This window comes from Hyperoodon ampullatus, assembly GCF_949752795.1.
Source record: "Hyperoodon ampullatus genome assembly, chromosome: 7".
NCBI lineage: Eukaryota > Metazoa > Chordata > Mammalia > Artiodactyla > Ziphiidae > Hyperoodon > Hyperoodon ampullatus.
This window is the reverse complement of record NC_136920.1, coordinates 92860994-93149351: the sequence shown is the minus strand read 5'-3', so window position 1 is coordinate 93149351 and position 288358 is coordinate 92860994. Positions and strand designations below refer to the sequence as shown.

General features: G+C 44.9%; 1 protein-coding gene across 1 annotated transcript; it reads left to right on the top strand.

The window, feature by feature from the left end:
* Nucleotides 1-69598: 69598 nt before the first annotated feature.
* SORL1 (sortilin related receptor 1) lies at nucleotides 69599-227340 on the top strand. Its single transcript, XM_079708073.1, has 48 exons — nucleotides 69599-69889; nucleotides 86638-86754; nucleotides 93097-93222; nucleotides 99825-99986; nucleotides 101373-101440; nucleotides 105670-105850; nucleotides 115125-115226; nucleotides 116253-116422; nucleotides 122063-122255; nucleotides 124783-124900; nucleotides 125111-125184; nucleotides 138750-138838; nucleotides 147991-148169; nucleotides 149660-149846; nucleotides 153487-153615; nucleotides 154466-154551; nucleotides 157836-158008; nucleotides 159095-159226; nucleotides 161062-161153; nucleotides 162599-162845; nucleotides 163845-163983; nucleotides 168985-169158; nucleotides 170774-170887; nucleotides 175021-175143; nucleotides 177440-177559; nucleotides 183199-183324; nucleotides 186856-186963; nucleotides 188286-188417; nucleotides 189425-189556; nucleotides 190201-190335; nucleotides 191171-191326; nucleotides 194706-194855; nucleotides 200030-200161; nucleotides 201544-201670; nucleotides 201830-201999; nucleotides 205395-205507; nucleotides 205748-205852; nucleotides 206536-206608; nucleotides 209354-209436; nucleotides 210805-210901; nucleotides 212960-213144; nucleotides 216163-216282; nucleotides 217223-217387; nucleotides 218483-218657; nucleotides 219688-219794; nucleotides 222622-222814; nucleotides 225258-225470; nucleotides 226883-227340. Exons 1-48 carry the CDS (start codon nucleotides 69614-69616, stop codon nucleotides 226948-226950), a joined length of 6636 nt encoding a protein of 2211 aa, XP_079564199.1. The 5' UTR covers nucleotides 69599-69613; the 3' UTR covers nucleotides 226951-227340.
* Nucleotides 227341-288358: the final 61018 nt, after the last annotated feature.

Here is a 288358-nt window from a genome sequence, read left to right as displayed (position 1 = left end):
CTTGGCACTGAAGAGTTATTTATTGTGTAATTACTGAAAGGTAATGGCCCTTGCAGGTACTTTACCAGGGAGCCCCAAATTCAAACTCATGCTACTGATTAAGATGGACTCTCCTCCACTCCTCTTAATCACCCAGCTCTGTAAAATGTTTGTAAAGCTCACAGGGCCTCCAAGAGTACCCTGGGTTGTTAATCTCAGCATTAGCACCCTCCTCTCTCAACTGAGATCCCTACAAAAAAAAATCACAAAAGGGCCTATAAAGCAGAAGGGGAGCCATTACTTTTTCCCTTTAGGCCTGTTACCTGCTTTATCCTAGCGGAAAATTTGCCCAGTCAAGAGTTCTTGGTTGGCCGACCGGAGCCCCAAGTTGTGCTTCTGCTCAGAACTTCCAATACATGGTTAAAAATCATAGCTAATGCTTCATGGAAATAAATATTTCAAACCACTCACTTTCTGGCCTGCCAGATGGCTGCATTTCACACTTCCAACTGTGTCAGACTCCAAAAAACTCAGCGACCCCAATTTTGCCATGGGGTTGATTATCCTGGAATAGGCATTGGGGTAGTGGATGGGTAATATAGGAAGGGCTTTTTTTTTTAATTAAAAAAATTTTTTAATGAAATGAGTTCCACTTGCTTCACTCAGGTATCATAGAAACATCGTTCATGGGTAATTCCACAGCAGAAATTCCAGCTAGCCAACACAGTCAGTGGAATTCCATCTCATATTTATATTTATCTGCCCACAGTGACTCCCTCCTCACCTCAAATCCTGCATCAGTTTAATCACCTGTGTCTCTCTTGCTCCCAGCAGCAAAGACTCAGGGAACACCAGTCTTCAAGGTGGGTCGACACACTTGGAATTCTTTGCATATTGGATACAGATGTACATACACAGGAGCCCAAGTAGGGCTGTGGGGCAGAGTCCTCTGAATCCTTTTAGATCCAAGGTTTTCTCAGTCCATTCGGGATGCTATAATAGAATATCGTGGATGGGGTGGTTCATAAACAACAGAAATTTATTTCTCGCATGTCTGGAGGCTGGCAAGTCCAAGATTCAGTGTCTCTGGTGAGTGCCCACTTCCTGGCCCATAGCCATCTTCTTGCTGTGTCCTCATGTGGCAGAAGGGAAAGGGAACTCTCTGGGGTCTCTTTTATAAGGGCACTAATCCTCTTCAGGACCCACCCTCATGTCCTAATTACCTACCAATGGCCACACCTTCTAATACCATCACATTGGGGATTAGGATTTCAACATATGGATTTGGGGGAACATAATGATTCACTCCATTGCAAGGGTCTTGTTTTCTCTTAGGTACTTCCTGACTGTCTTTCAGGACTTGTGCTGAAAAAGGTATCAAGATAGTAGATCATTGAAGTCTCTTGTTGTCTTATGTTTGGTAGTAGTACTAGTATTTTTATTATTATATAAGTAATATATATATTCATTAAAGAAAAATTAGAAAAGAAGAATAAATCAGCATTTTGCATTCTTATAAATCAAAGAATGCAAAATTCAAAACATACATACAGGGCTTCCCTGGTGGCACAGTGGTTGAGAGTCCCCCTGCTGATGCAGGGGACATGGGTTTGTGCCCCAGTCCGGGAAGATCCCACATGCCACAGAGTGGCTAGGCCCGTGAGCCATGGCCGCTGAGCCCGCGCGTCTGGAGCCTGTGCTCCTCAACGGGAGAGGCCATAACAGTGAGAGGCCCACGTACTGCAAAAAAAAACAAAACAAAAAACCATACATATACACAAACCACCCTGGATCTTATAATACAAAGAAAACTAGTATTTTTATTATTATATAAATAATATGTATATTCGTTAAAGAAAAATTAAAAAAGAATAAATCAGCATTTTGCATTCTTATAAATCAAAGAATGCAAAATTCAAAACATACATACACACAAACCACCCTGGATCTTATAATACAAAGAAAACCAGTACTAACATTTTATTATATATTTTTCCAGAATTTATCTGTATGTAATTATATACACACATATGTATTCATAATAGATTTTGTGACACCAGTTTCATACTCTATCTACGGTTTTGATTTTTTTTTTTCATTTAACAACGTATGGTGGACATCTTTCCAAGGCCATACAAACCCTTCTCTACTCATGTGCACACACACACACACACACACACACACACACAGAGTATCAGGATCCCTTGCAAATAGGAGCTTCTTCCCCAAAAGATGCCCACAGATTTCAAGAAGTTCAGCAGAAGTTCAGCATCAGTGATGAGTTTAACTAAGAAGAGCAGGAGGATAATTTTTCTCCCTGACTCCCATGGATGCTCCCAGTCTCAACTCTGCTCCAATCTAGGTATCAGAACGGGCTTGGAAGGGGAGGATGGTGACCCCACTGGAGGCAGCATGAGAAGAGGCTGAGGTCAGGCAGTGTATACCTGCAGGAATACAGGACCCTCAACACTAAAGCTCTGGGAGAGTAAACTATGGGAGCGGTTCCAAAGCAGAGGCCCTTGCTCTCACCTATCCTTAGATAAGGCCTGACATGCAGCATAAAAACATAAATCAGTGAGCTGTGGATGCTGCCTCCCTAACTAATTAGCATGAGAAATGTCATGTCCTTGGCAGCCCCTACTGCCTCTCTCTCAGCCTGAGAAGCCAGCTGAGAGTTTTAGCAGCTGGGAGCCTCCTATAGCCCTGCCAACCAGCCTTTTCCCAAACCCGAGGGGATTGACACCATTTTCGTGTGCTCTGCCAACAAGCCTGGCAAGAAAGCTGCTCTCCAGAAATCAGCACCTCTAAACAAGCTGCCCCAGGACAACTCTTCACCTGACCGGCAACCTGAACTACAAGGGGCCTTCATAGTCCTCAGGGCACCAAGTCCCCTGAGCTCTAGTGACCAGCAGTAGTAGCCTTTGCATAGAAACTGTAATGTGCGTGAGATACACAAGCACCCTGTGCCCAGCACACTAACTGCTCCATGCAGAGTGCATGGTCCCAACATGAGGAAGCTGAGCGTCCTTCAGCCATGCCTTAGGTCAGTCATCCAGTATTTATCAAAGGCTTCCTCTCTTTTCCCTCCTATCTTTCCCACTTCTTACCTGTCACAATGCCTGGTTCATTCTAACTCTTCAACAGTTGCTTTTTAAAAAGTTATTGTGTCTACCCCTTCCTCCCCTTCATCAGTTTTGACCTCAATGAAGTTGATTGTGGCAGATGTAGTTGTATCTGTCCTATACATCCTCAGTTCCTTCTTTTTTTGGTAACTACACCAGCTTGTCTTCTCGGGAAGTGTCCTTAACCCAATCCACAGGGGTGGGCATGTCACTATGGCCTGGACAGTCGTAGTGCCCAACACACCTGTCCACAGGGAGGATGTGTTCCATGCAGAGTCAATCAGAGTGCTTCTGTGAACCTTGATATAAAGGTTCTGGGAGAAGGAAGGTCTCTTTCACTTCTGAATCAAGAGCTATGAGGAGATAGTCTTGACATTTCCAGCAACCATTGTTCCTGCGTGTGGACATAATCTGTCTGTAGGATGAGAGAATATAACACATAAAAAAAGAGAATACTGGCAGAGTCAAGAGATGGAGAGAGATCTGATGACCTCGTTTGCATTCCTGGATCCTGCTGTGCATTTACACCCTGCTCTATGACTCTCTCTCTCTCTCTCTCTCTCTCTCTCTCTCTCTCTCTCTCTCTCTCTCTCTCTCTAGCTTAAGCTAGTTTGAATCGGGTTTAGTGAATTTTAACTGGAGAGCTGACAAATACACCTCTAGACAGTGTCGCTGCTTCTCATCTCACCCCCACATCCTTCAGTCTGTTCTCCTTGATTCTACCAGAGTGAACTTTATAAAATATATTATGACATAAAAATTTATAACATACAAATATGATTGTGTTATTTCCTTATCTCAGAAATATCAGTGACTCAACATGATGTACAGGATTAATTCCACACTCCTTATCGTGACATATTAGTCTCCTATGGTCTGATGGCTGACTATTTTTCCATTCTCACTTCTAATCATTACCTCCCTTCCCCTCCTAACGACCCTAAGTACAACGGGTTTGAGCCCTGGCCTGGGAAGATCCCACATGCCGCGGAGCAACCAAGCGGGCTCTAGAGCCCGCAAACCACAACTACTGAGCCCACGTGCCACAACTACTGAAGCCTGTGCGCCTAGAGCCCGTGCTCGGCAACAAGAGAAGCCATGACAATGAGAAGCCCGCACACCGCAACAAAGAGTAGCCCCCACTCGCCACAAGTAGAGAAAGCCCGTGCACAGCAAGGAAGACCCAATGCAGCAAAAAAAAAAAAAAAAAAAAAAATGCTATGCAGTGAACCCATGAATGATAAGAAAGCAAAACAGCCTTATTGTTTGCTAATGGTGCCAAGGAAGGGTCCAGAAGAAAGAAGCAGAGACTAGATATTTAGGAATAAATCTCCGTAGCTGACTCAAGAGATAGAGATATGAGATCCTTTGATTTTCTTTTTATTTATCCATTACTATGTGGTAGGGATTATACTTCTTTTTTTTTAACATCTTTATTGTAGTATAATTGCTTTACAATGGTGTGTCAGTTTCTGCTTTATAACAAAGTGAATCAGCTATACATATACATATATCCCCGTATCTCCTCCCTCTTGCGTCTCCCTCCCACCTTCCCTATCCCTCTATGTGGTCACAAAGCACCCAGCTGATCTCCCTGTGCTATGCGGCTGCTTCCCACTAGCTATCTATTTTACATTGGGTAGTATTTATAAATCCATGCCACTCTCTCACTTTGTCCCAGCTTACTCTTCCCACTTCCCGTGTCCTCAAGTTCATTCCCTATGTCTGCGGCTTTATTCCTGTCCTGCCCCTATGTTCTTCAGGACCATTTTTTTTTCTTTTCAGATTCCATATATATGTGTTAGCATACCGTATTTGTTTTTCTCTTTCTGACTTACTTCACTCTGTATGACAGACTCTAGGTCCACCCACCTCACTACAAATAGCTCAATTTCGTTTCTTTTTATGGCTGAGTAATATTCCATTGTATATATGTACCACATCTTCTTTATCCATTCATCTGTCGATGGACACTTAGGTTGCTTCCATCTCCTGGCTATTGTGAATAGAGCTGCAATGAACATTGTGGTACATGACTCTTTGAATTATGGTTTCTACAGATAATAAAAAGGAGGCTCAGAAAAGTTAAATAATCTGCTCAAGATCCTTCAACTAATAAGTGTCAAAGCCAAGGATATTTCCAACCTCAAAGTCTACTTCCTTTCCACTCAGTGATTGTTCACTAGAGAAGCAGCATAACATGATGGTTAGGAGGACCAAGTGTGGAACCGGAGGGCCTCAGCTTTAAAGTAAGGATAACTTGCCTGCCTCAGAACATTGTTATGAAGATGGAATGAGTTAATATTGCTAAGCACTAAACACATGTCAGCTGACAGCAGATAGTAGTAGCAGCAGCAGGCTGGGTTTCCCTTTGTGTAACCATTAGGAAGAGAAGGGTGAATGGGGTTTAGCAGGGTTGTGGATTCCACTGCAAGTGAGTGAAATAAGAAGTCATTTATGTCACTGAAGTATAGGGCACCTGGTGAGAAAATTAATGAGAGGAAAGACTGTATGTTGGGTGTTAGGTGCTATGCCTGAGCGGCTTTGACCAGGACTGTATCTCCAGAAGGGAGATGGGAGATGAGGGCGAATGACATGTTGAGTGTGTCCATTGACTACTGAAGCCAGGGGCTGAGACCTCCCCAACATGGGGAGTCCAGGAAAGCTGAAAGGAGCTACACTTGACCTGGATCTTCTCGTTCCCACACCACCCCTGTCCCCAGATCACCTCTTGCCTCTCTCCCTCTTCAGAATTCCATACACTTGCTCCAATGGTCTTGAGTGCTAGGACTCTATGATTCTACATCAAGGCCCAAGTGCATTTTAAAAGAAGCGGCTTGGTAATATACCTGTCCCTCTGTGGGATTCCAGGACTGCTGTTCTCTGGCAGCGAGACAGAGTGAGCCCACGAGCTCAGGCAGAGGTGCCTTTGTGACCCCTTTTCATTGGGCTGAGCTGGCTGTATCATGGTTCTCAAACCTGTCTGTGCAGAGAAATCATGCAGAGAACTCTTAAAAAAAAAAGGTTCTTCAGCTCCACCACAAACTTTCTGACTCAGAATCTCCAGGGATGATGAAGAGGACAAAGACCCAGGGGACAATGTCACTTGCTCTTAAGGTTTAGCAGAGCCAGGGCTGTGTGCAGCCCCACACGGAGGGGTGTATTCCTCGCCTATCAAGTGGGGAGCCTGCAAAGGCCCAGTGAGCAAGCACCTTGACTTGGGCAGAGCCTGTCAGCGCCAGCCTGGTGTCCTGGCCAATGCCTTTCCTTCCCACCTTCTCCTGGGTGTCCTATGCCACTGCCCTGTTGTGGAAGAAACCTCCCCCGGTCCCACCATCATCACCACCTCCACTGCAACGCCCACCCCAACAAGAGAAATGTAGGTGCTTTTTATTGAATGCATTATACTAAGTATTACATTCATTATTCCGCTGAATCATCACAACCATATGAGGTAGTCACTATTATTATCCTCCTTTTATAGATAAGGAAACCAAAACCGAAAGAAGTTAAGTAATATGCCTACAGGCACAAAGCTGGTATATGGTCAGACTTGACCTTAGGTTGGTCCAGATCCAGAATTGTAATTCCTAACTCCTGCACTTTGCTGCCTTTACTAGTTCTCAGCCACTAAGTCTCACAGATACGGTGTCTCCTTCGTATGGAAGAGAACTGTTGTGTTGTGTTTTGGAAGTTGTGCACATTCTGCCCTGTGAGGGCTGGAGACAGAGCAGCAGCCTGTAACCAGCGGCTTGGAGCCGCTTCCCCTAGCAATAGGCTCCTGTAGGGAGCCTTCGAGACATTGTTCTGAGACTCACAGGTACTGCCTTCCTGGGCTTCTGAAACAGGGCTATGGAAGGGGCTCCCTGCCAGCCAGAGGCCACCTGCCTCCACAGTATCATGCCTGGGGCTCTAACCCTCCAGCACAGCCACCGAATGGCCGTAACCTGCAGTGAGGCACGGAGGTGGGCATTTTGTACTCCCCTCTCTTGGTCTGGCGTCATATGCTTGAACTACTAGATCTCAGCGAGGGCCCTGAATATCACCTGTACTCCCCGCATGGCGCTTCTCAACCCTCGATGCTCTTTCCAATCACCTAGGAAACTTTAAAAAAAATACCACTGCCTGTGCCCTACCAACCAGACTTTCTGATTTAATTGGACTTGGATGGTGCCCAAAGTCCCCTGGGATTCTAATGGGTGACCAGGTTTGAGAAGCCCAACTCTAGGATATTGCTGCTGGTCTGGTGCTAAGAATGTCTTTTAAATTTTGGGAAGTGGTTTTTCTGTCCCCCTGGAGAAACTCAAGTAGCTTTTCTACAATGAGAGGGAAGCAGCTGGCTCATTTTGAAAAAAGGTTGTTTCTCTTTCCTTTCTCCATGTAAACCAGAGAATCCCTATGTACCGGGGTCTCGTGAGAGCAGAAACACTCCAGAAAAAAGCTGTCTGCCTCAGCAGTCCTGGTGCAGAGACCGCATTGAGGGCCAGAATCAGAACCCCCCGTATAGCCAAGAGAAAGAGGATACAAATGATAGACTCGGAGGGCTGGATTCTGGTAGTTCTCCTGGAAGGACTGTCTTCAGCCACCCCATAAGGAGAGCTGTCTCTAAAATCTGTAGAAAGAAGTCTGCCACTCTCCCCTCACCTCATTCCTCCATCTCACAATACTTGTCTAACAACTCTTTCTCACATCTAACCGAAATCCCTCCTGCTGCAATGAAACTACAGTTTTCTTGTTTGTCCTTGTCTGAAACAAAGGACAGCTGTTCTCACTTGTGCAGATCTCTTGAGGACTAGTTGGTGGAGAGGCTGGTGGCAGAGGGTAAAGACAGAATTGTCTGACCTTGGTTTTGTGTAAACCCTCAGGTAAAATTCTTCTCTTCCTCTGGGACCTTAATGAGCTAAACAGAAGGGCATTCAAGTGGAGGCTCCTCGATTTCACCCCTGGAATGAATAACAGTGACTTGGGGTTGTTATTGTTCATTCTGTTTCTTATAAAGTGGATGAAATTGTTTTGAGGAAAGGCCCCATCTAAGGAACAAACTGTCCTTATTTGGATTCATTTCACTGTTTCCCCCCCACCGCCACCACCACCACCAATAGCTTCACCGGAATCTTGTGAAGCAAAAGGAAGGACAGATAAAGCCAGCATATGAACTGCCTGTTTTCTGTGACCTACAGAAACTAGGAGGACAAGAACGGCATGAGGCTGTTGCATTTAATATGTGTGGATTTGTTCCCAGGGAAAAGTCTATGCATTGATAAACTGAGCAGAGGTGGTCATCTGAGCATCTTAAGGGACTTACCTCAAGTGTCATGTTCCTGTTTGTTTGTGGCTGTGTGGTCTGTGTTCCTGGCTTCATAGTTACTCCCAGCACTTGGAGGAAAAAAAAAATAACCCTACCTGCTCGGTGACTAATTGGTTGAAAACAAGTCTGCAATCTGTTGGGCTGAATGTCTCATTTCTCTTCCCCTCCTGCCCCGATGCCATGCTGTTTAGTTCTAAGTGTCTCTTGCCAGTTTTCCCCATTGGGATAGCTACGTTCTTAGTGTTGTCCTCGGCAGATTACCAAAATAGAATTTATGATTCATTGACCCAAATTATGTTCCCACTGACAATATCTGAAGAAATTCTGTTCCACAATGGCTTGCTGAGTTTACAGAAAACCTACATCACTCCCTGGAATTCACCTGCCCCAACAAGGCCAACAGAAGAGCAAATTAACTCTTATCTCCTCAGAAGTCCTTGATGAAGAACATCCTGGTCTTGGCAATTCACTACGTATTTTCAACAAGTTATGAGAAAGCAAGATTGTTATAGTGTTTTTTTTTTTTTCTTGGCTGCACCGCGTGGCATGTGGGATCTTGGTTCCCCCGACCAGGGATCGAACCCGTGCCCCCTGCAGTGGAAGTGTGGAGTTTTAACCCCTGGACAGCCAGGGAAGTCCCTGTTATGGTTTTTATGTGAATTGCAGTTAAATCCCGAGGCATATATGAAAGCCTTCTCTGTGTGGACAACAATCTATTTTCCTAAACCACAACTCTGATATCAGGTCCCAGGCTTACTTTGTGCTATAAGCACCTTAAGGCATCACAGACATTCTTCTCAGCAGGTATGTAAAGCGCGTAGGAACCAGGCTCTGTCTTTCATTTCTCTTGCCCATGATCTCAAGGAGGAAGTAAAGTAATCTAAAAAGTTAAGAAACCAAACATATGTTGTTTTCCTTAATAAATAAACTTCTCCGGTAGTGATTTTTGCTTTTGTACACTTGTCTCAGAATGAAACAAAGTAAAAGTTAAAAACGTAGTTCATTAGTTTACAAGCTGTTGAGCAGAGCGGAATCCTTGCAAAGCAAAGTGAAAGCATGATGATGAAGTGAAGTTACTCTGCCCCGTCTCTCCCACTGAATGCCGCTATAAAAACTGGAAAGAATGCATAGAGCAGCTATTTGAGGACTCTGAGAAATAAATGATAACAGGGGGATTGGGAAGCAAGACCAGAATTTGAAGAACCACAGAACCAGCAGTGAGTCAGCTCCTCTCACTTTTTCCCCTTGATGTCCCCTGGCTGGACTCAAGGCAGCTTGAAAACTGAAAGTGAGAACCAGACATGGATACTGAGTTCCAGGAGAAGCCACCACTTCTGACTCAACAAGCAGAAAGGGGACTCCTTAATGCTTAGGGGGAGTGGAGAAAATGGCCCACTTTTCCTTTTCTCTGTTCTGTTGTGCCCCAGTCCCCAGACAATCCCGAGGTGGTGGTGGCGTGGCCTCAGTGGGACCTGTGGGCACCTAGAATCATGAGAAAGGGGAACCTCCCACTCTAATTTGAGGAGCTGTGGTCTCCAGGGTGTGGGTGCTCCCCTGTGGCTATTACTGTCTCTCTGTTCTGCTGCCACTTGGCCCCAGATTTAGTTGCACTCGTGGAAGTACACAGCAGAGCAAGGGAGCCCCAGGGAGCCAGAAAGTGCTGGGGAAATTATGGAGAAGGAGGACCTTGGGACATTGCTGATGAATTTCTGAGCTCACCCACAAGTTTCACATGCATGAATCTGACCCTAAACAACATATTGAAGACTTTGAAAACTGAACTATGGGAGAGACCGCTGCCGCCATCCCAGACTGGCCACAGGGTCATTACATGTGGGGGCAGATCTGAGTAGCACTGCAAAGGCTTTAAAAACGGAGCTGACCTTGGAACTGACATCACACACACAGAAGTATATAGTTGTAACATATGCCCTGAAGCCAGCCAGGTTAGTTGCCTACTAAAAGAAATGTATCAATACACTTTATAGGATTTAAATAAGACCCAGTGTCTCATAGCAGAATATTGAAAATGTCCAGAATATAATCTAAAATTACTTGGTATCCAATGAACCAAAAAAATCTCAACTTGCACAGGAAACGGTAATCCACAGATGCCAACAGTAAGATGGTACAGATGTTGGAATAATCAGACTTTAAAGCAACTATTATAAAAATCCTCCAAGAAGTAAGGTTGAGCATTCTTGAACCAAATAGAAAAATAGAAAATCTCAGTAAAGAAATAGAAGATATTAAAAAAAGAACCAAATGGTAATTTTAGAATTCGATAATACAATAAATTTTTAAAAATGCATGGATGAGGTGCATTTTATTTATTATATTTTAAAATAGAAGAATGGAGATGTTAGAGGAAATAATCAATGAACTTTAAAACAGATCAATAGAAATCATCCAATTTCAACAGTAAAGAAAAAAATTGAAAAATAAAAAAGAGAGAGCAGTGCCTCAGGGACTTGTGCGACATTGCCAAATATCATTGGACATTTTTAGGTCTAATATTGATGTCATTGAGTCTTAGAAAGAGAAAGGAAAGAATGCAGTGCAGAAAAAATATTTGAGGAAATAATGGCCCAAACTTTCTAAATTTGGTGAAAGGTATTAATGTATAGATTCAGGTAGTTCAGCAAATTCACAAAAGTAGAAATCCAAAGACATCCTTACCAAGATCCATCATAATAAATTGTTGAAAATGAAAGAAAAAGTCCTAGGAGCAGCTAAAGAGAAAGGACACAAATAGGAAATAATAAAGATAAGAGCAGAAATCAATTACATCGAAAAAAAATAGAGAAAAATCAAAAGTTCATCTTTAAAAAGATCTATTACATTGAAATCTACCTCTGTCTTTATCTCCCCTTCCCCACAACTTCAGCCCCTGGAAGCTCCATTTCCTACATCAGTTACTACACTCTTCTCTCCCTCGCTTTCCCCACGTATAGGGTCTCTTCTCTTTGGGTTGCCTTTGTCTTTTTTCTCCTTTCCCCCTTTTCCACATCTCCCCAAATCCCTTTCATATCCAAGTCAGTAAGACAAAAACTTGTCATTAGTCAAAATCTTTACTGCCAGTTGCAGCTCAGGCCTCTGCTTGGGCTTCTCAGCTCATCTAAGCCCTAAGTATGGACTATAGATGCTGCAGAGTCAAGGCACTGTCGGTTGGGTTTAACCAGGGACTGATGCTCAGAGAAAGAGGGTTTAGAGTATGTTCTCTTGTTCTCTCTGAAGTACTTACCTAAAATTCCTTAATCCAAGAAGCATTTTCATGCAAATTCTTTATCCATTTATTCCTTCACAGAGGTGGAATACTTTCAAAGCACGGAGGATTACTGCAAATCATTGTGGGCAAAGATTTCAGTGTGGATTCAGGATATTGAAAAACATAAGAACATTGCCATGTCTTCACATCATAAGAGAGCGTATCTTTTTATATCTACATATCACTTACTTGGAGGGTGATGAGCAATGTATTGTCATTAATTTACCCCACAGACTTATTGAGAAGCAACTATGTGCAGAGCACAATTAAAACTTTGAGAAACTGCTTTTGACTGTTAAAAGATTTGTTTGGACAGCTACATCCTGAAATAGCAAAGTGTTATTGCCTGCTTCTCCAAAATCCTGGTTGGAGCTTGGAAATTAAACCCTTAGTGCGTTCAAGCAGAAGTGGGACAATTTGTCTCCCCTACGCAAAGGGGCAAGTAAGGGAGAGTGGCCACGCCTGACAGTTCACCCCAGAGAGAGCAGCTCCCTTTCCAGTCTGGATACAGGCTCCACCTGAGCCCCTAGCAGGGCCACATATATGGGTGAGGAGGCTCGTTCCCCCTAGAAAAGCAGAGCCTGTTAAATAGACCCTGGACTTTAAGACCAGACAGTCCTCCCTGGAGTGGGGAGGGGGGATGGGGGCGCATCTGAGTCTCCTCCCTCCCCTCCCCACCCCCACTTACCAATGGCCTAAGTCTCTTCCTTGAGAAGGCAGCTGCTCTTCCTTAGCAATCTCTGTCTGCACACCGTGCCCAGCCTTATCTAGCCATCTTCAGACTAGCTTCCTTGCCAGCCTCACCGACCTCAGCACCTGATCTAACCTCCCACCTCCCACTAAGGGGGCCACTGCTCACCCTGAAGGGTTCATGTCTATTAATACAAGGCAGAGGGGGAGAATTGGGCTGGTCCTCGGGTCAGCACTGTCTTACCACATGTTTCTCTGTAAATCACCATTTCAGAGTCCCATTCAGGGTCCCTGCCAGAAACCTGGCTGACGAGGAGCCAGGAGGGGCCAGAGCTTCACGTTTGATCCCTTTGAAGCCAGAGAGAACATTAAGCATTTTCCATGCCTGAGCATGAGGCTGATGGGAGTGCAGAACATTTGGTGTGTCCCACATATAGAGTCTGTAAGGCCTGAGATTCCTCGTTTCTAAATGCAGTAATGTTTATCTGCACTGTTGCCTTGGTAGAGTTCCCAGTCCTGACGCTGCTTCTGAGTTACCTAGGGAGTTTGTTAGAGATCCAGAGTGGCTGGTTCCATGGTCTGATGAGCTGGAGCCTAGGAATCTGTTTTTCGCGATGCAATTGGGATGAATCTGAGGCAGCAGGTGCACTAAGCTGGCATTTGGAAACCATTGGTGTATGTCACAGTTTTGAATAATTTAAAGAGATGAGCTGATTTGACCTCCCTGAATCTTAGATGGTAATTGTGGCATTTAGACTACTCTCAGTTGTTCTGGGACCCCTAAGATTCTAGCTATCAAGGCCATATCATAGTTTTTTCAGGACACCAGTTCTGCACACCTCCAATTCACCCTCCGGAACAGAAAGTGTTGACAGGAACAAAGCAGGGCTGGCTAATGTGGAAAGGCTCTTAAGCACAAAGAAACACTTGAACAAACCGGCATGTCCCCTAAACAGTTCTCAACAGCCTTTTAAGAATGCAACATAGCCGACTGTACTTTTAATCATATCGTTCAGCTCACTCACCGTCTCCCCACGATCCCCTATGGCTTCCCCTAGCGGTCACTTAGAACATCAAGTTCCAAAAATGCTGGGTACAGGCCCAAAGTAGCATCTTCATGGAATTTTCTGTTTGTTCTTAAATATTGCAAGGTTACCAACCAAGACAAAGCCTCGAATCAGAGCATAAGAGAGCAGTCCTTGTCGTCTATCCACTCATAAGGGCAAACTTTGGAATTCACCACTGTGCTAACACTAGTCCTCTCAGTATCTAATTCTATAAGAGCAAAAGAATGGCAACAACTTAAATGCCCTTCAGTGAGGAGCTGATTACCTGAGAAAGGATACATCCACACAATGGAAAATGACACAGCCCTAAAAAAGAATGAAAAAGTTTGTATGCGCTGATTTGGCAAAATTTTATAGATGTGATGTTAGTTGAAACATGAAAGCAAAATGCAGAATCAAGGGAATGACATATGTCTGTATTTGTTTATATCTGATTATATGTGCATTCCTGGAAGGATATATTTAAAAAATAACATTGCTTGCCTCTGAGAAGAACTAATTGACAATGTGCGTGTGTGTGTATGGTATGAGGGAGGATTCACATATAGTATTTTATACTTTAGTTAATGGGTTACCTATTCAAAACATTAAATTAAACAATATATATGTACACTCACAACTCTCTACATTGAGAAAACACAGGTAATCCAAATGAAGCCAAACATTAAAGCATTTATATTTAGTTTTAGTTTGGTTTTACTTTTTTTTTTTTTTGCAACAGATTTGCCTCTCTAATCATGTTTTGCTCACCCTAATTAATTTTAGGCCAAATCTGAATTATATGAACACATACACCAGCTGGACAGTAGGAGGAAGCAGCTAAGAATCCAGTCTGGGAAAGAACATTTGCCTTGAGTAACTGATGTGCAAATAATGAAGAGTGGCTATGTTTGCAGCCCTGCTGTCTCCTGAAGGTGAAAGTCAAGACCCACTGCTAGTGTGCCCTAGAATTTGCAAACTCTTACTAACGGTCAAAGAGTCTGAGTCAATCTAAAATTAAGGCAGCTGATCCCCAAAATGGCCCCAATTATACCTCTCCTTGCAGTCATTCCCTTACTCTTTAACTTGTAGCTCTTCTTATCAAGAGGTAGAGTCTAATCCCCAACTTCTTAACTCTGGACTGGCCTTTTGAGTTGCTTTGGCTAAAAAAAGTTAAGCAAAAGTAGTGGTGCCCCATATCCAGGCCTAGACATCAAGAGGCCTTGCATACTTCACTCCCTCTCTTGGAACCCTGCCTTGGACGAGCCCAAACATGGGCTAGCTGCTAGGATGAGAGACCACATAGACTCGAGCTGAGGTCCCAGCTATGGGAGAGAGCCCAGCAAGATCAGCAGAGCCAGCCTGCTGACTAAATGCAGACACCTGAGCATCTCCCTGGGATCAGAATTGTCCAGCTGACCTGTACACTCATGACTTAAATAAAGGTTTACTGTTTTAACCCACTGGGTTTTTTTTGAAGTATAGGTAATTTACAATGTTGTGTTAGTTTCAGGTTTACAGCAAAGTGATTCAGTTATAGATATAGATAGATATAGATAGATATATATGTATGTATTCTTTTTCGGATTCTTTTCCATTATACATTATTACAAGATATTGAATATAGCTCCCTGTGCTATACAGTAAATCCTTGATGTATATCTATTTTATATATAGTAGTTTGTATCTGCTAATCCCAAACTCCTAATTTATCCCTCCCCACTTTCCCTTTTGTTAACCATAAGTTTGTTTTCTATGTCTGTGAGTGTATTTCTGTTTTGTAAATAAGTTCATTTATATTATTTTTTAGGTTCCATATATAAGTGATACCATATGATATTTGCCTTTCTCTGTCTGACTTACTTCACTTAGTATGATAATCTCTAGGTCCAGCCATGTTGCTGCAAATGACATTTTTTCATCTTTTTTTATGGTTGAGTAATAGTCCATTGTGTATATATACCACATCTTCTTTATCCATTCATCTGTCGATGGACACTTAGGTTGTTTCCATGTCTTGGCCATTATAAGTAGTGCTGCTTTGAACATTGGGGTGCATGTATCTTTTCAAATTAGAGTTTTTGTCTTTTCCAAATATATGCCCAGGAGTGGGATTGCTGGATTATATGGTAACTCTAATTTTAGTTTTTTAAGGAATCTCTGTACTGTTTTCCATAGTGTAAACCACTGGGTTTTGTGGTCATTTCTTACATCATAGCCTTATTGTGGCAACAGATGACAGGAACAGAACTCCTTTGCTGCCCTAGTTTTGTTTCTTTTCCCTCTCTAGTGCTATACTGTTGCCTTCTCAATACCCACCCCTAGGTCTCCATTATAAACTCCCTTATTAAAGAACATCCATCATGTGTCAGATCTTTAATGCACAGTCCCTGACCTCAAGGGATGGACAGCAGGTGGGGAAGCAGATAGACGGGACTGAGTGTGCACTGACTGAGTGTGCATGAAGTTATAGAAAAGGAGCACTAGCTCAGCGTGGAGGTTCAGCAGAGATTTCTGGAAGTGACCTCTGAGCTGTTTTAAAGGATAAATAAATGTTTATCAGCGAAAGTTGGCAAGGGATTTGCAGGCAAATGGTATGACACAGGGAAAAGCATGGGGGCCTGTGTGTGAGACATCTGCCAGCAGTGAAATGTTCCCTGCACTTTTCTCTCCCATTTCATTTTGGTTTTAATATTTATTTACCTATTTATTTGGCTGCACACTCAGGATCTTTGTGGCGGGATGCGGGATCTTTAGTTGCGGCATGTGGGAGCTAGTTCCCTGACCAGTGATCGAACCCGGGCCCCCTGCATTGGGAGTTTAGAGTCTTAGCCACTGGACCACCGGGGAAGTCCCTTCTTTCCCATTTCTAATCTCTTCTGGCTTAATCTCCACACCCACCCCGTCCACCCCCCCCCGCCCCCGCTTCTTTTTTTGCCAGATTCCCCCGATTATAGTTTCTTAGTAGTCTCTTAGAGCCTTGCTATTCAAAGTGTGACCAGCAGACTGGCAGCTGTAGCATCACCTGGGAGCTTGTTAGAAATACAGATTCTTGGGTCCCATCCCAGACATGCATCAGAATCTTCATTCTAACAAGATGCTGAGGTGGTTCATTTGCACAGGGAATTATACCCGTTATCTTGTAATAACCTATAATGGAATATAATCTGTAAAAATATTGAATCACTATGCTGTCCACCTGAAACTAACACAATACTGTAAATCAACTATACTTCAATTTAAAAAAGTTTGAGGCATGCTTCATTATAACACTAGTATTAGGGGGATGGCTAACAACTTGCCCAATAACTGAATCAGCCACACAGACTGTTTAATAGTAAGCTTTTCAGAATGTAAGTTCACCTGCAGAACATGTACTGCTGTACCAACTATATTTTTAGACTATCTTCTATTAATATAGCTATTTTTCTTGAAGACAAGTTTTTATCTCCCTAATTAGATTGTAATCAAGCACTATGTTTCCTTGATTCATTACTCTTGAGCGCCTCAGGCAGAAAGAAAATGCTGAGATGACAGAGACAGAATCTCCTCTTTCAGAGTCTGCAATCTAGTTTACTATGAACTGCAACTCAGCCTCAGGCCTTGCTCTGCTTCTTGCTAAGGGATATCCCTGGACAAGTTTCTTGGTGTCACTGAGCCTCAGTTTTCTCATCTACAAAATGGGTGCAACACATAATGTGTTGCAAGTTCATTGTAAGGATTAGAGGTGATGGATATAAAGTGCTCAGGAGGAGACCTGGCACAGAGTTGGCATTTCAGAAATAGGTGACATAAAAGAGAGATAAACAAATATGCTAACACTGAAGAAAAAGAAATTACATTTAATTGAGGGAGTCAGAGCAGGCCTTGCAAAAGAATTAGTACTAGGGAATTCCCTGGTGGTCCCATGGTTAGGACTCTGCATTTCCACTGCAGAGGGCAAGGGTTCAATCCTTGGTCGGGAAACTAAGATCCCGCAGTATGGCTGGAAAAAAAAAAAGAACTAGTACTAGAAATGGCAGCGAGTCCTCAGACAGGCAACAAAACAGAGATTTTATAAGTGAAAGAAAATAAATAAGTAAACACATTCTCAGAGAGGAGATTGCATAAGGCAGGGGTCCGCAACCCCCACCCCCCACCCGGCGCCTGTTAGGAGCTGGGCTGCACAGCAGGAGGTGAGTGGCTGGCAAGCAGAGTGAAGCTTCATCTGCCGCTCTCCATCGCTCCCCATTGCTCATGTTACCGCCTGAACCATCCCCCACCCCCCCACCCCCTTCAGTGGAAAAATTCTCTTCCACGAAACCAGTCCCTGGTGCCAAAAAGGTTGGGGACTGCTGGCATAAGGCACTTTTGGGTGACCAGGAAGTCATCTGATTTTTCCCCCTGATTTGTGAATGTATCGGTAGAAATGGTCTTTTTTTTTTTTTTTTTGGTGAAGTAGAAAGGAATAGCTTTATTGCTTTGCCAGGCAAAGGGGGCCACAGCAGGCTAATGCCCTCAAAACTGTGTGTCCTTAGAAATGGTCTTTTAAAAGGTAAAGCAATTCAATAACTTTAAAAAAAATATATTGATGCATTTAAACAGTTGCCTTTACTGCAAAGATTAAAATGAGAAATAAGATCTCCCTGAAAATCTGGGCCATATGGTTCCTGCACATCGTGGCTGTCCACGCAGATTCAGCCGTTGTGTTGGCTGCCTGCTGCCCAGACAGTGGGGTGAAGTCAGGACAGAGCCCCTGCTTCAAGCATGAATGCCTCTGTCTTCTCTTGCTAACACATTCCCTCTGCCACTTAAGAATGCACAGAGCATTTACCAGGTCGGGAATGCCTGGCTATGACAGCACCATTTGCGAAGTAAAGAGTCTATTTATGAAGATAATGGCAAGACCCAGGCCAAGCCCACCGTGGGAGAACCTTGGCTCCTAATTAGCCAGAGCGGTGCATTTTAATGAGGACACTTGGTAGGCAGTTGGCTCCTGACTTGACTGCCAATGAATCTGGGGCAGAGGGAGGTTGGCAGAGAGAACATGGAGCAGGTGAGGAGAAAAAACAGAAATGTGCACATCTCTTGGAAACCTTAAGCCTTAGAATGATTTGATTCCCCCATTATCCTGGCTGTCATCCCATAGGTTGCTTGTCTGAGAGCAAATTGCTCTTAGAAGAAGCGGCCGATCCTGGGTGAGCCAAGGTAAGCAGATGCATCAGTTTTAGCGACCCTGGAATTATTGCTGGAATAGGGAGCAGAGGCCTAAGGGGATGGAGGCCCGGAAACGTGGGCATTTGATCTCTCTTGGAAAGCCATCAAGCAATGGCTAAGAGACCTATGGAGAAACCTGAATCCTTTGCATTTTTCTGATTAGCCAACAGACAGCAGCAATGGCTCAGGCCTCCATAAACCCCATGGAGGAGAACTAATATCATCGAAGGTAATTTAAGCCAGAATTTCAAAGTTTGTTACTGAATGCTGAAGGTATACTGCAGATAGATGACATAAACAAAACAGAACTTCTCAGCACCTATGTTGCTTCTGAATTCTGTCTCAAGGAGATGAGCTCCCCACTGAAAGGCTGAATGACCATTCCTAAGTGGGGATAGGTCCTCCAAAGTGCATGAACACCCTAATGCTTTAATTGACTTCAGATCTTGAGCTCCTGAAACTTACACCAAAAGAACAAATAACTTAAACTCTAGTTCCTTATTTCTGATGCATCCGGGGCAATGAGAGAAGGACTGAAAGATGGAATTATTTTCAGAAATAGCAAAGATTCCTAGAACTACAGGCCTGTGAGTTTGACAATGAGCCCAAGCAAGATAAACAATGGGATTTTCAAAAGAATGTTTGGGGCTACTGGAAGAGAAAGAGGTGAACTTTAGGAATAGGCCTAAGAGGACAACAAAAAAAGTCATGGTAGACACTTCCAGTTATCCCCCAATATCTAGTCTTTGCTTTTTCCATAGTAACAGAAATTTTAGCAGAGCAAATGGATACTATATTAGTTTCCTGTTGCCACTGTAACAAATTGCCACAATTTAGTGGCCTAAATCAACACAAATTTATTATTTTATAGTTCTGGAGGCCAGAAGCTTAAATGCGTCAGCGGGGCTGCATTTCTTCCAGAGGCTCTAGGAGATAATCTCTTTCTATGCCTTTTCCAGCTTCTAGAGGCTGACTGCATTCCTTGGCTTGTGGCCCCTTCCTTCATCTTCAAAGCCACCAGCATAGTATCTTTAAATCTTTCTCTGTCTCTCTCTCTCAGTGACCTCTGCTTCCATCCTCTGCCTTCTAACTCTCCTGCCTCACTTTTTTTTTTTTTAATATTTATCTATTTAGGCTGCACAGGGTCTTAGTTGTAGCATGCGGACTTCTTAGTTGAGGCATGCGGACTCTTAGTTGTGGCATGCGGACTCTTAGTTGTGGCATGCATGTGGGATCTAGTTCCCCGATCAGGGGTCCAACCCCGGGCCCTCTATGTCGGGAGCTTGGAGTCTTACCCACTGGACCACCACAGAAGTCCCTCCTGCCTAACTCTTAAAAGGACCCCTTTACTACATTGGACTCACCTGGAAAATCAACAATAATCTCCCCATCTCAAGATTCTTAACTTAATCACATCTGCAGAGTCCTTTTGCTATATAAGGTAACATATTCACAGGTTCCATGGATGAGGACATGGGTATCTTGTGGGGAGGGGACATTATTCAGCCTACCTGAGCTACCCCAAATAAAAAATAAATTTCCCGGCCTCACTTGCAGCTAGATTTAGAACATTTGACCAAGTTCTGGCAATGGCTATGGGCAAAAGTGTAGTATGCCTTTTCTGAGTCATGTCCCAAAACAAAGATGCATGTTATTTGCTAAAATGTGGATGAGTGAGTCCTTTTGAACCATGCAGATGAGGGCTGTATGTAAGTGTGGGTCAGCAACAAGAGCCTGTGTCCCTGCTAATTCCTTGGAGCAAAGCCAGCATACCAGTTTGGACTTTTACATGAGAGCAAAATAAATTTCTGTCTTAAGTCCTGCAGAAAGAATTATATCCAACTTAATACATGATTCTAGAAGACCAGGGAACTATAACTGACAGGGTTTTGTTACTTAGCAACATTCCTCAAAGTCTTCTATGATTTCAGTATACTCAAGTTGGAGAAATATGGATTAAAGCCATAATTAGGTGGGTTTATAACTGCTTGAGTGACTATAAGGGTAGAGATTAGTAGGTTGGTATTAATCTCTACAGAGAAGTCTTAAAGTTATGGCCTTGTCCATGCTCTGGACAGGACAGACCGCAGCTGAAATGCTTCATTTCCTTCCAAGGGTCTCACTTGTAGAGGACTGCGGATATAGGAGAGTACATCAGGAATGGTAATGAAATGGTGGAGGCCCTTGAGTACACATCATAGAAGAAAGAGTTGAAGAAGCAGCAAAAAAGATACAAGAGGGGCCTTTATTTGCTCTAAGGCACAATGCCAAGTGAGATCGGGTAGAAAAAATGAAAAAGATAGATTCCTTATCTTCTCACAGGGGCCAGGGGGCATTTATATAAATGTATACAAAGTAACCCACCACTTAGCTTGCAGGATGGACCATTAAGAACCTATTTTATGGGGGTTCTTTGGTTTGTTTCTATTTTGTTTATGTTTTGTTACTCTATCAGAAAGTCCTTTTGTCCATCCCTGGTAGATGATGATTCATCAGAAAGGATGGGAAACATTGTTTTACTCCGGGAAGAAATCAACTCTGTTTCTAGGAGTTGGGTTCTCTCTACCCCCATGTGAGGGCAAACAAGGTTTAGGGTATTGCAAAGGGTGGACAACCTTGCCAGTCCACCATCAACCATCAAGCTCTTCAGGAGGACCACTAAGCCCTTTTATGGTTAAAAAAAAAAAAAAGTGAATTAGAAGAATAGGGGCTTTTGAGAGTGAGGCCAAAAAAGAAAATGGGTGGAAAATTGAAGAGGAAATAAGGAGAGGGGCCCTGAGTATGGGGGCATCTACTCCTGAGGGTTGGATCAGGTTGGACCATGGCCCAGAAAGTTGCCAGGGTCAGTGGACCCCAAGGAGAAGCATAGTGAGCGGTAATGCGTGAGAGGCCTGTGCCTGTCTGGGAGCTGTGACCTCCAGGGCCTCAGCCTAGAAGCCCTTCATCGGGGCATGAGTGAGATCCTGGCCCTGTCTGTGCTTCAAGTGCTCGCCTGCCAACCCTCCACCCACAATCCCCCAGGACCCTCATGAACCCTAGGGGGTCACCATAGTTGGCGGTGGTGCTGGCCTAGGGCGTGTTAGCACGCTCTGAGCTGGGGCTGCAGGAGTGAGTATCCCTGTTGCACAAGTGTTTATAACATTGGGATATCATGGGTTCTCAGAAGCAGGGGCATTTGGCCCAGCCTTGACCTAGCCTCAACCTAGATAAGCTGAAATGTTGTTCAGGTTTCCCTTTATGGATAGGTTCTGGGGAAATGTCTGGTTTCTTTCTCTCTCCATGTCCACTTCTTAGGAAAGTTCGGAACCGTTTCCATTCTATAAACCAGCTGAACAGCAACTTCCTTTGTCCTCTAACCCTTCCTGTGCCCTCTCCACCCTCTAGAAGCAGTTTGCATCCCTCTTCCTGCCTGGGGAGTCCTCAGCCTTCTTCCTGCCTCCTGGGTATGGTTTCACCCACCCATGGTAAGGGTGGGTTGCAGCCTGTGTGAAAGATGGGGACTGAAAGATGCTGTACGCCAATCTGGCTTAGGATAAATACCAATTAGTGACAATCAAAAAGTACTTCACAGGCAGAAAGAGGATTGACCCCCTTTTGGTTCCCAGCTCATGGAGGTGTCCATTTGTTTAGTTGATAGAACTCTGGGGATGGGTGATAAAATGAGGCATGAGCTCTTATTGGCAATGACTACTCAGAGGCCCCTGCCAGAAATCTGTGCTGCATCTGCAAGGGCTCAGGAGCAAAGAGCTCACAAGAGTTAAGAAAATGATCATTTCTTTGGAAAAAAAATGTCAAGTGATCTTGATGACATTTTTTCAGGCTTCAAGTTTTATATTGAATCCTGCTGGTGTTCCACAAACAGAACTTTAATAGCTCCCGTTAATTGGATGCCTGCTGCGTTTCAGGAGCTTTCTACACAACACGTTAGTTGGGTAGTTATCTGTCTCAAAGTAAGAGAAACTGAAGCTCATAGTCAGTCCGTGATCTGTGCAGTGTCATCTGGGGTAAGGCGTGAAGCTGGGGTCTGAACCCAGGTGTGTCTGGTTCTAAAGTACGTGTTCTTTCCATGATGCTTCCCCAGTAACATGGTCAAACTGCAGAGAGACAGAGATCTGAACAGGAGTTCTTTAAATTCTCCACAGTATGTAATGCATTACTCTCTGTGTAATCATTTTACCACCTTCTGCCTCTCTGTACCAAAATGCCTGGGAGAGGGTTTGCATCAGGCAGTTTGCCCTGCCCCGATGGCAGGCGCATATACAGAGCTACAGAGACCCCAAGGCACCTGCTTACCTTCACATGTCTGGTGCTTTGGGCAAAACCCCATGCCTCCCACACACTGAAGCAACCCAGTTTTGAATAAATGGAGTTCATCTGGGGGATAATTGTCCATTGTTCTTCCGCGGAATTGCTGTCCTCCTCCCCAGGGGCTGATGGGCAGGTATAGATTGCTGTGAACACTCAGTCTTTGCCTGGGCACGTGGAGTATTTGTCCACCCTGCAAAGGGCAGCAAAAGAGTAAAGAGTCCCAGGTCTTACTAAACCGCTGTGTTCTCTTCCTCATCCACTGTCTTGCATACACTAGAGACGCCAAATAAATATTTGCTAAAAATGAAAACTGACTGCGCACCCATGGCATGTGGAGCAAACCAAAGGACAGGACCCAGGCTCTTACCACCTGATCCAAAGTCCAAACCACAGTAATAAGAGAGGTAGTTAGAAAATTGTGTCATTGAAAGAACCGGTTACTTTAGCATCATCATGATACTCATATAATTCTGACCATTCTCGCTGCCTCTGTTTACATGGCTGAAGAGTCTAGATCAGGTAACCACTAAGGTTTCTATCACTTGGGTTTTATAATGTAATATGTAATTTTTAGGGGGAAAATAACAAATTTTCTCACCAAGAAAAATGTTCCCCCTGAGTTACAACAATTCAGGGAATTGGATCTGAACTACTTCTCATTCAAATGTCTGATTTTTTTTTTTTTTGGAAGCAAACTAGCAGAAATGATTTTTAAAACCTAGAACAAAAATTATTTCACAAAATTAGAGCCTTACTCTGAGTGACACATTAATAATGGAACAAGAGTACTGAATAAATTGCATTAACTTTGTCACTTCATAACAATAGGACACCAAAGGGGTGATTAAATTTATCTCCCTGACACAAGTGATAACTGCATACCAAATGCAGTGTTATGTAGTGTAGAAGATTTCCCCTTCCTGTTCTAAAATGTTAGGTAATGACACATAAAAAGTAAGTAGTAGATTCCTAAACTCGGACTTATTGAACTGAGCTCAAATTAAACTGAGTTTTTTTTTTAATTAATGTTTATTTTTTACACAGTAATAAATGTACGGAGTAAAATGAAAAAAAAAAAGTCAAATGGTACTGAACGGACAGAAGAAAAATTTGTTGTTCCTGCCTGCATACTTCCTGTCCCTAGCTCCACTCCTCAGATGCATTGACTTTCAATTTTTAAGCTATTTATTCTGGTATTTATTTCTGTACTTGTAAATAATTTGCTTATATTATTATATCTTGGTTTGACAATTTTAGGTAATATCTATTCATCTTTGTATTTCAGGAGATAAGTATTTCATGCTCTTATTCCATATTCAATACTTACATTATTATAGCATTTATTACTATTCATTAGAGTAGTAAACTACTAAAAATTAAAGAGTAGTATGGTATAATTGTTTCCTTGTGTATAATTTTTTTTTCTACAGTTAATAATTATTTTGGTTCTTTCATTGCTTAAATTTAAAAAATCTAGCCTGAAAGTTATAGGTAATAATAAATTAGGTGATGAAATCCTATTGGCATTCTAGAACCTTAGGCTAAAAGTAATAAGAAGAAAAGTAGTAGGGATAAATGCACATGTAGTGCATTTTAGTTCATCAAATCATTTGCATAACTATAAGATGGAGACTCAGGGTCTGAGAGAAAGAGAGTTGTATTCTTTCACTGATCTCAAACTCCACAGGAGTCAATAGTATAATTCGGTTGTTAAAATACAATCTTAGGCTATATTAATTGAAATATACTCTCGAGAACAAGAAAGATGATAATCCTAGTCTATTCATGTTACATAAGCAACCTATTCTGGTTCCATTTTTTAAGAAAAGCAAAACTCACAAGAGAGTATACAGAATACATTGACCAAGGTCATGAGAATCTGAAAAACACGTCCTATGAGAAATAGTTGAAGGAAGTTGAGATGTTTAGCCTGGGAACGTCTTAGGAGGAAGTTACAATTGTCTTCAAATATTTGAAGGGCTATTGTTTAGAAAATGAGATAGATTTATGCTCCTTGAGTCCAGGGGCAGATGTAAAACCAACAGGCAACTGTCAGAGAGGCAGACTCAGTTCATGTGAGCACAGAACTTTCTAACAACTGGATCTACTAACAGTTGTGGGGGACCTTGCCTTTTTCCCTCCAGCATCCACTCTCTCTCTCTCTCTTTTTTTTTTTTCCTTTGGTAATAGCACTTTATGCTGGGCCCTTGGCTGATCAACTGAAGATTACATATTTTACTCTTCCTTGCTATGGCTGTGAAATTAGGTTCAGGCCAGTGGGATGTGAACAGAAATGATGCATACCACCACTTGCTAGTGCCCTTAATAGGAAAGGAGCATTCCCTCTTCCCCTCTCTCTCTCTCTCTCTCCACAGTCTGGAATGTGGTCATGACAAATCTTTCATCCTGTGGACAAACCGAGAAATTGCAAAGCAACAAGATGGAAGGAGCTTGAGTTCCCAGTACCAATATCCAACACCCCTCTCTCAGCCTTGAACTATGTGAACTGTTAACTGGATAGAAAGCTTCTCACTTTGCTTTACAGCAGAAACTAAAACAACATTGTAAAGCAACTATACTCCAATAAAAATTAATTAATTTAAAAAAAACATAGTAAGGGAATTCCCTGGTGGTCCAGTGGTTAGGACTCCACTATTCCATTGCTGGGGCTCCAGGTTTGATCCCTGGTTGAGGAACTGGGATCCTGCAGGCTGTGCAGAACAGCCAAAAAAAAAAAAAAAGTAATATTGGACTTAGGGTTTTTAAAAAAGTTTTATTGGAGTATAATTGATTTACAATGTTCTGTTAGTTTCATGTATACATTAAAGTAAATCAGTTATACATATATCCATTCTTTTTTAGATTCTTTTCCCGTAGAAGTTATTACAGAATACTGAGTAGAGTTCCCTGTGCTATACAGTAGGTCCTTATTAGTTAACTGTTTTATATATAGTACTGTGTATATGTTAGTCCCAACCTCCTAATTAATCCCTCCCCCCACTCTTTTGCCTTTGGTAACCATAAGTTTGCTTTCTACATCTGTGACTCTATTTCTGTTTTGTAAATAAGTTCATTTGTACTGTTTTTTTAAGATTCCACATAAAAGTGATATCATAAGATATTTGTCTTTCTCTGTCTGGCTTACTTCACTTAGTATGATAATCTCTATCCATGTTGCTACAAATGACATTATTTTGTTCCTTTTTATGGCTAATATTCCATTGTATATATGTATCACATCTTCCTTATTCATTCCTCTGTCGATGGACATTTAGGTTGCTTCATGTCTTGGCTATTTTCAATAGTGCTGCAATGAACATTGGGGTGCATGGATCTTTTTGAATTATGGTTTTCTCTGGATGGACTTAGGGTTTTTACCAACAGATATCAAATTTATCTTTATATTGTAAACAATTATAAAACTGTTATGTTACCTTCAAGCTTTAAAAGTTGTGTTCCAACTTTTTGAACTTGAAAAGTTACGTTCAAGCTTTAAACAACAGATACAGGAGGAATTTGATCCTTTAAAAAATAAAAACTTTAGATGGGCTCCACATTCATCACATCTTTCTGCATGAGAGTTATTTCCAAACTGTATGAGAGAGAAAAGAAAGATGGAAGAAACAGAGATTGAAGGTGGGGGCCATGAAGGTGGCTGGATTTTACAGAGCAGAGCATTAGAGGGTAGCAAGCCATGCAGAGAAAGAGCTCCAGAAATTAGCCTAGGGTAACCTTGAGTCTTTGGCCAAATACAAAGTTAAATATGTACATTGCAAGACTATGTAGGCCTGGCAGAGAATAGTTACTAGGGGATCAGTAAGATCATCAGAGATTCTGGAGGTCACACAGTACTGGGGGGAGATATTGGAATTCCAACCAGCCAGAAATCTTGCTGAACAACCCTTGCTCAACAACACTTGAGACCATGCCTTAAGAGTAAGACTACTCTTGCCCAAAGTTAGGATTATTCTAGATCCATTTTAATAAAACTTGAAAACAAGTCTGAACAAGATAAAGTGACCCCCTCAACAGATGAACTACCTTTCAGAACAGAATTCGAGACTTTTTGTAAAAAGAGAGCAAAATCTACCTTCTAAAAAAATGTAGCATTTACAGTGTCCAGCAGACAATCAGAAATAACTAGACATATGAAAAATATGAAAAATATAGCTCATAGCTGGAAGAAAAAAGTCAATAGAAAAGACTGAGATGATGGAATTAGCAGACAAAAACTTTAATAAGTTATTATAAATGTGTTAGAAAACTTAAATGAAAAAATGGATATAATGAGTATGGTAGAATGAAAAATAGCTCCCTTAAATATTTATGCATCCTAATCCTGAAACCTGTGAATGTTACCTTCTATGGCAAAGTTTTTGTGGATGTGATAAAGAATCTTGAGATGGGAGATTATCCTAGGTTATCTGGGTGGGCCTTAAATGCAATCACGTGTATCCTTATAAGACGGAGGCAGAGGGAGGTTCTCACACACACACACATAGAAAGACGAGAGAGAGAGATAAGGGAAGACAGAGTAGAGAAAGATCTGAAGATATGGGCCCTAAAGATTGGAGTGATATGGCCACAAGCCAAGAAATTCACCAGAAGATGGAAGAGCGTGAAACGGATTCTCCCTTAGAGTCTTGGAGAGGGTGTGACCCTGTCAACACCTTGATTTCAGCTCAGTAATACTGATTTCAGACTTCTGGCCTCCTGAACAGTGAAAGAATACTTTTCTGCTACTTTTAGCCACCCAGTGTGTGGTAATTTATTACAGCAGCTGCAGGAAACTAATACAATAATGGAATACAGAGGGAGCTCAACAGAGAAATGAGAACTATTTTTGAAAAGCAAATGAAAATAATAGTGAAACAATAATGAAAAATAAAATATTTGAAATGAAAATAATCACTGGATTTTTATTTATTTACAGGATGTTGGACACTTTAGGAAAAAATCAGTGGTCTGGAAGATGGGGCAATAAAAATTAAACAAATTGGATCACAGAGAGAAAAAAAGAGTGAAAATAAAACGAACAGAGCCTTGGTGCATTCGTTATGAGACAACATTGAGTGGTCTAAATATTTAAGCAAGAAACAATACCCATTTTTCACATATACTTTTAGAAAAAAAAAAAGGAGAAGCCCATTGCGGTGTGTGGGCTTCTCATTGCAGTAGCTTCTCTTGTTGTGGAGCACGGGCTCTAGGCACGCAGGCTTCAGTAGTTATGGCACATGGGCTCAGTAGTTGTGGCTTGCAGGCTCTAGAGCACAGGCTCAGTAGTTGTGGCACACAGGCTTAGTTGCTCCACGGAGTGTGGGATCTTCCCGGGCCAGGGCTCGAACCTGTGTCCCCTGCATTGACAGGTGGATTCTTAACCGCTGCACCACCAGGGAAGCCCCTGCTTATTTGTTTTTGAAGTGCAACTGTTTACAACACTATGTTAGTTCCATAGTGATTCAATATTTCTCTATGTTTCAACATGATCACCACAATAAGTCTAATCACATTCTGATCATTTTGAAACATACAGAAATATTGAATGGCTATGGAACTAACATAGTCTTGTAAATCAACTACATACAAAGATATTACATAGGTTATTGACTACATTCCCCACACTGTAAATTTTTTTTTTTTTTTTTTTTTTTTTTGTGGTACGCGGACCTCTCACTGTTGTGGCCTCTCCCGTTGTGGAGCACAGGCTCCAGACACGCCGGCTCAGCGGCCATGGCTCACGGGCCCAGCCGCTCCGCGGCATGTGGGATCTTTCCGGACCGGGGCATGTACCCCTGTCCCCTGCATCGGCAGGCGGACTCTCAACCACTGCGCCACCAGGGAAGCCCTCCACATTGTAAATTTTATACCTGTGATTCATTTATTTTGCAACTGGAAGTTTGTACCTCTTAATCTCCCTTACATATATAGCTGTTTCTTTTTTGAAGGGAGATAAATGGGTAATGAGCAAACAATAAAACGCTGAGTATATTAAATTTTAATTGTGTCTACTGAAATGAAATTTGGTGGAAAAGAATTATACTTATTTAAATACATTTTCTGTTAAGTTCTAAAACCTGTGCTTATGACATGAGTTAATACATGTATGAGGGTGCTTTGAAAAATAAACCAGAAACAATTTATGACCACACGAAAGTGGGAAAGAGCAGACCGTTGAGGTGGCAGAAGCTGGCAGAAAGCCTGTCATTCTCTGCCCTTGGCAGTTCTCCTAGGGAAGATGCGCACAGAGCATGGACTGTGGGCGGACGCTCAGACTGCATTTCTAATATGCTCTTTTCTTGAGCACCGGGAAAACCCAAAGAAGAACACTTCATTTGTCCAATTAATGATGGGTTTTCATTGAGTGCCACCCCAGAGCCCACAGACCTCAGGCATATGTGTATTAGTGGCTCCCCAGAGCCAATAAGGCATCTAAAATGTCAGCAAGCAAGGCCACAGAGTGCTTCTAGTTTCCACAGACTGGTCGGAGTCTGCTGAGTTAACAGCCCAAATCTGACCACACAGGCCTGGAACAGTGTACAGGGAGCAAGTGAGGGGAAGTTAGCCAATACTGGATCTAGGCCAGTCAGCCTTCTGAAAACATGTGCCACAAAGGGGCAGGGGAGACACTTGCCAAGAGAAAGCTTGCCTCCTGGGACTGTTTCTCATGGAGATATAATGCACTGGCAGACCAAATGCTCCCACTGGTCCAGCACAAATGCTTCCTGCCTCTCCAAGCCTGCAGAGCAATTGCTCTGACGGGGGTCTCTTGAGATGAAGGAAGATCAATTTAGCTGCCTGGTAGATAAATGTAACTGACTTGTGGGTCTTTGGATAGATAGCTTGTCATGTTCTCATGGGGCTTTGGTTGTTTACACAAAATGAGAAAAAAGAAAAAAAAAACTGTTGAGCATTGAACCTTTTGAGATTTTACTTCCCAAGGAGAACTCTGTGGGCATTTTAAAATCAATCAGCAAATATTTATCAAGAAGCTACTATCCGCAAGGTATTGAGCTAAACTGTTGTAGACTCACAGGAGTGGTGTAATTAAGCTGTACATATGAGATTATTTTATAACCAATACCCCTATGTTTATATATCAAATAAATATTGCCTTCTTCAGTACAATCACATCTTGGTCCAATGGTGTTGTCTGTGTAGAAAGTATTTTCAGAAAAGCTTTTCTTCGTGCATCACCTTCAGAGTCTGTGATACATTCTTTTGAATAGTCTCATGTTGTAAAGCTACTGAGAATAAATGCAAGATAAAATTGAGAAATACATTTTCTGATAAAAAAGGAATCAAGTCCACACAAAGACTGTGAACATTCAGAGCAGCTCTATTCATAACAGCCAGAAACTGGAAACAACCCAAATATCCATCAACTGATGAGTGGATAAACAAGTATGGTATACACATACAACAGAATATTATTCAGCCATAAAAAGGAACGAAGGAAGTATCAATACATGCTGCAACATAGATGAACCTTAAAAACAAAAACACTGTGCTAAATGAAACAATCCAATTGCAAAAGCCCATATATTATATGATTCTTTTTATATGAAATATCTAGAAAAAGCAAATCTATACAGTCAGAAAGTAGATTAGTGGTTGCTAGGACTATGGATGGGAACAGGTGGTGAAGATATTCTAAAATTAGATTGTGGTGATTGTTGTACAACTCTGTAACTTTGCTGAAAATCATTGAAATGTACACTTAAAATGGGTGAGTTTTATGTAAATTACACCTCAATAATTCTTTAAAAAAATAAATGAAGTGCAATGATTAAAAGTATCCAAACTGGTTTTAGGGGTGACTTGTGAACCAGTTCTAAAGTAAATGTGGGAAATGGAGAGAGCTAGAAAATTCCCCCCCAAAGTTCCAAAATCAGTTAGTTGAGCAATAGTAGCACTTTGAAAATGAGGGTAATAAACAAGGTGAGGTATATGTCAGAAGAGAGGTTCAGGTATACATTTTAAAAGAAAGGGAGTCGTGGTATTTATTGAAGAACAAAAGGGCTGTGATCTTGAAGGAGTGAAATATCGGAATATTTTTGTTAGCTGTGTTTTGAACATTTAGAATATATGGTATGTGTTATCAAATTATTTTGATGATGGAGGGGCTGGTTTCCCTCATCATCCTGCCCCTGGGTGTACAAATCCACACACTGACATGTGTATAGTCATGAAGCTATGATCATACCTTTCCAAGGAATGTGATTATTATTCACCATCAGTGAAAGAGACACTTGAAGGAAGTGGTCAAGATGACTGCTTCCAGGGGTGACTGACAGCCAACTCTTGCTTATATACAGTCTGATAGGCACGACTCCTGCAGTGCTAATAACTATTACTGAGCTACTGCCTTCCCCTAAGCCTACAATCCACTGGAGAGAGGATATATATATATATATTCATCTAACAATAAATGAAGTAAAATAAATTAATGTCAAACCACTAAAGGCAATTTTTCTCTTTTCAAAGTGTGAGTTGATGGCAGAATAAGAAATAGTGAGGCTTTCTTTTTTATGGGCCGTTTGCAAAACCCCTACATAAGGAATAAGAAAGAGCAGTCATGAGGAGGAGAGATCTCCAAATGAGAGATGAGAGACATACTGTTCTTCCTCCCTCCCTCCCTCAAATGTCTCTGTAGTGATGGGAACCTTCCGCTCAAGTCCTTTTGCCCCAAGTCCAAGGGAAATAGCACCATGATGGATATTGCCTTTTCAAGTCACAGATACATAGAACTAACTCCTAGCTGCAGTTCAAATGAATGACTGCGTTTTAGATTTCAGCCGACACAGGGTTGAAATCCGTCTCTCTTTGGCATAGTCCCCGTTTCCCTGTAGAGTTGAAGTGCGCCGCCTGAGGTTTTTCTTTAGTGGATGCACAAAGGGCATCTCTCTCCCCCTATCTCAGTTTCTTGTCTTGAGAGTTCTTGCCCGAAGTCCAGAATGATTTTCCTATTGCACTCAAAAAAAAAAGAATAAACCCACACAAAGTGACTGCCGTCAAGCTCTGTGCCAGGGTGTGGTCATGGGATTAGGAATTTACAGGTCCAGTTCTGTAGGATTTTGAAAGCTTTCACACAGCAGGGAACTAGGCTTGTTAATTACTTAGATAAGTGCTAGTTGACCTGTAAAATGCAGGATTAAGTTGTTGTTAAGATTTGCTCTAACTGGCATTAGGGAAAGTTGGAGGGGTTCAGTTCTCCTGAGGGTTGGAAAAATGCATGCAGATTTGTGCTGCAAAACCAGATGGACTTTCCCTGTCACGGCAGGGCCTCTTAAGGGATGCCTGAAGAATAAGAAGAAGATACTCAATAAATGTACACTGTGAGAATGGAGTTACTTGACACATTATAGCCAGCTGAAACGTAATATTGAATTAAAACACCAAGCTACCAGTCACTAAGGAGGGAAATCCAGAATGAAAGCAGTTGGAGGAGCAAGCCTAAGACGTTTTTGTGGGGATGGGGAATATAATAGATTTTAAGCTTTTTTTGTTGAAAGCTTAAAATCTTTCACTGAATGTTCTCACTGTTATTGGGATCAGTGTCTGAGCACAAGGGATTTCTAGTGTATTTCAGTAGGCCTAGTAGAAGGGGAGGCATAACACTTAGTTGTTAAAACTTTACCTAGGAAGCAATAGTGAATTAATCATCATAACACATGAGCATATTTCACAGTACTGTGTTAAACTGTTTTGCGTTTGTGTCAGCTTTGGAATATAAATATCAGAGGACACTGTATTCACTTGAACTTAATTGCTAGTGTTTAGCATAGATTCTACAAGGATGCTTAAACAGTATTATTGGATTTTGATGACTTTAAAAAGGTCAGCAAGCTCAACTAAAGAGTTAGAAAAACACAACCTCTCACCCCCTTAAAATAAATGAATGCTAGCCAAGAGTGCCTCCCAGATCTGTCATATAAGTTAACAATAAAAAAAAATTTATCTCCCAAACTAAGCCATAGAATTAAATCCCCATGTCGGTCACCTCTTTTCTAATTATCACAAATGTGTGACTTAGCTGGATGAACCATTGCTCAAGAGGGAGCATTAAAGTACAAACATTAACCATGATAACTACTCAAAGGCACTAAGTAGAGTGGAGATGTATTTCTAAGAATGAGCAGTGGCCGGAAGACATTCTAGATTCTCGTTGAGGTCTCTCAGGAGCAAGGGGAATTGAAGCAGTGCTCAAAGGCAAATAAGAGGGAGCCTACTGTCCACAAGCGATGGGGCCAAAGTACAGTGCACCTAAGAAAAGCAAGAACCAACCAACGCCCACGTTCCAGGTCTCAGAGGGCAGGAGGAACACAGATCAGGCTGCCTGAGCAAAGAAACCATGTCTTAGGCACAGCAAAGAGGAAATTAGGTAAGAGACAAAGGGAAGGAAGAGATTTTTGACTCAAAGAAAGAAGAAGGAGAGGGAGAAGAGGGAAGGAAATTTGGGGTTTTTTTAAAAACATCTTTATTGGAGTATAATTGCTTTACAATGGTGTGTTAGTTTCTGCTTTATAACAAAGTGATCAGCTATACATATACATATATCCCCATATCTCCTCCCTCTTGCGTCTCCCTCCCACCCTCCCTATCCCACCCCTCTAGGTGGTCACAAAGCACCGAGCTGATCTCCCTGTGCTATGCGGCTGCTTCCCACTACCTAGCTATTTTACATTTGGTAGTGTATATATGTCCATGCCACTCTCTTACTTCATGCCAGCTTAACCTTCCCACTCCCTGTGTCCTCAAATCCATTCTCTATGTCTGCATCTTTATTCCTGTTCTGCCCCTAGGTTCTTCAGAAGCATTTTTTTTTTTAGATTCCATATATATGTGTTAGCATACGGTATTTGTTTTTCTCTTTCTGACTTACTTCACTCTGTATGACAGACTCTAGCTCCATCCACTCACTACAAATAACTCAATTTCATTTCTTTTTATGGCTGAATAATATTCCATTGTATATATGTGCCACAACTTCTTTATCCATTCATCCATTGACTTCTTTATCCAGTCAATGGACACTTAGGTTGCTTCCATGTCCTGGCTATTGTAAATAGAGCTACAGTGAACATTGTGGTACATGACTCTTTTTGAATCATGGTTTTCTCAGAGTATATGCCCAGTAGTGGGATTCCTGGGTCGTATGGTAGTTCTATTTTTAGTTTTTTAAGGAAACTCCATACTGTTCTCCATAGTGGCTGTATCAATTTACATTCCCACAAACACTGCAAGAGGGTTCCCTTTTCTCCACACCCTCTCCAGCATTTATTTTTTGTAGGTTTTTTGATGATGGCCATTCTGACTGGTATGAGGTGATACCTCATTATACTTTTGATTTGCATTTCTCTAATGATTAGTGATGTGGAGCATCCTTTCATGTGTTTGTTGGCAAATTGTATATCTTCTTTGGAGAAATGTCTGTTTTGGTCTTCTGCCCATTTTTGGACTGGGTTGTTTGTTTTTTTGATATTGAGCTGCATTAGCTGCTTATAAATTTTGGAGATTAATCCTTTGTCAGTTGCTTCATTTGCAAGTATTTTATCCTATTCTGAGGGTTGTCTTTTCATCTTGTTTATGGTTTCCTTTGCTATGCAAAAGCTTTTAAGTTTCATTATGTCCCATTTGTTTATTTTTGTTTTTATTTCCATTTCTCTAGGAGGTGGGTCAAAAAGGATCTTGCTGTGATTTATGTCATAAAGTGTTCTGCCTATGTTTTCCTCTAGGAGTTTTATAGTGCCTGGCCTTACATTTAGGTCTTTAATCCATTTTGAGTTTATTTTTGTATATGGTGATAGGAAGTGTTCTGATTTCATTCTTTTACATGTAGCTGTCCAGTTTTCCTAGCACCACTTACTGAAGAAGCTGTCTTTTCTCCATTGTATATTCTTACCTCCTTTATCAAAAGTAAGGTGACCATATGTGCGTGGGTTTATCTCTGGGCTTTCTATCCTGTTCCGTTGATCTATATTTCTGTTTTTGTGCCAGTACCATACTGTCTTGATTACTGTAGCTTTGTAGTATAGTCTGAAGCCTGGGAGCCTGATTCCTCCAGCTCCGTTTTTCTTTCTCAAGATTGCTTTGGTTATTCAGGGTCTTTTGTGTTTCCATACAAGTTGTGAAATTTTTTGTTCTAGTTCTGTGAAAAATGGCATTGGTAGTTTGATAGGGATTGCATTGAATCTGTAGATTGCTTTGAGTACTATAGTCATTTTCACAATGTTGATTCTTCCAATCCAAGAACATGGTATATCTCTCTATCTGTTTGTATCAGCTTTAATTTCTTTCATCAGTGTCTTATAGTTTTCTGCATACAGGTCTTTTGTCTCATTAGGTAGGTTTATTCCTAGGTATTTTATTCTTTTTGTTGCAATGGTAAATGGGAGTGTTTCCTTAATTTCTCTTTCAGATTTTTCTTCATTAGTATATAGGAAAGCAAGAGATTTCTGTTCATTAATTTTGTATCCTGCAACTTTACCAAATTCACTGATTAGCTCTAGTAGTTTTCTGGTAGCATTTTTAGGATTCTCTATGTATAGTATCATGTCATCTGCAAACAGTGACAGCTTAACTTCTTCTTTTCTGATTTGGATTCCTTTTATTTCTTTTTCTTCTCTGATGGCTGTGGCTAAAACTTCCAAAACTATGTTGAATAGTAGTGGTGAGAGTGGGCAACCTTGTCTTGTTCCTGATCTTAGAGGAAATGCTTTCAGCTTTTCATCATTGAGAATGATATTTGCTGTGGGTTTGTCGTATATGGCCTTTATTATGTTGAAGTAGGTTCCCTCTATGCCCACTTTTTGGAGAGTTTTTATCATAAATGGGTGTTGAATTTTGTCGAAAGCTTTTTCTGCATCTATTGAGATGATCATATGGTTTTTCTCCTTCAATGTGTTAATATGGTTTATCATGTTGATTGGTTTGCATATACTGAAGAATCCTTGCATTCCTGGCATAAACCCCACTTGATCATGGTGTATGATCCTTTTAATGTGATGTTGGATTCTGTTTGCTAGTATTTTGTTGAGGATTTTTGCATCTATGTTCATCAGTGATATTGGCCTGTAGTTTTCTTTCTTTGTGGCATCTTTCTCTGCTTTTGGTATCAGGGTGATGGTGGTCTCATAGAGTGAGTTTGGGAGTGTTCCTCCCTCTGCTTTATTTTGGAAGAGTTTAAGAAGGATAGGTGTTATCTCTTCTCTAAATGTTTGATAGAATTTGCCTGTGAAGCCATCTGGTCCTGAGCTTTTGTTTGTTGGAAGATTTTTATTCACAGCCTCAATTTCAGTGCTTATGATTGGTCTGTTTATATTTTCTATTTCTTCCTAGTTCAGTCTCAGGAGGTTGTGCTTTTCTAAGAATCTGTCCATTTCTTCCAGGTTGTCCATTTTATTGGCATATAGTTGCTTGTAGTAATCTCTCATGATCCTTTGTATTTCTGCCATGTCAGTTGTTACTTCTCCTTTTTCATTTCTAATTCTATTTTTTTTTTTTGGCACATTGGGTCTTCGTTGCTACACGCGGGCTTTCTCTAGTTGCGGTGAGTGGGGGCTACTCTTTGTTGCAGTGCACGGGCTTCTCATTGCAGTGGCTTCTCTTGTTGTGGAGCATGGGATCTAGGCACGCGGGCTTCAGTAGTTGCAGCACGTGGGCTCAGTAGTTGTGGTTCACAGGCTCTAGAGCGCAGGCTCAGTAGTTGTGGCACACGGGCTTAGTTGCTCCATGGCATGTGGGATCTTCCCGGACCAGGGCTTAAACCCGTGTCCCCTGCATTGGCAGGCGGATTCTTAACAACTGTGCCACCAGGGAAGCCCCCTATTTCTAATTCTATTGATTTGAGTCTTCTCCCTTTTTTTCTTGATGAGTCTGGCTAATGGTTTATCAATTTTGTTTATCTTCTCAGAGAACCAGCTTTTAGCTTTATTGATCTTTGCTATTGTTTCCTTCATTTCTTTTTCTTTTATTTCTGATCTGATCTTTATGATTTCTTTCCTTCTGCTAACTTTGGGGTTTTCTTTGTTCTTCTTTCTCTAATTGCTTTAGGTGTAAGGTTAGGTTGTTTGAGATTTTTTTTTTTTTTTTTTTTTTTTTTTTGCGATACGCGGACCTCTCACTGTCGTGGCCTCTCCCATTGCGGAGCACAGGCTCCGGACGTGCAGGCTCAGCGGCCATGGCTCACGGGACCAGCTGCTCCGTGGCATGTGGGATCTTCCCAGACCGGGGCACGAACCCATGTCCCCTGCATTAGCAGGCAGACTCTCAACCACTGCGCCACCAGGGAAGCCCGAGATTTTTCTTGTTTCTTGGGGTAGGATTATATTGCTATAAACTTCCCTCTTAGAACTGCTTTTGCTGCATTCCATAGGTTTTGGGTTGTTGTGTTTTCGTTGTCATTTGTTTCTAGATTTTTTTTATTTCCTCTTTGATTTCTTCAGTGAATCTCTTGGTTATTAAGTAGTGTATTGTTTAGCCTCCATGTGTTGGTATTTTTTACAGTTTTTTTCCTGTAATTGATATCTAGTCTCATAGCGTTGTGGTCGGAAAAGATACTTGATATGAACTAAATCTTCTTAAATTTACCGAGACTTGATTTGTGACCCAAGATATGATCTATCCTGGAGAATGTTCCATGAGCGCTTGAGAAGAAAGTGTATTCTGTTGTTTTTGGATGTAATGTCCTATAAATATCAATTAGGTCCATCTTGTTTAACGTATCATTTAAAGCCTGTGTTTCCTTATTTATTTTCATTTTGGATGATCTGTCCATTGTTGAAAGTGGGGTGTTGAAGTCCCCTACTATGATTGTGTTACTGTCAATTTCCCCTTTTATGGCTGTTAGCATTTGTCTTACATGTATTGAGGTGTTCCTATGTTGGATGCATAAATACTTATAATTGTTATATCTTCTTCTTGCATTGATCCCTTGATCATTATGTAGTGTCCTTCTTTATCTCTTGTAATAGTGTTTATTTTAAAGTCTATTTTGTCTGATATGAAAATTGCTACTCCAGCTTACTTTTGATTTCCATTTGCATGGAAAATCTTTTTCCATCCCCTCACTTTCAGTCTGTATGTGTCCGTAGGTCTGAAGTGGGTCTCTTGTAGACAGCATATATATGAGTCTTATTTTTGTATCCATTCACAGTCTGTGTCTTTCAGTTGGAGCATTTAATCCATTTACATTTAAGGTAGTTATTGATACGTATGTTCCTATTACCATTTTCTTAATTGTTTTGGGTTTGTTTTTGTAGGGCTTTTCCTTCTCTTGTGTTTCCTGCCTGGAGAAGTTCCTTTAGCATTTGTTGTAAACCTGGTTTAGTGGTGCTGAATTCTCTTAGCTTTTGCTTGTCTTTAAAGGTTTTGATTTCTCTGTTGAATCTGAATGAGATTCTTTCTGGGTAGAGTAATTTTGGTTGTAGGTTTTTGCCTCTCATCACTTTAGATATGTCCTGCCACTCCCTTCTGGCTTGCAGAGTTTCTGCTGAAAGATCAGCTGTTAACCTTATGGGGATTCCCTTGTAAGTTATTTGTTGTTTTTCCCTTGCTGCTTTTAATATTTTTTCTTTGTATTTAATTTTTGACAGTTTTATTAATATGTGTCTTGGCATGTTTCTCCTTGGTTTTATCCTGTAGGAGACTCTCTGTGCTTCCTGGAATTGATTGACTGTTTCCTTTCCCATATTAGGGAAGTTTTCAACTATAATCTCTTCAAATATTTTCTCAATCCCTTTCTTCTTCTCTTCTTCTTCTGGGACCCCTGTATGTGAATGTTGGTGCATTTAATGTTGTCTCAGAAGCCTCTAAGACTGTCCTCAATTCTTTTCATTCCTTTTTCTTTATTCTGCTCTGCCGTAGTTGTTTCCACTATTTTATCTTCCAGGTCACATATCTGTTCTTCTGCCTCAGTTATTCTGCTATTGATTCTTTCTAGAGAATTTTTAATTTCATTTATTGTGTTGTTCATCATTGTTTGTTTGCTCTTTAGTTCTTCTAGGTCCTTGTTAAACTTTTCGTGTATTTTCTGCATTCTATTTCCAAGATTTTGGATCATCTTTACTATCATTACTCTGAATTCTTTTTCAGATAAGCTGCCTATTTCCTCTTCATTTGTTTCATCTGGTGGATTTTTACCTTGCTCCTTTATCTGCTGTGTGTTTCTCTGCCTTCTCATTTTGCTTATCTTACTGTGTTTGGGGTCTCTTTTTTGCAGGCTGCAGGTTCATAGTTCCCGTTGTTTTTGGTGTCTGCCCCTGTGGCTAAGGTTGGTCTCTGGGTTCTGTAGGCTTCCTGGTGGAGGGGACTGGTGCTTGGGTTCTGGTGGATGAGGCTGGATCTTGTCTTTCTGGTGGGCAGGACCGTGTCCAGTAGTGTGTTTTGGGGTGTCTGTGACCTTATTATGATTTTAGGCAGCCTCTCTGCTAATGGGTGTGGTTGTGTTCCTGTCTTGCTATTTGTTTGGCATAGGGTGTCCAGTACCATAGCTTGCTGGTCATTGAGTGGAGCTGGGTCTTAGCGTTGAGATGGAGATCTCTGGGAGAGCTTTCACTTTCACTGTTTGATATTATGTGGAGCCAGGAGGTCTCTGGTGGACCAAAGTCCTGAACTCGGCTCTCCCACCTTAGAGGCACAGGTCTGACACCCGGCCAGAGCACCAAGACCCTGTCAGCCTCAGAAGAAAAGGGAGAAAAAAAAGGAAAGAAAAAAATAAATAAAATAAAGTTATTAAAATAAAAAAATATATTATTAAAAATAAAAATATTATAAAATCATAAAAGAAAGAAGAGAGCAACCAAACCAATAAACAAATCCACCAATGATAACGACAGCTGACAAGTATACTAAAAAAAAAAAAAAAGAACAAAAAAAAAACGGAGAGACAGAACCTAGGACAAATGGTAAAAGGAAAGCTATACAGACAAAATCACACAAAGAAGCATATACATACACACTCACAAAAAGAGAAGAAGGAAAAAAAAATCTATACATAAAAAAAAGGAAGAGAGCAACTAAATCAATAAACAAATGTACCAATGATAATAAACTCTAAATACTAAACTAAGATAAACATAAAACCAGAAACAGATTAGATGCAGAAGGCAAACCCCAAGTCTACAGTTGCTCCCAAAGTCCACCGCCTCAATTTTGGGATGATTCGTTGTCTATTCAGGTATTCCAGAGATGCTGGGTACATCAAGTTGACTGTGGAGATTTAATCCGCTGCTCCTCAGGTTTCAGGGAGAAATTTCCCTTTCTCTTCTTTGTTCGCACAGCTCCCGGGGTTCAGCTTTGGATTTGGACCCGCCTCTGCGTCTAGGTCACTGGAGGGTGTCTGTTCTTGGCTCAGACAGGACGGGGTTAAAGGAGCGGCTGATTCGGGGGCTCTGGCTCGCTCAGGCCGCGGAGGAGGGAGGGGTGCGGAGGAGAGGCGAGCCTGCAGCGGCAGAGGCCAGCGTGACGTTGCACCAGCCTGAGGCGCACCGTGCGCTCTCCCGGGGAAGTTGTCCCTGGATCCCGGGACCCTGGCAGTGGCGGGCTGCACAGGCTCCCTGGAAGGGGGGTGTGGACAGTGACCTGTGCTCGCACATAGGCCTCTTGGCGGCGGCAGCAGCAGCCCCAGCGTCCCACACCCGTCTCTGGGGTCCGCGCTGATAGCCGCGGCTCGGGCCCGTCTCTGGAGCTCCTTTAAGCAGCGCTCTTAATCCCCTCTCCTCTCGCACCAGGAAACAAAGAGGGAAGAAGAAGTCTCTTGTCTCTTCGGCAGGTCCAGACTTTTTCCCGGACTCCCTCCCGGCTAGCCGTGGCGCACTAGTCCCTTCAGGCTGTGTTCACGCCGCCAACCCCAGTCCTCTCCCTGCGCTCCGACCGAAGCCCGAGCCTCAGCTCCCAGCCCTGCCCGCCCCGGCGGGTGAGCAGACAAGCCTCTCGGGCTGGTGAGTGCTGGTCGGCACCGATCCTCTGTGCGGGTATCTCTCTGCTTTGCCCTCCGCACCCCTGTTGCTGCGCTCTCCTCCGCGGCTCCGAAGTGCCCCCCCCGCCATCTCTCCCTCCCCCCATCTCCGCCTGCGAAGGGGCTTCCTAATGTGTGGCAACCTTTCCTCCTTCACAGCTCCCTCCCCGAGGTGCAGGTCCTGTCCCTATTCTTTCGTCTCTGCTTTTTCTTTTTTCTTTTGCCCTACCCAGGTACATTTCTTGCCTTTTGGGAGGTCTGAGGTCTTCTGCCAGCGTTCAGTAGGTGTTGTGTAGGAGTTGTTCCACGTGTAGATGTATTTCTGGGGAGGAAGATGATCTCCACGTCTCACTCCTCCGCCACCTTGAAGGTCTCTCAGGGAAGGAAGTTTTAAGGTGACTGAGTGACGACATGAAGAGGTTAATGCCATTGAAAGACGTGTAATTACTTACAATTCCTGAGAGCAGGGGGCACCCATGCCACACAGGGCCACATGGAGAAGTACCAGGTTTGGTTAGAAGGCAGAAGCAGGACGTAGGGGAGAGCACAGGCCACAGTCTTTTTTGGGGTTTCTGTGGGAAACATGAAGTTGGACAAGGTAAACAGCTTGAGGATTGGCTACTTTGAATAATTCCTGTAAGTTCTGGAACAGAGGGACTGTGCCTAGTTTCCTGGTACCTGGCCCTGGGTTGATTTAAGGCAGGGGAAATACTGGTTTGCTGTGTGAGAGTTAGAGAAAGGAGCTGGTTGGTAGTATGGCCTCAGGATTGGTTGCTTAGTTCATAATATGATTTTTGTGCACCCACTTAAGCTGGATCACAGGGGAGACATAAACTACTTTGGTTATTAGTTTGACCCTGTGATTAATGGATGCAAAAGGACAAACAGAGTCTAAGAAAACACAGAAAATGGGAGTCTTTTCCATCCGTATATATTCATGGTGCCTAGTTCACCGCTGTACATGTAGTAGAAGATGGATAAATATTGATTGGTTGGTTGATTGGTTGGATGGATGGAATAGGTTTTTGGTAGTTGAGAAACTTCCCTATTTTCCCTAAATCATGCCCCTCCTATAGCAGAATTTGCCAGCTGCAGAGATTTTATCCCAAGCTGCTCAGTGATGAAATGGCCTGGGTCAGATAAATGTTGATATCTTTGTGGTTTAGGCAATTTTTGCTAGAAAGTACCTCCGTACTCATTTTATTCTTGATCTGTTTTTTATGCTTCACCACAAAGTGGCCAGATATAAAAAATGTTTCCTCATCTAATAAGAATAGGGGCTGCAAATGGGAATATTTGGTGTGTCCTCAGTAAAGGTAGAAATGCTGCGGTGGCTCCTCCTGTCACTCACAGTCAAGTCCAGATTTCTTAAAGTGGCCATGACAGGACATATGAGGCCTGGCCCCACTACCTCTCTGGCCTCCTCTCTCAGTGCACTCTCCCTCCATCACTCTGCTTAGTCACTCAGGCCTCCTTGCAGCTCCTGGGCCACAGCAAGCTGGGCCTTTGCATTTCCTCTGCCTTTGCCTGAAATGCCCCCAGATAGCCACATAGCTCTCTTTGTCAGCTCCTTCATCTTTCTAATCAAACGTCACCTTATCATAGAGGGTTTCCCAGCCACCATATATAAAAGAGCAAATCACCCCCCTTACACACACATACACTTAATTTTTTTATCCTTTATATTGTTTCACTTTATTCATAGCACTCATCACCATTTGGTATATTATGTACTCTTTTGTGTGCACATACCACACACACACACACACACACACACACACACACACACACACCCCACGCCTAGTAGAATAGAAATTCCATGAGACCAAGGACTTTGGCAATCCCCAAACCTAGAAGAGGGTCTGGCATATGATACATATCTGTTGAATCAATGAATGACCCTAATAAGAGCACACATTCCCTCTTGTTCTCTTTTTTCCCTCAATTTCATGCCCAGAATTCCCAATGGATAAGAGTAAGTGGCTACTGAATAACACACAGCTTGTTCTGCAAGAAAATCACTGCCTCCTCCGCCCCACAAGTTACTCCTCCTATTAGCCTTCATCTGGGTAAAGGGCACCATCCCCAAGAATGCAGAGTCACCTATGACTCCTCTTTTCTCCTCATCCCCCTTCTCAGTATATCAGCAAGTCCTAGAGTAGCAACCTCTTGGACACATATTACTACCCCCTTCTCCAGACTAAACCATGATTCTCTTTCACCTAGTCTCCTAACCTATCTCTTCTCTTCATCTCTTGACCCATCCCCACTTCCCATCCAGTTCGTACACAGTAACCAGAGAGGGCTTTTAAAATCTGCCTAAGATCATATAACTACCCCAAAAGCCCTTCAATGTCTCTCTAAGCTTCCGATTATGGGCCCCAGAATTCTGCATGATCCAGCCCTGCTCACTTTTTTTTTTTTTACATCTTTATTGGAGTATAATTGCTTTACAATGGTGTGTTCGTTTCTGCTTTATAACAAAGTGAATCAGTTATACATATACATATGTTCCCATATCTCTTCCCTCTTGCATCTCCCTCCCTCCCACCCTCCCTATCCCACCCCTCTAGGTGGTCACAAAGCACCGAGCTGATCTCCCTGTGCTATGCGGCTGCTTCCCACTAGCTATCTATTTTACTTTTGGTAGTGTATATATGTCCATGCCACTCAGTCACTTTGTCAGAGCTTACCCTTCCCCCTCCCCATGTCCTCAAGTCCATTCTCTAGTAGGTCTGTGTCTTTATTCCTGTCTTACCCCTAGGTTCTTCATGACCTTTTTTTTTCTTCTTAGATTCCATATATACGTGTTAGCATACAGTATTTGTCTTTCTCTTTCTGACTTACTTCACTCTGTATGACAGACTCTAGGTCCATCCACCTCATTACAAATAGCTCAATTTCGTTTCTTTTTATGGCTGAGTAATATTCCATTGTATATATGTGCCACATCTTCTTCTTTTTTTTTTTTTTACTGTTGAACCTCAATCAAATTTAATGATTAGGATGTCATTTTCCTTGGGCAACTTTAGTTTTTTTTATTTTTTATTTTATTTTTTTATTAGTTTCTGCTTTATAACAAAGTGAATCAGTCATACATATACATCTGTTCCCATATCCCTTCCCTCATGCATCTCCCTCCCTCCCACCCTCCCCATCCCACCCCTCCAGGCGGTCACAAAGCACCGAGCTGATCTCCCTGTGCTCTGCGGCTGCTTCCCACTATCTACCTTACGTTTGGTAGTGTATATATGTCCATGCCTCTCTTTCGCTTTGTCACAGCTTACCCTTCCCCCTCCCCATATCCTCAAGTCCATTCTCAAGTAGGTCTGTGTCTTTATTCCCGTTTTACCCCTAGGTTCTTCATGACATTTTTTAAAAATTCCATATATATGTGTTAGCATACGGTATTTGTCTTTCTCTTTCTGACTTACTTCACTCTGTATGACAGACTCTAGGTCCATCCACCTCATTACAAATAGCTCAATTTCATTTCTTTTTATGGCTGAGTAATATTCCATTGTATATATGTGCCACATCTTATTTATCCATTCATCTGATGATGGACACTTAGGTTGTTTCCATCTCCGGGCTATTGTAAATAGAGCTGCAATGAACATTTTGGTACATGACTTTTTTTGAATTATGGTTTTCTCAGGGTATATGCCCAGTAGTGGGATTGCTGGGTCATATGGTAGTTCTATTTGCTCACTTTGCTCCAGACCTCCTGGTTTTCAGACTTTTTGAGGAGTCCAAGTTGATTCTGGGCAGAAACTTTCTTACTTGCTTCTTCCTGCTCCTTTGTTTATGGCTGGTTCCTGAAGATCATTGTTTACATCTCAGCCCAAATGTCACCTTCTTAGAGGGGCCTCCACAGACCAGTCTGTCTGCAGCAGGACTCCTCAAGCTATTTTCTACCACACCACCCTGCTGAGCACCTCATAATTAGCAATAATTTTATTTAGTTGTCCGTGGGACAATTCTTTTGATTGGACCCTGAGAAATAACTCTGTTGGTAATGGTAACATCTTAGAAAATATATCAGGCCAGAGAACTTGCACCTTTTTTCCTCTCCTGGAGCCCATTCTCACCTCTACATCCAGCAATGAATTCTCCCTTACTCTCTTCCTCCAATTGTTCCCTAATCCTTTAATCAAATCCCGCCCTTCTGAAAGTAGCCAGGTGTCAAGGGTGTATGTTAGCATGAGTGGACAAACAACAGTTGATTGCCAGTGCCTGTCTTGAGTCCTGTGTTGAGAGTTCTCAGATGTATCACAAGCTGAATGGGATACTCTGCTTTGACAAATGAACAGAGTCCATCACTGGTTAGGGAAGGAGAGGTGTTGGGGTATGTGGCCATGTATTTATCAGACCTGGCAGAGTGAAGATATTTGACTTGATTGTTCCTTGCCCCCAAGATTATTTACAATTTCAATCTTCTTTCTTTCTTTTTTTTTTTGGGGGGGGGGCGCTGTGTCTCAAAGCTTGAGGGATCTTAGTTCCCAGACCGGGGATTGAACCCTTACCCTCGTCAGTGAAAGCACAGAGTCCTGACCACTGCACTGCCAGGGAATTCCCTCAGTCTTATTTCTAATTTGGCATAAAAGGTTTTGCTTCTGGAAATAAATTTCAAATGTCACCAACAAAAGAAAAATACATCTCATAGATTCAGTAGCTTCTACAATCATATCGCTAAGGAAACAAACACTTTTTGAAGGTTCTACAAGCATCCTTAAGTGCTTTTGAACACATATGTGACTTAATCATCACACAAACTCTCAATAATTTATTATCATGTTTTCATGTAAGAAAATTAGGCTTTTAAATGTAGATTCTTTCCTTCCAAGCAGCTGTAAATAGTAGAGCTGGAATTTCACTTCTGTGATTTGCAGAGCCCAAGATCTTTCACTACACCAGTAAGTAAGTTCCTCCTTTGTCTTTGCTTAAAGCAGTCCTGGGCATGAGGGGAGAGTAGAGGGATAGTTATACAGACACAAAAGAGAAGATGCCCTGCGCATGAGTCGTCACTTGGGAAAGCAGGAGGTACACTCATATCCTAAGACTCATGAAGTTTTAAATCCATATACAAACCAGAGAAGGTGAACCTAATTGAAACTGTACCCACAATTATTGTGTATGTGATGAACAACATGTAATTAGATCTGTAAGTGATTAATCAGGAAGACTTCCTAGAAGGAATAATTTCGTATTAGGGTTTTGAAAGAGTAATGATACAATGGGGGGAGGGATTCTGAGAACAGGAAAATGAGAATCTCATTCATAAGTTTATTAGTTCTAGTTTTCCAGATGGACTGTTTGGAAGCTGTATAAAGGCATCACCTTTTATGTTTTTGGAAAATTCTATTATGTTTTGTTTAAATGGCTGAAACTCCAGGGGGCCTGCCAAAGTTATTTTTAAAAATTGGTCATTGAATTGAAACTATCTAATAGATGAATTATAAAGGTCAACTGTCAGAAAACACCCTCACTGAAAAATAAGGGATAATCACGAATTTATCACAGAAGAATGATGAATAATATGGTCGTGTTCTCTTTTCATTGTCTTTTTGGCTTTACCCCAATGGAAAGAAAATTCAGATTAAGGAACTGAGAGTAGGAAAGAATAAATACGGCTGTTGTTCATGACCAGTCTGTGCCAAGACACTTTCTTTTTCTGTCTCACAGGTGTGTCTCTAGTTACTATCTGAGGAGGTGGGTGGGTTAGTTGGGGAGGTGGTGCAGCAGAGTGACCCTTGCAGTTTTGGTTGTTTTTTTTAATAATAGGTTTTATTTTTAAAATAAATTTATTTATTGTATCTATTTATGGCTGCATTGGGTCTTCGTTGCTGCGCATGTGCTTTCTCTAATTGCAGCGAGCGGGGCTACTCTTCGTTGCGGTGTGCGGGCTTCTCATTGCAGTGGCTTCTCTTGTTGCAGAGCACGGGCTCTAGGTGCGCAGGCTTCAGTAGCTGTGGCATGCGGGCTCAGTAGTTGTGGCTCACGGGCTCTAGAGCACAGGCTCAGTAGTTGTGCATGGGCTTAGTTGCTCCGCGGCATGTGGGATCTTCCTGGACCAGGGATCGAACCTGTGTTCCCTGCATTGGCAGGCGGATTCTTAACCACTGAGCCACCAGGGAAGTCCAGACCCTTCCAGTTTTTAAACTCTAGATTGTAATTGCTAGATGATCATCATCAACCAGTGGTCCACCAGGATGTACAAAGAGTTCTGATGGTGACTGGGCAGAGAAGATGACCTCTGACCTGTCCTTGATGCCATCAAACCTGCAGTGCTCCTTTTTTTCCAAACTGAATGCACACCAAACTCCATGGGTGTGAAAACAGCTTTACATTGGAGAGTTTAGAAAAATGTTCAAGCCAAATGGACTTAGGGCCTGTAGTGGATAGCTGTCTTCCAAGCCTTCCTTCTGAGAAATGCGCATAGAAATCACACTGTGTGATTATTGTGGGTACATGTCTCCAGCTAAACAATCGGAATACCCCATCCTCCTGGATAGAGAAAAATGAGCATGTGACCTCATCAGGGTCCTGTTCAGGAACTGATACAGACTGAATGTTACGCGAGGGAGAGAAGGTACTCTCTTTTCTCTTTATGCATATGGGTGATACAAGCCAGGGAAAACTCGCAATCATCTTCGCTGTCACCTGGAGAAAATTTGCCTGGACCCAACAGAAGTAGCTGCCTGTGGAACTAAGGGGTGGTGAAAACCATAGTCCATAAGTTGTAATTTGAGCCCCTGCATTCAGCTGGACCTGAACTTAGATCACCTCTTGGACTTCTTGTTTATAGAAGTGTAGTATCGCGATTTATAATAAGATATAATTGGTCTTCATTTCCTTTTCTGGCACAGAACTCCTAAAATCCTTGGAATTTCTTAAGTGATAGGAGAGGTAAAGGTGTATTTTGCCATTTATAACAGGCTCCTTTCAACCATGCCTAAGTGTATCTTAATGAGGTGATTTTGGAAAGCCCCTAAGGATGGGAGTTTGTTGCCAGGGGAACAAACCATGTCTTTAGGTGGTTGGAACTTTTATCTCCAACCCCCTGATCTCTGGGGAGGGGAGAGGGGCTGGAGAGTGAATTAATCACCAACAATTAATGATTTAATCAATCAAGCCTATGTAATGAAGCCTCCATAAAAACTCAAAAGGATGGAGTTTGGAGAGCTTCCGGGTTGGAGAAGAACTCAGCAATGTACCTGGAGGGTGGTGTACCCCAAACTCCATGGGGACAGAAGCTCCTGTGCTCAGTACCCTTCCAGACGTTGCCCTATATATCTCTTCTTCTGGCTGTTTATTTGTATCCTTTAACATCCTTTTTAATCAACCGGTAATCTAGCAAGTAAACTGTTTTTCTGAGTTTCGTGAGCTGCTCTGGCAAATTAAACAAACCAGAGGAGGTGGTCATGGGAACCTCCGACTTATAGCCAGTCGGTCAGAAACACAGATATTAACCTGGATTTTCAAGGGCATCTGAAGGGATGGGGGTGCAGTCTTGTGAGATGAGCCCTCAACCTGTGGGATCTAACGCTATCTCCAGGTAGATAGTTCAGAGCTAAATTGAATTGTAGGACACCCAGCTGGGCTCACAGAATTGCTTGGTGTGGGAAAACCACCTCCCACTGTCAGTGAATGGAAATGTGGTAGCAGGGGTGAGTAGAGGAGGAAAACACAGAGCTTTTCCTTTGCCAGAAGCCATTAAGGGGACTTCCCTGGCGGTCCAGTGGTTAGGACTCCGTGCTTCCACTGCAGGAGGCACAGGTTCCACCCCTGGTTGGGGAACTAGGATCCCACAAGCTGAGTGGCATGGCCAAAAAAAAAGAAGCCAATAAGTGCCCTTTAACACTGAAGGTAGTTTCAGTTTCTGCGGCTCTATGGCTTACATCCAGGGGCAAGGGACAGCATGAGATCAAGTATTGGGCTTATTCTAATTTGCTCCTGTGTGCTATTGTCTTAGTCTGATCAGGCAACTAGAACAGAATCCCATTGACTGGGTGGCTTATAAACAACACACATTATTTCTCACAGTTCTGGAGGCTGGGAAGTCCAAGGTCAAGGCCCCAACAGATTCAGTGTCTGGTGAGAGCTCCCTGGTTCCCAGACGCTGCCTTCTGGCTGTGCCCTCATGTGGTGAAAGGGGCAAGAGAGCTCTCTGAGGCCTCTCATAAAGGTACTAATCTCTCACAAGGGTTCTACCCTTGACCTAATCACCTTCATGACATGATCACCTCCTAAAGGCCTCATCTCCTAATATCGTCACACTGGGGATTAGGGTGCAATATATGAATTGCAACACACGTTCAGTCTGTAGCAACTATCTACAAGAAGTAGGACCTTAGTGCTTAAGCTTTCAGAGGGTGTCCCTGGTGGATATTCCCTTGAACCTCATTTTCTCTCTCTTTCTCTCTCATTTTTATTAGTCTTGACCCTTTGACGCTTTTCTCCTCTTCCTTCCACATCCAATCCCCTTTTCTCCTGGATTCCACTACCTTCCCAGGAGCAGTAGTTAAATTTCAAGGCTTTTTTTGTATATAGAAAATTTCACATTGTCAGCCTTTACGGCTATGGGTGGTTTTACTTGTACACTCAGTAGCACTGCTCTGAAGCAAGGAGGGAAGGTTCCAGACTTAGGGTTCCCCGGCTTCCCCAGGAAAGGAAGCAGCTTAGCATCAGTTCTGAGGATGAGGGGTGAGAGCAGGAGGGCACCATTCCACACTGGGCTGTGGGTACCTTCCTCCTGGAGCACCTGTAACCAAACACAGCTCATGGATTCAAGAACTAATTCAAGATAAAAATCTTCATCTGGTCTCACAAAGAAATGCATATTCACCTATTATCATAAATTTGACACTGGGAGAGCGATAATCCTGGCCTCATTTTATGAAGAAAGCATTTACCCCTTTATTACCCTGAGTTATATCTTACTTTAATGGACCCAAATCCCAGAATAAGCAGACATTAAACAGCTCTGGGCCCAGACCACTCCTTCCAGACCACGTGTTCTGTTTCTGGGGCAGGTAAAGCTGAGAGGCTGGACTGGGAAGAAAAATGTCAGTTTCTCTACCATTGTGGCAAAAGATTATCTAAGATCTCCTTCAGGATTGTGAGGAATAAAATATTCAAGAAAACTGACTTAAAATCGCTTTTGACCCTAAGCTGACTTGATGCTTAAAATCAGAACTTGGGGAGTTCCCTGGTGGCCTAGTGGTTAGGATTCTGGGCTTTTACTGATGTGGCCCGGGTTCAATCCCTGGTTGGGGAACTGAGATACCACAAGCCACATGGCATGGCCAAAAAAAAAAAAAAAAAAAAAATCAGAACTTGAAACAACCATGCATGTGCTTAAGAAGGTTTTTGACTCCAAGAAAAATTTCAGGATGAAGTTAAACAGTTCTTATCTATTTAAGCCTGGAGGAAAATCCAAAAGTAATTTGAGAAGAGACTGAGAATAATTAAAAGGCAGAGAGAAAGAAATCAGATTATACCTAGGTATTTGTATTTAAATGGTATTTATGTATTAACACCATATAGCTCTGAGCTATGTGCCAGGTACTGTTCTAAGCACTTTAAAAATATTCACTATTTAACCTTCAGAACAACCTGATGATGTCATTTACCTTAAGGTTAGCATGTCATTATTTTAACAACATTTTACTAATGGTAATAATTATAATCACTAGCATTTTTATTTTTATTTATTTATTTTTTTGCAGTACGCGGGCCTCTCACCGTTGTGGCCTCTCCTGTTGCGGAGCACAGGCTCCGGACGCGCAGGCTCAGCGGCCATGGCTCACGGGCCCAGCCGCTCCGCGGCATGTGGGATCTTCCCGGACCGGGGCACGAACCTGTGTCCACTGCATCGCCAGGTGGACTCTCAACCACTGCGCCACCGGGGAAGCCCAATCACTAGCATTTTTGAGTGCTCACTGTACTCATACCTTATATACATTATTTCATTTAACTTTACAACAATAATAAGAAATAGGTACAATTTTTATGACTATTTTATGGGTTAAAAAACAAAACAGAGATGTTAAGTAACTTTCCAAAAGCCACACAGCTAATAGGTGGTAGATTTGAATATCTAACTTTAAAGGCTGTGTTCTAAATTACTGTACTATACCTATTAATACTCAGTTACTCTAACATTTTACTGTTTTCATACGGTCTTAGTTTCATATTCTCACATAATTGAGTTTAAAAAGCAAGCATATCTAACACTAATACATATTTAACAAGATTATTACCAAGTACTATCATCCATCTGAAGGCAGCTTATTCAAATTGGAGGCATAGTACGCCGGATAAAATGAAGAGCTTCTGAAAGTTCTCTTTGCAACAAGCCAAACTCATAAGGTTAGAGGTTAAAATCATAGTCGGTATATAAACTTGCCTTGGGGACAGTTATTCTGATCTTCATTTCTATGCTGTCAGTTTGACAGACGTTGATTAAATATCAGGTTGATTGAACATCAGAAGTGTTCTGAGATGACACATGCAATTCGATATTTTAAGGAGAGTTTAATAAAGCTATGATTTACAAAGTGTGGAAAATTTGCAAGGAATAGTGTAGTATTCTGGGCTAATAACCATGGGGAAACTCTTATGTTCCCTAGGCTTGTATGGAAGAGAGCTGCCTGACAGGAGCTGGGACGAGGCTAATCCACAGCTACCTGGAGGGTAGGAAATTGGGGGAATAACTATGCTGACTGCCTTTCTTTACCACACTATGATCTGCTGCCAGCGCTTCCGATTGGCCAAATAAAACTGAGAGCCAGAGGGTCAGGGGTTCTGTTGACGTGGTCCATACTGCCAGGCTCTGGGAGCACAGAGCAGGGTGAGTATCAAGTGTGGATCCCTGTACAAGGCTAAGTCATTGGTCACTCTGACTATTGTAATCCTCTCTCAATCCCCCTCTGTATCATTTAAATTCAAAAAGGCCTCTGAAGTTGGCTCTCCCATCTCAGAGGCACAGCACTGACTCCTGGCTGGAGCACCAAGAGCCTTTCATCCACACGGCTCAGAATAAAAGGGAGAAAAAATAGAAAGAAAGAAGGAAAGAGGATAAAATAAAATAAAATAAAGTTATTAAAATAAAAAATAAAAAATAATTATTAAGAAAAAAAATTTTTTAAGTAAAAAACAAAACAAAACAAACTAGAGAATGGACTTGAGGACATGGGGAGGCGGAAGGGTAAGCTGGGACGAAGAGAGAGAGTGGCATGAACCTATATACACTACCAAATGTAAAATAGATAGCTAGTGGGAAGCAGCCGCATAGCACAGGGAGATCAGCTCGGTGCTTTGTGACCACCTAGAGGGGTGGGATAGGGAGGGTGGGAGGCAGGGAGATGCAAGAGGGAAGAGATATGGGAACATATGTATATGTATAGCTGATTCACTTTGTTATAAAGCAGAAACTAACACACCATTGTAAAGCAATTATACTCCAATAAAGATGTAAAAAAAAAAAAAAAAAAGGCCTCTGATGCAAGTTGGATCAGCCCCCACCTTGGTCCGCTTCATGTCCTCCCCAGTCCACTGGCACAATGAGGTGTAGAGCTCTGAAGTTCCCTCCAGTGAGCTCAAATGCTAGCTCGGTGTTCACACTTTGATCTGACCTCTGGGGTGGCCCCGTTTGTAGTTCTTGCCAAAGGCTTCCTAGGGAAATTTCACAATTGTGTCTGCTCAGCAGATATCTGCCCTGAGGTAAGCTTGGAAAGGTTACAAACTTAAGCAACAACTAGAAAACCTGGCTCCTGTTCCCAGACTTGTGCAAAGCACATGTAGTTGCTGCACAGGCAACCAGAAGAGATGCTGGAAGTGGTGTATTTTTTCAAGCTGTCGGGTGAGGGAAAGTGTCAACATGTTAGCCCAGCTCAGCTTCCTTTCTTGATCCTTACTTAGAAACCACCTGAGGCAAGTATTACACATGAATAGCTCATCCTTTTTTGCTTTAATGGTACCTGATCTCACATGGCTCACCCCCACCAGGATGCCCCACTCTAATGCTTGGCTCAGCTTTGCTTTCCTGGATGATACTCGATGCACTGGTTCTTCCTCTCTGCTCTGGTCTCTATAAAAAGGTATAGTGGACCCTGGAACAATATGGGTTTGAATGGCACAGGTCCACTTAAAGGCAGATGTTTTTCAATAGCAAATAGTATTGCCGCTGGTTGAATCAGCAGGTGCAAAACGTGGACTACGGGGGACCCGTGGGGATGGAGAGCTGACTCTAAGTTATAGGAGGATTTTCGCTTGCTCAGAGGGTGGGCCTCCCAAACCTCGGTGTTGTTCAAGGGTCAACTGTACTTGTCCCGAGTCTCATTTCTCACATTGGGTTGAAGAAAATGGGAAGAGATTAAAAGAGAAAATTAACCAACTATCTGTTGCTAAGTTAGCCATGTTGTTCTCAGTGTGGGCTCTGCCCCATACTAGCTTTTTGATCATAACTTTAAAACCTCCCACTCCCCAGCTCAGTGGCTGAGACATCTTAGGTTTCAGTTCTGAGGACTGAGGTTAGGCTCTTGAGCAAGGAAGAGCCAAATTCTGGGTACACACAGCGCTCTTTTGAAAGCAAAGATTTCCCCCTACTACGGTCACATGCACTCAAGAGAAGGAAGAGGTGAGGATGGAGAAATGAGTTCCTAGTAAGCGCTGAATACATTTGACATGGTTTCTGTTTATTTAGACCAAGTGACCAAGGTGGAAAGACTATTGCAAAATGTCAACATAACATTGCTACGGTTTCCTGCTCCTGGTTCCCATGCCTACCAGAGTATTCCTGCATTTCCCTTGGCTAGACTATAGCTTCACGTTATGAGATCTACTCTATGGGCTACAGGGCTTCCACCTTGATGAGAATAAATCCATTTCTCCATCTCTTTAATGAACATTTGCTTCTGGTCTTATCACGTCCCCTCATCAGTCTCCTTTCACATGGCTCTAGACTACCCCGCTATAGAAACCTGACAAAACTCAGACAGATAGAATAGATAAAGAATAAAGTTCTTATTGCAGCAGTTTCTGCCTGCTTCTGCTTCCATTGAAATTATAAGTATAATGGAGCCTTCAGCTCATCTACTAATGATGCAACAAAAGTAGGGGGGACTCAGATTACATAAAAGAAGGGCTCCCTGGCTGGAGACGTGAGAACAACTGGAACAAGAATGCTGTTGACTCCTCTTCCCAGATAACCTAAAAATAATGGGAAAGAAGATTGTCATTTGGGCTGGTTGAGGTACCTAGAGCCAGGAGACAGGGCAAAATGATCTTGGCACTTCTTTTCCCGGGACCCAGGAGAGCCTGATGATTAAGAGCATGGACTCTGGAGTCAAACATACCTGGAAATGAGACCCAGTTCTATCATTTACTAGCTGTGAAATCTTGGGCACATTACTTAACCTCTCTGCAGAGAGTTATAATGAGGATTAAATAAGATTAATGGATACAAAGTATGTAGTATAGAATCTGGCACCAGAGAAGGTACTTCATATACATTAGCTTCTGCATTTAGCCTTGAGTTGTATTCATCCTTTTCTTTCAAACCCCCATGCCCATGACACCCATGCGGGCCCATTGCTGTGCAAGCACAGAGCTTATTTCCTTCATATCCAGCCCCAAAGCTACAAGTCTCTTATCAGTCAGCAGAGATTGTCGTTTCTGATCTAACGTTGTCATGTAGTTCCCATAGAAAAGTGTCCCCAGGTCCTATTTTTTCATTCGTCTACCTCATGTAGAACCTCATGAAGATGCTACTGCTGGTGGCTTGACTATTTCTCTTCATTCAGGTCTTGAATTGCTTGTTCAAAGAGCTAGAATTGGAACCTCCCTGATGGCTCAGTGGTTAAGCATCCGCCTGCCAATGCTGGGGACACGGGTTCAAGCCCTGGTCTGGGAAGATCCCACATGCTGTGGAGCAGCTAAGCCCGTGCACCACAACTACTGAGCCTGCACTCTAGAGCCCATGAGCCACAACTCCTGAGCCCACGCACCACAACTCCTGAAGCCCACAGGCCTAGAGCCCGTGCTCTGCAACAAGAGAAGCCACAACAATGAGAAGCCCGCACACCACATCGAAGAGTAGCCCCTGCTCACCGCAACTAGAGAGAGCCCACACGCAGCAACGAAGACCCAACACAGCCAAAAATAAATTAAAAATAAATAAATAAATAAATAAATGTATTAAAAAAAAAAAAGCTAGAATCTTTGAGCTGGGAGGAACCTTGGCATCGTTTAACCTGGGGTAAACTCTACGTTACAGGTAAACCTAGCATGGGCACAGAACTCAAACTGTGGGGAGTGGTCTTTACAGGGAAGTCTTAACAGATGCAGTGACTTCTGCATAAAATCTTCAAGGAGAGGCAGAAGTTGATGAGAAATGGGGGTGGGGAGCATGTTTAACAAAGGAAGTGTGCAAACACCACAGGTTGTAAGATATAGGAACATAGTATGGCTAAGGGCTTGGGTGTCAGGAGGGAAGAAAAGATAAGGCCAGATAGGGGAAGAGTTTCAGAAAAGAAAAAGGAACAAAAACATTTTAAAGTGCTTTAAAGTTTTTAGCAACATAAATTTCCTTATCTATGTTGACTGCTGGAAAACAGAAGACGAACGTAGGTACTGCCTTTTCCAAAATACATGATTAGTACGGTATCATGTATACCAAGGTCTTAAAAATCTGTGTTTATTTTTTCTTAAATGACTTAATCTGAACCCTCCACAATATCTCTGACAAGCATTTACTCTAGCTTGAATACTTCCAATACCGAGGAGCATGATACTGGGAGAGGCAACTAATTTCATCCTTTCATTTATTTAAATTCATTTTAAATTGAAGTATAATTACATACAGTAAAATGCACAGACCTTAAGTGTACAATTTGATGAGTCTGGACAAATGTACCTGTGTTTCCAATAGCTAAATCAAAATGTAGAAAATTGCCATCACACAGAAAATTTCCCCATGATCCAACCACCCTCCCTCCCCCCTCCCTCTCCACACCCTCCCACAGGTAACCTCAATTCTTTTTTTAAATTTATTTATTTATTTATTTATGGCTGCGTTGGGTCTTCATTGCTGCACATGGGCTTTCTCTAGTTGCGGTGAGCAGAGGCTACTCTTCGTTGAGGTGCACTGGCTTCTCACTGTGGTGGCTTCTTTTATTGTGGAGCATGGGCTCTAGGCACACGGGCTTCAGTAGTTGTGGCGCACGGGCTTAGCTGCTCTGTGGTGTGTGGGATCTTCCCAGACCAGGGCTGGAACTCGTGTCCCCTGCATTGGCAGGCAGATTCTTAACCACTGTGCCACCAGGGAAGTCCTTTTTTTTTTTCTCTTTGAAAACCTTTTATTTATTTATTTTTAGCCTGTGTGGCATGCAGTTTCTTAGTTCCCTGACCAGGGATTGAACCCACGCACCCCCCCCCCCCCCCGCTGTGGGAGCGTGGAGCCTTAACCATTGGACCACCAGCGAAGTCTGGTAACTACAGTTCTGATTTCCATTCCCATAGATGAGTTTTGCCTGTTCCTGGACTTCACATAAATGGAGTCATTCAGTGTATGTACTCTTTTTGTGTCTGGCTTTTTTCCTATAACATAATATTTTTGAGACTCATCTATGTTGCTGTATGTATTAATAATTTATTCCTTTTTATTGCTGGACAATATCCCAGTGTACAAATATACATCAATTTGCTTATCTGCTCTCCTACTGATGAACACTTGCATTGTTTCCAAGGTCTGGCTATTAGAAATAAAGCCACAATTAACATTCTTACACAATTTTTTAGTAGGCATATGATTTCATTTCTTTTGGAATTCTTGGATCACGAGAGGTGAATATTTATAAGAAAATGCCAGTTTTCCAAAGTGGCTGTACCATTTTATCCTTTCACCATCAATGTACAAGAGATCCAGTTGCTCCACAGCCTCTCTAGCATTTGGTATTGTTAGAATTTAAAAATTTTACCCCTTCCAGTGGGTATGTAGTGATATCCCATTGTGGTTTTAATTTGCATTTCCATGTTGAACAGTGATGCTCAGAAACTTTTTTATGTGCTTATTGGCCACACATTCTTTTTTGTGAAGCGTTAGTCCAAGTTTTTGCCCATTTAAAAATATTGTTTGTCTTCTTATTGTTGATTTATAGGAGTTCTTTGTATATTCTGTTTATGAGTCCTTTTTCAGAGACATCTCTCTGTCTGTAGCTTGCCTATTCACTTTATTAACAATGCTTTTTGATGATTAGAATTTTAATTTTAATAAACTACATGGAATCAATTTTTTCTTTTATTGTTATGTTTTTACATGGCCTAAGAAATCTTTGCCCACCCCAGTCTTTGCATATATATTCTCCCATATTTTCTTCTAGAAGGTTTATAGTTTAATTTTTACATTTAGGTTTGTGATCCATCTCAAATGAATTTTTGTATATGATGTGAAGTAGGGGTTGAGGTTCATTGATTTCATATAAATATTGAATTAATCAAGTACCACTTAAAAATGATTTTTCCCCCACTGAATTGTCTTTGTCAGCAATCATTTGACTCTATGTGTATGATTCTGTTTCTAGACGCTCTATTTTTTCCCATCTATCTGTTTATCTATTTATGCCAGTACCACACTTTCTTAATTCCTATAGCTTTACAGTAAGTGTTGAAATCATGTAGTATAAGTCCTTCAAATTTGTTCTTTTTCAAGATTGCTTTGACTGTTCTAGGTCCTTAATATTTCTATATAAAATTTACTATCCGCCCACCAGTACATTTCATTTTTTAATAACTCGATTGTTAGAAGTTCTATTTTTATTTGAACTTATCTTTCCTGGCTCTCCTGTAATGTCTTAGTTCTGCTCTATAAAGAAATGTGAATATGGCTACTTCCTCTTTCACAGAGAAAGCAACATGGTGCTGGGGAGAAAGCTTCCCCTTTGGAGCCAGACATCCAGGGGTTTGAATCTTGACTCTGGTTGTATGTCTTCTGCAAGTAACTCAATGTCTCTGATCTTCATGCCTTTGTCAATGAAATGAAAATAATTCCCACTATCCAGGATTGCTTTGAGAATTTGAAAGAGTACATATAAAGCACTGAGCCCAGTTCAGGTCTTGGCACATAACAGACACTTAAAGGAAAATTTAAAGGTAGTGACTATTATTATAAATGCTTAAAGATGATGACTGAGCTGTTCCCCCTGCCAAATCTATCTTAGGTTAAATATCCCTAGTTCTTTAACTTTTTCATAAAATCTGGTTTCCAGACATTGCTCCCACAAGTTTTATTTGAAATATTAAAAAATCAGTAAGACAAGGGCATGAGCCAATCAGACTGGGCACAAGCCATTGGGCAGGATCAGGGTCAGGGAGGCCCCTGTGGACCATGTATTAACCTTTTAGTTAGTGGGTCCTAGGGGAAGTCCATGGTGTCCTGGGGGAGGGGGAGGGAGACTGGGATGGGAAGGGGCAGTGGAGGGGGGTGCTCAGGGGCTAGAGCAGTGACTATTTGCCAATAAATACGCAAACATTTTGATGTTTTTTAGAAGCAGGGTACCAGTACTGGAGCTTGCCTGCTGATTCTCAGCTGTGTTGTCTCCATTACTACTCTCTAATTTTGGAAGTGACTGTTGGTTGTTCCCCAGTATTGTTTTCCCCTTGGGAGCAGAACCCCTGATTTGTAAGTGGACACAGGGATGCTCAAAATAGTGCCTCTACCTCTCAACATCCCTTGTGGGTGGGTGTGGCCATATAACTAAGTTCTGGCCAAGAGGACGTGAGCAGGAGCGATGTGTGCACTTTGGGTTTGAGCCCCTTCTCCTCCCCACTGTCTGGAAGGAGGATGTGCCTGGGAGCCATCGTGGACCATGCAGTTGAAGGAGGTACCCAGGGACGGCAGAGCAATGAGACGGAAGCAGCCTGAACACCTGGCAGTTTTGCCAAGCGAGGCTGAGATACCAGTTTAAGAGAGAGGAATACACTTTAGTCTTGTGTGAGCCACCATCAGTTGTGGGTCTGTGTGACAGGCAACTGAAATTTTGTCCCAGCTCATGCTCTGATCCTGAGAACCTTGGACCTGCTACTTCCAACCTTAGCTTAGTTTCCCAACAGGGCCACTCTAGAGCCACATGTGAAAACTGGTCTCAATCTGTTTAGCTATGCCTAGTCATTAGCTTGTTTGATCCATAAGGGTAGCCACCAAGTTAGAGCAGGTACAGATTATTTACTCCCTGTTAGAGGCGGAATTGTGTCCACCCACCAATTTATATGTTGAAATCCTAACCCTCAACACCTTGGAAGGTAACTGTGTTTGGAGATAGGGTTTTTGAAGAGGTGATTATGTTACATGAGGCCTTTAGAGTGAGCCCTAATCCAATCTGACTGGTGTCCTTGTAAGAAGAGACAGAGACCCCAGGGGTGGCCATGCACAGAGGGATGACCATAAGAGGACCCAGCGAGAGGATAGTCATCTGCAAGCCAGCGAGAGAGACCTCGGAAGAAACCCACCCTGCTGACACCTTGATTTGGCACTTCCAGTCTCCAGAACTGTGAGAGAGTACATTCCTGTTGTTTCCGCCACCCTGTCTGTGGTATTTTGTTATGGCAGCCTTAGCAAACAAATACACTCCCCGTAACCTCACTGCCAGATTTTAACGACAGGAAATCTCACAGCTGGTTCTGCCACGCACGCAGGCATTTATTACTCATCTGTGAGTAACAGGGCACATTAAGAGACATCTCTTTTTAGGTACTCTCATCCCACTTTACTTGAATGTGCTTTACTAGACGTTGGTAACAGGCAACCAGAATCCTCAGACCAAGCACACAGGATGAGTCAGAGAACAAGAATCTGCCAGCTCTGAGGCTGGAGGACTTGTGATATTCTTACACCTGTTCACGCAGTGAATGGGTGTGTCTATAAAATCTTTTGGAGGAGCCATATGTCTTAAATACTTCTGAATTCACTACCAGGAACCCATTTCGAATACTCATGAAGCTCATCAACAAGCCACTAATGAAAAAATATTTTTAACATTTGTTATGCTAATTAGTAAAAAAGAAAATCACGTGTATTGATTGAGAGTAGAATAACCAGAACACTTGTAATAGCCGCCTCTGGAGTGTGGGCTTTCTGATGAGTGCCTAGCCAGCCACCCCAGAGGCATGCATTCCTGATGATGGCAAATGAGTAACCTAGGGCGCTGCCCAAATGACCCTGAATATCTTACTGTTCAGGCTGGAGACTCTTAAATAAACGACAGGCATGAGCATTCCCACAGAAGGAGAATCCGTGGTTCTAAAGGAAAAACATTCTCCTCGTGTGTATACTCCACACGAGGCTACAATACTCCTTCACTTCTGATACCAGATACATGGGTTTTCCACACACAGAGCAATTCTGTGACACCAGCTGGGTGTCCTACAATTTAACTCAATTTTGACACTACCTACCTGGAGATCCCATCAGATCCCCAGGTTCAGGGTTCGGACTGTCCTCCTCCACTTCAGATGCCAGTCCCACATCCAGGTGGTCACCCGTGCTTCTGACCAACTGGCTGTAGATTGGAGGTTCCCACAACCCCCTCCTCAAGTCTGGTTAATTTTGCTACACAAATGAAACAAATTGATTAATTGGCTCAGAGAACTCAGGAAAAATGTTTTACTTACTAGATTACCAGTTTATTACAAAAGGATATAACTCAGGAACAGGCCATGGAAGAGATGGTTAGGGCAATGCATGGGGAAAGGGCACGGAGATTTCATGTCCTCTTTAGGTACACCCACATCTCTACGTGTGCCCCAACTTAGAAGCTGCCTGAACCCCATCCTTCTGGGGTTTTCTGGAGGCTTCATTACACAGGCATGTTTGATTAAATCATTGGCCATCCACAGCTGATTTAACCTCCAGCACCTCTCCCCTCCCCAGAGATTGGGGCGGGGAGGTGGGATTGATAGTTCCAACCCTCTAATCTAGGTTGGTTCCCCTGGAAAGCAGCCCCCAACCTTAGGGGTTTTCCAAAAGTCACCTCATAAACTCTGGTGCAGTTGAAGAGGGCTTGTTATGAATAACAAAAGACAACTTTATTGAGCCTATCACTTAGGAACAAGGGTTTTAGGAGCTCTGTGTTGGAAAGGGGATGAAGACCACATATATCCTTCTTATTATCAATCACAATAGTTTACATCTGTCTCCTATTCTGTTGCTGATGGAAGCTTTTGCTTATTCATAGTTGCTCTATTGTCTGTAGTGACTTTTAACTACTTTAATATAAACAGTGTCATGTATGAGTGTATAAATTAACTTTAATCCCTGCCGGGGGGCATACAGTTAACATTTAAAGGGTCCTAGTCAGGAATCTACACCCTAAGTGAGGTCTGCATTTGAACCACCCTGGTCAGGAATCCACGCTGCAGAGGTGGCTTCCTCCACCCAGAACTTTCAACACAATGATCTCAATCTGAATCCGACGATGCAGGAATTAGCATAAGGGATACTAGGAATAATTTTTCATTGGTGAAATTGATGCTGCTTAAGAAACGTGGTTGTCTGGAATGGGCTTGAGTGGACAAGCTGTAAGAATCCAGCAAATGGCAGGCCAACTCCTTCTCCAGAGCTGTGCTTACCAGGTGGCATTCATCTGGTCTCTTGTGCCTCTGCTTAATGGGAAACTCTGTTGACTGATTTGACCAGGAATTTGGTGGATCCCTGGCCTCAGAACACTGCGACATCTTCCTAGGGTCCCTGTTTGCCTGCAAGGGGCATAGGGGGTGAGAGCAGGGCTCGTCCTGAGCCTCCAGAAACAGGCTGCAGTAAGGCCTCCGTGCCTGTTTGCTAAGAAATGCTTGTGTGTATGGCTGAACTGGATGTGGGCCTTGCTTATATTGCCACATGTCCCTGGGTGGATGGGACACAGACAAACCTGAATAAAACCCTGACAATTGCTGAATGGCCAAACTGATTTAGCAGCAATCTCTCATCTGAATTTTCCATAATAACCATAGGTATCATTTAGTGAACAAGTTTTATGTACCATGAAACCTTGACACATACAATCTCACTTAATCCTTTAAACCTGCAGAGGTAGTCAACTCATTTACAGATGAAGAAAGGTAGGTTCTGAGAAGGTACCTGAGAAGATCCAGCAGGTGCACAGCAGAGCTGGGGTATAAACCCAGGTGAGCTGCCTCCCTACTGTCTAAACTTAGGCCTCTAGTCTCTCCACACTGCTCCCACATCAACCTCTTGTTCCGTTTATATGATTAAATGATCTTGGCAAGATAAGACCATGAGGAGGATGAGGGACAGGGGGCCAGATCTGACTTTATTTTTTATTTTATTTTATTTTACTTTATTTTATTTATTTATTTTGGCTGTGCTGAGTCTTCGCTGTGGCGCGCAGTCTTCTCTAGTTGTGGCACTTGGGCTCGGTAGTTGTGGTATGTGGGATCTTAGTTCCCTGACCAGGGATTGAACCTGGGCCCCTGCACTGGGAGTGCGGAGTCTTAACCATTGGACCACCAGGGAAGTCCCCCAGCTCTGACTTTATTGGGCAGAAAAAACTGAGGACACAGTGGGTGCCCCCCTGCTGGGAGGTTAATAAGGCAGATGGGGGAGCAGGAACCACACACCGTGCTTGGCAGACGGTGAAATATTCCATGGCGTCATTATCACAGAATAGCAGCCTTTTAGAATTAAGAATAGTCTTAATTTGCACTTCGTTGAGTTTTTCATTTACATAATGTTAGAATGCAAAGAAAATTCATACACAAAATCCACTGCTAATTTGGCATTGAAGTTCTTGTTGAAATAACCACTGAAAGGGAAAGGATTTTTCACTTAGCGCTCAGCTTAGGTGGCTGGACTAACTCTGGCATTGGGTCAAACCTCAGATGAGAACGTATTTGCCTCTATGAGTGGATGCATGGTATGATGCATATGGTATGCCTCCAAACCCTAATCACCATTTCAGTCATTTGGTGCAGAGGATTTAATAGAATTTGTTTAAGGGCTCTGAGAAAATGTATTCCTTTATCCAGGGCCTCATTAAAAGCGCTTGCAGTTTTAAGTCCAATGGGAGTGATCATTTTTACAGGTGCTAACTCAGCTGATGACACCATGTAAAGTCTCCAGTGTGATGGATTTCAAGATGGCAGACAGTGAGAGGTATGGTCCGCGGTGCCCCACAAAGGATCCCACGTGTGATAAACAGGTGCCTCCCGGTAGCAGGAAGTATACAAAGCGGTGATTGTGGAGCATAGGTTATGGTCCTGGTGAAACAGCCGCCCTTGCTGCACCGCATCCGTAAATCCCCTGGACCACAGTCCTGACACAATTAGATGAGGCTTTCCTTGGTTTCTCTGACCTTTGCCTTCACGACCTCTGGCAGCGGGCACCACCCTACCTGTTTGCTCCCATGCCCTCCCTTGTCATCATCCGCTTATTTTGAAGCTCTTCCTCATTCCCCTCAGGCACATAAAATAACCTCCTGTTTCCCCTGGACACAGCAATTTCAGCCTTCTCCTTCTCCACTCCCCACCCTCAGACACACACTAGAGACCATGGCTCCAAAGGTCTAGTTCTCTAGAAAGTTCTCCCCAGTTCACTCTCCCCAATCCATCGATTGTCTTTGTTTTCAAAACCGAGCTCTTTCTCTTATTAAATGATAAACTGGGGCATGTGACACATTTTAAGAGTTTATTTGAGCAAAATTTGATTCAAATCAGGCAGCGCCCAACTGGAAACCGTTAGGAGAGCTCCGTCCCAGGAGCCTGGAAAGACATATAGAGAAGGTGAGGAAGCAAAGAAAGGAAATTATTGATTGGTTATAGCCTAAAGCTTAGTCGGCTGTTTGTGATTGGTTGTCCTTAGGTTTCCATTTTTTAACCTCAAGGCATGTGCAGGCTTAGGCTTTTGTCTAAGGTCACCAAAGCATTAGAGCCACTTCAGCCTAATGGCCTCCTTGTTTAATTAATTTTATGCTGTTTTCACACATTTCTGTTATTTGTGTCTTTGCTTTCTGCAAGCTCCGTGGGAGTGGTGGCTGGATTTTTACAGACACTTATACCCTATTATCCCCATCCTTGGGCAGTAGGTAATGACAAGGTCGTATGTATAACTGTGTCAAGGGAAGGACTGACTTCTCAGCTATGCTGACTCACCTGGTGCTGAGAGAACCACTTTCCAGTATCCTCAGCCATCTTCCCAGTATCCTTTGATGTGGACACTAGGATGGGAAATTGATCTCCCAAGAGACTTAATTCAAAATTGTTCTTCCTAAATAAATAAATAAAATCGAATAAAAAGCACACAGAATTGTTCTTCCGTACAGAGCCAACTGTCAGTGGGTGTGTGTAGCAGGGGTGAGGGCAGTGCCACCTCTTCCCCACCCAGCTGTTCATTTCAACTCAGCAGGATATAATCTATTAAATGCAAGACTGGAGAATAGGTCAAAAGACATGACTATAACGTAGAAAAGGAAGGTTAAGTACCAAGATAACTGCTGCAATGAAAGGTAGAACATTAACATCTCAAGAGAGGCGTGAATCAAGGTAGCAGGGCTTTGGAGTGATTGAGGAGAATCTGGGCAGGATCAAGAAGTGACTCTAGTTGAAGAGTGAGCAGTGACTGGGGTGGGGGGCATTTTTGTCTCATTTCGACTGGTGCAGGAAAATGGAAGGAGGGTTTCTGGGGATCCTATGTCCCTGTTAGAATGAGAGGTGGGCCAAAAGGCCAGACAGTCTGCCTTTTTCCCTTGTCAGGATGGCCCCGGGACCGCTTCAGGGCATCTGTTGAGCTAAAGCGTCACACAATTAAACCGAGTCCTTTCCTATTGGCTCGGTGGTACCTCGGCTCTCCAGCACCTAAAGCTGTGCTTGCCCTGTTATTGTATTGCAGAGGCTCCAAGGGAAGGATACTTGAGCCTTAGATATGTAATTATTCAGGGGTTTTCAAAGAATTTCCGGCTTTAGTTCCTCCCGTTCACTCCAAACCCAGGAGGGTGAGTCCTATTCAGTATTCCTGGGGAAGAGGATAATTTCCCATTGTCTTCCGACTGGAGGGTTTGTCCTGGAGTCTACATAACAATCAGGAAATTTCCAGGTTTTCGTTTCACACGCTTTGTGAGAAGGTTCTAAATGCTTTCTTCTTACAGAAGCTCAAGAAGGTGAGTTTCTGAGAGCTAGAGGCCAGAACTCGAGGGAAGCCTCTAAAACCTGCCCTCCTTCACAGGTCTTGAACCCAAAGCCTTCTTTTGAAAATTTGAAACCAAGTCCCTCATTCCATTTATCTTCCAGAAGAGCAGGGAGAACAGGATTTAACTCGTGAGCTCTGGAACATTATTCTCTACTTGAGCATCATGCCTCAGCTAGGCGCAGGTGGACAGTGTTAGTTTACGGAGGGTTAAGGCAGGGCTGAGCTGTGCAGGAGGTGAGGACTTGGGCAGCTGTCTTCTCCTTTCGGTTCTGGTTCTCACTGCACCACCCCACCCAGGACTTGAAACACCAGCCCTTCTCTCTTTCTAATGGAGATATCAGATGTGGTAGAAAAAGTCAGAGAACCTCGGTTTGAATGTAAACCTTACAAACTACGTGATTCTGGGCAAGTCCTTCCTTCTGAGCCTTAATTGTCAAAATCTGTAAAACGGGCTGTTGATAATGCCCGCTTTGGTCCACTCTAAAGGGTTGCTGTGAGAGGAAATCCGTTAGACAATGCTGTTATAATGCAAATAGAAGTCACTGCTGTGTGAAAGTAAGTCACTACTATTTTCAGAACCTCCTCTTTGGATTTAATTTATTCAAGAGTGAGACTCTAAGCTACTTGTTCTATGTTCTGGGTGCATCTGTATTTTAAACCTCATCAGTTATCCTGGACTTTGCCTTAATTAGAGGCATTTTTAGCAAGAGCAGGAGAAAGTTATTTCTTTGGGGCTGCAGGGTATTTCTAGCTCACACCCTGGCTGGTGAGGTAAATGGTAGTTACTTGCCTAAAATGGTGTGGAAGAGGGAATAAATTTACCACTCTAAGCGTTGGCAGGGCCGTCCCTTTTCTGCTTTAGCGACTCAGAGGTCTGGTTGTGACTCAGGTTGGGCAGCTTTGGGAGAAAGAAGTGGTGGAGGGCAGATGGTGGTCAAGCTCTGAGATTCAAGCACATCTGCCCCTTGACCACTCCCCAACCCTCGAGGGTATAGGGTGTCTTGCCCTCCCTTCATTCATACACAGACGTTCCATAAATGTCACTGGGTACCCACTGTGTGCCAGGATCATGCTGAGGACTGGGAGCACAGACTTTGAGCCAGTTGAACCTGGTTTTGCCCTCTTGCTGCTTGTATTTTAAGAGGAAAATGAGGTTGAATAAGTAATGTGACCAGAGAGAAAGTATCAAAGACTGCAGGGGACCTAGGGCGTTAGAGGAAGGTGGTGTAACCTAGGCTAGGTGCAGAGGGAGGTCTCTTGGAACCTGAAGGATGCATAGAATTTGGCCAGGCCAGGGGCTGCGCAGGGAGGGAGGGTGAGCAGACAGATGCCAGCATTAGGGAAGGCCAGGAGGGGAGAGAGAGAGAACAGAAGGAAGTCCAATTAGGCTTTTGGGATTTTTTTTCTGCCTTCTTCTTTGTGACTGTCCTTGTTGCTATTTTAATTGTGACTCCATCTGGATAAAAATGTGGGACACTGGTAACCTCTGGGTGGTTTTTCCTTAGCTCCATCTCTAGTTTTAGCTCAGGATGTCTTTGATGGGGCAAGAAGGACAGAGGAGGGCAGTTTAAAGTCTGACCCTAGGCTCAAGGCACTTTTTTTTTAATTTAATTTTTATTTTTGGCTGCATTGGGTCTTCATTGCAGTGCACGGGCTTCTCATTGCAGTGGCTTCTCTTATTGCGGAGCACGGCGCACAGGCTTCAGTAGTTGTGGCGAACGGGCTTAGTTGCTCCGCGGCATGTGGGATCTGCTCGGGCCACGGCTCAAACCCACGTCCCCTGCATTGGCAGGCGGATTCTTAACCACTGCGCCACCAGGGAAGCCCTCAAGACACTTTTTTACACAGTTATAAGTCTAGTGTAAAATTCCCATGCATCTTGATTTTCCTCCTGGTATTTGGGCAGCATGAAGAACAAGGCCATGCAAGTTGGGGTGGAGGGGGAGGGGGATCCTGCCTTCTCTCCATCTACCTTCCCACCCCGATGTCGATGTTTTGGAGGCATGGAGGAAGTGGCGGCTTGTTTACAACCCAGATCTGGTTTTGAGGGTAGGAGGAACATCCTGCTCAATTGCACAATTCAGCCGTGGCCTGTGACTGCTCCCATCTCATGCCCAGGTCGGGGTCCTGAAGGGCGGGGGGAATGGTCAGGGCTGCAAAGTCTCTTTTTATTTCACATAGGAAGAAACCAATGCCCAGAGAGACCAGACGATCAAGGGCAAAAATCACACAGGAACTTAGTTACAGAGCAGGACTAGAATCCATGTCTCTAATGCCACCTGTGTACAATACTTCTGTCTGGGGCCCTCACAATTTGCATTTGTAATTTTATTTTACATACATTATCTCCTCTGATTCTCTCAGCAGTTCCGTGCGATAGGCAGGAATTGAGATCCGTATTTTGTAGATGAGAAAACTGAAGCTTGGAGAGATTGTTTGGTTATGAGGCTCACACAGTCTCAGGGTTTGCTGATTATCCACCTTAGAACAGCTTGGAAGGTAGATAATGATTACAGAGGAGGGCTTTCAAGGAGTAAATTAACCATGTTTAAGCATTCTTGCCCGTTCTCCAGTAACCACGGTGCAAATCAAAATCAAAATCAGCAAGTAGCTGGTCCTGCCCTACTAATCCTTCCCCGCAAATGGCTGTCTGAACCTCAAGCCAGCAGTTTGTGTGGGAAAAGCAGCTCCCTATCTTCAAATCCACACTTAGGGGACACGTGTTTTCTGCTGGGACTCTGACCAGTCGCTCTTGTAGAAAAGGTTCTCATTAAATATGTGTTGAAATAAACAATAATTGAACCATCTGCAGGGTGTTCTGACTCTAGCCATGTTCCCCTCATTTTCCCTTGGGGGTTAAATAGGGGTCCATGTGTCTTTGCTGCTGGTCTGGGGAGGCCACAGGGTGGTCCACACCTGGTAAGGTGATACTGACAAGGCAGTGCTGGTCCAGATGGGGAGTGGGAGCTGGCAGTGGCTCAGTGGCTTTCCCAGAGGATAAGTGATTTGCTTAGTGGGGAGAACTGGGTGGTTCTATGATTTTGGTGAGATGGACAGAAAAGCTGGGGGAGAAAAGCAGGGGTGCGAGGAGGTAGGGGACTGCAGAACGCGACGCCATGTACCCAGCAAGTCTGGCATGGGGTACGGGAGGGTGGTAGAAGGCTGGATTTAGGGAGGCAAGGAAAGGCTGTCTTTCCTTTGTCAGGTTGTCACCAGGGGTGGTGCTAGGTAGGGGAAGGGGGTCTGCTGAGCTAACTGGAGAGTCTTAGAGGGCAGGGGTAGGACGAGGAGCATTTTGGGGGCACTGAAATGACCATCCCCTCCTCCCTGTAAACCAAGGGCTTGCATGCAACTCTAGAAGTAGTCTCTCCTTCAGCCCTGCTTCCTCTGTCTTATCAAAAACCAGGGTTTGAGTCCAGAGCACAGTGAAACATAAAATGAAACAGAGGACAGGCCTTGGCTGCTCCCACAAACCTGCAGAAAAATATTGACCTTAGGTTTGCCTCTGCAGTTCCAACAGCAGTTTTATCTCCTTGTGTTTCAAAGAAGGTCTGGATCTTCCAGCTGCATGGAGGGTTGATTTAAAGTGCGTCCTCCCCACTCTTGGGGTGTCTGCCCCCACTGCCCCCAGTGGCAAGCTTTACCCCCTTGGGACTTGCAGCAAGCAGGGTTGGCTGTGGGCTGAAGGGATTGGCGTGTGTGCCCGTTTTGAGGGTGAGGTAGGGTGGCTCAGTGCTCGTTTACCCAGGAGGGGGTCACAAGTAAGCCACTGTGCTGGGGCCATGCGTCCCGTGCCGGTATTCTGTGTGCAAGGAACCATTGTATAACTGTGTGATTGTTGAGGTGTGGCGAGTCCCTTGTGGGACGTGCCCTTGCTTTTACTGCCTCTGTGCCGGATGTGTATTTACTGTGCTCCGGGCAGGGGCAGTTCAGCTCGACCAAGGGTAGTTTGGGTGCCCAGAGTTAGTTATTGAAACTGTGTGAGTTGCACCATGGGGGCGGGTTCATCTGGACTCTAACTTGCCCGCCGCGTTCTCGGAGCTAATTTTCTCTGGCTGTCCGCGCTCCCCCGGAGGTGGGGATGCGACAGGGGGCGGGCGAGGTGGTCGTGTGGCGGGACAGGGGGCTGTGCAGTCGGGAGAGGAGACCGGCCGCGGTTGAGGACGACCTCGACGCGACCCGGCAGAGGAGGCGAGAACTCCAGGGAGAACGGGCGAGCCCCACGCGACTCCCGGTTGCCGCAGGGCGCACGGGCGACGAGTAGCGCCTGCCAGGGGACCGGGCCGCGCGCCCGCTGCCTTGACTTCCCCATCCCCTCGCGGGGGAGGGGCCGCAGCGCAGAAAGTGCGCGAAGGGGCCGCGGCGGCGAGCCTCCCACGTGACGGGGCCGCGCCGAGCAGAGCGGGACCCGGCGGCGGCGGGCGCAGCAGGGCGGCCTGGAGCCCCGGGAGCGGCGCGCGCGGCCCCGGCCGGCCGGCGTCCCGGCCTCGCGCTGCACATTCTCTCCTGGCGGCGGCGCCACCTGCGGTCGCGTTCGCCCGAACATGGCGACACGGAGCAGCAGGAGGGAGTCGCGACTCCCCTTCCTCTTCACCCTGATAGCGCTGCTGCCGCCCGGGGCTCTCGGCGAGGTCTGGCCGCAGACGCTGCCCGGCGGCCGCGCGCCCGGGCCCCAGGATCGGGGCTTCCTCGTGGTGCGGGGCGACCCGCTCGAGCTGCGGCGTGGGGCGCGCGGGGCGCCCCGGGGGGCGGACGAGAAGCCGCTCCGGAGGAGACGGAGCGCTGCCCTGCAGCCCGAGCCTATCCAGGTGTACGGACAGGTGAGCGGTCGGCCCCCGCCTTCCCCCGGCTCTCTCCTCTCCCTGCGCCGCCTCACCCCCGCATCCATCCTTGGCTGTCGCCTCCCAGGTGCAGGCACCGCTGGGGACTTCCCGGCTGGCGTTTGTTTTTTCCCCCTCCTCACATAGGAGTACAACCGTCAGCACTTGAATCGCCTTGATCCTTCCTTCTTCTTGTCGATTTTAGCAAACGGATTCCAGGGCACTCGCGGGGTGCATTGCCTGTTTCCCCAGGGTGTGTGCCCACCGGTGGAGTTTCCGGCAGGTATCAGAGGGGTGCAGCTTCATTTTACGTGTGGATAAAAAACGGGCTTTCTTTCGTGTATCATCAGTTAGCAGCCGAGGCGAGCACCCTGCAGATGCAGTACATTTACCCAGAACAGTCAGAGGAGGGGCTTTCCACACTTACCGTTTTTTAACCACAATTAAGGTGGGCAAACCTGAAAGCTTACTCTCTGGGTATAGTCCAAGCAAGAGGGGTGTGTGTGTGTGTGTGTTGTGTGTGTGTGTGAGAGAGAGAGAGAGAGAGAGTGAGTGTGTGTGTGTGTGTGTGTGTGTGTGTGTGAGGGCTGAATTTTTTTTTTTTTTTTGGACAGGAATATCCCTCATGACACTTGGGAATTTGAAAGACTGCAATAATTTGGTGGGCATTATTATTCAGTAAGTGATTTATTTCTATCTAGGCAATGGGTTTAATTAGATCATAAGGAACATGAATTTCACTTTTATGGCAGGACTTACTTCTGGCAATTACAAACCGAGTTTGTGGGTTAGTATCAACGTTGGCAAAATTAATTTGTCCGTGTTATTGCCTCATGAGACTCGCAGTCCTATGGTTGAGACTGACATCAGCAAAACTGGAAGGTCGGTGGGGGAGAAAAAGTGGGAACAGTGGAGGTGGTCAATTACATGATTTCTAGAGTCAAAATATTCCCTTCAAAGTAGAAATTAAAGGATTAGTCTGAATTCTGCATCTCTTCACTGATTTTCCTTTAGCCATTTCTTCAAGAAATACACAGAGTTAAATGTTCAACCCGTGGAGCCAGGAAGAACGTTATAAACCATCTCCCCTATTGTGCCATTTTGTTGATGAAGCCACCAGAGCCGGGAAAGGTGAAGTGACTAGCCCAAGGTCACCTGGGGCAGGGTTGCCTGCCCTTTAGTTTTTGTCTGCATTGTCTCAGTGACCTTCGAGTGATCAAATAGTCGCCCTCTCTTTATACAGTGCTTCTTAAATAACTTTTTTCTAAAGTAAAATGTGCTGGTAAGAGAGGGGATAGGGATGGAGGTGAGAGGATGGGAGCATTTGCCTTCCATCCACCATCAGCTCCGGGGCAAGAGCGTGTGCCAATGGGCATATAACTGCTGGTGGGCATGGGCTGCCGGAGCCTGCCTGTTTGGCTCCCTCGTGGGTCCAGATCCTTTTTCCCTTCCCCACCCCCATCTGAAACTTCTTTTTTGTATTGTTGAAAGAAGTCAGCAAGGTCCTTGCTCCCCACAGGGATGCCAGCATCCTGATGGAGGGTGGGGGAGGGAGAAAGAGAGGCTCCCTTGTTCCTCGAGTCTTCCCCATCAGCCCAGCTCTGCTGTGGGCTTGAGTCAGCTTTCTGGGGGCTGGGAGTGGAGAGCCGCGGGAGATGATCCCTTCCGGAGCTCAGGTCCCTAACATCTATAGTTTGGGCTGCGGGAAGAGCTTCCTGGTCGCAAAAATATGCACACAGGTGCCATTTCTTCCTTGGGTTTGGTTTGTGAAAGCTCCTGGGGGTTTGGGGCCAGTTAAAGATGAACTGTGTTCTTCTTGGGAGTGACTAAGAAACGCTCGGCTTTTATATTTCTGAGCCAGATTGAGTTTGGTTCAGTGGAAGGTTGGAGAACTAGCCCTCGGACTCATACTGAGGAATTCCTACCAAGGGTGAGGACCCGGAGCCGTGGTTTTCCTTCTCCGAGGCCTCCCCCCTGTGCCATTGTTCTTGGTTGCCTTGAAGTTAATAAAACTGGGATTAACTTGAATCTGTAAGGATTTGAGTTAGATAGAAGGAAGGACTTCCCGGTCCTGGGCTTTCTGCTACAAACACTGTCTGGTGCAGACCCTTTAGACTGCAAGCAGAGGAATCAGTAACTGAAGGGGTTTGGTCTGTCCCTCTTGGAGCTCTGGAGGGCCGCCCAGCTATTTGGAACAATCTTTCTAGCAAAGATGCCCATTTGCCTCTGTTTTCCCTGGGACAGACCTGGTTTATACGTTATCCCTGATGGTTATGAAAAGTGCTGTGTTCACTCAAAAAAGTATCAGGATGCAGACTATAAATTAGATGGCCATTCTGCTTCTAACCCTAAGCCAATTCCCACGTTATACTCCCCCCAGTCTCTGCCCTTTAACTTTGAAATGTAAGGAATTGCCATGTTTTTCCATAGTGTCACTTGAATTCTGTGTGATTCTATATAGGGATGGGGGTGCAGATAAGGGGGTGGGGAGAGCTTTCATCCCTGCTTTCAGAAAACTTAGAATTTAAGGAGGAGATAAAGCAGATGCAAATATACAGGCATGGAAATGTACCAGACAGGGACAAGGAAACATGGACGTGATACACCAGCCACAACTCTCCAGTGGGGTGTGAGGGGGTTGTTTGATATGGGAGGGCATGGGAGATGGAGTGATAAAGGGTCAGTGGGCTCAGACAGTCTGCAGCTTCTCGCTCTCTGACCTTTGAGTGAGGCTAAGAGGATGCCTGGCAGCACAGATTAGGGCTGGAAGCAGAAGCTGCCTGACGGAAGAAGCCCCAGGGGTGATGTTCAGGCCACCAGCTCCAGGGAGGGGAGCGGGAGGGCTTTTGCATCTGAGAAAGAGCCCTGTGTTGCAGTCAGTGTCAGTTCTTTTTCTCTGGCTCTGCTAACCTATGGAGTAAACTAGGCTTAGTTGTGTCCCTTCTAAAACAGGCCCGATCCAGGAAGGGGGATTCCAGAATTCTTGTCACACTGGATTTCCTCCTGATTTTATGTCAGCTCCATGCCTCTGTGCCACCTGCTTTTCCCTCTGCCTCAGATGGTCTTTCCCTGTTTCTTTCTTTGCTTGCAAAACCCCTATTCCGTTTTTCAGCATCCAAGGAGCACCTCTTAGTATTCCCAGGCTCTGGTGGGAAGAGTTCTTTTGAGCTTGGTAACAGCACTGACTGCCTGGTGTTCTAATTGCTTGTTTAACTGTTTCATCTCCCTATTTGCTCCTTGAGGGCATGGATCAAATCTCTTCTCTGTGTCCCTGGCACTTGGGAGGCCCTTAATGAATATTTGTGGACCAGCTGCCCACTTGGAAAGAGAAAGGCCTAGAGGGTTGGAAGCACATCCAAGTTATAGAAAAGGTATTTATAAGGAGGACTGTCATGAGCCCACAATGGAGAGTGGAAGTGAGTTGGCTCAGGATGTGGGTCGGGGAGCCCTAATTTTCCTGTGCTATTTTGGGGTTTATTTTGAATGAAGAGCTGGGATTCTATCGGACAGAATGCTCCCTTTTAGGGCTCTCATGGTATTGCTAATGGTATTGTTTTGGGGAAAAATCCTTTGGAATGAAGCGCAAAGCCTAACAGGATTTACAGGTTTATTTTCCTTCCAATGGGCTCTCTCTTCATAATTCCTGCTTTTTAGAGTCCAGGGAGTATTCAGTGTCCTGATTTGAGACTGAAAATAAAGTGTCTGTTACAGCACAAGGCCCTGAGACAAAGAGCCTCCTTTGGGGGTGGAAGACTGTGTAGCTTTAGATCTCTTTGGGGTAGATTCTTGTATGATACACTTGCTTGGGAAAGAATTGGCTGGTTGATTCTGAAGTTAGGATGTTTGACCTGTATGCTTCCAAAAGATGAGAAGGCAAAAGCATTTGCGGTTTCAGGTTGACTTCTTCTGCATAGGTGAAGGGTTCCTTGGCGTTTTGGGTTGACTTGATCAGGGGTGTGACCTTGAAAAACTTCCTGGTCTCACTTGGCATCTCTTCTTGGGCACAGTTCTTGGCTCGGTCTCTGGCCACTGTTTAATAGCTTGCCTGTCTTGGGGCGTAGCAGGCGGAGGCGTTGAGAGGTGGAAGGGATGGGAGGAAAAGGGACAGGGAACAGGAGTGAGGAGATGGAGAATGAAAGGGATGAAATGGAAAGCCATCCAGTCCCTTTATTTAGCCTTCAGTAGGTAATGCATGTTTGCAAAACAATATTTGAACAGAAGAGTATGTAGTGAGAAGTAAATTTCTCTCCCTTACATGACCCCATTCACCCAGTGTCCACGGTCATCAGTTTTTTGTATGTCCTTCCAAAAACATTCTACACATACGTAACATATATGGACATAAAATTTGAAACTTGAAATATCAGCGGCTTTCTATTATCCCCAGCCCCTGATATCATGAATAATGACATCAGCTCCAAAATATATTTATGGCATAATTACTGTCAGTAGGAAGGGAGCTACCTGAAGTGTCATAGTATAAAATAGATTGTTACTTTTCCTCCAGGCCAGGGTGGAAAATACCGGTCCACTTCAAGGATTCCGGCCAGCCAGGGCCAGGAGAACAGCATTATGTAGCCCTCTTGTCACTTGGAAAGGTGCTGGAGGGCAGTTCCCTAGAGGTGTAGAGCCCAGGTTTGTGAGAACCTCAGAATACTGAGATCACGGATCTTGGCTTTAACTCACGTTCTTTTCGAAAATGTTTTGTTTAGATTCTGTAAAGTGGAGTCAATAGTATGCTTAATAAACTGCTTTGAGACCTGGGATCCAGGAGGCAGATTCTTAACAGCAATGAACATCCCAAAGCAAACAATGGATGCTGTAGGAACATTTCATTGTCGTATTTTGGGCTGTTCCTCCTTAGAGATGACAGCCATCTTGGTAGTGTCATTGTTTAATCCGAGGGCCAAGGATGGATGGAGCCAAGCCTTGTACTGACCCCTGTAATGGACAGACACGGGAGCATGCAAATAATCTGGAGAGCAGGTAACCCCAAGAATAACCTATTTGCCTTTGCTGTGTATTTATTTAGTGTTGTTGTTGTTGTTGTTGTTTTTAAGGATCAGTTTACCTTCCTAATTAAATTTTGCTTAGGTTAATATTAAAATGAGTTTGCATTCTTTGAGCAGCTGATATGCAAAATGACCGGCATACATGTGTTAGGGAAAGCCAGTTTGGAGTTTAGCATTTTTGATAATAATTCAGATGTAGATAATTTGAGAGTTGACCACGTAGAAATATATTAAAACGAGGTATTATCGTAACCTTTCCTCCATTTTTTTTAGGTTCAGGTGTGATGGAACGTAAAGGAGAGCTCACTGCATTTTGGTTTGAATATTCATTAGTATTTCAGCAGACGTGGTCTGGGCTGCAGGGCTGAGGCATCTTTGTCGAGCACAGAACCTTCCTGTGCATTTCCTAGGTATGCCAGAATCTGTTGGCACATGGCATATTCAGTCCAGCCATGTAAATGCAAAAATCAATTTCCCTCAGGTTAAAATGAGCTGCAGTTAATTTCGACCTAATTTACTGGTTTATCGACCTGTGAACCTTGGGTCTTCGAAGAAGTGGCACGGGCAGCCTTCTAGCATCCAAGTGGCTGATGATGCTGTAAATCAGAGAAGGTGGGTGGACTGCTGATTAAGATCAAGATTTGGGTTTCCTCCCGTGTTATTGTGAGACCCTCAGCTTTTTATTGTAACATGAGGAATGCTTTGAGCGTTTTGGGCTGGGTTCCATAAATATAAGACTTCATGAGTTACATGACTTTTGTAGTCATGACCACAACAGGGAGTTAAAAATAATTACAAAATTCTGTGATCCACTGCGTAATTGCTAATAATCATGGTAACATCCATGGTCATGTCACTGCTTCTGGCCAGGAGCTGGAAGGGTTTATCTTCCTGACCTCGTGTCAGGGCTTCTCTTCAACGGATCTTTCCGCCATGATGGAAATATTCTGGATCTGTGCAGGCCAGGGTGTCCGCTAGCCATCTGTGGCAGTTGAGGCTTGAAATGTGGCTGGTATGACCAAAGAATTGAATTTATTTTCCTTTCATTGAGTTAAATTTAAGTTTAAATAGCCCCACGTGGCCCTTGGACAGCATAGCTTTAACCGGTTGTGTGAAGTTCCCTTTCCCAGTGGTGGCAACTGGTGCTTCACCCAGGGGAGAAGCTTGTAGCCACAGCAAGGCCTGTCTTTGTTTCCACCACAAACAGGGGAGGGAAAGCGAGAGTTGAGGGCTGCTGTCTGAACCTGAGGTTTTGGTGGCTGCTGGCTGCCAGGTTGAGTGTGGGGAGACCCTGGCCTTTCTTTCCCGGGTAGGGCTGCATCAGGGGGTGTGGTGGAGGCTGCCGTGGGTGCCCTGTTCATCTGAGCAGCTGCCTCTGCACAGCTGTCTCCTCCCATCAGGGACCTGGGCACTGAAAGTTGACCTGTGTGCCTTCACTTTTGATGTGGCTTTGCCCAGACAGCCCACGTGGCCTGGGTGGTGTGCAGACCCTGCGCATCTGTTTAGTCAAGAAAGCTGTACCTGGTGCCTTAACGTGGGGGCCACCTCCCCCCTCCCGCCCTCCACTTCCTGAGCTCACCTTGTCTCCCCTCAATGCAGCCAGGTCTGTCTTCCGTCCCTGCAGTCCTGCAGGCTGGCATGAAGACAAACAGTGTGGACGTGGGCGTGGGCGTGTGGTCTTCATCACCGCCTGGGACCCCCGCCTCCCGCCGGCCCTCTAACCCCGCCCGCCGCTGCAGCTGCAGGCGCTCAGCTCGGCAAATTGGGACCCTTCACCATGATTTATCTCCAGTCCCCTGAATTAGATTAAAAACACCACTACAAATTCTCAGAAAGGCAGGCTGATGTGATTACGTCCCAAATTGGAGTGGCAGACAAGGGCAATAAAAAGATGTACTTGTTATCTTATATTCGAGTTTTGTGCCGTGTAGGGACCAACGTGTGGTTTATTATCTCCCTCCCTCTCCCTTTGTTTTTGTTTTTTAAATGAGGAAAGTAACCAATATTGCATCTTTTATTTAGAAAAGAGACTAGCCTGTTGAATAGAAACCCTCTGCCCCCAAATAACTGGATTGAAGGGGGGAAGATGGCTGGGTTGATTCTTACATAAATAAATGAGGGTTTGAGCCAATGGGTGGGACCTGAATGGAGATTTTAATGTGTTAGTTGGGACTGAGGTGAGATCCAGTCTACTTTGATGGTCTGGGGAGCTGAATAGTGTCAGGGTGAAATTCTTCACTCTTAGGAAACCTCTGCGTCCAGAAGAAATTGGGAGAAGCTGGGATAATCTGATGGAGCTTGGAGGGCCGGGCTTAAAAATAACCCTGGGAGTAAAAGCCAGTTTAGGGACTGTCTCTGGGGAGCCTGGCGCGGGTGCATCTGAGAAGAGCCATGTATGGGGGAGGGGCCCAGATAGTAAAGGACTCTATTTCTCTGTTAGTCCAGAGGGTACAGGCAAGACGTTTCCATGTGAGTCTATGCCAGGGGCCTGGGGAGAAGGCCTGCCCCAGGGTCCCAGCAGAGGAAGCTGCCCATGGCAGGGAGTGGGGACAGCGGACAGAGGTGGGTGGGTGGGGCCTGTGAGGCTGGGGGAGGGTTTGGAAGAGACTTGAAATGTTTTAAAGCTGTGCTCCGTTAATTGGGTAACATGAGACTGTGTACCTATAACTTACCTCATCTGTATATATTTAGTTCCCTGAAGTTCTCTGACTAGTTCTTTAAAAAAAATCCTGCAGTTAACTGTGCACATGGTTTGCTGGATTGGGCAAGGTGTGCTGCTGTGGAGGTGATGCAGGGGTTCCTGCAGAAACAAGCCTCGGACCTGGAGAGGGGAAGAATTCAGGAGTGGATGTGGAGAGCTGCATGGAGGAGAAAGGCTGTCATCACAGGGTTGGGGAGTTAAGCTGTGGGGGGGCGGGCCCGAGGGGCTTCTCCTGCCCTCCTGGTAGCAGAGGCATCTCACAGGACTGAAAGGTTGACCTTGCTGTTGGCTTTAAACCACTGGTAAGGTGAGGTCTTGAGGCGTTTGGTTCTGGGATGTCATGTAAATATTTTCCCCTTGGGGCAAGGGAAATGCTAGAAATCAGTGCCACCTCTGCGTTGGTTGGTTCGTTGGAGCCTTGGGAACCAGAGCTTGGGTTTCCCCAGGTTTCGAATCTTGGTTGTGGAGTGAGGGGAAGGCTGCCTGAGCTCAGGGCTTGGCCACAACTGGCTTCTTTTTTTTTTAATACATTAATTAATTAATTAATTAATTTATTTTTGGCTGCCTTGGGTCTTCGTTGCTGCGCGCGGACTTTCTCTAGTTGCGGCGAGCGGGGACCACTCTTCGTTGCAGTGTGTGGGCTTCTCATCGCGGTGGCTTCTCTTGTTACGGAGCATGGGCTCTAAAGTGCAGGCTTAGTAGTTGTGGCACACGGCCTCAGTAGTTGTGGCTCGCGGGCTCTAGAGCGCAGGCTCAGTAGTTGTGGCACACGGGCTCCATAGTTGTGGCACACAGCCTCAGTAGTTGTGCCTCATGGGCTCTAGAGCACAGGCTCAGTAGTTGTGGCGCACAGGCTTACTTGCTCCACGGCATGTGGGATCTTCCTGGACCAGGGCTTGGACCCGTGTCCCCTGCATTGGCAGGCAGATTCTTTTTTTTTTTTTTTTTTTTTTGCGGTACGCGGGCCTCTCACCGCCGCGGTCTCTCCCGTTGCGGAGCACAGGCTCCGGACGCGCAGGCCCAGCGGCCATGGCTCACGGGCCCAGCCGCTCCGCGGCACATGGGATCCCCCCAGACCGGGGCACGAACTCGTATCCCCTGCATCGGCAGGCGGACTCTCAACCACTGCGCCACCAGGGAGGCCCGGCAGGCAGATTCTTAACCACTGCGCCACTAGGGAAGTCTCCATGACTGGCTTCTGAGCTTGACCCGGACGTGCAATGTTTCACCAGTTTATGTATGTTGTTACTTCCTGCTCTTAGGCCTCAGTGTTCCAATCCTGATGATGCTCACGGTAGTTTTTTATGTGCTGCCATTGTGTGAAGAATGGTTTATTTTGGTATAAAGACCATACCAGTAACAAGAGGAAATAACATTTTAGCATTTTGAAGTTTATTAATATATTCATGGATAAGATCTCATTTGATTTGAAGGTAAGTCTTATTTATTTATTTTTAAATTTTTTTTAGCAATATGAAAGGAAGTCTTTATTTTCTAGGGAGGACTAGTAGCCAGGATCACTATTAAAGACTAAATCTTAATAAGAGGCATCCATACATTAAAAAAATCCCGGCACATATTTTTATTCTGTAATAATTTTGTCTCTTTCCCCTTTTGACATCCCTAAGAAATCCACTTTGCCAAAGAATAACTTTCCCCCTGCAGAGCTTTTCCAGTACATGTCAACACAGTGAATTTTCCCTCCTTTGTTAATAAAGCAGAAGTATCCAGGGCACCTTCTGTGGCCAGGCTGGTGGGCAGCTGGGATGTTGCTGCCATTCTGGTTGGCAAGACCCTGAATTGTGTGGATGTTGCTCATAGGGTGGTGATGGTTCGAGCAGAACTTTCCACCGGCTCTGTGGTGTCACACATCTTCAGATAAGCCTTATTATTATTCTCTGTTCACAGATGAGTATCTTGAGGCTCCAAAAGGCAAAGGGACATCCCCCAAGTTGTGCAGCCTATCAATCGTTGAGACCAGGACTCAAACCCAAGCCTCTGACTTGTCTCAGATTTACGGTGGCACCTTTCCCTCTTGTAAATTTTCCAGTAAAAGCCTTGCTTTCAGCCAGGGGTCCGGTGGCTGTGATCTCTTTTGTTCCCCCTTCAAAACCTAGAGATCTCATACAATGCCACCCTTTCCTTGCCTCTCCTGGCTACACCAGTTTACTTTTAACTTTTCAAATTTGTCAAGTTCCAGGTCCCTCCCCGTTCCTGGATTTCTCTCTGTTCTTCCTCTGGATCTGTCTTTTCTGTTCTCCATCCCTTTTGCCCTGGGCTCCTCCCTCTTCATCCTTGTGGTACCCACTGGGGGTCTTGTCTTCAGTGCAGCCCTGCACTTGGTTATGCCCCCCCCTCGGCTCCCACATTTAACATCTATAAGTATTATTCATGAAATTAATTGTTTAACGTTTGTTTCCCCTACTGATCTAAGAGTCATGAGGCAGGACCTAGAAGTCGGCTGTTTTTTTAACACCTAGTAGAGCATCTGGTATGTAGTAAGTGCTCAGTAAATCTCTACTGAATGAATGAGGTGGGGGGCTATTTATGGTGGAGCTGCAGAGCCAAAGTGGAGGGTCAGGGAAAGTGGATGTTCTGGAACCATCCTACACAGGTGAATCCTGATTTAAGGCTAGTCCTGGTTCAGTTTGTCCAGCAGCCAGTAAACACTGGTGAGGGGCTTGCTGTGCACTCAGCGCTGTGTCCCCCACTCTGCGGTCCTGGGTTTTAAGGCAGATGGAAACCCCACCTCTAGATCTTTCTTTGGGTTTAACCCCATCTGCAAGGTGTGGAAGGTGGTTTAGATGTTCCCTGAGGTTCCTTCTGGCCCGGATAGTTTCTTCTTTGTCTTACTTGCCAACTGGTGAATTAAGGGGTGATTATTTTCATGACAAAGAGATTTTTCACAGTTGTTTTTTTTTATAGGGAGCCCTCCCAGAACAGCAGAGCAGGCTATTTGCTAAATGACAGAGTGGGCTTCACCAGGAGGGAGTGGCAGATAGAGGTCAACGGTGGGTGGATTCTACTTGCCGAAGATTAATCAGAACTAAAGTCTCTCTGAGCTGATATTGTAAGTCAGGAAGAGGCATATAAATAAATCTAAAGAGAGCTCATTACTCTAGTTAAGGAGATTCTAGTGAAATGCTAAGTTTTTTAGTCCGGGGTCTTTCTCCCTTTGTTTCCTTGTCTGTGAAATGGGCAGCCTGCATTGATCAGAGAAGTAGTTAACGAGTTCTCTGGGTGAAGCATCAGTGAGAAAAGTCAAAGGAGTGAGTGGAGAGGCCAGGACAGGGCCTCTCTGCAGGGAGCTCTTAAACTAGATTTCAGCTCTCCTTAGGAGGGGGAGAGTCCAGGGAGGGAAATGAGCTTACTAAATATAGTGGGAACACAGTCTCAAAAGGGGACATGAGGGGCGATTTGCATAACCAGCATTTAGGTCGTGCAAACAGATGGTCTGAGAAACCTTGTTATGCTTGGACCTTGGGTATCTGTCTTTGGTTTCCTCAGGTCCGTCCTGCAGTTCCGAGGATTTAGCAGCTACCTCTGTCCTCGCAGCTGAAGGACAGGATATTTGCTTTATACTTCACTGTAGAATTTTAAAAATGCTTCTTTGTATTTCACTGCTAGTGAGGCAGAGGAATGAACCAGGCTGCCTTATTTGTCCTTCTCATCCTGTGTTCTGGAAAGAAGGAGTGGTGAGGACTACAGGCTGTCTAGGACATCCTGATCTTCGGGTTTGACCAATTTGAGAGACGTAATGGCAGAAGAAATGAATGGAGATGGCATGAGACCCGTTCCATTAAGGGCCCCCATCCTTCTGAATAAGACTCAATGACTATACAGATTTTGGTGGGTTTTATTGTAAATTTCTTATTACTTGTCAGACTTGCGCGCTGATTTCCCCCAGAAGTGCTCAGTGTACTCTTCTTTTTTTTTTTTTTTTTTTTTGCGGTATGCGGGCCTCTCACCTCTGGGGCCTCTCCCGTTGCGGAGCACAGGCTCCGGACGCGCAGGCTCAGCGGCCATGGCTCACGGGCCCAGCCGCTCCGCAGCACGGGGGACCCTCCTGGACTGGGGCACGAACCCGTGCCCCCTGCATCGGCAGGCAGACTCTCAAGCTCCTGCTCTGTGTACTCTTGACAGGTGAGAAGTGAGTAAAGAGCCCCAAAGGGTACCTAGCCCTTAGTGGGCCTCAGTGTATAAGCAGTCACCACCTTCCCACAGCAAGCAATTTCTTTGTCGTCCTATTTCTAACAACCCAGAGCTTGGAGCTTGGGTGGCAGCAGCTTCTTGCCCCTCTCTGAAGAGTGAAGCAAAACACTTAACCTCTTTGGAACGCCGGGGCCTGCCAGGAGACTGAGACAATGTGTGGGTTGATGGGGACCCAGGTGATGACTGTTGTGAACTGTGAAGTGGATGCTAGCCCTGAGCCTATGGCCATTGCTCTAGCCAGGGACCAGGGACCAGGGACCAGGCCCGCAGGGATGCTGTGGCTTTGCAGGTACCGCTGACAGCATTTTGAAGGATTGCTTTGAGTAGAGACCCACTCCTCAGCCTGCCTTCTCCATGACTCACCCGAGCTGCATATTTTGCTAGCATGAAGGACCGAGGTGGGGGAAAGAAGCATTTCTTAGGAGTGGGAGCTCCTAGGTATTGCATCAGCAATTGAGAAGTGTAATGTTCTTTGCAGGTCATAGACAGAGGCTTTTAAAAAAATTGAGATGAAATTCACAAAACATGAAGGTAACCATCTTAAAGGGAACAATTCAATCCGGTGGCGTTTAGGACATTCACCACCTCTCTCCCGTTCCAAACCATTTTCATCACTCCAGAATAACACCTCTTACCCTTTAAACAGTTACTCCCTATTCCCCCCTCCCCCCAGCCCCTGGCAACCAGCAGTCTGCTTTCTGTCTCTATGGATTTACCTGTTCTGGATATTTCATACAAGTGGGATCATGTAACATGTGACTTTTGTGTCTGGCTTCCTTCCCTTAACGTAGTGTTTTTGAGGCTTATCCGTGTTGTGGCATACATCAGTAGATCATAGGGTTTTAACAACTACCCAGGACACCCAAAGACAAACCCTCACAGAAAGAGTGAGTCTTCCAGCCACGGTCATTCAAGCCCCAGGTTCTGCCAGGAGGAAGGGAGTGAACTAGATTCATCGTTTCCTAAATAAGCTACATTAGAGACACCAGCGTCATGTCCTTTAAAAATACCGATTCCTGGGCTCCAGTCAGAGGGTTCTGAATCAGTAGGACTGGGGTGGGGCCTCTCTGGGGACTGGTTGTTAGCTGGGTTTGTGACCCCTGAACCGGGTGACTTCTGGGGGGCTGCCTTGACTCTTAACGATCTGCCTGTGATCTTAGCAGAGGCCTGAACCGCCGACCCCGATGCTGTTTGTTGTTTATGAGGCAGTTTCTCTGTGCAGAGACTTCTGTGGCCTGTGATTTTCCCGTTTGCCTTCTGAGGGGGAGGCATTGGGACCCCTCTCTGCTGCTTTTTTACAGCTCCAATTAATTGTGGCTCATTTATCAAGCTCCAGCTACGCCCTGTGAGCTGGAGATCGGAGAGGGAAGGTTGTTCACACCCCCGGGGTTGTAGTTACAACTGACTGCACATCAAGGTTAGTTCTGGAAAACCCACCCTCCCATCGGCTCTCTCACTCCCTCCCAGACTGGTGTCTTCTGGGTCCATATGTGCCCACTCCTCTCTATGCGGTCTTTGGGACCCGAGTGAGCAAGGCTGATAGGAGTGATCTGGAAATCGGGAAGCCTGCAGCTGCACCAAGAGGGCTGGTGATGGGGGAGGCTAGGGGCTGAAGCCAGGAGGAAATCCCTGGGGATGGAAGAGGACCCAAATGAACCGGAAACCACCCACAAAGTGCAGGGACCCAGCACTGGCACCTGCAGGTGTTGTGATCGCTCGGGGCTACTCTTGCACCTCTGGTTTCCTGGTCCCTGTCCATGGAGGGCCTGCTTTGACTTCTTCCCTTTCGCCTGGGGTGGGGACGAGGGGATGGAGACCAAGGGGAGATGGAGAGGCGGAAAGTGAGGCCAGAGAGCACGATGATGTCTTTGCCTTAGTAAACCGGACAGCTTGCCAGCCTGCCCGATGCGTGGTGGATTCCCACAGCGGACTCTGCACTGTGCTGTGGGGGGATGGGCACCTGGGCTTTAGTGGAGATCAGCCTCAGCCAGGCAGGCAGCTCCCCAGGGAGCTACTCCCTGACCAGGAGGTGCGAGCGCTGACATCCCGCCAAGGGAAGGAGCTGAGCTGTTGTGTGAGTTGCCTGGTGGCCCTTGGACAAGCCGTTCCTTGCCTGAGATTTTTTTTTTCTGGGCTACCCTTTTAGGAGTGAAAGGGACATCTAATAAAATCTTTTTTTTTTTTTTTTAAAGGTGTTTCACCAAGCTCGCCTTCTGGGCTTCCTTTGTAAAAAAAAGCCCTTGGATGTTCAGATGCCTCCTTTGTGCTGCTCTCACCCCTTAACCTCTCCTAGGATTGGTTGAGGGGGCCCCATAAATCTCATGTCCTCTGAATAGAAAGACTTTAGCAAGTTGTGTTCAGTCCTTGTTCCCGCTCTGATCACTGTAGGCTTTGTAACCTGCTCCGAGCGTTACTTGATTGTGAACCTGCCCGTGGGGCTGTTTTGAGGTCGCCTGAGTGCAACATTGCTGGGCTTTAAATCTCAGACCCTGGATGAACTTAGTGATTCTTCCAGGTTCCAAATCCTTTATCGATTGACATTTGCATAAATCCTCAATTTGTTACCCTCTGGTTCTAAGGGTGAGGATGTTTTGGAGGGAGAAGGCTGTTAGCCTGAATTCCCAGGGTACCTTTGCCTGGTGGGCTTCTGATCCATAGATGCTTCCAGATTCTTCCCAGAGGCGAGGGCTGGCAGGAGAGGGGGAGAGGGAGGGCTGGAGGAAGGCTCCGCAGCTGGTGGCGATTCCCTTAGCTGCTTTCCCCCTGAGCATCTGGGCTTAATAATTTACTTATTTCTATCTTTTATTTGCACGTCTCTGTCGATGCTTGCCTGGACTTACCTCTCTGGGAGTGAGAAGGAATGTTTTGGAATGACATATTTCCTAAAAAAAAAAAAAAAAAATCCAGGGGCTTTTTATTTAAAGAGGCCTCATTTCACCTGTTTCCCCAAAGAGCTTGGGTCCTGGATCAAATTAGGTGCAGGTGCTAAGACCCAAAGCAATGTAGTTAAGGATTAGCTCTTTTGTTATTCTGTGAGCCAAGTTGGTGGCACAGGTGTTTCCCTTCTCCCTTCAAAAGTCTGAGAGCACTATAAGGAGTGGGCGGGATGAGGAGGGGAAAGGAGAAAGCAGATGTGGGGGGGAGGGGGAGGGGGAGGGGAGGGGAGGGGAGGGGGAGGGGAGGGGGAGGGGAGGGGGAGGGGAGGGGGAGGGGAGGGGGGAGGGGAGGGGAGGGGGGGAGGGGAGGGGAGGGGGGGGAGGGGAGGGGAGGGGAGGGGGAGGGTTTTCTGCTCTGAGGGCCCATCAGCTCAGGTGTGTACTTTGCATCAGTCCAGGAGGTGGGGTGGGTGGGGTAGGGTGAGGGTGGGGAAGCATGCAGGTGGACTGTGCAGAGGCTCCTCGGGGTCCAGAAGCTCGATTTCCTTCTCCTGTGCCCGAGACAAGCCGAGGTTGAAGGGGCCGGTGGAATAGGCTTCTCCCAGGCATTGCTTGTGCTCCGGATTTTGGGGGGGTTTTGTCCTGAACGTTCACACCAGCTCTCAGAATTTTTGTGTGTGGTCATCAGTTGGCTCTTCCCACACGGAGGGGGTGAAACGGTTGCCTCAGGTGTGCCAAGATGCCAGCCCTTGAACTGTCCGTCAGTGACGGGTGAAAGGAAAACTAAGAGGAATGGAGTTAGCTTTTCATAAAGCAGAACCTATCAGAAAGAACTGTTCTTGATTCTGAGAGTCTATCTTTCCTTTTCCTCAGTTTTCTGTGTTAAAATGTCCTTTCTTAGAAACATGACCGTGATTCTAGATGGTGGTTGTATTGCTTTGGAGGGGGGCGGCTACGTAACACGTGAATCCCAGGAGCCCAGTGGTGTGAGTGCATCTCCCAATTATGAGAAGTCCAAAACAAGTGGAGGGCCTTCTCCTCGGGGACTCGGGCTCCTTCTGTCCTGTGGCCCCATTCTCCTCTGGGACTCTGGGGTACTGAATGCAGCCTGCGGGTAGGGAGAGAAAACAGGGCCATGTAGGGCCACACCCCATCGTAAGGCCTGGGCCAACAGTCTGCTGTGTCCTCAGGAGGCCGGGGACAGAGATGCAGAGAACAGCCAGCCACGCTCTGACACGGTGGCTGTTTTCATTAATGTTCTTACCTGGCAAAATAGAGGGGGCCGACCAATCTTCTGTTGGCCTGCCTAATTCATCTCCATTTTACTGGTTTACCAAACCCAGAAGCCTGGGAACTACTGTTCGCAATAAACCAAAGGTCATTTCTGTGGAGTCCTGGAAAATATTTCCTTACTTGGAATACTTCAAAACGAACTAAATAAAGCTGATGTTTTCCTTTTGTTCCTCCTTGTTATGAGCTAAGGATAAGCAACGTCACCTGGAGGCCAGAGAGAACCAGTCTGAACAGAAGTTTGAAAGCAATGTGGTCTTTCTGGCTTGTGTCCCTTTTTTAAATGAGGAAGATGCTTCAGTGTTTTGGTTTCATATCTGAAGAGTGCATGTCCCACGTATGGAGGAAGGATGAGAATAACCAGAGGTTGATTTCACAAAGGACAAAAATAAGCCACGTTATTGGTTAAGCCAACGAGAGCCTGAGAAGAAAATTTTTTGCAATCCGGTTAATGCCAAACAGCAGAGGGCTAGTGTTTCTTCTTGGGGAAGTTGAGTCTGGTGGAATCTGCAGAGAGGGAAAAACAGGCCACGCTGGCCCGGTGCTCCAAGTGTAAGCACTTACTCATGACAGAGGGGGAGAGAGTCTTGCTTTAGAAAGTTGGTGGCTGTCACTCATCACGGGTCGTAATTTCTGTGTTGGTTTGATCTCTTTCAGGTTAGTCTGAATGATTCCCACAATCAGATGGTGGTGCACTGGGCCGGAGAGAAAAGCAACGTCATCGTGGCCTTGGCCCGGGACAGCCTGGCGTTGGCGAGGCCCAAGAGCAGCGATGTAAGTATTAGTGTCACTCTGGGCGTTTCTCTGTGCAGCCAGGACGCCCTTTTCTCCTCCATCGGGGTTATCATGCCCGACAAAATATTGGGTAATTGGGAGAATCTGGAAAATAACATATATCCCTTATTTGCTGAACGCAGGGTGGTGCAGTCAGTGTTGCAAAGAGACCCATGTGATGTGTGGTGACTTGTGCAGTGGTAGGGTGTGATCTAGATTGTTGCATCTGCTCAGCAGAATGCCGGAAGTGCGTTCCTGGGCAGAGCTGTCCGTTGGCAGTGGAGTCCGATGGAACCGAACGGGTCTTTCCCGTGTGCTGATTTCTCCTAACCCGTTACAGTTGGGTGAGTCCTTGAATCTGAATCGCTCAGACTCTTTAATTTCCACAGTTGGCACCTTACAATGTTTAATAGCCTAGGTGCTTTGAAGACATTAGACCAAGGGTCACACACTCAAAGACCCGTGATAGAGGCCAGGTGGGTAACGGGCAGGGGCGAAGCTGCCTCCATGTTTATAACACTCTTCACCTCCACAAGGAGGAAGGGTCTCTCCCATTTTTCTTGAAGTATGTGGCCCTCTGGGACTTTTTCCCACCTTTGATAGAGATGCAGGTTCAAGAAACATTCACCAGTATCTTTTTTTTTTTTTTTTTTTTTTTGTGGTACGCGGGCCTCTCACTGTTGTGGCCTCTCCCGTTGCGGAGCACAGGCTCTGGATGCACAGGCTCAGCGGCCATGGCTCACGGGCCCAGCCGCTGCACGGCATGTGGGATCTTCCCGGACTGGGGCACGAACCCGTGTCCCCTGCATCGGCATGCGGACTCTCAACCACTGCGCCACCAGGGAAGCCCCCACCAGTATCTTGATTTGAACATGGTGGTGGATGTTACTTGGTCTCAGGGTATAAGACACTGGGAAGTGGAGGGAATTTGAGCTTCTGGGCCGTTACTGGCTCTCAGCTGTGGTTGCCATGCAGGGCCCAGTGCTGCTGGATCTGATTTTTTGAGAGAAGCTCAGAGGTGGGGATTTTTACATGAAAACTGCTGAGTCTTACAAGTTGGCAGCTGACGTATAGCTTTTACAAACCCTGTGTGGGCCAAGTAAAACATATATGAGGGCCAGAGTGAGCCCTTGGGTCTAAAGTCTGTGGCCCCTTCTCCAGACCTCCCCTTGTGGGGAAGAGGAACAGCCCCTGCCTCGGGTCAGGGTGAGGCTGTGGACAGAAAACCACGTTGTGAGCTTCGGTCACTCTGCACTCTGGCCAGAGGAAAGCCCCTGATGACTTTGCTAGCACTGTCCCATCGGCCTAGAGGACACACTTGGAATTCTGGAGCCTAGATTTGGTCTCCATGAGGCCCCTCACTCTGTATCCACCATCTGGTTTGCATGTGCTCCAAGGTAGGGGACCAGAGGGCACCCCAGGGGCTGTTTTCTAGTGGGCTGAATGGCGGCAGTTGGGGAGGGTAGACGAAGGGCTGGCCATCATGATGTGTAACTTGGCCCAGGGTGGGTGCTGAGCAGTGGTGGTGGGAAACAACTGCAGCTGACAGCCAGTCTGGGTGCAGTGACCTGGTGCAGGGCTAGGCTTGTTTGGTGCCATGACTTTGGCCCAGTTATAAATGCGATCAGGGTTGGCAAGCACAGGTGGCAGAGTATCGATGACTGTTGGCCTGTGAGAGTCTGTAGGCCCCTGTATTCAGAGGCATCTCTTTTGAGCGCAGGAGACAGCTCTCTGCCCTACTGTATTAAGAAATCCTCCTTAGGGTTTTTATGTATTTTAAAAATTCTTTGTGCAGATAGTATTTTTGGCGAAGACCTATCTCTTTACTGTTTTGTGGTACAAACAGGAGCCCAGAGGCATTCAGTGATTTGCGTGGGGTCACTCAGCATGTCTGGGGCAGTGTTGGGGCTAAGACCCCATCATGTACTCAGTGCGTGAGGGTATAGTGTTGCCACGGTGACCAACATTAGTTTTAGCACTGACAGTCCTATATGCTGGGACCCTCCTCAGTCTTGGATGAACCAGGAAGGTTGGTCACCTTACAGATACTGCCAGTCTATCCAAACCCAATTCTCACTCTGCCTAAATATTTGGGTGATTCTTACTAAGGACCCATTGAACATATGAAATGATAAACTATTCTGGAATGAAGTATATGCTAAGATTAAGTGGAAAGGAAACTTCGTGCTTGGAGATAATAAATTGGGACGGCAGAGATTTCCCTCATCAATGCAGAAGCTACATTAAAGAACTGGCAGATGAAACTGAGATGCTCTCATGTGGAAAGTTAATGCAAAAATAAATTCTGACTCAGAGGCAGGAGTAGCTGGTGCTGGAGTAGCAACCATCTAAATTTTCTTTAAAGACTGGAAGCACGGTTCACAGGGCCCTGTCAGCAATCCAAAAGGAACAGAACCTATACAAATTAGGAACTGTGTGAGTTGGAGAACGGCCAACTCATACATATTCAGTATATAAAAAAGGGATGGATCTGGAAGCTGGAATCCCGGAAGATTTGCTCTTAAACAGAAAAAAAAAAAAAAAAGAATATCCTCATGAACTTGTAGCCAGTGTGAGTCCATGAAGCATGGCTCCTGCAGGACCTGTCTTTTTCTGTGATAAGTCCGTAGATGAAAGGAAACCGAAGGTGGTGTTTATCGTGACTGTCCCCGCCTCTTCCTTTCTGCATCCTCCTGACTATTTTACCAAGTACTCAGTTGCCACATAATTGACCAAAGAGCTTTCCAGAGATAGTGTCTACCAGAAGATCAGAATCAACCAGGGGAGGCCTCAAGAACGGTAGGACTCACTGCCCTCGTACCCAGCGTGGTGTGACAGTGTGATTGGTGCCCCTGGGGATTGGCAGGGGAGCTGGGCCCGCGCCTGTAGCCTGTGGGAGCCGGAGTCTAGCTGAGCCCCAGGTCTGAGAGCAGGATGCGTGGGTTTGAATCCTGGCTCCACCATCCGTCAGCAGTCTGACCTTGAGCCAATTCCTTCATTTCCCCTTGGTTTTCTCATCCATCAGTGAGATAGGCCTTGTAAAATCTTGCTCCCCAAAGGGTGGTCTGCAGACCGGCAGTGTGCGGGTTTCGTGGGAGGTGGTTAGAAATGCAGAATCTCTAATCTCACCCCAGACTTCCTGAATCTGAGTCTACATTTTGACCTGTGTCCTGCTGGGTGATTTGTAGGCGTGTTACAGTTTGAGAAGTACGGGTGTAAAGTACTTAGAACAGCACCAGACACGGAGCTGTTTTCTGGACATTTTAACCCTTTTCTCCTTCCCCTCTTCCTCCTCGTTATTATTTGTGGTTTTGAAGTACAGGGGAAATAATTTAAGACCGTTCACTTTGAAGGACCCTCTTTAGAGGAAAGACTGATCTAACTAGCAACTTTTGGCAGTTTAGAAACTGGGTATGGAATTAAGAGATACAGACTACTGTATATAAAGTAAATAAGCTACAAGGATACATTGTACAGCACAGGGAAGTATAGCCCTTGTTTTGTAATAACTTTACATGGAGTATCATCTATAAAAATATTGAATCACTATGTTGTCTACCTGAAACTCATATAATACTGTAGATCAACGATACTTTAATTAAAAAAAAAAAGAGAAACTCCTTCCTTCTTTATTTAGTTGAGGGAGTAGTGTCCTGTGGAGGCCAGAGAAGACTAATTAGTGCAGAAACCTGTGTCTGGATGCGAAGCAAATGGTAGAAGCCCAGGGTGAGTGAGCCTGGGGGCATTTGCCTCAATTCACCTGGAGCTCACTGGGCAGTGAGTGAGGCAGCATGCTAGAGAAAGAAACCCTGACCCAGAATGTACCAGTGGGGGTGCCGTGTGGAGGCCATGAGGTCATCAGCCCACTTGGCCTTGTCTGAACACTGGAAGAGGCCCTTGCAGGGCTCCTCACCATGGAGGAAGGTGGATAGCTGTGCACAGCCCCAGCCTTGCCTTTGCCCTATTGATTTGTTGATCAAATAGGGATAAGAATTGTGAGGATAGGATCAAAATACGTGTGGAGTTGTCCAGCCTGGAGACAGGAAGCTAGGCTGATGAGCAGTTTGAGAGCCTCAGGCGTAGCATGGACCCTCACATACCTTCCTCACTTCTGTTTAGTATAAGCCCCAAAGGGATGGAGTTTGCTTACAGACGAGAAGGGCGGGGTTTTTGGTTTTGAGGGTGGCCGCACCTCCAGCACCAGTGGGTGATGCAGAGGTGTGGCGAGGTGTCTGCGGAAGGCCCCGCGCTTCGTTCAAGGTGGTGTTTTCTCTCTCCATCCAGTGTTCCTTCCAGTGCCTGGGCTGTAGCTTTGGTGCGTGATCTTCCTCTTTAGCAGAGAAATGTAAGCGTGCAGAGGAGAACATTCACCCAGAACTTTGACTTGAGAGAGTGGAAAGTCAGCTGAACTTGGGCTTGGAGGAGCCTGGCCTAGTTTTGTCAGTTTCTAGCAGCATGACCTTGGGCTAGTCGTTCATTTCTCTGAGTTTTGTTATCTCTTAAATGTAAACAGTTGTTCACTGAGTCAGGGATCCATTCATTTCACTCTCTTTTGTTCACTTACAGAACTCATGCTGTGGTTTATAATGAAATTTATTCATTTCAGAATTCTTTTCTGAGCACCTGCTATGTTCCAGGTCCACAGAAAGTGGCCAAGGAGAGACCCACTCACGGGGTTTTTAAAGATGAAGAGAGTTGATGTATACAAAAGAGTATCGTTACTGAAAAATGCTGCCGCAATGTGAGCTTCTTATCACACTTGTGCCTCTGAGGAGGTAACTCGGAGTGGATTATCCATGTAGGGGATGATGCTAGGGTTGGAAGGGGCCTGAGCTCCCTTCTGGAGAAGCCGTCAGTTTGCTGTGTGTGACTTTGAATGTCACAAGGAACACTTCATGTCTGTTCTTGGCCTGGAGGATGGAAGTGAGAAAGTACCGCTTGGTCTTCCTACCACTCAAATGATCTGTGAACTCTCAACCTGCTGAATTTAGGAAGCTGTTTCTGTGGCAGCCCCTTACCGTGTGTTTGGTAGTCGGGGAACACGTGCTGTGCTTAAGTGTGTGTGTTTGTAACAGGAATTCTTCCAGATACTGGCAGAGGTTCTATCTGTGCTCTTCCAACCTCGGCATCTAATAAATATTAATAACCCGCATGTGTGCTCAGTTTTCTTTGCACAAACATCGTGTAGTTCCTTGTTCACGTGGGGGCATCGTTTACCAGCAGTGACATGTTTACATGCCCATTGTGTGAAGGGCCGTGTCTTTGTGTGCCTGGTGTCTAGCGCAGTATCTGGCTCACATGAACCCCTCAGAACGTGTTTGCTGCTGAGTGGATGGGATTCGTCCCGAGTTCCCATTCTTCTTGGGATTCACCTGTCCTTTTACTTTAACGCTTTCCCCAATTCTGACTCAGTATTTTATTCATAGTATTGACATTACAGTGTTATATTCATCTGTCAGGCTCATTTTTAACCCACTGACTATTAATTTCACAGTGCCTAGGTATTAAAGTCTACGGACAAATTATCTGACAGCTTCCATTTCTTCCATCCCTTTCTTGAGGTGTGATGGCTTTCAGGTAGCCTCCGGGCACCTGGTAGACACTCAGTGCACAAGTTATTCTTCTGTTTCATACCTGTGGTTATCGGGGAGCCAGAGACCCGGAAGCAGGAGAGAAGTAAATACCGTTGGCAACTGCATGGCCCCCCCACCTGCTGTTCCTCTAAACTCAGAATCTCCCATGTTACAGGGTCAGGGTGCTGGAGGAGGGGGGTTCTTGGACCCCTCTGTGCAGCCTCTGCGCATATTTAATCACTTAGCACTGCTCTCTTTTTCATCTCTGGGGCTACTGTGTGAAAACCCATGAGGGTTTTTTTTGTTTTTGTTTTTGTTTTTTTTTAATCATCTGGAATGCTGTAAGGAGAGAACTCCCCAGCAGAGGGATGAGAATTAGATTACTTTTTGGGGACATTTCAACAGATGGCAAAACAAATTCTCAATCCCTTCCCCTCAGACAATCACATTTTCTCAGCCTCTGGATGTAATTTGTTAAACACTCAACCCGGCCGTGGTGAGGCGCTTATCATGGTTTCTGTCTGCGTGTCTCCCCCTCCAGGGAATTGTTGTGGCCTCAGAAAAGAGGCCACCGGCTTGGGGACAGACACAGAGGTGGCCTGCTTCTCCTTTGTGGGTTGTCTTCACACCTGTAATTTCATGGTATCAGGGACCCTTGGGAACCACATTCAGGATGCAGGGGACACGTTTGCAAGTGGAGGCGGAGGCAGCCGCCTTTCTGCCACTTTGCTCACCGATCCTTTCCTTCTTTCCCGCCTCCATCTTCCAGGTGTACGTGTCTTACGACTACGGAAGATCATTCAGGAGAATCTCAGAGAAGCTGAACTTTGGCGAAGGGAACAGCAGCGAAGCTGTGATCGCCCAGTTCTACCACAGTCCTGCGGACAACAAGCGTGTAAGGACGTCACCTGTCGTGACTGCGTGGGGCTGTCTTTTGGGACCATGGCTGCGCTACAGGAGGGCTGGGAGATGCAGCGCTTGGGCGTCTTTGCAGCGTGACAGGCAGCCGGGGACTGTTTTTCTGCTTAGCTGGGAGTCGGTGACAGAATGTCATTCTCAGGGCAGAACTGCATAATCAAGCAGGCCAGGTCCTGGCCAGGCAGGATTTCTAGACAAACAAGGGCAGGTTAAAGCCCAAAGAATCTGCCAACTGCCAAATAAGTTGCCTGATTCATAGGTGGCAAAAATGTTACCCAGGGCCACTGGGGCTTGCACTGGGGTCTAATCTAGGTCTTCCAGGGTAGCTGCTGATGTCTTGGTTTCATGGGTATCACCAGTGTGTGCGCACACGTGTGTACCTGCGTGTGCATGTGTACCCCCCCTTCCCTCCAGTCTGTACTGGTCTAGAAGGGAAAACCAGGGCAGCTGATACTGCTGTGGCTCCTGATTTGTTTTCCCAGCTGTCTGCCCTGGGGCTTTGTTTCTGCAGTAGAACCCGGACAGTTTGATTTGGAGGAAGCCTAGACCTGAGATGGCCCTGGGCCCCAGGGAGGAAGAGGCGGGTGCAGAAATCAGGCAGCCTGCAAGCCTTTCCTGTTGGTTAGGTACCTTTAGCTTGGAGAGTTGTGTTTGGTTGCCTTCTTCCCCACTCTAGTGATCCCTAGCTCATTTCCGGGACAGGATGGCTGCTTCTAAGGATGCTCGAAAACTAGCTCCTTAGAAGCAAAAGCGAAGGTATGGGGTAGCTGCTGCTTTTTGCTCATCCAGAAAGGAAGGAGAGAGTGAAATCCACAGGGTCCTCTGACCAGGCCCCCACCCGCAGTGCTGGCTTCTCAGGTTGCCTGTGGTCTGTTAGCAGGGGCTGTATTCAAAATATTTAGCCACTGGAATGGCCCTGACCAATCAGAACAGACCCAATCTGGAGGGAGCTGGGTTTTGAAGGCCACCCTGCTGAGGCAGGCATTAACCTTTCAGTTGCTGGATTGTGGGCTGGGCCTGGGGAGGGGACCAGGCCAGTGGAGCTTTAGGAGGGGCCGCTCATGGGTTTAAACTGGCTACTTACTAACAGAAGCAATTGTTTTTTTAACAACTAGAATAGGTGCTACTGGTACTTACTAGTTAATATCAGCCCTGTCCGGTGGTCTCAAAGTAGAGGGGCGGTTAGGACAAACTCCCCTCTAACCTAACTCCAAGGTGACCGAGCAGTTCTTCCCTCTGTGAAGAAAAGCACAGAAAGGGGTTGGAATCGGTTCTGTAGTCTGGACAGCAGGCCCGCCACGCCCTCTCCACCACTGCACTGGCAGGCCTGGTACTGGGGACTCCCAGTCCCTCGAGTGACTGGGGAGCCCTGCCCCAGGGTGCAGCTTGCTGGCTGTGTTGCACCTCCTGTGGATCCATCTGCCTCTCCAGAATCAAACCCTTGGATTAGTCTCTACGTCAGGTGGTACCTATCCATTATTATTATTAGTAGTAGTAGTGGTACTATTACACATTGTCCCGAAGTTTACTCCTGCTGAAGTTGTGGTCTTGAAACTGCTCTGTTGTCCCTTTCAGCCCCATCTTGTCCCCTCCTCACCTCCGACCGCAGGGCACAGATGTCTGTACGCAGGCTCCGTCTCCCTTCCTGCTTGTTGGCGGGTTGCGGTGAGCAGCTGCTAAACCCGCCCGTTGGAAGAGTCAGAAGACAGGAAGGATGAAGTTAGGGGCTCGTGGCGGGGGGTGGTTTAGTGCGGGGAGAGGATCTGGGGCTTTTGGAGCAGGTGAGGGAGCGGGCCACGGGCTAAGGCAAGCAGGAAGGAGAACCAGGAATGGGTGCAGTAAAGGAGCTCCAGGTGCTGCAGGCGAGGTGGGAGCCCCGGGCCCGCGGCCTCAGTGCTGTCACCCGGAAGAGGAGGGCTGCTTCGATTTCTCAGGGCTGAGTTGGGGATGATTTGGAGTCGGTGGGAGGATGCATAGGGCTGCCTTCTTGGAGAACTTGGTGGCTGTTGGACCTGGGGCTGGAGCAGGCTGAGTGAGGTTAGGGATGCTGCCTTCCCTGTTGGGTTTGTAACTCCCCAGAGGAGGCTGTTACCCCTCCTCAGACTTCTCAGGAAGGAAGTGACTCTTACTGTGCTGATGACTTTGGTTACCTTTGCCTTTGTCCCTTGGAAGGCAGATCGCCCCACTCGACCTACCACTTCCTGATAAACATCCCCCATGGCTGAGTGCTTTGCCCTCTACACCAAGGTGCGGGGCCCAGGCAAATCACCTGTGCGCAGATGTTAGCGTGGCTGCCACGGAGGGCGATTGGAAATGGTGGAAATGACTGTTCGCAGCTGCTCGGAAGGGCTAAGATGTCGTGAAAGGGCCACGTGGAAGTCTGGGGGGCGGGCACGGCCTGCAGGAGGGGAAAGAAGGCGCTGCTTAGGTAAATGGAGCGGCTGTGGGGTCATGTGAGAGTTTGGGTCTATTTTCGAATCAGCCCGCCATCCCACTTCCTTCTTTGCGGTCCCCTGTGTGCCACCGCCTGGAGCAGCGTGCGGCTCTAGCCACCTGACAGTTCCACCAGCCTCGCAGTGCATCCGAGATCAGTCAGCAGTGTCCAGACATGTCTGAGCTCTTTGAAGGTCACTGGATGTGTGGTCAGGTTTCCCAGCCTCCACAGATGCGAGAGCTGGTCCTGCCTTTTTCCAGGCAGAGGTTGGTCCCAGGTGACATGGTGAAACGCTCTCTCTTTCTTCCCTTGGTTCCCACCTCCTGGAGGTGAGTCCGTTCCCTGCTTCGTCTGCCCACCCTCCTCTCACGGTACTCTTGGCTTCTTCACTCGAAACTGGAGAGAGTCACTTAGGCTGACATGGGGATGAATTCTGTAGCGACTTTTGTTATCTCTCCGGAGGTCTTTGTGTTTTACGAGGGAACGTAGCGTTAAGCTAAAGGAAAAGGTGAAGCACGTCTGGAATATTAAGTGACTGCAGACATGAGAGGTGGGGGGTGGTGGTGAGGATGCTCCTGAAATTGCCCAGGTTAGGAAGCATCTAGTAGGTCAGCTCTGCTGGCCAGTCTGCAGGGTCGCCTCGAGCAGACTTGACAGCCAGGCATCCCGGGACTCAAAGCAGAGTCTGCACATTGGAGGAGGTTACTTAGCGGCAGGAAGCACGTGCCTAAGCGTGGGATGGAAGCTGCAGGTCATTAGAGTAACGTTGGATCAGAGAGGTGAAGGCTTCGCGGGTGCTCGGGACCAGGGCTGGAGCTTCACAGATGGGGAGGTTTCTGTAGCTGGAGCAGAGCTGGTGGGAACCCTAGGGGATCAGGGAGGAGAAGGGCGTGGGCAGAGGCTTCAGGGTGCCCAATGTGTTTTCTCTGCGGGCAGGGAGGGGAGTGTTTGCACTGAATGGCTTAATGATGTCATTGGGGCCCCGCCTGAAGAGGGAAGAGTTTTCCCTCTGCCTTGAGGACTGGAGGGAGCCATGGAAGAACCTTGGAGTTGGCGGGTTACTGTGAATACTGTCCCTTAGGGACCTGTGTCTGGTCTGCCGGCAGCATGCAGGATGGGCTGGAAGGGCAAGGCTGGAGAACGGTAAGAAAGGGAGCCCGTGGGTTACTATAGGCATGAAGTTGCCCAGTCACTTTACCAAACCTAATACCCACCCTCTAAGGGTCTCACTCCCTGCTGGCCCTAGAAGTCAGGAGGATGAGTAAAACCCAGTGCTGACCCCAATTTCCTCACAGTCTCTAGTAGGACCACGGGCCACGCTAGTAGCACTGGGAAGAAAAAGGAAGGCACTGATTGTGAAAGACCTTTTAGAGGAAAACCTAACCGGGTAGGTGGCCGAACGAAAGTAAGGGAAGGCAGTGGAGTAGAAACCAGACCCTAATGGTGAGTAATGGGGCCGGGGAAGGTGTCACGTGGATAGGGCTTGGGACATGGGGAGGGAGAAGTGGGTTTTGGGGGGCAGGTGGCGAAGAATTCAGTTTTGGACAGAGAGCGATATCTGGGCACATCCGGGTGGAGGTGCTGACTGAGAAGGTAAAGAAGGTCAGGAAAACTAGACTCCTGGGAAGACATCAGGGTGGGCGTGGAGATTTGAGAGTCTTGGAATGTGTGCTCCTGGAGGGGCGGTGGTGGAAGCTTTTGGAAGGATGAGCCATAAACCACAGTAGCAGCCGAGCATGGAGGAGTCAAGGTCACCTGAGGGCAAGGAGCTGAAGAAGACAGAGGGGCTGGCAAGAGAGAGTCAAAGACAGATGGTCAGGGGTGGGGCGTGGAGCGTTGATGCAACAGTGTCGCAGAAGGCAAGAGCATTGCCAGGGAAGCTTGGGGACTGGATCAAGAGAGGAGGCACTTCACTGAGCCCAGCAGTCCAGGCTAAGACCTATGGATTCAATTCGGGAAAGACTGCCTTTTTGTTGGAAGGAGAGAGGTAAGGTTGAACCAGCCAGACGCTGATACGAATGCTGCCTCTTCCTGGTCACCTTGGGCAGCCGACCTCTCTAAGCATCAGTATCCTCATTAGTAAGAGAGGAGATGACAGTGTCATAGCCTGGAGTTGCTGCGGGGACGCTGTGAGTGAAAAGAGGCAAGGTGTGCAAAAAACATTCAGCCCAGTGCCTGGTGCATACTAAGTGCCTCTTGAAAAACTGTAGCTATTGGACTTCCCTGGTGGTCCAATAGTTAAGACTCCGCGCTTCCACTGCAGGGGGCACGGGTTCAATCCCTGGTCGGGGAACTAAGACACACATGCTGCACGGTGCAGCCAAAAGAAAAAAAAAAAGAAAAATCATAGCTACTGTCATGAACATCATACGTTCTGTGGCCAGACGTGTGATTTCTAGGTCCTCAAATGTGAAACTGCAGGCAGCCATGGGATAGGTGTTTCTGGAGAAAACTTTTCAAACTGAGAGAACACTCCCTCCCCCAATAACCAAGACGGTTTCAGAGCAGGAAGATGGGCTGTGTTATTTCTAGGGGACACTTTTATGCCCCAAATGATGATGGTCCTCTTTGGGTCATAATTGTTTTTATCACTTTGCCTTTGGTTCTGCTAGTTTTTGCTTGCATACCATTTACTACCCTTTAGAGTTAGATTTAATTAGGCTTCTCCAGAGTTTGGAGTTTTACATTAGATGCTGTGGAGGAAACAGAGGAGAGAGAACACATAAAACACATGCCTGGGAAGTTTACAGACTGGATGTGGAGAGAGAGCAGGAATGTAAGAAAGCAATGTGTAGACAAGTGCAGATTGTTTCTGCAGGCTCAGGCTGTTAGTGCTGAAAGGGCTCCGAGCTGAAGCTGGGTCTGGAGCAGGTGGAATCAATTAGGGAAAGCGTCCTTGGACTGATTCCTTTCCATCAGTGATTTCTAGGATGTCAGTGGCTGAGTTTTGGTGGCACTGGGTCCCCCCCAGCTCTGGTTCTGGGTCACAGTCGTCCTCTGAGCCACCCTGTGCTCCTGGGAGCAGGGGACGTCCTCCAGCTCTCTGTGTGCACGCAAGACCTGCCACCTTCCGGGCTTTCCAGCCTTATTTCCTGATATTTCCCTCAAGCCCCAAGACTGTCATCAAACCCATACTGTATTTTTTTTTTTCCTTCCTCTTTTGTTCCCAAGCTCAAACTGCCCTCGACTTGGCGTGTTCCTTCCCTGTGGAAGTCTTATCTGCCTTTCAAGGCCCAAATCTTCCATGGAGTAATATCCCATCTCCCAAACCGGAACTGATCTGTAGTCTGTGCTCTCATAGGACTCTGTCCATGGTTTCTCAGTTGGTCTCATTTCCCCTTGCATTGTAGTTGGCTGTAGACACGTCTTTCTCCCACATTAGACTGGAAGGTGCTCAAGAGGAAGGGTCCTCTGCTTTCTCCGGGACACCCTCGGCATCTGGTCCAGGTTGAATATTCGGGGCACATTTGTTCAGTTGAATTGCTTTGATCCTTTCCCCTTGAGAACTCTTCAGGCCGGCAGTCACTCTCTAGCCTGACTTGTTCAGAGTCACTCACCCGTGGGGAAGCAAAATAAGGTGAGGCCCCTGCTTGCCTGCTGTGCCTGAGAGTGAGTCTGCCTGCCCCAGTGGCAACTGGGTCCTCAGAGCTGCCCTGTCACCTGGCACAGGGGTGAGAAGGGGAAGCTAAGCTTCCTGGGTGGGTGTGATGTCAGGGGTCTTCCTGGAAAGGTGTGTCAGAGGATGCACGGATAGTGAGCAGGCCCCTCCATGTGCAGCCAGCCTGGAGAGCAGGCCTCCTCTGCCCGGCTTCCTAGAGCCGCCCTCTGATTGTGACCGGGTGACCCCCCCAGGGAGTGAGAAAGGCCAAGTCAGTTGAAAGAAAAAATAGAAAGGCTTGACTCGCTTCATTACCTGGGTCAACAAGAGCACCATCTGGCTTCAGCGCAGCCCGTCTGCACCCTTCCTTCGCCGAGCCTCGTGTGGTGTGCCCCGGAGTCTCTTCATTGCCAGGAGATGGCAGGAAAACCATGTGAGAGGGTGCCGGCCCCTGGCCTCTGCATGCGTGGGCACTCAAACTCTGTTGGGGAAGGGGTGTTCGGGGTGCGGCCAGGCTCTGCTCTGAGCTTTCCTCCTCGCCCTGCAGTACATCTTTGCAGATGCTTATGCCCAGTACCTCTGGACCACGTTTGACTTCTGCAACACCATCCAAGGCTTCTCCATCCCATTCCGGGCAGCTGACCTCCTTCTGCACAGCAAGGCCTCTAACCTTCTCCTGGGCTTTGACAGGTCTCACCCCAACAAGCAGGTAAGAGAGCTTCCGGAACGCGGTCAGCTGGGGCTCCTTGAGGTTTCTTTTCGGCCCCAGTGGATCGCCTGTCCTTCGAGTGACCTCCCCCGGCCCCTCCCTCCTCCTCTCTCAGGCTGAGCCTTTGTAGCTACTATTTCACTTCCCACGGCTGCGGAAAACTATATCCCCCTGGCACCCTGGGTCTGCATCCTAGCCAGGGAGCAACACCCAGCCCCGGCAGGCCCTGTTAGTTACACATCAGGCCCTTCTTGCTGCAGGGAAACCTCTGTTAGTCCTGGGGGTAAATCAGGTCTCTGGAATTAAATCAAAGAGAGCCAGGTAGGGAAGCCTGGCATCAGAGCTGTGCTGGGACCTCTTGTCGAATTTCTGTTCTACCTTTCCCATCCTCCACCTTAAACATACTGCCCTTGCCTACCATTTATTTGAAGTTACCATTCACTTAAATATTTTTGCTCTGTGTGTGTGTGCGCGCGTGTGCGTGCACATGAGCGCACGTGTGTGCGTGAATATAATATAAATGTGTGCATTTTCTTCCTTTAACCTGGATTTGAAGGAAAGGTGAGAGACAGGGACAGAGCCCGGGTAAGTTTCTATCTCAAGGTTAAAACTTGCCAACTCAAGAGTATTGAGCTGGCATAATCCTGTGAACCCTGTTGGCCCTGTAGGATTGGATTCATGATGAGTTTCAAATGGCTTTGCTCAGAGGAACCTTGGAACGATTCTTTTTCTTTGTAGGTTGTTTAACCAAAACATGACCTGTTTATCTTCACTCGCCTTAGGGAGTAACCCAAGTATGGGCTGTTTACCCGTGTAGGTGGATTATTGTTGTTTTTAGTCTCCTGCTTCTTACTCCCTGGTCCCTAGGGCCACAGGAACCCTCAGGTTTTGTCTTTGGAAGTTGAGGGGCAAAGATCAGCAAGTCAATGACTCATGGCCACACCTTGTGTATTCAGGGGATTCCCTAAGTCCTCTCCGTTCAGCTTTCATCACTGTGTCCCATTATGGGTTTTCAAGGACACTGTTTCCCAGGCGAGAAGTACTGAGTATAATCCTTTTGTTTTCACCACCACTTGAGGGTCAGTCTTGAGTAAAATATAATTTCTGATAATCCATAAAAGGAAGACAAGTCGCAATCGTTTTTCCTTCCTTCCAATACGAAGGTACTGAGACCTTAGTAACTGAATGGAGAAGAATGCAAAGGTGAACTTCCTGCCCTTGCTGGCACATGGGGTAACCGGGGTGGGTAATGTGATCTCCCACCTGTCTTCACAGGGGACGTATTGTTGAGGAGGGGGTTTCCACGGGTGTGTGCTGGTGATGCCATTCAGGGATCTTACATGATGCCTCTTGCATCGTGACCCCTTGTCGCTTTGGTCTTTGCAGCTATGGAAATCAGATGATTTTGGCCAGACCTGGATCATGATTCAGGAACATGTGAAGTCCGTTTCTTGGTAAGTCGTGCCATCTGAGAACTTTGAGTTACATAATCCGCTTGCTTCAGTTCTAGCTCCTTCATGCAGGGCCAATCTGCCCGCCCCTGAAATGTGAAGCATCTGGTTCAGGAAAGACACATTCCAGACCCAGGAATGAGAGCTGCAGGTATAACAGACTCCCCAGGGGTTTGGGGCGGGGGTGAGGAAGGAAGGTAACTTGTGACGGGAGTGACGGAGCTTTTGCATTTTTCAATCCGTCAGGGAATCCAGGGGAATCTTGAAGCTCTTGGATGTATTAGAATTTCTAAAAGAGCTTCATTTTTAGAGCATCACATCAGAAGTGGGGATTCTTCTCTAAAATTCGTTCATTTGTTCATTCATAACATATTTTTCTTGAATGTCTGCTGAATATAAATGTCTGCTGAATATAAAACAGATGCTTTAGGGTGTAAGAAGTTGAATAACTGATGGATATAGTTATTAAGGAGATTGCAGTTTAGGAGAGAAGAAGAGACATTTTGTGCATGTAACATACATCATGAAAGAAGCATGAAGTCCCACGGCCGTAGCATAAGAAGCCAGAGGAGGGCCATGCTCCTTCCAGATGGGTCATAGGCAGCTCCACGGAGGAGGTTACTGTTGATCCAGGATGTGCACACCAGGTAGGGTGTGACTGTTCGGAGGTGTGCAGGATGGGAATTCCAGATGGGAACAGAATGGCCCAAGGCAGAGACGAGGTATTGTGGTGCTTGGGTGGAGAACCCTGAGTCTTATCCTTGGACAGTGTATTGGGTGAAATTTGGAAAGGAGTGTTGGTATCAGAATCTGCAGTGCTTGATAAAGGAATTTGGACTGAATTCTGAAAGCAGTGGGGAGCCATTGTAGGTTTTTGAGAAGGAAAGTGAAATCAACAGGGCTAACGTTTAAGAGGTTGTTTCTGGTCTTAGTCACTTCTGGTCTTTTACTGTTACGGGGATGATGTATATAATCTTGAGTTTGTACATATGCAGACAAATGTGTAGAGCAGACTCCCAGGAGTGGACTTGGTGGGTCAGTGGGAAAAAGTCAAACCATTCACACCTACCAAACTTGAGACCTCTTGATCGTCACCACCCTGGATCAGCTCTACCCATACGTCGTCTTCCCCATTTCAGTTTCTAGTTGCTCAGGTGAAAAACTCTGAGTCATGACTGATTCCGTGTTTGTTTCATGCTTCACGTTCAGTCCATCAGGAAATCCCTTTGGCTCTACCTTCAGTATATACCCAGGATCCACTACTCAGCTACTGCTTTACTCCAAGTCATTGCTGTCACTCATTAATCATCCAACTGGTCTTTCTACTTCTACTCTTGTCCTTCTACAACTGATTCTCAGCATGGCCGTATTGATCCTGTTAAAAACAGGTCAGATCACGTTGTTCTTCTGCTTTGAACCCTTTCATGTGCATCATTACTTTTCTCAGATTAAATGCCAGCTAACCACAGGGCCTTTGCACTTGCTATTTTCCCTGTCTAGAATGCTTTTACTAAAGATATATTTGTGGCTTGCTCCTTTACCTCATTCAAGTCTGCTCAAATAACATCTTCCAGATGGGGCCTCTCCTAAGGATCCCATTAAAATTTCAATTACTCCTGTCATTCCCAGTCTGCTGTAGCCTGATCTGTTCTTTTTTTGCACATCACTCATCACATCCTAATATACTCTTATTATGCTTATTATTTGTCTTTCTTCAATAGAGTAAAACTACACGAGGGCATGGACTTTTTTTCAGTTTTGCACTGATATATTCCCAGTGACTAAAGCATTGAAATTGTAACTTTGCCAGATTTTCTATAGAAAGTGTCAAATTTTGCACTCATTCTCAACAACATAGAATTATGCCTTTTTCCACAGCCAATGTGTTAGTATCTCAGTATATTTGTATTTATAAATTTTGTTTTATTTATTTATTTACTTACATGGTTGCGCCGGGTCTTTGTTGAGGCTCACAGGCTCCTTAGTTGTGGCACGTGGGCTCCTTAGTTGTGGCATGTATGTGGGCTCTAGTTCCCTGACCAGGGGTCGAACCTGGGCCCCCTGCATTGGGAGCAACCACTGTGCCACCAGGTAAGTCCCTTGGTATAGTTTTGATTTGCATTTTTCTTATTATGAATGCGTTTGAACATCCTTTAACCTAAGGGTCATTTTTACTTCTTTTTTGGGGACATGTCTCTTCATGCCCTTTTCCCTTTTTCCATTAGATTGTTCATCTCTTTATTACTGATTTTCAGGAGCTCTTTATATATTTGAGATTGGTCCTTTGTGATATGAAAGAGCTTGTATGTGTATGTTCATTTATATTTATATTTTCCAGTTTGTCATTGGTTTTTTGACTTTTACATGTAGTTTTCGTCCTCATTAAATGTAGTGGCTCCACAAGATGTAGATCCTGTCTGTATGTCTTTTAGCCATCTGTTTGAAGAGGAATGTCTTTGAATTCGTATTGCTTCCTTAGTAATTAAGGACAGTAAAGGATGGAGCAGAGAGGGGCCTTACAGCTGAGTATCTTCAGGCTCCAGTGGACTTCCCTTTTTTTTTTTTTTTTTTTTTTTGCAGTACGCAGGCCTCTCACTGTTGTGGCCCCTCCCGTTGCGGAGCACAGGCTCTGGACGCTCAGGCCCAGCGGCCATGGCTCACGGGCCCAGCCACTCTACGGCATGTGGAACCTTCCCGAACCGGGGCACGAACCCGTGTCCCCTGCATCGGCAGGCGGACTCTCAACCACTGCGCCACCAGGGAAGCCCTCCAGCGTGTTTTAATTTGCATATCCTCTAGGGTAGAGGAAGTACTTTAATCAGTACTTCTAATTGTGGAAAAGAAGAGAGCACGTCCTCCCCACCCCTCCCCTGCTCTGCACACAGAGCATCTCACGGTGAACATTAGTTTCTCTCATTGGGACAGGCTGGTTTCTCCAGTGTCTGACCAAGACTCCAGATTGTAGGGCCAAAGTCAAGTCTTCCCCCTTTGCAAAAAGAGGCTCTTTTGTTTTTCTCTCTTATCTCCTTTCTTTTCTTCTTCCTCCCTTCCTCCCTCCTTTCTTTTCTTTTCCTTCCCATCCCTTCTGTCTTGGAACTTGCTCTTGACAATACATCTTGGAAGGAATTTCCTATCATTGCCTTCATTATCCCGAGAGCCATTGTGTCTATAGAACCGTACAAAGGTGGTTTGTGTGAATTAATCATTAATGAGTCCTGCTTCTCCTTGGGTCATCACTTCATCCTCACTGTGAAGCTCTCCTCCAGATTTTTCCCACTGTTTTTCCCTCTTGCTAAATGGTCCGCCTGGCCTTGGTGTTCTTGTGCATGTTAGGAAACCTCGGGCAGGTCAGTTGTCCTCCCAGGCTGCTCTTAGGGCCCTTCTTTGGGGACACACCAGTGCAGAGATTCTTCTCTGAGGTAGTTTGATCTAATCACTCTGCAGTTTTCAGTTTGGAAGAGCTTCTGTAATATGTCCATGGATCCATGCAGCAAAGGTCAATGCAGCAAGGAACTCTATAGGATAAAAAGAAATGTAAAACATGGCCTTTGATGGAATCTGTACTCTGTCTAGGAAGCTCAGACAGACACATTATGGTGAACGGTATAATATAGTGGGTAAGAAGCTCCATTGAGTAAAGTGAGAAGACTGATTCCAAAATCCACTTAAGGCAGTTCTCTCCCTTTTCTTGAACTCATAAAAAAGGCTTGGAATTGAGACGCATTGCTAGTGATGGGAGAAGGGCATGGGGGAAGGCTTCCTGGAAGAGGGGGACTTGCACTTGATCTCAGAAGACAAGTAGGATTTAGATGTGCAGATGAGAGTCTATGCAGAGGGCATCCAGGCAGAGGGGGATAGTGTGGACAGAAGCACAGAGGGAGAGTTGAGCCCTGCGTTTCTGAAGGACATCAAGGGGATCAGTACACTTGCCTTTCACTTTTCCTTCTTTTCCCTCTCCTCTAGCCCCGCCGGAGCTTGCCTGGAGCAAAACCCAGGCTGCATTGTAAATAACAGTACCAGCAGAAAATACTTGACAAGTGGCAATTCCTTTCCCTCTCTACTGAGCCAAGGAGCCACCAAAGGGATGTGTTTGCGGCACAGAGAGAGAGCATCACTTGTAGCTGCTGCCGTGGTGACCCTGAGTTCTCATTGATGGTCTGCATGGCAGGACCTCCACGCCTCCAATGGCTCAATGTGGAGATGATGACAACTGCTTTTTTTTTTTCTTCCAGGGGAATCGATCCCTATGACAAGCCAAACACCATCTACGTTGAACGGCACGAACCCTCTGGCTACTCCACAGTTTTCCGAAGTACAGACTTCTTCCAGTCCCGGGAGAACCTGGAGGTGATCCTGGAGGAAGTGAGGGACTTCCAGCTGCGGGACAAGTACATGTTTGCCACAAAGGTGGTGGTAAGTTCGAGGAGTCAACTGCTTTTGCATGTCCTTTCTGAGGGTGGCCGTTCTGTGATCAGGCACGGAGGGTCCACGCAAGCAGGGACGGGATGCACGTGCCTGGGGGAGCTTGACTGCAGGTGCTGAATGTAGCTGGACACTCCCAAGGGGCCTGGAAGGTTCTGGGAGGTCAAGGAGCAGAAAAGCTTAGACAACCACTCAGAGTGTCTCTGGGTGCTAGGAATTTGGTCCTTTCCTGGTCCAAGCATCCTTGACCAACACACATTTCTTTGAAATCCCAGTGAAAAGAACACAGAAAGGAGGGGTGGGGCTAAGTGGCTTTTTTCTTTAATCCCACTACCTGATTTCCCTGCAGCTCAGGCTGATTTCTGTGGGAGGTTTGGACACATGTTCATTTACATGGCTAATAAGAGTGTGTAGTCATTGGCTAGTGGGAGTTAATGCTCTAAGAAAAGCAGTACTTAAGCTTCCAGCTGTCAGTAAGTAGCTTACGTCTCAGGCTTTGGGAAAATCTCCTTGATTTTATGTGTTGGAGCCACATGCTGAAATGGAGGGCTTGCTCATTTAAAACCACAGTTGATTATTTAACAGGACTTGCCTTGCAGCTGTATCAAGTTGCAACCATACTGCCCTTGGGTAAAGGAAAAAACGAGGCCTGGCCAAAAGTAGGTTGGGCTGCTCTTGCTGGCGGGTGTAAGCTTGCTTTCATAACGCAACCATTGCCTCCTTGACCTCAGGTCTGACGGAGGTCTCTGGTGCCTGGGCGGTTGCTCTGTTAACCTTAGGGGCTAAAACCAGATGTCGTGTTTTCCTCCAGGTTCACACTTATTTATATGTTGGTAGCTGGCCAGGCAGAAGCAGGTCAACCCCCTTGGTAGGATTCTAGGGTGGAGAGAGGACTTCCCCAAAAGGGAAAGCAGGGAGCGAGGTTGGAATCAGAAGAGAAGATGCGAGAGGCTAAAGGCCAGAGGGGTTCCCCATTACACACCTCGAAAAATGTGTTTTAAGACCACTAAACTATGACAAGTTTTCTTCTGTCAGGCTGTTTGTCTTGAGTCACTCCCTGGATCATTTGCTTCCTGCCTTGCCTGTCTGTCTCTTTCTCTTACACACGCATGTGCACACAGAACAGCCCAAGGACACAAGCATCCTTGAGTTGCTTCAGGCAGGGATGTGCTGGGAGTGCAGAGGTGAGAGGTCAGGCCTGAGGACTGGTACCTTGTGACATCCAGTTGGGTGACCCCAAGTACCAGTTTTGTGTTTAAAACCTTGTCTCCAGTCCTCTGGTGCTCATAAGTCTTTTTTGTTTTAGTCTCTTGGGCCTGTGCTTTTTGTGATTTTAATTTCTCAATTTTAAGGCCCAGTGACTGATTCCCAGGCTTCTTTTACTGACTGAGCTGGGAGGGTCTGAGGCGGAGAGCACTTGTGCATTCCCTTATCCTATTATTTCTAGGTCTCACACCTGAGAATAAGTTATATCCCATTTGGAGCTTTCTGTGCCTCTGTTCTGCCATCACAGCTACGTCTGTTCTGTAGACATAGCTGATTTGCAGAGTGCCGGTGGTAATTTCTTTACTGTTCCTGGCCAGTGGTAGGATCAGGGGCTGTGTCTGTTTGATCATCACTGATGCAGCGCCCAGTATCTTGCACAATGCTTGATACATAGCAGATGTACAGTAGAGTCTAATGAACCTTTGCCTGCCTAATTTAGAAAGATTAGGCTACTGGGGTTTTCTTTGGGTGGGGGGGGGATGGGATTGGGGGATATTAAATTATTAGTTCTTTTATCGTCAACTCTCAACTCAGTGTGTGGCTTATTGATTTATATGGTATTGGTGGCAAAATTGTAGTTGTGTTGGTTTCTTCCTTCAGCACACGGATGGACCACCAGATTCCAAGGTCAGTGGTGTTAGCTAAACGCTCCAGGTGAGATGCGCTAGGCCACCTCCTGGGAGTGTTGTCTTAGGGTCACCTGCAGCAGCAGCAGCAAGGGCCCTTGTTACAAATGCAGACGGCAGGGCCCAAATGCATTTTTTTCCCCTGAGCATCCCTAGGTTGCCTAAGTCTCCAAAATTTGAGACATTCTTCGCTAAAGCCTTCTACATGCAGAAGCTTCCAATGATAGTTATATTATCAAAGGAACGTTTCTCAATGGATAGGTTGATGAGAGAAGAAGCACAACTGGCAGTGGATAATAAAATGGGTATTTTTCTCCTTAATACACTAGAGTCCTAAGCCATAAGGATAAACAACATTGGCCTTGGTTGAATAACCCTGTCAGTAGGAGTATTGAGGCCTGCAAGTGTCACTTCTTATCCGGGGTGTGCCTAGCACTCTGGTTGCTGGTTTTGGGGAATTATGAGTGACTTTAATGTTAAATGGATTCAAATCCAATTAGGAAAGTCAAGAAACTAATTGTAAAACGACAGAAAATTGGTTTTGGGAGATTAACTCTTTTGCTTTTTTCCGGTGCCGTGAATGATTCCAATTCTTTGCAAGTTCGTACTTTAGAACGTGTCTGGGCAGCCCTCTGGGTTCTGGACTGGAGCTGGATTTCAAGTCTTCCTAACTCTCTGGGGCCCTCCTGGCCTGGCTCTAACTTCACGTGTGCTTTGTATCGGATGCCCTTCCATTTTTTTTAACCCAAGTTTAATTTGTATTCCTTGGTTTTTGACATGAAATTCACTTACATAGTCCACATCATAGGGCCATTAATGCAACAGGGAGGCACTTCTGCAAAGGGACCGACATCAGTTTGTGAACTTGGTGAGACACAGCTGTGAGGTACTTCCTGGTGGGTAACAGTAGTTGCTGAACAGTGGGAGGGAGGTGAGGGCTGGCTGCTGCTCGCTGGCTGCACTCCCAGCCTCTCCTGAAAGCCACGCTCAGACATCTCTTGCACAAACGTGCAGCAGTGAGCCAGCACCTGATGCATGAGCTTGATGGAGTCTCCTCTCTGTTCTTACAGATGATGCAGACACAGCGTTCTAGAGCAGGCTTGGCAAACCGTGGTCCTTCACTTGTCTTTGTCAGTAAAGTTTTATTGAAACACAGCCATGCTCATTTGCTATGTGTCACCTGTTGCTGCTTTCATGTTACAGTGGCAGAAATGAATCATTTCATAGAGGCAGGATGGCCCACAAAGTCTAAAGTATTTCTATACAGACCTTCACAAAAAAACTTTGCCAACCGTTGTTTTAGAGGCAGGATTCTGTTCGCCTTTCAGTTGGCATCAGGCAGCTAGAATCCTCCAACGCAAGACCTTGATAAATCTGAGGCGTAACCCCCAAGAGTTCAGGTGACAGGCCTTCCTAAATTGCTGTGCCCTTTTCATTCCAGGGTGTTATCTTTAGGATATTATGGCTAATTCAGACACCTTGCATTCTGCAGATTTCCCGAGAGAACTCATTTGGACTTTCGCTATTCTGACCAACCAACCACTAATTTCACTATTGGAAACCAATTTCTAACCATCATTATGCTAATTTAAAGTCGCTAAGGCTGATAGAGATAATGGAAAAACTTAGTTATTGCCTCAGAACTATAGGCTTCTACACGGGAGGTTAGCTGGCCACGGTTGGGATGTGACTTTTAGGAAAACTGACCAAAATCTGACTATTGACCAATTATTTTAATTATGACATCACTTAAATGTCTCCAAACATAGACCTAGGTATACGCACTCACTGCTTATAACTCATACAACAATAAAGCTCGAACGTTTTTACGGATTAAAGATAAAACTATAATACCAATATGTTTAAAATTAATTTTTTATAACACCAGTATTGAGATATAATTTGTACAGCATAAAATTCACCCTTGTGAAGTACATAATTCAGTGGTTTATTTCACGAGGTCACGTAACGCTCACCACGACCTAAATCGTGGTCACGCCCAAAGGAAACTTCATACACATTAGCAATATTTTCCAGCCCCTTGCAACCAGGAATCTACTTTCTGCCTTATGGATTTGCCTATTCTGGACATTTTATGTAAAGGGAATCATATGATTTGTGACCTTTCGTCACTGTTGTCTTTCGTAGTATCGTGTTTTCGAGCTCCATGCATGTTGAAGCAGGGATCATGGGGATCACCGTAGCTTTACGTTCGCTGCTTCTTTCTCCTGCCAGATCCAATCTCTGGTTGAACCCCTCTGGCGAATTTTTGTTTTGAGTTATTGTACTTTTCAACTCAAGAATTTCTATTTGTTTCTTTTTTTTAAAAAATAATTTCTGTTTCTTTATAGATATCCTCTATTTGGTGAGACAGTGTTCTCATACTTTCTTTTTAATTCTTGACACATGATTTCCTTTAGTTCTTTGAATGTGTTTAGGATAGGGGATTTCAATTTCTTGGCCGATAAATCTGATATCTGGCCTTCCTCAGGAACAGTTTCTGTTGACTGTTGTGTGTGTGTGTGTCGTGCATATGGGTGATACGTTGCTGTTTGCTTGCCCTTGTTTTGGTGGAAAACCAGACATTTTAAGTGATATAATGTGACAGCTCCTCATATCAGAGTAACTCATTCCCAGGGGGAGCTTTTTGTTGCCTTTTGTTGGTATTATTGTTGCCTTTGTTTGTGAGTTTCCTGCATTCATTTTGTAAAGTCTGCATCCCTTGGTGGGTATGGCTAGTAAAGTACTGACCATTAGTGGTCAGCTAATGACTGAAGAGAGATTTCCTTAAGTACTTTGAGCCATTCATCTGGCAGCCTTTGCTGATGGCCTCTGAGTATGTGTTGGTGGCATGCCTTCTACAACTCTGCCTTAGCCTCTGCTTCTTGTTTGTGTAGAGACTCAAGGTTGTTAGCTGGATGTGAGAGATTAGGCCCTTTCAGTTCTTTCCTGAGCATAGCACAGCCCTTTTGTGTGTGACCTTGTAAATGTCTTGGAATATTTCAGAGCTTATCAAAGCCTCTTAGGGACATCTTCTTCCCCAGTTTTTCCTTTTATGCTTTTTAGTTCACCTTTTGCAGTTCCAAGCGCTAATGTTTCTCCAGCAGCTGTGGTGTTAAAACATTTGTCACTTGTCACTGTTCCCCGTAAATGCCCTGGCTACAGGTCTGTGTGTACAGCGAACTGAGTCATGTTATATAAAGAGAAGACCTGAGAATGCAGCTTTCAAGCGAGTCACCAGGCAGATCAGATCTGACAGTCTTCTGGCTGTGGGGCATTTGGGAGGCTCCAAACCTGTTCTGCCCTCTCCACGGGCTGCTGGGCTGGTGGTTTTCACAGCTGTTGTAGCTGTGAAGCTGTGGGTTTCCCAGGCTACCACAGAGCTAGAGAGAAAAGGGATGGGATTAGAAAAAGTTAAAACATCACCAAGTTAGCTCTTCTTGCCGGGCTTCAGTTGTTGTCTTGAATAAATGCTCCTTGAGTTTTTGCAAGCTTTTATTTCATTTTCAGGATTCTGAAAAAGTTGATTTTGAGAATTTTTGTCAGTGTTCTTGTTGTTTTCACAGATGAGTGGGTTTTTAGAGTTCCTTACTTTGCCGTTCCAGAAGTGCTTTCAATTAATATTAACTTTGCAAACTTTTTTTTATGGACATTTTCACATCTACATAAAAGAATAGTTTGTACTGATAGGACCTCCCCTTGTGCCTTCATTCAGTCTCAATAGGATCTACGTTTGCTAATCTCTTTTCAGCTGTCTACGCACTACTTATTTTTTTCCTGGACTGTTTTAACGCAAATCCAGATATATCATTTTATCCATAAATTGGGTATAAACAACATGAATGTGAATGATATTTAGCCGAAACTTTGTTACTGCTTTGAAGGAGAAGGTGGCAGGGAGTCTTACAGCCCAGGTGCTTCTAAACCAATGTCTTTGTCCACCACGTGCCTTGGGTCCCTCATTTCTCCCACCAGTTTTCTCTGTGAAACTTCCAGTTGAATGTTCATTGTGACATGCTTTGACCTTCACTTGGCAAGAATATGTCATTTAGTTAGTTCCTTTCTGCTCTTTTCTCCTGACCTCCCATTTCTTTTTGCTATTGACAGAATCTCAAGCATAAATGTACACTCACTCTCTGAAATTCAGATTATTCAGAATCTTATATTTATTTTTTACTTATCAGAAATGAAAATACCAAATGAAAAAAAAATCTTATAAATTCTCAGACCCTATAATATTGGTGTAAATTAAAACATTTAAATAATTCCAAGTCTTTGGTGAAGGTATGTGTGCTGGTAGATGTATTAATGGAATAGCCTTTCAGGAAGGCCATTTATACTATAGATCAAAAATGGAAAATTTGACCTAGGAGTTGTAAGGATGCATCCTACAAATATTCTTGTGTAGCTGTGAAAAAGGTAATACATACAAGTACGTTCATTGAAGAGTGCTTCTGGAAATAACCTAAATGGCCATTAATAGCTGTTAAATCAAAGATGTCTAAGATACACTGTTGATGGAAAAAGTTTAACTGTAGAACAGTACTCTGCTCATGAAAAAAGTCGAGTTGCACAACAGTATTTCTATCATGATCTAATTTGTATGTGAAAAAGAAATTTGGATGTATCAATTTGGCACTGTGTTTGGCTAGCAGACTAGAAATAAAAGCAGCTTATCCAAGACGGAGGTTTATTTTTCCCTCATCAGTGCTGCCGGAGGTAGGCAGTCTAGGGCTGGCATGTTGATGCCCTGGTGTTATTGGGGTCGCAGGCCTCTATCTTGCTGTTCTACCATCCAAACAAATGATTTCCATTCTCAAAGTTCCCTCATGGTCCACGACACTTGTACTAGCCTTGGAGTCTATTGGAGTTAAGAAGAATTAAGGACAGACAGAAAGGTCAAAATAGGACCCCTCCTACCTGGTTCAGTCTCTTTAAGCAACTTTCCTTGAAACCCAACACAATAGTCTGTTTACGTCTCATTGACTGGTACTCAGTTGCATGACCACACAGAGTTGTACAAAAGGAAGAGAGCCTTAGTCTTTTACTCAGGTGGCCGTCAGGGTCCTTTTGCCAAGGATGAAAGGAATTAATGGATGCTGGGGTAAGTGTAGCAGTGTCTGTCACTCTCTGAATATGCTCATAGGTGACTGCACAGAACATTTCTGAAGGAATGGCCCAGAGCCTGTTACCAGTGAGCACTCGGAAGCAGAGCGGAAACAGATCTTCTGCATTTTACCTTATACCTGTCTGTATTGTGAGATGTTTTTCATGAGTATGTTTTACTTTTATAATAATGGTAAAGGAAAACCCAACATCAACAAAAACCCATCGTTTATTAAGAAATACATCTTACAATCAATAGTGTGCCATAGTTTCATTGTTAATACTTTCCTTGGTGGTAGTAAAATATCACAATAACTCGTCTACAAATGCTTTCAGAATGAACCTGATTATCCAGATTTAGGAATAATTCTCTTGGAAGGAAGTGGGATGGATGTGTTTAGAGGTTTTTCATGACCTTAGTATTCTGTGATTTTTGCATTTATGCCTTGCTATCCATTCTCAATTCTCAAGCCTCCCAGCCGCCGTCATTAAGAGCATTTAACTGATGATGGGCCTGAATGTCACTGAGAAAAGTGGCTCCTTTCTCAGGGATAACTGCAGTAGGAAGTAGTGACAAAACATAAAGCATAAAAAATAGGTGTTTCACTGATATCTGTGTATTTATATATATATTCATAAGGATTTATATAGGGTGACTTTAATCATCTGACCTTTATACATAGTTATAAAACTTTATTGACTTAAGGAGGGCTTTTGGAATTTATACATAGCAGTTTTACTGGGAACTCTTCTCTCATTCAGGTGATACATTTTGTGTTTTTAATCAATCTATCATATCTATAGCCCCATACTGAGGACAAGCTATTATGTGGTTTTCAGGGTGCCATTTTGAAAAGGCAGTCTTCTATACTTCTCTACCTGGCTTCTTTAAAACAGACTGCTTTTAACCAGTGCTCAGTGGTGGCTTGAAAAAAAAATGTGTGTGTGTGTGTGTGTTTGTGTGTATACACACATTCTGCTGCTCAAATGAATGGAAAATAACTTCATGTTCATCAGCTTGCTCTTCACAGTATTTATTGGACATGTATGAGCATATGTATTAGTAGTTGTTATATTACAGTTAAGAGAAATTGGCATCTTCCATACTCTATAGGAATATAAAATCTATAATAAACAGTATCAACATAGCCAAGGATAAGTGAAGCCTTCTGGCTGGGGATCCCGACATTCTAATCAGTTGGGTGATAGTCATGCTTGCGAGGATGTCCACATGAGGATAGGCCTCCCTGTCTGTTTTCGTAGATGTGCAACATTTGCCTTCAGTTCCCGGTCACAGACTTGTAGAGCTGGAAAAAGCCACATAGATCCTTTACAGTGTTTCTTATCCTTTTTTGACTCATTGACCCTTTTGAGAACCTGGTGAGACGTTCTCCCTAGCAAAACGAGTGAGTACATGGACGCAGAAAATTTGCATATATACTTCTGGGGTTCCTGGACCACTTAAACCCATACCCAAAGTCCTGATTCAAATCACCTTCTCGTTTTATAGATGAATAAACTAGGACCTAGAGGAATTTAGAGCTAGCTCCAAACCTAGTGCTTTTATATACATTTTCAAGCTTCCAGCTGTGGTTTAATATCTCTAAAATGCAACGTGATGCGGTCAGCGTCGTGTGGAGTGAGTGCATCACGTGTGTGGTCACATCACGTGCTCTGTATGCTACCAAAGGAAGCGTATTCTAGCAAAAGACCTTAATCATTGAGGAGTCTTAACAGATTAAAAATAGAATCAATGAAAATCCCTGCAACTCTTGGTACAGATGAAAGCCCTGTGACTTGGGGATCCTAGCCATCTGCAAATAAGAGTAGAAGGAGGAAGAGGGTATGTTTTTATGTGTATCAGGTGTGTGGCTGACCTCACCCTGTGGTGGTTTGCGGGCTGTAGACTCCTCCGCCCCGCCTGTCTCTCCATCACACAATGCTCTCCCCTTTCGCTGTCTGCTTAAGCTTTGGCAGCCACCGCCCCCTCCCCAAGCTCAAGTTCTCCCATCATACCATTGTCCTTCTTCTTCATGTGGTATCTGGAGTATCTAACATTTATCGCAGGCCAGGTATCTAGGATAAAGTGGTACAGCCCAAGCTGCCCAGTGACAGCAAGTGTTGCAAAAATGTGCATTTGCGGTCACACTCTCTATTTTGTGTTTTTAGTTGAATCAGAGGGGTCTGACTTTTCTGTTTCCTTTTTCGCTCATTTTGAGTGGCGATAATATAGTACAGTTGATTCTTTTTTTCCTCTTCCTTGGCAGCATCTCTTCGGCAGTCTGCAGCCATCCTCTGTCCAGCTCTGGGTCTCCTTTGGCCGCAAGCCCATGCGAGCAGCCCAGTTTGTCACAAGATATCCTATTAATGTGAGTGGGGTCCACGCCGGGGTGGGAAGGAGTGCCGTTGTCCTCATGCAGAGGTTAGAGGGAGGATGATGGGGGGTGGATACCTGATGGAGGCTCCCTGAAGTCACTTTCTAGATTGGTCTCGAGAGAGAGAACCATTATGCTTTGGGCATCTTGGTCTGTTTTCTCCCTCTTCACTTTTTGAAGTGGAGCTGAATGGGAGCCTTAATTTGCTTTAAGTGGAGAAGGATTGGCAGAGAGGTTTGGGACCGGAGTCAATGGTCTCAGTGTGCTAGTGCTGAAGGAATGGGAGGTTAGTGACAGCAGTAGTTATTTATTAAGTACCTGCTGTGTTGCTCACAGATGGTGAGGTTCCAAAAGGGGATAGGATTTGAGTCTCACCCTTTTAGAAACAGATGGGTTGGAGAGCCTGAGAGCAGAGCAGAGGAAGAAACCATGTACAGTCAAAGGCTTGACTGTGCAGTACGTGTTAGAACATAGAGAGCGATAGGGAAGGTCAGTGTGGGCTGGGTCATCAGAGAAGTGACCACGGGGAGGAGGTGGCATTTGGAGGCCTTGATGCCAGCAGTTGGTGTGATGGAAGGTTAGTAGCTAAGGGGAGGATGTGATGGAGAACACGCTTGTCGGTTCTTTGCTTTCTCTGGGCTCTGCCTTCCTGTGGTCACCTTAGAGAAAATGAGAGGGAAGGAAATGCACATTAATCCATATTGTATTTTGTACCAATGATAGGGAGACATTATTAACTAAAAGTGATTTCTGGGTCATTTTTGGAGTTCAGGGCGCATTCTTATTTTGTGTCCCACCTGCCAAGAAGGGGTTTGCTCCGGCCGTAAGGCAGCCTCAGGGTCTCCAGAGAGAGAGAGTCGGCCAAGCTTCTTTCCTGACATGGGGAGGCTTTCCGTGGACTCCGAGCCCACACTCCTCACCGGGACATCTGGAAGTCGTTGCTTTAGTGTGCACTGGGAGAGTCCACAGGGCCTGCGTGGTTTTTTTGACTTGTGTCTTTTTTGACTTCTGACGCCAAAGGAATATTACATTGCGGACGCCTCCGAGGACCAGGTGTTTGTGTGTGTCAGTCACAGTAACAACCGCACCAACCTGTACATCTCGGAGGCAGAGGGGCTGAAGTTCTCGCTGTCCTTGGAGAATGTGCTCTATTACAGCCCAGCAGGGGCAGGCAGTGACACCTTGGTGAGGTAAGGAGACCAGGAGGCCCTCCCTGCTTTCTTAGCCCCGCACGACCTCTGGTTGGGTGGTTTTCAACATTAGCTGCACGTTTGGACTCACCTCGGCAGGGAGGTTTCAGAAACCCCAATTCTGCCTGGCTCACCTTCCTAGAAATTATATTTTATCTGGTTTGGGGTGTGATGGGTGTGTGAGGATTTTAAAAAGCTCCCCAGGTGACATTTATGTGATGCACAGGCTGAGCACCACTGCCTGGGTGACACTTAGGGTCACCGCCACAGTGTCAACCCCTCCTTTGGGTTCCCTTCATTCAGTTACCTGGTTTTGTGGTCTCAGAGCCAGTGGGAAAGAGCACTTGCAAAATACCATCAACTCCAGACCAGCTGGTATATGTGGCCACAAGGCCCTGCTTCTGTGTGACTCTGGTTAATTGACATCATTACTCTTTTTTTCAGTCATTGCAAGGTATTGTTCTGTGGTGTCTGTGGAAAGACACCAACATCACTGATCCTTTGTCAGTAAATCACATGCCTGGGGTGGTCCTGCGGTAATGGGTGTTCTCTGGGTCGTGGAGGAGTCCGGGGTTTGGGAGGGGTGGATGCCACGAATCCGTGGGGGCACTGGTGCCACAAGCCCATTTATTCTCATTTATCATGTGACAAACCAGACTTGTGTGTGTCTGACTGAGATTACGTTTACTCTCTGCTCTTGGGAAGAGCCAAGCAGTGGAGCTGACTGACTGGTCTGCGGTGAGGTCTGGCCCAAAGGCCGTGAGCACCAGGTCAGAGGGCATGTCCTTGCTGCCCAGTGTCCCTCTTCATGTTGCCAGTTCATTCAGTCATCAGTTCATTCAGCAAGTATGCTGCTGCTTGGTGCCTGGTGATGTTGCATGTACAGCCATGAGATATTGTATCCAGCAAGGAAAACTCAGGACGAGGCCCCCATTCTATGGAGCTTTTGTTCTAACTGGGGGAAGACAGAATATAAACAAACATGTGATCTGCTGGTAATGGTGAGTGCCAAGAAAAAAAATAAAGCGAGATAAGAGGACAGAGGGTTACGAGGTTATTACTTTATATTGGCTGGTCGTGGAAGGCTGTTTCAGGAGGGTGACATTCCAGCAGGTGCCTGAATTACACAAGGGAGGGAGCCGGGCACATACCCTGGGGAAGAGCATTGCAGGAGGAGGGAACAGCAGGCACAGGGGTTCTGAGGTGGGACTTTGTTGGTTTATTTTAGGAGCAGTGAGGAGGCCAGGGTGGATCAAACAGCTGATGGAGGGGAGAGAGCATCCCCAAGACGCAGGAACCAAGAGAGCAGGGTTCAGGTTGTGTAGAGCCCTCAAGGGCATAGAAAGAACTTTACCTTTTTCTTCTTTTCTTCTTTTTTTTCTTTTTTGTGCGGTGTCCTAACCATTGGACCGCCAGAGAATTCCCTATTTTTTCTTCTAAGCACGATGGAGGGTTTTGACCAGAAGCTGGACATTATTTGATTAACCTGTTACGTGTTTTGGACACCATTTTAAAAACTGTGAATTGCATTATGTAAAGAAAAGTGCATAAAACATAAATGGGTAGTGTTAATAAATAATTTTCAGTGAATGCTCACGTGACTTATCTTTTAAAGAAGCCATCCTGGATGCTGTGTGGAAATTAGACAGTGGACTTTCATGTGTCTGGTGGGGACACGAGTGGAAGTGGACTTTCATGTGTCTGGGGGATACGCCCAGCTGTGAGAGCACTGCTGGAATCCAGGCCAGTGGAGATGGAGGTTGGCTGGACCCCGGGGCGGTAGCAGTGGAGGTGCTGGAAATGGTCAAATTCTGACCATTTGCTGATGGATTGGACATGGAGTATGAGAGAAGGAGGAGTCAGGGACCCACCACTGCTTGGCCGGGGTACCTGCTACAGTGATGGTTTCAGACTGATGGAGAGGGCTGGGCGAGGTGCAGGTGAGGGGAAAAGATCCAGAGTTCTGGTTTGGAGATGCCTGTTAGGTATCCAAGCAGAGAACTTTCTGTGTGGTCTCTGATATGCTTTTCTACGCCCTGTTTCTTCTCCTTTGGAGGTGCTGTCATCTTTTACTCCTTACTTTTTTTTTCCCCGGTGTAGACTCACAGGTTATTTATTTATTTATTTATTCTGTTTCCCCCTCCGCCCACAGGTTATTTATTATTCAGTGTCTTATAATGTGTTATAAACCATTCCTGCCGTGATTCATCCTCAGGTTGTTCTGGTTTGGTCAGTCACGGCCCCTTCCGGCTGGCTCCTGTGGCTTTTTTTTTTTTTTTTGATTTATTGAAGTGAAATTCTCATGATGTTATCTTAACCATTTTATTAAAGTAGACAATTCAGTGGCATATAGCACATTCACAGTGTTGTGCAACCACCCGCTTTGTCTAATTCCCAAACAGTTACATTTGCATTTCCCCCAAAGAAAACCCCTTACCCGCTCAGCAGTTTCTCTCCACTCTCCCCTCCTCCAGCCCCTGGCATCCACCAGGCTACTTTCTGTCTCTACGGAGTTGCCTGTCCTGGCTATTTCATATGAATGGAATCATGCCATAACACCTGACCTTTGTGTCTGCCTTTGTGTCTGCTTCACTTTGTAATGTAATGTTTTCAGGGTTTATCCACATGTAACACGTATCAATCAATACTTCATTTCTCTGTATGGGTGAGTAATAGTGTCCTTACTTTTTTATAACTAAAATCATGAACCACTCTCTCTCTGGCCTTTTGCCGACTCTTTGTTTGTCACCTTTGAGAGCCTCCAGCTATGGGGCTGATAAGTCATGGCTTGGCCAAGGTTTCCTTGACTTCTGCATTTGTCAGCTCTTCAGGATGGAGATGTCAGGGCAGAGCAGGAGCCCGAAGCTGCAGCGAGCGGCTCCCCAGGAAGCGGGAACCTCAGTGACGTGGCCATACGGCCACTGCGCACAGACAGATGGCCCTTTATGCAGTTACAAACATTCCCCCCCGACTCCCTGCCCTGCCTGACCACTCGGTCCAGTTAGGAAAATGAAAATAGATTGACGTCAAGATTCATAGACTGACATCCTCCTCGGCCTTATTTTTTTCTTCAGATTTTATCTCGGGACTGGAGATGTTCAGATGTACTCAATTGAATGACCTTTGTCAGCTGCATCTCCATCTCAGCACGATGACATGGGACAAGGGTGAAGGAGCAGATTATGTGGGCAGGCTGGCTTAACTTAAAAAAAAGAAAACCACACCAAACCAAACGAGCTATGCTTTGAGCTCAGTGGGAAAGTGTGGTGCCGAGGACCTGGATCTCTTTACTTAGAGCCCGGGAGAAGGAATTCTCACCAGGGGTGACCCTGACCTTGTGAGAGGTGCCAAGTGGAGTCAGCGTCTAGATGGAGGGACAGACGTGGAGGGCCCACAGGGCATCTTGAGGAGGGTGTGCTGGGTTTGGGCTGAGGGTGGTCGAGGGGGACCTGGTGAGCTGCCTGGCGAGCGGAAGAGCAAGTGGTGAGAGCCAGAGAGAGAAAACGGAAGAAAACGGACTCTCCGGGGGAGATGCTTGGGTGAGTCAGGTAGTTGTAGGGTGCAAGGCGTCAGAGCGGGAGATGACAGGGTGGACTGTGGCCTGGAGGAGTGTGGGACATACAGAGGACAGGCTTCTGCTTGGATTGAAAAAATAAAACACCAGGAGAGAGACCAGGGGGAGAAACAGGGCTCCTGAAAACGAGAGAAACTCAGACCTCCCAGATAAATTGAAAGAAGCCAATATGGTGACCTCATGATGCTAGGATCACAGGCAGGAGAGCCGGGGTGAATGGAAGGCAGTGGGGAGCAGACTTGGGGCCCATTCCTAAGGAAGCAACTGAAAAACAACTAAAACAGACCTAAGGAAACCACGCGTCAGAGCATTTGGTCTCAGTGCTGGTGTTTTCTGGAGGACCTTGCTGCGTCTCTCAGCTGGGGTGGCCCTGCCACTTCTGTGTGCGTCTTCCTGTCTCAGGTGGCCAACAGTCATCCAGCTCGAGATTTGTATGACAGATAAAGGGAAAGCACAGTTCTGTGTTTCTTTACAAAGCCCAGTGGCTCAGAACCCTCCAAATAAAGGACCCGCTTCCAGTTTTACAAGCCACGTGTGAACTGTGACTACCCTTTCTGAGAGATCTGTTGTAACGTGTGTACCACGTTAGAACAAAACTTCTTCCCAGGGAAATTACAGTATCTGGGCTAGCAGTTAAGGCCGGGGAGGGTCTTCTTCTCTGCTTCACTGCTAATAAGCATAACCTCAAGGTTTCCAGAGCCATCCTTGTTAGATATACCATGCCTTTGGGGAAGGGGTTCTGCTTTGCTCCCTGACAAATCCTGTCGGCTTCTGTCTGATCAGGGTTTTGGCTAATTAGTTGTAAGTATCTGGACAGTGGCTGTGTAACCCCTTAGCTGTATTCCTATAGATTGGGTTAGATTGTAAGCCTCAACACTATAATTTTTTAAATTGAAGAATAGTTGATTTACAACGTATTAATTTCTGCTGTACAGCAAAGTGATTCAGTTATACATATATATACATTCTTTTTTATATTCAGTTCCATTATGGTTTATCATAGTATGTTAAATATAGTTCCCTGTGCTATACAGTAGGACCTTGTGGTTTACCCATTCTATATATAATAGTTTGCATCTGCTAACCCTAAACTCTCAATCCTTTCCTCTCCCACCACCCCCTCCCCCTTGGCAACCACAAGTCTGTTCTCTATGTCTGTGAGTCTGTTTCTGTTTCATAGATAGGTTCATTTGTGTCATATATTAGATTCCACATGTAAGTAATATCATATGGTATTTGTCATTCTCTCTAAGACTTATTTCACTTAGTATGATAATCTCTAGGTCCAACCATGTTGCATCAAATGGCATTATTTCATTCTTTTTTATGGCTGAGTAGTATTCCATTGTATATACGTACCATGTCTTCTTTATCCATTCCTCTGTTGATGGACATTTAGGTTGTTTCCATGTCTTGGCTATTGTGAATAGGCCAGCACTATAATTAGTATCTGGTGAGTTTGGTTTAAGGTTTCCTGTTTGTCAGAGCTCACTAGAGGATTTGGGGTCAATTTCATTAGTGGAGAAATAAATGTGACTCTGACATCAACTTTTCCGTGTTGTATTCATCATTCTGAACCCCACGTGAGGAGTGATAGGTCAGATGAGCATCTTGGCCTTCAAAATTACATAACATCACTTTTTAAAAAGGACAGATTATTCAGCCATAAGAAGGAATGAAGTACTGATACAACATGGGTGGACCTTGAAAACATTATGCTAAGAGAAAGTAACCAGATACAAAAGGCCACAAATTGTGTAATTCCATTTATATGAAATATCCAGAAGAGGCAAATCCATAGAGACAGAAAACTGATCAGTGGTTGCCAGCATCTGGGATGGAAAGGGAAAGTGGGACATGACTGCCAGTGGGTACAGGGTTTCCCTTTGGGAAGATGAAAATATTCTGGGACTACATAGTGATGATGGTTGCATAACATTGGGAAGGTACTTAATGCCACTGAATTGTGTACTTTAAAATGGTTAAATTTTATGTTATTTAAAATAAGAACATGCCAAGCAAATGATGAATTCATGCTCACAGCTGTTTATTTTCTCTTAATGTAGGTATTTTGCAAATGAACCATTTGCTGACTTCCACCGCGTGGAGGGGTTACAGGGAGTCTACATTGCTACTCTGATTAACGGTTCCATGAATGAAGAGAACATGAGATCAGTCATCACCTTTGACAAAGGGGGGACCTGGGAATTCCTTCAGGCCCCAGCCTTCACGGGATATGGAGAGAAAATCAATTGTGAGGTATAGATGCTTTGCTCTTGTTTGGATTGTTAATACACACTTTTAACTCTAGTTCTACCCTTACAGTTCCCAAACTCTGCATCAAGATGCCTGGGGGTGCCATAGTGAACTCACAGGGGCACCATGGGATATTTTAAGTTTTTGAGGGAAAAACTGTGATACTTGATGTCTGTTGGTCACCATGTGAATTACTATCTTGAGTTAGTTCACAATTTCAACATTAGCTCATGCTATATGTCTTTTGATGACATATCTTTGTGAAGCTGGATTTTTGGCATTTGATGTGATAAAAAGCACAGGAAATGATGGTAGTGATATCTGATTAGATTCCAAAGTTTGAGAAGATGTGCAGTGCCCAAAAGGTGTCTATATACTATTATTAAGTAATTTTGGTTATTTAAGAATGAAATAAAATTTTATGTTTTCTTTCAATTTATACACACACACAATATTATTTCAGACTGCTGCTAAGTTATTAGGACATATACTTATTAAGTTGTTTGGACTTAACTATGTAAAAAGACAAACATCGGTATTTCTTCTGACCTGAGGCTGTTATAAAAAAAGTTACTGAGATACCAGTTGTGCTGGGAACCAAGAAAGTCTGGGGACCTGTGCTGTACAGCAAGGTGATTTGCTGGGGAACATCTTTTAAAATTCCTCCCTGAATATAATTTAGGATTCTACAGTTTTCCCTACCTGTGGCTTCATCTGAAAAGCTCATGATACTAAAATGTGTTATTTGGTCCCATTCAGTGTTACCATTCGCTTAAGTGGCTCCTTCCTTTTCCCTGGGGAGAAGTCTGTGATCATGGTCCTCGGCTTCATGTGACACCCCACACCTCCATTTTCATTTCTCTAGGGGATCTAGGGTGTGTAAAGTAGGCAGGCGGAAGGAACTCAGAAAAAAACAGTAGTACTCATTTTTGGAGAAACCAAAACATTTTAGTTAGAAAATTACCTGGTCTTTTGGATTTTTGAATTTCATTTGTCCATGGTTAAATACATTGACTCTCTTGTATGCTGTATCCATGGTCCTTGGGAAAATTATTTTGGAGACTCTTGTTCTAGAATGTACTTGATTTTTTTTTCTTCTCCTTTTTTTTTTTTTGTACTTCTTGATTTTTCTTCCCTATTTGGCAACAGGTCTGGACTCACCACATCGAGTCTAGCTTTGGAGAGAGGCAGGTTATAAGTAGGTGCAGATAAACACCTAGGTGTTGTTTCACTGCACGATATAGGTTTTGGAGCATGTGGTAGGGGTCCAAACCTTGGTTAAATAAAATGAATAGTATTGTTAAAATCCAGCTGCTTATTTCCCTGACTGATCAGCTTATTTATGAACTGTACAACAATTAGTAATCAGCTTTTAGTTTCTGCTCTGATTTTAGGTGGTGACAGCAAAGGTGAGTTGGCAGATATTTCTTTGAGACTCAACCTAATTTGCTCCAGTTTTCATTTGCTGAACTTTGATGCTAGCAAGACAGATATTTGTTAGAGAGATCCTTTTGTTATAAGAATAAGTATATCTAGCAAATCATGTCAGTTTTTACCTGTAACATAAGCACACATAGAGATGCCCTATCTAGAACACCAGACAAGGCTAAGTAACATTTGACAGTCACTTTCTGGCCAGGAGAATCAGGTATGAGCCTATAGCAAAAGGCCTTGTTTGCAGAATTATTAAAATCTGAACATAAGTGATGGAGGCCAGTTTGAATAACCTGAAGTCTTGCAGAGGACACCTGAAGACTTGTACAAATACAGACTGCTTAAAAAAGTTTAATGTGACTCTTTTGGTGTTTATATCTCATATGTGTTGTACATCTGGGAGGTTATCAGTGAGACTTTCTGACTTCTGATTCTTAGTTTTTTTTCTGACAGAGTTGCTTAAATCACATTTGAAATATATCTTCACTGACTTAGAAAATAAGTACCATGAAATCATTTCATTCTCTTTCATTCATTCGAATGACATGAGAAAGATTCTAGGTAACATGAGAGAGTGAAAGCTTTCCTATCTACTTGAGTTGGCACTGATTTCTTTTTTAATTTTTATTGAAATATAGTTGATTCACAATGTTGTGTTAGTTTCTGCTGTATAGCAAAGTGATTCAGTTTTTTATATATATATATGTATATACACACACACACACACACACTTTTTTAGATTCTTTTCCATTATAGGTTATTACAAGATAGTTCCCTGTGCTATACAGAAGGTCCTTGTAGGTTATCTATTTTATATATGGCACTGATTTCTAATTACTGTTCTCTGAGAGTCTCAGAAGGAATTTTTTCTTAGGATTTTTCTCTTTTCTCCCATGAGAGGCATTTATGCGGTTCAGATGATCACGCCCACCTGGGGGAGTATGGGGACAGCCAGGCTGTGGCTCTGGTCTCCTTTGGGCCAGATCTGAGACTTCCTCTGTGCCCACTGCAGCATGGGCCCAGGAGGCCTCAGCGTTTCAAGGGAGACCTCCGTGTCGTGTCGCGTGCTGACGGCTCCTCAACTTGTGTTCTGTAGCTCTCCCAGGGCTGCTCCCTCCACCTGGCCCAGCGGCTCAGCCAGTTGCTCAGCCTCCAGCTCCGAAGGATGCCCATCCTGTCCAAGGAGTCGGCGCCCGGTCTTGTCATCGCCACGGGTAAGTTGGCTTTGCCTTTTCTTACTGATGGGTTAAGCTAGTGGCTTACGTGCAGCCAAATACACAGTGACCGCTGCCACCTAGGGCAATACTGGCTGTTCGTGCTTCTGAGACATCTTAGTTGCTAGATGACTCAGAATTTCTGGTTGAGCAAGGTGATTATCTGACGTATTCTTGACATTAAAAATAATTACTCTTCTTGCATTTTAGGTTCAGTGGGAAAGAACTTGGCAAGCAAGACAAACGTGTACATCTCCAGCAGTGCTGGAGCCCGGTGGCGAGAGGTCAGCCCCCTCCCTCCACAACCCCTGCCCTTGTTTGTGGGAGAACGTGACTGTGCCTTGACATTTCAAGGACACACATGGCTGTGGTGGAGGCCAACGACGCCAAGTATGATTATAAAATAAAGAGAGGTACCCGGAGCCACACTGACAGGGTCAGCTGCACTGATTTGTATTCACACCCCATGATGTGGGCTTGTGATTTTGCCAAAAATGTTACTTTGAATCCAAAACAGACTTTTTAAAAAACAGCTGTGAATTTGTGTAAATATCCCAAGATTGTAAGTTCCGTAAGGATAAGGCAGTGTCTGTTTTGTCACTTCTTTACTCCTGGGACCTAGCAGCGTCTGGTACGGACACATGGTGCTCAGTAAGTGTTTGCTGAATCCATCAGCAGATTGTAATGTATTTGTAGTGGTATCAGGTCTGACCCTGGTTACTTACTTATTTTTGCATATTAGCGAAGTTAAAGCCAAGCCCCCGCCCCGCCCCCTTCCCTGACTGGCTGTACTGCGCAGGCCCTCCATCTCACTCCGTGCTATGGCAGACTCTGTGCTGTGGAAGGAAGCTGTTTTTGCCTGAAGGTTGTGTGACTAATTTGGATCCTTAGGAACTGATTGTACCAATTCTGAAGGTGGGGCTAGTTCTCTAGTCCCCAAATGCTAACTCAGCCTTGGACATTAGAGAATTCCCAAACTTGTTAAAAAAAAAAAGTGTTTTTCACCAGTCTTCCATCAGGGAGACAGGCATCTGGTCTCATTCTGTAGGGGCCGCTTTCAGTGATGCTCTGCTGTGTGTGCAGGGAACTGCTGGGGTAGAACTCACCAGATCTCTCGCAGGCCGGACGTGATGTCAGGAGGGCTGTGGGATTCTCAGGAGAACCAGCAGACAGCTCCCATCCTCATGGTGCCCTTCCTGGGAATGCAATACATACACTTTCAGAGTGAAATACATAGTATGTGAAGCAGTAGTGATACCCAACATTTGTTTGGGTCTTGGCCTGTCACATACGTTATCTCGTTCGAGGTAGGGCTCACTGTCCCTTCATACATTGTGTGTACGTGTATGTGCATGCATGTGTTTGTGTGTGTGTGTGTGTGTGTGTGTGTAAGGACTATACAGCTGTACAGTATGGTAGGGAACATAATTACGTATTCTGATGAGGGAGATTGTTAAGGCCAGAGTAGCCAAAAAGTGTGAACACTTCGGAATTTTTGGGGCATCCTTGTCCAGCTTCCATGGGGAAGATTAAGCAGCGGCTTTCCTCTTCCCTGGAGCTGGACATTCCTTTGGAAATTGGGTGTTCTCTCCTCTGCGGATAGCCTGGTGGTTTGTTTGTACTTTCTGATGTTGGTGTAACCTGGGATTTGAACATCTGCAAGTGATTTCCTTCTGGGGAGAAAGCAGTGTCTTGCTCCTCCTCCAGTGAAGTGGTGTCGTCTGGCTGATGCTGGGGCAGCTGTCAGCGCCTCCCGCCAGGCATGCTCCACGCCTGCCGAGGCAGCCATCGCACAAGGGACCTAGTTTTGGAGCTAGCAGGGACTAACTAGGGGATGAAAAGGTTGAGACTGTCTGTGTGAGCGGGCATCTCAGTCCCCATGGGCAGCCTTCTCTTTAGAGGGACAGTCTCAGGTGTGTGTGGGGGATAGATGGTGGCCAGGGAAGAGGAAATGGGATGCAGTTGACAGATGCTGTCTAGAAAACTGATGACTAGAATTCTTGTTCGCCTTCTCCTACTGAAAAGTTGTGCAAATTCTCAGATCCACAGAGTTCCTTTTTTGCACTTAAAAAAAAACAAAAAAACTTTGTTGAGGTACAGTAAACTGCACATAGTTAAAGTATATAATTTGATCAGGATTGATCACCATCATTACACCTTCATCCACACCACAATTAAGACAGTTGCATCACCCACCAAAGTTTCTTTGTGTCCCTTTGTAATTCATTCTGGTCTCTACCCTCATCCCTCCAGATTATTAGCATTTTCTAGAATTCTGTGTAAATGGACTCACACAGATGCAGTCTTTTGGCTTTGAGGTTCATTCATGTTGTTTCATTTATCAGTGATTCTCTCCTTTTTCATTGTTGATCAGTATCCCATTGTGGGGATATTCCACAGTTTCTTTATCCATTCATTGATTGATGGACGTTCTGGTTTTTGCTGATTACAAATATAGTTGTTATAAACATTTAATTGCATGGTTTTTAGGTGGACATATATTTTTATTTCTCTTGGGTAGATACTGTAGGAAGGAATGAGTGGGCAACCCGGTAGATATGTCTAGCTTTTAAAGGAATTACCAGATTATTTTAAAGTATCAAATTGTTTTCCAAAGTGGATGTACTGTTTCATGTTTCCACCAGCAGTGTGTGAGTTCTGATTGCTTCAGGTGCATGCCAACACTTGATATGGTCAGTCTTTTAAATTTTAGACATTTTAATAACTGCATATGATATTTCATTGTGGTTTTAATTGGCATTTCTTTGATGACTAATGATGTTGAGCTTCTGGGATTTTTTTTCTTTTTCTTTTTGATGTTGAGCTTCTTTTCATGTGTTCATTGGTCATTTAAAACTCTTTTGTGAAGTGTCCATTCAGATCTTTTATATATTTTAAAGAGTTGTGTTTGTCTTCTTATTGAGCTGTAAGAGGTTTTTTTTTTTTATTCTGAATTTAAGTCTTTTATATGTGTTATAAGTTTTTTCTCCTAGTCTGTGGATTGCTTTTTTGTTTTCTTAAAGGTGTCTTTTGAAGAGCAAATGTTTTTAATTTTGGTAAAGTCTAATTTATCAGTTCTTTTCTTCTATGTTTTATGTGCTTTGTTGTTCTGAGAAATGTTTGTCCTTCCCAAGTTAGCAGAGATTGTCTCCTATGTATTCTTTTACAGGTTTTATAGTTTTAGGCTTTAGGTTTAGGTTTATGATCTATTTTGAGTTAATTTGTATATCTGGTGTGATGGAAGGGTTGATACTCATTTTTTCCTTATAAACATGCTATTGGTCAAGCACCACTTGTTGAAAAGACTTCTCTTTTCCGCATCAAATTGCCTTGGTACCTGTTTGAAAATCAATTGGCCGTATGTGTGGGTCTCTTTCAAGACTTTCTGTTCTGCTCCATTGATCTATATGCCTGTCTCTTTACCAAAACCAGATTGTCTTGATTACTGAAGACTTAGAGTAAAGGTTGAGATCAAGTACGGTAAGTCTTCCAGTTTTGTTCTTTTTAAAAATTACATTGACTTATTCTAGTTCCTTTGTCTAACCACATAACATTTTATTTTTTAAATTTTTTTAAAATTAATTTTTATTGGAATATAGTTGCTTTACAATGTTGTGTTAGTTTCTACTGTATAGCAAAGTGAATCAGCTATATGTATACATATATCCCCTCTGTTTTGGATTTCCGTCCCATTTAGGTCACCACAGAGCATTGAGTACAGTTCCCTGAGCTATACAGTAGGTTCTCATTAGTTATCTATTTTATATATAGTATCAACAGTGTATATATGTCAATCCCAATCCCCCAGTTCATCCCACCCTCCTTCCCCCTTGGCATCCATACGTTTGTTCTCTATGTCTATGTCTCTATTTCTGCTTTGCAAGTAAGATAATTTATACCATTTTTCTAGATTCCACATATATGCGTTAATACATGATATTTGTTTTTCTCTTTCTGACCTACTTCAGTCTATGACAATCTCTACATCCATCCACGTCTCTACAGGTGACCCAATTTCATTCCTTATTATGGCTGAGTAATAATTCCATTGTATATATGTACCACATCTTCTTTATCCATTCCTCTGTCGATGGACATTTAGGTTGCTTCCATGTCCTGGCTGTTGTAAATAGTGCTACAGTGAACATTGGGGTGCATGTGTCTTTTAAAAAAAATTTTTATTGGAGTATAGTTGCTTTGCAATATTGTGTTAGTTTCCACTGTACAGCAAACTGAATCAGCTACATATCCCCTCTTTTCTGGATTTCCTTCCCATTTTGGTCACCACAGAGCATTGAGTAGAGTTCCCTGTGCTATACAGTAGGTTCTTATTAGTTGTCTGTTTTATACATAGTATCAATAGTGTATATATGTCAATCCCAATCTCCTAATTCACCCACCCCCCCTTCCCCCTTGGTATTCATATGTTTGTTCTCTATGTCTGTGTCTTTATTTCTGCTTTGTAAGTAAGATCATGTGTACTGAGTTTTTCACATTCCACATATATGCGTTAATATATGATATTTGTTTTTCTTTTTCTGACTTAACTTCACTCTGTATGACAGTCTCTGGGTCCATCCACATCTGTACAAATGATCCAGTTTCGTTCCTTTTTATGTCTGAGTAATATTCTATCATATATGTGTACCACATCCTCTTTATCCATTCCTCTGTTGATGGATATTTAGGTTGCTTCCATGTCCCAGCTATTGTAAATAGTGCTGCAATGAACATTGGGGTGCATGTGTCTTTTTGAATTATGGTTTTCTCTGGGTATATGTCCAGTAGTGGGATTGCTGTGTCATATGGTAGTTCTATTTTTAGTTTTTTAAGGAACCTCCCTACTGTTCTCCATAGTGGCTGTACCAATTTCTTTTTAATTAATTTATTTATTTTTGACTGTGTTGGGTCTTCGTTTCTGTGCGAGGGCTTTCTCTAGTTGTGGCAAGTGGGGGCCACTCTTCGTCGTGGTGCGCGGACCTCTCACTGTCGCGGCCTCTCTTGTTGTGGAGCACAGGCTCCAGACGTGCGGGCTCAGTAGTTGTGGCTCACGGGCCCAGTTGCCCTTCAGCACGTGGGATCCTCCCAGACCAGGGTTGAACCTGTGTCCCCTGCATTGGCAGGCAGATTCTCAACCACCACGCCACCAGGGAAGCCCCTTGTGGCTGTACCAATTTACATTCCCACCAACAATGCATGAGGGTTCCCTTTTCTCCACACCCTCTCCAGCATTTATGGTCTGTAGATTTTTTTTTATAATGGCCATTCTGACCACTGTGAGGTGATACCTCACTGTAGTTTTGATTTGCATTTCTCTAATAATTAGTGATGTTGAGCATCTTTTCAAGTGCCTCTTGGCCATCTGTATTTCTTCTTTGGAGAAATGTCTGTTTAGGTCTTCCACCCATTTTTTTGATTCGGTTTTTTTGTTTTTTTTTTGATATTGAGCTGCATGAGCTGTTTGTATATTTTGGAGATTAATCCTTTGTCAGTTACTTCGTTTGCAAATATTTCCTCCCATTCTGAGGGTTGTCTTTTCATCTTGTCTATGGTTTCCTTTGCTGTGCAAAAGCTTTTAAGTTTAATTAGGTCCCATTTGTTTATTTTTGTTTTTATTCTCATTACTCTAGGAGGTGGGTCAAAAAAGATCTTGCTGCGATTTATGTCAAAGAGTGTTCTGCCTGTGTTTTCCTCTAAGAGTTTTATAGTGTCTGGCCTTACATTCAGGTCTTTAATCCATTTTGAGTTTATTTTTGTGTATGTTGTTAGGGAGTGTTCTAATTTCATTCTTTCACATGTAGCTGTCCAGTTTTGCCAGCACCACTTATTGACGAGACTGTCTTTTCTCCATTGTATATTCTTGCCTCCTTTGTCATAGATTAGGTGACCATAGGTGCTGCGTGGGTTTATTTCTGAGCTTTCTATCCTGTTCCATTGGTCTAAATGTTTGTTTTTGTGTCAGTACCATATTGTCTTGATTACTGTAGCTTTGTAGTATAGTCTGAAGTCAGGGAGCCTGATTCCTCCAGCTCCATTTTTCTTTCTCAAGATTGCTTTGGCTATTTGAGGTCTTTTGTGTTTCCATACAAATTGTGAAATTTTCTGTTCTAGTTCTGTGAAGAAAGCCATTGGTAATTTGATAGGTATTGCATTGAATCTGTAGATTACTTTGGGTAGTATAGTCATTTTCACAGTATTGATTCTTCCAATCCAAGAACATGGTATATCTCTCCATCTTTTTGTGTCGTCTTTGATTTCTTTCATCAATATCTTATAGTTTTCTTCGTACAGGTCTTTTACCTCCTTAGGTAGGTTAATTCCTAGGTATTTTTTTCTTTTTGTTGCCACATAACACTTTAGAATCAGATTGTCAGTTTGTATAAATCCTGTTGGGATTTTTTCTGGGATCACATTGAATTTATAGATCAATTTGGGGAAAATTGACATCATAACACTACTGGGTCTTCTGATCCATGAATGTGGTGTGTTACGCCATTTAAAAAAATTATTTTAGCAATATTTTATAGTTTTCAATGTGGAGGTCTTGTATACCTTCTTTTTGTTAGCTTTATTCCTAGATATTTTTTATTTTTTGGTATTACTGTAAATGGGACTTTCTTTAAAGTTCATTTTTCAGTTTTTGCTATAGTATATAAGAAGACAGTTGATTTTTATATATTAACCTTATATTCTGCAACCTTGCTAAAATAATTCATTAGTGTTAGTAGTTGTTTTGTAGATTCAGTAAGCAGTCGTATCATCTGCAAATAGGGACAGTTTTATTTCTTCCTTTCTGATCTTTACTTGTTTTATTTCTCCTTTTCTCTCTTCCTTCTCTTCTCTTCCCTAATATGTAATAATATGGTAATATGTAACATGGTGTATTATGTTAAAGGAAAAACTCTTTTCCCTTACTCTCAGAATACTTCTGATACCAAATGTATGGGAGTTTTCCCATCACAGCAAGCAGTACTCCAACTCTCCAGACACCCACTGGATGTCCTACAATTCAGTCAGGACACATGCTAGCTGGAGTTGGCACAGACCCAGAGTCTAAGGGCTCAGTCTCACAAGACTGCCCCACCTGACCCCACTTCAGACGCCAGTTGCAAGTCTCAGGTTGTCACCTGTACTTCTGACTGACCAGCTATAAACTGGGGGTTCCCACAACTCACTCTTCGGGTTCAGTAATTTGCTAGAATGGCTGACAGAACTCAGGGAAATATTTATTTACATTTACCCGTTTATTGTAAAGGATATTTCAAAGGATACAAATGAACAGCCAGATGAAGAGGTACATAGGACAGGGTCCAGAAGGGTCCCAACCATGGAGCTTCTGTCCCCACAGAGTTGGGGTGTGCTCTTCTTCCAGCATGTGGATGTGTTCACCAACTTGGAAGCTCTCTGAATCCTGCAGTTTAGGGATTTTTTTTTTTTTAACTAATCATTTGACTTTATGTATTTATTTTTTAAATTGAAGTATAGTTGATTTACAATGTGTTAGTTTCTGGTGTACAGCAAAGTGATTCAGTTTTTTATATATATGTATTCTTTTTCATATTCTTTTCCATTGTGATTTATTGCAGGATATTGAATATAGTTCCCTGTGCTATGCAGTAGGTCCTTGTTATTGATCTGTTTTAATGGAGGCTTCATCACATAGGCGTGATTAATTATTAACTCACTCTCCAGCCCCTCTGTCCTCCTGGGAGGATGGAGGTGGGGCTGAAAATGTCAAGCTTCTAATCCTGCTTAGTCTTTCTGTTGACCAGCCCCCGTACTGTCCAGGAGCCCACCATGAGTCTCCTCATTAGGACAAGAGACTCTCCTATCACCCAGGAAATTACACGGGCTGTAGGAGCTCTGTGTAAGACACACTCCTGTCACCCCCATCAGTCAGAAAATTACAAGGGTTTTAGGAGCTCTGTGTCAGGAACTGGGATCCAAGACCAACTATTAAAACAAAAGGTGCTCCTATTGCTCTTCATCACTTAGGAAATTACAAAGATTTTAGGACCTCTCACCAGGAGCCCAGAACAAAGACCAAAGTTTATATTTCTTCTTATATCACAGTATCACAAATGTAATATGTAATATGGTGTAGTACATTAATTGGTTCTTGAATATTAAACTATCCTGGAATTACTGGAATAATTCTTGAACCCTACTTAGTTACAATATATTATCCTTTTAATGTAAGGTTAGTATTTTTAAAAATTAATTAATTAATTTATTTTTGACTGTGTCGGGTCTTTGTTGCCGCACGCAGGTTTTCTCTAGTTGCAGCGAGCGGGGGCTACTCTTCGTTGTGGTGCGCGGGCTTCTCATTGCGGTGGCTTTTCTTGTTGCGGAACATGGGCTCTAGGTGCGCGAGCTTCAGTAGTTGTGGCTCACAAGCTCAGTAGTTGTGGCTCGCGGGCTCTAGAGTGCAGGCTCAGTAGTTGTGGTGCACGGGCTCAGTTGCTCTGTGGCATGTGGGATCTTCCCAGATCAGGGCTCGAATCCGTGTCCCCTGCATTGGCAGGCGGATTCTTAACCACTGTGCCACCAGGGAAGCCCCTGTAAGGTTAGTTTTAATTTGCTAGTAGTTTTTTAAAGGTTTTTGTGTTACTTATGAGAGATATTGCTCGGTAATTTTTTTTTGGTAATGTCTTTGTCAGGTTTTGGTGTTAGGATAAAACAAACTGAGCAGCAATTCTTCCTCTTTTATGTTCTGATAAAGTTTGTGTAAGAGTGATGTTTTTTTTTTCTTCAATCATCTACCAGTGAAGCTATCTGGACCTGGAGTTTTCTTCTTGGGAATGTTTTTGTTTAGAAATTGTTTCTCAGGCAGATAGAGAACTATTCAGATTTTCTGCTACTTATGTCCATTTTGGTGAGTTGTATATTTTTAGACATTTGTCCTTTCATCTAAAGTTATTAAATTTGTTGGCTTAAAGTTACTCAAGGTATTTTCTAATGTTTTAAAATGTCTGTAAGATTTGTGGTAATAACCTGTTTTCATTCCTGTTATTGGTGATTTGTATTTTTTTCCTCTATTTTTCTTGATTAGTTTAGTTAGTGGTTTGTCAATATTATTGATCTTTTCAAAGAACCTGCTTTTGGCTTTAATTTTCTCTGTTGTCTGTTTTCTATTTTGTTGATTTCTCCTCTGTAGTATTACCTTTCCCTTATCCTTGTATACTTTGGATTTACTTTGCTTTTCTATTTGTAGCTTGTTAACGTATAACTTTAGGTTATTGATTTTTAGATCTTTTCTTATGTAGGCATTTGCAGCTCTAATTTTCCCTGTAAATACTACTTTAGCTGTATGCCACAAATTTAGATGTGTTGTATTTTTGTTGTCATTCAGTTCAGAATATTTTTTAATGTCTCCCTTTAAGATTGAGATGTAATTCACATGCAGTAAAATGTACCACTTTAAATTGTATGGTTCAGTAGTTTTAGGTATATTCACAAGTGATGTGATGTGCAGCCATCACCACTATCTAATTCGAGAACATTTTTATCACTTCATAATGTCCCTTTTGCTTTTTGTCTTTGTCTGATAAGTTATTTAGAAAAGGGTTGTTTAGTTTTCAGATATTTGACGTTTTCATAGATATCTTAATTTCCTTGTAGTCAGATAATACACTTTATATGATTTCAAGTCCTTTAAACTTAATGGGACTTGTGTTGTGATCCAATATGTAGTTTGTCTTGGTGAATATGTCATGTGCGTAAGCAAGGAATGTATATTCTGCAGTTGTTGGATGCAGTGTTCAACAGATGTTATTTATATGAAGGCGGTTGATACTTGTTCAGACCTACATACTTCAGGGCTAGTTCTATAAATTGCTATATATTGCAGTTTGGCGGGGGCTAGTTCCATAAATTGCTATATATTGCAGTTCTGTAAATTGTTGGTGGTAAAATCTCCAGCTATGATTGTGGAATTGTCTTTTTTTCCTTTAAATCCTATCAATATTGCTTCATGTATTTTTACACTCTTTTATTATGTACATACACATTTATAATTATTTTTTCTGATTTATTGTCCCTTTTATCGTTATGGAATATTCCTCTTTATCTATGATAATACCCTTTGTCTTGAAGTCTTTTCTATCTGATATTGAAAGTCACTTTAACCGTCTTATGTTTACTATTTGGATAATATATCTTTTACTATCTATTTACTTTCTACCCATCTGTGTCTTTACATTGAAGTGTTTCTTATAGGCAGCATATAGTGAGGGTCTTTTTAATTTATTCTGATAAGCTCTGCTTTTTAACTAAATGCTTAGGCCATTAACATTTAATATAATTATTGATATGGTTGGATTTAGGTTTAATATTTTATGTATTTGTTTATTTAAATTTCATTTTTTAAAATTATTCTGTTCCTCCTTTATGGCCTCCTTTTGTATTATTTAGGTATTTTTAGTATTCTATTTTTATTTAAATATTATCTTTTTGATTATATTTCTTTGTAGTATTACTATTTTTTTAGTGGTTGCTCTAAGGATTACAGCATATATATTTAATCTTTCATAGTCTTTTTTGAATTAATACTGCATTTAACATAATATTACACTTAACATAAAATTTAGAAACCTTGCAACCAAATAAATCCCTTTTCTCTTCTCCCAACTTTTTTGTTTTCATTTTTTATCACATTGACACATATTGAAAAACTCAGCAATGTCTTTGTTTTTGCTTTAATCATCGTATGGATTTTAAAGAACTTGAGGAAAAGCAGTTTTTTATATTCACCCAGATATTTACCATTTCCCTTGCTCTTCCTTCCTTCCTGAAGATCCTTGTTTCCCTCGGTAAATTTCACAGCAGCCTGATGATATGCCTTTAGCATTTGTTGTGGAGCAGATCTACTAGCTATGTGTTCTCTTGGTTTTCCTTTTCTTGATTTTCCTTCATTTGAGAATCTCGGTAATTCACTTTCATTCCTGGGGGATGTGTTTGTTTGATATTGTATGCTGGATTGATAGTAATTTTCTTTCCATAGAGGCATACCTCATTTTATTGTGCTTTGTAGATATTGTATTTTTTACAAATTGAAGGTTTGTGGCAGCCCTGCATCGAGCATGTCCATCAGTGCCATTTTTCCAACAGCATTTGCTTGCTTTGTGTCTGTGTCACATTTTAGTGATTCTTGCAATATTTCAAACTTTTTCATTATTATTATTATATTTGTTATGGTGATATATGTTCAGTGATCTCTGATGTTACTACTGTGACTTGCTGGAGGCTCAGATGATGCTTAGCTTTTTTTTTAATAGCAGTAAAGCACTTTTAATTAAGGTGTGTACATTGTTTTATTTAGACATAATGTTATTGCACACTTAATAGACTACAGGATGGCGTAAACATAACTTTATAAGCACTGAGAAATCAAAAAATTCATATGATTCACTTCATTTTGGTGTTTGCTTTATTGTGGTGGTCTGAAACACAGTATCTCCAAGGTGTGTCTATACTTTAAAGATGTGCTGTCTGCCGATGGGAAATCTATAATCATTTGTTACCATTTTCTTGTATGTATTGTGTCATTTTCCTTAAGACGCTTTGATATTTTTTCCTTATCTTTGGTTTTCAGCAGTTTTGTTCTGATGTCTCTAGGTGTGGTTTTCTTTGTGATGATTGTTTTTGGGGACACTGATCTCTTGAATCTATAAATTTATCTTTTTCACCAAATTTGGGAAATTTTCAGCCAGTATTTTTTCAAATATTTTTTCTGCTTCAGTCCCTTTCTCTTGTTCATCTTGGCCTCCAATTATACATAGACCTTTTGTTATTGTCCCACAGTTTCTTGGGGCTTTTTTCCTTTAAGTCTTTTATTCTGTATGTTCTTTAGAATAGATCATTTTTTAAAATATTTATTTATTTATTTATTTATTTTTGGCTGTGTCGGGTCTTAGTTGTGGCACGTGAGATCTTTTGTTGAGATGTGAGGGCTCTTCATTGTGGTGCTCAGGCTTCTCTCTAGTTGTGGCATGCAGGCTCCAGAGCACGTGGGCTCTGTAGTTGCAGCACACAGGCTCTCTAGTTGTGGCATGAGGGATCGTAGTTCCCCAACCAGGGATTGAACCCGACCCGTGTCCCCTGCATTGGAAGGCAGATTCTTTTTTTTTTTTTTTTTTTTGCAGTACGCGGGCCTCTCACTGTTGTGGCCTCCGGACGCGCAGGCTCAGCGGCCATGGCTCACAGGCCCAGCCGCTCCGCGGCATGTGGGATCTTCCCGGACCGGGGCACGAACCCATGTCCCCTGCATCGGCAGGCGGACTCTCAACCACTGCGCCACCAGGGAAGCCCCTGGAAGGCAGATTCTTAACTACTGGACCACGAGGAAAGTTCCAGAATAGATCATTTCTACTGTTCTGTATTTATCTTTAAATTCACTAATTCCTTTGTCATTTCTATTCTGTCATTGAGCCCATCAGTGAATTTCCTATTTCAGATATTTTTTTTCCTGTTCTAGAATTCATTCCTTTAAAAAAAATAGTTTCCACTTCTCTGGGAAGAATTCTTTTCTTTTGCTCATTTCAGATGTGTTTTCCTTTACCTCATGGAACACAGTTATAAGAACTATTTTAAAGTCTTTGGTAATCTCAACGTTTGGATCATCTTGGAATTGGCACCCATTGATTGTCTTTTCTCTGGAGAATTGGAGACTTTTTACCGATCCGTTTGTATGTTGAGTAATTTTGGATTGCATCCCGGACATGAAATGAAATCTTCTGGAGGATGTTGCTGTTTTTGTTTCAGCATGTAATGAACCTGTTCAGATTCGGACTGTAACTTCTGTCTTGCATTCTTTGGAGATCTCAGTTCAGATTGCTAAGTCTTTTCTGTGCTAGTATGGGTCTGTTCCACACACATACAGTTTAGGGGTTAGGCTGAAACATATGTGAGTCCATCCACAGAATTAGAGGGTTTACTTCCTCATGCTCTCCCCTCTGGGATTCCATCTACATTCTCTCCGTCATGCAGGGGCTTCTTTTCCTGACTCCTTAGGCAGAAAGTTTCCATTGAAGGTTTAGCTGCCTGGCTGGGACTAACGTATTCTAGGCTGGGGCATTCCCTCAGGGCACAGGTGTACCAGGAAGCCCCAATTGTTTGGGTAGTTTCTCCAGGTTTTAAATCCCCTTCATAAGCTGCCTTATTTTGTTTACTTTTCAGCATCCTCGGGTAGCTGTCTTTTTGTATTGAATTTTTTTTTTTTTGTGGTACGTGGTCTTCTCACTGTTGTGGCCTCTCCTGTCACGGAGCACAGGCTCTGGACGCGCAGGCTCAGCGGCCTTGGCTCACGGGCCCAGCCGCTCCGCGGCATGTGGGATCTTCCCGGACTGGGGCATGAATCCGTGTCCCCTGCATCGGCAGGCGGACTCTCAACCACTGCGCCACCAGGGAAGCCCTGTATTGAATATTTTGTCCAAATTTTTTAGTTGTAATTAACAAGAAGGATGGGCTGTAGTGGGTTTATACTGTCACAGTCAAACCAGAACTCTAGTTGGTTAATTTTTAATAGCTGCTTGGTGAGGGTTAGAGATGTGGGTTTGACTCCTGCCTCTGCCGTTTACAGTCTGCCTCTTTAATAGGAACCCCAGTTTCTTCATTTGGCAAAAAAATATTGGGATGTGAGAACTTGCTCTGCCCAGCCCCAGGGTTGTGTGGATCAGATGAGATAATGGCTGTGAAGTGCTCTGGAAATGGAAAAATTGTATTCAGGTGGTTGATATCCCTGCTGTGTGTGTGTGTGCCTGAGTGTGTGTGCACGTGTGTGTGTGGTGTGTACCATTTATGCCCGGCCATCTCCATGGCAGTGACATCAGCACTGGCTCTCTCTCTTCAGGCTCTTCCTGGACCTCACTACTACACATGGGGAGACCATGGCGGGATCATCATGGCCATCGCCCAAGGCATGGAAACCAATGAGCTGAAGTAAGTGTCTCTGGTGAAGCTTTTTAATATCACACTGTTCTCCCAGAAATTTAACTCTGTGATTATAAGTGGATTATCTCTGTAGCACTAGGTTATTGACAGCACAATCTGTGCCTTGGGAAATTACTTAAATTTTTCTTGTTTATTAAGTGGGAATGATAATCTGCCCTTCCTATCTCAGAGAGGAACAAATGAAATAATTTTACTGATTTGAAAAAACACAGCTCTATATAAATATAAATTAATAATGACTAAAAAATTAACTAGAGGCTCTTCAACTTGTCTTTCTTTGCTTTGTGTGTGACACAGAGTTACTCATGGAATGAGTAATAATAATAATAAATAATAATGATACATGAGTAGTCATTTCAGAATACATATTACTTGATAGCCAAGTGACTTTTACTGTGATACCTTTGGTTTTGGGGTTCTTGCAAATAGACCTGGAAAGGACATTTGGGGTTAATGGCTTCATCTTCTAGATGAGAAAACTGAGGCTCAGAAGGTAAAGTAACTTGCCCAAGATCCTCCCCTTTGTTAATAACAGACAAGACTAGCACTTGGGTCTTTAAATTACGTTCTGTACTCTTTGCAGTATATTCCTCTGAAAAGCAAAAATGTCAAGAGTTAGTAACCTCTGCTTTCTTGAGTCTGATTTTATCAGAACCAATTCTTTCATTACTTTAGTCTGAGTTAGGGCAGAAGTTAATTTTGTTAACATTCGGTCAGGACAGACTATCTCTCACTTCTCCTTGTTTTTGGGCTGAACCCGTGAGACAGATTGCTAAAGGAGGGGGAGAGAGCTCCTATAATCATCTTGTTTAACGCAAGGGAGAAAGCTTTCTTTTCCTTGTTTCCTTTTAGAAACAGGGTCAGCAGCAAGAGAGAGAGGTGGGTGGTTTGAAACAAGAGCTCTTAGCTGGTTTCCCCTGTGGTTAATTGGACATGTGCCGAGTGACCTGGCCTCCAAGAAGCAGAGAGAAGCGAAGTCCCAGTGTTCTGCGCTCCACCTGGCTGGTCTCTGGTCTGTGCAGCTCTGGTCAGCAGCTGCTTTAGAGCCAGGAGTCAGAAGAAGTCCTGTTTGTACGCAACGGACTGTGTCCCCATTCAGATTGACATGTGCTCAAATGAGGACAGTCACAGGGTACATGCTTCCCACATTCGTGTCATTTATTTATCCATTAATTTATTAATTCCCATCTCACACATTTCACGAGCACTGCTGGTGCCTGGTGATGTGTATCTAAAGAGACATAGGATGTTTTCCTTCACTCGCAAGGATTCCATCCTCTAGTGGTGAGATAACACAAGTACACAATGCTCCTTGAGAAGTACGGTAGGGGACGTAGTTTGGCTCCGTAGGAATACATTTCATTCTGTGTGTGGCAGTCAAACTGCAGAGACAGTTCCTGATTTTCCCTGTTTCACGCTCCTCCAGATTACATTTGCATTCCAAGCTGGCTTCTCTGGAGTAGTTAATGTGATTCTGGTCCTCTTACACCATCTGTCGGTGCATATGTGCTCAGGGAACGCAGCGTCATTGCTAGCTGGCTGCAGGAAAACATGATCAGGAAAATAGACCTGCTGCCAGAAAATCACAGTACCCTCGGCAGATGTTCAACAATGATTTTGGGGTGGTAGACTTTAAGGATATGGACCCTCTAGCATCCCTCTATTTGCACAGGTCATGTGGAGGTGTCTGTAGGTATGGTTCAAATAAAACATTTGCAAATATGAGAATATGTTCAGGCCTCCTATTGACAGGTGCGTGTGTCCCAAATATCAGTCTGAGCTTGGCCAAAATCTGCGTAGTGTAGCCACCTGGCATTTGTATGTGGCTCAGAGTTGTTGTTTTTTTTTCTTGCTTCTCCTGCTGCTCTGCTTTTGACCTGTGTGCTATCAGCTTCATCAGAAGAGAAGCAGGAAATAGATATTGTAATTAGTTCAGATCCTTAAACCACATGAGTGAAGGCTGCTTCTGACTCACCTGGATTTCTATTGCTGGTCTAGGACTTCAGACACGTTTAAGTCTGGTCTCTCCAGCCATGGCCATGACTCCCTCCTTTGAGTCTCATACTATTTACTGACGGCTGTCTCATTGATTTGGCATTCATCGCATGCTGCCTCCTTTTAGTTACCTTTTCATTATATGCCTGGTTTCCTCAACTCATTAACAAGGTCTTTGTAGACAAGGATTTCTATTCTATGCAGGCTAGCAGGCACTTAGTAAATATTTGATTGTTCAAGTAAATAGGTCATGCGCACTTAGTCTTCCAAGATTGCTTATCTTTTTCCTGGTTTATAAAACTGGAAAGGGTGGGGTAGCGTGGCAATCGCAGTCCCCGGGGGTGGGGGCACTTCCGTTATTCTCTGTTGTACATGACAGTCCCTGGAGCTCAAACGTGAGTAGGGGTCCCTGGATGTGTGCAATCTGGTGAGAATGTAACGGTCAAGAGTTCAGGTCCACACTGGATGGAAATGGAACATATTTCTGTTAAGCATCATTTCAGGTCAATTACACAAACATTTGTTGAATATCCACAAGGAGCCAGATGTTGTTCTAGGAACCAAGGATGCAGAGGTGAATGAGGCATCCTTTGGGAGCCGTCCAGCCCCACTGTGGCTCTGAGATGTTTCTGAGCCAGCTGGAAGGAGCAGCCGGGGGAAGAGCTTTCCGACCCAAAGCTTATCCAACCTTAGGGAGGAAGCCGTAACAACAGTAACCCTAGTGAGAGGTTTAGTGGGGACAGAGGGTGGAACATTGCTTAACGTAAGAGTTAAGTTTTGGGGTGGTTTTTTTTTGGTGGTTCTTTTTTTTTTAAATTAATTTATTTATTTAGGCTGCATTGGGTCTTCATTGCTGCTTGCGGGCTTTCTCTAGTTGTGGCGAACAGGGGCTATTCTTTGTTGTAGGTTGCAGAGCACGGGCTCTACACACGCGGGCTTCAGTAGTTGTGGCACACAGGCTTAGTTGCTCCGCGGCATGTGGGATCTTCCCGGACCAGGGCTCGAACCCCTGTCCCCTGCATTGGCAGGTGGATTCTCAACCACTGCGCCACCAGGGAAGTCCCTGGTTGTTCTTTTAAATAATTCATGTCTTTCTCTCCCTGTTTAGCATACTTAACTAAGAGTTGATGATCACTTGTTTCAGCTTCTGCCTTGATTCTCCACTGAGGCTGTTTTCTTTGTCGTTGTTAATTGAAATTGAGAGTAAGAAGTGGAACGCTTTGTTTTGCTCCTGTTTTCCACATGTCTGAAATGAATCAACAAGAACCTCTTCTGGGAGTCACTTACCCCTTTGTTCAGCATGCTGTCACCGTGAACCTGCTCAGGGGTTGCAGGTCATTCTTGTGTAGAATCAGTGTTTTTGCACTCTGACCAAAAACGGACCCAAACCCAAGCTTGTCGGCTTGATAGTGAGGGATGAGATCAGTTTCCGTTTCTTCCTGGTGGTTTGCCTGTCAGCATAATGATATTGGTAGTTACTAATAATACCTTGGACTTTCCCCAAAGCATCTTTCCTCATAGGAGATTTCAGATTTCAGAGGGCTTCCCTCTGGGGAGTCCTGAAAAGCCACTGCAAAGACTACACCCAGCAGAGCAGCTGTCTTTTCTGGACCTGAGTTCTGGAAGCAGCTTCACAGTTCTGGAACGTGGGAGATGGTGGTTAACCTGTCCTTGTGGTTGCGGAACCTCCTCTCCTAGTAACTTACCTGGATGGTTGCAGAGAGAGCCAGCCCCGCCCCCACTTCATTCTCACCCCCATGTGGTGTCTTTGGCCCTGTGAGTTATAGAGGAACAGGTATTCTTATCAACCTTTAACTGTTGAGAAACTGAGAGATGGGGTTAGAAAAAAAAAAAAGAAAATACAGTGCAGTTCATTTAATTTCCTTTAACAAAAAAGCATTAATTAATGCCCCTCTGTGTGCCGGGGGCAGAAAAGTAAGAGGTCTTATTCCTGATGAACGGCAGCCCTAGTAGAAGACGCTCGCAAAATCAGGTCATTTAAATATAGTAGGTATGTTACTGAACCAAACTTGGGTCCACTTGCCCATCTACTGACACTGGGCAGTGGTGAAGGAGAGAGCAGCGTTTATTGTAAGGCATCAGTCAAGGAGTCCGGCACCACAGCTAGTGCTCAAAAAGCCTGAACTCCCTGATGGGTATTAGCAAAGCATTTTTTTTTTTTTTTTTTTTTTTGTGGTATGCGGGCCTCTCACTGTTGTGGCCTCTCCCGTTGTGGAGCACAGGCTCCGGACGCGCAGGCTCAGCAGCCATTTAAAGGCCAGGTGAGGGAGGGGCGTCGCAGGGTATGTGATCAGCCCTGCACAATTCTCTGATTGGTTGGTGATGAGGTAACAAGGTGGTGCAACAGGGGTTAACATTATCTGTCCTTAGGCTCCAGCAGGCTACGTGCTCATGGTCATCAAGTAGTTAATGTCTTCCATTTGGTGGTGGTTTTTAGCATCTGTAAAACAACTCAGGAAATGTGCATCATATACTGTTATCTAGATATGTCAGAGAGGAGCTATAGCAGAGGACCTAGGGGAGGGGTCTGTCCCATAGGGTCCTGCTCCGTCACAGGTATAAGATAGAGGTGAGCACAGGATGCAGGGCGGCCACAGAAGGAGGGCCAGTAATGCTATCTGGGAGACAGGAGAAGGCTTCTGGGAGGAGAGGAAACTTGAGCTGAGACTTCAAGGGTAAAAAGCAACGTTGGAATGCCACCCCAGGTTTAGAAAGAGCTTGAGCAGAGACCAGCATGAATCAGAGTGCAAGGTGCAGCTCTTTAGTATTGACAGAATGTAAATCTCGGGGGTGTGTGTGTGAGGAATGAGGCTTGCAGTAGCTGTGTGGTCAGGGGCCAGGGCCCCTGAGGACCTTACACGTCACACCAGAGACATTAGACTTTGCTTTTGAAATGATAGGGCCCCTCTGAGGGTGTAAAAATAGGGGAATGACATGGCTAGTGTAGAAAGATGGCTCTGGCAAGTTGAGGAGCATGAATTTAAAAGGACCAAGACTGGAGGTGAGAGATGCTGCTTAGGTGGGGACCAAGCATTTTGAGGACTAAGTGTTCAGGACTTGCTTTTTGACTAGACGGTGTCGGGGGGATGGGGGGGTGACAGGGCAAGATGATCATATCACTCATAGAAAAGCAGAGGAAAAGGAATTGGCCTGAAGGGCCATAGGATGAGTGCAGATGTGGACAAGTTGAACTGAAGTGGCCATGGTATGTCCACGGGGAGATCCCCAGCAGGGATCTGGATGTATTACATCATCTGGTTCTGTCTTCCACTGCCCGTTGCAGGAATTTTCTCTCTGCAATCTGTGATGGATGATCACCCAAGTCTTTGCTTGAATAATTCTAGTGATGGGGACTTTGCCAAATCAAAAGGAGCTTCCATTTCACTTTGGACAATTTGTTGTTCATTTGTTCGTGCACTAAGTATTTATTCATCCATTCCTTTATGAATGAAAGTTCTCAGGTCAGAGAGAGCCCAAATTCTCCTCACCCCCGTTGCTATGCAGTGGGCTCAGCTTCCAGGAGATCCATCCAACAGATATTTTCTCTTCTGCCTGAAAGCCTTTCAGATGCATGAGGACCTCTCCCTGTCCTCTTGAGAGCATCTCCTATTCCATGGCAAACAGCCCCCGTTCCTTCCCTCCTGTGCTGTAGGATCCTGAATCTACACCCTCTAGCTTCTCCTTTGGGCCCTCCTCTCAATGTCAGAGGATTAAGATGTGGAGCCCAGATCTGTCCCCAGCAGCCTGAAACATGCATCACGTTGGCGTTGATACCAGCATCATCCTCGACACTCAATTTCTTTTAATAAAAACCCTAAGACAGTTTTTCTTTGCCCTATATCATTACCCTATTCTGAAATCAAGAGTTACCCTGAGAAAAGGAAACAGGATTCATTTATTGTGACTTGTGTGTGAAACAATTTGAGCTCCCAGCTCTGACTTCCTTCGTGTCTAAGTTCTCTCCAATCAACTGTTTCACATACTCCATTCTTGAAACAACTTTTTCTTCTTAAGGGAAATAAAACTACTTTTTCTCATCTAGTCTTGAGATCTTTATCTGTTCTCGTGGTTCTTTTAGAGATTATTAAAAGGAGCTCTGCAATCATACCTTTAAATCTTTCAGTTCCCTAGAATGTGCTTTATTTTGCACTCATTTTCCTTTAACTTCCGTCTTTTTTTCTGCTTTGTCCAGTTTGAAGATCATTCTCTTTAATAAAGCCAAAACCAAAATAGAAATTGACTAACTACTGCTGCCTCTTTTTCTGTCTTTCCTATTTATACCATTAACCATCAGACGGATGAGCCTATTCCATTTCTAATTCTTTATAGAACTTGCTGGGTAACCAACCCACGTCTCACTGCCCACTAATCTCCCAATTATTTTGGGAATTTGAAGCATAATCCTTGACTTAATTTTGAGTTTGAGTTGTTTGGCCACTGTTTCTACAGATTACTAGCTGTAAGAATGACAGCTAGAATTAATTAACAGATTGCTACTGCTCTTTAAGTTTTTGCCCATGGTTAATATGACTCTTTTCTCATCTTGAATATGTTTTTTTAAAAGTCTGAGCTCATCAAGGACCTTTCTCTCCAGCCACACATTTGTGTTTTAAATTGAGTGTCTACCACTGCTTCACTTATTTAGTGTAGCTTTGGTTATATTATGTTATCATTATATTATAGTCCCATCTTCTTGAGAGCTTTGGCCATGAGAATATGTCTATACTTCTGTTTGAACGTTTTGAAGTCTCCGTTCCTAAGGGCTGGGGCCCTACGTCCTCTTTCACGACTATTAGGCATATAAAGATGGCTTGGTTTGTTTTCTTGCAAGGTTCTTGTCACTTTCACTTCACCAGCACAAGTTCTCCTTTGGAGGTCAGAATTTGGTCCAGAACAGATGTTCCCTTAACTGTTGCAGTTGATAATGTGACTACCATGTCTCCAAAATTTTGAAAAAGCACTTTTTTTTTTAAAATGCACAGTTTATTCTTAGGTTCAGGGCTGTACTCGGCCAGGCACCTGCTTTTTAGTCTCATTAATATGTTATGGTCAAAGTCTGCTGGGAACTTCTCAAGAAATGGGATGATTCATTTCCTGAGGTTATCTCGGGTTCGAGGAGCTGTTAAGTAGAATTACCTAGGCAGTGTGCAAATAGGCAGACTTCCGGCATTATCACACGGATAGCTCCCATCGTGTCTGGTTAATAGGCTGACTCTGCTGGTTCAGTTTGCTTTAAAGATGGCACTAAGCCTTTCGCTCATCACCCTGCTACAAGAAAGAGATTTAATGAGTTACCTTATCCCCGTGTCTGCTTCAGAGTTAGCTTAAACCAAAAGCATATCAGCCAGAAGAGAATTTCTCCTCTTAGGAAGATCTGTGGAGGAGATTGCTTAGTCCCCATTGCCCTGTAGCCCCACCACTAGGTTTAACCCATAGCACTTCTTGCAGAAGTACCAATTTTAGTAATCTCAAGATAAGAGGAAGTGTTTGGATTGAATGATGTTGTAAAAAGAACTACATCAAGTATAAAGATCCTGAGTGAGTAAAACTACTATCTCAAAACATGGGAAAAGTGAAAGAAAAGTTTTGTATATAATTTGGATTTGAGAGACCCAGTAGCTCTGTGACCCTCATGAACCTCCTCTTAACTGAGTGGTTTCTCATGGTGAGCATCTCACCAGCTTACTGGGTGATGAAGCAAATATCAGGCACACTTTCCTCTCCTTCTCCTCTTCAATACAAAAGATAATTGGAAATCAATACAGTTACTTCAGTGCTGCTTTTTTTTTTTTTTCTCAAGGGCTCGCTCTCTCGTTCTGATGTAGTCTGTCTTGAGACTTTTCTCAGGACACACTTTCCTCCAACTTTTTAATTTTTAAGACTATGGGAAAAGTTGGAAAAATTGTATAAAAATTACTCATGTGACCTTCCCCTGCAGCTCCCATAACAATCACCAATTGTTAACATTTTGTCCGTTTGCTCTGCTTTTGCCATCTATCCTGTCTGTCATCTTTCTATCCATCCATCCGTCCAGCCATCCATCTGTCCAGCCACCCTTTTTTTTTTGGAATCATTTGACAGAAACTTGCAGCTATTGTGCCGCTTTATAGCTAAATACTTAAACATATACATATCTCTAGGAATTATGGGTATTTTCCTGCACAATCAGAATGCCATTATCACACCCAAGAAAATGATCATGAACTCAGTACTACTTATAGACTCTTATATTTTCTCAGTTGTCCTTTACTATTTGTAGCTGCTGTTTTTTTCTTTTCTAATCCAGGATTCAGTCCATGTTTACATATCGCATTTGGTTATTATACCTCTTTAGTCTCTTTTAATCTATCACAAGCCCTCTGCCTCTTTGGTTGGTTGGTTGATTGGTTGGTTTTTCATAGCCTTGATGTTTTGAAGAATCCAGACCAGTTGTCATGTAGAAAGTTCCACATTCTGAATTTGTCCAATCGCATGGAATAGTAGTGCCTAGATGATGTGGTATCCTCGGTGCTTTATCCAGGAGGTACACGATGTCAGGTTGAACCACTGTGAGTGATGCTAAGTTTGTTGAGGGTTGCACCTCAGATTGTCTGCTGTAAATTACATTTCCCCCTTTGCAGTGAGTGTGAGTTGATATCTTTAGACCGTGTGAACCCTCTGGTCCTCTTGTCTGACTTGGTTGTTACAGTGGGGGGTTATAGTACAGTCACTTTTCTCATTCTGTCATTGTCTTCAACATTTATTAGGTAGCACTGTAGTATAATAATAAAAAAAAATTCCCTCCTCCCTTTCTCTTCCCTTTTGGTATCATTTAGAGACCCATGCCCTATTTTCATTCAGTGTATTATCTGTTACCATCATTTCTCTTTGTTAAGTTCATATTTTCCCAGACTGGCCAGTTGGAGCCCCATCAAGGTGGCTCCCATGTCCTTTTGGGTCATCGGCATCCATCTGTGAGCACTTCCCCCCTTCCTGGCACAACCTTAAACTTGCCCGGCTTTAGCCCAGTATCAGCCACTTCTCCAAGGAGCCCTGGTTCCTCTTACAGATGAATGTTATCTGGAAACCAAGCTCTTGCCCCAGAGACTTTAACCGCAAGGATCCTTTTACTTGCATTTGGGCAGGTACAGCACCAACGAAGGGGAGACCTGGAAAACATTCATCTTCTCCGAGAAGCCGGTGTTTGTGTACGGGCTCCTCACGGAGCCTGGCGAGAAGAGCACTGTCTTCACCATCTTTGGCTCCAACAAAGAGAACATCCACAGCTGGCTGATCCTCCAGGTCAATGCCACGGATGCCTTGGGTAAGCTGCTGCCTCCTCGGCCCTTTGCATGGAAATACCTATTGACCAAAGCATCAGCTTAGATACTGTGCCCTGGGGAGAGTTTGTGATCCATTGAAGAAGGTGGGCACATATGCAGTAAGTGAATGAGAGATTCAGAGGCAGTTGCTCGGGCACTTGTTAATAGGGCCACGTGTTGTCTTTTGTATCCTCATTTCCTGTGCGGTCACGGGCACAGGGCAGGTTTACGTATATGTGTGCTGAACATGTGAATGAATGAATGCTTGGAAAACATACTTCCAAATTAGCAGTTCCAGTTTGGCAAGTTCAGTGGGCAACTACTACTAGTGATGCAGGGTCCTCTCAGAGCTGTCTGGGGTCTCATCACCATCTGCCAGCCCAGACCCAGGACCTGTAAATAAGCGAGCAGGGAGAGTGAACCTCCTTCTCATACTTCTTCCTTCCTCACCCCCATGTAACCCTGCCCTCGGCAACTTCTCTGCTTTGGCTGACATTATTCCAGCTGCCTGGAATGCCCCTTGGGTTCAGTTTCCACTCGTTGAAATCCTTCTCATGGATCAGGATCCAATGCCCTTGACTGCTAATCCTAACCAAAAGATCTCTCCCCTCTTCTCTGTGTCCCTAGCATATGTGTACTCATCACACCTTGAATTACAGATTTGTGTCTGTCACTCTTGAGTGTGTCCTCTCCTATCAACTAGATCATAGGTCTTTAGACACAAGAACCTGCCCTGTGCATATTTATATTCTACCCACTGGATGGCCTGATAACCTTATTGTCAGTAAGGGTTTAATAACTGCTTGCTGGTTGGAATGGTGTTGAGTTGACAGTAGTTCATCAATTCCAGGCAGCATTTAATCTGACCAAAGACACACATATGAAAAAGACATAAACTACCAGTATAGACATTGGTGTACTTTGGAATTCTTGTAGAAACCACTCTACTTAAATTTCGAGTGGATGTGGGTAGATGGAATGACTGTCCAGGTTGTCTGGCCGGCTGTTAGCCTCCTTTCATGAAGATCCCATACCTTCCGAGCAGTGACAGCGAATTCTCTTGCTCGTGGGCCATACTACCAGATGTGTCCATGCTGCCTCGGGAAGCAGGCAGGGGACAGTACTCCTGAGTGATACCATCTCTCAGGGATTCAGCCTCTACCTAACTCCCTGGAGATAAACGCCTCTGGGCACCTATTTCTAAAGGAAACTGCAGAATCTGCTAAAATCTTTCAGAAGTGTAGACAGTGAGCACCAAGGTTGCTTGCTTCTTCCCATCTTTTTCAGATGGACGTCCGTGTTTCAGGGGACACCAGGGGGCTGCTGCCCGGCCTCAGAGCCAGCTGATTAGAGGGGCGGGCTGGCTCCGGAGGCCTGCACACCTGCTGGGCAGTAACGGGAAGCATGGGAAGTGGGTGGCTGGGCTGCGGGGCGGGCAGGGCAGGAAACCCTGCGTGCGTCTGCCTGTAATGCTGCATTTCCTCCTCCTCAGGGGTTCCCTGCACAGAGAATGACTACAAGCTGTGGTCCCCGTCTGATGAGCGGGGCAGCGAGTGTCTGCTAGGGCACAAGACGGTTTTCAAACGAAGGATCCCCCACGCCACGTGCTTTAACGGAGAAGACTTCGACCGGCCGGTGGTCCTGTCCAACTGCTCCTGTACCCGACAGGACTATGAATGGTGGGTTCTACATCCATGCCAGGGACTGAGTTCTATTCTGGTTACTCACCGGTGTGGGAAACAGACTAGGGCATGGTCCCTTCCCCTGAAGAAAGGGAGGGAATCATAGGAAACAGATATTTATTAAGCATCTCATATGAGCCCGGAACCGTGCTAGGCACTGTTTATGCAGGTTATTCCATTTAGTTGTTACAGCCGTGTGATGTGGTGGAGGTGTGACACCCAGGCAAGTCGCAGTGGTTTATGCAGGAATGGATCACTCTGGGATTTGTTTCTACGAGGGCAACCCAAGAAAGGAACACGCTGAAGGTTCGATTGTAGATAACTCTTTTTTGTTAGGAGCCCTATTCTAGAGGGAATTTGTTTCTTTATCTGAAACGAGGGGGGGGTTAGTGTTTTATATATATGTATATACATTTGTATATTCATTAGTCCTTGAGTAACATATCCAAGGCACTGCTTGATATTGTGGAAGAAATGACAGGCACACAAATCATTGTAACAGGAGACGGGAAGATGCAGGTACCTTGGAGGAGGAATGGGTGCTTTTACTGGGATTATTGATAGGAAAGGGCAGACTGGAATTTGCTGCTGGGGAGTCAGGAAATCTCTGGAGGCAACACTGTTTGAGATGGGCTTTAAGGAAGAAGCATCTGGATACGTGACTGGAGCGTTCCAGGAAGATACAGTGGCAGCGTGAAGGTGTGGAAACAGGAAAGTGTAGTTGGTGGTTTAGTTTGGATGCCTTGTTGGGTGTACGACTGGGGGTCAGTGAGTGGAGATGAGGCTGAAAAGAGAGAGAATACGGTGGGGTGAAGACTCGGGCGTGGGCCATAGTTTGTAAACAGGAGGGTGTCTTTGGAGGCTTTTAAGGAGAGTTGATGACCAGAACAGAGCTTAGCTTTAGGAAGATGATGCTAGCAGTAGAGACATAGGGTCTCAGGGCCTGTAGACAATCCCCCAATCTGTGATCCAGCATGAAATCATTCCAGATTTGCAGGGCTCTCAGTAGAGCACGGGTACTTATCATAAGCACAGAACTCATTTTTCAGTGGTTGCTGAAGCATAAAGAAACCAAAGGTTGCTTTGGGAAGCCACACTTATCTTGGCTAAAGCCAGAAACCTTGGATGCGTTCTAGTCCAGAGGTGGGAACAGGGCCATAGAGTAAACGTTTTAGGCTTTGCAGGCCATGTGGTCTCCGTTGCAGCTCCTCAGCTCTGCCTATGTATCAAGATTGCCGCCTAGATGAATGGGCGTGGCCGTGACCCAACAAAGCTTTATTTACAAAACAACCAACCAGATTCAGGCAATTCCGGTCCTAGACCAGTGCTTCTGAAACTGGAAGGTGCATGTGAATCATCTTGGATCTTATTAAAATGCAAGTCCTGACTTGGTTGTCCTGGGGCCCTGCAGTCGCCCTGGCTCCAGATGACCCCGAGGCTGCTTCTCTGAAAAGCTACCCTCAGAGCAGCAGGGCTCTAGACAGCTGAAGACAAGCATCCTCTCCGAAAGCTGTGTGGTCCTAAGATAACAATATAGACGCTTTCATGGCAGAAGCACAGAGCTGTTCAGTGTTCCCAGTGATGTCCGCTCAATGCCCCTCTGCTGCTTTCTGCCCTCCCTTAGAGAACCCTAAATGGTAATGCTAATCGGAGGGAATTTTGCTGGTCTGAGGTCTCCCTGCCAACTGGATTGAGACTTTGGGGACCCTGATCATGGAAAAGATTACAAGCCCTCTCTCCTCCCTCTTTTATCCGCATTAAATACTTGAAAAGAAGACAAAATGAAGAAAATGTGAGAAAATCTAACAAATCTTGATTTTTTTTTTTGATGACCACTGTTATGCTTTTTCTCCAAAATCATCGTTTTCCTCTAAAATCCCCCCAAAACAGCAATAGCAACAACCAAAAGCAAAAGCCAGGGGCCTGGCCCCCATGGGTCTACCACAGCCACTCAGCTAAAACCCACTGGAGGCTGAGACCAGGAAACGGCCTGCCCTGCCCCTCTTGGACTTGGGCTTTGGGCCAGATGGGATTGTGGGGTGATGACCATGCAAATGGTGAAGGGTGTGTTTCAGGGCATCCTGTAATTCCTCTGTTTGCTGTAGCTTCTAGAAAGGAACCAGCCTGACTGCATGGCTCTTGGAAAGCTTTGGTGGCACTGGCCTGTGGCAGTGGGGAGGGCAGGGTCTGACATGGACATGAAGAGAGGAAGTGAGAATCGGCGAGCTCCCAGTGTCTGTCCATTGGTCCTGCTCCTGAGGGACAGCTGTACTTACTTCCAACAGTCCTTTTGGGCCTCCCTGGGAAGCACAGTTACTTGCCTGTATGTTCCCTGATTTCAGGAGTAGTTTCTTGTACATCTTTATATTCCCCCAGGTTGCCAATAAGAGTGGTTTTCAAACTCTTGACGGCAACTCCTAGTAAGCAATGTATTTTATAGTGTGATCCTGTACCTACACATATTTGTATATGTAGACACGTACACACATCTATGTAAACAGAAGTTTTATGAGGTAAGATTTACTTTCAAGTGCAATGAATTTTGCAGTTTCTTTGTGGGAAGGGGAGGAAGCAGGTCTGGACCCTCCAATATGCTTTCACAGCCCACTAGGTCATGACCTATAGTTTGAAAAAACTGCCCAAGAAGAGTACTTTGCCATTGGAGTAATTAATGCTCTGCTTAGTCCCCCAAAAGATTTAAAGCAGCCATTCCGTAAAAATGTACCGGATTTAATGAATGGAACGTGTTTGGTACAGTAATAGAACTGCTCCCTTCTGAAAAATGCTCTACAGGGTTCTAAATGTGGACTGTGATGTAATATGTACACGAACCACTTTGCCCTGTACCTGTTAATACTTTTCCTGTAGTAGGTGCTATACTTAATAGAGTAAGTGAAGGCTTTTGGGTAAAGCACATCAACAGGGAAAGTCCCTTTGGATTACGAGTTTATGGTTTGGGCCAGACCTTGGCAAGTACAGCTGCCTCGTTTTAGAGCCATCCACTCACACAGACAAGGGCAGGGCCAAGACTAGACCTGGGACCCCTTGCTTCCTACCCCAGGACTCTGCCTGGCTAGCTGGCCAGTGTGGAAGAGATGTGGTCCCCAAATTGCAGAAGGTCTGTGGACTCAAGGTCTGGGTCCCGAAGTGCACGAGGAGGCCCCCACGGTGATTTTAGGGAGTAGGTGGACATGCTGTTAAATAACATTGAATCCTTAGTTTAGAAAAAAGACGGTTCCTTTAAATTTCTCTTTTAATCCTTCCAGTCATGTCAAGGAGAAAGTCTCACTGGATGCTAGTAATTCTTCACATTTGCCAATTGCTTTTAACAAAGAGAGGGCAGGCCCAGAGTCTCTGGGTCCAGCTAAAAAAATTTAGTATTATTTTGTCTTTGGCATCATGATCTGTCTCGCTTTTTGTCTATTTATGGCATATGATAATGGTTTTCCAATTACGGCTCTGTTTTATAAAGTTTCTTTTGAAAATGCATTAGTGTAAAATAGTATTAGTTAAAGGGACATGTTGAGTAACTTACAATACAGGTGGTGGGCAGTAGGGTGGACGTCGCAAGGGAGGGTCCCAAAATACCTGAAGTGTGTCAACCAGCAGCCTTACCGAGCCCCAATTGCCTTTTCAGTGACTTCGGCTTCAAGATGAGTGAAGATTTGTTATTAGAGGTTTGTGTTCCGGATCCTGAGTTTTCTGGGAAGTCGCACTCCCCTCCTGTGCCTTGTCCTGTGGGTTCTGCTTACAGGAGGACCAGAGGGTACGTCTCACAGAGGTTGCCATGTCTGGGACATGGTGGGTCTGCACTTGGCGTGGACAGCGCAGAGGACCACCTGGGTTCCTTGCATACTCTAAATGCCAGAATTCCAAGGTAGCAGGTTTCAGGTAGCTTGGGTGATATTTAAAACTGCGATGTTTGCAAACTCGTCTCCCCACCCTAGCACCCGTGGAAAAAAATGCAAGTCTGTAAGCTTCTCTGCAACTCCAGTTGTTTCTTAAGTCATAAACTTCAGCCAGTGCACGTCTTCAGAGCACTGTGTTGAGATACAGTTGACTCTTTAACAGTACACATTTGAAATGCATATAAGGTCCACTTACATGTGGATTTTCTTCAGTAAATATAATACCTGTATTTTCATTGTATAGATCTTTAAGTTAAGGTGGGGGAAAGTTTGTGTTCGATGAGAGATCACAGTATGTGGAATCAAAAGAACTAGGGTTCTAGTCCTGATTCTATTCAGACTATTTGAGTTCCTGCCTTTGGGTGAGTCATTTATGGATTCCTTTGATTTTGAGGTAGAGGTAGCAGTACTACATGGATTTTTACCTACGGCGGGGGTGTGTGTGTGCGGTAGGTCAGTGCCCCTAACCCTGGAGCTGTTCAAGGGTCAACAGTATATGTGAAACTCTTGCCTGGGACAGTGCTCCAAATTGTCTGGGCTGCCTCATTTATTTACAGGCAGAAGCAATTCAGAATGATTCAGCTTCCTTCATCTTGCTCTATAGGAAAATGAATAGATAAGCTGTAGTGTCCATGGATGGGATAATGTTCCTTTATGACTATTCTTTGATGTTTCTGACCCCTTGCTCTTGGTGGGGGGTGGTGACAGCTATCGGAAGATTTCTGGGGACACCTGCAGTGGAGGAGATGTTGAAGTACGCCTGGAAGGAGAGCTGGTGCCGTGTCCTTTGGCAGGTGAGACGTGGTTTCTTCCCTTTGTCTTGTCGAGATGTTGTTGTAGCATTCCCGTGATCTCACCCGGCTCTTCAAACTTCCTGTAGAGAAAGAATGGGCATCTCAGAGCTCCCGTTTCCCCCTAAGCATGGTATCCAAGCAACATTTATTTATAACCTTATGTTTTTATAGGAATGGAAAACATTTTTGGAGGGAAATCCCTTTTGTTCATTGAAAAATATTTGTCATCTGTTGTATTCTAGGCGTGGGGGGCTGAGGGCACCCTTAGGCCTTCTGTGTGTTCCTTGATCTGTTTGTTTGTCATAGAAAGAGACTCATGGCTTTCTGGGAAATAGCTAAGTGATCTATCTTAATTTTGGTAACAATAATTATGACTAATATTTTAATGGAATTTTACACATTTTAATGTACTCTTCCATGCGTTATCAGTTTAGTCCTTAGAACTACCCAGTGAAGCAGATATTATTATTAGCTCCATTTTTTTTTTTTTTTTTTTAATATGAGGAAGCGTGTTCAGAGGAGAGAGTTAAACAGTTTATTCGAGGTCACACATCTGGTAAGTGACAAAGCTAAAATTCAGACTCTAAGCCTCATGCTCTTCCTTGGTCATCACGCAAGTGGCAAATGAGCGTCATTCCCACTCTTTGAGGTGATCACGTGCATGCTCATTGGGAGAAACTTTTGCAGCAAGCGCACATGCTATAGAGGTATAATGTGTTCCAAACATTTCAAGTTGATTTGGTGGTGATGGCACATGTTGAGGTATTTGTAAAATAGATGTGAAATTATGATACCTTAACAAAGTGCTAATCTCTTAGCATCTTTCCTTTCTTTGCTCTGTTTCTAGTCTTTTTCACGTAGGGCTTCTCTTCCCTCTGAGCCCTCCCTCCTGCTCATGCCTCTCGGGGAACATGCGTGACTGGAGCTGGCTCCATTGGTGGTGGTGGCGTCTGGTGGAACAGCCATCAGCGCCAAAGGAAGCATGAGTGAACAGCCTCGTCCTCCGCGGGCAGGGAAGAGCAGCCCTCTCCTGCTCACTGCTTGCCAGTTTGCCCTGGTGTTCTTCATGCTAAGCTCATTAGTCCCTTAATTTAATCTTCCATCATTACTGAGTAATTAACATCCCTCACTGTGGAGACTTCAGAAGAACATGGCTTCAGCAGATTCCCACAAATGAGCAGATAATATTCAAACAGTCCCCTCACGAGAGCTGTTATTGATGAGGGCTTGGGTGAGCAGGGTTTGAGTGATCGCTCTTAAGGGGCTGGAGTAGGTACTTTGGTAATAAATATTTCTGAAGGTAATTCAGCGAGGGACAAAACAGTTTGTTTAAAACTGTCTAAACTGGTAGGAAAGCTATTTTCTCTTCTGATAGGAGAAGATAGAATAGGGAATGAAGTGGAAAAATCTCATTTGTAGTGTAGGCCACCTCCTAAAGGTTGTTTTTTTTTTTTAAAGCATGGAACAGAAGGCAGGGATGTACCAAGAAAGGAAAAGATGGTCTTATAGGACTAATGTGGAACCATAATATGTTTGCAAAGATGAGGTAATCTGGTCGTCTGGAAGGATTTTTAAAAGTGAAGTAATTTTTCTTCCTTTGAGATTAGGATAATAACGCACATCTCTAGGCTGGGCTCATGTATGGCTGGGATTTACCAAGAACTCTATTTCTTTTCTAAGTTAAGAATTGCACACAAAATGCTGTCTGTTCCTCTACACCCAATCCTAAGGCAGGTGTTTCAGGACTCAGACTCTACTCAAAAGGCACTAGTTGGTTAGAAGGGGGAAAAAAAAAAAAAACCCCAAAGCAACAGAATGAGGTTTCTAGATGGTAGAGAGATGTGGGGTGAAGGGCTTGCTGCTGTGAATGTGTCTCCGCATCTCCACGTGGCACCTGCCATGAGAATCCTTGATTCCAACGTCATTTACAAGCTCGGCACTTTTCATCTGGACTATTCCATCCCCTGGGAATTACAGTGGGAAGGTTTTCTTGCAAACCAAAGGGAGACGTTTGTTATCATGTGGTGGTAGCTTAGATACTTTTGAAGTGAAGTAATACTGAAGGAAAAGAAGGCAAATTTACCTTTGGTAAAAAATAGTAGGTAGACTTATATTTCGGGGGTGCATTATCTATATTGAAGCCTTTATAAAGCAGAGGTAGCTAGGACATGTTAACTCGTTGAATGAAGGGGATGAGAGAGAGAAAACAACCACAGTCACCGTGCAGGCATGCAGCAGACGGATCCAGATTTGCAACTTGGTCCCAGATGCAACATGTTGTCACAACGGGTGCCCCAGATATGGATGCAGGTATGTTGCTCATCTCCATCCCCTTGGAAGAATCTGGATGTTCTCCAGGCTGTTCCCTAAGTGGAAGAGATAGGGCACCAGCTCTTCACGTTCCTCGTTGTCTGACGTTAAGTCAGTCTCGTAAGCACTCTGGGCTTCTATTTCTATGTCTTGAAAAATGGCACCATTGGGTGTTAAAACATAGACTCTGGATCCAGACCATCCGAGTTCAAGTCTTGGTTCTGCCACTTACTAGTCGTGTGACCTTGAGTGGGTCACTTAACCTCTCTACTCTCAGTTTTCTCATTTGTAAAATCAAGTTAATAGTAGTTCTTCCATTATACAGTTGTTACTGGGATGAAACAATGCCTGGTACATAGTATGTACGTTGTGTAAGTATTTAAGTAGAAATAGAATCTTTGTGATGATTGTGTTGTAAAAACATTTTGTAGGTGGCCAAGAATGTATTATTGCTTTGAAAATATCGTAGGGTGATATAATTGCTCTATGTCATTGTGAACAATGTTGAATGGGTGAGTAAATAGATTAGGAAACTTAGCTGTAAGTCTTCAGCGACTTGGGGTCTCTAGTCAACAAGATTATGATGCCACATGATGCAGTCCTGTGACGAGGAGGAACGTGCTGATTGGTGTAATTATTTTGTCCAGTGTGACCAAAACTTTTAGGCTGAGCTCTGAAGAATAGCTATTGGAGCATGACTACTGGAGGGAATCTAGATTTTTAAAAAATGTAGCAAGTAGACACTTTGCAAAGGAAACAGAGATTCACGGGAGTTTAAGAAACTTGCCCAAGGCAGAAATGTGATTCCTTTACCTTTACCCACCTTCTAAGTCTGGATTCCTACGTTCTCACTTGACCCACGCCATGTGCAGTGGCTCTGAGGTTTATGGGTGAGAAAAAAGAGGGTCAGACGTGCGAGGACCCGTTCAGCATCCCCAGGTCCGGCCCCCTGTCGTCTTTTTGTGTCTGTGCAGAGGAGAACGAGTTCATCCTGTACGCCATGCGCAAGTCCATCCACCGCTACGACTTGACCTCCGGAGCCACCGAGCAGTTGCCTCTCACCGGGCTGCGGGCAGCAGTGGCCCTGGACTTCGACTATGAGCGCAACTGCTTGTATTGGTCCGACCTGGCCTTGGACATCATCCAGGTGCGTCCACTCTGGGTCTGCTCGCGGGGGCTGTGCCTCGTGACTGCCTGGTCCTGGTAAGCTTCTTTCAGAGTGGCCCAAGGAGATGGGTATTGGAGGTTTTTAAGTTGTAACTCTTCTCAGGGCCAACAGATAACACTTTTCAGTTTTCTGTTTTAGTATGTTCTTTCCCTACCTACCTCTGTCCTTGTAGGAAGGACAGAGGGAGCCCCCAGTCTGTGGTATTGCTTATAAGTGAGGTCTCCCTTTACCTGCTGGGAAGATTTTAGGACTCGGTACATAGCACTATTAGTCCCTCCCTGTCGTACGCACTGCCTCGTTAGCATCCCTCTTTCCAAGCCGTGATATAGTAACACTTGACTTCTCCATAGTTCATGTAATTATCCATTTCAGCTATTCTGAGCACAGTCAAGAACCAGGAAGTAAGCTGTAAAGGTCGCCATGCAGGCCAGATAGATGGCCGTACACTCAGACCCATGCATTTTAAAGGAGAGCTATTTGATATTTATTCATTGCCTATTTAATCCTTTTAGAAAACCAATTCCAGCAAGTTTTATCTGGACTTCCAAGCCAACAGAAATTTTACAGGGCCCGGGTATCCGAAGGGTTTGGTGGAGGGGTGGCAGTGACCACTGCCTGTTACTGTCCCAGCGACAGCACCTCATGTCTAGGAGCCTCCCGAGGGAGGAAAGACTTTTTATAAAAAGCAGACACAGGATTTTAAAAATAACAGCAGTCTGGTTTCGTTTGTTGTAAAAGCAGACAGACTTATGCATTTTGGTCATTTCCACCTCATTACTGTGATACAGCACAGCTCAGTGACCGGTGTTCCCGATGATAATGCAAGGTGATATAAAAGATTCAGTTCTGTTTAGTTATTCTGCTGCCAACAGGAAGCTATAATCCATCTGAGAAATGCTTTTATTAAAAACCAGCTTCATGCGTCTGGAACACTTACGAATATAAAACATCTCCGCCCTCACCCTTCAAGCCAGTTGAATAAGTGGGTTCCCATCGAAGGGATTGATTTGGTTGGAGGTCATTTGAACATTTCACACCGTTTCTTCTTTCTTTCTTTCTCATCAGCGCCTCTGTTTGAACGGGAGTACAGGGCAAGAGGTGATCATCAGTTCTGGCCTGGAGACAGTAGAAGCCTTGGCTTTTGAACCCCTCAGCCAGTTACTTTACTGGGTGGATTCTGGCTTCAAAAAGATTGAGGTATGCAAGCAGGGGAGCCCCTGGGCTGTGAGCCAGATTTGACACAGAGGCAGGAGCCAGTGTGTCTAATTCCTCAGGAGATTCCCTGAGAAATGCAGAGAATGGAGGTCCCGTGTGCGAACAGGGTGCCTGAATCTGTCAAACAGAGATTTCATTAAGATACCTGAATACTTATATTTGGGCTAGCAGAAGCGTAGAGTAGTAACAGCGACGATGATAATAATACCGTAGCGTTATTATAATGCCGTAACATCCACACTCGAGTATTATGCCGTCAATTAGCATAATGAAGATAATACCGTGATTGCCATCCTCTTCATTGTTATTAATGATGAGAAGCCCTGTTGGAACCACTTTGCGTGAATTATTTGATTCACTTCTCACAGCCACCCTGTAAGGTAGGTACTCCCGTATCCTCGTGTCACCTGTCTGCACCTGAGCTCCGCAGGGCACTAGGAGGGTAAGAAGTCATGGTCTCCTAGGCGTGCTCAACTCCTGCACGTTCCTGCTGAGGCAGTGGGGCGCTGCCTCTGCACCTCTTTATACTGATTTCACTGGGGACACGTGACTTGTGGTTTACTGGAAGGCAAAGTGGAAGCAGAGAGACCCAAAGAGATGGGGGAAGTTGCATGACAAAAGCCACAGACTCGAGAGACAGACCTGGGTTCAGTCTTTATTCTAGTAGCTAAGTGACTTGGGCAAGTTTCTTATCCCCTCTAAGCTTCAGTTTCTTCATCTGTAAGATGAGGATTCCTTTATCCGCTCAGTCATTTGACAAGTGCCGTTTTCGGGCATGCTTCGTGCCAGGTATGGTTTTAGGTCGTGATGATACAGCAGGAGGCAAGACACACAGGTCCCTGTGCTGAGAGAGATTAGGTTGTAGTGGAGGAAGCAAAATAATGAAGAAATAAGTCCATCCGCCCTATTGGTGCCACGTGCTGCAAAGAACATCGAATGGGGCAATGTGACTGTGTGACTGGGGGGAGGAAGTGTCTCGGAAGGGACATCTGAGCTGAGCCCTGATCGAGGAGGGGATCGTTGGAGTGTTCCCCTCACAGGGCGGTTGAGAGAAGGGAATGGAAAGATGCATAGCTCCGGGCACACACTGAGCGGTGCGTCGGTGGTCTTATTATTACTCTTCCGCTCCTGTTTTTAATTGAGTGTGGTCGGCGCTCTGCTAGAAGGGTGCAGGTAAAGCTTCAGTGTCCACATGTGTCCACAGTGTACAACTCAAATACTGTGTGTGAAATGGTGTAAGAGTGGCTGCCCCTTGATCGAGGCGGCTCAGAAGGGTCAGCAGAGCAGGTGGGCCTGGGGGTGGATATAGCGGGAGCAGACGGGAGCAGGCATGTCAGGCTTGGGGAACCATGAGAAGACCAGCCTCCCTGAAGTTGTAGGAGCCTGTGTGGAGGAGAGAATGTGGAGAGAGCAGAGTCTGTGGAGACTCTTAAACGGCAAGCCAGTGACATTGAGAATTTGTTTTGTGGACAAAGCAGAGCCATTGGTGGCTTTGGAGCTTGGAGCAGTGGAGGCGGGTGGAGTTAGTAAACACACAGTGAGCACTTACTTCGTGCAGGTCATCAAGCCCCCAGAACTGGGGACACAGGTGGCTCTGGCTCTGCTGTCAGACTGTGTGAGAATTGTCACCTGAGCTACAGGAGGGAAGAACTCATTCTGGCTGGAAATCAGGGCAGGTTTCCAGATCAGTCTGTAGGGGAATCAGGCGGCCATAAAGGTACCCATCTGTAGGAGGGAGCCAAGAAGGAAACTTTGCAATGTGGGTCCTTTAAGGAGCTCAGACCCATCTTGGCCTTTTCCCCTCCTTTATTTGTCAGGTGGGAAATCCAGATGGCGACTTCCGACTCACGATTGTCAATTCCTCTGTGCTTGATCGGCCCAGGGCTCTGGTCCTCGTGCCCCAAGACGGGTAAGTGTGGTCCCAAAGGAAATCTATGTGTGTCCAGTGCTGCAACAGACAGGTTCTCATGCAAAGGCAAACTGCTGGACAGAAACTTGTTTCTAATGATTGTGGTTGAAATAATCTATGACCTGCAAGTCTTGGAACCATGGCTTAGTCATCCTGGGCAGCTAACTCCATCCCCTTTCCATTAGCAAGCATCAGAATCTCTGTAGGCACCCAGATGTCTCACAGCTGTGGGGTGTTTCTATAACAAAAGGTAGTATTAAAAGTCTCTCTGGACATAGGCCAACATAGTTGGATATTGTAGGGAGTCTTTATGTCGAGTTTAACATGTGATACACACACTTAACCTCTTGCTTCTTTTCTCTGCCCCCCAGCTTGTGTTTTCTTACCAGCAATTTGTATGCACTTGGGAAACGCAGAGGTGCTTTTTATTAATTTATTATTAACTTAAGGAAACAGAGCTAAAAGGGAAATTCTGGATGAGGCTTTCTAGCATTTATGATTGAGAATTAGATCGATTTTTAAAAGAAAATTCTGAAAATAAGATATGCATTTGATTAAAAATATTAAAAGAGAGTAGAAGTTTATGAAATGAAAAATATTTGTTTCCTCCATTCTCTTAACTCTTCATCCTCACATTTCCTAGGGGTAATCATTGTTAACAGTTTCTTGGTTAACAGTTATCATTCAGAGTTTATTTTTACCCATGTACACGTGTATGCCCTTTAAACACAGACACACACAGACACACACACACACACGCATATCAGAAAGGATTATAGGATATTTACTATTCTGCATGTTTTAAAAATATTTAATATGTTTTGAAGATTGTTTTATGTGAACACATGTAGATCTTTAGACATCATAATATTCTTTTGTGTGTACCATAATGTATCACTTTATAGATAAAACATTTTTGTGTGTATACATGTATACACACCTAAATATATATGTGTATACATACCTATATATATTGTTTTTTGGCTAGTATGAACAATGCTGTGATGAACATCTTTGTACATTGTCTTTGCATAACTTGATTATATCCCTAGATAAATTCCAATAAAAGAATTTGTGGGCCAAGTAATTAAGTGGCTTTACCTATTAGAATTAGAGATTATAATAACAATGCTGAACTAACTGGCTGAATTCTTATCTCTTCAGAGCAGTTTTTTTTTTTTGTGGTACACGGGCCTCTCACCGTTGTGGCCTCTCCCGTTGCGGAGCACAGGCTCCGGACGCGCAGGCTCAGCGGCCATGGCTCACGGGCCCAGCCGCTCCGCGGCATGTGGGATCCTCCCCAACTGGGGCATGAACCCGTGTACCCTGCATCGCCAGGCGGACTCTCAACCACTGTGCCACCAGGGAAGCCCCCTCGGAGCAGTTTTTGAGCTCCCATTTCCCCAGTTCTGATGGGATGTGCGCTCTTCCCCGGTTTTGGCCAGGGTGATGTTCTGGACCGACTGGGGGGACCTGAGGCCTGGCATTTACCGGAGCAACATGGATGGTTCAGCTGCCTATCGTCTTGTGTCAGAGGATGTGAAGTGGCCCAATGGCATCACCGTGGACGAGCGGTGGATCTACTGGACGGATGCCTACCTGGACTGCATCGAGCGGATCACTTTCAGCGGCCAGCAGCGCTCCGTCATCCTGGACAACCTCCCACACCCCTACGCCATTGCTGTCTTTAAGGTGGGGCCTCACCTGTTCCAGCATTGGGCAACCTGTCAGTGTAGCTAGGAGCAGACTGAGGTGTAGAGCCTGCTGTCTCCAGGTTTTTGCGGAGATGCTTATCTAACTTAGAAAATCAGCTCATTTCTGAATTGGAGGCAGTTTCTTTCTGCCCATAGGGAGGGATGCCAGACAGAGCTGCCAGGGGTCCAGGGTGCTCACTGTTCACCTTTCAAAGTTTGAGGTTGCATCCCATGAAAATTCCTGGCTTGCCTTTCAGTATCGGTAGCCTCATTTTGGCTCTGTGTCTTTTTTTCAAATTTTTTATTTTTTGGCTGCATTGGGTCTTCGTTGCTGTGCGTGGGCTTTCTCTAGTTGTGGTGATCCGGGGCTACTCGCCATTGCGGTGCGCGGGCTTCTCATCGCAGTGACTTCTCTTGTTGCGGAACACAGGCTGTAGGTGCGCGGGCTTCAGTAGTTGCAGCACGTGGGCTCAGTAGTTGCGGCATGTGGACTTAGTTGCTACACAGCATGTGGGATCTTCCTGGACCAGGGATCGAACCCGTGTCCCCTGCATTGGCAGGCAGATTCTTAACCACTGCGCCCCCAGGGAAGTCCCTAGCTCTGTGTCTTGGTCTCTTGCGAGGTTTGCTCTCTTCATTCCCTGATGTCTTGAGATGAGCCCTGTCCCACCTCTGCCTCCTGGGGGGTGGCCTGTCACTTGTGCTTCGACTCTAGAACACAAAACGGTTGTTCAGATTTTCTACGGAAGGGTTCAACTTGTGGTCAAACTTATCGGATGCTTATCGGATAGTTTCTTTTGGGTAGCTCTTTCAGTGTGGATATTTGGTGAGGTTTGGATAAAATCACTGACTCTTGCATTTAAGTCAAATCTTGATCAGGCTGATCATTCAGCCAGTGAATGTTAGGCGTCCACTGCCCGATGGAGCTCTTGTTCTGAATGAGGGTCCAGAAGAAAAGACAGAAGAGCTGACTAACAAACAAAGGTTTTCTTTTTAGAATGAGATCTACTGGGATGACTGGTCACAGCTCAGCATATTCCGAGCTTCCAAATACAGCGGGTCTGAGATGGCGATTCTGGCGAACCGGCTCACGGGGCCTATGGACCTGAAGATTTTCTACCGGGGGAAAACAACCGGTAAGGCAGCATCTCCTTCATCTCTGTCGAGTTGATCTCTTGAAAGGGGCTGGGTGTGGGCAGTCTCTGATCAAGCAGGATCTGGCAGCCTGTCATGACAACATGTGCATTATTTAATTTCTTCCTATGACATCTTAATTTCTTTTCTAATGATACACAAACAGCTGGAAGACAGCATGTTTTTGCCTGCCTGGAACGCTGGTGCTCGGTGGGTAAATTACACCCTCCTCCTGCCTTTGGCCCCTGACTGATGGGTGGTATGGCTTCTGTTGCAGCTGGAGAGGCCCAGTGTGCACTTAATCCCCGCTTGGCACCCTGACAGGGAGTGATGCTGTGCTGGGTGCATAGCTTCCGACAGGAGTCCCGTCTTCTCTGGTTGCTCAGATGACCAACTGTGCATTGAGCCCTACTTCCCTTGCAATGTGAGATCTAGTTATATGATGACTTAATTCACTTGTCCCCACTGTGAAACTCTAAACCCCATGAAGAAGGAGATTCTGTCTTTGTTTTTGCTCAGTAATCTTACCAATGACCAGCACTCAGTAGCTGCTCAATTCATACTTGTTGAAAGAAGAAGGGATGGGGGTGGGGAGTGTTGCTGTAGAGAATGGGTATATGAAAGATTGTGGGCTGAGGCTTCAAGGACTGCTGCAAGGCTCTGACTGGCTGGTCCTGGGGTCCGAGACTATTCAGTAGGATACTATCTTCCTTACTGCACGGCCCTTGCCCCTTGTTTATCTCCCAACCGTACTGTTGATTCTAGAGGAGGGGGATCTGGGTACTCCCCAGAAGAATAGTCCCTTTAAGAAGAGCCCTCTTTATCTCAGCAGGATTAAGTAGCATCCTGGGTCTGCTGACTCTCCTTTATTGACAGACTGCTAGGTTTCCTGTTTTGAACTAGAACGTTGATATTGTCTTGTGGTTTTTGGCTGGCCCTGTGCTAAGAGAAAATTGACAAAGGGAAATAATACGGTTATAGATATCATTGCTATCCTTTGTGGACTAATGAAGAGAGCATGAAAACACGCTTGGAAAACTATAAAGTATCCTAGAAATGGAAGTCTGCATTATTGTTATGTCTTCACAGCTGACCCGTGAGGTGGGCAGGGCTGGTATTATGATCCATGGTTTCTAGATTAGGGAACAAAATCTCAGATGTGAATTAGCTTTCCCAAAGACCCCTCCCTTGTTTAGGAGCTGGGCTTTTGTTCCAGTTCTGCCACAAGACGAAGAAGTCACATTCTTTCTTAGAGGAGGTGCCTGTTTTGAAATAGGGCAGAGAGACAAAATACAAAAAAAAGCACACACACACACACACACACACACACTCTCAAAGACAAAAAAAAGAAAAAGGTTAAAAAAAAAAAAAAGAAAAAAGAATGAAATAAGGAGAGAGAAAGGAATCATGCTTTCCAGCTCCAGGGGCTGAAATCTCAGGGCCTTTGACGGAGGACACCCAGCCCTACTGATCCGCCCCGCTGGCAAGCCGAGGGAATTCTCAGCATTTCTTCAAGTTACCTCCCCGTCTAGAAAAGCAGGTCTGCATTTTGACATGTGCTTGTCAGCATGTGTTGGCTGAGCACACAGCCTCAGCTCCTGCAACACTGTGTTCCGATGAACCTGTAAACCCTGGTTCCCACCCCGAGTCTTGGCCGGTCACTTCATCCCAGCTGCCATGCGGTCACTGCTGTGACCCTGGAGCTACTCTGGCTAGTTTAAAGGAAGGTGACTCTTTGAGACATAAAGGGGAAATCATGGCCTGTCTCCTGCTTCCCGGGGACCTCCTGCCTACAGACACAGGGCCAGTGAAGTCAGCTTGTCATCTCTCAGGCCGGTTTGGGTTAAATCAAAGCATTTGCAGTGGCACCTGGCTGCCAGCACTGCCTGTGTGCAGTGGGTGCCTCTTGGCCTTGAACTTGTTTGCTCAATCCTGCCTGCTTTGTCAGACACTGAGAGTATTACAAGTTCATGATGGGTATTGGCAATCCCTGGTGCCAGCCAAGCTTTATTAACTTTGTTGTCTGCTCCTAACACACACGGGACTTCATACTAGCCATGTGTAAAGTGAAAACGACATTTACCCTAAGGGATTTTGCTGTGTCATAAGCACCACACTAACTTGCTCAGTGGGCTTGTATAACCTCAGTTAACCTTCCCCAAGTCCATGTGTATTATTATTCCCATTTTATAGATGAGAATGTGGAAGTCAGGTTCCGTACCTTTTCTCCATCACACATTTAGTAAGTGGTGAGAATTTGAACCATGGCCTAGTTGACTTCAAAGCTTGAACTTCAATAAAACCATCAGGCTCTGTTCCGTCTATGATCTGTTGTTGAATTAGCAGTGCCGTGGGATACAACAGTGATCGAGAAGTACTAGATTTTGATTGATTCTTGTTTAGGATAAGAATTTTGTTCACTTGCAGAATGTCTCTTTGGGATATTTGGTTATAAACAGATGAATTTTTTGTCTTTATACCTGGCTGTTTTTTACACAGCGTTACTGGAATTAACTCTTCATAAAGAGTGTTTTTTCCTTAAAACAGCTTGCTCTGCAAGGCTATTAATGTATGCAACTGATGCTGTAATGGGTTAAAATATTTTGGAGTTCTTTGAATTCTCCTTCAGAGCCTGCAGTAAGCACATACTTTTCAATATCTATGATGAAAGCAGATATTTATTATGTGGGGTAGATTTGATAATTGTCAAGTATGTAGATAGTTAAGCAAGATAATAGCAATTTTGGCTCCTAAACTAGTTCTGGAGGAGTTTTCCAAAGAGGAAATCTAAAAATGTTCTGACTATGCCTAGTGAAGCCACTGTGGGGCTAAGTGTTTGGTCTTCTAAAGGAACATCTTTGGAGATGAAGGCCGTCAGCTGTCCACTATTCACATTGCCCACCTTGCCCACAAAAGGCTGTGGCATCCTGGGTGAGGGGTCTCTAGCCGTGTTGTGGTGGAACTCTGCTGAATCCTCCTTCCGTGCTCTCCCGGGTTCTCTGTAACTAGCACTCCCGTTTTCTGTACTGTGGCTTTGGACCTGCCCACACGCTCCTGCCCTGCCTAACTCTTGGGGTCAGTGACTTGGCTGCCTAGGTTGGGGTTTGTCCCTCTCAGGCTGCAGATTCATTCAAGTCTGTTGAGACCAGTCTCCTGAATTACCGCTTCTCCCTTTGGGCACTGTACTTTCGCCTCTTGCTTCTTTGGGTGGGAACATTTGCCCTGCACGGGAAAATGTCCGTTGTGTTATTTTACAGACACGACCCCTGTGAAAATACTCCTGTCGTTGAGTATTTTTCAAATATTCTATTATTGTTCAATTTCTTGGAACGTCAAACAGTACAGCGTCCTTTGAATACAAAGAACATGTTCCAGAACCCCAGATGGGGTTGTTTTCGTTACTGGCAGCTCAACATTCCCTCCTGCAGCCCACGGCAGGTGTATCTGAGATAAAGGGACAGTGTCTGCCCACGGAACAGATGAGCGGGAGCTGGTTTCTGGCATTTCTGCTCCAGTCAGCAGGTTATTCACTATGATAATCCAGCCTATAGGTTGATGGAGTCATTTGCAAACCCCTTTTGAGTGTTTCTTCATACAGATCTCCCTCTGTGGATGTGTGTATTTTATCTACTTGGTAATGCCTTATGCTCTTGGATCCTTAGCATGAAAGCAACACTGTTGCTGTACCATGGGGCTTTTTATTTTTATGTGTGATACCAGTTAAACACCGATGAGGTGCCAACACATCCAAGGCTTCTGAGTGTGTCATCATCCATCTGAGTACTGATTGTCATTAATGAACCCTGTTTCCCAACCAGAGGCCAACAGAGGCGTGGCATACCTCAGATCTTGGCTGGCTGGAAACCGGTTACTTGGATTTGATTCTGGTGGGGTTCTCTGTCCGTGAGATGGCACAGCTGAAGAATCTTTATCAGTTGAGTTTTATCCAAGCATTTATGTTTATTTTTCCCAGTTTTGGTGATGCGTAGTCACAGGCAAAAGGAAAAAATACATTTCTTGATTTACATGGCTTTCACGTTGCTTTATAGTTGCATCATATTTTCAGTTGTTAGGAAATGGTTATGGGTCCTCTCTCTCCTTCCCAGAAAGACGTGGAGGGTAGAAAACACCTTTTCCATCACTGTCCATCCACAGAAGTCCTCCCTTGAGAGTGCAGTGGCGGATTGTATGGACTCCAGCTGACACTCTCTTTGGAAAGCTGAACCAAGAGAAAAGATTGGAAATAGTGGGCTAGATCAACAGTAACTGGTCCTTATGTGGGTTCACTGCATGTGGATTTATTGCCTAATGGGTCTCTGGTTGGTTCCTCATTGAGCTCAGCAGCTGTGCCCTGGCACAAAGGAATTGAGAAGAGCAGGCCTAGATTTTTGTCCGAGCCCTGTCGTTTCTCAGGTGTATGTTCTAACTAAGGGCTTTGGGGTCACAAGGTATAGTAAACTCACTCAAGCTAACTCAAGTAAAAAGTGCTGTGGAAAGAATGAAGGGGTTAGGAAGGAACCCAATATAGGAGGTGCAGGTGCGCCAGTGGGGACTGGGGCTGGGCCTGGCAAAGCCATCCTCCCTCCCCCTCCCTCTTCCCTCGTCCTGGTGTCATCCTTTCTTCTCTCCATAAGTTGGCTTCATCCTCCTGACGCTGCAGACTGATCTTAACTGCACGGCTCTGACTTGTACAGATTTTGGCTTGCCCTGCAGCACCTGTGACACCCATGGGGCATGACTCTCCTCCCGGATCCAGCTCCCCACCTACCCTGTGGTGTCTCAGCATCCTGATTTCAGATTCCCAGGAGGACCGGTGGCTGCCTGGCTTGGTTCCGGGGCCATCTGATCCAGCTGGGGCCCGGCTCACACTCGACACTTCTTTCTCTTCCTGAGCTTCGTGTTGCTGGGTCTGTAAAAGAAGGAGGTCGCCCTGGGCCTCAGGCCTGCGTTTGGTGCACCCTGGTGTTTACTAACCTGGCCACCGCCATCTGTCTCCTTTCCAGGAAGCACCACCTGTGCGTCCAGGCCGTGCAGCCTGCTGTGTCTGCCCAAGGCCAACAACACTAGGAGCTGCAGGTGTCCAGAGGGTGTGTCCGGCAGCACCCTCCCGTCCGGGGACCTGATGTGTGAGTGTCCTCACGGCTATCAGCTGAAGAACCACACGTGTGTCAAAGAAGGTGCGTCCCTTTTCCCACCATCCCCCTTCGCTTCTGTCCCCGCTCCGGGTGTCCTCGATGCACTCATGTTTGGGGTTATTAAAAATGCCCAAGGGAGATGGGCTTCCCTGGTGGCGCAGTGGTTGAGAGTCCGCCTGCCGACGCAGGGGACACGGGTTCGTGCCCCGGTCTGGGAGGATCCCACATGCCGCGGAGCGGCTGGGCCCGTGAGCCATGGCCGCTGAGCCTGCGCGTCCGGAGCCTGTGCTCCGCAACGGCAGAGGCCACAACAGTGAGAGGCCCGTGTACCACACACACACAAAAAATGCCCAAGGTAGAAATTAAACCCCCCTAGATACAGACATCCTGGTTCAGGTTCCAAGGCCCGTGATCCCTCAGTTCTCATCCAGAACAGGCCCGTGCTGTTCTTTAAAAAATAAAAACTGCTTTTAGGATTAATGTCAGGAGATGCAGGCTTTCCTCTGAGTGCCCCTTTCTTTTTTTTCCCACCTCTTCCTCTTCTCATCCACGCCCCACATCTATCTTCTCCAGCTTCTCCTGCTTCCGTAAGTCGGACCACCCTGACTTGGGCAAGGGACTGGTCGGACTCCTTCAGAGTTCACCACATCTCATCCAGCAGCTTCCCGCCCCCCTGCCCCCTGCCCCCTGCCAACCTGGAAACGTCTGAACTTTCCAACCAGTATTGCAGAGGACTTCCAGTCTTTCCTCCCAAGCCCCGGCCAAGCGGCTGCAGCAGCCTCGTTCCACTCCCCCTTTCAACACGGATTCTAACATTTTCCCCCTGAAAACCTGCTAAATCTTTCTTTCCTGTCTAGTTTTTCCGTTGACCCAAAGTGGCCTTCTGGGCTCTCTTAAGAAATACAAACGGAAAGAAAATGAACCTTTTCTTCTAAGACACAGGAGACTCTCTTTCAGCCTCTCGACATCATCTTAAAGTTGTTTGGAAAGAAATGGAGTTAACACTGAATTCCAGCAGCGGAAGAAGAGGGCCTCTCTGTACCCCTGTCGGAATGCCTTTGGTTATCCAAACAGGAGGCCGGTCATCACGTGTTCTCGACCCAGTCGACTAAACAGTGCATTTTTTTCTGTGTGAGGAATTGTAACTGCTTGCTTTGAAGAAGTCGTGGGGTAGAAAAAAAATCCTCAAGAATATGTAAAGCAAATCTCCATAACCCTCCTCATTAATAAATGGAATATATGTGAATATATATGACCATAGTATGTATAAACTATATAGATACACTGAATATATGTTTGGATCTTTGTACACAGTCCCTTAAGGAGTTCCTTGTGAAATTAGTATTTTATAACATTGATACTAGACCCACCGTATCCACTAGACCCACCTGGCACCATCCCTCTCCTTTTTCATCATCGTAACCCCCTCTGACGCTCCTAGCTGCCTCTTCTCCAATTTTAATTAAAAGAGGAGAGAAGGGAGCCTCCTTGGATGCTTGCTTCCCGGCGGGCACGTGTGTGTGGCATCTCCCTTCCCCTTTGCCGTCTGAGGCGTTATTTGAGTAAGACAAATGGACGCTCAAAAGAGAAAGCCTTGTGGTCCAGCAGGAAGAATGATATTGGTTTCGTTTCCTCCTCTGTCTCCCCCCATGGCCAGAGAACACCTGTCTCCGCAACCAGTATCGGTGCAGCAATGGGAACTGTATCAACAGCATCTGGTGGTGTGATTTTGACAACGACTGCGGGGACATGAGCGACGAGAGAAACTGCCGTGAGTCCCCGCTTGGCCGAGTTTTGGGGATGATAGGCATTTCCCATTACTCGGAAGGCTGGTCAGCGCCTCCTGGGTGGGGCCTGCAGTCTGGGGCCCCCATGATCAGTGATGCCCATTTAAGCGGCTGGAGAAAACACATTTCCGTATTAGATATTTATTATTAATTAAAGCAAACCCACTTAAGTAAGCTAGCTACTCATTGCAAGAGATTTACAAATAAGCATCGCATGGTTGGAACTTAGCTGATTTGGGAGTCAGGCAGTCTGGGCTCTGACTGTGGCTCTTCCACTGTGAATAGAGCTGGTGACCTGGGGCAGGTGACCAGGTGATAGTCCTTGATTTATAAATTTAATGTTTAGCCTTTTCGGAGATGGGAAACAGGCTTTATCTTGTTACCTCCAATCAGTTGGTGCCGGCTACCTGCCAGGCTCAGGAGAGGTTGTTCTAATTGGTGATGCCAGCTTTGGCCTGGGTTGTGGGAACATTGGTATGTGTGCATGTAGATGTCATCTTTGGACTATGTAATTTCTAAGGTCCAACTATGAAAGTATGTGATTCTGTTTAGCAAGGTTTAAGGACAAACAAATAACTGCTTATAATGGATAATCTATTTACCGCGAAGTTGGCCATCTTTCTTCAGTTAATTTTTAGTAGCTTCGACATCATCTCCTAAGGAGGGGTCAGTCAGTAATGTGTTCACCCGTTCACTCAACACGTGTTTATTGAGGACCATGTGTTCCAGGCTCCATGATAGGCCTGGGGATAAACTGGTGATCAAAGTGGACACAGAGTTTACAGTCTGAAGGGGGGTCAGAGAAGTCACCAGCCAGGTACGTTCGAGCCATGAGCGCTGTGATGGGGCAGCGCCATGAGCTTCAGGAAGGGTGCCCCCATCAGACTTGGGGAGGTCCTTAGGAAGGGTGAGCAGAGGTGAACCAAGCAGAGGTAGAGGGAGGAAAATTCCGGGCCAGGGAGCAGCATGGACGAAAGCCCTGAGGCCAGTGTGTGCTGCCTGAGCAGGAAAGCAGCGTGGGTTATTGAGAACTTGAGTGGGAGCCATGGGGTACGGGGAGGGTGGACTGGTGCCTGGGGCCCGGAGTAGCAAAAGGACCTTTGGACTTTATCAGAAGAACAGTTTGGAACCGTCGAAACGACAGGATAAGATTTTGCCTTTGGAAAGATAAAGGCGTGGGCAGAATGAATGAGGTGGGAGAAAGGCCAGAGCAGGGAAGCCAGAGACCAGTCTGAAGGCTTCTCTTTCAGATATTCTGCCTTTGGAAATCCAGAAGCTCGTTTATCTTGTTGTGCTATAAGCACAGATTAATGGGTGTGTCCCGTCTCTGTGTACCCACCTTGCCTCTGGCGAAGATAGTTTGCCAGCCGTCTATAGAGCACGTGCCTGTTCCTATGCCCCTCCTCCCAGAAAGCAACGTCAGAAACAGTCAACTCGTTAACTCATCTGGGCCCTGCAATCCTATGCACTGCCTTTTCTGGCTCATAGGAGGTTATTACCAGACCTTCATCATTTTTCCTTGGTTTCGGTGGCTGCCTTTCACACGGAGGGAGAGGAGCTTACCAACAGATTTAGGAGAGCACTAGCCTCTCCATGTGTTTTTCTTTTCTGCAAAAGGGACACTGATCAAACCTCCTGTACCTACCAGGGTCTCAGGAAGGTGTGATATTTGTGAGGGAATAGCCAAAGCCCCTTACAAACATTAATTGATATTAACATCATTGGAGCAGATTCTGCAAAGGAGTTTGTTACGGAAGAGGGTGGGCGAGGAGACACTTCTTAGAATTAACACATTGTGAGAAAACTGCGCAGACGTAATGAGGTGTAGCTGAAGCAGAGAGCTGTAAACTAGAGGACCTCGTGTCCAGGAGCTCGGGATTCCTCCTTGGGTTCCTGGGCTTTGGTTTCTACTAGATAGACGAGCTGGGGTCTCATATTGGTTCAGTGTTTTGCGAGGAAGACCTTCCTCCATCTCCTTCCCCACAGCCCCTGAGCTGTGACCTCACAGGTTTCCATGCAGAGTTTAAGCTTCTCCTTGGAGTGAAGTATGCAGCTGGCTCTGCGCTCCTCCTGGCTTTGTGCAAGTGTCAGCCGGGATTGACCCTCCCGAGCCCCTGAGACTTGCTTTCTGCTCTGCTTTCTTGCAGTTCCCCACGGCTCGGGTCCTGGACTAGTCCGATGTGGTGGAGGTGAGGGGTGCAGGGTATAAAATGTGGAGCCTGGGAGCCAGGAGGGTGGTGCTCATCTGAGCCTTCCTGAGGGTCTCCCTTATCAAGGAGAAGGGGGCAGGCATCCTGTTCCTGGGCAGGGCTGCAGGAGGGGACAGGCCGTGGCTGGGCAATGCTGTCTGGAAGTTAAACGCGGCATCCCCGTCAGCTGCCAGGGAAGAGGAGAGGCGTGGCAACAAAGGCAGCCGTGGGAGGGATGCTGTGGGCAGATCCCCCTTCCTCTTCGGCAGGCTCCTGCCCTGGGTGGCTGTCAGCCGCTGGGGGTTTTGACGTGAATCCCCTGCAGTCTTGTCATTTCTGCCTTCATCCCCTGCCTCCCACCATGAACTCAATTACGGAGAAGAAACGGAGCCGCAAATAAGAGCGTCCGGGCACGTCTCACTGCAAGGTTGCCGCCCGCCTCTCACTTCCTGATACTCCCTGCCCTCATCCCAGGATCCTGTTCTATCACGTCATTCCTTGCGGATTGGCTGCTCTAGGAGCAGCCTTCTTTCCCAAAGCCTTTTCTGGAAGGTTCTAGGGCTTATGCTTAAACCCAGATAATTTCTGTTTAGAAGGGGGAGAGAAATGGAATTATGTTCACATTCTGAGGCAGAAGGGCGAGAGGAAGGATGGGAGGAGAAGTGACATTTGTTTAGAGCCCATTATATTCACGTCCTAAGGATGGGTGCTGGTCCCAAACTCGTTTTCTTATTGACCTTCATAATAATGCCAGGAGGGTAGGTATTACCTCCATTTTACAGTAGCGGGAACGGAAGCCCAGGGGGGTTGGGTGAAGTAAGTTGTGGCTGGTGGAATTAAGACCCCTGTCAGGTCTTGGTGTCTGTCATCACAGGCGCTTGCCCACGTTACCTTATCTTCCTTTTGCTGTGGAGAAAACGGAGGCTCGGGAAGGTTAAACTTACTTGCTAGAGGAGGAGGCAGGGCCAGGCTTTGAAGCCCTGTCTCGCCTGACTGCAGGGCCCCTGTTCCTGCCGCAGAATTTTACCTCACCCTCCCTCTGTCCTCTGTACGGTGAGGAGCCACCTTCATGTGTAAAACTGGGCCTCCTAATGGTAGTTTTCCAGATGAAGGTATGTCTGCCATTTATTTAGGAAGACACCACCACTTCTGAGGGGATCTTAGGAGGTTATCTAGTGGAGCGGTCCCCACCCTTTTTGCACCAGGGACCAGTTTCGTGGAAGACAATTCTTCCATGGACGGGGGCAGGGGGCTGGTTTCGGGGTGATTCAAGCGCACTGATTGATTATGGTCTCTGTGCAGTCAGACCTCTCTGCTAATGATCATCTGTAGTTGCAGCCGCTCCCCAGCACTAGCCTCACCGCCTCAGCTCCACCTCAGATCATCAGGCATTAGGTTCTCATAAGGAGCGAGCAGCCTCGATCCCTCTCACGCCTAGTTCACAGTAGGGTTCACGCTCCTGTGAGAATCTAATGCCACCGCTGATCTGACAGGAGGCGGAGCTCGGGCGGTAATGCGAGCGATGGGGAGCGGCTGTAAATACAGATGAAGCTTCACTTGCTCACCCACTGCTCACCTCCTGCTGTGCGGCCCGGCTCCTAACAGGCCACGGACCGGGACCAGGGACCCCTGATGTAACGCGTCATGCTGTCTCGTAGCTCAGTGACGGTTTCTCAGTCTTCCCAGCCCTGTTCGGATCTGGAAGCCGTCCATGGAAGGATAGGCCCTTATCTCCCTTGGTTGTAAATTTCAGGTTCTCACACAGTTTATGTTTTCTGTAAGTCCAGGTTTCAATTCTGTTGTTGAAATTCATATTACAATTAAAATCTGCTTCCTTCTCTTTTTCAGTTGGCTTTCCAGTGGGATGTTTGTATTTGGGGGGAGTTGACTGGACCTAATGAGCATGTCGTCTCTCTTTCCCCTCCTAGCTACTACCATCTGTGATCTGGATACCCAGTTCCGCTGCCAGGAGTCTGGGACCTGTATCCCACTCTCCTACAAATGTGACCTTGAGGATGACTGTGGCGACAATAGCGATGAAAGTCACTGTGGTAAGGGGACGTGCTGTCCAGGAATCCTCTTCCAGAGGGGGCAGCACCCTGGTTCATGGGATGGGTTGGAAATGGAGGATTTCTGAAAGCCATTGTGGGATTTATGACATCAGCTGCATGGCCACCTCCATTTACATGGTAGGATTGATTCATTCATGAAGTGATGGACGCTGCTTCCTTGCAGAGTTGCTGTACACATGAGTGTGAGAATTAGGAAGATTTCTAAATGAATTCAGGCAGTTATTAACAGCTGTACAGCCTTAGCCCACGCACGCCTCTGGGCAGCTATGACGTTAGCCTCCTGAAGACTCAGAGCTATACCTTTGTGAACTGTTTTTTTTTTTTTTTAAACTGATCTAATTCAGTAAACCCTGTTAGAAGTCCGTGGATGGTACAAACGTTGTTTGGGCATCTGTTTTCTGAATGGAAATTTTTATTTAGGAAAATAGTGTGTTGGAATTGAAGGAGTGGTGGGAATTCTCTAGTTCAGTCCTTTTGATTTCCAGATGAAACACCTGAGGTCCATAGAGATCAGGGGGCTTATTCAAGGAGACACAGGTAGTTTGTGTCAGAAAAGGAAACTGGGACTGTGTTTCCCACTCCCTTCTTCTTGCATAATCCTCCCCTGTCAGTTTCACGAGCCCTGTCTTAGTTGATGGGCTCTGGGTACCAAACCCGTAGCTGCTGACTGTCACGGGAGGGAACAATACACAGAGTGCCCCAGCCTGGAGGGGAGCGCGTGTGGGGGCCGGATGCTGACCCCGCCGCTGCGAGGGTTCCGTGAGGCCCCGTGGGTTCCCTGCCTGTACACGGGGGCAGGTCCAGTCCAGCTGTGCGTGTACTTCTGGACGGGGCCTGCATCATCACGAACGGGGGGTTTGACTCACTGGGACTCAAATAAGGAGAGTGGGGGAAATGATCCTAGCCTGGATCTCAGAGCACGTCTCTGGGGGGGAGTGGTTACATAATTTTCCTTTATCTTTGTAAGAATACGAAGTTCCAGGAAACAGTCCTTGGGGTTTGCACTGTTTTCCCTTCATTCCTCCCACGTCCCCCTCTGCACTCAGAGGGTTAACGTGTGCAGCCAGTTTTGCTCTTGTCGGGAGGAATCACCACGTGGTTATCTGTTTCTAATGTGTCCTCTCACCCACTCACTGGACACATGTTGGACCATTAAACAATGTCCGTCCCTCAGATTCTCTGTTCATGGTCCATTCACGGTGGTGCACCTGAGTCCACCTCAAGGTCTCAGGTGGTCCCTACCTCAGATCCAGGTCTTCTTCGTGAGTCTCCAGACTGTTTCCTCATGAATATCTGCTCCCCAGTTCACCATCAACCTCTCTCACTGAGGCAGCCACCCCAGGCCCCCGGGCGTGGCTACTCCTGTTTTCCTAGAATCTTTACAATTCCATGTGAAAATTCCGTTTTGTTAGTATCCCCAGGGCCTACAAAAGATGCTGTCAGTGTAGTTGCCCCTCCTGTCCCGGTCAGACTGCCCTGGTGCATTTGTCTCCAGCCCCCACCCTTCTTGAGACAGCCCCACCGGCCGGCATCCCAGGAGCTCTGCCCACAGGCAGTCACCAGCTTTTCTGTTTTGGGAGCTCAGCACTGATCTCTCTTTCCCTGAGCTGAGCATCTCACATTGATCAGTACACTGGGCCTTCTCATTAGTCCTGTTCTGAAACCACAGGCTCTGTCTCTGGAAGTTTGTTTCTTGAAAATCTGGCTTTCTGGGCAGCCAGAGCATTGCTTCCCAACCTTCTTCCCAACATAGGAAGCATAGAAAATGATATTTGTAATGTGCACCAAGATAAATGGCCAAGGCCGCTGTTGCCTAGAGGCAACTGGTGGCCAGAGTGTGAGGTGTCAGGATCTCAGCACACCTGTGCCACATTTGTAGCGTGCTACAGTCATCCCTGGGTATCCACAGGGTATCAGTTCCAGGACCCACCATGGGTTCCAGAATCCACAGATGCTCAAGTCCCATAGGCGGCTCTCCATATCCACGGATTCCGCATCCATGGATTCAACCAACCATGGATCGTACACATAGGACATATTGCATGGTTGGCCAAATCTGTGGATGCAAAACCTGAATATCCAGAGGGCCAACTGTACTTGGGCACCATCCTCGAGGACTTTCTATCCCTGGTTAAAGTCTTCGTGCACGCATTCTGGATCATCAGCGATAACAGGGATGTTGGGTGCATCTCTAACCCTTAGGAGCTTTGACCTCAGAGACAGAATTCCGGGCAAGCGTTTGTGCTCAGATCCTTGTCTGTGGTCTCACCTGCAGAAATGCACCAGTGCCGGATTGATGAATACAGCTGCAGCTCTGGCATGTGCATCCGCTCCTCCTGGGTGTGTGACGGGGACAACGACTGCAGGGACTGGTCTGACGAAGCCAACTGTACTGGTCAGTATTCCCTGGACTCCCTGAGCAGCGCTTACCTGCTCACGTGCTGGGTAACATTGCAGCCCTACGTGATCGCAGAATCTAGGCTGTAAGAAATGGACCTGAGAAACCAACGAGATCAGTGCTTCTCAGAGAGCTGGTCTTTGATAAGCTTGTGCCGAAAATTTAACCAGCTCTGCTTCCTTCATTGGGAAGGTCTTGCCATGAAAAAATGTTCAACTGAACAGTCTCCTGAGTGATAGAGTTGATTTACATTTTGGCTCAAGCTTATTTCCTTAGGACCAGTAACAGAGTTTACAGACTGACCCCTGGTCTGGGGACCATACATTGAGTAACATTGAACTAGCTCGTGTTTTGGAATGCAGCATCAAAGGGTTCCCTAAACAGTGAAAGCTTAAATTGTGCTTGCACCTGTTTTGGGTAAGATTTTATTGAAAATAAATTTGGGAACAACATTAGAATATGAGAGGAAGCCTGGGTGGTGTAAGGTAGAAGTAATGTTGTAATTCTTCTGTTGGGTGTTAAGTTCACTCATGTTCACACCACTGTTTTTTGTGAATGAATGAATGAACGAGGGCCGTATAACATCATGGTGGACTCGGGGACAGCAAGGAATTGGGGAAGTTGGAGGCAGGAGAACAAAGCCCACTTCTGATGAGTAAATTTTCTCAGCAACCTCCTCTAGAAATTGTCATTCAGTTGTACCCTAAACCCCTCCCGTGATGGAGGTAAAGATGTTTCCTTTAACCCTTTTGTGGCGAGGGGAGATCTGGTCATTCAGGCTTCACTTTGCCATCCACTGTGAATGGATCTTCACTCTCGCGAATTAAATCCCTTAAGTCCCGTGTCTTAATCTCTCTTTCCCCCACAGTACCCCAGCAGTTCTTACACACCGCCCAGCATCCGGGAGCTCAAAGCATGCCTCCTAATTTGTAAAAGCAAATAAAAAGTAGATCTGTTATCATGTCCCACACTTACGTATCCGTGTGTTATGCTTTGCTTTAGATTTGGTTTGTGAAGGCAGAAATGATCTTTTACTCCTTTATATTCTCCCAGTGCCCAGTTCAGAGAACCTCTGTTGATGGGTAATTGTACACAACTGTAACTCTCCATTCATTTTACTTTAGAGGTGACCTTACGTGGCTTTAAGGAGTAAACGGAGCTCCTCAAAGGTCAGGTACATCACACAGGCTGATCTGTGATGTTACCAGATTCCACCCCCTTGTAAACGTCCCCCCACCCCCCCCCGCCGTATCTTTTCTGGCGCAGTCTCGGTGTCTGTGCCTCTGCTTCTGGAAGGACTGCAGGCGATTGCTTCTCTCCGCGTACAAGCCTGGCCTGCAGAAGGAGGAAAAACCGAGGTCCGCAAAGGAACTGCCATCAGCCCAGGAAGCATATGAGTGCTGTTCGGAAGCTTTGAGTTGGGCAGATAGTTGGTTAATAACTTAGAGGGGTGCACCTGGGCATTTCCGTTGGTAAATTGCGGTATTGAAGGAGACTGAACATCTTGTTAGCACAAGCACGTTAGTCAAACTTGTGTTTTAGGTGCATGTGTCGATCCTCCACAAAGAATGAACAGCTTCATTTCTGTGGGTGGGCTTGTCGCAGACTCCTCGTTTTATCTCTGGTTTTCTCTGGCAGGGCTGCCTGGGGAGGTGTAGAATGCTTGCACCACAACTGCGGGCTTGTTCCAATGGCTGTGCTTCCAGACCTTTTAAAGATGATTCTCCTTGTCTGTCATCTCAGAATAGTCGGGGGTCAGATGTGAGCGCATTCTGATGTGTGGCGGGTTACTTCATTTCCTGGCCTAGTAAATTAAGTCACCTGCAGAGCCAAAGAACATGGGTCGGCCGACTTCCTGTGGGCCTCGGCTCTCATGCATGGTCTGTGCCGGGCATTTTCTTGGCTCTTCCCCTCCCCCTGTTTTGCTTCCCACGGAATTGAGTTTCCTTCATCCCTCCCCCCACCACCCCCCGCACTGATTTTGAACGTAAACGTTTCATTTCTGTTCTTTTAGCTGTTGCCCTAGACATCTTATGTGTATTCCTAATATCTTTCCCCTCCCCTAGACCTGCTTTGATTCCAGTCTCTGACCACAGTTTCAATACTGACATACTTCGTATATATTTAGTATTTTAAAACACGAAATACGTCGTAGTTTAGTTTTACGCTTTAAAAATCCTAAAATTAGTCATCATTATTATTTTTTAGTAACCAGACTTATTTATAGGTACCTACCTGTCTACCACGTCTGCTTCTTGTACCTCTTGCTTCCTTTCTGTGCACATCCTTCGGTGTTTCTTGTAGCAGGAGTCTGTGAGTAGTAAACTTCAAGTTTTTGTTTATAGAAACATGTCTTTATTTTGATCTCAAAACTGAATTCAGATGGATCTGGGTTTCTAGATTTGTAGTAATTTTCCCTAAGTATTTTGATGGAATTAGTCCCTTTCTTTCTGGCCTGTTTTGTATCGATTTAAATTCTCCTCTCAGATTATCTGTTCAAACAACAGTCTGACATTCTTTTCTCTCCAGTTGTCTCTAGGTATTTTGCATTTTGTTTGTTTGTTATTCAGTTTCACCTACCTAGCTGTGGGAGTATTTTTATTTATCCTATTTGTTTTCCTTCTAAAATCTGAGGATTTACGTTTTTCATCAATTCTGGGAAATCACAGCCACTATCTTTTCAGCCGTATCTGTTTGCTACTTTGTCTACTCTTGTCTTCAGCAGCAACTATCAGCCATTTGCTGGACTGTCTCATTCTTGTGTTCATGCCTCTGGTTTTCATATTTGCTGTCTCCTTATGACTGTGTGCTAGACTCTGAGTTACTTCCTCAGATTTCTCTTCCAGTTCAACAATTCTCTTTTCAGCTGGATCTAATCTACTGTTTCACACACCCACTGAGCTGTTTTTATTTCCATGGCTATGTTTTTTTATATCTAGAATTTCAATTTGGTTCTTTTTTATGTATATAATTTTTGGTATACTATATGTGTGCTTTAAATTTATTTATTATTTATGGCTGCATTGGGTCTTCTTTGCTGTGCCAGGCTTTCTCTAGTTGCGGCGAGTGGGGGCTACTCTTTGTTGTGGTGCGCAGGCTTCTCATAACAGTGGCTTCTCTCTGTTGTGGAGCATGGGCTCTAGGCATATGGGCTTCAGTAGTTATGGCACACGGGCTCAGTAGTTGTGCCTTGTGGGTTCTAGAGCACAGGCTCAGTAGTGCCATATGGGCTTAGTCGCTCCGCGGCATGTGGGATCTTCCCAGACCAGGGATCGAACCCACGTCCCCTGCATTGGCAGGTGGATTCTTAACCACTGCGCCACCAGGGAAGTCCCTCTATTTGATTCTTTTTCAAATTCTGCCTTTTATTTTTCAGTGTGCTTTTCTTTATGCTTTATGTTATTTTTTTACATTATTAATCATTCAAGTTGTATTGATATTAGCATTTCTTTTTCCTCATTCATTTCCTAATAGTCCAGTGCTTTATAATAAGGCAGTGCTTTTGTTGTCACAGTAACTAATTCATCTCTTCTGCCCCACTTTTATTTGGCTAATGCTTTTGATCAGGTGTCACAACGGGTCTTACTGAGTCAGGAGAGATCTGCCCAAGTCAGAGAATAGGTAGGAGGATAATGGCCTCTCTTAGAAACCCTGGTATTCTAATTTCATGATCATTTGCCCCATTAGCCTTTCTGTTCTTAGAGTCACAATGAATCCTGCTATGCAAAGGATTCTTCATCTTCCCCAAATTCTTTAGTTTGTATTAAAGTCCATCTCTTTCGTCCTTGTAATTAAAAAATATTATTGATTGAGCATGTATCATTCATCAGACACTCAATGTCAGAGAGCTAGTTAGTTACTCAGAAGACAGAAAAATTCAGAAAAAGAGAGTATGTTAAGCATTCCATCCCTGCCTGGCCACTTGGATGAAATGGTGCAAATTAATTAGTCTTTCTTGGCTCAGCATCTGTGATGGAACCTGGAGATCTCAAACATGCCTCCCAGAATTGTCATTTGGAAACTTCATTAATGCTCTGAAATTGTTTTCAACTGGAATTGAAATGCATAGGCTGAATAATAACAAGTACATCAGTATGGCAATGAGTTTAGGCGACGGTATCTTTTATGAAAGCGAGCAAGGCTTTGGTGAGGAATTTTTTAAAGGGCTGTCAGATTTGTAAAACCAATAAATCAGAAGTATTCCAGGCAATGGCTGTTACTGGGGCAAAGCTCATGTAACATGCATGATACACTTACTCCTCTTATCAGAGATAAGTATATTTTAAAAAGATGTTTAATGGATTCTGATTGCCAAAGGCTGTAAAATATTGAAACTTCCTGTAGACTTCTTTGCATGCTACAGGATATAGCCTTGGTCGTTGAGGAGATAAGTCAACAGATGATGGACAACTGTTTGTTGTAAAGTGGTTTGAAAAATCAGGTGCTTTGTATTTCAGACCATTGCAAAAAAATAGCCTCAAAGGCAGTAGAAATTCTAGAGGGCATTGGAAGCCCATTTTCCCAACACTTGAGTCACTATTACCAACCATCTCGATTGAATAAATAACTATGGTGTGCACTCAACAACCCACTTTTGTTTGTTTTGCCTCCTTCTGTTGCTAGAACGTCCTGTCCACACAGTTAAACCAAGAGAGCCCGTCTGTCTTGGTTATATTATTTTATGCCAGTTGTAAACAAGGCCAGCCCTGGCTTTCAGCAACAAACAGACACAAACTGCTCTCTGTGTCAGAGGAGGAAAGGGAAATCTGATGCAGAAGGCGCTTAATAGTGTTGGTTGGGGTTGAGGCAGATACTATGCATTTGAAATAGTCTTTGACCGAGATTTTGGGACATTTTCTAAACAACTTCCAGGTGGCCTCAGTGCATGTATGCAGATGAACCTGTTAATTTATAACAGTGGCTCTGTTTCACTTGCCTTTTTTTTTTTTTCTTTTAATGACTGTAGAGAGAACGCCACGTATTATTGCCTGGTAGCTGTCTCTCTCAACTGTCCAGAAAGTTAGATTTTGGACACATCTTTTATTCTCTTCAGACCTGAGGTTTTCCACATTTGAAATTGGGTGGTTTATTTAGAATTATAAAATCATGGCCTTTCAGAACTTACAGGGGTCCTTAGATATGAATATAGATGATGAAATTGAGGCCTCCACACAGTGGGGACCAGCTTTAGAACCCAGTCCCCTGAGCACACAATGCCTGTCCTTATCCTGCGGAATCTGGATGAGTGAGAAGATCAAGTAGCCAGGTAGAGTGGAGAAAGCACAGGCTTTGGATTTGGACAGCCCTGGTGCTATTACTTCATTATCTTTGTGAATGTGGGCGAGCTTCTTAGTGTCCTAAGCCTGTTCCTCATCTGTAAAAGGGGGAATACTTCTTACCTCATAAACTGTTGTGAAAGTGACTGATTTTTTAACATGTATATCTGTGCTTGTAACACTGATAAACTCAGAGCCTCAAGCTGTTGCCCATTCAGGAGGCCTCATTCCACCTTAAGGGCAGCCCCAGGTCATACCTGTGATCTAGTACAAGCCTTCTCTCCACTTGGCCCCTGATGGTGATGGGAGCACGGAGGTGAGGGACGTCTTGACCATTTCTCTCTTCTCTTTCTCTGGCAGCCATCTATCACACCTGTGAGGCCTCCAACTTCCAGTGTCACAACGGGCACTGCATCCCCCAGCGGTGGGCATGTGACGGTGACATGGATTGCCAAGACGGTTCTGATGAAGATCCAGTCAACTGTGGTAAATGCAAATGCTTTGGCCTCCACCCAGAGCATTTCCCATGTCTGCTGTTCAGGAAAATAGACAACAGACAGGCCAGGAAATTGAATAGCGACCCGCTGTGCCCGGGTGCCCACTCTGACCACTAGTGAGCCTGCAATTTCTGTGTGGCACTGCTGTGCAATGTGTAGGCCTGGGTTATGTAGTCTTAATTCTTGGGCAAGAAGGTTGCCTCACTGCTTGTCCATAACAACTTTGAAGAAAAGAAATAGAAACCCACTAAGCCACCTGGAGCACTAAATGCAGTCACATTACCAGTGTTCTGCCAGAAATTAGCCAACAGTTACTATATAAATGGTATATTTTATGGCTAAGAGGTCTCTGTTATGGCCTCTTGGGAAAATGGCTTACTACTCATTAAGGCAGAACTTTTTCAATACGATCTATTTAAAAAAGGATTCTGAGGGGGCTTCCCTGGTGGCTCAGTGGTTGAGAGTCTGCCTGCCGATGCAGGGGACACGGGTTTGTGCCCCAGTTCAGGAAGATCCCACATGCCACAGAGCGGCTGGGCCCCGTGAACCATGGCCGCTGAGCCTGCGCATCCGGAGCCTGTGCTCCGCAACGGGAGGGACCACAGCAGTGAGAGGCCCGCGTACTGCAAAAATAAATAAATAAATAAATAAAAATAAAAGGATTCTGAGATAATCATTTGAAATTAACCACAAAATAGCTGCCATACAAACACAATACATAAAATGTTTTTTCACACCAAATTTTAAAAAAAATTCTGTTTTATATTGGAGTATAGCTGATTTACAATGTTGTGTTAGTTTCAGGTGTACAGCAAAGTGTTTCAGTTACACATACACATGTATCTATTCTTTTTCAGATTCTTTTCCCATACAGAGTATTACAGTGTATTGAATAGAGTTCCCTGTGCTGTACAGTAGGTCCTTGTTGATTATCTATTTTATATATAGTAGTGTGCACATGTTAATCCCACCCTCCTAATTTATCCCTCCTCCCCACCTTTCCCCTTTCACACCAAATAGTTTTAAAGCTCTCTCTCCTTATCCTCTTGTCGTGTGTCTGTGGGAAATACTCCCTGTTTTGTCCTTATAGTCTCAATACTCTGCTCACACAATACTTCTGACACTTCTTGGCCACCAAATGTGTGCTTTCCATATCAAGCAATTCCCCGACACCAGCATGTCCTACAATTTAACTCAATCCTGACACTGTCTTCCTCAAGACAGTGTCACATCACACAGCCCCCACTTCAGATGCCAGTCACAAGTCCTATGTTGTCACATGTTCTTCTGATCAACCAGCTATAAATCTGGGTTCCTACAACCTCTTCTTTGGGTTTGATAATTTGCTAGAATGACTCAGAGCACTCAGCGAAACAACACTTTTCAGTTTATTATAAAAGGTTATGGTAAAGGAGAGAGGTGAACAGCCAGATGGAAGAGAGCCCAGAGCCCAGAGCAAGGTATGGGGAAGGCCATGGGCCTTCCACACCCTCTCCAGGCCCCACCACCCTGCAAGCACCTCCACGTGTTCAACAGCCTGGAAGCGGTCTGATCCGCCTACTTTTGGGATTTGGGGGTGGGGCTTCATCACTTAGGCATGATCCATCATGAACTCAGTCTCCAGATCTCTTCTCTTCCTGGAGTGGGGATGGGCTGGAAAGCTCCAAGCCTCTAATCGTCACATGGCTTTTCTGATGACCAGCCCCCCGCAGTCACCCTATTAGAACAAAAGACATTCCCGTCACTCAGGCAATTATAAGGGTTTTAGGAGCTTGATGCCAGTAACCAGGGGCAGAGACCAATATACATCTTTTCTGTTATTTCATACCATACATCCCTAATTTTCATGGGGTTGTAGTCCTTGTCTGCATGCTGTTCTATATTCTGCTCCTTTCATGGCACAATATTAAACAAAGATGTTTCCATACGTCTGTATTTTTCTGTGGTTAGCATTTTCACGGCAGATGCCTTTCCTCTTTGTATTGCTATAACGTAGTTTTACTTAGTCCCTCCCTGGTTGAGTAATTTCAGTTTCATACTGTCATGCATAGTAAAACTGTTCATGTGCTTGGAAATAAGGGCTTCGTTTTCCTTTGAGGTACTTCCTGGGGTATGTCCCTCAATATGGAAGTGCTGGGTCAAAGGTTCTGATCAATTTCCATGGTTCTCATTAAGCGTTTCCAGATTTTATTTCCAAGTGACTCTACTGAAAGGCTCTCCATCAGTAATATATCATATGTTTCCCCAGGCCTCCCTGGATTTAATCTTTTGAGTTGTTTTCACTAATTTAGTGAGTGGGCATTTGTCTTGTACAATTTAAAATTTATACTTTTGAAAAACCTTTGTATGCTGAGTGGCATTAACTATTTCCCCAACTCAGGTACTCCTTTACTGTTTCTGTTCGATGTCCTTTGAACAGTCTCCTAAGAATGATGATTTTTTTTTTTTTTTTTTTTTTTTTTTTGCGGTATGCGGGCCTTTCACAGCTGTGGCCTCTCCCATTGCGGAGCACAGGCTCCGGACTCGCAGGCTCAGCAGCCATGGCTCACGGGCCCAGCCGCTCCGCAGCATGTGGGATCTTCCCGGACCGGGGCACGAACCCGTGTCCCCTGCATCGGCAGGCGGACTCTCAACCACTGCGCCACCAGGGAAGCCCAGAATGATGACTTTTTACAGGATTAAAACACATTTATTTTCTTGCCTTATCCCTGATCCTCCTGGGACCATTCCACCAAGAGTTAGGTTTGCAACTGGCCTGCTGGAAGTGATTTTTAAGCCACATGTCTGGCGGTAGCTCTCTGTTCAGGAGAAGGGGTGACCTAGTGCTAAGAATTCTATGCTACGTGCGAAACCTAAGATTCTTAACATTTCTGGGACAAACTTTCTCCAAAAGGGCTTCGGTATACAATTCCTGAAGAATTAAGACAGTGAGTGATTTAAGAGTGTCCTACTTTTTTCCATCCACTTGAAGCTTTTCTTTTACTTTAAATAAAAAAAAAAAAAATTTCTTTTTTGAGTAGGTCAGAAAAATCTGCTCAGTTCCCTCCCTTTGTTGTGTATCCTTTCAGAATATTTTTGTGCATGTATGCAAATTTAAATATACTACATGTTCTTGTCCTGTTTTACACATGTAGTATGCCACCTACCTTGGTCTTCCACATAACTGTATATCTAGGACTTGTTTTTACGTAGTGCTTCTTCAGTCTCTTTGTAACAGGCTAGTGTTCCCGTGTACAGTAATTACACAGTCCCCTATTGACGGATACGTAGGTGGTTTTCAATCTATTACAAACAGTGCTTCAATGAATAACCTTGTGCCTCCGTTATTTTTCACTCATGTAGGTAGATTACTTTTCTTAAGTGCCGTTGCTGGGTCACCGTATGTATACGTCTGTCATAGTGATAGCTCTCCGTAGGGTGGCACAAATTTATACCCGTCACCTCCCCAGCCCCCTGGCCAAACAATGATGTGAGTGCCTGCCTGTTTCCTTATACTGCTTCTTCTTGAATCACATTCCAGAGAAGAAGTGCAACGGATTCCGCTGCCCGAATGGCACCTGCATCCCGTCCAGCAAACACTGCGATGGTCTGCACGACTGCTCGGATGGCTCAGACGAACAGCACTGTGGTGAGTCCTCACCCTGCCTGGGGGGCACCTTGTGGCTGTGAGTGAAGGGCACACATTGGACTAAATGCTTTCATTTCCTCAGTACCTGCCTGCAATTAGCTTGTAAATGCGGTGACCCCAAGTTCTCCACCAGGACTCAGAGGGATGGAGTTGGGGAGGTGCGGTTTGGGGGAAGGAGAGCAGGGGAGGGAGCCGTGGTGGGTGACTGTGGAATTAGGTCATGGTCCATGATCATCTTTGTTCAACTGCAGTATGTCCTGTGAATGGACCAATGGTTTGGAATTGGACACTTATTTCTCCTACTTCCTTGGTTTTCCTAGTTGCGGACTATCACTCGGGTAACAGTTTTAGGCCCAGTGACCCTTTTTATGCCCAATTTTTTTGGACCCGGAAATGTTGTCTGGAGTCAGTGGTGCCCATCGTAGGGAAGAGCAGGCTGGAGACCCAGGGGTGAGCCAGCGTGGCAGTTCAGGTCTGAAGGCCACCTTCTCGCCCTGTCTTCACGTGGCCTCCTCTGTGCCTGCATCTCTGTTGCCTCTTTTTTTTTTCCCTCGGTACGCGGGCCTCTCACTGCTGTGGCCTCTCCCGTTGCGGAGCACAGGCTCCAGACGCGCAGGCTCAGCGTCCATGGCTCACGGGCCCAGCCGCTCTGCGGCATGTGGGATCCTCCCAGACCGGGGCATGAACCCGTGTCCCCTGCATCGGCAGGCGGACTCTCAACCACTGCGCCACCAGGGAAGCCCTCTGTTGCCTCTTATATGGACACCACTTCTATTGATCCTTTTGATCAATTTATCAACTGATTTATCTCCCTTAACCTGGATTACTTCTGTAAAGTCCTATCTCCAAATACAGTCACACTGGGGATTAGGGCTTCAACATAATATAAGTTGGGGGCGGGGGAATTCCCTTGTGGTCCAGTGGTTAGGACTCTGTGCTTTCGTAACAGCAGTTTGCCAAGCCCCATATTGGAGAGTCAGTATTTGATTGATAGTGGTTAAGATCATGGGCTTTGATGTCAGGCAGCTCTGGAATTCAGGTTCGGCTCCACCCTCACCCACTGTGTACTCTTGGCAAAATACTTAACGCTGCCATCCCCTGTGCTTCATTTGGAAAACAGGAGAGTAAAACCTCTCATCATATTGTCCTGGGAGTTTAACAATGTACTAAAGCTCAGGGTTTGCTCAGAGCAAGCGCTCGGTGACTGTGCGTGTCACTCCCGTCTCCCGAATGCGCGTCTGGCCAGGGTGCATCCTCCCAGGGCCCACGAGGCCTCCAGCCCCAGGGGCTCACGGCCTCTTTCCTTTGCTGGACCCTTCCAGAGCCCCTCTGTACTCGCTTCATGGACTTTGTGTGTAAGAACCGCCAGCAGTGCCTGTTCCAGTCCATGGTGTGTGATGGCATCATCCAGTGCCGCGATGGCTCGGACGAGGATGCGGTGTTTGCGGGATGCTGTGAGTGGGGCGGGGGGAGGGGGTCACCTGCGGGCACTGGAGAGACTAAGGGGTGCTGGGCTGCCTGGGGATGTGCCTCCATCTAGTTTACAGGGTCTCGATTGAGGGTCCAGTCTTGCCTTTTCTGAGAAAGCTCACCTTTGTTGCTTCGGAAACTTGCTTGTTAGTTGTACAGATAAACGGGAGGACAGAGGATGACCGAGCCCTTGGCCCACATGTCAACGTCACCCACAGGCTTTCTTGCGCCCCCATCACTGAGTGGCCCCCTTGCCTTGCTGCAGTGTCTTCACCGCACTCACTTCCACTTCGCACGCTGTACGCTTATTTTGTGCGCCGCCTCCCTCAGCCGGAGTGTGTGTGCAATAGAGCAGGTCTGTGTCTCGTTCCCTGCTGCAGCCCTGTCCCCAACACTGCCCTGCGTGTATTACATTGGGCTGGCCAAAAAGTTCGTTTGGGGTTTTCCGTGATGTCACGGACGAACCCAAATGAACTTTTGGGCCAACTCAATAGTAGGTACTTGCGTCAGTCTGCTTGGGATGCCAAAACAGAGGACCACAGACTGGGGGCCTTCAACAACAGAAAGGTAATCTCTCACAGTTCTGGAGGCTGTACATCCAGGGTTAAGATGGCGGCAGGGTTGGCTTCCTCTGAGGCCCCTCTCCTTGACTTGTGGACGGCTGTCCTCTCCCTGTGTCTGCATCACATGGTATTCCTGCTGTGCCTGTCTGTCTTCTGATAAGGGCACCAGTCCTGTTAGATTAGGGCTCCACCCTCACGACCTCACTTTAACTTAATTACCCCTTTCAAGACCTTATTTCCAAACACAGTTGCCTTCTGAGTTGCTGGGGCCAGGCCTTCAGCTGACTCACCTTCGAGGGATCCTTCAGCCGTGCGGTCTCTTGGTGGAGGACATTTGTTCTTTCCTCCCGTTTCCAAATAGCAGTGTTATATTGAGCTCTTCGGTGTAGAAGCAATCTGGATTTTTCGGGTGTTCGTTCCTTCCCTAGCCCCAGGCCCCGAGTTCCACAAGGTGTGTGATGAGTTCAGTTTCCAGTGTCAGAATGGAGTGTGCATCAGTTTGATCTGGAAGTGCGACGGGATGGATGACTGCGGGGATGACTCTGATGAAGCCAGCTGTGGTAAGGAGACCTGGGATCTGCCTCCTCGCTTCCCTCATCTCCGGGTTGAAGGCGCCTGAAGTTAAGGAGGGGGCGCTCGGGCCACTCCGGCACCGGCTTTGCCATCTCCTTCCTCAGCCACAGTTCCTGCCAGTTCTTGAATCTGCCTGTAAGGAATTGAGTCTTAAAGTGAGAACCTACCCCCTAGCAGGGGTTAGGGAGTATTTACTCCGTTTTCTTTTCTTTCCCCAGTTAGAAAGTTCATGTTATATATAAGGAATATGATAGAGGAGTTAGGATAAATATTTTGGCATGTGCTTCCCCCTCCCCTGGAAAGGTTACAGAGGCCACAACGTAATGGAAATCCCTGTCACTGTCACGTTATCATCAGTAGTTAGGTCATTCCTTTGGTGAAGTGTCAAAATTAAAACTCGGGTATCGTTAGCAAGAGGCATAGGTCAGAGAATGTGAGATGGAATCCAGGAAGGTGGGCTTTTGTCTGTGGATGTGCTCTTGTCTCCCGATGGGTCCAGGAAGCTGCCTTGTCCTTCTCTGGGAGGGCCGTGTGGGCTGCCTCGGGGCTTGGGTGAGGAGCCTGTGTGTCCTTGGAGCTCTGTGTTCACAGCGTGCAGGGCAGACGACTGACCATGCGGTTCACCCCCCAGAAAACCCCACGGAGGCCCCCAACTGCTCCCGCTACTTCCAGTTCCAGTGCAAGAATGGGCACTGCATCCCCAACAGGTGGAAATGCGACAACGAGAACGACTGTGGGGACTGGTCTGATGAGAAGGACTGTGCAGGTGAGGGTCCGGGGGCAGCCCCATCGCTGAGACATGCCAGCGTCCTCCCACCTGTTCACATGGAACCCAGCTCTGTCTCTGTGGTGCCTGGCTTAGGCAGTGATTTTGGGGGGGGGGGTGCGGGGGGTAACTCTCTGAGTTCTTTTCTCTCCCCATCCCACTGTGAAAGCCGCCCGGTTGATTTCTCCTGTTCCGAGGGTTATGCTCTCCAGGGCACAGTGAGGACTTTAGCGCCTGGCTACCCCGAGTGTGGCTTGCAGACCCACAGCTCCTTGTTAGAATCGCAGCCACTGACCCCACCCGAGGCCTCCCTCCTGACTCAGCGTTTGCGTTGTAACGAGCTCTCTGGGTGATGCATGGGCCATGACACATTTATGTGTACGTGATACACGCCAGGGGAGCACTGGTGTGGGCGGTGTGCCCGTCCCTTTCCTTCCTGGTGTTCTTGTCCCGGAGCTGGTCTCGGGAAGGTTGGCGTTAAGTTAAGCAGAACAGGGTTTATCCTCCATAGGAATTAATTCTCCCACTCACCCAGTGCATTCCGAGTCCTTCCACCAGCCTGCACGAGCCCCTGCGAAAACTAACTCATCCGAATGTTAGCCCAGATCAAATCAAATAGGTAAGGTGAATCCATTCCAAAGAAGGGAAGAGAATACAGTCTGTTCTGACACCCCATCATAAATGATTTTTCACTGTTCAGAACTGTGCCGGACCCCGGCCTCCCTGGGCTGGTGCAGCTAAATCTGGGACATCCATACTAGGTCTGGGACACATTTGGGTCTGAGATCAAGCTTCCTGTAACGTTTTGGGTTTCCTTGCTTGGTGTTTTCCTCAGATTCACATATTCTTCCCTCCCCTACTCCCGGGCCCTCTACGTGTCTGCCCAATTACTACCGCTGCAGCAGTGGGGCCTGCGTGATGGACAGCTGGGTGTGTGACGGGTACCGAGATTGTGCAGACGGCTCGGATGAGGAAGGCTGCCCCTCGCCTGGTGAGTGCTGGACCCGGCCCTGGCCCGTGGCACCTGCTTTAAGGAGAGGACCTCTGGGGCTACACCCTGGGCACAGCCTGGCTGAGGGCAGTATCCTGCCCTCTGGGACTCTGCTCTGTGGCCAGGCCCCTTCTCACCTCCAGAGCAGGGAGACCCCAGGGAACTCAGAAGTCATCTTCTATCACTGCCCTCTGATCTTCCTGTAGGGAAAGGCCAGCCGCCCTGCTTTCCTCCTTGGCTGTGGTTGGGTCTCCTTTGCTTCCTCTTCACAGGAGGTTACCATGGGCATTATAGGGGAGGTGTCTGTGTGTATTAAACTCTCGGGGCGGCGGGGTGCGGGGGTCGGGCAGGGTACAGAACCGGAGTCTCTGGCTTGCTAGCTGGCGGCCATCCTATTAACAGAAGGGTAAGCACTGCCATCTAGTGGCTGAACACAGAGGCTCTGGAGGTTTGTGAGTGACCGTATTGCTGGAGGTCTTGGTGAACCGTGAGACCGCCGCCTAGGGCACACCCTTAACTGCAGGCAGAATTGTATCCTTTCCTAAACAGTTTTCCATTTCAAACTCAGTTATAATAAAATAATAGTAGATCATTGCTTGCCATGGTTTACATAATTCTTTTCAGCAAACTTATAGGTCAATAGTCTGATTTTCCTCCTTTAAGACTTGTTTTCATCCCATCTCTTCCCTGTTTAAAATCATCACTGGTTTCCCCTTGTCCTTTTTGTCCAGAAGAGAGACCCTAACCCCTGAGTCCTATTTTCAAGGCCCTGTTTGAGCTGACCTTTCCTTGCTTGCCATTACTTTTCACTTCTGCAAGCTGCGCTCCTCCCCCACCCTGGACACACCTGCTTCTTCTCTGCCTAGATTCCTCCAGTAGGGTTCTTTCCCTTATCAGACCCGACCTCGTCCCCCTACTTGCCCTCTCTGTGAAGCCCACTGTCGGTCAGGGCAGACAGAAACACAGGTTTCGTAGCTAAAGGAGACCTCAATATGTTGTCAGTATTTCTCAAAGTACAGCATGAAGCCCACCTGTAATGGAATCACTTGGGGTGTTTATAAAATTATAGAATCAGAATTTCTGCCTGGAGCCCGGGAGCTCCCCCTGTGAATGGTAGGTTGACTAAAGATTGAGGCTCCTCTTTCAGGCAGGTAGGGCTTTATTCCCCCTCTCAAGACCCACCCCCACAGAGCTTTCATTGAGTTCTTTAGCTGATGTCCACCCCTTTTCCAGTGTCATTGAACTCTGCCCTGTTGTCCTTTTGGCGCTGAACTGTGAACAGCCACATGTTGCTTCGTGGTCATTGCATGTGTATAAATCTTTCCTTTCCGTAGTGATTGTGCCAGACCTGGTGTTTTAGTCTGAATCTCCCACTCTGCCTACCACAATAATAGGCAAATAGCCAGTGCCCCGTAAATGCTTCTCAGATTAAAACAAATAAAAAAAAAACCTTCTATCTCTGCCCTTTTCCCCCAAGGCCCATCTCTCTATGTAGTAACTTGATTGTCCCTCTCTCAAAATTGCTACTGAAACCGAACAGGACGTTAACCAACTCTAGCAAATTCGGGCTAATTCAATGAGCAGATTCCTGGTTAGATGCTGCCTTCAGCTTTTTTGAATTCTTTTTTAGGTATGTTGCCCATGTAAAGTTAAATTGGCATCTAGCTCTCAGATCTTATTTCTTCACTGGATAAGTCTCTGAACTGGGTTCTCTGCCTTATGTCTCGCCACTTTGCGATTTATCTTCCAAGAAGCCTCATACATACTAATATGTAATTATATCCTCTCCCAGCCTGGACCCCCCTGATGGTGCCCTTACTGTCCAGGTGTAAGCGCCATGATGTGCCTTGGCCCAGTCCTCTGGCCTCATTTTTTCCCCCACTCTTCTCCACGCACTTTGTTTTAGCAGAGTGCTTCTGGGGGTTGGAGAGGCCCTTTGAAAATCCAGTTATCCAACTATGGAATACAAACAGTATCCCAAAGCTAATCATTGTTTTCTGTTGTTGTTTGCTGGCTCAGGTTATCTTTTGATGGCGCTTCCTCCCTTCCAGCAGCCTCTTGGTGTAACTTTCCACAAGGTCACCGTATCAGGTGATTTCTCAGCTCCATTGTTTCCCTTGGAGATATCCCTTTTAAGAGGAGATTGGCTTCTCCTATCTGGGCTGACTGTTCTCCCAGCCTGCTGCCTGTCCTTACCCTGGGGCTTCACTGCCCTCCCTGGAATTCTCTTTGCCTTTCTCCTGATTTAGATTCCCCGTTTTCCTGGACCTTGTGTCTTGCTTTTTCTTGGTTTACTCCCTTTTCTTTTGGTGGAGCACACCCTCTGGTAGCTTTGTCAGGTGAATATGATGATATGGGGCCCGAGGACACGGTGATGATGGCCTTCATTCAAGGTGTTTATCTCTTGAGTTTCTCTGGTTTGTGCGGGTTGTCTGGGGCACAGGTATCTTCTGGGAGGTTGCTTCTCCATCCTTAGGACTCGCTTTACTTCTCTCACGTTGCAGCTCCTTTTTTCTATATCCCAGGTCTTTCCTCTTGGTTTTTAGTTTAATCCCACATTTTGGTAGAGCACATTTTCCAGAAATTTCCTGAGAAAGAGTACATGGGAGGTATATTTGAGGCCTTGCTTGTCTGAAAGTGTTTTTCTTTCCTGTTCAGACCTGATTGGTTATTGGGCTGGGTTTGGAATTCTAGGCTGTAAATATATATATATATATATATATATATATATATATATATATATCCTTCAGAAATTTGAAGACATTTGAATTTCTGTCTTCAGAAAGCAGCTCTTGGAAAATCCAAAGCCATTTTGATTTGAATCTTTTATATGTAATCTGTTTTTACTGTCTGGAAGCTTGTAGAATCTTCCTTTTGGTACCAGTGTTGAAATTTCACAGTGATGTGCTTTGCTGTGGGTCTCTTTCTATCTAATGTGGTGGACACTGATGTCCTCTTTTATTCTGGAAATTTACGTATTTTAGTTTTGGAAAATTTTCTTGAAATATCCCTTAGTATTTTCTTCTCTCTTTTCTTTTTGTTCCTGGAACTCTCGTCAGTAATATGTTGAATCTCCTGATCTAGTCTGCTTACTTTTTTAAAACTTAAAAAAATTTTTCTTTAATCTTTTCTTTTTCTACTTTCTGCAAGATTTACTCACCTCTGTCTTCAAAGTCTTCAACTAAGTTTGGGCCTGAGAGAGAGAAGGATGAGATCCCTGTGTCTTGTCAACCTGCCGTCTTTCACCAGAGCTCACGTTTCTGTTCAGGTCCCCTTCGTAATTCCTAAAGCACCGAGATCTCCAACACACCCAATAGGTCGCTATTGCTGGCCAGCCCCTCAGTACTAAAAAGTGAATTTTAAAAATCTTTTCTTCTAGCAAATGTCACTGCTGCCTCCACTCCCACCCAGCTCGGGCGATGTGACCGATTTGAGTTCGAGTGCCGGCACCCGAAGAAGTGTATCCCCAGCTGGAGGCGCTGTGATGGCCATCAGGATTGCCAGGACGGCCAGGACGAGGCCAACTGCCGTGAGTCATCAGCGGGGCCGTCTCCCCCAGGGAAGACTTCTAGAGGCAGGATGTCATGTGCTTCTGCTTTGTTTCTCATAATAATAATTCTGGTATTATCTCCATTTTAGAGATAGGAAAGTTAAGCTTCAAAGAGGGTCACCTCGTCAATAACAAACTGGGGCCTTTATTCTGTATTTTTTTGTACAAAATTGTGATCTTTTCATCAAACCATGTTGAAAGTTCTTGTAGGGAGGAATACTCCAGAATAACACAGAGAAATTAAATGGGGATTAGTGTAAAATCCTGCACTTCTATTAAAAGAATGAACAAAGTGGGCCTTTGGGACATTAAAATAACAGGGCAGATTGATCCAACACTTACCAAAATAATAGTAGGAATGTCTGAGCCAGATAAGTATAGTAAGAGGAACATTAAACATAATTAACAAAGAAGAAATGAAATAGGAGCTTCCTCCTGGGTGGGATTAATTCATTAATGGGTATTCTTTTTTTTTTTTTTTTTTTTGCGGTACGCGGGCCTCTCACTGTTGTGGCCTCTCCCGTTGCGGAGCACAGGCTCCGGACGCGCAGGCTCAGCGGCCGTGGCTCATGGGCCCAGCCGCTCCACGGCATGTGGGATCTTCCCAGACCGGGGCACGAACCCGCGTCCCCTGCATCGGTAGGCGGACTGTCAACCACTGCGCCATCAGGGAAGCCCAATGAGTATTCTTTAAATAAGTTTCTTTAGCCTGTTTCAAATCTGCCTTATACATAAGGATGTTGCTTGGTTAAGGTCTTAAAATCAAGGTGTACTCTATCCACAATTTTCCTCAATCCATTAATTGGATAACCGTATCAGCAAAGGAAATGGGATTAGCGTGACATGCCTCTTCTTAAGAGAAGCAGGGGCCACTACATTCTGTTCTAAGTGCCCATTAATCATTTGTTTAATAATCAGTTTAAGAATTTTTGGAGATTAATGACAGCCGTATTCCCAGTTTCTAAAAACTATGTTCTCCCTTTTAAAATATTGAGACATGTTTCATAAAGAAACCTCGGACATCCTCCAGCTTTACTGTTCAGCTGTTCTTTGATTATATTTTACCACATTCTTACCAAGCAGAGTAATTCTGTGATGGGGATCTTGGTATTTTCCAAAACAATCCCCTCTGAGCCTGGAGTCCTTCCCTGACTCTCCTGTATAAAGTCCCCATCACTCTCTTACTATTACTGCCTTTATGTTTCTTTGTAGCTCTTATCACTATCTAAAGTAACATATTTGTTGACTTATTTGCTGTTTCTCTCAATAGAAGGTAAACTCTATGAGTGTAGGTCCTTTGTCTGTTTGACACATCACTATATTCTTAACGTCTTGAATAGCAGCTGATTCATAGTAGGACCTCCATAAATGTTCACTGGATGGATGGATGGATGAATTCCATCTTGCGCATCTGAGACTGTTCACTAGTAGTTCTCAAACCTTTTCTAGATGCTCTAATGCAGTTTTATATGTAACCAAGCCCCCCATCCAAGCTCCCCCAGGCAAACCAATTTTTGCTCAGCAAATGACAGAACTGTATGATACAAGGATTCTCCAGGGGATGGGGGATTATAATTTGTAAAAAGCCTCACAAGTGGTTTCAATATTTTCCTTCTCCCATTGAGAGTTACTATATTAGGGCATTCTTTGAAAAAACTGAATTCTGTACCTCCATCCTAGAGACATTCAGAGAAGTCTTCATCCTTCTTTCATAAGGAAACTCATCAGTTGAGGACAGCTGTTATAGTATTCTGCCCCCACCTCCCACTTCCAAACCCTGTATCTTTTCATCTCTAGTAAAAGCTCCCAGGATCCTTTACCTGTTCCTCTTGACCATCCTGGTTGCTCTTGTGAGAACATTATCCAGTTTCTCTACCTACATCTCAAAGTGTGGTTTTCAGAAGTGGATGCAGTGCTTCAGATAGAAAACAGGATCACCTTGTTCTAGAACAGAAGTCCTCAGTGCTGGCCAATTCTGATGAATCACTGTGGAACTTGTAAATATGACACACGCCCAGTGTCGTGTTTCTGCCTCAATAGCTTTGGGGCAGGTCCTAGGAATCTGTATGTTTTAGACGTTCCCCAGAAGACTATTAAGAACCACTGTTGTAGATTCTCTACTGTCGGATAACCACCATGGTTTAGTGGTCTGTTTGGATTTCTTCTAGTATGGATAGAGTCATTGTATGGAACATTGTGTGTATATTTCCATGGGGTGGGGAGCACAAGCTAGGAGGAGTCTGATTCTGAGTCCCAGTGGAGAAATTACAGTTTGAACTCAGGAAACTGAGGTAGAATCCCAATGTAAATCTGGACAAATTACAATGTTTCAAGTGTGTATTAGTTTCCTATGGCCACTGTAATAAATTACCACAAACTTAATGCCCTAAAATAACACACATTTATTATCTTACAGTTCTGTAGGTCAGAAATCTGATAGACGTCTCACTGGCTGAAACCAAGATGAAGGCATGGCTGAGTCCTCTGAAGGCTCCAGGGCAGAATCTGTTTCCTTGCTTTTCTCAGCTTCTAGAGGCCTCCTTCCTCCATTTTCAAAGCCAGCAACATTCTGTCTCTCTGATCCTTCTTTGGTCTTCACATCTTCCTCTTTGACCACAGCTGGGAAAGGGTTTCCACTTTTTTTTTTTTAATTATTAATTAATTAATTTATTTTTGGCTGTGTTGGGTCTTCGTTTCTGTGCGAGGGCTTTCTCTAGTTGTGGCGAGTGGGGGCCCCTCTTCATCGCGGTGCTCGGGCCTCTCACTATCGCAGCCTCTCTTGTTGCGGGGCACAGGCTCCAGACACGCAGGCTCAGTAGTTGTGACTCATGGGCCCAGTTGCTCCGCGGCACGTGGGATCCTCCCAGACCAGGGCTCGAACCTGTGTCCCCCGCACTGGCAGGCAGATTCTCAACCACTGCGCCACCAGGGAAGGCCCGGGGTCTCTGCTTTTAAGGGCCTGTGTGATTGGATGGACCTGCCCAGGTAACCCAGGCTTAAGTCCTATGTCAAGGTCTTTAGCTCAATCACATCTGCAGAGTCCCTTTCTCCTTATAAGGTGACTTTAACATGTTCCAGGGATTTGAACATGGACATCTTTTTTTTTTTTTTTTTTTTTTTTTGCGGTACGCGGGCCTCTTGACTGCTGTGGCCTCTCCCGTTGCGGAGCACAGGCTCCGGACGCGCAGGCCCAGTGGCCATGGCTCACGGGCCCAGCCGCTCCGCGGCACGTGGGACCCTCCCGGACCGGGGCATGAACCCGCGTCCCCTGCATCGGCAGGCGGGCTCCCAACCACTGCACCACCAGGGAAGCCCTGAACATGGACATCTTTGATGTGGAGGAGCAAGAGTGACTTTAGAACCTCTTTACTGGTGGGGTCGGGTTCTGATATAACTCTCCCTGTCCAGGGCTGAGCAGGCAGGTGTGAGTCTCTATAATGAAGGCACAAGGTACCTGAACCAGGACCCGGTGCAGACCTACCTGGGGTGGCAGATGTGGTTTCTGTAGCCATTCTCATCTTTCTTCTTTTTAGGATCATTTGCAGTTACATTGTCATTGCTTCCTTTTTAGAGCCTCTCATGCAGTTTAAATCTACTTTCCAAACTGGAGAGAATATCAGATTATGGTTTCTAGCCAACGAGTTGCATAACTCTTAACTCATCAGTGCTCTTTATTTGCGTTATTTCATTGTCTGCGGAAATACTTTGAAAAGCTAAACAATTAAAAAGACTACATACGATAGACATGCCTCTTACTATTGTGATTCATCTCATTACTATTAGTCTCACTCAAACCAGAAATCAGAGGGTCATTCTGGACTGCAGACTAGCAACAGGAGCAGATGATTAGGAATAAGTACCGCAGAGGAAGAGCAGCACCTCGTGGATGCCTGCTCTCAGGTGTGCTCCAGGTGCTTGATCTCACTGGGTCTTGTAGACACAGTAGGGATGGAGTTGTCACCCCAGTTTTTTTTTTTTTTTTTCTTTTTTCTTTGCGGTACCCGGGCCTCTCACTGTTGTGGCCTCTCCCGTTGCGGAGCACAGGCTCCGGACGTGCAGGCTCAGCGGCCGTGGCTTACGGGCCCAACCGCTCCATGGCATGTGGGGTCTTCCCGGACCGGGGCACGAACCCGTGTCCCCTGCATCGGCAGGCGGACTCTCAACCACTGCGCCACCAGGGAAGCCCTCACCCCAGTTTTATACTGGGGAACTGAACTTGGGCACTACAGGCAGACCTCGGAGGTTTTGCGGGTTCTGTTCCAGACCACTGCAATAAAGCGAGTCACACGAATTTTTTGGTTTCCTGGTGCATATGAAAGTTATGTTTACACTATATTGTAGTCTGTTAAGCGTGCAATAGCATATGTTTAAAAAATAACGTACATGCCTTAATTTTAAAATAATTTATTGCTAAAAAATGCTAACCATCACCTGCGCCTTCAGTGAGGTGTAATCTTTTTGCCACCCTTTTGTAACATCAAAGATCACTCATCGGGGCTTCCCTGGTGGCGCAGTGGTTGAGAGTCCGCCTGCCGATGCAGGGGACACGGGTTCGTGCCCCGGTCCAGGAAGATCCCACATGCCGTGGAGCGGCTGGGCCCGTGGGCCGTGGCCACTGAGCCTGCGCGTCCGGAGCCTGTGCTCCGCAACGGGAGAGGCCACAACAGTGAGAGGCCCGCGTATCGCAAAAAAAAAAAAAGATCACTCATCACAGAGCAACATAATAAATACAATAATAATGAAAGAGTTTGGAATAGTGTGAGAATTACCAAAATGTGACACAGAGACATGAAGTGAGCAAATGCAGTTAGAAAAATGGCACTTGCTCTGCCACAAACCCTCAGTGTGTTAAAAACCGCAATTATCTGCAAAGTATGATAAAGCTGAGCACAATAAAACGAGGTGCGCCTGAATTAAACAGTTAGCTCAGGCTCATACAGAGCAGGATGTAAACCCTGATTTGTTTGACGCCAAAGCTCTGGCCCTTCCTGAAGGCACATTCCCCTGGTCAATGTCAAATGAAGAGGGATTAGCAGGCCAGCGTGGGGTCCCCGCCACCCCCACCCTGAGGGTCTTTTGAAGCAGAAGCTGGTGAGTTCCCTTTTCCCGAACACGAGAAACCTTTGGTGACCGTGGCCCCTCGTGTGTTGCAGCCACACGCAGCACCCTGACCTGCACAGGCCAGGAGTTCCGGTGCGAGGACGGCGAGGCCTGCATCGTGCTCTCCGAGCGCTGTGACGGCTTCCTGGACTGCTCGGACGAGAGCGACGAGCGCGCCTGCAGCGGTGAGTGTGGCCCCCCAGGACCCCGGGCTCACCCTCGGCCCTGCTGAGTAGGCCCTGAGGTTGAACCCTCTTGAGCTCTTCCTCAGTCTGAAAATGCAAAGATTCTTGCTCACTGTTGGAGCTGCAGGTGAGGCGAGGCCCAGTCCCGCCTCTGATGCAGCCTCCAGCTCACCTCGCCGCTCTCAGGGAAATGTTGGTCTTAGATTGGGTGTTTTTGGTTTTTTTGGTTTTTTGTTCTGTTTTCTTTTGCTTTAGTCCTTGTATTGGTACTTGGATCCTTTTATTTATTTATTTTTTAAATATTCTTTTCCATTATGCTTTATCACAAGATATTGAATATAGTTCCCTGTGCTATACAGTAGGACCTTGTTGTTTATTCATCCTATATATAATAGTTACATCTTAGAATGGGGTTTTTTTGAGTTTAAATAATGATAATTTTAATCAAAAGATACTATGAAATTATAGTATCTAATTATGAAAAATTAAGTAGTGTCTTAGAATTATGATTTGCTTAATTACAGTAGTGCATTCTATTATGCAAATAAAGCAATTTAACTTGATCTTTCATAGGAGTTTTTTTTAATTTTTATTTTATATTGGAGTATATTAGATTGGCTTTGGAGGGACATCCCTGTGTTGAGGCCTCGTTGTTCCCACAGAGCGTCAGGCTTTGTGGTGGGGTGAACTCCATCCTTCTGTCTGGAATGCATTTAGCAATCATTTGGGGGCTGCTATAACAGTACCACAGACTGAGTGGCTTAGAAGCAACAGAAACTCATTTCTCACAGTTCTGGAGGCTAGAAAGTCCGAGATTGAAGCACCAGCAGATTCGGTGGTCTGGTGAGGGCCCACTTCCTGGTCCATAGACAGCCTGTCTTTTCTGTGTCCTCCCACAGTGGAAGGTGTGAGGGAGCTCTCTCGGGCCCCTTTTACAAGGACACTAATCTCATTTTCAAGGACTCCATCCTTATGACCTAATCATCTCCCAAGGGCCCCACCCCCTAATACCATCACATGGGGGATGAGGTTTTCAGCATATGGATTCTGGGGGACACAAACATTTCAGTCTGTAGCTGTAATGGATCTTGCCATGACATTGTCTTTGGATTTGTAGCATTCTCTGTTGAGAATCAGGCTTAAATCAGTGCAGACAAGGAGGTGAAATGCAAGGAGAAAGACCATGCTTGGAAATTTAGGAGACCTTGGGAAAGGTTATATAGGAAGGTCTGAACTCTTTTTTTTCTGGGGTGTCTTAAGATAATGGTGGTGGCCTGACCACATCACAGTAGGTCTGCCTAAAACCAAGGAACCTCTTGGGTCCTTTGAAATCCAAGATTTATAGGATATCAATTTCTCTTTTTTCCCCTTGCTTTCTCTAGAGGAATTAAATGTATACAAAATACAGAATCTTCAGTGGACAGCTGACTTCTCTGGGGATGTAACTTTGACCTGGATGCGGCCCAAGAAAATGCCCTCTGCTTCTTGTGTGTATAACGTCTACTACAGGTGGGTCTCATCTTTGCCGTGGGAGAAAATGATGTTTCTGTTGCCATTGGATGTTCCATAAACTCAGTGTGTGCACAGAGCAGCTCTTTTTGACGGATTCAGACATCTCAGCCACCCCATGCTGCTTTGATGTGATGCTATCTTTGTTCTCTTGGCCAGGGTGGTTGGAGAGAGCATATGGAAGACTCTGGAAACCCACAGCAATAAAACGAACACAATATTGAAAGTCTTGAAGCCAGACACCACGTATCAGGTCAAAGTCCAGGTCCAGTGTCTGAGCAAGGTGCACAGCACCAATGACTTTGTGACCCTGAGGACTCCAGAAGGATGTAAGTGCTACAGCTTATTTTTATGGCAGGGACAGGACCTTATGTGGGATTTTCAGAGAGTTTTCCAGGATGCTCAGGAGCGTGGAAATAAAAGTACTTGTGCTTCCTATGTGGCTAAGTTTTATGGTCCTGGCTGAGTTGTTCTTATTATGTCACTTTTTTTTTCAATACAATTCTTTTTATTGAAGTATAGTTGATTTACATGGTTTTAGGTGTACAGCAAAGTGATTCAGTTATACACATATATATATATGTATTCTTTTTCAGATTTCTTTTCCATGATAGGTTATTACAAGATATTGAATATAGTTCCCTGTGCTGTGCAGTAGGTCCTTGTTGTTTATTTATTTTATATACTGTAGCGTGTATCTGTTAATCCCAAATTCCTAATTATCCCTCTCCCCCATTCCTCTTTGGTAATCATACGTTTGTTTTCAATGTCTTAAAACGATTTTTTTTAATTGAAGTATAATTGACCTACACCACCGTGTTAGTTGCAGGTGTATGACATAGTGATTTGATATTTCTATAATTACAAAATGATCACCACACATAATGTTTTTCTGCCCACCATTGCCCTCTTTCTACCTCTACCTTCCGTCTCTAGGTATTTCCCACTATTTGGTACTTTGGAGATCATCACTGTTAACGTATGAGACTTGTCAGAAGTATTGTGGGTTCATTTTAAGGAAATTTACCAAAACCCTTGGGTCATAGAGAGTCCCCTAGTTCCTCCCCCTTCACAGTAGTTGACATTGGGTGACTCTGCTTATTCCCGTGATCTTTGCTCCCCAGGTTTTGTGAACTCTTCATTTGCAGTTGCCATCAGAACCATGTTTACATTTGGAGCTGTTAATATGAACTATGTTTATCTTAATATGCGTGTAGATGGTTACACGTAAGATATTTATAGATATGTGTATGTGCACAGGTTGGTACACACGCATATTTTTCTGCTTTGTCAACTGAGAAGGCCCAGAAAAACTTTAATAGCCTTGAGCATACCTGTCATTCAGATTTAGGTTTCTAATGCCTTCTTCAATAAAAGGACACAGGGCTCCTTGAAGAAATGGCCAAATCCAGGCCTGGGGCAGGAGATCTACAAGATAAACCTGGAGCATCTGGTAGTTCCAGAGTGTAAGGAAGTGCTTACTAAGTGAAGTAAGTCAGAAAGAGAAAGACAAATATCACCTGATAACACTTAAGTATGGAATCTAGAAAAGTGATACAAACAAACTTATTTACAAAACAGAAATAGACTCACAGACATAGAAAACAAACATATAATTACCAAAGGGAAACTGGGGGGAGGGATAAATTAGGAGGTTGGGATTAACAGATACACACTACTAGATATAAAATAGATAAACAACAAGGACCTACTGTATGGCACAGGGAACTATGCTCAATATACAGTGGAAAAGAATCTGAAAAAGAATGAATATATATATATATATATATATATATATATATATATATAAACTGAATCACTTTGTGGTGCACCTGAAACTAAAACAACATTGTAAATTAACTACAATTCAAAAAAAAAAAAATTAAGGAAGTGCTAAACAAAACAAACAAAAAAGAATCTATGAGTTATGACTTTGTTAGAATAACATTTGTTCAGTAGAGCAGAGAGAGTGTCAGAGAGTCAGCAGAAGCCCACCAGGGAAAGTGAAATAGAGAAGTTTATTACTCCCAGGTTCTGAAGGCGGTATACGCGTACCTCAAGGGGCCACGCAGGAGGTCAAGGCAGGGTGCAGGCAGAGAGCAGCGGGACCTGGGGCACACGCCTTTTTTAGGATTTGTGGGTGGAGTGCTGTGGAGTTCCTGGGCTAGGGCTGGTTTGGCGAATTCACACCAAAAAAGGGGGGTTTTGTTAAACTTCTTGGGAGTCTTACCTAAGGAGCACAAGGGGGAAGGTCCTGGGAGGTGGGAAAACTTTATCACAAGGGCCCTTGGGGAAGTCACATTAGGGATTTGCATTTGCTTGTGACTCTTTGGGCTGTGATCCAGGGCTTGCTTGGGGGCTAATGTCAACTTAAGGCCCCCTTAGCCTATTTGTCTAAATAAAATGGATGCTGAGGCAGCAATACCATGGGCTAGCTTAGCTGAACTCTAAGTGGAACCATTTTTGAAATATCCCATTCGTTGATCTTCTTTCCACAGATGGTAGCTGAGTCCCTACTACTGCTCAGGAATTAGGTTAGACACTGGAGAATCAGATGAATAAGACACAGTTCCTGCCCTCCAAGGGCTTGCAGGCCATGGCTTGTTGATGAACATTCACTGTATTCACTTGCCGAGGCTGCCATAACGAAGTACCCCAGATTGGGTGGCTTAAACCACAGGCATTTATTTTCTTCCAGTTCTGGAGGCTGGGAGTCCAAGGTCTAGGGCTGGTTTCATTCTGAGGCCTCCTTGGCTTGCAGACGGCCATCTTCATGTGGTTTGCCCTCTGTGTGTGTCTGTGTCCTAATTTCCTCTTCTTATAGGGACACCAGTCATATTGGGTAAGGGTCAATGACCTCATTTTAACTTAATGACTTTTTTAAGACCTTATTTCTAAATACACATTCTGAGGTAATGGGGGTTAAGACTTCAACACCTGAATTTGGGGTTGGAGGTGATACAGTTCAACCCTTAATATTCATCTTCAGCGGATTATCAGCATGAATAACTACTGTGCAGTCAGAATGAAGTTTGACTGGGAAGCACTGTAACTGGTTTCTATGTGGTTTCTAGTTGGGCCCTGAAGGCAGTCGCAAAAGGGGAGATCCCGAAAGGTCTTAGAAATGCCAGCACTGAAGTTTTTAAGGAGCCTACTTTGAAGGGGGTCCCTTCATTTGAATTTAGAAGTTCTGTGCTATTAGAAAGTAAGTCTTGGGACTTCCCTGGCGGTCCAGTGGTTAAGACCCCAGGCTGCTATGGCAGGGATCATGGGTTTGCTCTCTGGTCAGGGAACTAAGATCCTGCACGCTGCGTGGCATGGCCAAAAAAAAAAGAAAGTAAGTTTTATTTCTTTGTAGCCACACCAGTGGTTCTCTGGTTGTACGAGAGTTCAGGACAGCAGATGCCGTCCTTGACAATTAAGATCTCAGCATCAAAGCCCAGGGCCAGTGGTGACTTAGCCCGCCCAAGTGATTCTGTCCTGCAGCCCCTGGTGAGCCCCCGGCCTGCATCAGACTCACTGAGCCGTGGTCTGATATGTGCAGTCATTAGATGTGTGATGAATACAAGCAGGCCTTGCATTCTGGAAGAGAAGAAAGGTGTTCTAGGGGATAGGTCCCACTGGCAGCTTTGGATTCTTTCTCGTCCAAGTTTTGAGCTCAGGGGAATTCCTCCAGTTGATGAGTATGCAGATGGACTTTAACCCTGAGTTGCCTCTTTTCCAGTGCCAGACGCCCCTCAGAACCTCCAGCTGTCGCTCCACAGGGAGGTGGAAGGAGTGATCGTGGGCCGCTGGGCCCCTCCCGCCCACAGCCACGGCCTCATTCGGGAGTACATCGTAAGTCCCTCTGGCAGCGGGCTGTGCGCGGGTAAGTGTGGGAGATTGCCGGGGCTGGTAGGGCAGAAGCATGTTCTGTGTGACAAGGATGTGGTTTGCTGTCGCCTTGTAAATAATCATCCATCCTCTGGAATGTCTTGCATCTCACCTTCCCCTCTCTCTGCCTGCCTCCTTGCAAGATGTCAGGATGCCCAGACCTTTGGTTACCTGTCCATAGTATTTTTTTTCTCCTCACTTCAGGTGGAGTACAGCAGGAGTGGTTCCAAGATGTGGGCCTCCCAGAGAGCTCTTAGCAACTCGACAGAAATAAGGAACCTACTGGTCAACGCTCAGTACACCGTCAGAGTGAGTGTTCGCATGCATTTTAGCCATCCAGGTGGTCTTGGAACATGGGGAGATGGCTGGCCTTTCATGAGAACTCCGTGCCTACCTTTGTGAGATGCTTACTCGTGGTGTGCTCAGTATCCAACCTGTTGCTCTGGAAGCTTGTCATTTCTTTCAGTCTCATAAACCAAGGCCACAGAGAACTTGAAATCAGACTTTGCTCAGATAACCAACAACTGATGGTAATGCAGTTTTACCTGCTTTTAACCCAGATATTCTGCTAGTGCTCCAGCTCCAATTACTTTTGCACCCACCTCTTTTCTGCTTATTTTTAGCTGCAGGGAGATACAGAGCTATGATAAGTAGCATTTATAAAATGATATTGTGGGGTTCTTATGAAATATATTATCAACATCTTCAGTAGAAAAGAGATTTTGTGCAAAACATGTTTTGAGACCATTAAGTGTATACACAGACTCCTTCATAATTTCAGTGCTATCACAGTTCCCTTTACCCAGGTTCCCTCCCGTTGTCTCTTTCCCTGTCTTATTTCAGTTGCTGGGGCCTCTGACTATCCTGAATCCCTCTGTGTATAATTTCTTCCACCCTTATAGCCAAAGCCTCACCACTTTAGCTCATTCGGGATTCTTACTGTGTGGTATGTTGCCTGTATTTCATACTAATTCGCACTCTTGATTTGAAAGGTGGCTGCAGTGACCAGTCGGGGAATAGGAAACTGGAGCGATTCGAAATCCATTACCACCATAAAAGGAAAAGGTAAATGATTCCAGCATCTGCAGATTTAGAGAAGATAGAATAACCCTTTGGAAATAACGTTCAGTGTGACTGGAAAATGAAGAAGCAGAGATCAGAAAACTTCACACAGCCTCCCTCTCCCCGACACACGCACTTTTGTGGGCGTCTCCATAGTGCTTTACACACGAAGTCTTTTGGGGCGACTGTTGAAGGTATTCCTCCTTCTAGAACTGAGCATTTGTTATAATAAAAACATACAAAGGGATTTCCAGAGGCCTTCATGCCCTTGTTCTCAGGCACAGTATCCAAAATAGAAGGTAGTCCTTCCTTCCCAGCCAAGGTAAAGATGATCTTGTCCATGGTTATTTGTGGTGTTTTTAAGAGGGTGCCATGCTGACACTTGTTACTGCCCCAGGGGCACCGACCGACGATGCTTAGGTGGTAGTTTCTAGTGCTCGAGCTGATCGGAGTCATAGCTTACGACTCGCCGTGGACCTGCTCTGCATACACCAGCTCGTCTCGTTGAACCCTCAGAACAACTATAAGAACAGATAAGGGACTGGAAAGGTTATGTCTCCTGCACGCAGTCAGTCAGGTGACAGAGCTGGGATTGGAACCTCATCTCCTGAGCCCAGAGCCTGTGCCCTGAACCGCTGTTCCACCTGCTTGCCGGGCGGGGCTCCTTGCCTTGCACACGTGCCTCGAGGGTGGTGTCGGGTAGGAGCTGATGAAATAGTGGATGAGTGAGTGAATTGAAGCAAGTGAAACGAAGGCTCTGGCACTCTATGGGAGACGGACCAGCCTCGTCTTCCTGATTGTAGCTTTGGCGCTTGGGGCTTTCGTCTTTGGATTGATGGGTGTTAAAGCCAGAAGTGTCGCCTGGAACGTGCTTGGGGGATTATACTTTAATCTGAGCCTGTGAGAAATAGACTCTGGGTCATGGAGAGTCACTGTCTGGTCACCTGTAAAATACGGTGTTGTTGAGATCAGGACAGGGGCAGCTAAACTTAGTGAAGCCAGCCAGTCTGTGGAGCAGGGAGTGTGTGGGTATTGGAAAAAGTGTACCAAGTTCACACACCCCGAGAGTTTTGATTGTGGTATTATTTTCCTCTACAAAGTCAGTCAGAACAGACTGACCATACATACTGAAAAGGAGAGACATTGGAAGGTCATCAGAAAAACAGGTAGTACCTTGAATTCCTCGTCATAAGTCACACCTGCATTTGGAAATCTCAGTGGGGGGCTGCTTCTCTTAAACTTCCTTAATATGATTTTGAGGATGAACCCCAACTCCTCATATGTGTGTTGGTTAGGGCATGTGTTAGGCAACTGTGTGCCAAGTCAGAAAGTGTGAGTTGTGATCTATCTGTGACCTCATGTCCTAATAAGGTAAGAAGACAGGGTACAAAACAGTGGTGGCGTCACCCGGAATCACCACCTTCCTTAGTGAATGCAGTGGATTAATTATAACAGCAGTGAGAAAAGCCACCATTTTTTGAGCACTGCTTGCGTAGTAAGCACCATGCGGGTTGTTTTACATGAACTGATCTCTCTTAATCCTTATCAACCCTGTGAGTATTCTTAGGCTCATTTTGTAGCTGAGGGAACTGGGATCTGGAGAGGATTGTGATCTGTCCCCAGCCACCACGATTATAATCCAGGTCAGCTTTACAGCAGCACCCGAACTATTTTGCCCTGAGCTGGCTGCCTGAAACTCCTAATGTCCTTTCTTCTTCTGGTTACTGTGTTTTCCTCAAGCCCACTTTCACTGATCATCTGGAGAGACTCCTCCAGATTTTGATACCTCTCTTTGCCACAAAGTCTTAGGCACTCCTTTGAGTCTCTCTTGCCTTGCCAGTATAAGAGGCATATGTGCTGAGAGTCTAATACACAAGCGGCCATTTAAATCTTATCTTGTGATGATGCTGATTGCATCCAGCCCTCTTAGATTATGCCTGGCAGCACACTGTCAGGTTTCTGGTGGGTAGACCTTCACAGTGACCAGCATGATGCTCACCACTTGAGCCAAGAGGGGTCTTTTCTCTCTGCTGCCCTCTCCTTGTCCCCTCAGCTCGCAGCTTGAGCTCTGATCTTTTTGAGAATGCCAGTGGCTCATCAGTTCTTTAATCTGTCGTGGGAACGGGAGAGAAAGGGAACTGTAGTTGGGTGCCAGGCACTTGACATGCGTTATTTTAGTGAATTTTCCCACCTCTGAGAAGTACAGGGGGCATCTCCAGGCTTAATGAGGACAGGTGACTTGCCCCAGGTCACACAGTGCTGTATCAACAGGAATTTGAACTCCAGTTTGTGAGACTCCAGAGCCCAGATGCTTTCCATTTTGCCACACGCGCATTTACAAGTGTGGATTTAAGACTTAGCTTGCCGTCAACCTTCAGAAAGGACTTGAGCCCTCCGGGAATTTGTTGGTGCCAATACAGGTGGCTCTCAGTGTGATCCCTGTACCTTTCAGAACCAGGCTGAAGCTGGGTTAATGAGGGACATTTACATAATGGAACTTTTCTGCTCGACCTAATTGCCAGGATAGCTGACTGAGCCAAGATAGTTATGTGTTCACCAGGTAACTGTGGACCTAACCTCAGCTTCAGGACAACAGTGGTAAAAGGGAAGAGGAGAAGCAGCCAAAGAAATGCCCTTTCTTCCCCAACTGAAAGATTGCTTTGTCTCTTGAGCTGAAAACTGTCAAGTCCTGCCTGCTTCCCTTTTCATCACCTGGTTTCTCTTTTTGAATTCCTTTTTTGTTCTCAGTGATCCCAGCCCCAGACATCCACATTGACAGCTATGGTGAAAATTCTCTAAGCTTTACCCTGTCCGTGGACACTGACATCAAGGTAACGTGGAAATTTCAAACCAGCGGTTGGGTGGGGCTTCACTTTGCATGGGAACCAATACAGCAGAGGACAGGAAGATTAAGAAAAATGAATGACTTGATCCAGCAAAGCTAAACTACCACCCCTAGGTTGGTTCCTCCCCCCACAAAGAACAACGTGAGTCTTCACATGTAATTATTCTGCCTCAGCCTGGTGCCTTTTTTTTTTTTTTTTTTTTTTTTTTTTTTTTACCGTATAATTAAATGGTTCACAGCTACAGTGCAAATAAAGAGTTGGTGTTAACAGAATATGTATGCCCTGTAATTTTCAGCTTTATTGGATTTCCTGGTGCTGAGCGCTAATGCAGAGGTTCCCAAGAGTGAGTCTTAGGAGAGAGTCAAATACCTCGGAAGCATATCCACTTAGATCCACCTAATGTTCTCCCCTTCTAGCACCTTCCTCCCCTCCGCTTGGTCCATCTGCTTGACCAACTTCACCGTAATTATCTGTGTCCCTTTGGTTTCTCAGGTCGCCACACACCTTTCATGGGGTTCTTTCTCGTCTGTCTCTCCTCACATCCCTCCCTGTCTGTGAAGCTGTGGTGGGAGCAACAGCCTGTGCCATTGACTGAACTACAGTTTGGTGTCATGCCCTTGGCTTCAGAGACAGCTGATGCCAGAAATGACCTTGTGTAGACCTTGTCTCTATAGTCTTTGCTCTTGAAAACATTTTAATTTGGTGCCTTGGCCAATATTTTTAAAGACCTTTATATCAAATCCTTCTGTGAGCTCAGAATTTGGAAAAGGTAGTCTTTCCTGACCCATGGATATGTTTGCTCCTATTAGACAAAAGAGATTGAAGCAAGCCCCCTTTGTATTGACCTCTTGGCCTTGACTGCAAGGACCACCTGAGCTAAGATGGATCCTTAGTTACCATAATCTAATTACCTTTTCAATGTTTATCCTTTCTGCCTTTTTTTTTTTTTTTGGCTGTGCCACGCGGCTTATAGGATCTTAGTTCCCTGACCAGGGATTGAACCCGGGTCCTCGGCAGTGAGAGCTCAGAGTCCTAACCAGTGGACCACCAGGGAATTCCCTTCTTTCTGCCTTTTAAAATTGGTTCTTGTCCTTTTATAATTTATTAAATTTTTTGTGTCATTGAATCTATATGTTGTATTATAAATGATCTCACATTTGTTTTTAGAAGTAGGAGGGGGTATAAGTATTCAAATGATAGCACAAATGGAACTGGTTCAAGAATCCAAAGGACTAGCCCGTCCATTGTAAGAAGGGAGATACCCGAGGACCAACAGAGAAGATCTTCCTTTAGTGTCTGGTGAGCTCTGTGAGTGTGTTCTGTTCATGTAACATGGCTCTTGCTCCTTGGCAGGTGAATGGCTACGTGGTGAACCTCTTCTGGGCATTCGACACCCACAGACAGGAGAAGAGAACGATGAACTTCCGAGGAAGCATACTGTCACACAAAGGTAGCGCCCTGGAGCTGGTCGGTGTGTGAGGAGGAAGGCTAGACAGATGCTTTCCTGGCAGTAGAGCTTGTGTGGGGCGCCGGGACAGGTGGGGGGTCTTCTCTGCAGCCGTTCTGAGTGGGCAGGCGTTGTCCATTGAAGATGCTGTCAGTGACTCCTGAGTCCAGGTGAGGGATCCATTGGGTGGTTCCCCAAATCCCCTTCTCACCTGTTGTCTCTTCATGGAAGTTGGAGGCTTAAAAAGGAGGAAACGCTGGAAAGAAGCCAGGTGAACCTTCTACAGATGCTTTTTGCCTCCCAATAGAGAGAGTTCCTGGGTTCAGTTACCTGTCTCTTTTTACTTCCCTGGTTTGCTCCTTCTTTGCTGATACAAGGTAGTGCAGGGCCTGCTGCCTAATTGGCGTTCAGTAAACATTTGTTGAACGAATGGACCAACAGACTGAGCGAAGGAAGGAAGGAGACAAGGAAGGAAGAGGGTCCAGTTCCTCTTGTATCTGTATCTGTACAGATAGTGAGTCTCAATGAAAATCCTCCTATCTGAAGATGGACTAAAGGAAGGATTTTAATTTATTTCTAAGACAAAACCTTCATTGGCCAAGGCTGCTTGTGAATGTTGAAGAGGCCATGGGAGCTTCTACTCTTCCCTTCTAGTCTGTTTGCAAAGTACTTCCAATCCTAGCAGGCGGTCTGTTATATACAGTATATTTTTTTTGGTGGGAGGAAACCGAAGGCTGCCTAAGGAGGCTGTGCAGGAGTATAGCTGACATTGAGCACTTACTGTATACAGGCATTTACCCAGGCACTCTGTGTGTGGTGTTTTACATTACACCTCCAGAATAGTGCGGTGGGTGGGATCTACTCATTTTATGGACGAGAAAACAAGGTTCAGGGACTGAGTCATTCCCTCAGAAGGCGGCAGAGCCAAGATGGGAAGCCACGCCTCTGTAATTCCAGAGGCTCTGGTCTCATCGCCTCAACGTTACACCAATAGAAATTGGCAGAGTCGGGAGCAAAAGTCTTACCAGCCTTTGCCTGAATCACACAAAGGGCTTGCTCCGTGCCAGGCGTCATGCTGAGCACCTTACAGACATTTTCTTTTTTTGTTCCCTGCAACAGCCAGCTGGTGTAAGTGCTGTCACCTTCCTCCATCTTTTACCAACAAGGAAGTGAACTCAGAGAGTTTGAGTACTTCATTCTTGCTTGTCCAAGTACAGAGGGTAGAGTTGGGCCTTGAACCCACGTCCTTCTGACTCCAGAGGCTGTCCTCTTAGCACATCCTCCTCTTTGTTCACTGCTCTTAGTTTTTAACAACATTTCCCCTAATTAGAAAGGGGGCACATGTTTATTACAGAAAATTTGGAAAACAAAAAAGGTACAATCAAATTTTTAATTTCCTATCCTTTCACTTCCCAGGGAAACCACTTTTACATTTTGGGTAGTTCCTAAGTTAATACTTCTCCTCCTCATTGATTTCTTTATATCTTCTTAAATAAAATTTGAATAATACTATATGTAATTTTATATCCTGCCTTTTTCACTGAATGTAAATAACAGAATTTTCTAGTTTCATTGTATATTCTTGGAAACAACCTTGAGTGGCCGCGTAATAGTTCATGGAATGCACGTGAAGCTCATGGATGCACATTATTTAACTGTTGCCTTGTCGCTGGGCAGTCAGATGATTATACTTTTTTCTACCATAACAAACACTGTGACAGACATCCTGGTTGCACACATTTTTGGATCCCTCTCATTTAACTGCACTGAAGGTTCGGAAGGATTTCAAGACTCTCACAAGGCCAAATGGCTCTCCAGGAGGGTCGTACCAATTTATATCCCCAGATGGGCAGCTTTAAAAGGAATTTTCCCATGCCCATGCAGTGTGTTGCTTGCAGTAGTCCTTAATAAATCACGCCGAGTGAATTTGTAAAGTAATAAAAATTCTACAGCATGTGTGGCTCACTTAAATGGAGAGATTACATTAAAAAAAATAAGGTGTGCATATAAAGATATGTATTCCTGACTGCTGCCCCCAGCCCTTTGTCCCTGTTTCCCCAGTTGGCAACCTGACAGCTCATACAACCTATGAGATTTCTGCCTGGGCCAAGACTGACTTGGGGGACAGTCCTCTGGCATTTGAGCATGTCACGACCAGAGGAGTCCGCCCACCTGCCCCGAGCCTCAAAGCCAAGGCCGTCAATCAGACAGCGGTGGAATGCACCTGGACCGGCCCCAGGAATGTGGTAAGTCAGCCAGGATGACCCTTGCAGAGCGGGGATGGACTGTCCCCTGGCACTAGGCCACCAGACACCCCCAGGGCTTCCCCCTCTGTTGCTGTTGTTTTTCTTCTCACCCCAAACACAAGCTACCCTTGTAGTCAGTTCTGTATTACCTTCTAGAGGCGCCTGACATCCTGCCTCAGCATCCCTTTCTGCATCCTGGCCTGGCATCCAAGACAAAGAGCCCCCTGCTGTTTCCTGAATAGACCTAGTGTGAGGAGGGGGCACATTCCTGAGCTGGGAGTCTCACCTAGGGATGGGTGAGAAGTCGCCTGCAGGGACAATGAGTATCGCACCTGAGGACCATGCCTCAGGCTCCTCTAGCCCCTCCTCACCTACGGGATCCCCCGCCCCCAGGTTGCTTTCTCTGTCCCCCCAAACACGCCCCGCCCCAGCCCATTCCAGGATGCTGGCTCTACTTGTATATAGGCCTTTTGTTTTCATGTATGCATTTTGCCTCACTGGAATTAGATCTGTGCTTCGTTTTGAGCCTGGTTTAGATTTCCCACTTCCACAGTGTGCACCCTCCCTTGCTCTTCAGTGCACCTTCGCAAGCCTCTTTTCATGCCCCTCCTGCCTCTGCACCAGGGCGTCTGCTCTCTCTTCCCTGGAATCCTTCCTGCTCCTGCTGCTATGTAGTCAAATCCTAGCTCTTCTGCTGGATCTCTTTCCCTTACCAACTCCTAAATCTTTAGAGTTGATGCCACACAGCATAACGTTTCATTAGATACTACATATCTGATTTGATATCTTCTGTCTACTCTCATCTCCCTAACTAGTTTGTAAGTTCTTGAAGGGAAGGATTGTTTTCTGGGTTTTCCAAATGGAAAAGCATATGGAACTAAATCTGTAATTGAGCCTTAGTGAATCCTTAGTGGCTGGTGAGGAGGAACGGGCGCGCGTCTTGTCTGCTGAGGGCATCCTCGGTGTGCGTTGGGGGCAGGACTGGTTCATGGGGAAAGAACCAAGGTTTGCAAGTAATTGTCTGTGAGATCAGCCGTGAAGAAGGAGGGAGAGGTAGGAGTTAACTGAGCACCCGCTGTGTGCCAGGCACGATGCCCACCCTCCATCCATGGTCTCGCACTTAATCCTCTCATCAGCTCTGTGGGGTAAATGTTCCTGTTCTACCAGTGAGGAGACCATGGCTCAGAGGGGGTGAAGTAACTGGCCAAAGTCGAGGGTTAGTAAGCAACAGGCCGAGTTAGAGCTCAGGTCCAGCTAAATTAACAGCCTGGGCGCTTCTGTTGCTCCAGAACCTGACTCTGGGGCAGGGACAGAGGTGAGAATGCCCAGAGCCACCCCCTGGTCTCCATTTTACCTGGAAGTAGACCCTTACCACAGAGGGGCCTTTGTCTCTGTTTAAGTACCCAACTCAGAGCCTGCCCACCTGTCACCCCCAGCTGTCTGCACAGAGTGGGGCGTCGTGTACAGAACATTGGCCCGTGACTTGTTTTTAGTGTCTCACCACACGTGAACTTGGAGAAGGAGCCTAGCCCGGCCTCCTCCTGGCTGAGAGACCCCTTACACTCATGGTAGCCTTCCGAGGGTCAGGGGCCGGTGGAGTCCTCTGGACGAAGCTCTCAGCTTCCACCCATCTTCATCTCACTGCGGACGCTGGGGTCTCACTCAGGGCTGCCGTCGGCACCGCAAGAGCTGCCCCCGTCACTGTCTGCATGGGGCCTTCTTACACCCTGGCTCCCGTGGCTCCAGGGACCCCTTTCCTGGCTCCTGGTTGAAGCCTCCACCCCATGGTGGCCACGGGCCTGTCCTCTTTGGGGTCAGGCCTGCCTGCGCCCTGGGTCCCCCTCTGCCATCCCGTCTGAGCTCTCTCCTTCCCCTATTCCTGTTCCATTCCCATTTGCTCATCTGAGACACACAGGTCCTTTTGCATGTCCCTGATGGGCTCCGTTCATCCCCACAGCTTCTCCAAACATGTACGGTTTTCAAGTCCCCTTTCTTGCCTGCTCATATGCTCTGGGAGAAAATGCCCTTTGTTTCTACCTTACAAAGGAAGCTTCCTCATGCTTCCCCCATTAGAAACATGCTCTCGGCTTCCACTTTCCCCTCTACGAGGCCATCCGACTCCCACCTCCTGCTTTAAACTCCACGTGTACCAATTAGGGTTAAGAATGGGTGCATAGAACAGGAATGGAGAGTAACTGTGGCTTTCAACAGTTTATTTCCCTCCTAATTACAAGTCGGTCAGAGTTTGGAGTTCAGTCATCTGGGAGCTTCTACAGCCGCAGCACAGTTTGATCTGGGCCCCAGGCCCTGCCACCTCCAGCCCGTGGCATCACCTTGCAGTCCAGGGGGCCTCCTGGACCACATCACCCTGCATGTTCCAGGCAGCGGGAGGGCAGAAGAAGGTTACCGCCCCCTGCATTTCAACGTGTCCTCACCGAGGTCCTGCCTGGAACATCTGCTGACATCTTGTTGACCGGCCCTGTCACGTGGCCTCTGCTGCTTGGAGGGAGGTGTGGGTGTAGGCCTGTTTCCAGGTAGCAGTTCTCACTAAGAACCAGGATTCTACTGAGGGCGGAGGGGAGGATGGGAATGTCCTAGGCAGCCAGCAGTGCCCGCCCTCCCTCCCCATGCCCCCTCCACGAGCTTGCACACTTGCTATCCCCTTCGCACCTTGGTCCACCCCTCTTTTCCCCAGTTTATTATGCAGTCTTCTAGTATAGCATCTAACCTTCCACATTTGCATCTTGTTATTGATAATTCTGTTTTTCCTCTCTGCCTGGCTCTCCTCAAAAAAGCAAGCTCTGAGGAGAGTCCGCACCGTATTTATCTTTGTAGGTGGGAAGCCACTGCCTGGCCCAGGGTGCCTTCTCTGTAAATGCTGATGAAATAGAAGTTGAATGAAGAATTCTTTGTGAGCTCATTTGAAGCGGTTCCCCGGGGTCTTAAATTAGGGCTTTCATGAGAGTGAGGTCACTGGCCACTGAACTGGTGTCCTTTTCTGTTCTCTCCTTTTACCAGGTTTACGGCATCTTCTATGCCACATCCTTTCTTGACCTCTATCGCAACCCCAAGAGCTTGACTACGTCACAGCACAACAAAACAGTCCTTGTCAGTGGGGATGAGCAGTATTTGTTTCTGGTAAGTTTCCTGTGCCAGGAGTACAGAAGAATGTTTTATTTTTTGAGGATGTCTTAATTGCTGGCCTCCTAGCTCAGACCCAGGACCTGGGGAGCTGGAGGTGTGGATTCCAGGATCCGCGTGCGATGCATGTGCGCCTGCGCGCGTGCACATGTGTATATGTATTTGTGCGAGAGAGAGGGGGTGTGAGAGAGAGGGACATGGGAGGATGGTTCTTTTTCACAAGCATCAGGTTTTTACTTGTAACGCAGAATGAACGGCCACTTAACCAACTATAGCTTCCTTGTGCAGGATTGAGAACTTGGCGATTGGGTCACAGAAATAAATAAAAGCTTTTGTCAGATTCCACTTCTAGGAATTTAGCTTACATGCTTTTACATGTGTGCCAAGATATTTAGAGAAACATGTTTGGTATACTGTTGCTTGTGAAAACAAAAGATTTGGATCAAATGTCTATCAAGAGAAGACTGGTTAAAAGAGTTATTGCTTATCTTTGTGATGGAGTATAGTGCAAACATCCAACACAGATACAGCAAACTCCAAATGTACTGATTTGGAAAAATCTCCATGCTGTATTATTAAGTAAAAGAAGCAAAGAGCATAATAATATGTGTAATGTTTTTGCATTTGTGTAAAAAAAATTAAGAACAGTAGGCTACCCATATACATGCATGCATAAGTACACACATATATAAGTACGTATCTATACACACGTGCCCGTATATCTGGGCTTATATTTGTATAGGACATTTCTGAAAGGAAGCACATAAAATCATTACTAGTACTACCACCGGGAAAATGGATTAGAGATCTGGGGTAGGTGGGGAATTAGTCTACGTCTTTTTGTATGCATTGAATTTTAATTGTATCCGTATGTCACTATTTTGTTGAAACAGTGGTTTGGTGACAACTGCTTGAGTTCGAGTGGTGTTTGTTTCAGGTCCGGGTGGTGGCGCCCTACCAGGGGCCGTCCTCTGACTACGTTGTGGTGAGGATGATCCCAGATAGCAGGCTTCCTCCCCGTCACCTGCACGTGGTTCATACAGGCAAAACCTCCGCTGTCATCAAGTGGGAATCCCCATACGATTCTCCTGACCAGGACCTGGTGAGGGGACGCATGGTCTGGTTCGGGGGCGGGTGGGTCCTGTAATGGGGCAAGAAACCTAGGCCTGGTGCTTAGAGCTCAGCAGGAGGTCTCCCCCTATTTCTGCCTGGTCAAAGATGGGGTCCTTACAGGTGCGTCTTCTTCATTGTCACATCTCCAGTATTCCTGGCTACCATACTGGTTTGTCCCTCCTTCTCTGCTTTCTCTGCCTTCACTGACAAATCTAAATCTAGCCCACTGCCTGTTTTTCTAAATAAAGTTTTATTAGAACCAAGTTATACCCATTCGTTTACACATTATCTACAGCTGCTTTTATGCTACAAGCAAGAGAGTTGAGTCATTGTGGTAGAGACCATCTATTCTTCAAGGCCTAAGATATTTGCTCTCTGAACCTTTACAAAAATGTTCACTGGCCCGTGCCCTAAGAGAAGAGGCATTGATTCTAGAAAAAATCTCCCATTTTCCCTTGCCCAGGCTGCTCTGACCTCCACGCCCTCTGCCCTTGCTGCCGTCCCAGGGGTGGGTGGTTTTAAATGCTTGGTCACAAAGACTCCTCTGGACTCTCAGCTTCTTCTTGATGGTTGAGTTCCCTGTGCTTACTGCCTGTCCTTTTACTTCCTCCCTGTCCCCATAGATGTAAGAAACAACCTGGGAGAAAGTAAATGGGGTTTGTTGTCTCTTAGAGCTGGGGTTGAACACTTTCATTTGTTGTTCCCCTCTGATGACATCCCGGCACTATGGCAGTGGTGGAGATAGAGAATTTGAACACTGAACTGGGGTTTTTCTTGCATGTTCCAACCTACCTGCTGCTGCCACCACAAATGTGGTTTTCCCTAGAGTTGTTTTTTTGGGGGGAGGGGGGTAGGTGGATCAAACTGACAATTCTCTGCACAGATCTGGGAGTGAATACTTGTTATAAGGTTGGACATGACTACCCCAGAAGCTTTCCAAGGAACAGACATTGGGGCTCAAAATATCGTTGCCGGGGGTCACAGCCACTGACATACTTATGTTACATGGGCCACCATTGAACTACAAAGAGTAAAACAACTCCAGGTTCCTGATTACCATTAAGATGTCTTTTTCTTGTCCTAGCTATATGCAATTGCAGTTAAAGATCTAATAAGGAAGAGTGACAGGAGCTACAAGGTAAAATCCCGCAACAGTACCGTGGAATACACCCTTAACAAGTTGGAGCCTGGAGGGAAATACCATGTTATTGTCCAGCTGGGGAACATGAGCAAAGACTCCAGTATCAAAATTACCACAGGTAAGCAGACGAGCGATTGGAGGCCGCCTCACACAGCAAGGCACTCCCAGTGCTGCTAGAACGCCTCAAGGCATGGGATTTCTTTTTTTCCTTTTTTATTTTTTAGTCTTTTGAAGATATGGGATTTCTATCAGTAATTGCACAGGAAGTGCAAAGATGACCCGCAGTGTCCATGCTGGGGCAGAGCCATGCAGGGGTCCCAGGATCTGGGCTGCAGGGTGGTGGCCAGGGCACTGTGGGCTGGGAAGTGACTGTCATTTTCCATATTCTCCATCTCCTTCAGTCTCCCCTCCCCTAGCTGGTTTTGACATTTCCAAGAGAGTTAGGAAATAAAACTGAATATTTGCTACTTAAAGCCAAGCATTGCATCTGGGCACCTGGACTGAAGTCGTCGTGGTTCCTTGTGGCAACATCATATGCAGAAATGGATGGAGACCAGTAACTGGGCAGCAGATTAAAGGGGGATTTGCTGCCAGCTCCAGGCTGGCTCAGCAGTCAGGCTCAAGTTCAGAGAGCAAGTAATAAGCTCAGTTATTCAGACAGCAGCAGACAATATCAGGAGTGTCAGTAACCGAGGCTGGCAGTGTGAACCGTGGGCCTGGGCCATACTCTGTGGTCATTCCAGGGCTCTGTCTTCAGACCGAGCTCCCTAGCCCCTCAATGAGCTCTAAGGCCTCTGGCATTTGGAGCACGAAAGTAGACTGGAACCAGAGCAGAAGTCCAGGTAAACTTTGAACATGGTTCCATCCCACCCCATCCCTTCCTCCCCCTACCCCATTTGTTTTTGGCCATCCTTGAGTCTAGATAATGTCCAAGTTTCTTGGCTAAAGGTATTATAACAACAAAAGAGATGCCAGTTAAAGAGTGTCTACAATGTGCTAGGCTGTATACTAAGCGGTATATGTGTATTATTCCTTCCTTAACCTATCCCTTCAAGATGAGCATTATTTAATCAACCTTTGACAGACAAGAAAACGGAGACTCAGATGTTGAGCCACTAACTGCATCCTGCTTCATCTTTAATTTTCAGTTTCATTATCAGCACCTGATGCCTTAAAAATCATAACAGAAAATGACCATGTTCTTCTGTTTTGGAAAAGCCTAGCTTTGAAGGAAAAGCATTTTAATGAAAGCAGGGTAAGTTCCTCCCTCCTTCTCAGTGACTTTGGAAACCTAATTGAAATGCCATTTTAGAGATGATCTCGTTAACAGCATGCTGGCGTAGATAGAGTAAAAAGAAAGAACAGGGCAGGGGAGTGAACTTGAGAATTAAAGGACCGTTTTCTGTGGGATTGCTAATTAGTGAAATGTTTATACTGCCCATTAAAGATGTGAATCTCTGCACTAAGCACTTTTCAATCCTGAACTTGTCATCCCCTGAAAGATAGGGAAATGGGCTGGAGTCCTCACTGTGCTTCCTGAGGCTGGACTGGGGCTCAGCATCGGAACCCAGGGCCCCATCTTTGCCAAACAGTCTGAGGGCGGGGCTATGGCTTCAGTACTGGGGAACCGAGCTGCACTGTCAACCTGGAATCTTACCAGTTTCTTTCCAGCGAGCAGGAAGTGCTTGAAGATAGTCTTTTGACATATGAAAAACACCTTGTTTCATTTTGTTATTAGCAGACCAATTACTGAACTCACAGCAGGAGACAGGAGGAGGAGGAGAGTGGCACCTGGGAATAGATTTGCCATCCAAGGATGGACAGATTCTCCAGTGGAGCTGGGTTGGCCCCATTGCCAGCAAAGCATGGGTTAAATAGATACACAGTAAATCAACCGTGGCTACCTCGGGGTAGAGTATTGGCAAAGAGCCCCACAGTTCTAAATCGTCCCAGAAGCAAAGCTAAATTAAAATTTGAAAATTCTCACAACTCTCACAACTGTGACATATAAATGGTTAATATATTTAAGTGTAAAGAGAGCTTTCAAATCAATTCAAAACAGAAATACATTGACCCTTGAAAAATGCAGATTTAAATTGTGCAGGTCCACTTATATGTGGAACCTACAGTACCACACCCTCTGTGGTTGATTGAATGCAAGGATGCAGAACCGAGGATACACAGGGTCCACTCTAAGTTATTCTCGGATTTTTGACTGCTCAGAGGGTCAGGGCCCCAACCCCTACATTGTTCAGGGGTCAACTGTGTTATAATTTTGAATAAGGAACAGGTAACAAGGTAGAAATTTTCAAGCAGCAGTGAGCAAAAGAAAATAAAGTTTCAGCCTCACTAGTAATCTAAATGGCACAGATACAGCACTTTCACATTAAATTGGCAAAAGTTTTGGGGGAGGGTAGTACCACTATGAGTCATAGTTGGGGAGAGGGGTGCTCTGAGAATACGAATGGGTTCAACCTTCTGTAAGGCACTTTGGCAATAGGTATCAGAAACGTTGAAAGTGTTACATCGTTTGATCCAGCGATTCTTCTAGGATTTTACTCTCAGGAAACAGTGTGCATAAAGAACTTGATTTAGGACAGTAAGAAAGAGGACACACCCTAAACGCCCACTAGAAGAGGGTCGGTCAAGTAAATTATGGGTGGCTGATGTTGGTATCATTTACATTTTTTTTCTTTATCCCCTTATGTATTTTGCAAATGTCCTACACCACATATATATTAGATAGAAAATAATAAATGCTAGTTAGTAGTTTATAAAAAAGAAGGCAGGAGTAGAACTCCAGGCAGGTGCTATAGGGAGACCCAGTTGGGCAGCCGATTGTCATCAACGTGGCAGGAGCCCAGCTCTGTATAAAGCCCAGCTCTTTATAAAGGTTCGGCTTGCAGTCAGTATTCCATTCCCAGTGGAGGGTTCCAGCATAAGCTTAATGTGTCCTTCTTCCTTCCTCCTCACTTAGAGTTCAAAGAAGAAGCAGGTCAACAGAATGAGAACGAGAAGACCATGATTATGCAGTGGGGTCCAATATGTGGGTAGAAATAAGACGGGAGGGGTTTTGCGGAGGGGAGGTGCTGGTAGCTATGACACTGGAAGACTTGGAGATCAACCGAGAAGTCTGGGAGTCAATCCTGATCCCAGCCAGCAGGCTGGGTTAGGGCTGTTCCAAGAGGGATTTTTCTAGCACAGGAGTCCAAGACTCTCCCCGAGCCAGTCTAAGTAGGATGCTTATTTCACACTCCCCCAGTGAACAGAGCCTGAGCTGCTGCAGTGCTGCTTAGTTCAAGGCCAGGCTGGTCTGGGGCTGAGATCAGCTTGGATGAGCTAGAAAGCACAGAGATAGGAAGTGAGCTGCAAGCCAGCAATGGAGTTTGTATAGGCTGTTCTAAGGAGAAATGTCTTGTTTTTATTTTTTACCCCATGCCTGGAGTCCACTGCAACTTGGATTTACTATTGGTCCAATCTCATTTCAATGACCTGTTGCTGTATTGTCCAGATTCTTTGTTTCATTTAACGTTCCTTGAGATAAGTGGATTGCTGACCAGAACTTTGAATTCTGTACTGAAGTATTTGTTAAAATGGCTTTTGTGGGCTTCCCTGGTGGCGCAGTGGTTGAGAGTCCGCGTGCCGATGCAGGGGACACGGGTTCGTGCCCCGGTCCGGGGGGATCTCACATGCCGTGAAGCGGCTGGGTCTGTGAGCCATGGCTGCTGAGCCTGCGCGTCCAGAGCCTGTGCTCTGCAACTGGAGAGACCACAAAAGTGAGAGGCCCGCGTACCGCAAAAAAAAAAAAAAAAAAAAAAAAAAAGGCTTTTGTTAGGTCTGTGCTTTTCATTTCTACTATGTGGCTCAGAAGTGGGTAGTTATTTGAGATGTTGGGGATGAGAATGTTCCCATTTTCTGAATCTAATATCTCAGTGCTAATGTAAAAAGAACTGGTACGAAACACACTGCTTTAGCATCTATAGATGTCGGCAATAAGGAGCTCACAAAGTTGGAACCAGTAATAGCAGCTGTCAGATTCCTTATTTAACTTCCTGAGCAATCCCTCCTGTGTTTGTTTTCAGGGCTACGAGATACACATGTTTGATAGTGCCATGAATATCACAGCTTACCTTGGGAATACTACTGACAATTTCTTTAAAATCTCCCACCTGAAGTTGGGTCATAATTATACCTTCACTGTCCAAGCACGATGCCTTTTTGGCAGCCAGATTTGTGGGGAGCCTGCTGTCCTGCTCTATGATGAGTTGGGATCTGGTAAGTTGCTGTTGTTGCCCATTTCCATCTTCAATTCCGGGGAAATACATCAAGGATATAGCATGGCTTGATGAACATGTGTCTTTCTAAAATGCATTTAAAATATTCTTGCAGCTCAAAGGAAAATCATTTATGCATCAGTTTAATCAGATACTGATATATTTAACAAATACTTCCTGAGTCAGGCATGGTGTGAGGAGCTGGGATTATAAGGTGACCATATTCTGAATGTAAAGCAGAAGAAAGGGAGCTTTTGTTTAAAACGGAGATTCTGCTTGGGAAGCACTAGCTTAACGAGTTTTGTTTTTATTCTTTGGAGGACTGTTCAGAGCTTCTAATATGCTAATATTCCCTAGGATTCTGCACGTCAGTAGATTATCTCATCACAGACTCCCTGATTTCTCAGCCTTCCCCTTCATATTCACCGTCAGCCTCAGATCAAAGCCTGAAGTTGACCTGGGATCTCTGTCTTCTGGACACACAGACAGCAGTGTCGGGCCATGCTGATGGCAGGGGAGAGGAACCTTCCATTTACACGGAAATTCTGCTCAGACTGTAATAGCTTAGCCAGGATTTCAACAAATGTTTTGCCACTGGCCTTTGTAGTTCCATTTATTCCCAGCCAAGAACTAACCAGTGCCTAAGCTAGGAATCTTACGTTAGACTTGTTATACGTTCCATCACGCTTCCCGGCGTGGCTTCTGGTGGAATCCTTATCCTTGGCACCTCCCTAAAAGAGGGAAACCTTGCACACCACATCCCTTGGAGAACTGTCGCATGTTTGAGGTTCTGAGAAGTTTCTACAGGAAACAAACAACCAAACTCTTGTTGTCCTGGTGTTTTTTAAATAGAGTCTCCTTTTTAAGTAAAACCTATTAGCAACCTGTGAAATAAGACTTTGGGGAAAACTGCTGTGAGGACATCTGCCAGCTACCTTTGTAGAACCAAGACTGTCAGGTGGGGGAATCTCTCAGGTAGACCTCTCGAGCCACATCCTGCCCCTTGATGTTCACGTCCCCTCGGAGGCGGGGTGAGGACGGGCACTCACTCATTCCTGCCGCCTCCACCGTGCTGGCTTCCTCTTAACTGCTCCAGCCCAGAGCTTTCCCTCAATTTACCACTTCACAGCTGGGATTAGGTTGGGACACGTGAACTGAGATTTGGGAGAGTTTTTTCCAGTAAGTCGATAGTGCAGGAAATTAATGACGCGGCTATTGAATTGTTAGATCAGGCTCACAGGAAATGGCTGCTCTCTGGCCCATCTTTACGAGGACCTGTTGGGATGAAGCCCTGGGCAGCTCCCGAGCTCTCTCCACAAGTCAGAACCCTGGCCTGCATCACCTCGCCCTGCACCAGGGAACAACCTCAAGCCTGATGAAGCTCCTCATGGAGATGGAGGAAGTCCACTTTGCTTCCTTAGCTAAAACTGACTCCTGCCAGCCATGTTCCTGCCTCAGGTTCAGACTTTCCCCAGGATTTATGACAAAAATCTACCCCTTCGGGCTTCCCTGGTGGCGCAGTGGTTGAGAGTCCGCCTGCCGATGCAGGGGACGCGGGTTCATGCCCTGGTCCGGGAAGATCCCACATGGTGCGGAGCGGCTGGGCCCGTGACCCACGGCCGCTGAGCCTGAGTGTCCGGAGCCTGTGCTCCACAATGGGAGAGGCCACTACAGTGAGACGCCTGCGTACTGCAAAAAAAAAAAAAAAAAAAAATCTACCCTTCCAGGAAGGCTGGCTCTGACCCAACAAGGAGATGGCTTTGCCCCAGAGCCCTGTTGCTACAACTTTGTCAGTATGTCATGATAAAGCTAGCATCTGTTTAAAACAGTGGGAAGGGAGCATCACTGTTAGGTTATAGACACCCAAGTGGCTTTGCAAAGAGCTTTTAAAAAATGTTAAATGTATATGGAAAGATTCTCTCTTTCTCTCAAAAGTTAAAAAACCTCATAAAACTTCATGAGCTGTTAAGTCAGTATTGCAGTAAAGGAATCTCATTTGTATCACTTAATGGAGCTTCAGGTAATTGCAGTTCAGAGTGACTTTGGTGCCAAGTAGGGGGAAATAATTGCAATCTCATTAATTAGTGGTCTGATTTCACATCCTCTTATGTAAGGCAAGCAAGCGGTCTTAAGTAATAACGCTAATGAAATCAGTGTTGGTACCCCAACAAAGGTCTCCCTTCCAAGAGATTATCCAAATAACCAACGAGGCCGTGATTAGGAGCCTAATGTAATTACCGTATTTGCACGCACAAGGCCTGTCCTCCATCGCTCATGGCAAGGAGTCAGGCGTCACGTGCAGGAACGTGCCACACCGGGCAGGCGGTTCAGGGAGGTGTTGCAGGCTCTTGGCGTTTTGGGGTGGGTGGGGCAGTGAGGGGTTGCCCAGTCCGTTCTCCTGCCCTTACGTGGGAGGCTTACGGGTTGGCCTCTTGCCTTGGCAGGTGGGGATGCATCAGCGATCCAGGCCGCCAGATCTACTGACGTTGCTGCCGTGGTGGTGCCCATCTTGTTCCTGATACTGCTGAGCCTGGGCATCGGGTTTGCCGTCCTGTACACAAAGCATCGGAGGCTGCAGAGCAGCTTCACCGCTTTTGCCAACAGCCACTACAGCTCCAGGCTGGGCTCGGCCGTCTTCTCCTCGGGGGATGACCTGGGTGAGTGCGTCAGGGCACAGGGTTCTTCCTCCCAGGGCAGACCCCACAAAGCCAGGGGCTTGCTGAGGAAACGCCTGCCTTGAGCTCATCTTTTGACGCTAGTAGAGTGCTTTACTAACCAGTGATCCCACTGTTTTGGGTTGAATCAGTTGGAGCCCTTTGCTTTGAAGTTGCTCCTAAATTAAAATACCAGTATTCTCTTAAATAGTGTGTCCGAGACAGGGGGTTCTGCGAAAGAACAGATAGGAGCTTGCCTTTTACAGGAAGGATGGGCAGACCCTGGGCTTTGGGTGTTCCCGAAGTATTGGCAAATTCTTAAGAATTTCCAACCCTTCTCGCCCTTCACAGACCTGGAGGCCTGACGTCTCTGGAGATGTTAGTCTAGACAAAAAGGCACGCTTTCCCCATCGGCTTCTGTCCAAAGAAGCCCTTCCCATCTTGCTGTTTCTCTTTCTGATGGCTAGCACAACCTCACTGGCCATTCTTCTTCTACGTATTGGTGGCATATGGCATGGCGAAGAGAAGGAAATGTTCCTTTTATAAATGTCTGTGTGCTCAAATTCCTAAATGCTAATTGAGCAAGTAGGCCACTTAATAAATGTAATCAAATAGGCGTGTTTTGGGGCCTTCCCCAAGGTCGGGCTTGTCCCAACTCAGACTGCTGAATGTGAGCTTATATATTTATTTTTTTCTGTCAACTAGTTACAGTTTTGTTTTGTTTATGCAGACATTTACGTATTCCCTGCTCACTGATCATTCGTCATTAGGTCTTCTCCCTTTTCTTCTCAGTTTCCTTTCTTGTTTTATCCCAGGCGCTTGGACTACCTTGCGTGAATAGGGTGGGTTCTTTGGTGGGTTCTTTGCTTCTGTTACTGGGGGCAAGAGGAATCCACCCATCATGGTGCCGTGCAGTGATCACTGAAAGCAGATCAGCACTTAGTTCTCAGGATGGTACCAGGGCCCATGAGGGGAAAACCATGAGTCTGGTTAAATGCTTAAACCCCTCTAAGGATCATTTTTTTCATGAGCAGTGTGGGTTCAAAGGAGAAAACAGACAGTGACGTTCGCTGTGCTAGCATAGGGTGTGGACAATGCAAATCGGGGCACCTAAGCCACCCGTTGGACTTTGGGGTAGGGAATAAGATCCTCTAGTCAAAGATTTACTTTTCTTATTTGGTTAATTTCAAATACCATGAAAATAAGCTTGGCCACCCGTTGATGGGGAACAGGTGACCCAAGAGTGTCAGAGAGAAGCTGGGCTGGGTTTCAGCACTGATTCTTGTGCCTGGCTGGCTCTGCTGCTGACTTTTCCAGCTGGGGCTTGTGCTGTAGGGATGGAGGGTCAGTGGTGGGGTGTGGGGTTGGGTGGAAGTGCCCCGGAACTCACCAAGGACTGACTGTCTTGCCTTTAGGGGAGGACGATGAAGATGCTCCGATGATAACTGGATTTTCCGACGACGTCCCCATGGTGATAGCCTAAAAGAGCTTTCCTCACTAGAAACCAAATGGTGTAAATATTTTATTTGATAAAGATAGTTGATGGTTTATTTTAAAAGATGCACTTTGAGTTGCAATATGTTATTTTTATATGGGCCAAAAAAATAAAAAAAAAAAAAAGGAGGAAAGAAAGGAATGAATAAACTTTGTCGTAATCAACTGTGAACTTCAAACCAGGTTGATTTTAGTAACCAAATTGCTTTGATTTGATATTAGTGTAGTCTTACAGGGCTGTGCTTACTGGGCATGCTTTTTAAGTCTGTGAGATAATTTTGGTTCAGTAAATTGGCCATTCTTTTTATTTTTTCTAAGACACAGAAATGTATTTAATAAAAACTTCGAGAGTGATGGGTAGAATCCCTCCTCCTCGAAAGTATGCTCAAATTTAAAATTTTTTTTGCATTTAGTTTCTATGAAAGTGTTTGGGCGTATGATGGGGGAAGGTTCTTTTGTGTTATTTTGTTAATTTATTGGAACTCTGTATAGGGCAAGGCTTTGGTGGTCATCTGACACCACACATGTTATGAGCCCCTCGGCTATAAGGTTGAGGCGTGGGGAACAGAAGCAGTTTTGTTGCCATTCCAGAAACAATCCATTTTTATTCACTCTGTGTCACACAACGGTGTTTGGCAGGAGAGCATATTGAGTCATTGCTCCATTTCAGTTAAACAGAGCTGCAGCTTGGGAAGCCCTGCAAGCAACAGCTTCCTCTCTCATATTAATGGATGGATTCTTAATGGACACGCCTCTGTACAAGATGTAGCTTTGAAAGCTACAAAATGATAACACTGCTTTATTATACACTGGTGTCATTGTCATTGCAAAATATTGCTCTGGTTGTGGGAGAGAGTTCTAGATTTGTGCCATGATAGCTACACTGGCAGATATAGTACCTAATTTTTCCTTTGGGGGTTTTTTGTTTCGTTTTGTTTTTACTTACCGCTGAAGAATGTCGAATGTAAAGTTTTGTATTTGTGTTGAGGTGGCCGCTTACTGTCCTTAAAAATCCATACTGATATATGCAGTCATTTTGAATTGGGTCAGTGCCTTCTCTTTTCTTCTCTTCTTCCACCTGCCTCACCTGTACCCCTGCCCAGTTTAAAGAAGAAAATGCTCTTCACTCTTACAGAGAGACAGGAGATGTGTGAATTTGAGACCATTCGATCCAGTTCGTGGTGGTGGCAACGCTAGAGTTGATGTGCTCTGTAAAATAAGCTGGGCTGTATGCTTCTGCCTTTCAATGCCTCCCCTGTATTCAAACCATGGCCACTTGGCAGGTGTGTGAAATCCACTGGGGACTGGTGCCCACTCTTGAGACCTAGTGTTGTTAGCAGCAGTGTCTAGCATTATTGTGACGCCAATCGTATGCACCTCATGGTAGAACTTCTTCCTGAACGAGAAGCAGTGAGCTCTGGGGATATTCCAAAGTCATGCTTCTGCACATGTGTCCCTCACCTGCAAGCTTTGTCAAAACCCCATCTCCTCTTAGATGCAACACATCACCTTCTCACAAGTATTTGCTTCCTTTTAACCAGAAGTATCATTCTTGGCTGATAACATAGTTTTGTTCTACCTGGGGAGTGTTTGGGAAACAAAGAGCCAATTAAAGTTTTTTTAGTTAAAACATTTTATTTGTGTATATATATATTCTGCTTGAGGAGTATTTTCAATGGTAGATGTTTAGTATGTCGTGAGTGGTGGTAAATGACAAGCCTTCTTCCAGCATGTTTTTCTTCTATCTCTTTCCTGTGTTATATTTTTAAAGACTGGAATTTCTTTGGCTTTATCTTGTCTTACCATGGAGTTTCATTCAAAACTCTGAGCCCTACCACCTCCCCTTTTTATAAATAAGCACTTTAAGTAACTGAAAGATGAATGATCTGGTGGGAGGCAAGTCATTTAATCGAACCACTAGAAAGTCTATTTTCTTCTTTTCTTTTTCTGCCAACTTTTTGGTGGCATTTGTGAAAGCTGATATCAAAGGCTCTGGGACTTTATATTCAGTTTTTCCATAAGCAAGCCTTTCTACAGAGCACCTGTCTCCAGTTGGCAACTTGAGATATTTCTGAGCTTCCGAGTCTTGTTCCCAGTGCCTGCCAATGCTTAGTGCACCGTACTGTATAGACTGGCCATCACCCGTCTCCTTGGAAAATGCTACTGGGCTGTTGGAGAAAAAGCAGCCTCTTAGGGCTAGAGTATTTTATATAAACAGAAGAGCTAAGTTCCCGAAGACTAAGCTAGATAGATGGAGCTATGTGGAAATCGTCTATTTTTATGAACTTTTGAAGCACGCACTCTCACCTCCCTCTGCATAGCTTTGTGAGGTTTGATGTATATACGCCGTCTGCAAGAGTCCCGAGGTGGGAGTGACAAGAGCAAATGAGAACAGAAACTCCGTGGAGCCTTTGAAGGTGACCAGATAATTGTCTTCACTGTGACCAATTGGAGCCTTTTGAAGAAGGGGCTTTTGTACCTCGTTGGAGATGCCACCTCCAAAGTTCACACTGTACAGGGAAAGGGCTTTATTTTCTTCCAGGATGCATTAGAATTTCAGAAGCCCACATTCATGTGGTCGACGGAGCACGAGTAGACCACTACAGCTTGGCGGGCAGGGGATTGTGTGTAAATCTCCTCTGGAAGTTGGTTTTGCCCCTTGATGGATTGAATGGCCCTCAAGCCTTATGAGATGTGGGTCTGTGTGGATAAAATAACAGAGAGTAGAGTTCTGCAGAGGAATCCAGGGAGAGGCCATGCCTATGCAGACCCTTTTCCAGACAGGTGAGATGCTCCCGTGACTGCTGGCTGCCCTGGCAAGCTGGGTAAATAGTTACGAAGCTGGGTAACTGGTTGAAACTTCTGACTTTGGGAAGAGGGGTTCCTGGGGTTCCATCTCTGGTAGTTTCACCGGGGATATTTGTGGGGGACAGATGTGCGACACACAGCTACATGTTCTCTGCCCAACATGGGTGACCCACTAGATGCAGCTCTCCAACAATTTAAGGAACTTCTCAGACCAGTGGACATTTTTGGGGCAGGGGGACTGGACAATCCTGCCTTCAAACGTTCACCTAGTGGTAACTCTCAATCTAGTGAGGTCATGTTCTCAGTACTTCCTTAAGGGCAGAAACCCCATCCTGTCGGGTTTGGTTGGTCGCTTTCCCACTAAGAATGTCACAGTGAATCCCTGAGACGTTTCTCTTCCTTGCAGAGAATTGGGGGTCCCTCCAAGACAGGATCCAGGGAAGTCAGCAAACCGGATACCACTTCCATATTGATTTTAGGGATTGACTCCAAAATGCTGTGCAGAATCTTCACTCGTGTTGATATTGTATCTTGATGTTCCTATTGCATTATTTTTCTTAAAGGAAGCATGTGCTGCCTTTCAGGTACAATTTTTATGTAATAAAAGCCAGTGCATTAAGTATATATAGACTACTTTCTATGCAAGACTGAGGTATGGAGCAGATAGCGAGAGATTATGTGTGCTGTTGGGTACACAGATGGCAAGCATGTTTTCAGAAGGGGTACCCCCAGCAAACATGGGTTGAAGGAGGATGGGTCGTGTATATGATTCTGCCCACTAATTTTGAGCAGCCATATTTTGAATTAAATCATCAGAGCCAAGTAACCCAAGAACGGTATTAGTTTCACGTGTAATAGCTCAAATGGGACAAGTACGAATGCTGGAATGGAACATTATTCTCTGATATTCCGTGTCATTTCTCAATTAAAGACTCTTGTTTTGAACTATTAGAACCTACAGGCAAAAATCAAAAGTATTTGCAGCAAAATAAAGGCCTACTCTGCTCTTAAAGTGAAACACTGTATACTTGCTTCTCTCCAAAGTGAAATTAGATATTTATCATTTCAGTTGCCTCGATAAGTTTCCAAATCACTGGTTTATGCTGAAGATTTTACTATATTGTCTCACAGTTTTAAATCATTTTTGTCTCAATGTCAACTTTTTTCACTGAATAAAAATTTAACTGGGTCAAGAAAACACCTCTTTGAAAATCCACTCTACGCGTGTCTCGAGTTGTTCTTTGGAGTGCAATAAAGATGGTTAATACCGTCTCCAAACACCATTTGATTTGTCTGTTTTAAAGGCATGTTTATTTCATCGAGAAGAGAACACTAAGACCTGGAATAATTTTGTTATTAACAAGCTGGTCTCAGATGGTGGATCCTCGAAGAAGAACACGATGTCTACTTGTGTTGGCTGAGGAGAGGGGAGACATGGTGGCTGTTTTGAAGTAAATAAAATTATTCTGCTGGGATGACAACTAAGTGGCTCCCTTAAAGCTGTAACTACCTTTGCTAAGAGACAATTTGCTAAGAAGGCAATTTTCAAATCTGAGAGAAGAAAGCACAGCGGTATGATGAGGCTTCTGGAGGTGATGAAGTCTGTGAGGGATGCCACACTTGCCTCTGATCAGTGATGAAAGGCAGGTGGACCTACAAAGCCAGGACTGGAGAGGATGGAACGGGTGGGAGAGGGCAGGTGCTTTGGTGTAACATCTTCCGGGATGTTTGCTCTTGTTTAAATATTGAGCCTTGGGCTTCCCTGGTGGCGCAGTGGTTGAGAGTCCGCCTGTCGATGCAGGGGACACGGGTTCGTGCCCCGGTCCGGGAAGATCCCACATGCCGCGGAGCAGCTGGGCCCGTGAGCCATGGCCGTTGAGCCTGCGCGTCCGGAGCCTGTGCTCCGCAATGGGAGAGGCCACAACAGTGAGAGGCCCACGTACCGCAAAAAAAAAATAAATAAATAAAATAAATAAATATTGAGCCAGACTCAGTCTCTGAAGTTTTATCATCCCATTTGGTAGATGAGGACAAAGAGGCTCAGAGCAGGGAAACCAGAAAGTAAATGGCAAAACCAGCCTTCAGTAGAACAGTGCTCCTGTATCACTGTGCCACCCTGCCTCCTGTCACCATTTGGTGTCAGAGTGCCCAGAAAAATCCCAAGGGGATACCTACCGTCCGGTCATGGCCTAGCCCTTAGGTTCCAGGCTTAGATAGCGGGTTTTGTCGACATACGATAGAGAGTTATCTCTTGATGGCAGACGCACCTTAACCAAGCTCCTGAGACGGATATGCAACAAAATAACGCCCATTTATTAATTCACCTCGGGAAATCGCCCTGTCTCTTAGCAGGTTAACGTGGCCAGTACATTCCCCCCGTGTAAGGAGCTCTACTTAAGAAGCCAGTTACGACGAGAAGGTTGCTTGTTGAGCTTGGGCGCAGAGTAAAAGTGGGAGGGGTCTGGGCGTGAATAGTGGTCGCCCAATAAATACTGAACGGATAACAGATGATTGACGTTCCACTAGAAGAAGAATCTACTCCATACAAACTTAGTATTTGAAACCTTCAGGATATAGATACTCCCTGTATCCATTTCTATTTAAGAAGGTCTTGCCAATGGGATCTTAATCCTTGAAGTCCCTTTGCCAGTTTCCCCTGGACAGGGCTTGGGCACTGCCCATGTCTGGCACCCTGAGTCATCTTTTTGTTTTGTGGTTGAGTTCACTCCTCCCCACACCAAAACATTCTGTAGCTGATGTTAACAATGCATTCAGACTGGCCTATAATAATACCTTCTGGCTTGAGAGCCGTGTTTCTGTAAGATTATTATGCCTATTATGTGTTGATTTTAAAGTTTAACCCTGGGAGGATACTGTTTTTGAGTCCTTGGGGTGACAATGTAGCCCTCAAACTCTGCCTACATGTGTCAGCTATGAGTCTCTGGTTCCCTAGGCCACAGTAAATTAAAAATGGAAAAAGACTATTAAGGCAGAAGCCCTGACAACAACAAACGAAAAGCTATCAGAAAATATAGACTGTCAGAAACCTCTGTTAGAGATAAAGGAAGTCAACAGTTTGTTGGGGCCCTTTAGTATAGACCCTATCGGGCCCCAAAGGTACAGAGTCCTACAAGTTACATTACCCACCTGATTAAAATAATAATGGTTCTCTTCAGTTTGGCCCCTGTTCTTTACCAGTTGCTGTGCTAAACTCTTTATAAACTTTTTTTTTAATTCTAAAAGTGATCCTGTGATTTAGATAATTAACCTTTGTTTTAAGAGATGAGGACAATTGCTTGTAAGAGAGGCTGAGTGACACCTCCAAGATCTCACATGTAGGAAGTCGTAGAATCTAGACTCAAACCTAGATTTATTCCATTCTTAAGCTTGTGTTCTTATTCGCCATGCTACTTTGCCCTTTTGGTACAATATGAGAAGTCTGTAATAGTAATACTGTTTAGGGAATTCAAGGGTAGAGGTAATACATTTTTAAAAGATTTCCACCAGAAAGATTAAAAATGACATTTGGAGACAGAAAGAGGTAAACTTCAATTGCTTTACAAAATCATTTATGTGGAACACGACATTTCCTACTGATGCTAGATCAATGAAGCCTTTTTCTTAAATTGGATTTTTTTTTTTTAAGAATTCAGTAATCAGAAACACGAACGATTCTTTTGCTTTGAGACAACCCAGTTAAATTTTATCAAAATCCTTTGTGTCTTGGGAAAAGATGTCCAGTGCACATTTTACTCACCTTTATTTATGTACACGGTGGAGTATACGATTGCACCATGTCCCATTAGGGCGCTAATTGGGCTCACACAAGACCAGTAGGGTCCCAGCAAAAGGAGGTGGGTGCCATTCTTTTTATACCACCCTAACTGGCTTTGATGCCAGTGCCCCATTAATTTTTTAAAAAAGATTATGTGTAGGGTAATTTGAGCCTGCAACAATTTACAGAAGAACAATGATGTTATGCTTTTAAAAATGCTAATGTTATCATTGTCGTGTCGCAACCCTACTTAATGCCAGATGACAACTGGTAATGTTTGGGAATATTTATGTGAAAACAATGACATATCATACTTAAAACTCAGCATCAGCAAACTTTGAGGAAGAAAAAAAAGGCTCGAATTTAAATGTAAATCAGCCTTTTATGAGATTTGCCCTTTGGTTGCACGGTAGTACATAAAGCCTTCAAGATCAGTTGAATGAAGAGGTCTCATAAATAAACTTTATTTTTCAGTCTGTCTCTAGCAGGAGCAGAACGTATTAGTCACCCAGGGATTGATCACACCCTAGGTGGTGCTGAATTACCTGGGGGTATGTGTGCATGTGTGTTTTATGGAATTCTTCATAGGCGGTAGATGAGCAATACAAGAACATCAGACCCTTGATTTCATAAACACACCTTACTTCGAACCCCAAACAGCTTGACTGCTCCCAAGAATTGGCACATCTTCAAAGGAGGAAATTTTAATCACATTGAAATGATTCAAGGGAATGTGTTTAAGACCCTGAATACAATACTCCCAAAAGATGGTCCCTAAACATTTTGAGCAATAGTAGGCCTATGGCAATAAGTCATAATAGCAAATAAGTATTTGTTTTATGCCAGGCATTGTTCTGGGGGTTTCTTGTGTATTAACTAATTTAATCCTCACAATAATCCTGTAAGGAAGATATTATTATCCTCATGTTATAGGTAAGGAAACTGATGCACAGAAAGGTTAAGAAACTTGCCCAAGTACACAACAGTTAGTAAGAGGCAGGGCTGAGATTTGAACCCAAGTAGCCTGATTTCGGAGTCTGTGCTTTTAATTCTTTCACACAGACACTCCAAGTGACCCTTTGAGAGCCTGATTTGGGTGTATACATTTGGAATTTATTTTAACCAGTTTATCATTTTAAACTTTTTATTTTTTGGATTATAAAAGGAGTTTGTATCCACTATAGGAATTTGGGAAAAATGAAAGAAGCACCAAGAAGAAAACGAGATTTCCTGGTAATCCCAGAGACAACCACTGTTAACATTTGGTGTGTATCCCTTTATCACTTTATTTATTTATTTATTTATTTATTTATTTATTTATTTATTTTGTGGTACGCGGGCCTCTCACTGTTGTAGCCTCTCCCGTTGCGGAGCACAGGCTCCAGATGCTCAGGCTCAGCGGCCATGGCTCACGGGCCCAGCCGCTCCGCGGCATGTGGGATCTTCCCGGACCAGGGCACGAACCCGCGTCCCCTGCATCAGCAGGCGAACTCTCAACCACTGCGCCACCAGGGAAGCCCTATCACTTTATTTTATATGAGCAACTGCATCTGGTTACAGTTCTGTTGTCGTGAATATGACCAAGTTCATGTGGGAGAGTTTCCCAAAGCTCTGCTACTTCTGTCCTGGTTCCACCACAAAGGCGAACCTGAATGCAGATCTCAAAAGCAGCCTGATACCCTCTTCCCCTTTGTCCCTATAAGCAGTTTTGATATAGACTTACTCTGAGGACCAGTGGAACCAGAGGACCACCATGCCATCAGCTGCATTTCTACCTATGATCACAGTGAAGTACTTGGACTCATCTTCTGTACTAGTGAAACTCATAGGAGGATTTATTTGAGTCACTTCGTTAGCTCTGGCTCACTAATTTTTCCCTATTGAGTGTTTTGCTGCTCGGAAATATGGGAGGAACAGCTTTCAATGCATCCCATCAAAGAAAATGGACAGCGTTAAGTAGACATGAGAGCATGAGACAGATGCATAAGCAGAAGGCGCTTTGCAAACATGGTTGTCATGCGAATGTGTTTGGTCCCAAAGTAACCTGACTCATCAAGAGGGTTGTGTCTGGGGCTTCCCTGGTGGTGCAGTGGTTGAGAGTCCGCCTGCCGATGCAGGGGACACGGGTTCATGCCCTGGTCCCGGTCCGGGAGGATCCCACGTGCCGCGGAGCGGCTGGGCCCGTGAGCCATGGCCACTGAGCCTGCACGTCTGGAGCCTGTGCTCCACAGCGGGAGAGGCCATAACGGTGAGAGGCCCGCGTACCGCAAAAAAAAAAAAGAGGGATGTGTCTGAGTTCTGAGGAGGAGAAGCGGATGGTCTAAAGCAAGGTAGTGGGACCACTTTGCGTGTTTCTGGGTAATGGGGTAGGAGGAAAAGGAGCACTTGGAAGGAGCTTTGGAGGCATTAATATTTAGTGTTGGATGGTGAACACTTTCTCCATTTCAACAGGGCAGGGGATGTGTTAAATGGCAAAATAGTTTCCCTAAATATTAAACTGCAGCATCTAGCTTTGCAGGAGCTGGAGGGTAGAACATGTGGATTTTATGTGAATAGATGCTGAGCCCCCATTGGAATCCCTTATAAATGTCTGCAGGTCTCCAAGATAGAGAGGTATCAGGCAGGAGAAGAGAGAATTCTGAGGATTTGGGCAGTTCCCAAATCAGTCAAAGATTAATGTCAGGTGTCAAGCTCAAGGCTGGCAAGACTCAAAACTCCCTGTCAGTCAGGCACCTGATTCCTGGACCCCAGAGCAACATTCATTTAAGAAATATTATTTGAGCACTTCCTCTGTACCAGGTCCTGCATTAGCCTCTGGAAGAATAATGTAAAATAAGACACGATGCTTGCCCTCTGGAACAGCAGAGAATAAACCTCAGGGTTGGCAAGTCACTTATGAGTCTTGTGGAGATGGTGTATGTGATTTCATAAAAGGGGAAATGGAGGCTAAGGATGTTACCTGACTTGCTTAAGAGCTCAGCTAATTAGGGAGTTAATCCCATCTTAATTCTCAAAGCCTGTGGTCAAACCTGTGCTGGGGTCTCCCATGATTACACTGGGGGAGGAAGGAGGCTCTAGTTCAGCTTCTAAGAGAAACACTGAAACGCTCCTTCGAGGAGAAGGTGCATCATTGGCTGCGTATCCACATTTTATTAATAATGTCATACCTTGTTTCCTTTGAGCTATTGCTTTTTATATGTAGACTTCCTCAATGGAAGGCAGGATGAATGGAAGACTACTAGCCCACTTCGATAGGTCCAACTCAGGGAGAGAGCGTGGGCTGAGGTGGCATCCTGGTGCTGCAGTCCTTGCCATGTGACTACAGGGACCACTTGGCAAGTCTCCCTAGTGCCGTAGTTTTCTTGTCCATCAAAGGGAGTGATACCAAAGCTGACACCACAGGGCGTTGGGAGGTCTAAAGAAACAGATGTGCAAGAGCTTTGAAGCTGGAAGGTGCTGTAGGTTTAGGCAGTTTTTGGAGCTCAGAGACCGAGCTGGGCTGGAGATGTTTGCTGGAGAGGTACATCTAGAACGGTCAGAGTTAGAGGGGTCGGTGGAGGTAAAAGCCTGGAGAGAGAGAGAAATGTTGGGAGTGAAAAGAGATCTCAAAGTAACACCCAAAGCCGAGGAGCCTGGGACAAGCCAGATTGGAGCCCTCAGGTGCCCTCGGAGGAGGGAGTATTCAGTCCTGGCAAATGCCTCAAGGAGCCATGACCAGCGTCTGCGGGGCACTTCCTCTGTGCCTGGCAGCCCTTCATGCAGAGTTGCATGTGGTCAAGGGTCTGGGCTCAGATGGCCTGAGTTGGAACCCTGCCTGGGGAGCTGGTGACTCTCGGTGTCTTGCCCCTTTTTGTCCTGCTGTTTTCTCACCTGTAAATAAGGATCCTTTAGCACCTACCTCATAGGGTTGCTGCGAGGATGAAATCAGATCATTAGATACATTAGGTAATGCCTGTGAAATGCCACGACTCTGAGAGGCTGTCTAGGAGAGTGACTCTTGTCCTCCCCACAGCCCTGCGAGGCGGACCCTGATTTTATTTATTTATTTATTTCTGCGGTATGCGGGCCTCTCACTGTTGTGGCCTCTCCCGTTGCGGAGCACAGGCTCCGGACGCGCAGGCTCAGCGGCCATGGCTCACGGGCCCAGCTGCTCCGCGGCATGTGGGATCTTCCCGGACCGGGACACGATCCCACGTCCCCTGCATCGGCAGGCGGACTCTCAACCACTGCGCCACCAGGGAAGCCCCTGGACCCTGATTTTAGCTGAGACCAGTGGTGTCCTCACAAGAGGGCTTTTGGGGCATGAGGTGTGGACGCTAGCTTAGTGTGGGATGAGCAGGGCGTGGACGGTGTGGAGGAGCCGTCTTCAGGCTCCTCTTTCTCTACTTTCCAGAGAGAGACCTAGCGCGAGCCAGACCCAGCCTAGCACAGCATCCAGACAGATACTCGTGAAACTGAGTCCCCCCTCAAGCCAAGTTCCCCTGCCGAGTTTATGATTAACCTCTCTGCACCAAACTTTATTCCCTTTCTTGTCCCACCTCTGTTCCCCTCAAGGTTGAGGGGTATCAAAAAAGGGGGGATTGAAACTGTGCAGGAACCTGCCGGGCCCTCTGTGTCCCCTGCTTCTTGTTTGTAGAAAAAGGCTTTAGTCTCCTAGGCCTCCCGGAGTTCCAAAGAGCAGATGCAAGCAGTTACTAATTAGGGAAGTGAGGTAATGCAGAAACAAAGGAAAAGCAGTTATGCAAGAAAAGTAAGGTAACAGTTCGGCAACAGAGAGTTCTAATTCCTCCTGAAGGTATACACTGATGCATACCTTTGAGTTAACAGGCACTAAGACGCCCCCCCCCCAGGTGGAGGATGGTGACTACATGCTGACCACAAGCACGAGACCCCAGACTGAAACCAGGAGGTTAATGATTAAGAGTCCGTGAGAACCACGCTGTTACCTCACCACTAACCAATCAGAAGAAAGTCATGCCCCTGCAGCCCCACCCCCAAATTTTGCCTTTAAAAAACCCTTCCTTGGCGTTCAGCTCTTCCGAGCATGAGTCATACGTTCTCCTTGCTTGGTGCCTGCAATAAGTGCTGCACTGAATTTCACCACCACCGGGCATCAGCAGATGGGCTTCACGGCATGGCAGGTGAGTGGACTCAAGTTAGATTTGGTAACACTTGCTTCTCCATGTTTGCTGCTGCTGCTGCTGAAAGTGCAAAGAGAGAACCCAGGTCACTGGGATGCAGAGGGGGACTGGTTGATGGTGGGTGCCTGGCCTGGAGGGAGGGGACGGAGAGGGGAGAATGCCCCCTCCATCACCAGCACACTGCACTGGGGGGAGGGACCCCCCCACTCCACCTCCCCCAGCACCTGGCAGTGGCATGCGGTGGCCTGGGAGGGGGGATGCTGGCCCCAGCCTCAGTCCCCTTACTCCACGTCCACTCAGCAGTCCCCACGCTAAGCTCTTGGGATACAAAGACAAAGGAGGAGCCAGGCTACCTGCCATCCACAGGCGGGAGGGCCCAGCACTGCCAAGCGCCCTGACAGAGGCAGGGACACGTTGCTGTGGAGGCTGAAGGGGATGGAACAGCCGTACATTTGGGGACGTTGGGGAAGGTGCCAGCGTGGAGTTGGCACTTGACCAAAGCCTTGCGGAATGAGTAGGAGTTTGCCCCGTTGGGGGTGGGGTGAGGGCAGGTGTGTGAAGACTGTGGTCTGTGGAGGGAAGTCAGTTGGGTGTGGCTGCTGTGGGCCGTGCTGGGGGTGGTTCTGGGTGAGGGGCATGCGGCCGAACCCGAGTCCATGTGCTCACAGCAGAGCAAGGCCTATCTGAAACGCTGGCGTTTGCAGCAGAGGATGGTTTATGGCAGGACACCAAGCAAGGAGAACAGGCAACTCGTGCTCAAAAGACCCAGACTCCCTGGTGGCTTTCAGGGAAGGGTTTTTAAAGACAACATTTGGGGTGCGAGCTGCAGGGGGCATGACTTTCTTCTGATTGGCTGGTGGTGAGGTAATGGGGCGGGGCTCCAGGAATCTTAATCAGCCCTCTGGTGCCAAACAGTCTGGAGTCTGCGTGCTTGTGGTCAGCATGTAGTTGTGGTCGGCATCCTCCACCTGGGTGGAGTGGAGGGGGGCCTTAGTTCCTTGCAGCAGATTGTTGTGTGTATCCCTTGAGACGGAACTAGGGCTCTGTTTTAAGGCTGACTTAACTGTCTCCTGGCTGCTTTCCCTTTGTTTCTACATTCCTTCACTTCCCTAATTCGTAATTGTTTGAATCTGCTCTTTGGACCTCAGGGAAGTCTTAGGAGACTAAAGCTTTTTTTCTACAAACAAGAAACAGGTGTGTGTGTGTAGCATGGAGGGGCTTTTGTACTCGGGAGGGTGCTCGGTTTCAATGACGTTGTAATACGTGGCAGAGCTTCTTCTGGAAAACCTTCTGGAGTCTTCTTCTGGAATACCAGCAGTATCTTCTAAGTCCAGAGGGAAGCATATTGGAGCAACCTCCTGTTTTTCTCACAGTGCTCCAGAAAGGCAGCTCTGGGCTCAGAGGACCTTGAACTTGCACTGAGCATTCCGATCTTACCAGGTGACCTGACTTCCACATTCTCCTGTGTCTCATGGTCAGGGTGCTTATGAGGTTTTCAGAGACGGAAATGTGGGTGAGGTGGGTTGAGTAGTGCAGATCGAGTTCAAACCTACCATGTTTTATGCCCCAGATGCATTCTGGAATGTGTCAATCTGTTTTCCGTGAATTCAATAGAATTTTAAAGAAATTAGAGGGAGCTGTCATTTCATGGAGTTCAAACCTGCCTCTCTATCAAATGAAGGGTCTTTTTGTAATGCAAATGTCTGCTCTTCTTGAGCTGTGATTCTGTCTTGACTTTCTTTAAACGACACACACCTCTGTGGGGCAAAATGTGGGGCTTACAGGCAGCATTTTCAATGCAGGCAAATGTCCATCCCCCGCCTTTGTTGTAACCACTCGCTTTGGTGGTCTTTGTTTATATCAGGTATTATTTTGGCCACTGGAGGGCCCTCCAGATAGAGGATGACTGGAGAATCCCAAATGTGTTCCTGAGCCCAGGCTCCAGCTCACACCCAGATTTTTGAGCAGGCAGCACATCTTGCAAATCGGATTTAACTGGGGAGAGTAGCAGTAGCATTGATGTTTCTTTTATTTAGGAATTTAAGCATAAGAGAAACCTCTATTTAAAAGAGCAGCTTTTGGATTATAGTCTATTTGGAGCTGGAAAGGAGGTGCTAATCTTATGTGTGGCGAGTGATCATGCAGAAGTCAGCACAGCTTAGAAAAGCGGAGCTTTGAACAAAGGTTATTTCTCCGTGTGAAGAGAATCACACTAAGGTGTATGGAGTGAAGTAGGGCCATAGAATTTATTTTTATAAGGAGGAAAAGAGAGTTTAGATAGGACTGGAAGAATAGTTTGGAAGGTTGGCACCTTACACCTGGTAAAGCACAAAATGACTACTGTTTATTTTCATGCCACATCTTTTCACCTGCAGTTTTCTACTTTATTCTTTGAGTCTAGTTCAGAGATTTTTATTTTGCTGAATGTTGCCAAAACACCCCTAACTTCTGTGCTCAAAGATGTCCCTGTGGCATGAAAAATTCCAGATCCAGCCCCCCATGGATGAAAACACACACCTGTTGCAAATGAGAAAAAGTCAAGGGAAGAGTCCAGAAAAGAAATATGGGCCGGTGACCAGGTTTCCTCAGTTTATAAAACAAAGAAAATTCGTCAGAACTCTCCAGGGCAGATCAATATCAAACCAGACTAAAACAAAGTCTCATGTTCTAATCTCTTAAGGCCTGCAACAGAAACTGAAGTTGATTGTATTGATTTGCATGGTTCCCCTGAACTAGTAATTTTCCAGCACCAGAGCAGGGCAGGCTTGACTTGTAAGCAGCTTTGGAGATGAATTTGGGCCCCAGCCATTGAAGAACTTGGGTTCTATGGAAACAGATAAGGCCACTGGAGATACAGCTAGAGCAGGGCAAGATCTGTGAAGACTGAACTGGTTCTCATATTATTTGTCCAGCTGTGAAATGGAAATGAAACTCTTTCTGACTCATCCCTTAGATGGTGGTGTTACTGAACTGAACTGAGGTCCACTCGCCTGCCATGCAGCAAAGCCAATTTACTGACACAGATTGTGGTGAAGGAAAGTACAGTGTTGGTTTGCAGGGCACCAAGCAAGGAGAAGAGCTCATGCTCAAAAGACCCATGCAGAGGACATTTCTTTCTATATTTATTTGGGGGTGAAATGGAAGAATGGGAAGGACTGAGCCTCAGTAGAGAACCTCAGTTTCCCTTTGAACTGGGGAGTTTATAGGTAAGGTGGGAAAAGATGAGCAGACAGATTGACTCCAGTCCGTATTAGCAGACTTTCCTCTTCTGGGAACCTCAAAAATAGGCAGCAGAGAACTGAGGGTGTGTTCAGCAGATGCGTGTCAAGGGAGGTAAAGGGACTGAGTGAGATCTGCGAGCCTGGACCTCTACATTCGACCACAGTTCTTTCCCCTGTAGATTAACCCCTCACAGCCTGTGTCTTGTTGGGGAGTTCTGTTCACATAGCTGTATCTTGGAATTTTGCTTCTCCCAAGGATGATGCCTGGGAGTCAACTCTAGGACCCACCCAATTCTGATTTTGGGTGAAGTTTGAATTGTCCCCTAGCAGGATTGTCCTCTGGCAATGAGCTCCCCAGGAACTGGAGAGAAGGATTTGACTTTAAAGCTGGAGGAATGGAGGTCAAGGCTGACACGGGTTGACTGAAATCAGTTATTTAGGGGATTAGACAACACAAGGGATGATTGGGAGAATCAAACTTCTCAGAATTGCCCCCAAACACTGAGAAAAGGTCGACTGAGGGTCTGGAATCCCCTCCCTGCCTCTGAACTCACAGCTGTCATCTGTCATGGACACTGACTTGACATTAAACATACATTTTCCTCTGACATATTTGTAGTGTTTTAAAAACTGTATGACAGATAGTTGTGCTGAGTGAGTGCTGGGCACCTAGCAGGCAGGCAGTAAATATTTGCTGAACGTTGAAAAAATGCGGTGGCTTGGCTGTCAGTATAGCTCCTATTCAGAACCCATCCCCAGCGCTCCATTCACACCGGGCTGGGTGGATTTTACGTCCAAGGGTTCATCAAGCCCTGCGTCACCAGAATAGTCTCTGTGAATACTGGAACATTTAGAGTAAAAGCCACCATGGCAGGAAAGAGGGACGGCTGGGGGAAGTGCAGCTGGGAGTTTTCCTAGAGACGAGGTGCGGTTCCTTTGTTCTGGTAGATTTCAGCCAGAAGGAACAGCAAATTTTAGTGTCTGCAAACCACCAACCAGCTACTCCCTCCCCCTTTACCTCCTTCCCTCCCAACCTGGGAATTCATTTGCTGCTTCTCCCTCCTCCTCCTCCTCCTCTGCCCCAGAGCAGTCCCCAGGGACAAAGCTCTTTGTTGTGAACACTCCGAGGCAATACGGACTTGGACAGTCTCCAGGGCAAAATCAGGGCTGTCCTCCAAGGAGAGTGATCGCCGGGGCACAGACCCTCCCCTTCCCCCCGCACCTGTTGATCTCCCCCTTCCCGGGGTGAACGTCAAGCCGCAGTGTGCTTGGGACGCACGCGCTTCTACACCAGGCTCAGCAGATGGCGCTAGTGAGCAAAGCCCTTCCCTTCCCTGCCCCGCCCCTCTGCACCGCAGCCGGAGCCTCGCTGGTCTAAAGCGAAAACAGATGTTTTCATCATTTCTGGATCCGGCATGTGACTTGCAGTTCAGCAGTGTGCCAACATAACCCAGAGATGTGCGTTCGCTTCATCCCCCGCAAAATAAAAATTCTTACTTGAACGAGCCTTCCTCCTAAGTGAGCCACTGACGCGTGATCTGTTTAATCCAAGGGCACATGTCTCGTCTGGAGCCAAGTGCAAACTGCCTTTGTAGCCAGCCCTGGCTCTATAATTGGGAGGCTTTTTTTTTTTTTTTTTTTCCTTCCCCAGAGCAAAGCCAGGGCGGCCAGACTAGCTATCTTTACACCGAGGGCTGGGGAGAGGCGCTAGCTTTTTAAAATAGCCCTGGTCTGGCAGGCTGGGGACCGTGTGTGCGTGGGAGCCAGTGCGTCCCCAACAAAACAGGAAGGCCAGGACGGCGCGCCCTGTTCCCCACGCTCCCGGCAGGTGGCAGCATCGGCCCGGCCTGGCCTCTGCCAGTGGCCAGGCCCAAAGCCGGGCCCTTTTACTTTTGGTGGCCTCAAAATTATTAGTTCCAGATGAGTTCTTGCAATTGTAATATTTGGTTTAACCCAATCTGCCCGATTGCGTCAGCACATGTTCAAATACAGCCGTCTGAAGTCTAACCAGACATCAGAGGCATGTTTCAGGGGGTGTCAACATTCCTTACCCTTTGAAAGAATTTTTAAAAAAAACGCGCACAAAAACCCAGAGGTTGATTTATCCCCCAAACGAAAGAAGGGTGAGCCGCCTGGGGCTGAGGTGCCCGAGAGGGACGGAACAGGGGGAAATTCAGGGAAGGCGTAACAATAGAACTTTGTGGGTCGAAGTCTGCTAGAATGGAACTGGATTTATTTGTTGAACTAGGAAGGGACCTCTGGGCTCTTTGAAGGTTAGAGCAAATAAGCAGAACCGGTGAGCATTTGGTTTTCTAAGAGAAGAGCCCTTCAAGTCATGTAGCTGCTCTTGTGAGACACAAAATGCTATCTGCCTGTGGATGGGTCTCTGCTCCCACTTGGCCTGGCAGCTCAGGAAGGGGGCCAGGGAGGAGGGGCCCGTATTTTAACACAGCTGTGAGGGGTACCCCTCATCTCCAGCTAGGGACACAGACTGGGTTTCCTAAGCACACCAGCAGAAGGCCCTGGAGGACCCAGTTAGAAAACGCAGGACATCGTGAAGGCGTCTGGCCAGGGGACCTGCTGGAGGCCTCCAGTGTCTTGTAAACAGCCCTGCTGCAGTCGGTCACTGCCACACCCTGGTGCTTGACACCCCGGAAACCCGGCACCCACTCTGGTGGTCTCAGGTTTTACAGACGTGTCGCTGAGGCTAAGAGATTCACCAAGCCCCGGGGAAGAGTAACACATGTGCTCAGGCAGCCCAGCAATCCTGCTCCGATCGTCAGACAGGAAAGGGTGTCTTTCTTCCCTTAGCGGAGATGGAGTAGCCTGGCATTAGGAGACAGCCTCCGTCATGAGGCCCCCCTCCTCCTGCCTGCACCCCACTTTTCCATCTGTGCTCAGATTCTTCAAGCACCTCTCTCAAGGTTGCAGAGAGATTCCTGCTAGCCGACCGCGGGGAGCCTGGCTGTTTCCCTGCAGGTCTCTAGCTCAACATGCTCCTGATCAAAAGCCGGCACCCGTCTGGCAGATGCTTTGTGTCCCGTGTGTCAGGAGCTGGTGGCTGGTGCTGGCATCAGGCAGGCAAGCAGGCTGATCGGCCATCTTGTTAGATGTGGTTGGGACCTCACACTCCCCCCTGCCTGCTCCAGCGGCCACCCCACTGCCTGGTTTAGACATAGGAAGGGTGATGGGACCTCCACACGGCTAGCTGAACACCTCCCTAATGTTTAGGGGCCCAAGCTGCAGACTATTTTCCTCTCAGTTTGGAAAATGCATGTGTCCCTACACGTTGCTGGGGAGATGCTGATGGTCAGTGGTAAGAGCTGCACCTCCATCCTAGCAGATGCTCAGCTTGGGGAAATTATCCAGTCAGCAGACAAGTGAGCACGATACTTACCACAGTCTTTGTACACCAAGAATAGCTGAGAAATTCCAGTATTCCTCTCCACTGCCACAATAACTTTATTCCCTTCTGAGAATCAGCTTTTAGAGATTCTATAATCCAGGCTATTCAACCCTGGCTACTTAAGAATCACCTGGATGCTCCCCCAGAGATGCTGAAATCAGAATGGAAATAGGGTGGGAGACAGGCATCGTAATTTTAATCCACAGTCCCCCTGCCCCCAGATGATTTTAATACACACCCGAAAGTTAAAAAAGAAAAATCACTGTGATTCTATCCCAACTTGATGAGGTTCTATCCCAACTAGATGAGGTTCCTAAAAGTTAAGGGGTTTTGCCAAAGCCACTCAAGTTCGAGTCCAAGCCTGGAATTTCTGTATAAGAGCACTAGCGCCTCAGTGATGGTCGAACCTCTTCCTGCAATCACTGAGCCAATTACCTCTTCTACTATCACTTTTCCCTGTTCAGTGAAACTCTCCAATGACCACAAACCTGTGTCACTGTTGTTTCTAAGAAATTTGGAAAGAGCAAATACTTCCTGAGGAATTTTCAGTTTTGCTGGTTTAAATAAATGCATACACTCAGAAAGGAGAATCACCCCGCACCCTGATGTCCCTCATTTATCACTTCTGTTTCCAAATGGGATTCACGCCTGCACAAGGCCATCATGTAATAGCAGCTCTGCGGTGATCTGTTTTTACGGGGGAGGCAAGAGGGCCCTAGAAAATTTCAGCATCATGTTTAGGATTAAGTAGATGACAGAGGCCAAGTGAACGCAGAGCCATCCCCCTTTCAGGCTGGTGAGACCAAGGGCTTGGTTCTTGCCAGCCTTCCCTGTGACTGTTTAAGATGCTGTTTGCTCCTCAGTCTTTCCCCACTGGGGGCAACAAGCACCCTCTGAAATAACTCCATCCTGCGTGGGCAAGGAATAGTCACTGGCTCATCCCTTGAGGTAGGGTTTCAGAGAATAGATCTGTGATGCTTATAGGTTGAATGAACGACTGTAAGTCACTGGGAACAAGAGAGGCAAAGATCCTGGATATCATCGTGGTGACCAGGTCAAGTAGAAAGGAAGCTGGATAGGAGTCAGGGGCAAAGGTTCCCTGTGTGGCCTTGAAGGAGCCTTTGTACTTCTCTGGGCCTGAGTTCTCTCTCCTGGACATGACCTCTGAGGCCTCTTCTCACTCTGACATTCCACAATGAGTCCCTGCTCTCTGGGACCTCCCCATCTTTGGTCAGACGTGAGGGACCAAATTCTTTTCTCTCCTTAAATCAATTACTCTAGAGCCATTTCCCCAGTGGCTTAAGGACTAGTTCATGACGATTAAAGTGGAAATCTGAAGAGAAGCAGCTACGGGCAGACGATGACTTGGTGCCCTACCTGGTGCCTGGTGGTTTCACAAAGGACACTTATAAGTCCCTTCAGTAGAATTCTGTCCCTTCTTGGAGGAACTGCCAAGGGATCTTGCATCACTGGGGTTCATTTGTCCATCCACCTGTTTCTTCCATCATTAAACATTTATTAAATACCTACTACGTTTAAAAAAAACAAAAAGATGGGTAAGAAAAGCTTATACCCAGGAGCAACTCTTCCAGATTAAAAGAGACCAAAGAAGCATTATAACGAAATGCAGTGTGTGAACCTTGACTGGATCCTAGATCCAAGGGGGAAAGCTTGTAAAAGACATTTTTGAGACAGTTAGGGAAGCCTGAGTGTAGACTGCATAATGGGATTATTGCTACTTTTTTGGATGCGATAATGGTATTACGTTCGTGTAGGAGACACTCGTCATCCTTAGAGGCATTTCAGGATGAACGCCACGATGTTGGCAACTTATCTTCCAATGATACAGGGGAAAAAAGGCAAATGTGCCAGAATGTTAGCAATTGGTAAATCAAGGATGGTGTGTATTGGATGTTCATTGACTAGTTATTCAATTTTTCTGTAGATGAAAAATTTTCAAAATAATAAAACAAGATGAAAAGAAGTGCCTGTGTCCTCAAGGATTTTACCATTTACTTACCATTTATTCTTTATCAAGGGCAAAAAGCCATGTGAATCACTATGTCGAATCCGAGACAGAATAGAATGGATGGCCAGTGGAGGTATAGGTAGTAAGTCTTGGAAGCCCAGAATAATGAATGGCTCATTTTCCCTGGAGCCTGGGGGGTGGGGGGGTGTTGGTGGTAGTGAGGGAAGTCTCCCTAGGTGGGGCAATATTTGAGTTAGGTATAGAAAGATGTGTACAATTTCAGTAGGAAAATGGCAAGGCAGGGGATTTTAGGCTGAGGGGACAGTAGAAGCAAAGTTACAGAGCCTGAAGTTGTCCAGTGTATCTGGAAGATAATAGGTATGTGAAGGGATGCCCTGGGATTTAAATATTGATTGATGTCAGATGATGCGTGGCCTTGAATGCCATAGGAAAAATTTTCAAAATCTGACCTTAAGATAAACCAAATGTATTCTTCATCTTACATCCACAACTCTTTGCCGTATAAGTGTCAACACTGTTATCTAATTAGTGAATTTTCTATGGCAAACTTGTACTGATGCTTCAAAACCAGCATACGTGACTCAGCTCTAAAGTTTTCTCCAACCTCTGCAGACAGATTGGTCACTCTTTCCTTTTCCATTCCTGTTCCTGACACTCGTGCTCATCGTCCATGTAGTGAGTAGCATGGAAGGTCACTCTTGACAACAGCCAGTTACACCTTTCTCTAGAATTATCCCACTGCTCCTTATTCATTTCCTTTTTGGAGTTCCAGTCCTTAGGCGCCACAATTCACTTCTCAATCCTTGCCTCAAGCTCTGCTTGCTACGGTAATCAGTCAGTGTTCTCAGGTTCATTGGTTTCCTCAAATTAGCTTGGTTTGCTGGCTCCATGGATCATGGCTGTAGGACAATGGCCTGGCTGCTGCCCAGCTCATGCCAGGGACCCACCTCAGCTGGATTAGACTCAGTGGGCCGTCACCAGGGCAGAAGATGAGAGCATTCTCTTTCATGTTCTCAGCAAATCTGTGTACCTTTACTGTATATAGTATTTATCATACTGTGCTGTGATTATTTTCTTTGTCCATTTCCCCTACTAGATCATGTGTTCCTAAAGGGCAAGTACTATGTCTTAGTCATCTTTGAATCTCCAGGACTTAGCACATTGCCTGGTACTTAGTAGGTCCTCAATAAATGTTTATTGAAAGAGTGAGTGGATAAAGCAGTAGACAAAGAGGAATATCTTTTCATTGACATCCCTTTAGATTTCTGCACCATTAGTCCCTTATTTGAGTGCATAATTGAGAATTGACTACTTGTGTAGGAACCACCAGCCATAAACAGGTCACAGAGAGTCTATCTTATTGAAGCTCCATCTCTGGGTTTATTTGTATTAGTGTGAGTTTTAAGTATGGCTCCTAAGACAGTGAGAATCTCCAGTTGTGTTCCTCTGGGAAGCTGCTTTCCCGATACATGTAAAAGAGATCAACTCTGCCTTTGAAATTGCAGTGGGATTTTAAATTGTGTCATCACAGAGCTTGGGAAAGGAGCTGAGTCATAAACCATAGTAATCAGACTTTGCTCTTACATGTGGCCCTTTGCACTAGCAGATCCACCAAATATGCAGCAAATACTAATTAAAATCAAAAGATTGCTAGAGTTGTATTCCTGTCCAGTCTATATGGGAAATACACTGTCATCACATCTACAGAGACATGGCCATTTCACCGCTCTTTCACATACCAGTCAATTGTGTGCAGAGAGTCAAAAGAACCAACTTCAGAACACAAAGCAGTTTCCATGAAGAGCCTAGGCCAGGAAACATGGGGTCTGTTCTGATCACTAAATAACCATCTTTAGTCCATATAACAGATGGTGGGTAATTATGTTGGCTTATATGTTTTGTCCGGACAATGTTTCCTTGATTACTCTTTTCAAAGTATCCTCTGTCCCTGCCCCCGACTCCTAGGCTCTATCTCTGTAGGGTAGGAAATGAGTCTCCAGTGCTTTCTGAATTCAGGACTAAGCTGACCATGTCTGTGGGATTCTTGTAGAAAATAAGTCTCATGCTGGATCAAATAGCAGCTTAAATCCCATGTAGGACAACATGAGGTGGCTTTGGTGACTGATTCCATTGACCAAGAATGGACACCTGGCAACCTGATTGGGCTTAGGGACATCACCTTGTGATAGAGAGAGCTTCTCATCTCTTTATCCACCTTCCTAAACTAGAAGCACAAGAGTCCTCCCCCTACAAGGGACTAAGTCTCTGACCAAAGAATCACATACCATACCCTCTTCTGAACACTATTCATAGAACCATTTTGGTTCACTTCAGTGCAATTCAGTGATTATTTATTGAGCAACTCTCATGAGACACTGTACCAGGCGCTGTGGGAGCACAAAATTATACATTATACGTTCACCCTGCCCCTCAAGGCTCTCTAGATCTAGATCTCATCTCTGCTCCCACTTCTTGTAGGACCACAGAACTGATGTCATCCTCAGATGCTATCAGATAAATTGGTATAGAGAAGGAGATCCCAGGAAATAGGAGTATGGGTGGAGTGAGAGTGATTATAATCAGCTGAATATCTTAAAGGAAAGGTGCTATGCAGAAGAAGAGTCTGGTTGTAAATTTGATTTACCAAGACCTTAGAAATATTATCTGTAAATTCTCTGGCTTCAGAAACAACCATCCTTCTGCCTGCCACTTAGAGGTCTGGTGATAAGAAAGATATAAATGGTCTACTTTCATTATTTTGGGACATTTCTCTTCCCTTGGCTTGGATGCCGTGGGTCCACCATCATCAGGAACAGAGAGTTGGAACTGTGGGCACAGGGTAAAGACCCATTAAAAGACAGACAAGCAGGATTCTCAAAGTGGCTAAAAGAAAATGCTAGGTAAGCTTTGTGTATGGGAGCTCCAGTCCCCCTAGATGAAAGAGAGTGATAAGTTTGAAGTCGATTTTGCTCAGATTTCCCAGATTTTTTCCTGCAGGGACCTTTTCTTGAGTTACTGTGACTCTAGAAGGTTCTGTGTCATAATGAAGGGGATCCTCACTAGCCACTTGGTCCCACTATCCATCCTGCCATCCATTAATCCACCAATTCAAGTTGTATTTATTAAACATCTGCCACATGTCTGGCACTGTACTCATTGCTAGTGGTAAGGGGGCCAGCCCTATTCTCATAGACCGGTTGTATTACTTCCTTGTTGTGTATCAGCAAGTTATTCAGCTCTTCTGAACCTCGGTTTCTGCACCTGTAAATTAGGAATATTCATATTATTTTGTGGCATTTCAGTGAGGAATAAATGAAATATTTTTGACAAACTCTTGTACTTGGTAGATATTCAATAACATGAATTTCTTCTCCCTTTCTTTAAATCTGAATTTCTTCATTGCAAAATGTGGATAGAATAACAGCTCTTTCAGTGGGAGGTTTTAAAGATTAAGAAAAGATAATGCATGTTAAAGTATTTTGTAAGCTCTTAACTACTGCCATAATGAGAGCTTATTATTATAGTCACCCTCAAAGAGCTTACAGTCATGCTAGAAGGCCGTGGCACACACCTATGATGCACATAGTACATGTCTAAGCACATCAGTATCCCAGTGCCCTCTGTAAGGACCCCAATGCCCCACTACCCTCTAAGTGGTTTGACCTAAACCATATTCCTTCTTCCAAATGAAAATCGGGCAATAAAGAAGGCTGCTCCACACCTTTCAGTGATTTGACGGTTTTTGAATAGTGACAAATTATTCTTCCTGCCAGCTCAGCCACAGGAAGGTTTTGCTTGAGAGTTATTTCCACTGCTCTTTACCTCTCGACTTCGGCCCCACTGAGTCCCTGTATGATCCCTTTGTTCTAGCCAGGTTGGGTTGCCTTACTTTTCAACAAACCTATCTTGTCCTATTCACCCCTGCATCTTTGCTAATGCTGGACCCTGAACTAGAACTGACTTCTCCTTTCTGTCCAAGCCACTCTTGTGTTGTTGACTCACTTGCTTCCTATGTTTTGTCTGAATCTTTGTAAACCCCATGACAACCAGCACAGGCCCTGCACATGGTATGTGTTCAATAAATATTTATTGGATGAATGCTTAATTTTCTTCTCCATATTATATTCAAAAAGACTTAATTAAGGGATTAACTGTATGAGGCACTGTGCCAGGTGCCCTACTGAGATAATTACATGAAGGATTCCTGTCCCTAAGTAGCTTAACATCTAAAACTGTTAAACAGATGGAAACACTCATTTATAGTGGCCAATGACCTGGGTTCCTAACCTGGAATCTATTGATTAAACCCCTCCCCCTATGAAATCACTGAAATTATATGGAAAAGGTTGCATACATGCATATTCTGGGGATAGGATCCACAACCACTATGAGAATAAGAGCAGAAGAGGTGGTGAGAAGCAGCAGGTGCTAGATTTTATTCTGGATTTATTGATGGACTGGAGAAAGGACATGAGAGTAGTGGCAGAAGCAGAGAGAACTTTGGGGTTTTCCATTTGAGCAACTGAGTCTTGCCATGTACTGAGGGAGTGATCGTTTGGTGGTGGAGGTGGGAGCAGATTTGGGGAAGAGGGAAATCAATAGGTAAATAATAAGAAAGCTTGAGATGTCTATTAGGCAGCCAAGCACAGATGCCAGGGAGCAATTGCAGGCATGAAATAGAGCTCAGGGGAGAAGTCTGGGCTGGAGATAGAAATGTGGGAATTGTCAGTAGATGGTACTTAAAGCCACCAGGTCAGACATCACCCAGGGGAGGAGAGGTCCAGGAAAGGAGCCCTGGGACTTTCTAAAATGTAGAGATATGGAGGAGGAGGATTCAGCGAAGGAAACTGAAATGGAGAAACCACTGATTGAGGAGTAAAACCAGGTGGGTGTGGGATCCTCAGAGCCAGAGAAGACAGTGTGCAGAGGAAATCAGTTATCAACATGCCAGGCTTTTCTCCTGGAAACTGTATCACCTGCGTGATGCAGTTTACTCGTCTGAATGTCTTGAATGTAGGAATCATGTCTTATTTATTTTAGAGTCCCCAGGGTATAGCACAAAGCCAGACACATGATTGGTACTTGCTCATTGTCTAATGAATGGGAAAGAAATCTCAAAGATCAAGCAGGAGAATAAGATGTCCCCCAAGCAGAGACCTCTATGGCTGAGATAGGCACTGCTTCTGACATGCTTTGGGGGAGACGGAGGAGTGGCTCTGACTTGTCTCCATACAGCAGGAGGCAGGACAGTTGCATTGCCATGTCGAAGAGCTGGAGCCTTGGCAGGACACTTAACCAGCAATGTCATTTGTGCACAAGGGCACTCGGCTGGGGAGCAACTGCACTTCCACCTCCACCATCTGCTTGGTTAATTCCCAGCCCACTGGCTCCAGTGTCACTTACCTCTTAATTACCAGCCTTGGCTCCCACCTGGCTCAAGAGACCAGCTTTGCTTCCCTGTTACATTTTAAGCAGCGACCTGATGAGCCCATCTCTCCTGGCTGAGAGGGCTTACCTTCAGCCAGCCCTTCCCCTCTGAGATGTCCTGAACTTGCACATTTAGGGGTTTAGAGCAGCTGGACATCCTGGTGGCCCTGGCAACTCTAAGCTAGTTCTGTCCACTCGGGAGCAATGCCCCACAGGACAAACTGGCATTTAGAGGCTCTGAGAGCAGCTGGAACAGGAGAAAGCCAATTAAGAGGATAGTTGAGAGGTGCCCGGGCCCTGTGGCGTAATCTACCATTGGTGGACTGGCCAAGTCAGGATGATGGTAATTACCTGAATCCTGGATGCTCTGTATAAGCTTCTGATATTCTGGAATGGAGCCAGGTTTAGGTGGGTTATCTCACCGCAGATGATGTCTATTCTTGAATTATCCTCCCTCTAAAGGATTTCAGATTTTTTTTTTCTTTTACAAGTGGAAGAGATGGCTTTGAGTTTATGGCATCTTAGTTTTATGGCATGACCCCAGAGTGGAAAGCTTTCCCCAGCTGAGTTGACCAAATATTCCTCCTCTTAACTAATGCTTTTTCTTAAACCCCAGTCAATAGAGAAACCCCAAAGTTTACCCTTCTTCTTCTGAATTGAGTTACCTCTATTCTATTTTATTTTAGTCTTTCCTTGTGTGGGAAAACTTCCCATGACCCTGACAGTGAAGAGGAGCTTGATGCCTAGATTTCTGAGTGTTGTATTCTCATTGACAGCTAAAACATACACTCCAGATATACGTGACAGCCCTAAAAGGTAGATTTTGTCCCGTATATTTACATGAATGTTCTAGGGAATAGGGGCTTTTATTAAGAAACCAACAGGAAAACACATTTTCTCATTGCATCCCTTGCTATTCTAAGGGGGAGGGAAGGAAAGAGGACCCTTTTTCCCCCCATCCCTTTTTACAGATGGTAACTGAGACATAGAAGTGATGAGTTACCCACTAGGTGGATCTGGGACTTGAACCTTGTTCTTAAGATTCTACCAAAGTCAAAGGCTCTTTGGAGGTGGGGTAATCACATGTGATTCCTGGTTCATCCTCTGGGATGAAGATGGTAGAAAACTGCACTGTTACAGGGGCTGAGCTACATCTCTACCCATCCAGTGTGTATCAGAATCTTTAGAGTAGACAAAGGAGGGAAAAAGGGGGTACTCTTCAGAAATATATTCATTATACTTTCATGTTTAGAAAGTGAATGTTTATGCTATAAACTGCTTAGCAAAAGCCCTAATAAAATCTTGACTTAATGAGGTATGGGTTAAAAAGTGTTGAAAAACAGTTTTATCTCTTTTGTCCTCTTGACTGAAGAACTGTGGTCTCTGAAGCTGGGCAGTCACTGCACGGCTCAGTCATCATCTCACTAAACCCTGGTAGGGCATAGAGTCAGAACTAGCTCTGGAGGAATCAGCTCTTACTACCAAGCCCTGGTCTCAGATGGAGTGGATTCTTGTGAGCTGGTGAACAGAAGCTGACCCTTCATTAATCACCAGGTCTTACTAAGCACATGTTCAGTGCTATGGTAGGTCCTTCGGCCAACAGAGAAAACCCACAAAGGGTATGCATTCTAAGTAAGGAGTCAAAATAAAATCCTTGAAGTTGGATTGAGCAACATTAAACTAAAAGACATATTTTTTAAAAGAGTCATTTTGTACATTATTCATTCAGCATTTGAATATTTAATACTCCCTATGTGCTAAGTTCCCTGAGTGTTGAAAAGTGGTGGGTGGGGTATAACAGGATAAGCTAGGCTATGCTGAAGTAACCATAGTGCACACATTTCAGAGCTTTAACACAACAAAAGTTTATTTCTAGCTCAGGTAACACATCCAACAAGGGTCCTCAGGAGTATAAGCCCCATGCAGTCATTCAGGGATCCATACGGATGGCAGCTTGCCATCTTCTAGTTGCACTCTGGGGAGACATGTGACCTCTAAGGTTTCCAAAGAAGGGAAGAGAAGGATGGATGAGGCACACTGGCTTTCAACCTGCAGCCCAGAAGTGACATCTACCACTTTTGCTTACAGTCTGTTGACCTAAACTAGTCATATGACCCCAAAGTCATGCAAGAGAGGCTGGAAAATATAGAACACCTGGAATGTTTGAGCACTAAGTTTCTGCTACAAGTGGAGAGTGGATATAAAGATAGATATAGCCCCTACCCTCAATTACTGTGCAAAGCTGTGTTATAAAGCAGGTGATGCTAAGCCTCATCAGAGAAACAGATCATGTGCTAAAGAAGTCTAGCCCTGGGTAGATTAGTGGGGCTGAATTCAGGACAGAATTTTGGAGAATGTGGTATTAGAGTGGGGCCTGGGGATTAGTAGGTTTTGATGGACTTTAAACAATGGATGTTGGTGGAAAAGCCAAATAGAATAGTGAATAGTTTGCTGGAGGGCAGGATTGTGATGAGGAGAAATAATATTAATGATAATGGTAATAAGAAATACACATCCAGTGCCAAGAATATGCCAGGCACCATTCTAAGTGCTTCACATATATTAACTCTGTAATCATCTCAATAATCCTTTGTCAAAACTGAGGCTCAAGGACGTGAAGTAATCGCCCAAGGTCGCACCCAGGTATGGCAAAGCTGGGTTCTCACCCAGGCGGTCTGGCTCCAAAGTGGGTTAACCACCACTGCCCACTGGTTGGGGGAATAGGCTAGGGCCAGATTCCAGAGGAATGAATTTGTCTGAGCATCTATTCTGAAGGCAGAGGGTGCCGTAGAAGGTTTTAAAGCAGGAGAGAGACATGATCAGATTTCATTTCAATCATAGACAGCTTAGGTCCTGCGTGTGAAGATCTGGGAGAAGAAAGCAGAAGGCTTTGTGGGGATCTGAAGCTGGGTTCTGAGAGGTGGGGCGACTAGGGTGGATCAGAGAGAAATAAAGGATATTCCAGGCAGGGGACAAGCTGCCTGGGGATGTAGAAGGAGACGTGAGTATATGGTTTGGAACAAGGTAGTGGGGTTTGCCTGACTGACCTGGAGCTGGTCTCCTAGGGTCAGGAGAGATGAAGCAGAGCATCACAGTTAGGGATTTCAATGTCAAGCCAAGGAGTTCGAGTTGATTTAGTATGAAGGAAGGAGACATCGACTGCTTTGAAGACACAGCTGAGGAATGTGTCAAGAGGTGCTTCTCTGCCCTTCACTGTCCCCAGCCTGACTTTTGTCACAAGCCCCAACACACCTGGCGTTTCAAAGCCTGGGGGCATTTTCAAAGTAAACCCGAAAGGCTGGTTGTCATTCTTTCAAAAGATCTCCTCTGTCCTACAAGCAATCAAATAATTGAAGTCGGGTTGTTGTTTTTTTTCTTTCCTTTTTTTTTCTTTTTACAAGAACCATGACAAAGGTGTGCAATATTAGTCACTTACACATCTGTGAATAAGACTGTAGGCTAAAACGTGTGAGTTCCCATCTCAGCTAATGAATTGGAGTATGGTTTTAATTTTTGAACTGCAAAAATGTTCTGCGTTTTTTTGGTCATCCTTACAGAAGATTTCATATTTTAATAATTCAGTGCAGCCTAATTACTTTAATTAATCACCTTCCTTTCAGACATGTCAGTGGGCTTTGTTAATTTCTTGTTACTGTAGGTACTATTGGGAGTTTTAAGGAATTTAAAAAATATATATGGAATAGTCCAGGTTAACTCTTTCGTGAAGTCTGAGATGTGTATCCTTCCCCCGAGGGCGCTCTGTCATTCACAAATGGTGGCTTAGGTTATACCCATAACTCTCATCTCGGCTGACACATTCCCTTCCTGTGACTGGTTAACAAAACTATCTCTGGTCATTCTGTGTCTTAAAAACTGCTGTCTGGAGAGAAAAGTAAAATGCTATTTAGAGCAAGTCAATATTTTTGCATCTTTCTGAGTCATGATGAATATACTGAGAATGACAATAGCTTTTATTGTACAATCAATATAATTTGCTTCCCTTGCAGGAAAACATAATTAGCTTACAGTTCACACAGTGACAATGAAAATGTGTTCCTTTCTGAAGTTTGTGGGTGGAGGGTCCTTTCCTGCTCAGAGTGGAGGTGTCCCCTCCTGGCTCCTGACCCAGGCAGACTGGGGATCACCAAGCAGATCTCTTAACTTTCGGGGGCCTTTGTTAGTTCTTTGCACCAAGGAATGACAATGCTTTTATACAGAGTTAATAATACATAAACTGGTTATGTAGAGGCTTGAAGTTAGATCCCAGCCTTGAATACAATCTGTATATGCTTAAACAATCTAATATTGATTGTTTAACTGGACCCATATTTTCTTCTCTCTCTTTTTTCCATGAAAGGGAGAGCTCAGACCTCATGATTTTTACCCATTTCCCTAATATATATAAAAGGTCCCCTGATTAGTTAGTGCATTGAGATATAGGGAAGGAAGACACCATGTAACCTTCCTTGTTCTTTTCTGGGACCATTTTGTCCCCCTCAGAGGCTGCCGGCCCCCCACCCCTCGGTGTGGGCTGGCTGCAACATTGTTCCCATGCATTTCACACTCCCTGGCACTAGTCTCTGGAGCCTCTGCTTGTTTCAGGCGGGGCAGCTTTGTAAGCAGTCTGAGGTTTTATGAGGGCTGAGAACAAAGTGAGGTTTGAGTGGAGACCTTGACTGAAGTACATCTCACAGGATTCCTGGTAAAAGGCTGCAAGGAGGCCTCCTGTTTGGGGCTTAAGGTTGAATGCTTTTATTTTGAAATGCTGACTGTCTGAAATCAGATTTACTCAACCTCCACTTTGGCTTTGAACTGAAGCACACAAGCTACCTGTCACCTGAAGGACTGCAATTAGGGTCTGCACTTGGAGCTGTGTTCTCTATCAATGCGGAGGGGTGGATGTGAGCAGAGCCTGGGAGTTGTGCGACTGAAAGAAAAAGAAAGACCTATCTAAAATTCTCCCTTTTTGCTTTTGTCTCCTCCCATTTACTGCTCATGTCCCACCCTCTTTCCCCCCAAAACTTGAGAAGTCATAGAAATCCACAAGAAAGAAATCAATAATCAGATCAATTCCTGCCATGGATCCAATAAAGGCTTATGGTTGAAAACCCTCCTGGTCCTTCTGAGTCTCCTAAAATGTTCTGTTGCAATCAGAGATGTTAAATGGTTGAAACTGCCTGTGGTCTTAGGAAGTGCTCCGATTACAAGGAGAAATCCTTTTATATTGCTGGATTCCAGCCACAGGATCTCTGAAGTTAGGAATCTGGCAGCGGTAGGGCCCCTCCAGGGTGTAAATAAACTGGCTAGGTCTATAACCCAATAAGAAGTGAATTTATTGCATGCGTGTTTCAAGTCACCCAGCACACACACACTGCACATTTATTAAAGAAAAGGTGTGGGTTACAGCCGGAGCCCAGACAATGGAATATGGCAAGGGAGGTGGATGCTTGTCAAGTCTATGCAGTCAATGGAGGGAAAGAAGGGGCCCTGCAGGGATCAAAGCTTCTCTTCCTGCCTAGGTTTGCAAGGAACTGCCTAGAATCGAGCTGCTGAGCATGACTGGCACAGAAAACTGCTTACTTTGCTAGCCAGGAGACTGAGACTCAAACGGCTTAAGTGGGTGAATGTTTTATAGCCCGGGTCTGGCAGCCGGGTGACATTCTCGGCCGCACTGTGCCTACACGTGGTTGTTATCAGAACTGGAGCTTTTGCTGGGCCAGATCTTGCCATGACCCCTTGAGAGGCCGGGGGAAGCGAGTCGGGAGGCGGTTCCGAAGCCTTGGGCAGGGAACGTGATGAGCCCCCGGTTTACGTTACACAAAACTGTTTCACTTACGTTGCCAAAGGTTGTTTGGGGTTCACGTATGGTGATTAAGACCAGAGAAATCTTCCAGCCCCGCTCCACCCACACTCCCACCTCCCAACTCAGCTCTAGCATAATTGCATCCCCCGAACGGTGTGTGGATCTGCAGGGTAAGGGTGTGAAATGTGCCCAACCTCGTTTGCAGACTGCTCCAGACTGCTGGTGACAGTGAGCTATTAGTGAAACGCAGGACCGTGTGAAAAAAGCTGCCTCTTAATTGCTCACTCTTCAGCATTAGTCCCTCGGACAACACTACCCACCCACACCTTACACATAGACCTAAAAAAAATACCCCATAAATTTACAGTACCCCACTTTAGCATAGCAAATACAAGAACAGTCCAGCCGGAGAGTCTTTTTTTTTTTTTGACTCCCCGCCCCTTCCACCTACATCCCCTTCATTCCCATTGGCTCCCGTGAAGTCCCAGAGAACCAATGGGATTCCTCTCCTTCATTCATGTCCTAGCAACAAGCCCTGTTCCAATCTTTCTCTGCCAAACTAACACCTGAAAAATTACATCATGAATAATGGCAAAAGCAGCAAGGGCCAGAGAAGGGCCTTTTTTTTTTTTTTCATCTGTCTGCTGCAGAGTTCATTTAAGGTGTTTTAGTCTAGATTCTTAAAGCAACAATGTCCTAGATTTTTTGCCTCTGTTTTTTCAGCACGTCGGTTAACATTTATAAAATAGAAAATGAACAGTAACTGAATGTAGCAAAAGGCCTTTAGGTGAAGTGAGGGGAAAACATACTGTTAATTGTGTTCTCTGAACTTCCCTTTTAACAGTCTTCTTTCAGGGAAGCCCCCAAAGTGGAGAAATAGATTGCTCATATAGTATATTTTGGGGAGAAATGATGAAAACATCCCAAACCACAGCAACTGCCCACGCACTCTCCCATACAAAAAGCCTTCCTGGTAGCTTCTCTTGCTCCTGTTAACTACACCCAAGGCCCTTTCTCTTCCTCCTTTGGAATAAAGGGCTCATTCTGTTAAGGGGATTGGAGCCAGGGAAGGAACCCTTGCCTTACGGATCTGTGAGTGGCAGCGTGAGGTGGTCGCGGTAAAGGGGGCCGCAGGGTGGGTGCCGTGAGCACGGGTGTGTCTGTGCACGTGCAGGGCTGCAAATGCAGAAGGGCAGCTGGGGAAATGCAAGAACAACGAGATCCAGATGACCGGGGAGGGGGGGAGGCCGGGCGATAGGGAGTGGGCGTAGGGGAGGGAGGGGGCCGGAGGGGAAGGCCGCTGGCCAGGCAGACTTGTTCTCCCCAAATGTGCGAGGGTTTCTAATGAAAATGTCCACACTTCTAGGCATTTTCCAAGACCCAGATGCTGATTTGCCGCTTCCGGCTTCCCCACCCCACCCAGTCTAGCGCAGTCTGCGAGCCGAGCCGCAGACACAAAGAGCCGCAGCCCTGCGCGCACTGCGGCGAGAGGGAGCCGGGCGGTGGTTCGCACCTGCCTGCGTCCCAGTGCACCGGCCAGCCCGCCCCCGACTCCCTCACTTCTGCGCACCAAGGCCCCTTCCCACCCCGCTCCTGACATCCTGGTGTCTCTAAAAGCATCCGTGGAGTGCCTGTGGCACGAGCTGGAAAGGGACCCAGGGTCCCCAGGCCGTCTTGGTGCCTTGCTGGAGAAGCAGAAAATAGATATATTCGGTGTCTGGCTCCGACGAGGAGTTTGCAACTCGCCTCTGCCATCGCCTTGGCAGCGGAGTGGTTAGAGGGGTTGGCAGACAGTCTGCCTTGGGACTTGTGAAAGCGCATGACTATATAAGGCCCGGGAAGGAAGGAGAAGGATGCCAATCTGATGGATGGGATGGCGAGGGAGAGGAAGAAGTGCAGGGGACGCAGCTAGAGCTGTCCCACCTTGTCCACCCCTCCCCCCACCCCCGGCCTCAGATTGCAGAGATAATAACTCCTGCAGAAGTTCTGCCCCCAGCTGTGGAATAATAACTGCATCATGGAGGTGGGGCTGGGAGGGGCGCTGCGCCGGTGTCTGCAGGAATAGATGCTCTTCCCCTGGAAGCTACTCGGCAGCTGCCTCTTCCTCTGGCCTGAGAGCGAGCTGGCTTCAGGGTGGGCCAGGACGGAGACCCAGAGGTCCAGAGTCTCAGATATCTTGGTGAACACTGCGTTCCGTGGTGCAGAGAATGGGTGGGGGAGGGGAGCAGTTTGGAGAAATCGATGGCTAGATGGTCTGGGCCAAGGAAAAGGCGTAGGGGAAGGAGCACTGGAATGGGAGCCAGGAGCCCTGTATTACTTCCGGCTCCGGCAGGAGAGCTAGAGCAGTGCTCTTTCCGTTCTTACCCACTGCGGCTGTTGCAGAGATCAAATCAGAGGATTCTCGGAAGGTGCTTAGAACAGTGTCTAGAACGTACAGTAAGTACTCGATCGGGTGAGACGTTATCACTACCCTCCCACTGGCCTCCTGCCTTGAGTTAGACGGGGTGCCGTCTCCAATTGTATCCTCTTTGAAATGCTCTCTTCCCTCCCTTGGCCCCTGTGGTATAACATTTGCCTGTTCTCCCACCTCTTGGGCTCTCCTTCTATCACTGTTCTTTGTGGAACCTGCTTCCTCTGGCGGGGCCTTATCTACCGGTTCTCCTCTGGGCTCTGTCCTGGGCCTTACTCCCTGCATAACTGTGCTTTTGTGATCTCATCCTCCCAGAGGTTTTTTTTTTTTAACATCCTTATTGGAGTATAATTGCTTTACAGTGTTGTGTTAGTTGCTGCTGTATAACAAAGTGAATCAGCTATACATATACATATATCCCCATATCCCCTCTCTCTTGCGTCTCCCTCCCTCCCACCCTCCCTATCCCACCCCTCTAGGTGGTCACAAAGCACCGAGCTGATCTCCCTGTGCTATGCGGCTGCTTCCCACTAGCTATCTATTCTACATTTGGTAGTATTTATAAATCCATGCCACTCTCTCACTCCGTCCCAGCTTACCCTTCCCCCTCCCCGTGTCCTCAAGTCCATTCTCCACATCTGCGTCTTTATTCCTGTCCTGCCCCTAGGTTCTTCAGAACCATTTGTTTTTTTTTTAGATTCCATGTATATGTGTTACCCCCAGAGGTTTTGATGATGTGTTCTGTCCTGATGGTGGCTGTAATACAGCTCCAGCCCAGCTCTCCCAAACTTCAGGTGGTGCCAGTAATTGGGACTTCCCATATCCGGGTCCTCCAGGCACTTTAGATTCCACACATCTCCCGTCTTCTCCACCCTCCTCTCAGTTTGCTTTTACACCTTTGTGTAGTTATCTCAGTGAAGAACACTGCACCCATGGAGGTGTCCCAGGTGGAAACCTGGCTGGAATCCTGGACTCCACCTTCTCCCTCATCCCCCATGTCCAACCTTCACCAACAACTACCCATTTTACCTCCTATTTAGCAAATACATCCACTTCTCTGCCTCCCCATGGCCACTGGCCTAGTATAAGCAGCCAATCTTCTCACCTGGACGGTTGTATCAGCGCTGGACCACCACCAGAGGGTCTGACCTCATTGCTCCTGCCCAGGACCCCTCTCATTGCTCTTAGGATGTACTTGGACACAGCTTCCCGTCTTTCATGCTTCATCTTGTTGCACTCTCTGCCTTGTTCTTAGAGCTCCGAACTCGGATATTCCTTTAGCCTCTTCAAAATGCTTCCCACCCCAACTCAGACTTCCTAATGCAAAATGCACCCCTCCATTAGATAAATCCTACCCACTCATCATTAGGCACCCAGTCGGATTCCTTCTTATATGATCTATCTCACAGAGCTGTTTGGTTTCCTTCATCTTAGAATTGTGCATTCCACTTATTTGATTAATATCTGCCTCACCCATAAGACGATGATGCCATGAGAATAGAGACCTCACTTTTTTCCTTCACCATTATAGCCTTAAATACTTAGCACACAGTAGGTGCTTAAAGCATATTTGCTGAATAAACAAATAAGACATTCCCCCAACTATGTGTCACCAATCCATCTGGTAAACATGATTTCTTTATTGGCATCGTGCTTATGTAGGAGAGAATCTTTGTTGGTAAGAGATGCATGCTGAAGCCTTTAGGGGTGAAGTGAAAAAATGTCTACAACTTACTTTCAAGTGTTCTATCCAAAGAAAAAAAAAGAAAAAAAGAACAATACATAAATTAGGTGTTATACTGGTACTCACTGTACTGGTTTTTTGTCAACTTTCCAGTGTATTTAAATTTTTTCACAATAAAAATTTGGAGAAAACAAAACAAAACATGACATCTTGCTGTATAAGAGTGCAGAAGCAGGCAAGGTTGAGGACAAAACCCAATACTTTTAATCCAATTTATATAATCTTATTTTATTACTTAAAATCAACTTTACTGAGGTATAACTTACATATACATTACATACATTAAAATGAACTCATTTTAAGTGGACACTTTTATGAGTTTTGACATATGTATGGACCCATGTAAGCACCACCACAATCAAGATCTAGAACATTTTCATTACCTAACATGTCTCTTTGCAGGCAATCTTCACTGTTCTTGGACCCAGGCAACCACAACCCTGTTTCCTGTCACTATTGATTCGTACAGTGTTGCCTGTTCTAGAGTTTCATATAAGTGGAATCATCCAGTGTGTACTGTTTGTGTCTGGCTATTTTTACTCAGTGTTATATATTTGAGATTTGTTCATGTGGCAGTCTATATTAGTAGTTTGGTAGTTTGTTCTTTTTATTGCTGAGGAGTATTCCATTATATGAATCTATCACAATTTCTTTATTCATTCATCTGTTGATGGACATTTGGGTTATCTCATTACCACATTTGGGTATTGTGGTTAAATCAGTCTCAGACATTTCTGTACAAGTCTTTGTGTGAACATTATCTTGCCCTTCTCTTGGGTAAATGCCTAAGAGTGGAATTGTTAGGGTGTAAGTGAAATATGTGCTAACTTTATTTGAAACTGTCCAACAGTTTTCCAGAGAGTTGTCCTATTTTGACCTTCCACCAGCGACGTATGAGAGTTCTAGCTGTTCTGCATACTTACCAACACCTGTTATTGTGTGTAGTGGTATCTCATTGTGCAATGGATTTCTATTTTGATGATGACTAATAATTTTGAGCTTTTTTTTATAAGCTTACTGGCCATTTATATATCATCATTTGTGAAGTGGCTGTTCAAATCTTTTGTGTCCATTTTTATTTTAAAAAAGTTTTTTCTATCACTGATGTTGTAGAGCAGAACCCCAAAAGAAAAAAGACCCATCCCCTATTCCCTCTGCCACAGTTTCTGCTTTGCTTTGTCACATGTGGCTTGACTTGACTTCTCTCCATTTTTAAATTGGGTTGTTTGTATTCGTCTTCTCATTATCAAATTGTAAGAGAGAGAGAGAGAGAGAAAGAGAAATCTATTCCTCCCTCCCTCCCTCTCTTCCTTCCTCCCAGTCTGCGGCTTTCCTTTTTATTTTCTTAACAGTGTCTTTCAAAGAACAGAACAGAAGTTTTAAATATTGATGGGTTTAATTTATCATTTTCTCTTTTATGGTTAATGCTTTATTTGCCTTAAGAAATTTTTGCTGCCCAAAGGTTGATAGGATTTTTCTCCCATGTTTCCTCCTAGAAGTTTTGTAGTTGTAAATTTAGGTTCAGTTTGATGATTGATTTTGAGTTACTTTTTGTGTGTGATGTAAAGTAAAAGTCAAGATTTATGGCTTCCCCCACAAATTCCGATTATTCTAACACCAGTTTTTTGAAAAGTCTGTTTGTTTCCTCCATTGGATTACCTTGATAATTCAACTGTTTGAGTTAACTGACCAAAAGGTTGAACAACCAACTGACCAAATAATGTGTGGGTCTCTTTCTGGACCCTCTGTACTCTCCACTGATTTGTATAGCTACCCTTACACCAATCCCACCCTGCATTGTTAGTGTAGCTTTATAGTGAATCTGAAATCAGATAGTATAAATCTTCCAATTTTGTTCTTTATCTAAAATTACACTATTGATATTAAAGACCCTTGGCATTTCCATATAAATTTTAGAATCTGCTTGTCGAATTCTATAAGAAATGTAGATAATTATAAAATTTTCTCCTTTACTTTGTTACTAAGGTAAATTTCAGTGGTTGAATTTAAAATATTAAACCAATATTGCATTCTTGGTATAAACCTCATCTAGTAATGATGCACTGTTATTTTTATACATTGCTGAATTTAATTTGTTAATATTTTAAGATTTTTGTGTCTATATTTTTGAAGGATATTGGTTTGAAATTTTCTTTTCTTGTAATTTCATTATTTGGTTTTGTATCATAATATTGCTGTCCTGTGAAATGAGTTGGCAGTTTTCTGTTTTCTGAAAAAGCTTTTGTGAGATGGATATTATTTCTTCCTTATAGGTTTGTTAGAACTCACCAGTGAAATCATCTGAGGTTGGAGTTTATTTGGAGGAATGTTTTAATTTACAAATTCAATATATTTAAATATATTTTGTATTTACTCATACATTTACTATTTCGGCGTTCTTCATTTCTTCATGTAGATCTGAGTTCCCATCTGGTGTCATTTTTCTTCAGCCTGAATTTCATTAACATTTTTTTTTTTTTTTGGAGTGCAGATATGCTGGTGACACATTCTTTCAGCTTTTTTTAAAATGTCTTTATTTTGCTTCTATTTTTGAGGAATAGTCTCAATAAATATAGAATTTTGGGTTGACTGTTTTTCTTTAAAGGTGTCATTCAATTCCCTTCTAGCTTGCATTATTTCTGGGGGAAGTCTGCAGTCATTTTTACTTTACTTCTTTGGATATGTCTTTCTCCTCTGGATACTTTTACAATTTTCTCTTTACCTATGATTTATAGCAGTTTCACTATGATGATTCTAATTTTTTTCTTTCTACTTGCTCTCTGTTGGGTGTTTTCAATGTGTGGGTTTATCATTTTTACTAAGTCGGATAAATTTTTGACTTATTCATTTAAATATTCTTTTATGCTTCCCTTTCTGGGGCTCCACTTACACACATATTAGACTGATTTATATTGTCTTAAGAGTTGAGCATTTCTTTTTCTCTTTCTGTTGCTTGCCTAAAAGCTCACTGTTTTCTTTTGTTTGTTTGTTTTTTTCCCTGCAGTGCTTAATCTGCTATTAAGTAAGTACATTTAGTAAATTTTAAATTTCAGATATAATATTTTTCAGCTCTGGAAGTTTCATTATGCTTCTTTTTCATCTCTTTAATTTATTTCATTACTTTTATGTTTTCCTTTAAATCTTCAAACATGTTTATATTAGCCATTTAAAAGTCTTCATCTGCTACCTTCATTGTTTCTATCTGTTCTGTTGTTGTTTTTCTTGTATTATTATTTAAAAAAATTTTACTGGTTATGCGTTACATATCAAGCAATTCTTCGTGTTGGGTGTCCAATTGGTGTTGGAGATTGTGATTGTAACATTAGTTTAGAGTCTAGATTGTGTTGTTTTCTTTTAAGGAGTGATGAATTTTCTTGTGGCAAGCTGTTAGGTTACTTGTGGAACAGCCTGATCCTTTTGGGACTTGTTTCAATAATTTTAAAAAGTAGGTTTATTTATTTTAAAATAAATTTACCCATGGGATAGTTTTACCATATTTCTAAGGTGTAACCCTTCTCAGTCTCTATTGAATGCCCCAAGGATCAACAAATTCTCTCCATGTGGGTCTGGTTGGAACTTGACTGTCTCCCAGCCTCATGTGAGCTCTAGAAATGTTTAGTTTACGTCTCCTCAGTATTTGTTCTTTGCCTGGCCTCATAGCACTTCTTCTTGAGCATGTGAAGCTTAGTACTTAATGAAAGACTCAAGAGGATCACTATGCAAATTTCTGGATCTCTTTTCTTGTGTAGATTCCTTTTCTGTGGTACTCTATTCCACAAATTCCAGCTGCCTCAGCCTACTCAAACACTGATCTCTACCTCCTCAATTCAGCAAGACTACTATGCTTTAGTTGGGCTGCTTCTCTCTGTACCATGGCCTTGGAAATGCTTTCAGACAGAATGCCTCACCTACCACAGGGCTCATCTAGTTTGCATCTCTTAGAGATCACAATCAAGCACTGCCTGTTTTCTAATGTTTGAAAATGGTAGTTTCACTGCTTTTGTCTAGTTTCCTAGTTATTTACCATAGGAGGACAAACCTGATATCATGGCCAGTGATATATTTTTAACCAACTTACCTAACAGAATTCTCATTTTGTATATATTCTTCTAAAGAAATTACCAAAGAGTATAAACATTACAAAAAATGAAGGTACACTACCTTCATTAGGTATAATCACTCTAATAATCCTTTTCAAATAGGAAATAAGATTGGTGGATTTGACTTAGTCATAATGAACACATACTAACCTAAAGGCATCACTTCTTTCTCTTCATAAGTCATTGTTTAATAATATTTTCTAGGATTCTGTCTATATCATGTTCACTATTAATCTTTTTCCAGAATTTATTTTTCTTTTTAAGTATGAAGATATATGTCTATTTCTGGTCTTTTGACACAATAATATTTATAAATAGCATCTATTTACTTATAGAATGCTTACTTTGTGCCAGGCAGCATGCTAATTATTTTATGTATGTTTCTTTTTGAGTCATCACAATACTATCAGTTTCTTCTATTACCTTCACTAGATAGACAAAGGAATTGAGAATAAAAGATATAAAATAACACCTAAGGACACTCAACTAGAAAAAGGTGGAGCTGGAATTTGAATCAAGGTAGTTTGCTTAGAAAATGCCAGTTTAACCACTATAGGCTATCTGTCCTTAGCATCACCTTTCTCAATCTTCAAGATTTCTCAGAATTTGTATTATAATCAAGCTTCTTAATTCCTCTTTGTTTCTAAATATCACTTGCGATACCCAAGGAATGGCAGATATGAGCAATAATATAGGGACCTTCAGTGTGTATTGAGTATGTTCTACTGATTAATTCACTTCATCTCTTTCTACTCTTAGGGCATTGTGGGCAAGTGGAACAATATGTAAAACAAAATAGAGACACAAAACTGTGGGACTCGTTAATTCAAATGCAATATGGGGATGTTTCATAACAATGTCACATGGATGTTGTGAGGGTAAAAAAGGAAGAAACACATTTTAGATACATAAGGAACTAATCATGAGAATGTGCATTTAAAGTTCATAGATATATTGGGCAAAACAATGACTACAACACCTGCATGGATTTAATTAGTGCTTTTCTTGTGAAGAATGTAAAGTACTTAAATATACCATAGGATATCATCGTTAGTGGTTTTAGGAGGGGAAATCATTCACCAAACAAGACAGACAAGAAAACCATGAGAGCCAGATAAGAGCAATATGTTAGAGGTAGAGGAGACCCAGAGGAAGGACAGATCAGCCTAAGTCTTCTATTTAAAGAGTAGGAAGAATTTGCCTGACAGATGGGAATAATAAGAGCTGGGGAAAGGGCATTCCAGGCTAATGGGACAATATGTTTAACAATACAGAGGCATGAAACAGGCCACATTTTCTTTGATTGTTATATATATATATATTTTTTCATAGACCATTCAAATAAGGTTAAAATCTTAGTTTTTGCCCCCAAAGAATTTATAACATAAACAAATAGATCAAATAGATCAAGTGTAAGTATGGAAAGAGAATATCGCTAATATATGATAGAGGCCTGCTGAGATAAATATCTGTTAAATGAATGAATCAATGATCAATAAATATCAGGGTGTGCTACATGCCAAATGACTAACGCCAACAGTGAGACCTATGGGAAGACAGAGCAGAGGATGTTCATTTTTTGGTGGCATGATTAGGAGAGTCCTTGAAGGAGAAGTGGGTCTTGATCCAGATTTTGAAGGGTAGGTAGAGTTTGGTAAATAGATGAGAGAAGGTATCACAGGAGGGTGAAGAACAGTATAAGCAGAAGCAAGCAGGAGAAAGGCATATTCTTAGGGAGGAATGCATGTAGAGAAGGGGCGACCATGAGGTAGGCATCACCAGATGATGGTGGGGCATGAATGCCAAGTTGAGCTTGGACTTTGTCCTGTAGATTGTGGGGGATCCTTAAAGGGTTATGGGCAAGGATAAAAGCAACCTTAGCATTCATGGATTAGGGTGAGTTATAAATGATTTGACACATCAAAAAAGATTTCTTACAATATTTCTTTAAAGGCCCAACTTGTACTTTTATTTATTTTTTAAAATACTAAAAAATTTTATTTATTAATTTATTTATGGCTGTGCCAGGTCTCCATTGCTGTGTGCAGGATCCCTCTATTTGTGGTGAGTGGGTGCTACTCTTTGTTGAGGTATGCGGGCTTCTCATTGCGGTGACTTCTCTTGTTGTGGCACGCGGTCCCCAGAGCATGCAGGCTTCAGTAGTTGCGGCACGTGGTCTCAGTAGTTGTGACTCATGGGCTCTAAAGCGCGGGCTCATAGTTGTGGCAAATGGGCTTAGTTGCTCTGCAGCATGTGGGATCTTCCCGGACCAGGGATTGAACCTGTGTCCCCTGCATTGATAGGCAGATTCCTTTTTTTTTTTTAAAGTTCTACTTCACTTTTATTATCATCAAAAACAGATTAATCTTTACATCAGCCTGACATGATTACAAAACAAGTTTATGTGACCGTTGGTGATAAAGGCAAAATTCGAAACAATTTTTTTTTGTATTTTATATTATTTTACTTTTTTTATACAGCAGGTTCTTATTAGTTATATATTTTATACATATTAGTGTATATATGTCAATCCCAATTTCCCAATTCATCCCACCACCACCACCCCCGCTTTTTCACTCCTTGGTGTCCATACGTTCGTTCTCTACATCTGTGTCTCTATTTCTGCCTTGCAAACCGGTTCATCTGTACCATTTTTCTAGATTCCATGTATATGCGTTAATACATGATATTTGTTTTTCTCTTTCTGACTTACTTCACTCTATATGACAGTCTCTGGGTCCATCGACGTCTCTACAAATGACCCAATTTCATTCCTTTTAATGGCTGAGTAATATTCCATTGTATATACGTACCACATCTTCTTTATCCATTCGTCTGTCAGTGGGCATTTAGGTTGCTTCCATGACCTGGCTATTGTAAATAGTGTTGCAGTGAACATTGGGGTTCACATGTCTTTTTGAATTATGGTTTTCTCTGGGTATATGCCTAGTAGTGGGATTGCTGGGTCATATGGTAATTCTATTTTTAGTTTTGTAAGGAACCTCCATACTGTTCTCCATAGTGGCTGTATCAATTTACATTCCCACCAACAGTGCAAGAGGGTTCCCTTTTCTCCACACCCTCTCCAGCATTTGTTGTTTTTAGCTTTTCTGATGATGCCCATTCTAACTGGTGTGAGGTGATACCTCAGTGTAGTTTTGACTTGCATTTCTCTAATAATTAGTGATGTTGAGCAGATTTTCATGTGCTTCTTGGCCATCTGTATATCTTATTTGGAGAAATGTCTATTTAGGTCTTCTGCCCATTTTTGGATTGGGTTGTTTTTATTTTGATATTGACCTGCATGAGCTGTTTATATATTTTGGAGATTAATCCTTTGTCCGCTGATTCATTTGCAAATATTTTCTCCCATTCTGAGGGTTGTCTTTTCGTCATGTTTATAGTTTCCTTTGCTGTGGAAAAGCTGTTAAGTTTCTTTATGTCCCATTTGTTTATTTTTGCTTTTATTTCCATTACTCTAGGAGGTGGATCAAAAAAGATCTTGCTGTAATTTATGTCATAGAGTGTTCTTCCTATGTTTTCCTCTAAGAGTTTTAGAGTGTCTGGTCTTATATTTGAGTCTTTAACACATTTTGAGTTTATTTTTGTGTATGGTGTTAGGGAGTGTTTTAATTTCATTCTTTTTTTAAAAATACATTTATTTATTATTTTATTTTTGGCTGTGTTGTGTCTTTGTTGCTGCACGCAGGCTTTCTCTAGTTGCAGCCAGTGGGGGCTACTCTTCATTGCAGTGTGTGGGCTTCTCATCACCGTGTCTTCTCTTGTTGCGGAGCACAGGCTGTAGGTACACGGGCTTCAGTACTTGTGGCTCGCGGGCTCTAGAGTGCAGGCTCAGTAGTTGTGGCACACGGGCTTAGTTGCTCTGCAGCACGTGGGATCTTCCCAGACCAGGGCTTGAGCCCATGTCCCCTGCATTGACAGGCAGATTCTTAACCACTGTGTCACCAGGGAAGCCCTAATTTCATTCTTTTACATGTAGCTGTCCAGTTTTCCCAGCACCACTTGTTGAAGAGACTGTCTCTTCTCCATTGTATATCCTTGCCTCCTTTGTCATAGACTAGTTGACCATAGGTGCATGGGTTTATCTCTGGGCTTTCTATCCTGTTCCATTGACCTGTATTTCTGTTTTTGTGCCAATACCATATTGTCTTGATTACTGTAGCTTTGTAGTATAGTCTGAAGTCAGAGAGTCTGATTCCTCCAGCTCCGTTTTATTCCCTCAAGACTGCTTTGGCCATTCGGGGTCTCTTGTGTCCTTATACAAATTTTAAGATTTTTTGTTCTAGTTCTGTCAAAAATGCCATTGGTAATTTGATAGGGATTGCAGTGAAGCTGTAGATTGCTTTGGGTAGTATAGTCATTTTCACAGTATTGATTCTTCCAATCCAAGAACATGGTATATCTCTCCATCTGTTTGTGTCATCTTTGATTTCTTTCATCAGTGTCTTATAGTTTTCCAAGTACAGGTCTTTTACCTCCTTAGGTAGGTTTATTCCTAGGTATTTTATTCTTTTTGTTGCAGTGGTAAATGGGAGTGTTTCCTTAATTTCTCTTTCAGATTTTTCATCATTAGTGTATAGGAATGCAAGAGATTTCTGTGCATTAATTTTGTATCCTGCAACTTTACCCAAATTCATTGAAGAACTCTAGTAGTTTTCTGGTGGCATGTTTAGGATTATCTACGTATAGCATCGTGTCATCTGCAAACAGTGACAGTTTTATTTCTTTTCCAGTTTGTATTCTTTTTATTTCTCTTTCTTCTCTGATTGCTGTGGCTAGGACTTCCAAAGCTATGTTGAATAATAATGGTGAGAATGGACATCCTTGTCTTGTTCCTGACCTTAGAGGAAATACTTTCAGTTTTTCACCATTGAGAATGATGTTTGCTGTGGGTTTCTCATATATGACCTTTATTATGTTGAGGTAGGTTCCCTCTATGCCCACTTTCTGGAGAGTTCTTATCATAAATGGGTGTTGAATTGTGTCAAAAGCTTTTTCTGCATCTGTTGAGATGATCATATGGTTTTTATTCTTTAGTTTGTTAATGTGGTGTATCACACTGATTGATTTGCAGATATTGAAGAATCCTTGTATCCCTGGGATAAATCCCACTTGATCATGGTGTATGATCCTTTTAATGTGTTGTTGGATTCTGTTTGCTAGTATTTTGTTGAGGATTTCTGCATCCATTTTTTTTCAGTGATATTGGTTGTAATTTTCTTTTGTTGTAGTATCTTGGTCTGGTTTTGGTATCAGAGTGATGGTGGCCTTGTAGAATGAGTGTGGGAGTGTTCCTTCCTCTGCAGTTTTTTGGAAGAGTTTGAGAAGGATGGATGTAGCTCTTCTCTAAATGTTTGATAGAATTCACCTGTGAAGTCATCTGGTCCTGGACTTTTGTTTTTTGGGAGATTTTTAATCAGTTTCAATTTCATTACTTTTGATTTGTCTGTTCATATTTTCTATTTCTTCCTGGTTCACTCTTGGAAGCTTATACCTTTCTAAGAATTTGTCCATTTCTTCCAGGTTTTCCATTTTATTGGCATAGAGTTGCTTGTGGTAGTCTCTTATGATGCTTTGTATTTCTGCCATGTCCATTGTAACTTCTCCTTTTTCATTTCTAATTTTAGTGATTTGAGTCCCCTCTCTCTTTTTCTTGATGAGTTTGGCTAAAGGTTTATCAATTTTGTTTATCTTCTCAAAGAACCAGGTTTTAGTTTTATTGATCTTTGCTATTGTTTTCTTTGTTTCTATTTCATTTATTTCTGCTCTGATCTTGATGATTTCTTTCCTTCTACTAACTTTGGGTTTTGTTTGTTCTTCTTTCTTTCTTTCCTTTAGGTGTAAGTTTAGATTGTTTATTTAGGATTTTTCTTGCTTGTTGAGGAAAGATTGTATTGCTATAAACTTCCCTCCTAGAACTGCTTTTGCTGTGCCCCATAGGTTTTGGATCATTGTGTTTTCATTGTCATTTGTCTCTAGGTATTTTTTGATTTCCTCTTTGATTTCTTCAGTGATCTCTTGGTTATTTGGTAATGTACTGTTTAGCCTCCATGTGTGTGTGCTTTTTACATTTTTTCCCCTCTAATTTATTTCTAATCTCATAGAATTGTGGTTGGAAAAGATGCTTGATATGATTTCAATTTTCTTAAATTTACTGAGGCTTGATTTGTGACCCAAGATGTAATCTATCCTGGAGAATGTTCCCTGTGCACTTGAGAAGAAAGTATAATCTGTTGTTTTTGGGTGGAATGTCCTATAAATATCCATTAAATCTATGTGGTCTGTTGTGTCATTTAAAGCTTGTGTTTCCTTAGTAATTTTCTGTGTGGATGATCTGTCCATTGGTGTAAGTGAGGTGTTAAATTCCCCCAGTATTATTGTGTTACTGTCGGTTTCCTCTTTTATAGCTGTTAGCATTTGCCTTATGTATTGAGGTGCTGTTATGTTGGGTGCATATATATTTATAATTGCTATTTCTCCTTGGATTGATCCCTTCATCACTGTCCTATCCTTCCTATAGTGTCCTTCCTTGTCTCTTGTGACATTCTTTATTTTAAAGTCTATTTTATCTGCTATGAGTATTGCTACTACAGCTTTCTTTTGATTTCCATTTGCATGGAATATCTTTTTCCATCTCCTCACTTTCAATCTGCATGTCTCTACCTCTGAAGTGGGTAACTTGTAGACAGCATATACATGGGTCTTGTTTTTGTATCCATTCAGTGAGCCTGTGTCTTTTGGTTGGAGCATTTAATCCATTCATGTTTAAGGTAATTATCGATATGTATGTTCCTATTACCATTTTCTTAGTTGTTTTGGGTTTGTTTTTGTACGTCCTTTTCTTCTCTTGTGTTTCCCACTTAGAGAAGTTCCTTTAGCATTTGTTGTAGAGCTGGTTTTGTGGTGCTGAATTCTCTTAGCTTTTGCTTGTCTGTAAAGCTTTTGATTTTTCTGTCAAATCTGAATGAGATCCTTGCCAGGTAGAGTAATTTTGGTTGTAGGTTCTTCCCTTTCATCACTTTAAATATATCATGCCACTCCATTTTGGCTTGTAGAGTTTCTGCTGAGAAATCAGCTGTTAACGTTATGGGAGTTCCCTTATATGTTGTTTGTCTTTTTTCCCTTTTTGTTTTTAATAATTTTTCTTTTTCTTTAATTTTTGTCAATTTGATTACTTTTTGTCCTGGTGTGTTTCTCCTTGGGTTTATCCTGCCTGGGACTCTCTGTGCTTTCTGGACTTGGGTGGCTATTTCATTTCCCATGTTAGGGAAGTTTTCGAGTATAATCTCTTCAAATATTTTCTTGGGTCCTTTCTCTTCTCCTTCTGGGATCTGTATAATGCGAATGTTGTTGCATTTAATGTTGTCCCAGAGGTCTCTTAGGCTGTCTTCATTTCTTTTCATTCTTTTTACTTTATTCAGTTCCATGGCAGTGAATTCCACCATTCTGTTTTCCAGGTCACTTCTCTGTTCTTCTTCCTCAGTTATTCTGCTAATGATTCCTTCTAGTGTATTTTTCATTTCAGTTATTGTATTGTTCATCTCTGTTTGTTTGTTCTTTAATTCTTCTAGGTCTTTGTTAAACATTTCTTGCATCTTCTCAATCTTTGCCTCTATTCTTTTTCTGAGGTCTTGGATCATCTTCACTGTCATTATTCTGAATTCTTTTTCTGGAAGGTTGCATATCTCCACTTCATTTAATTGTTTTTCTGGGGTTTTATCTTGTTCCTTCATCTCATACATAGCCCTCTGCCTTTTCATTTTGTCTATCTTTCTGTGAATGTGGTTTTTTTCCCACAGGCTGCGAGATTGTAGTTCTTCTTGCTTCTGCTGTCTGCCCTCTGGTGGATGAGGCTATCTAAGAGGCTTGTGGAAGCTGCCTGATGGGATGGATGGCTGATGGGTAGAGCTGGGTGTTGCTCTGGTGGGTAGAGCTCAGTAAAACTTTAATCTGCCTGTCTGCTGATGGGTGGGGCTGAGTTCCCTCCCTGCTGGTTGTTTGGCCTTAGGCCATGCAGCACTGGAGGCTACAGGTTCTTTGGTGGGGCTAATGGCAGACTCCAGGAGACCTCATGCCAAGGAGTACTTCCCAGAACTTCTGCTGCCAGTGTCCTTGTCCCCACGGTGAGCCACAGGCACACCCCGCCTCTGCAGGAGACCCTCCAACACTAGCAGGTAGGTCTCGTTCAGTCTCCTATGGAGTCAGTACTCCTTTCCCCTGGGTCATGATGGGCACACTACTTGTGTGTGCCCTCCAAGAGTGGAGTCTCTGTTTCCCCCAGTCCTGTTGAAGTCCTGCAGTCAAATAACTCTAGCCTTCAAAATCTGATTCTCTGGGAATTCCTCCTCCTGTTGCCTGACCCCCAGGTTGGGAAGCCTGACGTGGGGCTCAGAATCTTCACTCCTGTGGGTGGGCTTCTGTGGTATAAGTGTTCTCCAGTTTCTAAGCCACCTACCCAGTGGTTATGGAATTTGATTTTATTGTGATTGTGCACCTCATACCATCTCATTGCGGCTTCTCCTTTGTCTTTGGATGTGGGGTATCTTTTTTGGTGAGTTCCAGTGTTTTCCTGTTGATGACTGTTCAGCAGTTAGTTGTGATTCTGGTTCTCTCACAAGAGGGAGTGAGCACATGTCCTTCTACTCCGCCATCTTGAGCCCCAGAAACAATTTCTCGACAGGCAGATTCTTAACCACTGTGCCACCAGGGAAGTCCCTACAATTCTTAATTAATTACTAATTAGTTAGTTAGTTAATAGGTGTGAGGATACAGCAGTGAACAGAAACAAAACCTCTACTCTCATGGAGCTTATATTCTAGTAGGAGAAGACTGACTGACAATAAACACATGCATATATAACATGTCAAATGGTGGTGGGTGTATGATGGAGAATAACGCTCAGTAAGGTGTAAAAGAGTGATGGTGAGATGGTGTTATTTGTATAAAGTAATCAAGGGGGACCACTCTGACAAGTTGGCATTTGGGAAGAGAAATCAGGGAGGGGACAGGCCATACAACTTTCTGGGGACCATGCAGGGAGTGAGAACTGCAAATAGGATGGATCTGAGGTAGGAGAGGGTATGGAAAATTTGTACAACAGCAAGGAGATCATATATGTGGCAAGGAAGTTGTACAGTGGGCAAGGGAATAGTCATGGCAATGAGATCAGAGAGGTGGGGCAGGGACTTTTCTGGAGATCAGGTGAGAGCTAGTAATTTATGGAAAGGGCCTTCAATTTTGCTCTGAGATGGGAAGCCATTGGAACGTTTGAATGGAAAAGTATTATGAGCTGACTTATTTTGACAGTATCACTCTGCCCACTGTGTAGAGGATAAACTTTAGTGGGAGAAACAGGGGATCTTATTGGAAATTATTACACTAATGTGCAGACAGGAAGACAGGATGGTGGCTTAGATTAGGGTGACAATGGAAGAAGTGGTGCAAATTACCTTCTGAATTACCTTTTTTGAAGGTACACCTGATGATTTGGATTTGAAGTATAAGAGATAGAGAGATGTCAAGGTTGTCTCTAAGATTTTTGGCCTGAGAAAGTGAAATGAAGATATTTCAGGGAAAAGCAGGCTGGTGTATATGTGTGTGTTGGAAGTTGTGTCTAAAATGGACATATTAAATTTGAGACTTGTAAGAAGAAATATCAAGTAGGCAATTGTATATATGGATCTGGAAGTTTAGAGAAGCACTCTTGCCTGAAGATGTAGTTTTTGGAGTTTTCAGTGTCTGGATATCCTTTAAATCCATGAGACTGGGTGAGAACACCACTGGAGTGAGAAGAGAAAAAGGACCATATGTTCCAAGATTTAGAGGTTGAGAAGATGATAAAGAACCAGCAAAAGAGATTGAGTAAGAATAGACAATAGCTGGGGAGAGATCCAAGGAAGAGGACCATGGTAGAAGCCAGATGAAAAAAGTGTTTCAAGAAAGAGCAATGAACTACATCAAATGCTGAACTTAAATTGATTAATATGAGGATCAGAAGTAGCTACTAGATTTGACAACCTGGAGGTCTCTGGTGACAAGAATATTTCCTTTGGCTGATAGTGACTGAAAAGCCTAACAGAAGTTGATCCTGGGAAAAATGAGAGAAGAATAGAGACAACAAGTATCATAATTATTCTGAGGATGTCTGTTAGGAAAGTAAGCAGAGGAATGGGGGTGATGTGGGTGTCAAGGGAATTTTTTAATGGGAAGGGGATTTGTTGGTAAGTTCGTAGGTTGATGGGATGAGAATAGTCCATTTGAGAAGGAAATATTAAGGAGAGAGAGGACAGGATTGATTAAGTGAGGATGAGAACTGAAGGGGTTGGCCTGGGAGACAGGAGCAGAGGCAGTTCACTATGGTAATAGGCATACCGGAGGCCCCCCTTATCTGTGGTTTTGCTTTTCATGGTTTTAGTTATCCCCAGTCAACCATGGTCTGGAAATATTAAGTGTAAAAATTCCAGAAATAAACAATGCTTAAGTGTTAAGTTGCACACTGTTCTGAGTAATATGATGGAATCTCATGTTATCCCACTCCATCCCGCCTGGAATCCCCGACCATTGACATGGTCTGCTCTTGACATCCAAACTCAGCATTGTCATGGCTGATGATCCAAGGAGATGGTCCTTCTTCTGATGTATCCTCAGGTCAAGAGCAGCCTAATGCTACTTTACAACACCTACATCATTCACCTCACTTCATCTCATCACATAGGCGTTTCATCATCTCACATCATCACAGGAAGGTTGAGTACAGTCCAGTAAGATATTCTAAGAGAGAGAGAGAGACTACATTCACATAACTTTTATTACAGTATATTGTTATATATTTTCTATTTTATTATTATTGTTGTTCATCTCTTACTGTGCCTAATTTGTAAATTAAATTTTATCATTGGTATGTATATATAGGAAAAAACATAGTATATATAGGGTTTGGTAGAATTCATGGTTTCAGGCATCCACTGTGGGTCTTGGAATGTGTACCCTGCAGATAAGGGGGGAACTGCTGTCAAGGCAGTGATGTGAATACAGGTACAACTAGGTTATTAGATTTGGTGGTGGGCCTTGTAGAAGTTCTCTTCTGATTGCTGCTTCCTCAGTGAAATAAGGAGCAAGGTCACCAGTGGATATAGAAGAGGGGAGGAGATGTTGGAGGTTTTGGAAGGAAGATGGTCAGTTTGTTTCTGCCTGAGTTGAATTTAATGAACTGATTGATCTCACAGATGAAAATACCTAGCAGGCAGTTAGAGCAATGTGATTACAACTTGGGTGGTTACAGTCAAGGAAAAAGTTGGGTGTCATGTGAAAAGATGTGGAGATTGAAGCCCTGCTAGTGGATGAATTCTCTAATAGACAAATACAAGGTGGTAGACCTCTCCACTGTCCATAGCTGGAGTGTAGGGTAGGAACTGAGAATCAGTAAAGGAGACAAAGTCAGGGAAATCAGTGTGGTGTTCAGGCCCCTCTCTCTATGAGCCTTCTCTCTCCCTCTCAGCAAGTGTGAAGGTCATTCAAAATTATCATGAGACTGCCATATGCCCACCACTGTGCCATGTACCCTTTCCTTGATTTCTCACAAAAGTCCTGTTATTCTTGTTCTGGTTTTACAAATGAGAAATGGAGGCTCAGCAGACACAAATGAAAGGGGTGAACCAGGCTATGAGCCCACGCTGTCATCTTTCCATGACATCAAGTACGGAAAGTTCCATGAAGATAGAAAATGCTTCATCAGGTCCTAAACGATGGCATGCTGAAAGACCGTCATTTCTGACTGAGTACTCCATGCATTATCTAGCACAATGAATCTTTACAACAAAAAAAGACCTCCCATCTGGGCAGACTTGGCTTTGCGGGCACAGGCTTGGTGGGTAGATAGCATCTCTGTGTGGTTTTGAGAATGGTGGCCCTCTTTTCTGGCACACACTGCCTCAAACCATGTTTTGTGGCCTGTCGATAAGAGTACGAGCTAGACTGGAGCCCCACCTCACCTCCTCAGCCATAGGTACCAACTCCCACCATTACCATCATCCCCATTTTAAAAATGGGGAAATGAGGGCTTCCCTGGTGGCGCAGTGGTTGAGGGTCCGCCTGCCAATGCAGGGGACGCGGGTTCGTGCCCCGGTCCGGGAAGATCCCACATGCCGCGGAGTGGCTGGCCCCATGAGCCATGGCCGCTGAGCCTGCGCTCCGCAACGGGAGAGGCCACAGCAGTGAGAGGCCCGCGTATCACAAAAATAATAATGATAATAATAATAAAAATGGGGAAATGAAGCTCAGAAAGGTTATGCAACCTGCCCAAGGTCACATATGCACCAAGCAGCTGAATCAGAACCTTGACTCAAGCCTCTGTCTAGCTTCAGAACACACACACTTAGCACCAGGCAACACGGCCACTCTTAACCTTCTCTGGGTTACCATTAGAAAGAAGCTGCTGACTCTGTCTACCTGTCAAGGTGGACCTTTATTAAGCCCGTCCCTTGTGCCAGGAATTACTGATAGGGTGCTGTCAAGGCAGAGAGCTGAGCAAGCAAGCAGCGCTTCCGTACTCAGGAAGCTGATGCACATATCCGAGTGGGCCTTGGGTAAGTAGCCAATTTATTTAGCGCGAGAGCAGAGACATGTTTTGCTGGTGGTTTCTTGCTGTCTGGAGATACTTGCTTGAACAGCCTGTTGGAGCCATACAGCCAGTTCCTGCTGGAAAAGGGGCTGGAATGCAGCTGGATATATATCCACATACAAGCATCCAGAAGGCCTGCACCTGAGGCACAGAGGCTGGAACACTATTCTTGTGTACCAGGAGTTGATATAGTGCTATGGTTGTGTGTCGATAGAAGACGTCCTAGAGATCCATCTGGACTCCTTTGTTGAGCAATATTGCTGCATGGGGAGGCCTCCCAGGGATGTGCAAACAAGAGTGACAGGGACAAGGGTATCCTGAGGCAGCCTCTGGCCAAGGAAGGATGAGAAATTGGAGCTGAAAAACTGGCTGAAACCCTCTCTGCCCCTCACTAGCAATTGGATTAACTGGCCTTGGTGTCCTGATCTGTAAAATGGGGTAATCACACTCACTCTGTCTCATCACAGAGATGTAGGGGTTCACATAATGTATGTGAAAGTGCTTTGCAAAGTGTAATGTATGAAAAAGATTACACATGATCCTAATCATCAGGCAATTAAAATCACTGGGAATATATTTTAATTTATAATCCAAGGGAATATTAGCTCAGGCTAACACTAAAAAAAAATGTCTCGTGGCATCTAACTTATATGTTACTGATGCCCAGAGTTTCAAAGCTCTCTATCCATACTGCCCAATGACATATAATGAGAGGCCCATTTGTAACTTAAAATTTTCTAGCAGCCACATTAAAAACACGAAAAGAAATAAATGCAATATTTTTATTACCATATATTATTTTACCTAAATATATACAAAACATTCTCATTTTAACATTTAATCTATCTTTAAAATTATTCATGAATTATTTTACATTCCTTTTTCACATGAAGTGTTTGAAATTCAGCATGTATTTTATACTTATTACACATCTCAATTTGGAAGCTACATTTTCAGTGGCTAAAGTAAAATGTAGTCGTACCAGACAGTAAAGTTTTGTTTAACAGAAAAATGTTTCACCCTGTTTCAATTCCTTAGTCACAGCAGATGTGTTTCCAGTCGTCAATAGGCATATTGGCTTGTGGCTGCCATATTGAAAGGCGTAACTCTATCATCTGGTCCCTCTTTCTTCTAGGTCATGCTTCATTAGGTCGCCAGGCACTTCTGCCACCTATAATCAGGCAGGTTCCTGTATTATCCCATGAACATAGCACAATAGTGGAGGCTCAGTTTGCTTCTCTGTGCAATGGGGTTACTAAGAATGACTCCCTCCCATGATGGCTGTAAGGAGTCCAGAAGAATACTTAGTGAAGTACCTACAACAATTCCCCGTTGAATAGTAGGTGTCAGGAAATATTAGTTTCTCTCTCCTGCTTTGTTATTTCTGCTCCTGTGGGGCTCTCCCTTCTCCCTTCTATCTCACAGATAGATGTTATCCATTTTTCAAGGATGGTCCCAATTTGCTATAACATTGTCACTGGTCACCCTGGGTATTCATTCATCTCTAGAGTTTGTTCCCTACAGTTTGGCCCTTTAGTCATAGCCACAGTTTTGTCACTTATATTTTGTCACATGTTGGTCTTGTTTTTCTAACATCATTGTGACAGGGCAGGACCGGAGCCCTTCTTATCACCCAAGCGTTTTCCACAATGCTGAATTCACAGTTACAAATAAACACATACATTTACATTTTTTGATGGATGGACTGATCGAGGTAGCCACAGAGGGGTTCTTAGTGACCAGGGGCGTCCCATTTGGGTTTTAAAAAATGAGTGTAGACAAAATACTTTGTGAATTCAGTGGCACGTGGATAATTAAGAATTGACTTCGATTTGCTCTCACATGGAGTTCATCAATTTCAAATTACTTTATGTTAAATGTTACAATAAATTAAAATTTTTCTTTAACGTAATCAAATTTCAAAACTGTTGGATAATAAGGGATAGAAAAAAATCCATCTATAATCCTATCACAGTCCTTCTTCTTATTATTATTTATTTATTTTAAATTTTAGTGAAGTAGAGTTCATGTACAATGTAGTGTTTAATTTCTACTGTACAGCAAAGATTGGGAGTTGGGATTAGCAGGTACAAACTATTCTATATAGGCTGGATAAACAAGATCCTACTGTACAACACAGGGAACTATATTCCGTATCCTGTGATGAACCATAATAGAAAAGAATATTAAAAAGAACATATATATATGTATAACACAGTCCTTTTTATTATTCTGCTGGTTTTTTTCCTCTCAATTTAAGTTTTTCCAGTATTACATTATTGATACATGTTGCTAGGTAGAAAATAAGTGGCTATCTCCATTTTACAGGTAGTGAAACTGAGGCTCCGAGATTCAAGAAAACTGCTCAGTTTTAGAAATCAGGGTGAAGACACAAGAGAAATGTGGGTGTCTTGACAGCCTCTCCCAGCCTGGTGCCAGCAGTTTATGTTAGAGCCTCTCTCTTTAGAAATCACTGTTTCCCTGACTGATATGAATTAGAACATAAGGTATTGCTAAGAAATTGCCTTTGTTTTCATTGCATGTTGAGTTGTCTTCTAGGATGATGTCGTGGTTTCTTAACATCAATAGAAAAGGGGGAATTTGCAAAAACCAAATGATGATGGCATTCAGTTGCATCTTTGAGAGGAACCTGGATTCAGTTAGATGACTGAGGCTTTGTTTGACCTTAAACGGCTTTGACAGTTTAAATTTGAGATTTTAACCCCTCCATAAGGCTGTTAAACCAGCCAGAAAATCTGGAGCGCTTGAGAAATTCTGCAGACTGAGGGGACAAACATTGAGTGGAAGGAGCCCAGCGCTGGCGCTTAGGACACAGGTGCAGGAAGAAGCGGGGGAGACATACCTGGGTTGGCAAAGGCTCGGGAGCTTCCTAAATGATGGGGCTCCTTCTCTCCCGCTCTGCGCTGCCCCAACATGCACCTGCCTTCCACGTCCTTCCCATAGGATGGATCTCTAGCACCTTGGCCTTTTGAGCGAGCATAAGGACAAAGTGATAACAGAGCCCCCTTATTGTCCTGCATGGAATGCACTGACTTATCCTTTCAGTGCGTGTTTAAGAGCGTGTGGCACGGGCAGGATGTACAGAGGGCTCAGAAAAAGATTCAGATGACGCTGGAGGCTGGAGGCGTCTTGACTTGTGTTGTAGATACATAACGGGGCTCAGAGAGGTGCTGGGACCGCTCCAAGCTAAGCAGGTTCATGCTGTTTCAATAATTCCAAGTGCCCTATTTCAAGACTGATTTGACACCACTTTTGTCTGAGTTTACGGTTTGTTGTTTATGATCCTCAAGCAGGAGCACAGGCTTCCTGTCTACACAGAAGATGGAGGTGGAGTAAATTCCAGCCCCAGAGGCTATTTCTCACCCACTTGGCTTGCTGATGCCTCCCAAATCTGTTTTCCCAGAAGATCCCAAGCTTAGACTTTTATGATTTTCATTTCCCAGTGGTTCATTCTGTGTCCCTCTGGCCTCCTTGCCAGGAACCAAGTCCCAAGGATTCCAGTGTGCCCACCACAGGCCACTTGATCCAAAGGTAGTTTACATATTATGGCAGTGAATGGACTTCCGCTACCTGAGGAAATCGCCACCTGAACGGCTGTGGTCCCAGGTGACCAGGCATTATGAAGGCCATTTTCTGATTGGGCAACTAAGAGGTCAGAGAGGGGAACCAATCAGCTCAGAGACACGCAGCAAATCAGGATTAACCCCTGCTGCCGAGTGCACGCGCCGGTACTTGCTCTCAGACAGGTGACCTAGGGCTTGTGGCTGGGGCTGTCGGAGATCTCACGGCCTCTCTGTGTGTCTTCCCTCTCTTACTCTCCAGAGAGCTGAGCAGAAGCTTCCAAACAGCTCGAGTTTCATCGGGTTGAGGGGGTGGTTTGGAGTAGAAAGTGGGCAGGGAGGGCTGCCGCGGTCATTTGTCTGGTTTACTAGGTCAGTTTCCTGTCAGGACTCACTGTGGTTTAAAATCATTGTGGAGCTTGGTTTCTTATTGACAGGGGTTTATAAACCCCAGTATGTCTACTCCTGCTTCCATCCTGGAGGGAGGAGCTTCTCCCTAACCTTTCCAGGCCTTCCTTCTATTACCGAGGGCTAATACTGTTTTCCTGGGTGACCCGTGATGCCGGGTTCCACATTTGGGGCTGATGCTGGCTCTCCTCGGCACATTTTCTGGTGAAACATTTCCATTTTGAAGGGAATTCCACTGGATTTGCCATACAACCTATCATCTTAGTTTTCTCCCTTTTTCTATGTCTACGAGCCATATGTCCTATATAGTAGTCATCAGACACGTGTGGTTATTACATACTTGAAATGGGGCTAGTCCGAATTCAGATGTCTTCTAAGTATAAAATATACGCTAGATTTCTAAGACTTAATACAAAAAAAGGTTAAACTAGCTCATCAAAATTTTTATATTGATTGCATGATGAAATGACAATATTTAAAGGATACTGGGTTACATATAAACATTAAAATTAATTTCACCTGTTTCTTTTTAGTTTGTTATGTGGCTACTGGAAAATGTGTAACTTACACGTGTGCCTCACATTCTATTCCTGCTGGGCTGTGCTGATCTACACCAATTTCTGGAAAGTGTTGATTGCTCCTGTGTTGCTATTTGAAACACCCGGGTTGGACTCCTAATTCCAGTATTCCTAGTTTATCATCTCCTGCAAGTTGCTTATCTATACCTAGATTCAGCGTCTTCACCTCCTACCAATTATACTGCCTGTACTTCCTGTCTCTTATGAAATTTTATGTGCAGCTGGAAACACTTTGAAATGTGTGGCCCTGGCCGTAAGGAATTGTAATGATTATTAGGCGGTAGTGCCTGCCACCTGTACTAGAGGACCCAGGATGTCTCGAGTTATTTCTCATCCTCCACTCTGTGCAAGGAGAAAACGGTGAGAGCCTTTGTCTTCCTAAGAGTTAACAGTCCCCAGAATAGATCTGGGGAGGTAAAAAAAAACAAAAAGGCCATCGAATTGAGTGAGGAGACTGAAAGCTGCTGGCATTTCACTTCTTTTGTTCTCCCTCTTGGCCGTCAGAACAGAAACTGATGGGCAGTCGGTGGCGTGGACGGCCTCTGCAAAGTGGCCTGATCAGATTCCTGAGCTTGTAGGTCACTGGGCAGCATGGCGACTGGCCGGAGCCAACACCACGCCCTCCTGACCTTGAAAGGAGCCACAAGTGGACTTGCATTCATTGCTCTGCGAGCCTCTGCTGGTATCGGTGATATCGTGGGCATCAATCTTATATCTTTATGAGAGTTTGGTGAGCCAGCAAAGGCATAAGGAGAGGAAATGAGAAAAAAATACATGTTTGACCTTAGTGAACAACAATAATAAAGAAACAAACTAGAAACAGAAAAGAATATCAAAGACTCCTCCCTTCCTGTCCTTTCCATCCTTTTTATTATCCTCAGAGTGTAGCATCCTCCCCGGCGCTTAATGGTTCTCTGTAAGTGAATGAATGAGTTGTTTGTATCAACATAGACATATTCCTTTGTGAAATAAAACCATGTTGGGTGTTGTGACTTATCTTTTCAACCCCCAAGTACGCGGCCAGAAGATGTCAGGCATCGGCTGAGAGCAAAGCAGGATTCAAAAGATACTCAGTATATTGACAGTCAACCAGAGAGGCTGAACTCAGCCTACATTTATCTGATATCATAGATTTTTCAGAGGGGTGGATGGAATGATCTCTCTTTTAACCCTACAAACCTAATTTTATATAAACACAAAATGCCATTATAATACACTTTGTTGTGTGGTCTTTCTTTCCCGTTTTTCTTAGCTCCTTCCTCCCCACACTGCCTCCATTCATATCACCTTCTCCCACGTAACTCACGTGAATACCCTACTATCTTTCTTTCCTCACTTTTCTCCATGCTCATGTAATCACACACACACCATACACACACAACATTCCTTTGTCAGGGTGGATTTTACTTAAATGAAATAAAATTGTATCACTTTCCACATTCAATGCTTCTTCCAGGAAATCCCACCAGGGCAGCTCTTAGAGCTCTGAATCATTCTTTTGAATGACTATATAATATTCCAGAGTGTGGATAGATCATTACTTCCTAACTTTCCCCTTAGCAATAGGCATTCACTTTGTTTCCAGGTTTGTTTGTTCATTTTTGGCCTTTTGAACAATACTTGCCGATCTACTTTTTTTGTATGGGTGTTTTAATTTATATTAGCTAAATTCCCAGGAGTGAGATTACAGCGTATATACGCATTTTGAATTTTTTAAGAAATATTGCCACATTACTTTCTAAAAAGGCTGTTACAATTCTCTTTTTTTTTCAACTACGTGAGAAAGTACTCCTTTGCCACATCTTCCCCTGAAAAGGGTGCTTCTTTAGAAAGAATATTTTGCCAGCAGGATGGATATAAATTAATATAATTCATTAACTCTAGACTAGGAGTTGTTAACTATTTTGGGGGAGATGTACTCCTCAGAACACTTTTTTGAAGGGCAAAATAAAGTACGTAGGATTACAAAGAAAATGAATTAATTGAAATATAGTTTTTAAATATCAAAAAACCCCATAGATATTATATGTATATCTACTCACATTTTAAATAACAAAGTTTAGTTGCAGATCCAGTAGCTACCATAAGTTCAAAGAAGTGATGAATACAGATGATATTTCAATATATATGCTACAACCGTAACATGATAGGAAAATCGCTGTGATTCCTCTTGGACACAAAATCATAGGTACTGCTAATATGACTGTGGTTGGTTGACTACACTTGTCATTGAAACAAACACTACCTTTCAGCTGAAAATGAAACTAAAAATGTGGGTTTTTTTTTTTTAATCTAAGTTCATGGATTGTTCAGTATTATCCATAGACTCCTTAGGGTATCCCTGTGCCCCAGGTTAAGTACTTTCAGAGAAGAGGCCCTAAAGACCACCTTATTCTACTCTTTCATTTTACAGATGAGGAAGACATTATCCTAGAGTTTGTGCACTGACCAAGACCCAAGTTCAGATGTCCCAGCTCCCTGCCTGGTTACTCTTTTGCCACAAATTTTACCCTCTGCAGGGAGGCCCACCCCAGTGGTGAAGTTCCCTTAGCTGCCTCTGTTTGGCTCCAAGTCCTGGTTAAACCAGGGGTTGAAAGACTATGGCTCGTGGACCAAACTTATAAGAATGCCTCATCTTATAAATAATCATTGAAACACAGTTGCATTCATTTTTTTGCATATCGCCTGTGGCGAATTCCTGTTCCAATGGCAGAATTGAGTAGTTGCAACAGACCACATGGGCCACAGAGCCTGCAATATTTACTATCTGGCCCTTTACAGGAAACATAGCCAACTTCTGGCTTAGACCCGCAGGTGACCTGCACTCTCACCTCACCTATACTTTGATGTTCCACCTTTTTCAACAGTGGAGCAGGGAGCACAGTGGTTCTCTCTAGGGAGTTTGCATAAGCAATTCCCTTTCTCAGGAATACTGAAGCCCCACCCTCACTCCTGGGATTTCACCCCCTTCAAGAAGCTTTCCCTGATTCACCCCTTTCTCCAAGTCTGCTTTATATGCCCCAAATGTGTGCCCTTTTAGTGCCCTGTGCCCACCCTGACTAGCACTACTCAGATGTGTGTCTGACTACACCCGATATAAGCTCCCTCCTGAGGGCAGGGGCTGTGTCCTTCTTGTTCAGGTATCTACCCTCAGTATCTGGCTCTCAGGAGATGCTTAAAATGTATTTGTGGAATGGATGAATGAATGAATGAATGGATGGATGAAATTTATTCTCAGTGGCTCTTGTTCCACCACTTTTTCATCCTTTTGCCTTTCTGCTCAGGGGTAGCCCATCTCCATCTTGCTCTCCTTTAGGCAGTCTCACTTAGTCACCTTCTTCTATTGAAATGTGCTTTCAGGAAATGATTAGATAAACTCATTCTTAAATGACTGATGGAGATTAAGTGCCATGAGAGCAGAAACTTTGTCTATGTTATTTCCCCCATTTATCTAATGCCCAGTAAAGGGCATGGCAATGAAGAAGGTATTCAATAGATATTTGCTGAATAAATTAATGTTTATGGTAGCTTAACGTTGGATTAAACCAAAGGAATACATTCCAAACTGTGGAATTCTGGTGTCAGGGAGCCAAGTTGGGAATATTTTTGGAAATAGAATGTCTTCATTTGTGCCTCTGAAATTTAACTAATTCAAAGACTTCCTCTTCCACTTAACTATAACTAGTAGGCTAACCTATGGGATAGTTTTGGCATCTTGGGTGTCAGTGTAGGTGATAGGACATGCTGGCGTAACATGAATTAGGAGAGGTATGAAAAGCCAAGGGAGGTGGGTGTTTGGTGAGAGCCTACTATCTTTGTAGCTCCCACATCTGACAATTCTTTAATCCCTTAAGTACAGGAGGTTTTCTTTTTCCCAATGTTTATGAGTGGCCTTGACAGCTCAGCTTCTGAACTCCAATTCTAGCTCTGCTCTGGGGCCACTCCTGTCAGCTCTGGATATGAGAGTGCTCTTAGTTCCAGGTGCTGGAACAATAGAAGCCTCCCTCTCCCGGCTAGCACCTTGTCATGCTGTCAGCTCCCACTTGCTTTCTCAGCATCACCAGCGCCTCTGGAGGCACTTGGTGCCAGGGGTGCGGGCTGCTCCTGGCCATGGAGGCCTCTGGGAGGTATCACCTATTACCACCCAATGTCCTGTTTTTCCCAGGCTAGGCTCCTGTCTTTCTCAATGGCCCTGAGTCTGTACTGGTAGAAAGTTGGAAATCTCTCAGCAAAGCCCTTGCATCTTTTGCATCCTTCCAGAGTGCTGGAGAGCTGATGGAGTTCCCCCTCCGAGATTTTCTTCCACTTACCAGCTCGGAGGGAGCCCAGGGTAGAGAGGAAGGGCAGGTGGGGAGAGTGGGAAAA

What these genes read in the sequence shown, in the direction of transcription:
- SORL1 (XM_079708073.1), top strand. Translation starts at nt 69,614, where the DNA reads ATGGCGACACGGAGCAGCAGGAGGGAGTCGCGACTCCCCTTCCTCTTC. An exon ending in CTACCGGGGGAAAACAACCG is followed by an intron (nt 163,984 to 168,984) that starts GTAAGGCAGCAT and finishes TCTCCTTTCCAG; the next exon opens with GAAGCACCACCTGTGCGTCC. An exon ending in CGACGAGCGCGCCTGCAGCG is followed by an intron (nt 200,162 to 201,543) that starts GTGAGTGTGGCC and finishes TGCTTTCTCTAG; the next exon opens with AGGAATTAAATGTATACAAA.